The sequence below is a fragment of the Astatotilapia calliptera genome, chromosome 4 (assembly GCF_900246225.1).
Source record: "Astatotilapia calliptera chromosome 4, fAstCal1.2, whole genome shotgun sequence".
Taxonomy (NCBI): Eukaryota; Metazoa; Chordata; class Actinopteri; order Cichliformes; family Cichlidae; genus Astatotilapia; species Astatotilapia calliptera.
In genome coordinates, this window is record NC_039305.1 from 27,065,197 (window position 1) to 27,301,095 (window position 235,899).

General features: G+C 40.4%; 5 protein-coding genes across 18 annotated transcripts; 2 read left to right on the forward strand and 3 right to left on the reverse strand.

Annotated features, from left to right (window-relative positions):
• Positions 1-10,102: 10,102 nt before the first annotated feature.
• Positions 10,103-17,866, reverse strand: LOC113021287 (uncharacterized). 2 transcript variants are annotated; one of them, XM_026165867.1, is made up of 4 exons: positions 17,673-17,866; positions 13,298-15,746; positions 11,574-11,659; positions 10,103-11,211 (listed from the first exon to the last, which is right to left on the reverse strand). In XM_026165867.1, exons 1-4 carry the CDS (start codon positions 17,745-17,747, stop codon positions 11,113-11,115), a joined length of 2,709 nt encoding a protein of 902 aa, XP_026021652.1. In that variant the 5' UTR covers positions 17,748-17,866; the 3' UTR covers positions 10,103-11,112. The 2 variants fall into 2 exon arrangements, with proteins under 2 accessions (XP_026021652.1, XP_026021651.1); XM_026165866.1 differs by having other exon boundaries at positions 10,103-11,214; positions 17,673-17,863.
• A 3,195-nt stretch (positions 17,867-21,061) lies between these two features.
• Positions 21,062-74,527, reverse strand: LOC113021291 (palmdelphin-like). Of its 7 annotated transcripts, none has more exons than XM_026165875.1 (5): positions 71,843-74,527; positions 55,098-55,178; positions 25,750-25,774; positions 23,859-23,939; positions 21,062-23,236 (listed from the first exon to the last, which is right to left on the reverse strand). In XM_026165875.1, the coding sequence occupies exons 2-5, from the start codon at positions 55,131-55,133 to the stop codon at positions 22,371-22,373; spliced, it is 1,008 nt and encodes a 335-aa protein (XP_026021660.1). In that variant the 5' UTR covers positions 55,134-55,178; positions 71,843-74,527; the 3' UTR covers positions 21,062-22,370. The 7 variants fall into 7 exon arrangements, with proteins under 7 accessions (XP_026021660.1, XP_026021662.1, XP_026021664.1 ...); XM_026165877.1 differs by lacking the exons at positions 55,098-55,178; positions 71,843-74,527 and adding exons at positions 34,634-34,694; positions 35,040-35,273; XM_026165879.1 differs by lacking the exons at positions 55,098-55,178; positions 71,843-74,527 and adding an exon at positions 35,040-35,273.
• On the reverse strand, positions 31,573-34,076 carry LOC113021288 (uncharacterized). Of its 2 annotated transcripts, none has more exons than XM_026165868.1 (2): positions 32,561-34,076; positions 31,573-32,217 (listed from the first exon to the last, which is right to left on the reverse strand). In XM_026165868.1, exons 1-2 carry the CDS (start codon positions 32,870-32,872, stop codon positions 32,074-32,076), a joined length of 456 nt encoding a protein of 151 aa, XP_026021653.1. In that variant the 5' UTR covers positions 32,873-34,076; the 3' UTR covers positions 31,573-32,073. The 2 variants fall into 2 exon arrangements, 1 of the variants encoding a protein (XP_026021653.1); XR_003272275.1 differs by having other exon boundaries at positions 31,574-32,217.
• Positions 62,044-147,455, forward strand: plppr2a (phospholipid phosphatase related 2a). Of its 5 annotated transcripts, none has more exons than XM_026165869.1 (8): positions 62,044-62,302; positions 71,599-71,726; positions 105,770-105,958; positions 133,982-134,102; positions 135,809-136,059; positions 139,920-140,096; positions 142,454-142,581; positions 143,620-147,455. In XM_026165869.1, the coding sequence occupies exons 2-8, from the start codon at positions 71,634-71,636 to the stop codon at positions 143,726-143,728; spliced, it is 1,068 nt and encodes a 355-aa protein (XP_026021654.1). In that variant the 5' UTR covers positions 62,044-62,302; positions 71,599-71,633; the 3' UTR covers positions 143,729-147,455. The 5 variants fall into 5 exon arrangements, with proteins under 5 accessions (XP_026021654.1, XP_026021656.1, XP_026021655.1 ...); XM_026165871.1 differs by having other exon boundaries at positions 142,454-142,597; positions 143,620-143,731; XM_026165870.1 differs by having other exon boundaries at positions 142,454-142,597; positions 143,335-143,687.
• Positions 147,456-197,705: 50,250 nt separating this feature from the next.
• tlcd4b (TLC domain containing 4b) lies at positions 197,706-218,245 on the forward strand. Of its 2 annotated transcripts, XM_026165883.1 has the most exons (8): positions 197,706-198,535; positions 199,353-199,502; positions 203,877-204,029; positions 207,393-207,482; positions 213,810-213,868; positions 217,102-217,196; positions 217,292-217,365; positions 217,472-218,245. In XM_026165883.1, exons 3-8 carry the CDS (start codon positions 203,884-203,886, stop codon positions 217,818-217,820), a joined length of 813 nt encoding a protein of 270 aa, XP_026021668.1. In that variant the 5' UTR covers positions 197,706-198,535; positions 199,353-199,502; positions 203,877-203,883; the 3' UTR covers positions 217,821-218,245. The 2 variants fall into 2 exon arrangements, with proteins under 2 accessions (XP_026021668.1, XP_026021667.1); XM_026165882.1 differs by lacking the exon at positions 199,353-199,502 and having other exon boundaries at positions 197,707-198,535.
• The last annotated feature ends 17,654 nt before the right edge of the window (positions 218,246-235,899 follow it).

Consider the following 235,899-nt stretch of genomic DNA (forward strand, 5'->3'; position numbering starts at 1 on the left):
GCAACCTTCCGATTACAAGGCGAACTCCCAACTCTTGAGCCACAATCTCCCTTGTTAAGTTCACTGTAAAAAGAAGACCAATTAGATGCTTTCCAGATGGTACTGTATGGTGAATCTAAATTTTCTGCGTTCATAATTCCATCAATTTTGACAAGATCTCCAACACCACTGGCTAAAATGTCGCCCCAAATCATGACAGAGCCTCCACCGTGTTTTAAAGATGACTGTACACACTCTCTGCTGTAGCTCTCTTGTCATGTGCCGCAGCGCGCGTGCACAAAAGGATCCAAACGCAGACTCAAGCGCTAGCAGAAAATGACAATTTATTATAACAACAAAAGGCGACCCGGGAAAACCAAAGGAGCAAAACGAGGAACTAAAAAACCCGGGGAAACAATGACGCGAGGAAGCCGGAATCAGGACCGAGGGAGGCTGCAACAGAAAGGGGAGAAGATTACTAGGGAGCCGGGAAGCGGAGGAAACACATCAAAACTGAGTTAGACCAGTTGGCTTACGATTAGAGCGGGATCGTGGGAGCTCGGGAGGGAAGTCCGTGAGAAGGAAATCCGTGGAGGTAGTGGATGGGCCAGATGATGTACCGGGTGATCCAATTGAGCAGGAGGACAGGCAGGTGGCAGATGCTGAACGCCCAATCGAAACCACAGAGAGGTGATTAACGGACTGGCGTGGAGCATCCGTCAGCGGCGGGTTAAGTAGCTCTTCAGGTAATCACCCCGATGGAGAGCAGGTGTGCCGGTGATAGCCCAGCCTGGGGGTGCGGCTACCCGCGCATCACACATTCCACACACAAGACCACGGACCATGACATCTCTCCTGACCTCCTTGCTCTATTCACAATAATTTGAAGCCAAAATTTCAACTTTGGATTCACAACTTCATATGACCTGTCATACTGATTTTCAGTCCAGTTCTTATATAATCTGAAATACCCCATCCCTTTCATGCTGTTTCCTTCCTTCCTTACAAATGATGTCTTGGCAGCCTTGCTTCCACTGAGAGCATTTCTGATGAGGCTTCAGTGAACAGCCAGATTCATCTCTCAGGTCCTGTGTCAGGTCTTTACTGGATTTCTTCCTGTTTCTTAAGAACACAACTTTCAGATACCGTTCATCTGCTGTAGATGTTCTGTTTTTGTGAAGCCTTTCAGTTCTTCTTTTGTCCTCCACTTGTTTTTTGATGTACAATGCACACCATGCAGATATGCCAAGGTTTTGACAAATAACTCTTTGGGAATCAAAGAGCTTTTAGTCAAATAGCTCTTTGATTTATACTAAACTGTGTTATCTTTGCCATTTTTCATAGATTCAGCTAATGAAACAGGTACACTTATGTGTTTTTGCAAGACTTTTTTGCGACAAAGAGTTCAAAGATGCAAATTCAAAACTGGTTCCTTGCTAATGTACCTGTTATATGTAGTCATAACACTAAGTTGGGAGGTTTTCTTTGCTTGAATGATTCATAGGTCAGTGTGAAGTGGCTTAACTAACAAAAAACACTGCTTAAACCAATGTTTAGGTGTAAGTACGGGACTAATAATCAGTGTAAATTCAGCAAATAAGTGTAAATGTGTGGAGATCTATTGCTGAAGACCAATTAAAAATTACAATAACGTCTGGCTAATTGGAAGAAAATATAAAGAAATAAGACTTTTTTTTGTCTAAAAACAAATGAACTGTCAGAGCTTTTCTATATCTAATAAAAACTTGAAAAAATAAACAAAAGCAATCACAATATTAGTCACCATCATCTATGACTGTGTTCGTTTTTTGTTAAATTAATTGAATACAAAAGGGTATGAAGGTCATGAGACAGACTGCAACCATAACTGTACAATAAGAACGGTTTTACTCATTCACCTGTTATTTCTAGTGTTCTTTTCCACTAATTATCCATTACATTTAAACATCATATTCAAGAAACAAATTCAATACCTTTAACAGACTGATTATTGCCCTTTTACAGAGCACTTTTTATGTATACTCACTTTCAAATGTATTAGGATGTCTTAAGAGCTGACTCATTGCGTGCATTTGTTTTTAAAAACCTTATTTATATCGCCATCATCTGGGGAATAAAATGCGGTAACTTTCTTTCTTACTTGAACATCACAACTACTTGTCTATCCTTCCCCTCGGGGTGACCAGATCACCGTGTGGAGCCCGGTGAGAGTTTCTTGACGACTGGAAGTGGTGTGGGTGGCGGAGAATGAGTCATCCATCATCTGTCCATCGCCTTAGGTTGCTGCTGCTGGTGCAGAGCCGAGTCGAGCCCCGTCTCACAGCGCTGAAGGAGCAGTGATGTCACAGTTGTCACTGTTCTCCTCTATCAGAGCTCTTGGCATTCGTGCACTCCAGCTAGAGTGGGATACAATAATAGAATCGAGTGTGTTCATTTAGCCCCCCCCCATCTCTCTGTATGGCATTTCTTCTTAAACTGCCAACTTTTTTTTTCCTTTTTTTTAATCTGCTTCCTGGCAGAGGTTTGTGGATTTACACAGATACACTGAAAGAAGCAATGAAAATTCTGTTGTGGTTCCCAAGAGATGTGGGAACGTCATGTGTCAACCTCAACAGATTAGTTTCCCTCTTAAATCTTCCTTTTCAGGGAAAGTTTATTCCACTGCCGCAGTGTTTCTTAGAACAGAAAGATTTAGGTGTTCTTCAGAAACAGATAACATTACAGGGAGATTAATCGTCTGACGTGTTGTTTTTCACGGGGTGCAGAGTTTGTTTCTTTTTTTAGAACAACGTGGCCCGACTGCGTTCTGAACATGACAGCCCTCATGAATGACTCACAGTGTTAGCCAAACATCTGAAGAAATTACCACCCACATGCTTTTGCAAAAGAAAAAAAAATGACGCAGATGTTCCATTAAGCAACTTTTTATTCAACGTACTGTAGATAAATTTGATACTGCATGAAAGCTGGTGGCTCTAGTTCTGTCAAGCAAGTGACTCATCATTGGATAAATTACCGAGGTTACATAACAACTGTACTTTCTCAGCATATGCCTTCCATTGAAGTGATTTCATCCCCTGTATAAGAAACAAACTGAAACAAACTGGAGACGTCAGCCTGGAGGCATCTTATGGGTTTTGGGTCAGGGATGAGGGTCTTACTGTGTCACTGGAGACAAGTCAAAGTTGTTGTTGTTTCATTGTTATTTTAAGTACAGGTAAATAGCCTAACCATGTTTACACTTGATTTGAGTCATTACTTACACCAGCGGTCCCCAACCCCTGGGCCTCGGACCGGTACCGGTCCGTGAGTCGTTTGGTACCGGGCCGCAAGAGTTGAGGCTCAGGTGTGAAATGTATGGTTTTCAGGGGTTTTATCGGTCTTCAGCGTTATTTTGTTATCGTTTTGATTGTTAACTCGGCTTTCCTGGGTCTTTTCACGTGTGTTATGAATAAATCTCCTTTTTTTTGGTACCAGTACTAGTTTTATTTTGTTGCATTTATCCGCGACACCTTAAAGGCCGGTCCGTAAAAATATTGTCGGGCATAAAAAGGTCCGTGGCGCAAAAAAGGTTGGAGACCGCTGACTTACACTGTAGGCTAAAGTTCTGACATATAAGGTTATTTCAGTTAGATGGCTTGAAATACAGCCTAATATTATTAAGGTTTTACTGCCCTCTTCAGGCTTTTGTAATAATGCATATTTACATCCACATTGAGTGTAAATTAATTAATGACCAGTGTGAGCATGTGACTGCCTTTTAATATAAAACAATAAAATAATAAGTGTATTTTTACATCTCCACACAAAAAACTCACCCAAATACTAAAGAAAATACTCAAATAGGTTCAAAGTTCAAGGTTCTTTATCTGTCACGTGCATAGTTATACAAGTGTAACACACAGTGAAATGTAGCCTGACACGCTCCTCGACATGTGCAAAAATGGGGGGGGGTGTAGAGGAAGAACATTATATATATATATATATATATATATATATATATATATATATATATATATATATATATATATATATATATATATATATATATATATATATATATATATATATATATATATATATATATTATGGAATGCCCTTTAGGAAAATATTATATATATATTCCAACCAAAGTCTGAATATATAGTATGATCTTTTGAATATATAGAATGATCTTTTGAATATATAGAATGATCTTTTGAATATATAGAATGAAACTTGAATATATAGAATGATCTTTTGAAAATATAGAATGAAGCTTGAATATATAGAATGAAACTTGAATATATAGAATGATCTTTTGAATATATAGAATGATCTTTTGAATATATAGAATGAAGCTTGAATATATAGAATGATCTTTTGAAAATATAGAATGAAGCTTGAATATATAGAATGATCTTTTGAATATATAGAATGATCTTTTGAATATATAGAATGATCGTTTGAATATATAGAATGATCTTTTGAATATATAGAATGAAGCTTGAATATATAAAATGATCTTTTGAATATATAGAATGAAGCTTGAATATATAGAATGATCTTTTGAATATATAGAATGAAGCTTGAATATATAGAATGATCTTTTGAATATATAGAATGATCTTTTGAATATATAGAATGATCTTTTGAATATATAGAATGATCTTTTGAATATATAGAATGAAGCTTGAATATATAGAATGATCTTTTGAAAATATAGAATGAAACTTGAATATATAGAATGATCTTTTGAATATATAGAATGAAACTTGAATATATAGAATGATCTTTTGAATATATAGAATGAAGCTTGAATATATAGAATGATCTTTTGAATATATAGAATGATCTTTTGAATATATAGAATGATCTTTTGAATATATAGAATGATCTTTTGAATATATAGAATGATCTTTTGAATATATAGAATGAAGCTTGAATATATAGAATGATCTTTTGAATATATAGAATGAAGCTTGAATATATAGAATGATCTTTTGAAAATATAGAATGAAACTTGAATATATAGAATGATCTTTTGAATATATAGAATGAAACTTGAATATATAGAATGATCTTTTGAAAATATAGAATGAAGCTTGAATATATAGAATGAAACTTGAATATATAGAATGATCTTTTGAATATATAGAATGATCTTTTGAATATATAGAATGATCTTTTGAAAATATAGAATGAAGCTTGAATATATAGAATGATCTTTTGAAAATATAGAATGAAGCTTGAATATATAGAATGAAACTTGAATATATAGAATGATCTTTTGAATATATAGAATGAAACTTGAATATATAGAATGATCTTTTGAAAATATAGAATGAAGCTTGAATATATAGAATGAAACTTGAATATATAGAATGATCTTTTGAATATATAGAATGATCTTTTGAATATATAGAATGAAGCTTGAATATATAGAATGATCTTTTGAATATATAGAATGAAGCTTGAATATATAGAATGATCTTTTGAAAATATAGAATGAAACTTGAATATATAGAATGATCTTTTGAATATATAGAATGAAACTTGAATATATAGAATGATCTTTTGAAAATATAGAATGAAGCTTGAATATATAGAATGAAACTTGAATATATAGAATGATCTTTTGAATATATAGAATGATCTTTTGAATATATAGAATGATCTTTTGAATATATAGAATGAAGCTTGAATATATAGAATGATCTTTTGAAAATATAGAATGAAGCTTGAATATATAGAATGAAACTTGAATATATAGAATGATCTTTTGAAAATATAGAATGAAACTTGAATATATAGAATGATCTTTTGAAAATATAGAATGAAGCTTGAATATATAGAATGAAACTTGAATATATAGAATGATCTTTTGAATATATAGAATGATCTTTTGAATATATAGAACGATCTTTTGAAAATATAGAATGATCTTTTGAATATATAGAATGATCTTTTGAATATATAGAATGATCTTTTGAAAATATAGAATGATCTTTTGAATATATAGAATGATCTTTTGAATATATAGAATGATCTTTTGAAAATATAGAATGAAACTTGAATGAACCTCATTTTTAGAGATGATGTGTTTCTGAATTCTCTGCCTTTACAAAATGGCATCAGCTGAACTATTTCAGTACTTTTTAGAGCTTGACAACTGTTTTGCGACAGCTGTTCAAATTGCAAATGGTAGAAATAATTTGAATTTATACTACATCACCTTGAAGAACACGTTTTCATTATTGCAACATTTCTAGTGCTCATGAATAATGTTCAACAAAATGTTTCTGGGAGAAGATTATGCACACTTCTCGAGGGAATTTATCAATCACTGATGGAGATGTCAACTGAGCTAACACTTCGAGCAGAAGCTGAAGCACATGTTATGGGCTCATTATATCATTCTACATCTCAAAGAGGAAGGTCAAGGTAAGTGATAAAAATGGAAACAAATTCATTCGTAATGTGTATAGCACTTGAAAGAGTCAAGAGATGGCAAACAAGATAATGAATGCAAGAAATAAGAAAGAAGTTAACATATTTCTTCTTTTGTTTCTAACTCTTTTAGGTACAACATACCAGCTACTGAGCTGACTGATATGCGAGACTTGGGGTTTAGTTGGATGGCCATATCTCAAATGTTGTCAGTAAATGTTCGAACACTGTACAACCACAGGATACAACTAGTGGACTATGGAAATTTGCAATTTGAACAGCTGTCGCAAAACAGTTGTCAAGCTCTAAAAAGTACTGAAATTGTTCAGCTGATGCCATTTTGTAAAGGCAGAGAATTCAGAAACACATCATCTCTAAAAATGAGGTTCATACATTCTATATATTCAAGTTTCATTCTATATATTCAAGTTTCATTCTATATATTCAAAAGATCATTCCATATATTCAAGTTTCATTCTATATATTCAAGTTTCATTCTATATATTCAGAAGATCATTCTATATATTCAAGTTTCATTCTATATATTCAGAAGATCATTCTATATATTCAAGTTTCATTCTATATATTCAAAAGATCATTCTATATATTCAAGTTTCATTCTATATTTTCAGAAGATCATTCTATATATTCAAGTTTCATTCTATATATTCAAAAGATCATTCTATATATTCAAGTTTCATTCTATATATTCAAGTTTCATTCTATATATTCAAAAGATCATTCTATATATTCAAGTTTCATTCTATATATTCAAAAGATCATTCTATATATTCAAGTTTCATTCTATATATTCAAAAGATCATTCCATATATTCAAGTTTCATTCTATATATTCAGAAGATCATTCTATATATTCAAGTTTCATTCTATATATTCAGAAGATCATTCTATATATTCAAGTTTCATTCTATATATTCAAAAGATCATTCTATATATTCAAGTTTCATTCTATATTTTCAGAAGATCATTCTATATATTCAAGTTTCATTCTATATATTCAAAAGATCATTCTATATATTCAAGTTTCATTCTATATATTCAAAAGATCATTCTATATATTCAAGTTTCATTCTATATATTCAAAAGATCATTCTATATATTCAAGTTTCATTCTATATATTCAAAAGATCATTCTATATATTCAAGTTTCATTCTATATATTCAAAAGATCATTCTATATATTCAAGTTTCATTCTATATATTCAAAAGATCATTCTATATATTCAAGTTTCATTCTATATATTCAGACTTTGGTTGGAATATATATATATAATATTTTCCTAAAGGGCATTCCATTATATATATATATATATATATATATATATATATATATATATATATATATATATATATATATATATATATATATATATATATATATATAGTATGTACATTGGGTGAATGTGCAGTAGTAGCAGCAAGTGGGTGAATTCTGTACATTAATATGAATAGACATCTGACTATTTTACAGAATAGACAATATAAACATATTTAAAGTTAAAGGAATTGAGATGTACATTGTGCCTTGGTTTAGAGTGTCTGGAAGAGTCCTGTCTCAGTCAATTATAGATGATGTGAGAGGGCGGGTGTGTGTGTTTAGGGCACGGATGGCTTGGGGATAGAAGCTCCTCTTGAGTCTCTCTGTCCTTGCCCGGATGATGTGGAACCTTCTACCAGATTGCAGAAGTTGGAACAATTTGTTGCCAGGATGGGACGGGTCCTTCAGTATCTGCGCTGCTCTAGTCCGGCATCTCCTGGTGTAGGTGTCCTGAAGCGGGGGGAGAGCAATCCTGCAGCAGCGTTCTGCTGTACGGATCACTCTCTGGAGTGATACATTTGAAATATTCACTCTCCGGCCACTTTATGAGGTACACGTTGCTATTAGAGTTGCCTTTATTCTTCATGGCATGGATTCAACAAGGTGCTGGAAACATTCCTCAGAGAGTCCTAGTCCACATTGACATGACAGCATCATAAAGTTGCTGCAGATTTGTCAGCAGCGCATCCATGATGCGCATCACCACATCCCAAAGATGCTCTGCTGGATTGAGATGTGACTGAACACCATTTAAATATCGTGAACTCACTGTCTTGTACAAGAAACCAGTTTGAGGTGTTATCCTGCTGGAAGCAGCGACCAACATATGGATACACGGTGATCATAAAGCAATGGACATAGTCAGCAACAGTATTCGTGTAGGCTGTGGCTCAATTGGTACTTAAGGGCTGATAAGCTGATAAGAAAATATACCCACCAGCAGCTGTGGAACTGTTGATACGAGACAGGATGGATCCATGCTCTCATGTTGTCTACACCAAATTCTGACCCTACCATCTGAATGTTATGCAGAAATGCAGCCTCATGAGATCAGGCAATGTTTTTTGAATCTTATATTTTCCAATTTTGGTAAGCTCGTATGAATTGTAGCCTCAGTTTCATGTTCTTACCTGATAGGACTTCGTTTGGTCTTTTGCTGCTGTAGCCCATCTGCTTCAAGGTTTGATGTGTTGTGCATTCATGATGTTCTTCTCCATATCTTTGTTGCAGTGCATGGTTATATGAGATACTGTTGCCTTCCAGCTTCTCCTCTGTTTCTCCTCTGATCTCTGGTATCTACAAGGTATTTTCACCCAGAGATCTGTTTTTTTTTAACCATCCTCTGTAAAAACTGATTGTGTGGGAAAATCTAAATAAATCCGAAGTTTCTAAACACTCACATCAGCCCATCTGACACCAACAGCCATGCTGTTTAAAGTTACTGAAATCACCTTTTTTCTTCCCCATTTAGATGCTCATATTGAAATTTATCTTCACTATCCCTAAGTGCATGGAGTTTCTGTCATGTATTTGGCTGATTATATATTTGTGTTAACAAGCTGTAAAATAGGTACCTAATGGATTGGCAGATGAGTGTATTTTATTTTATTTTTTTTACATTAGACATCACGTCTAACATAAGCTCAAAAACAGACTAACAACTCAAAATGTCCCCATATTTCCATACATCACACCCAAACATTGCAATTTATTCCCAGGACATGCGCTACATGTGAGCACACCCAGAGGTCTTGGAAAAGGAAAATGTGTAATTACTAATAAGTACATTTAAATACTGCATAAAGCAAAAGGTTTCAGTTTGAGAAGTGTCCTAAATATTTGTGTCAAATGGTGCCATTGACAAACAAGTACAGCCACTCGCTCTTACAGATCCAGACCCAACCAGATAAAGGCGGGCTTCATGCATGTGTAAACACTTTCAAAGGCCAACATTTTTGGATGTTATAGATGTTTAATGTATCTATGTTAAAATGCAAACCACTGATACCTTGGCCTTGGCACTGCTTATTGCTCATAGGATGATGACAGTGGTAGCCAATTAACACTGGGATATCCAAGCCAGGAAGGGCAGAGTGAAAGTCTTTCCTCTTTTGGCAGACTCAGTGGGGGTGGCAGATGGTACTTAGACAGGCTAAGCTGTGTACTTCTGTCTCTGTAGAGATTAGAAACCAGGTGCTCCCTTGTAAACGTGACTGCAGGCCAATCAATAAAGCCTTTGTTAAGTTTATCTTCTTTGATTCTATTCTCTTTAATTCTATTTAACCAGCTTGAATTTGGAATCAACTCCAAGATGAAACAACCTCTAGAGGGCATCAAAACATTCCAGTTCAATGGATTAAGTGGTGTAAATTTATTTTAAATAATCATTATTCTCCATTTAGGATTTTCTGGTCTTTGGATGATCTTTAGGCTTGTTAGAAAATATGCAACAAAACCCACAAATGATACATCAAGCTATACAGAAAAAAGCAGCTGTGATCAGTGTAATCTCCTCTGTGTGGCCTCAGAGTAAATCCAAGAGTAAGAGTGGCTTAGTAAAGAGTCCCTTCAGACATTGTACAGTGACTGGAGCAGCCAGAACCAGTGCATCCAACCTATGAAACCTGCTTAGAGGCATTTTGGAAATAGACTTTCATAAACCAAGAGGCTCACCAAAGCTAAAAAAAAGTGTGAAGCAGCTTGGTCTTTTATTAATATTGTCAAGAATATATCCCATACATCCCATCATTTAATTCTTATTCATATTGCTTGTTCTTGCTAAGTTAACCCTTGAAGATTTAGGCATGCTACATTCACAAAGGATATTTTGTGAGTTTTTTTCCCCCATACAAGTAGGCTAGCTTAAATAGTTTTATAGTGTTGTCTACATAACTGACAGTTGTGTTTATGGTACAATATTTATTTATTTTTAAAAAAGTATAAACCATGTTGTTCCATAAGATTGGACCCTTCTTTTGTTGAACTGTCAACTGAAAGTGTAAACCTTTCTAAATCTGACAGAGCAGGAAGCTGCTGCTAATGCTAGCCAGGGTTCTCAGGAAGTAGCTGCTAATGCTAGCCAGCATTCTAACAAAGTCATTTCCTGGACCAGCTGGAACAGTGGCTGTTTTGGTCCAAGAGTTTTTCCTAACATAATCTATGGACTGGTATTGTTATTTTTTTTTTAAAATAATAATAAAGATACAAAAAAGCATATTTGTCACAGATACAAAGCAGAGTTAAAAGAGCGAGGAAGTATTGAAGCTGGGACTAGCATAACAATTTGGGTTATTTTGACTATAAGTCTAGTGCTGGTCTAGTCCCTGATATTCTGTTTGTAGTGTTCAAGAACCAGGACATATAACATCACTTCTTTTCTTTTGACGGCTTCCCATTGATCAGGCCGGACTCCCAGCGTTGCCAGAGAGAAGCTTTCTGTCCTCCTGCTCGGTGAACTTTTGGCTCCTGCTGTGAGATAAGACGAAGAAAAACAAAAACAACCTGGATTTAGAGTGAGAGATTAGCTCCTGCTTTCTCAATTCACAATCAATTATACTTATCCAAGCATTTCTACAACAAAGAGGATACTTTAAACTTAATGTTTTTCTTTTATTTGTTTAGTATTTGTTTAGTATTACAAAATTTGAAATTCTGAGCTCTGTAGCAACTCTTTTCAATGCTTCTGTATGGAATTCAGTGCAATACACAAAACAGGACCTTTTTATAATCCTCTGTTCTTGCCAGTGTTTAGCAATACATCCAATAGTTTTACAGAACAATGAAGAAAACAGTAAATGTAGAATTAAGGCTTGTTGCAGGTGAATCACCTCTATCTGCTCCAGTTTTATCTGGTCCTTTTTAGAAGGAGGTGGCCAAACCCGCTCCAGTTTCCCCCGTGACTGTTTCCTGCTGTCTGTAGGACAGAAAGAGAAAAAGAACAACTAAGTAGCTCAGTAGCTAAGCTACTATATTTGGTAAGATTAGCAGCTCTCTACTGCTTAGACTGATTTTAGAAGTTTTAGGGTAGTTCTGAGAATCTACACAGTTCTATTGTAATGACAGTAAGTAATTGAGCTTCTTTATTTCCATGCCTTCTAAATGGCTCAGCAAATAGCAAAGATACCAATGCTTTCCCAGACACACGCAACTTCGGTGTCATTCATTTAGCATACTATATGTATAGCAATCACAAATTCAGCTGGACGCTTGTACATTGCAATGATACCACTTACATATCTAGGAGGGAAGTGAGCACTTTAGAACGACAGATTCTTTCAAAAATGTTTCACAAACCTTTGTTTTTGATATGCACGTAAAGGATTCTAGGCTTATTTTGTATTATTTTTCAAATCACGTTAATATTTTCAGCGTGAAATTTTTTGCTTGTCGGGCTTTATCAGTGTATCTGGGTTAAACAAGTACAAAGTTTCCTCTTGTAAATGTTTAGGGTAACACAAAACAGCTTCTTTGACCTTAGGAATGACTCTTTCTTGCTTCCACATATTACTGACATTTGTAGCTTTGTCAGCATGACCTGGAATCAACTCAATCTTCAACAACAGCTGCTGATGACTAAATTCTAACATGGTGATACTTATTGACACACTCCCTTGATTTCTGAGTTCTCATGCAACAGGAGAAAAAAATGCACACAAGCTACACTTCATATAGTTCTTTCAAATAGGTATTTCAGCGGGCTGAACTGATTTTTATTTGCACCAGGCTATAACCAAACTAGAATTTTCCAGGTAGTGCCATTCATGTTCTCCCTCAGCCAACGTTTAGATTAGACAGCTGACAGCATGATGTGTCCTTAACCATCAGTGACAGGAATGACAGTGAGTTGTTGATAACATGTCTGGGATAAAACTATGTGATGCTAATGTTGAGAAGCATTCATTAAAGTGTTCAGACTAAGTGTCAAAAGGCATGTGGGATGAATAAAGACCGAATTGGCTCTTGTTTTCCCTTGATGGGATTTTAGAGATCTTATGCTTCACATTGTCAGCAATGTTTAGCTAAATGAGCAAATTAGGTTAGAGCTCATGCAATTGCTTATCACTGATGGAAGGCACTCACATGTCAAATAGTTGTAGTCAAGTAAAAAGTATATTTTTCTGTGAAAACTTTGGAGTATTCTTTAGTCGAGTAAAAGTCAAATCATGCCAAAATTATATTATATAGTAATGTTCCTCAGTAAATAGTATAAAAAGCTGTCCTTAACCTCCTAGGACTTGGCGTCCATATATGTCTAGACTAAAATACAAAATTTTGCTCTACAAGGGCCTGATATCCACTTACGAGGACATTATACTGCCACTATTCTATCGAAATTTAAAACAAATGTCCTCATATGTGAATGTCATTTTTCTCAGAAACAAAAATCAGGTAAAAGAAAATATGGTAATTCTTTGTTTTTACAATTATCAGGTCCCAATCAGCCCAAATAGCATAAAGAAATTAAAAATGCATGCCATGAAAGTTCAGGTCTTAGGAGGTTAAGAACTTTGCTAAGTAGTATAAAACTGATGTTAAACAGGTGCATACTAACCTGTTGGGAGTGTTTGTGACTTTTGTTCATCTTCACTATTCTGTCTCTTCTCTCCATACAGACTGCGTCTCTGCTTGCGCAGCTCCTCTTCTCTTTCTTTGGCTTCTCGGATGTCCTTCTCTACCTCTGGTTGTAGAGCCAGGGCTGGGCGCAATTTGAAGAATGGGTTTTGCTTGAGGATTGAAGACTCTTTGTTTGCATTTGCTGCCTTTGCTTTACCCTCCACAGCTAACGTAGAGAAGTCATTGCTTATAGAGTCCATGCTTCTGTACAGGCGAATGTTTTTGTCTTGTTTTGGGTAAGGGGATAAGCGAGTTTTGTCTCGTGACCCTCCAGTTGGGCTCTTTGATCTGATGCTGTCAGGACTTTTTTCCTTCTCAAGATTTGCAGATTGGTACAGCCTGAGGGAATGTGCTCTGGAAACAGGACAAGTTTTGAGGGAAAACATCTCAAGGCTACGTGTGCGCTCTAGCACTGAAGGGTAAATGTGACCTTTCCTCAGAGTTGTGGGGGATTTACGGTGTCTTGTTGGACCCTCCGGATTGTCCTGCTGGAAGGCTTCAAACAGCAGTTTTGTCTCTTTTAACTGGCGGATCTCTCCTTTGCTGTACCCCCCTGGGATTTTACCTTGATTGACCAGCACTAGTTCTCTCTGAATATCCTGACTTATCTCTTTGAGCATCTTCTGTTCAGAGAATTGCCACTCGTTGCATTGGCTTGTACCTACCTTGGTAGTGAGTGACTCAAGAGAGATATCTGTTTTAAAGGGAATCTCCAGCACATCTGGATTTTCTGCAAGATTGAAAACACCTCCAGCTCTCTGCAGCTTCTGCTTCCCCTGGGCTGCCTCATGGAGCTGCCTCTCCATGTAGGTTTCAGCAGCTGAAAATCGGTGTCCAGTGGAAAGAAATGGAATTTCATTAGAAGTTTCATGAGGATTACTGGGAGTCAAATCTGTAGGCTCCCAGCTATCACTCTGATTGTCATTAGAGTCACTCGGATCTATTCTGACAACCCTCTGGTCTTCTTCTGACTCTCCTGGAATTGTGGATGAAGATGTCCTTGCTCTTGTTTGAATGTCTTTGTCCTCATTATTTTCCTTTTCCATCAGGCTCACCTTTTCTTCATCTTCCTTAAGAGTTTCGAATCTGCCTTCTTCCCTCTCTTCTTCACTAGGTATATTCTCTGTTTCAGTCCCAAACATGCCCTTTTTTTCATCCATCATGACAGCCTGCTGTTGGGTATCAGCGTTCTCTGACATTTTCACATCATGTCGTAGCTGTACCAGCTGCAGACGATGAAGCAGTTGCTCACCTTGTTGGATATCAGTAGATATTTTCCTGCTTCCATCCTCTTGCTCCCCCATTGTCTCTCTTTCTTCAGAACCTTTGGAGCTGGATAGCACTTGCATTTCTGTGCTGCCGCTTTCTTTCCTCACACAGTCGCACTTTATGAGGTTATAATCCAAAGATGTACGGTCATCATGCTCTTCATTGTCTTTGTCCGTATCTGTTTGGAAGTCAGCAGCCTGTGCCTGACTGGTTGCTGTATCGGTCCTGTTTTGGTTGCATTTACAGAGCTTGAAATCATCATCGGAATTTGCCTCCACACTCTCGATAGCTATACTTTCTCTTAATAGTTTTAAGTCTGTTTCATCAAAATCACCAATGTCCTTGTGTTTTATTTTGTCTCCGTCTTTGTCTAAATGGATCTGATTCTCAGAGTCTTCTCTGTGGTTTGAATGTGTTTGTTTTGGGTAACTGTCTTCCTCCGTATTGGCTTCCCAGCAGTTTCCCTGTTCTTCACTTATAATTACAATGTCCTCTGGTTTGTCATTCTCTGTTGCGTTATTCCCGTAAGGTCTTCGATCTGTATCATAACCAGTTTCCATCAGACAACCAGTCACATCCATGGATTGTTGTTCTTGATAAGTTGGTGGAGAGGAGTCTTGTTCATTGGATATGTTGGCCATAGACAACTGCACTGCACTTGCAGTCACCTCTTCATCCAGCTCGTTTCGTGCTACCATTAACTGCTCCTCACTATGAGACAAGTCTAAGCCTCTTGGATTAGCTTCAGCCTCTGTTGCGTCAACTGAAAGGGTCACACCAGACTTACTTGCTGTTGCACCTGTGCTTTTCTCTGCTGGCAGCGATGTAGCCGTGCGAGGTGGAGGAGGTGGTTGAGGGATGAAGACATCATCTGCACCTTCATCATCCATCACACTGTAGTACCTCATTATAGCAGTGGGAGCAGCAGAGATCGTTGTGATTTTGTCTTCAGAGGTCGCTGAAAAATTCTCTGTGTGGTTGCTCACATGGTTTGAATCCATCTTCATCCACAGACCACTGTCATCATCAGAAAGTAGAATTTGAGGGCTGCGTCTAGGACCTCTTGCTTCCATGTTGAAACGTCTTTGAAGCAGTTTGTGGTGTTCTGTCTGCGTTGCCTTTTAATAAAATTTAAATAAGAGACATGAGTGTCATTGAGGCTTATAAGCGTCAGTGCTAGTAATTGTTATTATTATTATTACTGCTGTTAGAAACTATAAGAAAGAAAGAAACTAAGAAAAGGCTAAGAAAATGCCTTTTTAGTTAACATTATATCTGCGACATTTGGCAACGATACGGTATTATTGTACAATGCATTGTCTAATTTTACTATTTACAGAAACCTCTAGTGCATTATCTGTTAAAAACAGTGTACTAGCAGAAAATTACCAGTGTGTGATGTGATCTTTGTGCAGTTTTTCTTTCTTTCTTTCTTTTTACAGTGCAGTATAGCATTTCTTTTTGTCTAGTAACAGTACAGTAACTGAACCTTAAAGTTCTTAAATTAGATTTTGATACAAGGAACCTGATAATACAGACCTCAGGATAAAGCTATACATTAGGACTCATCCGCACAAGTGCCCTGTGTTGCCATATTGTCTGCGGTTGTGCACCAATTATTGCAAAAAACCCCAAAACAAAACAAAAGAAAAAAAAAACACAAAAATTTTAAGATGTGTAGCAACGAAGGCAGTGAAAAGTGCAAGTTTGGCTTTGACAATAATGAGTAAAGGATGACAGAGTTTCACACACTGAAAATGAAACCCTTTTTATTTTATATAAAAGGACTATGGGGTACTATTAAAACCTTTTCAAGTAAGCACTACTTAGGTGGTCGATGTTCATAACAAATTCCTGGTGAAATTAACTAAACTGTGTCTTCTTAGTTTTGATATATGACCAAAAATCTCAAAATGTAGGATTTGTTTAGCTGCTGATCTGGTCGGGATCACAACAACAGCAGGCTTAAAATGGACCAAAAATAGAAATACGTTTATCCGTCCATCCATTCATTTATACTTCCTGTTTTTTTCTGTTTTTGTTTTTAAATTACTTTGTGTTTTGGTAGCTTTTCTCTCCTATTCAGGTCAAGTACAGACATTTCTTCTGACAAAGGAAAAAAAGTAATGTCATCATAATGCAAGTCTGCCTTAAATTCTGATTTATCTTCATTCTGTCTGAACTCATCAAGCTAATTTCTGACAAGTACTGTGAGATGTTTGCAAATAGAACCTCAACAGCTATTTAAACACGTATTGTACATTTACTCTGAACATCACACAATAATTTGTATAATTATTTAATAATTCTTTTAAGACATGCTTAGATATGGAAATGTATGTCCTGGCATAATCTGGTTTATTGAGCTGCAGGTTTTAAATCTAAGAGTCTATATTTACACCTGTATTCAGGGGCTTAATGCCAGCCACACTGCAGTTAAGGATTATCAACAGCAGTAACACCACGCTGTTTATAAAGCTCAAGCAACAGGACATATTAATGCACCTTAATGAGCTTAACCTATTTATTCCACCGTGCTTTAGAGGAACACTTTCCTTTCTATCGTTGCTGTGAAGAGTTTTGGAGATCTTTTAAATATTATAATAGTCTGAATATTGTAGTTATTTGTAGTTCTTTAAAATACCTCCTTCTCCTTAAGTGACTGTGTAACATTATATGGAATTTTGTAATTCCATTATCCACTATATGATTGGTAGTTATTCCTGTAGTATGGATACACTCACACACAGTCAGCTGTTCTTACTCATATTTGTGCTGTGATAATATGACTTCAGCTTTATCTATCTATCTATCTATCTATCTATCTATCTATCTATCTATCTATCTATCTATCTATCTATCTATCTATCTATCTATCTATCTATCTATCTATCTATCTATCTATCTATCTATCTATCTATCTATCTATAGATCTACTATCAAAACCTGTCACTTTATCAAAGAAAGAAATTGAGACAGATAATCAAACCGAACAAGTACAAAGATTTTTCCATCACACAGGCATTTTAAAAGAAGAGACTCACCTGATTGCAGTGCTGTGGTCTTCCCCTGTGCGTGATAGTACTAACCTCAATGGAAATATGAATGATCCAGCTCATCTTCTTAGCTCATGTGCCCTTCTCTACTCTATGTCATGTGAACAAACAAAATCCGCATCTTTAAGCAGCAGCACACAGTTCAAATGACCTGCAGTGAGTGAGCCCAAAGAGCTGAATGACCCGCTGCAAAGTGAAAATATGGAGTCTGACTCTTGGTAAATACTGTCGTTGGTCCTACACAGCAACCCCCCACTCCCCCAATGTATGTAATGTAACAGAATGCTTCATGTGATTTTTACATAACTTTGATGAATTAACATCAAAAAAGTCATTTTTTAAACAGAAACATTTTGCTTCTTGCAAAAATACTGTAGATAACTTATGATTAGTTCACAGATATGCAGTGTTTATTTAGTTGATAAAACTGCTAAAGACTACTTTAATGCTGTAAATACAAGAATTAGATGAAAGCAGTGCTTTCCCCAAATGTCATTATGTAGTGAATGTAGCTTGGCTATCTAGCAACAGCATTTTTCTTTTTTTTTGTTTAACACATTTTTATATGAAGACTGCTATAACATGAACCAGCGCTAGCAAGATGTGGCTGATAGATGGAGGATGATAGTAAAAGTTTGAACTAATATTTGATCAAAGCTACCCAAACTATAACCCAACAGAATTATTCAAGCTGGGGAGTTGATTAAAGAACCTGACACATCGCCAACCCAACTCAAACTTTTTGATCTCCATTTCTTTGCGCTCATTTTCCAGTTCTTTTCTTTGAATATTTCAGCATTTCCTCCAGTTTTCCAGATTTTTCTTGCAATCATCCTCTATTTCAATGATCATGTGTGCATCTTTTAACTTTGTTTCCAGTTCTGATACTTCCAGATGGATCTTTTTCTCCATTATTTGGTGTTCGAGCTCCAGCTGTTTATTTTTTTCCTCCAGCTGTGCATACTGACTTTTTATGTTCTCCGGCTTTTAAGGCTGCATACATTTCTCCTGGAGCTGATGTTTTTTCTGCAGAAGTTTATCCTTCTCCTCCAGATCTTTGTATTTCTGCTCCAGTTCTTATCTCTTCCAGATGTTTCTTACTCTCAAATTCCTTCTGCTCCTTGAGTACTTCAACTTGGATGTGTGCATCATTAACTTTAGTCACATCTGCCTTCTGTTGCTTCAATATTTTCGTTTTCGTACTCCAGCTCTTTTTTCCCTCAGGTAGCTTGCATTTGCCCTCCATTTCTTTAATAAAATCAGAAAAGGTGTCTACGTGAATGAAATTTCTTCTTTCATTCAGGAACCCATTAAGGTGACCCCATATTATTTACGATCTGTCCCGGTGGTTGTTACTCCATGGCTGAACACATGAAGGAATTTCTCCCATTCCAGTACAAATTGCTGGTAAAGCTAAGCTAAGCTAACACAGCCGATTTTGGTTCTCTGAGTTAAAGCACATGCATCAGATTAAAGGGGGCCTCATAAATTGAATCTTTGTAATGTCAGACTTGGAGTCCCTGTTTTTCCTGATTGAGCTGTTTACAGGTGTTTTTTTTTTTAAGATAACCATTCATTTACAGACCACTTCTACTAGATTACTTGATGTTAAAGAAAATGTAAAATTCTGATGATTCTCCAGCAAGTTCTGTATTGGCCTTTTCCCTCTGATTTCCCAGTGCATTATGGGACAGGAATGAGAAATTTCTATTAGCAGTGTCATATTTACCTCATTTTGAGTTCATGCATGATACAGTTTTTGGTTTCTTGTTGTTGAACAAGCAGGGATATCAAGGTCCACAGGGGATATGAAGGTCGGGATTCAACATTGAAATACAGTCAGACCCACTGACCCTACAGTCTGTGGCTAACAGTTAATGATTCCCTGTCTTACTTATGTGTAGTGAAGTTCTTCTTTGGCAGCAGAGTACTTCATATTATCTGTGGGTCAGACCATTGGTTATGGCCACATCACAATCTTCTGGTGGTGTTGTGTTGATGTTTGCATCCTACTACTGACTGAACATCTGCCAGTTTTGGAGGATGCAGTTTATGCTGGTGTTTCATTGTCGTACAAAGAAAGGATGGGTCCTTGCATGAAATTTATGCACTCTTTCACATGTGCTTGCAGCCTGTAGGTTGGTTGATTATGTAGACATTTGCAAAAGGGTTTTTTTTTATTATCACCATTTAAACTGTCATTCACTAAAAAACAGGGCTACCAGGTTATTGACATCGAAGCATACCATTGACTATGGATCCATACAAATTTATGTGGGTTTTTTTTTTCAATTCACCCTCATATCAATATGTAGCAACAGGCTCCAAATGCAAATGTATTATCATAAACACACTCTTTGCAAATTTCTACTGTTCTTCAACTGTTCATCAGTTCCTTCCAACCTTGTCTGTATTTGAACGAGATCTGATTCATGGGACTGAAACATTCATCTGATTCATCACGATAGTTTAGGAGTGTACAAGTAGGTCTTTTTTGTATGTGTGTGATTTTTGCACCAGGTTCCTAATGGTTTGATGATGGCATTATAAAGCAAACTCATCATTTCATGATTCGTCATTTGACCACAATGCTGCAGGCAAAATACTGTTACTCTGATAACCTTATTAAAATAAAGGTTTAATGCGTTTTTTTAAATGTGATCTTTAATTAACAGCATATTTTAAAAATGTCCATCCATTAATTTCATGTGGTAAGAAACATATTACATATGACAGCAGCTTGTTTTAACTATAATAATAATATCATAATCAAGGTTAACCATTTTAAAATGGATTTTTCTAAGTTAAATCCAGCAATGTAATTAGTGCACACTTTTTTTTTTACAGTAAACTTCTGTGGAATATTTCATATTTGAATGTGAAGTTATTTATAAAGAATCATATTAAACTTACTATGATCATAAATTAACAGTATATTACAATGGGGAATTATATTTTATGGTGTTAAATAAAGATAAATCCAATCATTTCATATGTGGGCTTACCTTCTTTAAATGTGAAGATCTGTTGTTTATTCAACATTTTGATGTAAAGTTACATTTAACAGCTTATGTAACATAATAGTCTCAAATTAACTGGATATTTTCATAATGATAAACCCATTTGCTAGTTTATAAACTTGATTTTGACATTTTTTGAACATATAAATGAAAGTATGCTGCCATATTTTATCCTGTTAAATATGCATCAAATGTACAAGATTTTTACATTAAATTACACAATAATCGAACTAATTAAAGTATTTTTCTGCAACTTTACACCTGGTTAATTGTACTACAGCAGTGGTCAGTATTTGTTGTTGGTGTAATTACTGTTTTTACACACGTAAACACCTTAAATAAAGGAAATTTTAGAAATACAAAGATGTCACGTGAATTAAAATTCACAATTTAAAGTCGTGATTTTAAAAGTCACAAAACTGCGCTGGAAAATCTCCATTTTAAAAAAATGCATTTCGGTGTATGATACAGAAGCAAATATGGGAGGTCTGCATGTTTACTGCTTTAGTGTGAAATTGTGAGTACATCTCAAATCTAATTGTAAAACTCGATCACTACACCAACTGGAATCTGTCATATTACAACATATCCTGTTTAACATCCACTGCCATAAATCAGTGTTATAGCTAAATTCAGTGAGAAAAAAAATCAAACAAAGGTCAGATAAAGACAGTGATTTCCAGATTTTCTACAGTGAATATACAAGAAGAACATATTGTTCTTCTTGTATTGCCAATGTGGTTTTAAAGTGTTTCAAACAATTCTAGAAGTATTTTTAATGTATATATCAGTTCTAAAATAGTGAAGGCATAGTTCAAGATGGTGGGCAGTATACTATTTACTTTCTTTCCCCAAGAATTAGATGAGACGATCAGTGCCTCAGAAAAATATTAGACAAATTCTACAAACCAATTTTCTTAACTTGGCATGAACGTGAAACCAACAAGCCAAACTGCCAGGAAGTTTAAAAAAAAAAATCTGCCAGCCAGAACTTCTAATTAACACCTAATCAGTGTTTGAAACTGAGAGATAAAAATGTCTTGTTGCCATGTCAGTGAGGTTATCTGCAGCCCGAGCGCAGCAGTAACCAGATGCTGGTTTTAGTTTCACAGTGACTGCACAGACATTAAAAAAGTGTAATGTTTCTCATGTAACTCTGAGCAAGAATGAGATAATTTCTCAAAATGTTCATGTTTGGATTTTTACACAGAAATGGTGAATCTGAATCCGTCTTAAGAAACTCAACGTGTAAAGGTGATGCATCAAAACACAGAAACACTCAAAATCTCAGGCCTCAGTTGCAGGGTATTTTTCATACCAGAAACAGTGAGGGACACCATAAGCATTAAGATGTGCATGCTAAAGGATGGAGTAATTTCCCCACCCCATTTCTACAGGAACCATGGCTAAACATTTAGTGTGGAGTTTTTCTCTTGGATGAGCTTGCTTGCTTGAAGTTCTTATTTCTGTCCAGTAGGGGGTGGAAGTGGACTTTAGTTCTCAGCTTTGTAGAAGCTGCACAAATATATAAGTGCCACTTTTATTATCAAGGGGAGGTGAAATGGTGGGTGATGGTTTAGTATGCTATTAAACCCACTCATATAAAGCAACATATAAAGGAAGCAGTGTATACATGGTATACAGGGAGTCTTTCTTCAACCATTTCTTACATGACAGAGCAACACCGGCAGCTCCTGTGCGTAGAACTGCCTTTTCCCTCTGTTATGCCTGGTGGAGATGTATTATGTGACTCTTTATCACCTTCCTCTGCCTGCACATCGATTCCAGCTCCGTTTCCACCCGAGGGAATAACCTGAACTGCTTCATCTTTGGACTCTTTCCCGGTGCCTTGCTCTGCTACCTGGTCTAATGGTGAATAAAGTGGAGGAGGCATTTCAGGTCCTAAGACATGCTCTTCTCCATCCTCCGTGATTATCACTCGTTCCACAGTGATCATGCCTTCCTGCTCCTCTTGGCTCTGACTCTGGTCTGTTGTAGCATCAGCGTATCCCAAGAACACAAGTGTGACAGGACTTTCCTCCAACATCTGATTCTCCACAATATCTACTTTTTCCAAAGTGTCTCTCACTGCCATCGTGTTTTTATCATCTGTGTTTCCCACATTTACAACACACTTCTCACTGCTCAGCTCAACTTCTAAATCATCGCTTCTAGAGCCGCCGAATGGCCTGTAGTCTTCCTTTGATGTGCTGGGATGGGTATGAAGCGACAGGCCTTTTTTCTCTGAGCCTTTGCTAGCTTCTACTGTCTCTGTCTTGGTTGGTGTGACTGTGACTTCATTCAGCAGCACTTTCATCCCGACCCCATCGATGACACTCAAGATCTGCCCGAGCTCTTTAGACGAGGGTTGATCTGCTGACCCACTGATAGTGTGGATGCTCCTCCTGCCGTCGTCAAAGACAGTGGTAGCCTTTGGAGCACCAGCTGGTGTGGACACAGGAGCCACTGACCTAACGATGGTGGCACCTGTCTTGGGGTCCCGCTCTACCTGCACCTCCAACATTCCCAGGACTGCAGTCACAAAAGACAAAGTAAAATGCTTACAGTGAGGCAAATCAAAAGGCCCAGTTATAATTAAATATTCATATTGATCTAATTTCAAGTCATTCACAGACTATGTGAGACCTTTATTTTTCCTAACAAAACTGCTTTTAAATGTTTCATAGGCCTGGGTGTTAACAAAAAGTGAGAAAGTACTAAGGTCAATGCCAGGTCATGAAACGGAGCTTTTGTGTTACTAATGTGAGCCGGCACAACAGAAATTATAGGGGCACAATGAGCAAAATGTAGCACGCTTATTCTCTACACACAGCCCTCCAGTGGGCATTAAAAATTAACCAACAGAAATAACAAGAAGGCTAAATATAACATTGTTCCCAGGCCTTTCACTGCAGTCCCTTCATTAAGTCGTATCCTGGGGGCTGAACTTGGACGGAGCAACATTAAATAAAGAGGTCATCATTTCCAAGGGAAGGACGAAGAGGGAAATACAAATAACTGAGGATAGCCTTTTGCCAAAATTTAGGTTTATCAACTTGTACAGTTGGCATTTTCACTGGTAAACATTTTTGTCATGCACACTTCATTAGCATTCACAAAATTCCATCATCGATAGTCCATTCCTGTGTCTCACCTGATCGGCCATCTTGCCCACCTTCATGCAACATCCTTTGCGCCATTAGTACAGAAAAGGGACCCACAGGCAGTTTGTTCCCTGAGAAAGAAAACATAGACATGGAAATAACTGTATTTTCAGTGCAGTGTACGCACAGAGTGTTTTTACTTGCTTTTCTATTTGATGTTAATGAACACAAATCACCTGACTGACAATGTCTTCATTAAGGATGTCATTTGTGCACTATCTATATTAATAGGCACAGTTATTACTGAGACAAGGTGATATAATGAACATGTGCCCAACACTGCTAACAGTTTTCCATTTATCATTACACTGCTCACTCACAAGATTAGACGCGCATAAAAAGAGTGTGGAGGTTTCAGGATGACGTGCGCAGACGAGTTTTGACAGTTCACAAATTTGCTCTCACAACAACTGAAGGAGCGATAGCAACACCCCTTTTCATAATATAATAATAATAAGAAGAAGAAGAACAAGGAGAAGAAATACTTTATTTATTCCAATGGTTGGGATAAATAAAGTATTGTTACATGAAAAACAACTTAGCTCAAACATAGTATCTTGTAGTTCTTAAATACGTTTACTAAGGGATGAGCTCAGTTAAATAGAGAATTGAGGTACTTTGACTGCGCCCTTCCCAAGGGGTCATCACAGCAGATGGATCTGCACAGATTTTCCTTCCTCCTACTCTGGAACAGAACTTCCCGTTCATCTAAGCCAGGGACGTCAAATTATTTTACACTGTGGGCCACTGGTTCAGGCCAGTGAAAGTCCACTTTTAGTCAGTGTAAAGAACAACTACACATTTATTATTTTTGTTTTTTTTTAATAAAAAAGAACAACATTTCAACAATACAGCTCAGTTTCTGCACACGATAAAGATGGGCTTAAATTATAGGAAATAAATGTTTAAAATTATAGGAATATTTCTCTACCCTGTAATTATAATCCCATAATCCACAGATAAATCATACATTTCTTCAGTAGATAGTGTAGATTTTAGATAGTGAAAAAACAGGAACTTTCTGTTATTTTATTGTTTTAGTGTACTTGCTTATTTATACCTATTTAGTGTCCTATGAATACCATAGAAGAGGAGTTTATCAGTGGGAAAAGCTGTAAAACTTAAGAAAAGCCGTCCAATGGGCCTGATTGGAGCCAAAGATTCTGGCCCCTGGCCCTTATGTTTAAGGGTATTGTGTCTCCTCCCAGTGATGGTGCAAGACCCCTGCATAGTGCTGAGTATAAATATAGGCCATATCTTATCTAGAAAATATACAAGAAACAAAAACAGAGATTAAAAAAAGCCTTTAAAATCGTTGATTTCTTTTCTCTTTTCTCTTTATGATTTATTTATTTCCCTGGAAACAACATGTGAGTAAATAACAGGAAGTTCCAATTTTCTCCTTTAACATAATTAGGGTTGATTTTTTGTATGCATCTGTCTGTTTATTTATATCTCAAACACTAACATCACTCATATATTTCACTTAGTGTCAGATGTTCACTGCTTCATATCAGGGCTGGATGTGCTTTTATAATGTATACACTCTTTTTACTTCTGTGTCCCTCCCAACTCCATAGAAGCTTTGTTCACAATGTGGAGATTGGCCAAAAAGTGCTGTGATAATGGTCTTCTTGTAGCACACAGAGTCAGAAGGAATTTAAGTAATGTTGTTACGCTCAAAGTAGAGCTCTTTCTCAGCCACGGCTCCATTCTGTCACACAGACTTAGATTATTATTCTTCAGGCAAAGACTTAGTTATGGCAAATTATCATCTGCCAAGAAAGAATGGTTTCTAGGCAGGCATAGTGATGAAAAGTGACAAAATATGATAGCAGCTGATGGTAAGCTAATGGCGGCTACGTGCAGCTGACTTCTTACCTTGCACGTCCTTGTCAGTGCCAGCCTGTGGGTAAAGGGAAGAGACTATTTTAAGTACTCCCCATGGTCAGACACTCAAAGCAGATACTGAGTCTACAACTTTAAACTCATGCCTCTGCCCCTCGCTTTCCCGAGCCCTCCCCAGTTTGTGCCCTGCTGTAAATATTTCACAGCCATCGTCAGAGAAGTGTTGAATCAAGTTTAGTTCCATCAAGTTAAAAGAAGCTGAGACTGTCTTGCCCAACAACCATTTCATGCCTGATACTGGCTGTCAGCATGAGACAGAGCTAAATGTGGGCTGGACCGCACAGTGGAACATTTGGTGGAGGCCAGAGGTCAATAAATACGACACATTTTTTGATAGAAGAAGAAAATACATGCTAAGGCATGATGCTAAGGCATTACATTAGTACAGCTTGCATTGAAAAACAAGCAGGATGTTGTCAGTATTTACCTAATTTCAGGTAAAGGTCTTGTTGCTCCTGTAAATATATTTAATTACTCGCAAAAACCTATCCTATGGATATTTTATTGCTAGGCCTACAGTGCTTGTCCACTTTGCTCATGTATGGAAACTCAGACATGTATGTTAATGTTATCATGTTATTATTTTTATGTTCATTAAATCCCAAAGTGCCACTGCACTAAAAACTGTTTTATTTACAAAAAACAGCATATACATAATGTGAACAATATACACATACATGTAACGTACACGTATTGTGAACAGTGTACATGTATGTTTTGAGATCAGCTAATTAGGATATGAGTGTTCTAAAAATAATTCCCATAAGCTTTAACGATGTGTATTATCCTGGTACCCCAGGCAGTTAATATAATGTACTTCCTCCAGATTAATTAATGTGTCTAGGAGGAGTTAGGTAAGAGATATAGATATAGATGTACAGACAATTTAATATTTTGTATCAGGAAAAGAAAAATGTCAAATTAAAATTAGTGGTGTCAGCGTTAATCTCGTGGAGATTTGCCACGTTAATGTGGTTATGTCGTTAACGTCATTTTAACGAGATTAACGCTGACAGCACAAATTAAAATATGAAGTTACTGTTGTTGTTGTATATATGTAAATGCTTACTCAACCTAGGGCACATCTTCCTATTATACTTGAGAGCAGCTTGGTCATCTGGCTGAAGCCGTGCAGTCACTAGAGTCTGTGTTTTTTTCTTAAGAGACCTCTTTTCTGGCAACCGCTGCCCCCTCTGTCTCATCCTCAGGCTTCTTTTGACTTTTAGTTTGTTCCCTGACACACATGCACACACGCACACATTGTCGTAGACATCATGTGTGTCAACACAAAACGACACACATTAGAGCTCATAATATAAATGATTCAGAGCAGTGGACACTGTGTCTGTGTTTATGTCGTACGCCCTAGGCTTTAATCCATCACGTCAACTGTCACATGGCTGCCTTCTTTTTGAACTCATCATGGCTAGCAGAGCAGTGGGTCTGTGACAGAATACTGTATGCTTCATGGCAAACATTCACATCTTTAGAAAACGATGAGTGTGAGCCAGTAAAATGTAGATTATGTTGACTCGTTAACTTTGACACAGTCAAATCAGTGATTCGATCAACTGCATCTGAATGAAACTGTTTAAATGTGGCTGTGTGTTCAGCAGCTTAGCACAGGACTGAGCTGAAAGCTGTAAATTGCATGAAGGACAGGAGGTGGAGTTGTTTCACTGAGCCGCTGGCCTCTTGTGAACTTCCTCTGAAGAAGGATGTCGAAATAAGAGTCAAGGAAAGTTCAAACTCAGAAAATCAAGAAAACGAAGCAGAAGGACAGAGCTGGAGGAGAGGCGGCGAGGATGGGTCAGATAGGAGACTAGAGTAAATGTTGGGAGATTGTATCTGCAATAATCATGAACGGATGTTTCAGCAGATAATTTTTTTTAAATAATAATAATAATAATAATAATAAATTTTAATTTTAATTAAAAGGCACCTTTGGTGACACCCAAGGACACTTAACAATAAAATAATAATAGAGATGACAAAATGAAGAACAATAGAAACAAAGTGCAAGATAAAATTAACAAACAGTGTTTTCACAGTGAATATGCAGATTTGAACAGATGAGTTTTGAGTTACATTTAAGCTGGAGGAGAGAACCAATGTTTCTTATATCTGGGGGTAGAGAGTTCCACAGTCTGGGAGCAGAGCAACTGAAAGCAAGAATAGATGTAGACTGGGTGGAAAGAGGAGGACGTAATCTGTTAATGCTGCGTAGATGGAAATAGGCAGTGAGATTATTGATGTGCAATTTATAGGATAGTGAACTGTCTAGGTAAGATGATACCTAGGCTCTTAACCTGAAGTGAAGGGAAAACTGTGGAGTTATCAATAGTGAGTGAGAAAAGATTTGCCTTCAAAAGTTTGTATTTAGTTCCAATAAGGAGATTTCAGTTTTATCCTCATTGAGCTTAAGAAAATTAGAGCTGAACGAGGATTTTAATTCATATAGGCATTCTGTAAGGGAAGAAGTTGGGAGGGAAAAATCAGGCCTGCAGGAGAGATATAACCAGGTGTCATCAGCAAAACAGTGAAAGTGAAGATCCAAGAGGGAGGATGTAAATTATGAAGAGAAGAGGGCCTAAGACTGAATCTTGGGGTACACCAGAAGTGACTGAGAATAGACAAGAGCAAAATGATTTAAGTTGAATAAACTGGGAGCGGTCATGGAGATATGATTGGCACCAAGCTAGGGGTGTGTCAGAGATGCCAAGAGAGGAAAGTCTGCTTAGACACAGCTTATATATAAGCAGCTCAAAATAATTAAAGGAGCACTATGAGAAAAATCAGAGGTCAGTGAATAAAAAAAGTCCTGGTCAAGCAGGTTTTCTATCAATTGGAAGGTCAGTAGTTTGATCCCTGGATATTCCAGTCTTCAGTTTTAATGTATCCTTAGAGAGAATACTGAACCTGCTTCATCTATTAGATATATTTGAAATAAATCCTTAAATATTAAAATAACACCTTTAAACCACTTAAATGTTTTGTCTAGATTAGAGTTGTCCTGATCAGTGATGGTAAAGTTGACTGTTGAGATTTGTAGATCAGTTCCCCATTCACAAATTAAATTAATATCATTATATGATTCCCTTTAATCAACTGAATCTGCCTTGCTATGTTTTACATTTACATACAATCTCCACATATAGAGACAAAGTCCCCAGTCTGCAACCCACAGAACCTCTTATTGCTAGACACCACAGGGCAGCCCCAGAGATGCCATGTCCATGGCCTAACAGGTCAGAGCTGATTTGGTGAGCTGATGGGCACCTGCGCAATGTTAATGTGTGGCAGTCTGAACATAATGTGTAGCCTATATATGACCAAAACCATCTGCCAGTGTTAACAGACCAGAAGGGCCCATTCAAGGGATCAAGACAAACGGCCAGCTGCCTGGCAGTGGTCCTCTTACTCGTTCTGCAGTCCTGGCAGAAAGACTGAGGATTGTATTGCTGCCATTTTGGATCTTACTGAGTATGAGTCAGGCCAGCAGCCTGCTGTTGTCTGAGAGTGACAGAGAAAAGATGTCACAGCTCAGCACCACAGCCCAGAGACCCAGACATCTTGCTCAATGCGATCTGTCACTCATTGTCGGGAGTGACATCCTGAAACCTGACAATTGGGTGTCTTAACACTTTAGGCCAAAAACTAGCAGTCCTACCTGCTGTAAGTTACCTGCTTTGGTAGTAGAGCGTCTTTCGAAATACATGATATTTTTTATTTACATTGAGTTTGATGTGAAACATCATTGAAAGACATAATGTTATTGGTCAAAAGTGGTTGCTTATATACACATTAAATGAGAATTTTCCAGTTTTTCCTTGTTTATCAGAACACAGTATCCATGATGGAGGAACACTACAAATATACTGGAGAATATCATCATGTATTTCTTCCATGGAAAACAAATACTACTTCACATTTACTGCCACAAAGAAGAAAGAAGGTATTGTTGTATCTTTAGGCTCGACTGCAGTGCGGATGGTCTGCTCCTGCCGTTAGCAGTGCACATGCCTGAGGCTGCGGGTGTTTGGAGAACGCAGAAATGTGCTGCACAGTGTGTGGGAGGCTTTTGCAGTGTGCATGATGCAGCACACGGCTACTGGCTGCATAGACAATTTAGGCTGTTATGTCTTGTTTACTTTAAAAAGCTTATATCCTTCCTTCAGGGAACAGTTTAGCAGTCAATGGTATGCATAGTGGCTTGCAGCAAACAGTGCCCATCCAATATCAAATAAAGGTCCTTTTCTGACGTCATCATTACAGGAGGAGACGCTTGCATTTTCTCTCAGTTTTCAACACAAAAACAGCCAGAGTTTTATGTAAATGCATTTTCTTCTGTGCACCACTTGGTTGTGGTGAGAGGTGTCTGTAAGATTTCTGCCATTGAAACACAACATGTAACTGAAAACAGCTTGCACATGTGTGGATTGGAGCAAATCAGACATAATAAAGTCCAAGTGACCCAACCCAAAACATCTGACTACACGTCAGCTGGGGAAATATCTCACTCTGGCAGCCACAAGATATGGCCTGATATAAGGGTGGGGCCTACCAGCGGCCAGTTTTTAACACAGCTAAAAAGAGAGCAACAACTCCAGATCCCTGCCTCAGTTTACACTGCAGTCACAGTTTAGCTGAAGGTCCAGTGAGACCATCCTGTGTCTGAATGGCAAGCATGAGGCCACTGAAAGCTTTATGAAGTCATAGGTGCAAATAATAAATAAAGAGAAATGAAGCAGCAAAAAGGAAACTGGGGAGAGCAAATTGGGCGTGTGTTGTGAAAATCTCTTGAGTATGACGTAATTTTCCATTTCAGCGTCCCATTTTCCATAAAGGAAAAAAGGCACAATTCACTGTAAAAAACACTACATTTTTTTCAGTGTAGCCGTTCTCCCAGATGTTAACAGCGAAGCATATACAGACTGGCTGTTATTTAGCACTTTTCTACTGTATTTGAGCACTCAAAGAAACTCAGGGTTCAGTATCTCACCCAAGACGTTTTTTGACATGTAGACTGTAGCAGCCTGGGATCAAACAACCAATCTTTCAATGAGCAGTGGATCTGCTCCACCTTCTGAGATACTAATGTCTCCTCTGTGGTTACCCAAACACTGTACATGCTTCCATGAAACAAGTATTTAGGACTAGTTAGCTAGCCTGTTGGCATGTAAAGATAGTATGGTGAGGTAGTTCTTAAAAAGTAACAAATAAACAGCACTTAAAGACTAAATTCTGAATACCAGGAAGACTTTGGACCTAGCAGCTGTTGCTGGTTACTAACAATCAGTGTTGGTCAAGTTACTTGAAAAAAGTAATTAGTTACTGATTACTGATTACTTCTCAAAAAAAGTAATCCAGTTACTTTACTGATTACTTGTTTTCAAAAGTAATTAATTACTTAGTTACTTAGTTACTTTTAAAAAACATGATACACTACCTGAATGCTTGATAAAGCAATAGACCTTTTGGGCCAATGCTATTTTTTCTGCATAATCCATCATATAAAAGTGAATCAAATGGAAAAGTGTCTTTTTAAAAAATTGTTTATTACTTTTAATCTTAACTTTATAAACAGTGCATCAAACAAAAATTAAATTAAATTCAACAGTCTTTGACTTTAATAAATTTGTTTAACATTTGAACATATTTCTGCACATTACACCATATTTTAAGAAAATAAAGGCTTAAACTGTATTTCTGCATACTCCAGCATATAACATAAATTATTTTTGTGTATACACACATCTTTTCATATAAATAAAGCAAAAAATAAATAAATAAAATAAATAAAATTAACAAAAACATCTTTTAACAGTTGGTAAAGTGCAGAGAGGCATAATATTGAGATTACAAAAACAGAAAATGCTATTGCATGCTACATTCAGGCTGTTAATCCAGTCTCAGTTTGTGGCAACCCTGAAAAAGACCTATGTTTTATTGTTTTCTTTTGGACTGAAACAGTGGTTATATCGCATCAGCAGAAGCTTCTCAAACCTTCTATCAGAAATTCTGTTCCTTTTTGGGGAAAGCACCAATCCACCTAAACTGAACAGCCGTTCCACTGGTGCACTGGATGGAGTTGGACTGTTGTATTTCATGTACATCTTTTTGAGATTTGGGAACTGATTCAGAATCTCAAGCTCATAGCCTGACCTTAAAAAGTCAGTTATTTCTTTTTCTGCTGAGAAGCTTTCTGTGGGCTGATTCTGAAATTCAAAAAAGTCCATTTCGGCTGGGCTGGCTGGGATTTGGGACACATTAGTGTTCTCAGTTGCAGGAGCAGCTTTACGACACTGTTATCAGGAGCTCCTTCACATACTCTCTCCTACGCTCATCTCTCAGCCAACGAAGTTTAAACTTGGGACAAGTGGCCGCTGCGAGAAGTCCTTCTTGGCTGTCCAGAACAGCATCAAAACGAGTCTTGATGGCCTGTAACATACAATATGATGCAACTAAGAATAAAATTATTTTACTGTATAATTACCTATTGTCAATATTTTGTGGGCTTTACAGCTCTAAACCATCTATATTTTCTATTATCAATACTGTATGAGATTTAATTTTGGCTGAGGCTTTTGTTGATATTATGATTAATATTCATGATTAATGATGATCAATGTCCCTGATATTTAACAAGGGGTGAATACTTGGTCTTTTATTCTATCATTTTAATAATTGTACCCACTGCTTAAAACAAAGTATAACATCCACCCACTGTGAATGGTATAATAAATTTAACAAATCCACCCAAAGCAATTAATAATAATCTTACCTTTACAATGACATCTGGAAGGCTGGCTGTCATTCTAGAGAGGTCATCTTTCAGGGCAAGGGTCTTTGACATCAGGCTTGTGAGTGTTGGCAGTAAAGCCCCGTAGGTGCACTCATCCCCTTGTAAGATGTCCAGAGCCACTGTCAGGGGCTTCATCACAGTACAGTACTCTTTCAAGAACTGGTACTCCCTTTCATTAAGGCACTTGATTCCCAGTTTTACACACAGGGGATTAAGTTCATTCAAGGGAATTGTGATGATTCTAGAAATGGCCTCATACAGGGAATTCCACCTTGTGGATGTCGGTACCATTAGTTTCCTCCGACTGACTTCCTCCACCTGTTCAGAGGCTAATGTTGATCGACTTGCTTTAGTTCAAAGAGCAGAACATTTTGCAATGCTACTCCTATATACAGCCTTGGTGTCTGCACAGGAATTTAGATGTTTGTCAACATCGCTTGTTGAAATCAAGTTAATTGTGTGCGATGCACATCTGTAGTGTGGAGGGAGGCTGAACTGTGCATCACCAGATGCAGCTGAAAGAGCTTCTATGACATCAGTAAAGGTCGGTTCCTCGTCATCACCTTCTTCATTTTCAGATTCAGACTCCAAATGACAGGGCTGACATACTCTGAATGCTTTGGCAAAATTGGATGCATTATCCGTTACAGTGGCAATAACTTTGCCTTGTAGTCCATATGATGAATGGATTTCTTCAATCTCTGCTCCAATTACATCATAGGTATGGCTGCCTCTAATTCTCTTGCATGCTAGAGCGGCCTTGTTGTGTTGTAATGTGGAATTAATCCAGTGAACTGTTACACCCATAAAACTTTTATTATTTACCGTCCAGATGTCAGCAGTGGTGGAAACAAACTCTGCCTCTTCGAGTGTAGCCTTCAAGTTAGAGTTCATTTTGTCATATTCTCTCTCAAGGTATCCTACAAATGACTTTCTCTGGGGCAGCTCGACACCACTTTTAGTTGGTATTTTTTCTACGATGCGTCGGAATGATTCAGAGTCAACAGTGGAAATTGGCAACATGTCCTCGACGATATAGGCAGCGACAAGCTTCTTCAGTTCAGCGGCACTAAGTCCTGTCGCTCTTACGTCTAGCTTAACCTGTTTAGCAGGAGTGGGTCCATCTGAGGTTTGCCCGGTGGAAGTAGATGTGGTAGCCACAGCGGTCACGTCAGTGAGGGGATCCTGGGGGTTTTCTGTCAATTTAACATTCTTGTGGCAGCGTGCTAGGTGCTTGCTCAGGTTGGAAGTGGAATTTTTCGACGTAGAAAGAAGTTTTCTTCCGATGCAGAGTGTACAACGTACGCTTATGTTTTTGTCGCTTTTTAAAGAGTCAAATTCAAAATAATGTCGGTATTTCCAAGTATTAAATGCTGCACGATCGTACTCTATCCCTCGCTCCATGTTTTCTATTGTTGACACACGAGCTACCATAGCCGTCGCACTCGTTTGCGTCATTGTCATGAGACATTCTCGCAAAAAGTTCACGGTTTTAGTAACGCAGTAACGCAGCGTTCCTACGGGAAAGTAAAGGTAATCTAATTACCGTTTTTGCAATAGTAATCCCTTACATTACTCGTTACTTGAAAAAAGTAATCCGATTACAGTAACGCGTTACAAGTAACGCGTTACTGCCCATCTCTGCTAACAATAGCTAGTAGCTAGGTATTTTCAGGGTAATATGAACACAACAGGACAGAAAATGTATTTTGAAAATGCTAAAGGTGAAGTGTGAAGATCCTATAAAAAAAAACTGGATTCAGGCAGGCCTACAGACCACTCAGTGACTTCTTGGTAACCACCAATCTCGGTGGAAATTGTGTATTCCGCGACCGGGCAGAAAGTGTTTGTGGGCAGTTGCTAGCACAGCGCTGCACAAAAAAACTCCTTGTGTTAACTTTGGCCACTAGCATACTCCTGCCATCGCCCTAGCTTGTGCTGACTTGTGTTCCGACTCATCTGCAAACATTTCAGACACTTCAGATATTATTTAAATTACACTTTTGGGTTGACTTTGAGACAATCAGCTATCAGCACAAGAAAGATGCAAACCTTTTTTTTCCCCCAGTCTCACTCCTGAGTTTCTCCTCTTTTTACAGTATGGATACCTCTCCTGGTGACGCAAGGCGAACTCAGGTCAGTGACAGGAAAAAAGTTTGAAATAAAAGCATTTGAAGTTGTCATCAAAGGGAGGATAATAGTACATTTAAAACATGTTTAGTGGCCAAACTCTGGATGTCCATGTGTGGATACAGTAAGATAAAGAAAGCTTGTACAGTTTCACACTCCTTCACATTGTTCAGGATTCATACAAACTTTGACCACATACTTCTTCTAATTATTTTCTAACACTGAATGTTTCTGAAAGCATTGAACTGTCTGTACTGACTTCAGAAACATATTACCATGAGAGGATTTGCTTTCAAGTAAGTTTCTCATTTTTTAAGTCAGTACTTACCCCTTGTCCACCCTTTGTAAGTTACCTTCTAAGAGCCAAATTGCCAAAAAAAAAAAAAAAGGCAGGTTACTGCAAGATGAAGCAGCAGAGACGGCTGTTTTTCCTCCTGCTTAAACCAGAGAGAACTGAGAACACGGTTCATATCGCTGTGGGTTACACCCGCTTCTAATAGAATTCTTTGGTAACACCCCTTTACTGCCGTGTTCCCTAAAGACAAGGACTTGTTCTGTGTAAAAGGAGTCTACTGAGAAACACAGACAGTGAGAAAGAGTAGAGGGGGGATATTTTTAGGAGATGTGACCGACATATTAAAGCATTGGCAGAGTTCAGGAATACCGAAAGAAATACTTCAGTGACACAGCACATTGCATACATGCTGATGCTGTATGCCTACTGTTAATGTAAGCTATAAATATGCTGAGGTCTGCTTCAGGCCTTCTCTATACCCAGCGAAGTGGGTCACTCATGTTTGGGCTGATGGCACGTCTGAGTGCGGGCGGGCAGGCTCAACTCAGGCTCCTCGAGCCATTCATTTCACAGACCAATAGTTAGTGGCCAGAAAGTTAACTGTGGAATGGTTTCTGGACAGGCAGTGCATATCAAGTGAGACAATTCCACTGAAATGACAGGAGACAATGGCGGTGCAGTAAGATTATGTTGACGTGAGGTGAAAGTTCAAGATGGTAAAAGGCTGACCAAAGTGGACAGTAAAAGGGAAAAACTACTGAGTGAATGACTTTCAACTCAGTAGCTTGAAGCCTATGTTGGTGCTTTTCTTAGAATTATTTTTAAAAAGTGTTTAAATGATTCTGCTGAAGGAAATATGCAGTAGCAGTTTTGTGGCTTCTGTCTGATGGATAAATCTTACAGTATGAATTATGATACAGTATTTAATGAGAGTGCAGGATGTACTCAACTATTTCTTTTATTATTATATTAAGATTTGATTTTATGATTCTTGAATGACTTGGACCTTATTAAAGCTGCATGTACGGTACTCTGTGGAATTGCAGGCTGTCCCACATGAAAAATGACCGTTGTGAAAGAGAGATACAAAGCTGACTGCTGTAATGGTCTTACGACCAGTGATATCCTGGAATAAAACTCTCACAGACTCCTGAGTGGCAGCGACACAGCTGGGATCTGAAACCCATTATTTTCAATGGCTTGAGCTGTGCACGAACAGTTTGCCAATATGTTGAAGAAGCATGGTGTGTGGGAAGCGGACTGTGCCATACATTTGTGCGGCCAATAAAAACAAAGAATGGGCACGAGCTGGTGCACATAGTACATGTAACATGCAAAAAATGCTAGCGCAACACATATCTTGTTCTAACATGTGTCTAAGGCGACCAGATCAGAAGTGGACAAACTTTAACCACACATGTAAACAAGCAGCAGTATACAGGGTGTATCAAAAAGAATAGTCCAGTTTTCAGCATGCTTTAATTCCACAGCTGTTCACCGTTAACAATCGAAACACGTACTGTTAGAAACAGTGGATTTGGGATTTTTTACGTTTCCAGAAGGTAGCATAACAACAGCAGTGGGTAGAGTGGCTCCAGACGTCCATCCACTGACTATCATATCTTGTTAACATTGTAAGTTTTGTTTGCAAAGCTTTATATTTAACAATGTATTTTAAAATAAACCTCAAGTTTCGATGTCTATTGCTTTAAAATATATAGCCTTTTGAAATTAGATGATTTTTTAATGGAAGCTGTGCACAGTTATTGGGTCACTCTAAATGGAAAGGGTGCTAAACACACTCTGCTGATTCAATGATGACACCTATTAGACCTCAGTGGAAGGAAAACAAACCGCAAGCACAAACTTTGTATTCCATATTAATGAGAAGGCAGATTCAAAGAATTATTGATTGCTAAAGAGCAGGCTTGCTCTGAAAGAAACTAAGGGGAAGGGAAGTGATAAAGAGATTGTGCTGTACTACATAGATATTGATTAGCTCGCACCCTGACTCATAAATCAAACATTTAAGCCCTTGCCAGGACCAGGCTCAGCTAAGACAGGTGGAGTGGGAGCAGGTCCACATGCGTTGTGAAGCTGTATAAAAAATTGGTGCTTCTTGGTTTGTAATTCAATGACAGACTTCAGATTTAGTGCTGTCAGGTTAGATCAAACCTTTGCACTGCAAAGGACCTTTGAAGTCAGTGTGCTTAAAAATCCTTGCAAACGTAACATAATTTACCGTCACTGTACTCACTGCTTGTTAAACTGAGAGATCGTCCCCAGAGAGCTGCCTCATGAGTCAACGAACCACTTATCTGAAGAGGAATGACTTCAGATCGCCATTACAGTGCGATATGTCCTGAGGTCCTGAGGGAAATTTCTTGAAATTTGGAAATTATTCAAGATTGAACTATTCAGAATTTGGCAATTAAAGGTCCCTGTTAAAGCAGCAGGTTTTGCCTGTCCTTTACACTGAGATGTCCAGTGGAAAAGGCCATGAATCAGGTGTAGAAGTCTTGTTCAACAGGGGTTCATGATGCAACACAGTCCACTAGGATATAGATTAAGTCACAGTACTGTGTTGTCTCAATGTTTGACATATTGCGGAGTTTTCAAGCTAATGGAATAAATATCTATATGAGAATTTTTCTGTAGTAGTTACTGTTGTACATGTCAGGGTCCTGGGTCTGAGCGACCCAGGGTCCCTGAGCAGTTATGGACTTATCTTTTATTTTATGTATTTTTGGTAGTGCTGTCCCTCTTCTCCCTATTTGCAGATATGTGTGTGTGTGGGTGTGTGTGTATGGATGCAGGTGTTTCTGCGAACACCTGTTTACAGGCGCCTTCAGGCCTGGTGGCTAGGGGACTGGCTGCAGATCGTGTGTGCCCGCGGGGGTCAGTGTTTAATGGCTGCTTCTATTGTTTTCCTGCAGGAGGAACGTGGAGAGGAAGGACAGATTGTGTTAACTGGGAAACACACACAGGAGTCTTGGGGAGCAAGGGGGATAAATTGTGCATCTATTGTTAACCACGCTGTAAATAAACGCACTGTTTGAATCGGAGAGTCCTACATCTTGGGTCCTCCTTCCCACATCCCCACGGTTTGCCCTGGCAAACCCTGACAGTACATGTGTGTTACTTTACAGACTCGCTATCAGAACTTTGTCACTCTGAGTCAAACGATTTGATACAAAGAACAAAGCACAGCAGAGATCACAGCAATTGCTAAGATCAAGACAAATTAGATCTGTGACACAGAACAATGTCCGTCTAGGCCACCGGTGGAAGAGTCCTGTCTTTGTGACATGTGAAGCACGAGTAATGAAGAGTTGTGCCCATTCGTGAATGAGATGGCACCGCTGGGAGATATTGCTCTGTTTCAATATGACAAAGAAGCTCACTGAGAGGCACAAGGTCACTGACAACCCCTGGGGGAACTGCTATCTCCTCATGACGGCAGCTGCAGTGCTATGCATGCACAAACACAACACACAAACACACTGCATTGGAGTGAGGGAGTATGAATATGATACCTTATGTGTTATGCTTGAAGGTTAATGAGATGAGAAATGGTTGACAAAGGGTGGATGACTTTTTGTTGGCAGTCTAGCTAATGTTTCACAAGCAGGAAGCAGGCTTACATGATGGGTGTTAAACATTTGAGAACACACATGCTACTTCCTGTGGACACAGAGAAACAGTGAGACGATGCAGTAACATGTAACAGTTAAACATCCCAAAGACATAAAGATCAGGTACTAAAGTACAAGGATGAAGAGGTTTCAAGCATAAAAATGAAGAAGGGGCGAACAGATGTGGATTGAATTCCATGGAGGTTTATGACCCAGGAGAAATCCCTACAGTGAAAGGAACAGAACAGAAAGTCTCTTTGAATCATGCACATGACTCATATTTAGAGCTGCAGCCACTCGGTGGGCTGACACAATATTTCTATGCAATAATATCACTTGAGTATTATAAGAAAAAGACCAGATTAATTACAGTATTTCATTGAGGAACTGTGTGGTTTTTTAAAAAAATAAAATAAAACAACACTGACTATTGTCAGTATATAACTTTTGTGTTTGTTGAGCATGCATTACCAACTTGAATATATTTTGTCCACAGTGACAAGACCTCCTACTCCTCTCTGCAATAATATTCTCCCAAGGACATAACGTTTTTTGGGGGGCTCCAGCTGCCAGTGTTAGTAGGGGAGACCGGGGATAGTTGTAACATGGGTCAATTGTAACACTTCCAATTTCTCCAATCAGGGCTAAGTTTCAAATGATGTGACTCATCCTGTGCATGCCCAATTCAGTTCTGCTATCACATGTGAAAAATCAGCACATTTTGTCAAACACAGACAATTTAACATGAAAAAAAGTTATTTGTATGCCAAAAAGTAAGTTTTTCTACTTTATTTCAATTTCTAATAGCATTATCTGCTTTGCAGTTAAACTCATCAAACTTAAATTATGTTATTTGTATGTCTATGGGGATATATTCTGTGTAGGTCTTTAGTGCTAATGTTTTAGCCGTTGGCTGTAATGTTAGCTAGTTCATGGCTATAGGAGTCTGGGTCAGTTGTAACAGCAACAGTCTGGGTTAGTTGTAACAATAATGCAGATGTTACAACTTACCACACTATTACTTTAACTTATATTAAACAAGTTGGGGCAACGACATCAGCAGAGAGAGGTTCACTGGTCGCTTTTGTATATGCGCTTAATGCCATTGGCAACACAATTCCTCCACTGTTTGTGTTCCCACACATACATTATGCAGACCTCTGTGTCAGAGATGGACCAGTAGGAAGTACTGGTAGTGGAACTAAATCAGGATGGATGCAAGAAACAGATTTCCTCATCTTTCTGAAGCACTTTGCAAACCACACCAAGGTAAACCATGATAAAAAGTAATGGAATTGCGATGCTGGTGAACAACTACATTTTTTCAGCTTCATTGTTATGTTCAAAATTGGTGCAAGAGTTGTAGGTTATAATGCCCACTGAGCCAATGAGGCCAAACTCAAGGAAGACCAACCAAAATTAATGAAATATTCAGTTGCAGAAAATTCCATAATTTGTCTTTTTTGGGGGGTTGGAATATGTTCAAAAGCTAGATTTCTGCATTCTGTCACACACACACAGCTACATAAATGGATGTAAGTGCATTCATGTGTTGAATAAAAAAGATTACATGTTAATGTTTTGTTAGTACCCTTATTTCATTGTGTTACATTTCACCCCAGGATATGTTACAACTAACCCAGACTATGGGGTTAATTGTAACATTTCACTCTTCGTGTTTGAGACCATACCATGCAATGGGTAATTGTGCTGCAGAGAAAATAGCTGCACTGTTTAATAGCAGAGACATGTAAATACTTTGCATTACATTTTGAATACACTACCTTAAAAGAGCTCCAATTTACAGACAGAAATGTCAAAAATGTTACAACCATCCCCGGTCTCCCCTACTGCGGTACTATACTTAATGACAGACAACATTAGTCATCATTAAGTCATTAAGTCCCTGAATCATTTTACTTTTAACATCTATGCAGGCAGTGGTGTATAAGACTGTGTCAAAAGGGATGCAGTGGCAGACCTTATATTTCTTTTAACAGACCCAAATGCAGACACACAAGACAGGGCAGGGCTTAAACAAAAATCGAGCTGTTTATTAGGCTGGAGTAAATAACAAGCAAGAGCAGGTAGATGCAAAGGCAAAACTTAACTAGAGCTACACTGGGAAAAACTAAATACTAAACTCAAGGGACAAAGAACATCAAAAGAAGATAATGAAAACCTGAAGACGGATTACAGAACATGGAAACCAGGAAACATGGAAGCTAGGGAACTCAACGTGAAGACAATGACAACGAATGACAGAAAACTCACACACTAAATACACAGAGAGGAGACGAAGGGAGTGGCAACACCTGAGGAACACAGCTGAAACAAACGAATGTGATGCCACAGGGGAAGCAACACAGAACGTGGACATGAGACAGTCAAAATAAAACAGGAAACACCGTGAGACGTGGACTTGTACATGAAATTCACACAGGAGGAAAGGCAGACGAGAGAGGGAACACAAGAGAGCATACATGAAAGCACAACACACAGCACAACACTACAACGACGCGACGGGAAGCTGTGAAATGTGTGTTTCTGTTTTATTCTGTTAGTATATTGTCTTTCTTGTGCTTTTATTTGTTTCCCTTTTTGTTTCCAAATTATTATTCCTAGTTTCTGGTCCCTTAGTACCCAGTTATATGAATTTCAGTTTAAGATTACTCAGCTCCCACTGTTGAGACAAGACTGTGGTTATCAGGAAAATTTACTATTACCAATGAAATGGTAATAACATGATACTTGTTTAACCTGATACCCCAATATTACAACATTATAAGCTGTAATTGCAAATGTGAATACTGTTGCACACAGATAAGTATGAATTCAATCTTTAATGGTAAAATTAAAAGGTAAAATAAAAAATTGCTGATTTGAGTTTCTCTATAACTGCTTTTAGAAGTTAATGTGAATTGCAAGGGAAGGAAAATAAATAATGGATTTTTTTGTTGTTGTAGAATTTAAAATCCCTCGCTAGATATTCTACTGTCCATCCATAATGCATCGGACTTTCTGTTGCATATGAAAGCCATTTTTTTTAGCAGGGGAAAGAAAAGAAGGAAAGAAAGGCGGGCACAAGCATTTCACATCTGTATCGCTTACAGGATGGTTGGCGTTTTAAGTTTTTCTGCCTTATCTTCTCCTCGGGGGCTCAAAATGGCCTTTTACTGCTGTCACTTTCTTTTCTCACAGTTGAGGTCTGGCGTGAAGTGACAGCACAGTTGTGCAAGTGGTGGGAAGGAGTGGGTGTGAAGACTTTGCACATCAGTGGTACACAAGAGATGAGACACAGTATGCTCCTGATTTTCAAAGTAACAAAATAGCAAAACTGCCTTCTGATTTTTATCATGATCATTAGAGGGGCACACACACACACACACACACACACACACACACACACACACACACACACACACACACACACACACACACACACACACACTCCTCGTGCCTATGGTACGACAACTTTTCTCCGTGCCCCTGGTACACTGCGTAGAAGCACTTTGCCACCCACACACACACACACACACACACACACAGTTTAGGAGGCAGAAATAAATCTCGTGTTTCAGCAGGATCACTCATATCACACACTTTTTTTCAGTATAGCTTTTGTACTCCTTCTTGACAAAGTGAGAACAAATTTGTTCGCCCTACTGAGCCAGGTCAGTTAGGAAATCAGGGGCAACGCCCCTGTCTTACTGTGGCTTTAATTACCATCTGTGACAGCTAGACTGGTGTTGTTTTTTACTGTGTCTATTTTATTCTCAGTTTGTGGGAAACACAGATTTCTTGAGTGTCACAACATCTTAACTGAACAACACAGTTACAAAACTACAGACCAGGAATGAGGCCAGGTGAGCAGACACGGGTACACAAACAGACGACCTGACAATGAACAAAGGAAGATAGAGGACTCAATTTCACTTAAAGGCAATGAGGGAAGTGGAAACACATGGGAAACACAGCTGACACAAATGAACATGACGCAAAACTAAACACACCGAACATGAAACACAAAACTATCAAAATAAAGCAGGAAGCACTGAGATGTAGACTGACACATGAGCTTGACACAGGAGGAAAGACAAATGAGAGAGTGGAGGAGATAGAGATATGATGGTCTGTTGAAACATGGAATTACACACAGGAAAGGGAGTTAAGACATCTCGACAAGACAACATGGAAATGGAAATGTTTCCTCATAGCTGGCTATTTTTAGAGGAATGTATTATTTTGTTTGTTTGTACCACTTAACACTGAACTATGAATCAAAAAAATCTATTTTAAATCATATATTTAGGCACTTTATACTAGAAGCCTGTCTCAAACATGTAATTTGTTCCCATTTCTTCTGTTGAAACTATTTAAAATGTCAAACATAACACATTTAGACAAGGATAAAATGAATTTTTTTACACCAGTAAAATCGTGGCATATCTCAGTATGATGTGCAGTGTGTCCTTAAAAATTTCACGTGTTTGGACAAGTGGAGGACAAAAGAAGAAGTGTCAGGTCTAAAAAAAAACCATCTAAAGCAGGTGAATAATTTCTGAAAGTAATAAATGCCCTTAAACACTAGTAAGGATCTGACACAAAACTTAAGAGATGCATCTCGCTCTTCAGTTGATGCATTTACTGTTCACTGAAGCCTCATCAGAAATGGTCTCAGTGGAAGGATGGCTGTGAAGAAGCAGTTCTTAAGGAAGTGAAACAGGAAGAAAGGGCTAAGGTATACCAAATTTAAACAAGAAGAGGACTGAAAATTCAGTGGCAACAGGTCTTATAGATGGATCCAAATTTGGTTCTGTTTTTAATAAGGTCAGCAAAGAAGTATTACAGTGATTATCTATTGTCAATGGAAAATTGTATTTAGTAGTCAGTATAATCTTTTAGTGATATAAGTTTGCTTATGGTAGGATGCTGTTTGTAGTTATTTGTATTAGGAAATGTTTAACCATGTATACTTAGAAGCATATAATTAATTGTGTAGTGACAGGATGTGTGCACCCCAGGAATGCACCCCCACGTCCTGGGAGCATGAGAGCTCGTACCTTGTCTTATTGCTTTACGGTAGGATTAACGTAGCTATGTCTGTTTTAGTTTAAGTGCTTCTTTACATATAGATGAACTGTTGGACTTTCCAGACCAGCAGGTTAAGGGAAGTTGTTTATGGGGCCACACTCTGACCCCACACACACACATACACACACATACGCTCAATGGAGTATAAAATAAAGACCGGGGCAGTTCTCTCACTGGAGTCTCTTAGAGTGGAGGCTGCCCTTGCTAGCAAGAAGTTCTGTGTGTTTCTCTTCTCTGAGTCTTTACTGAAGAAGTGTTTTAGAACATTTTCCCTAACATCTATAAAACATCATAAAGCGTTACTATCAGCAAACATACTCTCAAAAGCGCCAGTTTGTTGCAGTTTGTGAGTGCGGATCCCACGTAGATTACTTTTTTTTTTTTTTAGTGGTGGAAATGGGGTTCAATAATGGTTTAGAGCTGCATTTCAGCCAGTGATTGAGATATTATTAAAACTGATGAAACTATGAACACAGAAAAATATCCTCCGAGTTTGAGCTACCATGCACCTCCATCTGGAAAGTATCTGATTGGCAGCAGCTTCATTTTTCAGCATGACAATGATCCCAAACACACTGTCAATGCAGTGAAAGCATACCTAGATTGGAAAACATGCAATGACCTCCCCAGAGCTCAGGCCTCAGTATTATTAAAGCAGTATGGGATCATTTGACAGAGAACAGATGAAAAGGCAGCCAACATCTAAAGAAGAGAAAAACGTCCTTCAAGAAGTCTGGAGAAGTATTCATGAAAACTACTTAAAGAAATGATAAGAAAGCTGCTTAAGAGAGGTCAGGCTGTGCTGAAGAATAAAGGGGGTCATACCAAATACTGACAGTGAAGCTTGTTATTGTACAAACACAGTTTTTACCTCATACACTGCATTTCCATGTGTGCTTGCACTTGTTTCAATAAATTGCTGGACCTATTTCCTATTTTCTAACAAAGCATAAGAGGATAGCTCAAGATGTTTGCACATTCCTCTGTCTGCTTTGCAAATTAAACCATGCTTGTGCCTTGTGCTATGACACCAAAAAGAAGACATCATAGTGGATCTGTCAGAGTGCAAAGATTAACTTTGAAAAGTAACAAAAGAGCAACAGATCTCTTGCTGTATGACATAGATTGTTATGTTTGGCACAAAAATCAACACAACAGTTTTTTTTGTAGAGAAAGTAATGTTTGAGTGTTTACAAGTAATGGCAGATCATCGTGTCCGCAGTGGATGGAATTTGTCAGACACAGGGGGAGACTGCATAACTGGAAGCCTCCTGCCAGCTGACACCAGAGACCCTTGGGGTGAGGGGCCTGATTCAGATCAATATGCTCTATGTTACAAACTTGCCTGAGGCAGACTCATGTATGACACATCGCGGTACATTCAGGTATTTGCGCTCACACAGAAGTGATCGCTCTGTTTTTATCTCAGCCTTTGAGTCTCTTCTGCAGTGTCAGATGTTTTTTTTTTTATTTCTGTGGAGTCGTCATCTTGCAGCACAGATTGTTAGCCATCGTGCGCGGCTCCCTTCAAAGGCCTGCGTGCAGCCTGATGTCAGCGTGACTTACTTCATCATTGGCTCAAATCAGCATCAAAGCCCCATCAAACACGAGGCTGTTGCAGATGGCGGCTGTGTGCTCCGTTGCCTTGTTTGTTTGAGTGGCTCTGTCAAGTACTTGTTAATTAGGAAGAAGGGAAACCCGTGCTTCCCAGCAGGCTGAATGCTGCCCTCAACAGCTTTCAATGATTAACCCCTTCCATCTCTCCAAATAACAGATCAGTAAAAGATGATGTTGCTCACTGTTGCACACTATGTGCTGAGCACATTTCTCTCTGTGTGTTTTCATTTGATCCCCTGTGCGCACTCAGACTTTCTCAAAGTACTCCTCAGTGCACATGCTGCCATGCTCGGATGCACTCTCTGTTTGGCTAGAAAGGAAAATGATGTACTGTCTAGAGTTGTCTCAGTTCCTACTATAGTCTGTGCTGAGCTGGGGAGCATCTGTGGGACTAGTAAAGAATGAAAGATATCTGAACAAACATGAACACAGTAGTATCAGCATGGCAAACAAACAGTTAGTTACTTAGCCATTAACGATTTGAAGCGAGCAGTCGCTGAGTTAAACTAATGTTAACTTTGAGCCAAATGGTTTTGGCGATAACCACTGGGAATGAAAAATACTTTTAACTGACATATGACAAAGACGGTTACGTACACAAACGGTGCCATTGGTAACTTTATTCCTTGCATCGTCGTCTGAATCATGTAGATGTCAAGTTACCCACGTTACACACACTCTGTGAAAAACTTTACAATCTACTGACCCAACGTAATCCCTAAACAAACAAGCCGTGTTTTTTTTTTTGTTTGTTTTTTGGGACAATCAATTAAGCGGAAACAGGGTCCTGAGTGACCAAAGGCTGTCGTGTGAGATTTAGTTCCACCCAAGATCTATCCTAACTAAAACTGCTGAAAATGCAGTGCCTTGCAGCTTTGTTTCTGTACAGCGTTCCCATGGAGACACCTGTCCACCAACTACCAAAAGCACCTACAATGGGTACACCAGCAACAGAACTGGACAGTGGATGGGTGGCCTGGTTTTCTTTTTACATCATGTGTCACTGAGGAGGAGATAACAGCAGGTAGAGGACAAGCTTGTGGAGGCAGTTTGACGCTCTGGCTGATGTTCTGGGAAAGCTTTGACAACTTAGCTCCTATCTAGAGATTGTTGCAGATTTCCATATTAATGGTACTCTCTGATGACACTGTAGTCTGTGCCAATCCCCCAAAATTAACATAGCTGGCAACATGTGTTCATGTGTCCACTGGGGAATGTGGATGGGGGAAATTACAACTTGAACGCTTTTAATGGCTTAATATTAATCAAATTACTATATATCTATATCTACTATAGCCTTTATAGTGAATTTATCTAGTTTGTTAAGGACTACGTGACAACATTACTTCAAGTAGACTGACACCTCAGACGTTAATTAAGTAAAATATGTGTTGCTTAGCTGATATGTAAGCTAAACAGTTCCAGAAAAAAAATGGTGAAACGTTTATGAATACATTCATCACATGTCCTCATACCTGAAATGTCTCTAGTGAGGTTATCTCGAAAATTAAAACACTTTTGGGGGTTCTCCCTCTAGCCTAACCTAACACTTTAAAAACATGAAACTCATTCTGATTAAGTATCTGTGGGATGGGCTGCAAAAAACAGTCAGGTCCATGGAGGCTTACACTTACACGATCTGGTGCTAACTGAGCTACCCAAGTCATTTTAATGTTTCAATGCCACATTCTAAGCTTACCTTAGCTTAGGAAACATGAGAAAGAAAAAGGTTGATTTATCTGAAAGTGTTGCAGTATGCCAATTTTTAATAGTTGTTGCTCAGTTTAAACACGTAAACATGATAGTTAAAGCGCTGTAGATGGTAGATGAATTTTGTAACGCCTTTATATATTAACTGAGCACAGAAACGGTTCCATCCTTTGTGCAAGTTTAAGTGCAAATGTTTAAATTTGTGTTTACAGCACAAATGCTTCCTTCTTCCCATTAAACTCTTAGCAAGAAAGCAAAAAAGCTTATTTCCCAAAATACTGAGCTTGTGATGACAATTGTGTACAATATCAGTGCTGTGACCAGCCACAGCTGTGGGTGCATGTCCTCTTGGAGAACTTCAAGGGCCTGAAATTACATGGCTCGAGTAAATGTGTCTGCAGAAATCTTTGATTTGAAATGAGTTGATGTTTCAGCTTCAGCTACTGTGCAGCCCCGTTTTGTGTGTGTGGTCTGAGAGTTCTCACACTTAACATGCTCTGGCAGTAAGTCAAAGTGGTGGTGTCAAAACGTATGCAGAAATCGCAGCGTTTATTCTGCCATTATTTAAATGTTGCCATTGTTGCATTTTTCACTTGCACCTCAACTGCTGTGACACGCCACAGCAACTTCAGCTTAGTCCCATTTGTGAAACACCCTGAAGATAAGAGGCATATGTATAAAGTATAAAGACTTGGACTCAGTGCGTTGCGATGATCTCATGAAGCTCATGAACCCAATTTTTTTTATAAAAGGAAGTCTGCTAAGAGTTGCCCTGTATTTATAGAAAAGAAAACTACAAGATTATGAGACCTACATAGTGAGCAAAGGGATGAATAGAAAATGTCCTGTTTGGAAAGCACTTCCTCTGTTAGACAAACGTAAACTTTCTGGGGGGAAATGGAGTAAACTTTCTGGTAAATCAATTTGCATCTTTGGTGAAAAAAAATGACATCAGTTTGATTTGTGGGAACATGTTTTTTTCTGCCTCCACGTTTCCTAAAATAACCACAGTTTTGCTTTGGTCATGAGAAGCTGACCTCAGCAGCACTGCACAAATCTCATATACTAGCCCTTCGCTCACAATCCTCCTAATCCTTTTTCCCCACACTGCTCCTGCTTTTGCTGGATTTGGCTGAAAACCTCCTATGAACTGCAGCTCGGAGACTTTACTGTCATATTACTAACTGCTAGATACACTTTTAACTTTCTTAAAATCGACTTAGAAAAAAATAAGCTATGCAATGGAGCAATATTGATAAGCCAATCAGTAGTGAGCATATTGATTGGCTCCAATTAACCTCCATTTAATGTAAAGTGCGTTTATGAAAGTACAGGTAGTTAAAAGCAGTGTTAAAGATAAAAGTTATGTTTTCGTTGTTGTTGTTTTTTTAACTGCACTTTAAAAAGCTGCCTTGCCTACGTGACTCAGTGTTCAGAGGAAAAATTGTGCACCTAGTTAGCTCAACAGCCCTTTCTCACTTTCCACAGGACCCTCTCATCTTGCTCACAGCTGTTTCCCAGGCTGTAATCTACTTTGACAAATTACTTTCAATTAAAACATACAAAGACAACAAAGTCTGATTAAAGCAGATTTAATAAGACATCTGCTGCTTGTTTGTGTGAACATGTTTGTAACATATGCGCAGTCACACTGTGGAGACCTCCTTCTAGCTCTTTGGCCTTTTGCTGACTTCTGCTCTGCACTCTGACCCTTTTTTTTTGTTAATGAATGTTTCAAATCCAAGATAAAAAGAACTGGAGTATTTACCACGGGCAAAATCAAACCAACGATTACACTACAAATGAAAAGTGTTTTTTCAGTTCTCACAGCCAGTTAAAATTTTAAAGCCAGACACCCTCAAAACACTTCTATTTACTGCGTCCTAAAATGGTTACAGAATCCATAAATATGCACAAATGTGTCTTTCGTGTACACAGCTACACTTTTTCCCCCAATAATTTGCTTTTGTGGCGGTTACCTTAACTTGGCTCTCTTTTTTGTTAATATATAATACTTCTGAATTGAAGATACCTATAAAAGCGTTTATTATTATACCTGTAAAGCCTGAACCTTGAAATAATTGACAGGAAATACACTTTTTTTTTTTAACTGAAGTGTTTATTGGACCTTTTGGAAAACTTTCAAACAAAAATTGAGTTACAATTTTCCATATATATATGTTTTAATTGTTATCAGTCTTTCCACAAATGGGATTTGTGCAATTTATTGGGGGGAAAAATATTAATCAAATATGATATACTTGACATTATGTTCATTCTTCTCCATCATGTCCAAATCAGCCTGATAAAGTTCCTTAATACATGTGTTATGTATGGCCCAAAATGGCCTCCATACAAGAACGTAGTAAGCTCTAATGTTGACCAACAGGAAACCACCATGCTCACAATGCAATGTGAGCAGTGTGAGCGTTTTTTCCCTCCAAGTCAGACTACTGGCTGAAGACACAACTTCGGCTTGGAATCCAAGAGGTCAGGGTTGTAACCTTATCAGGCCTGGCGTTGTTAGAGGGTGGGTCTCCACACCAGATCCCGGGGCTTCCACTCTCAAGCTCAAACTTCTCCAAATCTTGACCAATTTCCTTTCCTTGGGCACAGAGGGTCTCCAATCCAGTCTTTTTTTTATCCCAGCAGATCCACATGAATCCTACTTAAAACGATTCCTCCCCCAGCATCATCAGATTACCTTAAAAGCTAAACCGGGCCAGGTTAAAAATCCTTTCCTTTAAAATGTGCACTTTTCATCCTGGAGTCTCTAAGGTCAACTGGCTTCCTTACTTAGAAAGCAGTTTGCTAACTGTAGCATGGGAGATGGGTGGTCTCGTAGGTTGTCTTGCATTGAAATCTGCTGCAATGACCCGGTTACTGCGTTCACCAGATATCAACACAATTTCGATCCGCTCCTCACGTGTTAACCTCTTCGACATGTCAATGGCTGTGAACAAAGAGAAACTTGTAAATAACTTATGGAAGAATAAAGTTACATTGAAACCAAGCACACCATTGTTTTTCTTGTGACATCACCAATAAGTTTGATGTGTCACATGGCCCTCTTCCTATTGAAAAAACAAAAGTTGTATCCAAGATGGCCGACTTCTAAATGGCCACCATGGTCACCACCCATCTTGAGGAGTTTGCCCCCTCACATATACTAATGTGCCACAAACAGGACTTTAATATCACCAACCATTCCCATGTTATTACGGTGTATCCATATAAATGGCCCACTCTGTAGAACAAGAATAGACCTCAGCTGCGTAGTTCAGTAATAACAACCGAACACATCATGCTTCCTCTATCGAAGAGTAAGTATAACAGAGAAAAACAGCTGTTTGTTTAATTTTAATATAAATGAAACAAACATTTTTCCATTTTTAAAAGAAAATCTGATGGCAATGGAAAAGCTAAATTCTGAAGTAGACAGATGTGTAAGGTGTCATGTCTAGGTTTGCCCAGGAATTACTGAATTGCTATATCCACCCCTGCAAAGAACACACGGAAACGGCATCTCTGTATTATCGTATGCCAAGCGTTGGGTTAAACTGGAGCATTCAAAGGCATGTCTTCTTTAATCAGGCATCTTCCATTTTCTCGCTACCAAATAAAGCTAATCTTTTGAGCTAAGACGTTGTAAGCTTACAGTTACTCTCCATGGGATCTTTCCCCCCTGCTGAAACAAATCAAAGAACTGCTGAAACCTACACATTAAGAGCGGATGCACAGCAGCACCCACATCCTCAGAAAGAAATGTATGATTTCAGCTAGTTTGCACACATTCATCTGCCCACAAAATAGCCAGAAGGACATCGCATGCTGACACTTTAACCAGCCCAGAGCAAGACCTTGCAGCATGCATAGAAGTTTATATGCATGACACAGATAAGAAGCAATTATGCAACATTGCCTCTCTGTCCTCCCTCTCGGACTGCAGCTCTGTCTTATGCTGTCTGGCAGCATTGCATATTTCTTGTTTAGCCATCATGGGACATGAAGCGCTGGGGGCACACACGCAGATTTTTTTCTACTGTAGCCCATAACAGTCCCTTCTGACTGTCTCTGATCTATGTCCACATAGCTACAGCAGGATGACCAAAACAACAACATATTTAAGGTTAAAACACTTTTCTTATTTACTTCGTGCCTATTATCAAGGATGCCATCCTTCTGTCCTTCTGACTTTCACAGAGTCCCTGGAGAGTGTATGAAAAGAGGGGAGTAAAGGATCAGCGATAGCAGATATACGGGGTCACAATACATGAAAAAGGATTAGCATTCAAGCTCATATATGGTGCAACTCACAGTACAAAACATATTTTTCCTTAGCAACTGGTGGAAACACATGTAATGTGATGTAATGTGACATAATTTAAGAAAGCTCAAAATAACTTGTGATGACAAACATCATGTGGTGATCAAAGTCATTTTAGTCATTTTGATATCGAGGTTGCATCTTAACCCCATACATTACTCTGTGTTTCAGTCAGGTATTGTCATCCTGCAGGAGCATGCTGTCTGCCTGGAATAATAAAATGTCTGACTAAACACAAGTTTTAATCCAATATTTTGACTGCTGTGACAGACAAGGGCAGTGCAGCCTGAGGACAAAATTGGATTTAAATGTAGGTTTTTGCCCAGGCTTCTTCGCTAGTCCCACAACACTAAAACATTCTTTATATAATATAAAATCTTGCAACAGTTTTGTGGTTCTAAGGCCCACACATGATAAATTGGCTGCTTACTAAAAAAAATCTCTAGAAAAGCCAATCCTTAATCTATTTTGCATTAACAGGCAATACGAGTTAGAAATAGGAGAGAGGAGGACTATTTTTGGCTGGAACAAAGCTATTTCTGGCCTCTGCTGAGGCACTTTCTCTAAATAGCCGTCTGCTTTGTGATCCTCAAATCATTTCCTATTTCTGCTTCATTTACATTTCTGCCTTCGTTCCTTTTTTAATCGTGAAGCTTAAATGATCCCACTACTTGGCCCTGAGATCAATAAAATATACAAATGGCTACATCCTTCTGAGTGTGACCCATTTTTTTTCTTTTAGACTCTTGCTTTAGAAAAGAAAAGATTCTACGAGGTTGCAGAGCTGATCGAGTTGAACAAAATGCAGGTAGGAAGCACACGCTATTTGGTCCTTTTTAGGATGGAGACCTTTAACCCAAAATGACACGCAGAGCTACAAACAAAATCCTATTTTATCTACTTAAAATCTCACAATGTATACAATTATTCAAACCGTCTTTCAAACAAATTCAATATGCGGGTAAACGTTGGTGTCTTTTCTATGATATACTTTGAATGAAATATGGATTTATAAGTTTTTTCAAATCTATTTTAATTATTATTTGCATTTTGCACAGGGTCCCAACTTTTTGAAATTGTGGTTATAATAATTTATAAATGTAAAATTCTAGAATTCAAATGATGAACATAAACAGATTGACAGCTGTAGTAGATTGCCACAGTTGCCTGTGAATAAGCGTAGTTCTTCAAGGTGACTTAAATCAAAGGTCTGTATTCTGGTTATATTCTTATATAAAAGCAACACTGCTGAGCACCTATGTCCGTCTGCAGTATTAGTGACTATTTGTGGAGGAATTTCCCCAAAAAAGCTTTTAATTCTATGAGCTTCTGGCAGGACCCTGAATATAAGAAATTAATGTTAATTTTTTTTGTTTACTCTAGTGCGACTGCAGTATAAACCACCTTAAAACCTTAAACACCTTAAAATGTATAAGGACCAAAACCAGTAGTGGTTCAAAAACTCTTGATATGTTATCTTTACCTGGATCATGCCACACTGGTTATACAGCAATGTGTTATTCTACAATCAGTTAATTTCTACAGTTACAAAAATAAACGTTATCTGGTAGATTTATTGTTTCTTAAATACTATCCACTATTGCACCAGCTTTTCTGGGCTCTGGTTGCACATTCAGCATCCTACCGACTGGGCAGCGTTCCAATGTGAAGATTTATGGTCTCCAGACTGATCATATCTGTGATGCAGGCTTTCCCCCCATAACTGGGTCACCTGATAAGACAGTAATGGGTCTGAGGGACAGAGCCCCTAATAAATTATGCAAAGAGTGAGATGAGACAAGACTGTTGTTACTATAGATGGTGGTTTTGAAAAGCAGCTTGAAAGGTGGTGGTGGTGATGGGGGGATTAAGTGGAAGAGACATATATTTCATAGTGGTCTATGGTAAGTCAGAAAGGAGTTACCTGAAGAGTTACCCGTCTGTGTCCCTCCATCATGTTCACAAAGCTAACTCAAAGTAAGAAACTCAGTATTCTGAGTTCTACCTTCCAGGCTCCAGCAACGCAGGACTCGTTTTTCCCCCCAGCTTGTCAGCATGGATCTCCATAAACCACTTTAATCGTCATGATGGACAGACAGAGTTTAAGCTAGGGCAGAACTGAAACAGGTGAGGGAGGGCCTTTAAGGTTAGAGCTGGCTGCAAAGCTGAGTGATTCATCGATGTCACTGTGTGAGAAACAGTCAGCTTTCTCATCCCAGAAAATCACACATTAGAGCCAAGCGAGGTGAAGAAGAGGTGATGATGGAGTGGATGGCAGAATGTCACCATGATGGACAGAAACCCACTACGACGTGTTTATTTATTGTTGAACAACACTCATTAATGCATAAAGGAGTCTCTGTATATATCTGGCTGTGTGGAATCATTCATCCCTTCTTCTTTGCCTATATTGCTGGGTGACCAAAAGTAGTGCCAAACTATGGAGGCACTTGGATGAGATGATCTCATATTTTGGCTGAAAGTGACTTGTCCAGCGTGTATCCTTTCTCCTGCCTGGTGCCAAGTGCCCCTCTTAATCCTGGCTGGATAAGCTTTTAAGAAAATGAATTTTTGAATGGTATTTTACATAGTTAGCCACAAATCTCCGGGACTGAGTGGCAGAAATTTGGACTACTCCTTCATTCAAAATTCTTTACTTGTTAGATGTTTAAGGTTTTTCTTGGATGGACTCTGTACTTTAGGGAGTCTCTTGTCTGTGCCAAATATGACCCTTTAACATTCAGAGTGCATTTTGTCAAAGAAAACTGTTAGTACCCCTAACAGCCTCCCAGATCCCATAGCAAAATTACCCCAATTAATTTGATGTTTTTGGCAAACTTTCAGTTGTCTGAAATCTGCTACACTAATATTATATTGACAGTGGCCGTATTTACTTAGTGCATTTTAACTGATATTTGACGACACTGACTGTTGTGCTTGATGGCTTTTTGTCTGTGTTTCTGTGTTGACATGATGTAGTTACGTTTGGACATAATAGCAAAAGAGACAGCCCTGAGCTTATGTCTCTGATTCCTCCAGCAGAGTAGTAAAATCTTGCCAAGAAGCCAAAAAAAAAAGAGTTCTGGAGGTTTGCCTGCTTTTTTCTTTCTCACGTACTCACACATACTCTTCTTTTTACACATTCTAGACGATGAAATAGCTTCACAAAGCTGTCCAGCTGAACTATTCCCAGATATTCAAAACTATCAAGCACAAAGGGTTGCATGCAAATTTTAAGGACAAGAAACTCAGACTTGCTATATACAGTATAACCTCACTTCTACTACTACTCTCGCCCCATGAAGTCTGCTACTACCTCTGCTTGACATCTTGGCCTAATAACCCCTATGTGCACTTGCCCGGCCAGCTGTAGCCAGTCATCATTACAAATTAAAAAGCTGTGGGCAGTTCAAGTCTGATAGTGCAGATCTTTTCACTATCAGTAGGACTCACATTCTGAGAATTTTATGGTTTTATGTAACCCTCCACCCATCTACGATGTCACCAACACTTTGAACTGCCAGTGCAAAGTCCCGACACCGCAGGAGCATTTTTAAAGATTCTACCCAGATGGAGTGTGAACAACTATTCCCTTCATCTCTCTCGTCCTCCCACCCATCCTCTCTTGGTCCTCCGCCCCCACCGTTGCATGTCCTACCTAATGAGGCGCTCTGCTTCAGCATGTGGGTGTCTTATCGCAAGTCTCACCAGCCTTGGGCTCCAATCTGGATTTGTTAACACCATCAGACCCTCAGCGCTTCACTCTGCGTCTCTCTCTGCTTTCAGAATCTGAAACGCATATAAACACATAAAACTAAATGCACTAAATGCACCCAATCACACATTTATATATATATATATATATATATATATATATATATATATATATATATATATATATATATATATATATATATATATATACACACACATTTTTTTTTTTCATGGGGTTTCTTTAAATTTCAAAAAACAGACAAACAATTACATTTTTTCCATTTTGTTTCTGGATCCAACTGTATCTAAGCTGTAAATAGAAGTTAAGCAAAACCCTAGAAGTTGATTCTGTTCATCTGGATGTAAAGTTTTCAGTAGGTAAAACGTTTCGTCACTCATCTAATTGACTTCTTCAGTCTCTTGTGTGACTGTAATGTTTGATATTTTGAGTATTTTAGCATCCTATTTCACAACTGATGGATTATTGACTTTGACATCGGGCGAGGAAGCATTTGGAAAAGTGGCAGTGAGGAAGTCAGAGAGGAACTGGTGGCAGCAGGGATAAGGATGATGACAGTGATGATGATGGGTGGTCGAGTGCCTGGACTTCAGCCACCACTTTTAATAAAAGCAACCTGACTATAGCTATTTGTCTCCTTAACGCTTGGGTCATATCATTCCTGTTTCCTGCCATGGACTGAGCTCTTTGTTGTTAGTGATGTGTCCGCTGAGGATTCATTGCAAATCATGCATGAATGACTTCTTGTTTACTACATGTTTTGAATTGCATATGAAACAGCTACTTTAGATGCAGACTGTTGTTTTATTTTCATTTTATTTATAGGATATACTGAAATGTTTATATAAAATAATTTATATTCCACATCCTTTGCATAAATACATCACTAGTACATTAGCTATTCTTTTTTCTTCCAAACAAATATTAGTTTGGATATATTACTATAACATATAACGTTACTATAATGATCCATCCATCCATTTGCTTCCGCTTATCCTTTTCAGGGTCGCGGGGGGTGCTGGAGCCTATCCCAGCTGTCATGGGGCTGGATACACCCTGGACAGGTCGCCAGTCTGTCGCAGGGCCATACAACCATTCACACTCTCATTCCCTCACACATTCACACCTAGTGGCAATTTGGATTATCCAATTAACCTATCCCCACAAGTTGCATGTCTTTGGATAGTGGGAGGAAGCCGGAGTACCCGGAGTGAACCCACGCAAACACGGGGAGAACATGCAAACTCCACACAGAAAGACCCTGGCCTGATGATGGAATTGAACTCAGGACCTTCTAGCTGTGCGGCAACAGTGCTAACCACCGTGCCACCGTGCTGCCCACTATACATATATATGCATATGTCTGTACGTACCCTATCTCCTCCTTAACAGGTGGGCCGATCTAAACAAAACTCATCAAACATGCAGTGATTATTAACATTTATACTTACAAAAAATTATTGTCTATTATATAATCCTAATTATTTTGATTTGCATAGATATTATGTTAATTTCATCATCCCCCTGCAAATGAGGTGTTACTTTCTCCTTCATGTGTCACATACAACTTACACGAGCAAAACGGACAGATTTCAATCTAAAATGTACACAGAATAAAAGAAGAATAATGTGTAAATGATGCTGAATCTACAGTATTTAAGATTAAGATTACATTAAGTAAATTAATGTAAATTAGGATCTTAGCCTTTTGTAGTTTTTGGTATAGGAAAGGGATTTACAATAGATTTTCCAAGTATTTTTCAAGCAGTGTTATAGATGTGCTTATAAAAAGCTGTGGCACTAAGGAAAACAACAAAGGTAGATGATAATTATGGGGTTCGTGACTCATTTCACATCACATACAGTCTTCTGAAACAATGTTATTGTTAAAAATATTGATTTTAGAGACTTTAATGTTGACTGGTGGGACTAATAATAGGTTAGATTCTGAGAGGAGCTGTGTGCTGAGCATAATTTAACAAATGTGATTTATTTTCATGCAGGTTTGCTACCTGTCACTTACATTACTTTGCACTGTTATCCATTAAAATGAGCCTGTCACTATCCCTAGCTTGGAGTTGCCTCCATTTACATCTCATTATAGAAAGATTGCTGCTCTACCTTCACGTTCTCTGCTTCGGGACCCCATCTGGTGTGTTCACAATAACATGCATCATTTCCCTCTGTGCCCGAGGGGTTTATAGCATTCCGACATGAACAAGGGACCACTTCAGTTGATCCTGTGTAAAGAGGTGGGGGTGATAATAGCCGACCGCAGCTCAAGAAATCAAATCGCATGAGATGGAATTTATTTTCCAATCACTGTGAAAAGGAAGGAACACCTGCTGTAGGCCCCACCTTGATATTTGCAGAAGCATGCTGTAGTGTTGATGGTTTGTCACTAATGGCGTTTTTTTTTTTTCAGGCAATGGGACATTTCTTATGACTAACAAGAAGCCATACAGTTCCATGGTAAAACCTCTGATAAGAGGCTATGGTATGAAATGATTATTTTAAGGGAAATCCTTCATATAATTTAAAGAAGACTCTTGAAGAAGCCACTCAGTATCTGTGTGTCAACACTTGAGCTGCTAAACATGCCACAAATCTACTGCATGATGAGTGGTTAATTCAGTTTAATTCTTCTGGATACTTTTTTACAAATATTGGAACAGCTGCTAAATACTGTACTTCCTTATGTTTGTCCAGCTGTGTTTAAGATAAATGTACATTACCAAGCACAAATCAAACTATGCACCAGAATGATATCTACTATTTATTCATGTGTTTAGACTTACAGACTGTCAAAGTTGCCATATTCAAAATAATTAATATACAGATGTGATCTAACTGGTCTGGTTCAAGACTGAGAAACAAAATTAGAGCTTTTTTCTCAGTTTTACTGGAAGAATTAGCACAGGATCAAGTGGGATGAACAGACAAAGGGGGGATAGCGGAGGAATGTGGTCCTTTGTTCTAAGGCTGATTAATGAATTTCCCTTCTCGACCACAGCTGGAGCTCTTGGCATAATGATACAAGGAGGTATTTGGGGGCTTCTGTGCTGGTGAGTTGATGTTTGGGGAGCTGTGCAGGATGATGTTTGTGGTAATAGAGGGATAATGTTTGTCTCTATTCATTTATGTTTAAATGATGGGTGTAAAATGAGTTATTAATGTTATGTAGCCTACTGATGTGCCCCACTTTTCCCCAGTATGTGGCTGGATACTTTAAGCATGGTTGTCTTGTATGAAAAAAGCCATTTGTATCCTTTGAATTATTTTCTTGTAGACATTCATACCACTGTCATATGTGCAGAGAAAATATAAATATATTATATTATCTTTATAAGTATAAAACAAAACATTAAGAAGAATCTTGTCAGAATGCAAGTTTCACACCTCTGTTGTTTTAAACGTATTAAGCCCAACTTCTTATTACCTTGTTAGTGAAATTACAGTAGCTTCATTTTTACTACACAAACTCATCAAAGTCTCCAGCATTATTATATAATGTCTTATTGAAACACCGCAGAGCCACCATGGTATTTAGTAAGTGAGTCATTTGTATAAAAAAAATGATAAAGGATAAATGACTGCAACAGCTAGCTACAAGTAATAGATTGACTGGTTGGATAGATGCAAAAACAGATGGTGTTTATCCATTACTAAGAAGATGGATGTAGCTACTGTCACTTCACCTACTGAAAATAAATTTCAAGCCTTGTGTTTGGCATTTTATTGTTTCCATCTTGGTTTATTGAATTCTGAAGTGTTGCAATTCGACAAGAAGATAGAAAGGTTAGTTATCAGCTAAAGCTAGCAACCCTGCTGCTAATCCGCTAATTACAGCTAAGTAACTGCTAATGAAATACCAGAAATCCAGTTACCAAAACTGAAACACAAACTTCAAACCAGGCTGTAACACTTCTTTGATAATTGTGTTGAAAAGAATCTAAAATTCAACCCAACACAACAACCACAATCAAGAGGTCTAGTTCAGTCATTCAGATTAGCTGAGGTAAGGCCTACAGCTAGCAGCCTAACAAAGCAGTCACAGCCATCTTCAGTCATGTATAACTTTAAGACAAAATAATAATATAATATTAACCACAACACAGCAATAAAATTCTGGCAAGGGACCAAAATCAAGCTGTAAACATTTTTAATTCTGCTGTAACAATGGACATTTTAACATGGGAGTTAGTGGGAATTAATTCTATTTATGAGTTAGCCTCAAGTGGCTATTTGTGGAACTGCAGTTTTGTTTGTTTGTTTGTTTGTTTTTTATTTCTGCATTGACTTAACTTTTACCACCAGACTTTGATACTTTAAATTACCATAATGCTTACATAGCTAATTGGTTGCAGCAGTAAGACATATGAATGCAGGCAAGTAGCACACATATAAACTCCAGACGCTTTACTGGATTCTAACTGCAGTGCGCACGAATAAGTAAATGTGCATACAGTATCCTACATCAAACCTGATTCCAATGACTAAATGTGCGTTTTCCTGTGTATGGTTCTGATTGCAATGGTTTCCATGGAAACACCCAATTCATACACAGAAACAGCTCAGTCAATTCTCCTTGAGGTCTGGACCTCTTTCGTTTTTGGCCTTTCCTCTTCTTTCTTTTGCCCTTCTCTATCCTTCACCTTCTCAGACTTCTCTCTCCATCAGTCATGGACATAGTTTAGAATAGAATAGAATAGAATTCAACTTTATTGTCATTGCACATGCACAGGTACAGGGCAACGAAATGCAGTTTGCATCCATCCAGAAGTGCTTAGTGATATAGATATATTACAATATATATTAGCATTAGTTTGTGGGGTTTCCACTGTAAGCTTGGCGTGGGTGAAAGCAGTCAGAGAGGGGGTTGGACAAAGAGAAAGGGAGCAGGATATTTGGGCGGGAGGAGAGTAGACCCATGGGACAGGCATCCAACCTGCTGTAAACCATAATGGCCCCATAACAGGCAGATTTCTCATTTCTAAGATGCTCAGCCCATATCTCATCTACCACTATGACAATCCCACTGAGACCCCTACAAGACAGGACAGTGCACTCAGCACTGGAGGAGGGGAAGTGAAACCCAGTGATGAGGTAATTTGAAAAGAATGACAGAGAATAGTGATGAATTTCACAAACTGTTAGATTTGATTTCCACATCTACTTGTAGGTAAATAATTGCACAACAGGAAGGTTATTTGATTAGTCCATGCCCATTTGTGGCCTTTATTCTTACTTACTTACAATGCTAACAGTTTCACCAGCACGAGAAACTAAATCACCATTGGGTTACTGGTGTTCTTCGCCTCTTTTTTTGATGGATTGTCAATCCTAAAATAGGTCAGGAGCTGTGTGCATAAAATAAGCCTGCGGGCTGTTAATGCCCCAAAGGTAATGCTATATTAATGAAGACTGGGCATAGCGGAAGCCACTAGGAGCCTACCACACAAAAAGACCTAAGACCTCAACCAAGAGCAACCTTGATTCCTTTTGCACCTCTGAGCTGCAGACACCAACATCCTATTAATGTCTAAGTGGACAAAAGAGTGAAAAAACCTGACTTTTGAAGCTTCTAGCAAAAGGTAATCAGATCTGAGATTTTTAATGCTCATCCAGTGACTTAAAGGGGACCAGCTATACTTATTCCCCCAAAACATATTTTTATTCTTGAAGACCCACCAGCTCTCTCATTCATATTATACAGAAACAGCTGTTTTGGACACTACCAACAAGAAAGCTTGTATTTTTTTGTTATGGTGCCTATGACGCTTATTATATTTGTTGCATTTGAGTAGCGAATGCCAAAGAAATGGCTCTGGAAATTTGTTTTCTTGGCATTCATTTGCTGCTAATAACAACAATATGTTTTTTATTTTGGGAAATTTTAAGATATTTCTGTCTCATCCAAAAGCGATGAGAGTTCTCTGCAACTCTCTTCATTACATTGCCACTGCTGCTCCTGTCTTCAGCTGTCAGTATGGCATTGTCCTGACCCTTTACAGAGAAGCATTGCTTCAGAACTGGTGGGCTTTATGAAGAAGGGGCCGTCAGATGCTTGTTTTGCTGTTTTATTGTCTGTTTCTTTAAAATCTACATGAAATACTGATTGCTAAAAACATTTTGCCAAGCTTGTATTGCATTTCTGTATTTTTTTTCTCTGCATAACAGCAAACTTTCATTCACCTCTGGGGTAAACGTGCACTAGTGTCCAGCCTGGCTCTCGGCTACCAGCTCTGACCTAGATCAATAGCCAGCCATGTATCATTAACCCACATCCAGAGTGTGCTTTGCTGGAGGCATGCAGCTGTGAAACCTTATAAACAAACAAACAACCCCCCCCCCCCCCCCCTCCACACACACACACACATATGAGAAACCTTCCTTTCCACTTCCATCCCATTTTTTTAAATCTGTGGAATTCCTTGACCCCTCTTTCCTCTGATGTTCCGGTCAAGTTTGTGTCCTTTACGTGAATGCACAAAGGACAGAACAGTAAAAGGGGAAAAGAAGAGAAACCAAGAATGGATGGAGGGAGTTAGATAAAGGAAGAGATGGATGGATGGAGGGAGAGAGAGAAGGGGAGGGATGGAGAGGCAAAACAAGCTTTGAATACAAATGAGCTGACACACAATGCATGCCCTCCCTTCCTCTCTCTCCTTCTCTCTCTCTCTCTCCCCCTCTCTCATGCTCTAGATCACTGTCTCTCTCTCACACACACTCTTACTTCCTCGAACACATGTGCTTGCACTCTCTCCCTGTCCTCTGTGTCTCCTCATCCGATCAGCGGAGCACAGGAGGTGATTTCTGCCACTTGATTTATTAGTCATCGCTGGTTGTTGGAACAAGCTAATTAAAAGGAGCGTGAGCGTGTGTGTGTGTTTGTGTGTGTGTGTGCATGTGTATTTGTGTGTGAGATTTAGAGACTGACGCTGCTGCTGCTTCTTCTGCTGCTGTTGCTGCCGTCCCCTTCATCAGCTCTCTCACGCTTTGCTGTGGAGCAGGCGAGAGGAGAGGAGAGAGAAGAGGAAGAAGAGGAAGAGAAGGAGGAGAAAGAGAGAAGGGGCAGACACCTGGGTGGAAGGACATTTTCACACCACTTCCCCTCATCATCTCTTCTGACATGGCCACTGCTTAGGAATCTGGTGCCGTGGCAACCGTCAGATCCAAGGTAAGGAGGGAGGGGGAGTGGTGAATGAAGAGGCAGACGGGGAGGCTTTCCTCTCCTCGCTCCCATGCCGGGATGATTTGAACAGCATGCCTGCCCGGGATGCTGTAACGGAGCAGCCGCTGTTGGATTTTCTGCACCCTAACCGGTCAAAGACCCGCTGTTACGTGCTTCTTCTAAGAGTCGTGTGAATGTGGGGGGAGTGTCTCTCGGTGGTATTCCCCAAACAGAAGCCCTAATTATTGAGCACCGGGCAAATCCTATTATGGTTTTACTCTCACCCTTTTACTTTGTTCTTTTAATAGTATAAGGGATTGCCCCTTAGTCAAAGGAGTGGGATGTTTGCTGTTTGTTTGTGACTCAACTCAGGTGTCAGGATAGGTGCATTGTTCACACATAGCCTCTATGTGTGGAAGAAGCGTGCTGAGTAGGACTGTGCATGCAATCTGAACTGCAAGTGAGTGGTTTGACAATTGCAGGACAAAAAATAAATAAATCTCAACACACTGAACACACACAAAAGCGAGCTGAGGTATTCGACAGTTTGCTCTGATCGCATGTTCTGGCACCTGACTCCATGCAAATGGTCCAAAACAGTGTCCAAAATACAGAGTAATACTCTGCTGACAAAGTCTTGGATATTTCGTTTGCAGCTCGTGTATGTCTTTGGCTGTGGTGCAGACATGAAATAGAGGAATGGGTGACTGACAGTTGGTATTTTAACGCTGCATTGCTGCTGCACATCCTCTCATGTTACCGCTGCACAAATGTGGATTTTTGCATAAAAAGACATGCAAGAGCATGCTTTGGTAAAGCAGGAGTGAGCATGATCCAGATTGTTTTGCCCAATTAGCTTTTGTGTGTGGGTGTAATAGAGAGAGAGGTTGTGTCTAAGTGTGTGCTTACATGCACAGGGATGTCCTGGGGCAGGGTGGTGGACTGCAGAGGCAAAAGAGAGGACATATGGCTGCCTGGGTCTCTACTCTTTGACGGGAGTCCTCAGAGCAGCAGACGATTCAAATGTCCTGCTCCCCCTGAAGTGCAGGCGTGTGTGTGTGCTTGCTAGTGTTAATTCAACTTTCCCCTCTGCTGCTCCCTTTGCTTCTCTCATCTCCACCATTTTGATTTCAGTTCTCTCATGTTTTATATTCCGATGGGTGTATTGCTGGTGTGTGTGGCTATGCAACAAAGTCTCTTTGTCTCTGGTCTGTTTTGGGAGTTTCTCACCATCATTGTGTCTGCTGACAGGTTGATTTCATTTTCTCTAATTGATAGATGGACTATTCGATTAGGCCCCTTTTCACATGGACCTTTTAAACAACCAGCTGGACCGCTTCTCACTTTCATGCACTCACTCTGCTATACAGAAACAGATTTTAACCAGCATTTCTAAATGACTGCCACAGGCTCACTTTTTCAAGAACGTAAGTAATTGCAGTTCGAGGTGGATCAGTTATGTATGACCTGCTGATTGCAGTTATCTAAGAACTAAGAAGTCATTGACACTTTTTTTCCCTCCAAAACTGCATCAGGGTATAAGATCTTCTTTTCCTCTCTCTCCAAACAAATCTCAATATAAAGGGCTCCACTTTGCTGGAGAAAAAGGATATAAATTGCAGTATATCCTGTTTATCTTTTGCCAGGTTCAGACTGCACAATACCAGCCCAATTTTGGTCAATTCAAGTCACGCAGGACATCAGTTCAAGAACTGTAAAATTGAGTAGACAGCCTGCATCATAAATTGCCAAGTCCTACCCACTGGTATCTTTTAAGGGGTCAAGCATGATTGCTTGTGGAGCAAAAGACGATTTTATGTCTCTATAATGCTCTAATCTGACTTGGTGATTATCATGACAATAATATTGTGTAGTCTGAGCCCAGTATACTACAACATGCCTGCATTTCTTTGTAATTATACCTTCAAAATGCCAGTGGTGGTAATGTTACTATGCTGCTGTCTCCAGCTTTTTTATTTCAAGTAGTGCTGACCAAGTTCTGACCACAAGGCATCTCCAGTCGCTACATAATTGCATGAAATCTTCACAGAATCATTTGTATCTCTGTTAGTCTGTCAAATGCACATTACATTTATTAATCCAGAATCACCCTTTGGGCCACTGATTCAAAAAATTCTTAAATACGTGTTCTGACTCAACTTTTTCCCATTTCATCAAAGGATACACTCGAGTTTATATCACTTCCCTGCTTTCAGTTAACACACTGCATGGACTGTGAGGATCAAACTTCTGCTTGCAATCATCAAAATCATCAAAATCTTTTGGTCTCCCAAAGGGAAATATCCACCTCTTAGCCTGACCGATCAAGAGACTGCATAATCTTAATGCACACAGAGCTCTTTCAAGGTGGTGGAGTGCTCCCCTTCACAGGCCCCTGAAGCAGACACTGGTGTAGTGTGGATCCGAATGGTCCCAAGCCTTATCAAATCAAGCTATTGGTATCGGTTCCAATAAAGCCTGAAGCCAGAGCTCTGTAATAGAGATGGCACGATACCACTTTTTTATGTCCGATACCGATATCATAAATTTGGATATCTGCCGATACCGATATGAATCCAATGTAGTGTTTTTTAATCAACAAAACTGTTTTTTTTAAATATCTTGCTGCATTTTGTATAAGTTCATACTCAAGTTTAAAACAACAACTACACTAAAGCTATTCTGTTATACCTGTATGTAAAAAAAAAAAAATTCATAGTTCAGCAATACTGATCAATTTAATAAACTTAAACCTACACCATCCTCCCTATTCTGGTATTTTAAAGAGTACTTAGCGTAAATATTAAGCAACCTAACTAATAGGATTCCAACTCCCAGCAACCACAAAAATAAATAAATAAAAAATAGGGAACCACCCCTCACGCTCCACCTCGTGATGCTTAATCGACGTAATCAACCTTAATTTGATGCAGTGTGAAAAAAAAGGCACAGAAATCAATTATTTTTCAATATATTAAAATATTAAATAGATTCAACATCTTTCTTCAACAAAATTGCAGACTGCACAGATGGTACATTCCCAAAGGAAAAAGTACTATAGCTTACTAGGGTATATTAGACTTACTATATACAGTAATTGACTTCTATTCATTTTACATCAAATTAAAACTTTGGGTGTCAGATAATTATTTATTAAAAGCTAGACATTTTAAATGAGAATAAGAAAGAAAAGTATGTCTTTGTGCCCCCTTTTCCCTGTTAATGCCCTATCGGCCCCCCTGGCTAAACTTTGCTACATCCGCCCCTGCACAGTTACCAGCGTGAGCTACATAGAAAAAGATCCTGATGTAGAAAGTAATATTAAATAAATTCTAACAACAGCTTATCAAGCTTAAATGTGCTGCTGTTGTTTATCCGCTGGTTTCCTCTTTCTGGTGCAAAGTGGGCCAGAAACAAACAAGAGAGACGGACTCGCGACAGAAAAGCCGATCTGATCATTAAGCAGTTTCATGATTGAAGTAGCAGCAAGAAGAGGCAGTCGCTCCATATATCGTTTGTTAAGCTTAACGCAGGAATGCTTTACAAACATTCAGAGATGGACTGACACACTTGCTTTACTTCTCTCAGCGATAACTTTGTCAGAGATGAAATGCCGGGTTGCTAGCGAAGGTCCGGCATGCCACAGCCACTCTATCACGTGATGCATACTGCTCCGACGTGCTAACGTTCTGAGGCGAGTTACGGTGTGTTGCAAGTTTTGTGAGGTGCTTTCGTGATATTTAATGGATCGGATTACATTTTTTATTTTTCTCCGATATCCAATCCAGTAATTTAGGTCAGTATCAGACCGATACCGATATGTAATATCGGATCGGTCCATCTCTACTCTGTAAGCTGAGGCAGTTAAAGAATTGAGAACAAGGAGGGTGGGGCACGTAAACGAGAATGAACAGTTTGCAGAACTGGGGGGCAGGCACGTGCAGAGGGGGGGGGGCTAGAGGGGCTTGAGCACCCGCCCCTTTCCTGATGGGTGCCCAAAGTGCCCTTTTGTTGAGGCAACTTTTTTTTTTAAATTATTATTATTATTATTTTTAATGTGTGTGTGTGTGCGTGCGGAGTCCTGTCTGTGCCCCTCAACAATAATATTTAACTATTAATCACAGTTTTGCTAAATAAAAGGATCTGGCTTGCATCAGTCACATGATCTCATTTAACCAATGATCGCCCTTGACGGCAGAACGCGCTGGTTACGAGCCGGGAACGAGCTCACAAAGAGCACGCGCATTTTTAGCGGTCCGGAGCTGTAGGAGAAACACAAGTTAACTCAGAGTCACAGACTGATGCTACAAAACCAGTAAGTAGGCGTACAGCGTACACTGTAGTGTATAGCACACAGGAGTATTAGCTTATTACGTACACGTTGGTAAGCTGTCTTGTTGCAGCTGACGAACTGAAACAAGGGGTTATATTTCACTAAAAACGATCTAATATGCATGTCCACATAATTATGCATTATTATAATATTTTAAAAAACACACGCTGTATTTTAAAGAACATACATTAAGAAGCAGATTATATTAGATTTATATTTTAAATAAGACAAAATTTGGATGTTACAGCAGTAACATTATTGTATCTCTACAGTTTAAAAATGTAATAAGCTTTGCCCCTGCACAGAGTGGATAGTGAAACAAATGGAATCATCATAATGACATTATTTCATATTTATTACTTCCCCCTCCTCACTGCTTTATTATTGTAGCTCTAGTAATAAATAATAATGTAAGGATTCTGGATCAGCACCGTGATGCCCATAGTATATACAGTATTCTGAAGAAGGTCTAAAATGTCACTGTGTGTGCGTGCATGTGTGTGTTTTATTTAGATGGATTTTTAAAAAAAAACATTACTCATGATATAACATTGTCCAGACATGGCTGGTAAGGACATGAGGAGGAAACAGTAGGAGCTGTGTGAGGCTACTAAAGGCAGTGCTATAACATTTTTCTGTCATCATTTAGATTAAGTGCAAGAGTTGTTAGGTGTGGATAATTAGATTATAGTTTATTGCAATAGCAAGTTGTGCCTTGTTCTCAGATGGACAGCAAGTGGAGAGTGATATATGAAATGATGGGATGGAAGGAAGAAGAGAAGCAAAGAGTGATTCACAGGCAGAGCCTAAATTATTTCTCAGTTTTTTGTTGCCTTATGGTTCCAAGCGCTGTCACCAATCTTTGCATTTTGTTATTATCTCATGATACTTGTTTAATCAGCTACCATCTCTCCTATGGACTTTTTAATGTCTACAGTCTCAGCACAGCCCTGCCCTCCAGCACTATCAGCAGCAGGAGCAGCAACCCCTCAACAGCAACATTGTACTGTGGCTGTAGCTCAGGTGGCAGAGCAGGTCAGCCACTAATCAGAAGGTCGGTGGTTCGATCCCAGGCTGCCTCCTGGCTGCATGCCAAATAGCCTTGGGCAAGATACTAACCCCGTGTTTGCCTACTGGTGGTGGTCAGAGGGACCGGTGGCGCCAGTGTCCGGCAGCCTCGCCTCTGTCAGTGCGCCCCAGGGTGGCTGTGGCTACAATGTAGCTGTCATCGCCTGTGTGTGAATGACTGAATGTATTGTAAAGCGCTTTGGGGTCCTTAAGGACTAGAAAAGCGCTATACAAATGCAGGCCATTTACCATGTACCCATCAGGTAAAACATCGGCGACGTTTGCTTTGCCTTGTTGCCCATATTAGATTCTTGATGAATGTGTGTTGTTGTTATTCAGCCTGCTTCAATGTGCCCCTTTTAAACTTTGAGCACCCGCCCCTTTAAACCTCTCTGCACGGCCCTGCTGGGGGGAACCTATATAGATGGCAAAAGGAAGGAGCGTGTTTGGAGGCGTGGTCCCGCTCCTAAAATTCAGATACATAATCTCCAATTAATGATGTAAATACAGATCTATCCAGGGCCTCCCCCTCTTTTACCCTGTGACAGCTGGGATAAGCTTCAGCCTGACTGGATACTGAATTGAATAAGCGGTTGAGAAAACGGATGGATGGATAATGTGAATATAGTAAGTCATTAGCTTTGCATGGCTTGGGATGATCTGATACATTTTACATACATTCATACATTCTAATTAATGTTGCTGCACTATTTTTTTGTGTCAGAATATCTAAAGCTGTGAGATTTATGCAAAAAGGCTGCAGATTCTTCGAATAACCTGCACAGCACTGATTAATGCTCTTGACCTGATGCAAGGACAGTAAGACTAAAAAGATCCATGTCAGCCTCTGGCTCTGTTTTTGTGCTGCATGCTGAGCAGCGGACAGATTTTCCCATACTAATTAGGCTGCAAACCTGCCACCCAAATCAGCACTTGGAGAACACTTCTGAGAAAAAATATAATAGCGATATCAAATGGGATGGCTCAGAAGTTTGCTTATACCCCAAAGGAACGTGACAGGTTTTATTATTCCCGTTCTTGATGTCCCACTTATTAGATATTAATCATTAAAAGCTTCTCCGCCTCATCATTGGCCACCTGAGTAGTTTCTCCCAGGACTACATCTACAGGAAATCTGCTACCGCCAACTCACTTTTCCACCCGGTGGCCAAACTGTAGGAGAGAGTCTCATTGTGCTGCCTCCCACCACGGAAATGAAACACAAAGTAACACTTCCCATCAGCCTCCAGAGGAGAAGTAACAGGAACGATTCTTCCCTCTATTTCTGTTTCTCTCTCTTCTCCTCCTCACTGCTGGTTTCCATTACCTGGGGCTTCTGCTTGTTCACCCTGACAGTTACTTTTTTTTGGACAAGTATCACATACCCACAGCTGTACAGACACACACAACCAGACAACCAACCGTCTCTAAAAGCAGTCTTGGTTGGCACATTGCGTTGTTCTGGGGGCTGCTAAGAGCTTGGCTTCATGCCTTATTCATCCCTCAGGCCTATTCTTTCCACCAGTGCAGAAGAATTTAGGAGGAGGAAAGCTGTCCGGCACCTAACACACTACTCACCAACAGGATAGAGGTCAATCTGATAACTTCTGGGCAAAAAAACAAAACAAAGAAGAAAATCTTTTATTTCTTACTGCTTGTCTTCTCTCATCTACTGTCTGTGTATTTTATGTGTGTTTAAAGTGAACTTGACAACAGGAAATTTCAGGGTCTATATCAAGACTGTGACATTTTTAGAAACGATAATGTCATAAAACCAGAAAGACAACACTAACTGTAGCTGAGCACTCCTACTCACTTTGGATGTGACAACAGAAATCAGACTGTACATGCTGCTGGCACGTACAATCTCACAATCCTTGTCTTTTTGTGTTTTTTACACAAAGATTTTTCCCTTCTGTCCTCATTTTTCTTGAAATGTGTGTCACTGTATTTTCCCTAATAAAGACACAGATAGATTGTAGATTGTGGGATATGTTACAGTGACACTGGGGAAAACTGGTTTCAGACAATGGCATGACTAAAATTATTGTGAATGTTTGCAGTGAACTTGCAATGTTGTTGCATTTGAATGGGTGTTAGGACATGGTCTGCTCATTCACAGTCAGGAGAAGGTGCTAAAACTGCAACAAGACAGAGTCAGTCTGTTTAATTCTCATTAAACAGAAATGAAAATATAGTCCAGCCAGAAGCTCATAGACCTGAAACAGAAATTCAGAAATTCCTCTGCAAAGAGTGAAGTAGTTGCTGCAGGACAACAATTTAACTGCAAGATGACATAGGTGCTCTGCAGCCTTGCGTTTATATGGGAATATAACAAAAATACAACCAATTTGCAGCTAGTGTAGTCAAGTTTCCTGTTGCAAAGAGAAAGATCAAATACTAGTTGCCCTCATTACACAGGTTGACTCCGAAGAATTGCATAGTGTTGGCAATCTGTCTGTGGTTAGAAATTAGAAGGCAGTTATTTGCAAATGTTCCCAAATTGCAGTCAGTCTAAGCTGGCTATGATTGTGATTCTGTCCACTTGCAATCCAAAGTGGTTGCTCAACTACTTGCAGTTGATTGCTGAATGGAAAAAAAAACAACCAAAAAAGGAATAGTTCAACAATTGTGTAAAACCTCCTTACAACCCAGTGCTGGCAAAACCTACTATTCACACTATTCACAGCTCTATGATTTCTGCAGTCTCTACAAACAAAAGAAACACATCCAAATACACTATATGTTCTTCCCAGAAATTTAATTGTTTACACTCATTAAATCGCGATCTTGAATAAACTGTATTGTCTGGGTAATGTTGTCTGTCTCTACAACTAGCTTTGGTGGGCTGTTGTGGCTTTATGCCAATATTGTACCAGCTATGCATTTGAAACAGTATTTCTGGGATTTTATTACATAAAATTCCTGGGACATGTGTAGACCACTCTGTTGTGCAGTTAGTTCAATTAAATTTTATTTATATAGTTCCAGTTTATAACAGCAAAAATCTGCAGGTGATATAAATAGAAGACACTCAACAATATTAGATAGAAAACCCCAACGAGTGTTTAATGACAAAGGGAAGGAAGAAATCCCCTTAAACAGACAGAGACAGCAGAACCAGGCTAAGGGACGGGCAGTCCTCTCCCATGAGGGGAAAGAGATAAGGGGAAAAACACGAGGACAGAGAGATAAGGAACTCTTCTCAAAACTCTAGGAACCACAACTAAGCCTGAAGTGTGAGAGCCAAGTGCTCTATTAGAATAATAAGGTACTACAAGGTCTTTAAGATATGATTATTCAGGACGTGTGGAAAGATTTTACATTCAATCCTAAATTTAACAGGGAGCCAATGAAGATAATTTAACATGGGAGAAATATGATCTCTAACTTCTTAGACAAATGAGCAAAATCATCAAAAATGACCTATTCTGAGAAAATCTTTGTGTGTTTCTCACTCTTATATATATTAAATCTTTAGATTTTGTGCAAATAGTATGAATGAAATGTATGACAGCACGCTTTTCCCTTTTTAAATTCAGACTGCAATAATGCAAAATAATATTTACTCACAGTCAGTGGCAGAACGTCAGTAAAAGGAAGACAAATGAATACATTTATTTAAAAAATCGAATGTAAATGATGGCTCACAGCATGGCTGGTGAGCTCATTAGAGTAGGTGTACTAATGTTAGGGCTTTGGGTACAATCTGCTCTTAGAGTTTGCAACAAAATAACAATAGAAGCATATGAAATAACAGCAAAAAAAAGACATCAAAGAAAGCTTCAGATCTATCCAAAGCTCGTTTGTCCTGAATGGATTTTACTTAATCTTGCACTCTGGGCATGACCTCAGGGCTGGCAAGCACACTCATCTGATTTACTCTCTCTCTCTCTTTCAGGATAAGGTGGTAGAAAGTTGGGCCTGTTCAGGGGGATGTTCAAAGAAACAAAGAGAGGGATGGCCGTGGAGGAGAAGCCGGGCGTGAAGAGCAGCAGCTCCATCGTTCCCTGCTTTCTGTTTGTGGAGGTAAGCAGTATGGACATGCTGATGTATGGCTTGCAGTTTCTGCACTAATCCTGTGTTACACTAGGAAGGAAAACGGTTTTCAATAGAACTGATGAAATCACCAGAAAACTCCTCACCTCACTTTGCAGATCATGCAAAAAGCTTGACCAAATCTCCTGTTTCATGCTGACTCCAGGTTTATCTCTGAGATTGCCCATCGTGTTAGCGAGGAGAGATCTGAGAAGTGACTCACTATTTAACGCCCAGCTTTAAGCGCTTTCATCTCTTTACATCCCTACAGGCTCAGCCTCAGCGGTAACATTTTTTCAGGCTCTCAACAGTGGAGTTTGGGACAGCTCAGCAAATTGCTGACATTCTCACTTTGTGTCACACGCTCTGCTCTGTTCCAGCACCAGGGGAAGTGGTGGCTTGGTAAAGTGGCTACAGTTGTTCTGTGGCATGCTGAGGTTTTTTCCAGAACATTTGTGAACTGCATGATTCATCGAGGTAGTTGTGGATGTCACAGCAGAGACATAGTGGATTTTCAGCTGATGTACTGCAGGATTTAGGTTTGGGCACACCAAAGGTCATTTTCTGTGGCAGGCTGAAAATTTTCAGAAAAACACGCTAACATGCATGGACACACACACCGCTACATCCCTTGTGGAAAGGGTGCTCTACATTGTTTGTGAGAACAGTCAGACAGATGACTCAGAGGGCTGTGGAAGTCCCAGAGCTTTCACCCATTTGAAACTGAGGTGGTGAAAAGCACAAACTGGTGAGGTAATCAGACGATCTGCAATCTAATTAGACAAAGCTAGCGGTCCTGAAGCTCATTGGCTTCAGCTAAGCCAACCATCAGCTTTTTAGGGAGCAGTCTTTGCAGTTAAAGCATTGTTCTGTTACAGATAAGAGAAGCTGTTTTCACCATTGCTTTCCAGGTGCAACCACAGCATCCTTTTGGATTTAAACATTAGGATTCTGTTTAGTGTTGACAATACATGTGCAGCGCACAGTGTATGTGCTGGATATAATTTGCACTTTATCTGCAGATGGGTCTCATTAAAGGAAACTTTGAACTAGGTGAAGTTTTTGAAATGAAATGCACCTCTCTAGAGGACACGGCAGAGTCGAAGAGTGAAGAAAACACAAAAACAGACATGAGACAAAACACAGTATGTGAGGTGAAAAAGACTGACAGTTGCTGTTTTTCCAAAAACAAGTTATGTCTTGTTTTGCCTGCTGATTTCTGTCAAAATTCATCCTTTCCTGCAGACATAACTCAGTCAGATCTAAACACACCCTTATGATGCACATTTTCAATTCAATGTGACAGTGTAATACAGTACTAGTACATCTCAGAAAATTAGAATAGCACAAAAGGGTTTGCTCCTTATAATTGAATTCAAAAATTAAACTTTATCACATTCTATACATGCACTGCATGTAAAGTGAAATATCACTTTATGTGTGAAATAAGTGAACTCATAATCCCAGTATGTTAGAATATTTCAATATCTCATAAAATCAACCAAAAAAGGATTTGCAATGCAGAAATGTCCAATTTTTGAAATGCTTGTTCATCCATACACTCAATGGGTGTGTTAGAGATCTGTTGTTTTCCTTTCTTCAGCTGTTAGTGCATTCATTGTTTTATATGTGGATGCAAGAGTAAGAAATAAAGGGGGATCCTGGTGTCCTTTTGCTGCCCTTTATCTGAACAGCTCAGCAAATTTGCGCTGTGCACCTACTGTACCAAACTGTTTCAAAGGGGGACCTGAATAATGTAGTTACACTAGCCAACTCCTTCATCAGGCTACCAATGAAACACTGGTGTCTTTGGTTATAATACACTCTAAAAGCTCTCCATTAGGCCACTCCGCCATATGCCTCCCACACACTGGTGCTCACCCCTCAGGTCTCAGTCAATTTCCTTACTAACTCTTCATCTATGTGTGTCTGTATGTGTATGATTGCACTGTGATAGAGAAGCCTGGCAAGTAATCGAGTTGAAAGAAAGGAGGCCAGCAGCTGTTACCTGTAGAGGCAGAGTAGTGAAAAAAAGGGTTTCTTTGGCATGGGAGAGAAGCTTAAGGCTTCTAAAGCTATTATTTTATATTTATATATATCAAATTAAGCAACGTTTAAACAATAGAATGATTTAAATCTTGTATGGCACAGCTGCAAAGTTATGAGCTATTAGCCAAATTCATTACTGCATTGAAAATTACAATACTGGTGGAGCACTAATGAGGGACAGCAAACGGATTGTTTGCTAAGTCCTGCCTCCATCTAAATTCTTGAACTGTTAATTCTGTATTTAAGAATAACTGGCTCCCCATTTATGGCAACTATTGGTAGCAGAATTAATCCACCGCTGTAAGCTAGCTAATTAAGCTAACACTGTAATATTAAACAGGACTCATTTTGACACACATGTGAAATACTATATTGTAGATGTGCACCATTTAACATAACTTGAAATATAATAAACTAATGAAGACAATTTAATCATGTGGTCTTTTCACTGTGTTAGTAATGATTGGTCACTGATGCAGGGAGCATAGTATAGCTAGCAGTCTTGGGGAAGCAATTTTGAATTGGTACTTTTCTATACTCCTAGTTACTTCACTCAGACATCCTGTGCTTAAGTAGAAGTACAGATACTAGTGTTAAAACATACTCCAGTAAAAGCTGAAGTACTGAGTTAACTTCTATTCGAGTAAAAGTGAAAAAGTACGGGCTCTCCCCTCCCCTCAAACGTGTCAAACCGAAAGTAATGAGCCTGTTTTAAAAATGAAAGTAGAGATATTTGTTTAAAAATGTAGGAAGTAAAAGTAAAAAGTTGTCAGAAAAATAAATACTCAAGTAAAGTACAGATGCCTGAAAATTCTAACTAAGTACAGTTCGTTACCTCCCACCTCTGTTAAACATACTGTTTTAGGCTACTAATACATGGCACCTGCTTTTTCTTTTAATTCTCTTTATTTTCGTCTTTCGATTGTTGATTCTCTATTTGTCTTCACAGTTTTCTTACTTTACTTGTAGCCAGTTGAGTTTGCCCAGATTTACTTTTCTGCCAGAATGAGAGCTGTTTGTTTGTCTTCTCCATGACTGAGCATGGGTAAAGAAAGAATCCAATTGAGTTTTGGGATGGATATGAATTTCTTTGTCTATAATTGCAAAACAGGGCACAGGCCTTGGAGGAGAATGTGTTTTCTAAAAATCCTTCTTGTTTTGTTAATTTTCCGTCTGTTTAATGTTTTAGAATTTTTCCCCTGGATTCACTGAGCTTCATTATGTCTAAAGCATATTGAAAAAGTACACAGAAAATAACTGCATGTATGTATTTGTGGTTGTCAAGCTACAAACAGACTTTTGTTATTTGGAAAAGAAGTTTGGGGATTTTTTTCCTTCTTTTGACTAGATTGATGTGTTTTGTTTGATGATGATCTTTCTGTAAAATGGCAATGGGAATGACATGGCAGTGGATGATCTACTAAAACATTCATCCCTGATAAATGGTAATACTAGATGCAGAAATACTCTAGAGATAAATAGTGTTTACAAGTCATTCTACAGTTAGACATACCCTTACAACAGACTTATATTGATGCAAGCTGGAAATCACAGCACTGAGTCACTGTATAAACTGGGTTGTCTCATTACTGATACTGTTGCTAAGCAGACAGAAAACATCACAGAGCTTTTTTTTCTCTCCCACTGCTTTTTAAGGGTCGAATTTCTTTTGAGGCATCAAAGTTGGTTGTTTTTTTTTGCAGAACAGTGGTTTTCTAACTCTTACGTCTAAAATATGGCATTAGAAGGTGCCTTCTAAGCAAGCAAGGAAAAAAAAACTTACCAGAGTTTTCTTGCCCAAACTTCCATATATTATGACAGCTGCCTGTGTGGTTTAAATTCAAAGACACAGCTACAATAACAAACCCATTGTTAGTTCAAAGAGTCCAAGTTACATTCATAATTTTACCTGGATGTTTTCCATGCATTCAAGTTCCCAACCCTGGAGCTTCTCACTGTAAATTGACAGTGTTAACTATTGAGCCTCTACACTGCCTTAAATAACATTACATTATTGATTGTGAGGTGCTTTAGCAGTTTATGTTGCAGGGGATGATTCTTGGAGATGACTGCATATTCTGTGATTGTCAAGGGTTTGTGTTGCTACTTCTCTGGATACTACAAGCTGCCTATAGCATTTAGTAATGTGACATGGACATGCAAATGAAATCAACAGACACTACAGATTTCAACGGCTCTTAGCCAATCAAGAGGTACGAGCATGCTTCCAGAGACAACGGCCAACTGTGACTGAAAGGATAAATTCAAACAGGAAGAATTCTTGATGACAGAATGTAATTTGAAATGCAAGGACAGACCTCACTCTTACTTTGGTAGGTTTTAATTCATGTTTATTCTTAGTTGTCACTGGGCAACTGCTGCTCGCCATGCTTACCTTCACAGGATACTACTGCCATCCTGTATCCCAGTTTATTCCAGTTCATGGTGAATTTAATTCCTGTCTGAAACTGAAGAAAAAAAAGAAAGAAAGAAAAGACAACAAATAAATTCTTAATCAATTACTTCAAAAATAATGAATGATAATGATTACCAGCCATGGTGAGTAACCACAATTATTGCTACAGTGCCTAATCTGCTTACTGACCCATAGGAAGCAGTGTGAGCAAACTACAGTTACTATTTCACAAATAGGTTTCCAGGAGTTGTTTGGCTGGTTAGTTGGGAAGTAGTAGTTACTCACTAACCAGTCATAGAAAAATGGATAAACAGAAATACTGAGGCCTTTGATAAATGAACAGAAACTTGTAGCTTTAAAAAGCATTTTCAGATTGGATTTAGCTAACTAACACACCATTGAGAAAGGGCTTGCTATGGGCAAAGTAAAAGTTCTTTAATACCAGAAATATTTTTTGCTTTTACACCTACTGCTTCCTAAAGGCAACAAAGAAGAATTCATGTTTAAGGCACTTCCCCATTGTTTTCACTTTTCAGACTGTCCAGCTTTTATATTGTCAAACAAACAAAAGACTGTGGTTTAACAGAGTTCTTCTGGATGTCATAATATGGGAGTTGGATGCGCAGATCAACTATTACATTGAAACCATCAGTTTGGTATTGTATAGCTCTAACCTGTCATCGCACAGACATGGGACCTCTAAGGTTGCCCTGTCGTATCATCAGGAACAAGCAGCAGAGATTTTCAAATCTCAGGGTTACAGGATGGGGCGTGCAACCCTGAGCAATAATTAAGCACCTTATGCGTTACAGTGGGGCAAACCAGTGTAGTGAGGAAGCCATGGGGGTGTGTTATTAGTGTGAAGCATGTTTAGACTGGGTAACATCCACATTGATGCCAGCACCTGAGGATTCCTGGCAGAGCACTGCCCTGTAATGTGCCAATCAGTGTTATTTATTTCTGCTGGCAGTAGTTGTAATGTTGTTGCTAAGTGATGTATATTTTTAAATTGCATAAATGAAGAATGTTAATAATTTCTCACTGTCCTGCAGTAGGAACAGGTTTGACAATACCTATCAAACATGTCCCTCCACATCTTTAGTGTGTGTGTGTGTGTGTGTGTGTGTGTGTGTGTGTGTGTGTGTGTGTGTGTGTGTGTGTGTGTGTGTGTGTGTGTGACAGTGATCCATACCAAGCCAGAAGGACCTGCTCTTTTATTGAGCCCTACACACCTCATCAGCAGTTACCATGGAAACCAATCAGCCAGACTCATTCTCCGTCTGTGCTCTTTTTCTTCTGACTCCTTTCATCCTCTGTGCCCTAATCACAAGTCACAACCTTTTCTATCAGTGCTACCCACTCAGCCATCTTGTTCTGTGTGTCTATTCTATCCCCTCCATTTTGCTCTGTCATTTCCCATTTTTCAGTGTGATTCCCTCCCTGCTAGCACTTATCTTTGGTCTCTGGTTCTGGCAGGATTTCTCCCAGCCATTCACAGCAGCACAGATATCAACATCACCTTTCATTAATTTCAAATTAATCCTGTTTTACCGTGTTCAATTCTATCTTATCGTCTCTGCTCCTAATCTAATCCCATTCTGTAAAGGCTGGAGATAAGAACTGTTTTAACCTTTGTTACCTAAATAGCATATTTAAAAATATATTCTGTGGACATTTTTTCTATTTGTTATCTGATAGGTGATACTTTCTCTACCTCTGCACCTCAAAAAATTGTCTTTGCCATTCGGAGAGACACCAGCAAATTTGCTGTTTAAACAAAACTTTTGTTCAATGCTAATCTACTGTGTGGTTCAGTGTAGAGGTGTTTTCGATTGTGAAGAACAGCTGATTACTCTTATCTAAACCAGTGGAGCACCAGATATAAAGTCACATTCTGACAGTTTAAATGCTTTTTACAGGTCTCCTCACAAGTTGAACTAAACTGTTCAGTCTGACTTCTGACATTAAAATGTGGTTGCTGTGTTAAAAACGTACCTTTTGCCTTTTCATGCTGCTATTATTTAGGACAGCTAATTGTATAATTTGTCCTTTTGGGGTGTAGGAGTCAAAAAACAGAAGTGTTCAAAGGCCAAAGTAGTTTTGATCCTTAAATCCTGAGCCTTAAAACTATGATTGTGCATTTCCTTGAGACTAATAAAAACAGAAATAAGATGTCCAAATACTCGAACCCATATCATGGCAATAAAATAAGCTGTGTAACTACTGCTTACATAAAAACCAAGAGGATAAGTAGCAGCCAGACACTGCTAATTAAATGCACTTGATTAACTGATTATCAGCAAGTGGGAGCTCCTCAATAAAAGCAGACATATTGGCAGTTTGCTGGTCTGGAGCACTCAGGTGTTTGTGAGAACAATGCCACAACCTACCTGGGAATGGATGCCCCAAATTCACCCCAAGTTCATACTGTGCAAAGAAATTGTGAAAAACCCAAGAGCTGTGTGTCAGACATGTTAGCATGTTAAGTGTTAAAATCCACGACAATTTAGTTAAAAAATTTATGACAAGTATGACTTGTTTGAAAGGATTGGTAGGAGAAATTCTCCTCTCTTCAAGAATAAAATGACAGCACTGTGAAGTTTGCCAAGCTGCATCTCAACTAACCACAAGACTTAGGGAATGATGTCTGCTGGCCAGACAAGCCTAATGTGACGATGTTTGATCATAACACACAGCAACACATTTGGTGAAAACCAAAACATGGCATATCAGCACAAACACCTCAAGCCAGCTGTCCAAGCATGGTGATGCAGGGGGGAAGATTTGAGCTTGTTTTCAGGCCATAGAACCTGGCACCTTACACTCACTGAGTCAACCATGAACTCCTCTGTAGAGTCAAATGTGACAGCTAAAGCTTGGCCCAAACTGCTCATGCTATAGGACAATGATTCCAATCACAGCAGCAAATCTGCAACAGAGTGGATGAAAAAAAGAAAGAATCATGGCTCCACAATGTCCCAATCAAAAATCCAGACTTTAACTCCACTGAAATGCTGGAGTACAGCTGTGCATAAATTAATGCCTCGATGGACTGAGGCAATACTGTAAAGAAGTCATTTTCATGCCCTTGTTAAGGTTAAAATTAGGATGTTAGCCATAGTTAAGATTTACCATGAAGGCAGGTAGCTGTTCTTTAACTCGGAGCTTGCATGCATTTCTCCAATGTGTCGCACATCAGCTTTTATGCACTTCCAGTTTTGATAGTGTGGGTGCCACAATTAAACTGAACCAAATATGACTAACTCACATCTCGATCATCCCTGAACTCCTTTGCTTAAAAAAATTAAATGAGAGGCAATGGGTTACATCTTGCACATCAATCTCATTGTTTTTGTAGATCTGTGGAAAAATTTTCACATTTTTGAAAGTAAACCTTCATTTCTGTGGTATATATACATCCGTTCCTTTGGTGTTGCCTCTCAGTCTGATGATTTACAGGCAAAAATGTCTCCACCAGAGGGCACTGCTGTAACACAGCTAAAGCTTTCCTGCAAAATGCAGCATTAACTATTTGAACTTTGATCTTTCACATAGTTTTTATTACTCAGTTTTCTCTCTTAATTCACTTTGACACACAGCACATAAAAACAAAAAAACTCTTGAATGTGTCACACACACGCACACACACATCGGTCTCAGAAGCCTCATTAACACCAGAGTGACATGCAGAGATTAGACAGAGAACACTTCAGCATCACATCAGTGTCTTGAGCTGCCTCCTCAGCTGCTATAAATAGGCCAGAGTGTTTAATGGTGGATAGCTGATAGCTTACCAAGTCACACGAAGTCTCCCGGTGTAGCCAACCACATCTCTTCCCCACGCAATCAAACCTTTGCATGCACACAAGGTCAAATGTATGGAGAATGAGATAGACAGTCAATAGCCAGAAATACTGAGCTAACTGTTAAATCCGCTCAAACAAAGGCAAACGCTGACCCACAAAACAGATGCTGTAATGCTGTATCTTGGGTGTGATCAAGCGAATCATACTAGATGACTTCTTTTATAGTCCATCTGGTTAACTCTATAAGTAGAACTCACAGCACAATGCTGTGCTCTAGCTTTAATTTCTTTTATTTTTTGTGCAAGTTCGGTGGCTTAGCTGTAGTTGAATGAGTGTCTTATATGACATATAGATTGTTCTGAGACCTTAGCTAGTAAAACTGAATGTGTTATTGCCTTATATGACTGACAGATTCACCAGGTTAGACAATGCTATTTTGACAGTGAATGTAATAAAGATGATATGAAAAGACCAGCAGAAGGTTATGGTTTGTTGGCAGAGCAATTTAGAGCTGCTTGATTTTTGTGTCACCGTGTCTGTTTAAAGCTCTGTGCTGTGAGGTTACCTAACCTGTATATATTAAATCAAAAATCTCTTCAAAATGTCACAATAACAACCAGGATTTTCCCTTAAAGGACAGATCTGGTGTTGCATGTTGTATCTGTATTCAGAGAAGATAATGATAGACAGTACAGGCTTTAGTTTGAAATCTATGTGTTTATGGGAATCGGCTCAGTGACAGATTAATAAGACAAACATTGTCAGGATGCAGCTACAATTTTTAGAGAATAAGCAGTAGGTGATATTCATGACATTTGTTGACAATGAAGAAAAATCTCAAAAGATGCATTTTGTTGAGTGATCACTTGTGGCTGATCCAAAAGCAAGCCAAAACTCGACAACACTAAAAATGCTTTATGGTGTGGTTGTTAACCTATTTCACTGTGAAAGATTCAATGTTTGAGACCGGGAGGAGACATAAACCCAGTCTCAGAGGGTGACAAGCTAGTGTACTCCTAGTGTTTGTCCCGAGATGATAGGAAATAAATGTGAGGGTTAAGGCAGGAATAGAATGCCAAACCAAACATCTGGATCTATCTGCATTGGTAACCCCTTGGGAAATAGGTGAGCAGCCACGTCTTTTGAAGCATTTTTATAATAGAGTTGTAACTCAAAAGCTCAAAAGGGACTGATCATACTGCTGACTACTAGAACTTTATGTCTCAGTTTGGGAAGTGAAACTCTAGTATTTCAGTCTGTTACTAATATTACTAGTGTGTCTGTCCATTGCACTCATACAGTTTATGATTGCAGACTGCTAACTAAGTTAGCTACTTTTAGCTGAAAATATTAGCTTCACCCCGAGAGTAGATTGTCGGTTGCAGTCAACTGAATTCTGTTTTTCTACTCCTCCCAATTGAAGTGCATAGTCCTAGATAAAGTTGGCTACTGTAGGACAAACAACTCTGAGTGCAGGCTAACAGTCCAGTGTTGACCTGAGCTGTCAATATGTGTCCACATTGATTTACTCTGTTGGAGGCTGTAAAACTTTGTGAAAGCTGCCCGATTGTTGAGGATAGTCTGAACTTTTCTCTCAGTAAAGCGCTGCTGTTTTGCTGACGCTAGCTGCTGTCAACTAGCAACTAACAGCAGCTGTTAGCAGCTGTTAGTTGCTGTTAGTTGTCGTTAGCTGGCATTAGTAAAAGTTTGTTCGAAGTTGATCTAAGATTATAGGACTTGGACTCTTAGAAAATAAACTTTGATACAATATGAGACACAGTACAGTTTGATTCGAACTGTTTACCACAGGGGAAAATTACATTTTTAGCTCACGTTAGGCTAACATTAGCTGACATAATGTTACACACTGCAGGACGACAGGGTTCATTCAGGTGCACATGAAGATTTATTGCGCTGAAACACAGCAAAACAATTCAGTGTTACTGGCGGCTTCCATTGTAATAACTGGCCTGCGTTACTTTTGTGAAGGATTATTTTGCCAGTTACCCGTTTGGCTGAGCCGCCACTGCCACCTACTGGCGAAACTAAATACCGCCCTCACATCACATCAGGTGGGAGCAAATGAGCTTTTCGCTCTGTGTTATGATGCAAACTATTGTCACAACAAATAGCAAAAAAATGATGATGGGGGGTGGGTACGAACACATAAGGAACACATCTGAGACTTGTTCTTAATGCTCAAAATACTCAGGGCGCCACACCCTCCCCTGCTTAATAAAAAAAGAAAGAAAGAAAGAAATTTTTTCCTAAACTCTTTGAACATGTTTGCTGTTGTCAGTACATTTCTTGTGTACTATTAGTATACCTATCCCTGGGTAACAATTATGGTTACACATGCTTCTGACATCTGTTCAATGAAACATTGCAATTCAACAATTTGCATTCAGCAAATTAAAAGTCATGGTAGAAGCTAATCATGAATCTTGTTGTGCCAAGTAACCATTTTTCTCCCTCAAGGTTAGTAAACAAGTTCATCATGTTACTCTGAATTTCTGACTGTAACCAGACTCAATATTCGGCCAACAATACACTAGTCTGTTACCACACTTAACTTTGTTTACATATCAAGGCATCTTTTACAGATGGTCATCATCATCATACGTTCAGCATGTGACAAGTTAGCACACACCATAAGAATGAATGTTAGATGCTGTCCATTGTCTGTTGGTGCTACATTTGCTCTATTCTGCTTGTCACAATGTTCATGTAAATGTCTTCATTTTGGATCAGTTTCTTATTACTGTCTCTCACACCTTGCTGGTATATCTTCAGGCCACCAAGGCCTCCACAGTCTCTGGGTGCAAATAGCTCCCATCTTAACACTGTCCATATCAGCTTGTCTGACTGTGGGTTGTCCTAATATATCATATGTCAGCATTTTGGGCTGACGTCGCTCTCTCTTGGGGTGTCTGAGGACAGGTGACAACCCTTGTTCACTGTTGGAATCACTGTCTCCTTGCTCATCTTGTTGTTCATCCTGTGACTCCTGGTGGTTGCAATGTTGCTCTGCTGTCTGCAACTCAGGTTCGTGTATCTCTCTGTGGTCCTGTAAGAAAGGGTCGAAGTCAGCTGTTTGAGGCTCCCCCAGTTGTTGTTCACCCACCAGAGATCCCAGGGTTGGAGGGATAATGGTGGTGGTACTGTTTTGCTGTGGAAACCTCCACACAAGCTCACCCTCATCCTCACTCTCTACGTCTGTGTCTTGTTGTAGTAGCTGTTGTTGAGCTTCTACCGTTTTTTGTCTCAGGCTTTTTCTTCTTTCGTTTTGCTCCTGTCTGTGTGGATTTTCCACAGGTAGACTGTCACATGGAAGCAACAGGTTCCTGTGTACTGTGCGGCTTTTTCCTCCCCTCTCTGGCTTGATCTCGTAAACTGGGATGTCAGGGCTTTTTTGACTCACCACCACATACACTGTATCCTCCCAGTATGACCGAAGCTTGCCTGGGCCTCCTCTCTCCTTGAGGTTGCGGAGCAGGACTCTGTTCCCCGGATGAAGTTGAGCTCCGTAGATCTTACGGTTGTAATACTGTTTACCTCTTGAAGCTTCTTTCTGGGCTGCCATAGATGCAATCTCATAGGCCTCCTTCATTCGGGATTGCCATTTTGTCACATACTCCTCGTAGCTTAATTGCTGTTCCTGTGAAGGCAAGTTGAACAAGATGTCTATAGGGAGTCTTGGAGTACGGCCAAACAACAAATAGTACGGGGAAAACCCAGTAGCCTCATTCCGAGTGCAGTTGTAGGCGTGCACCACTTTTGTCAATGATTCCTTCCAGTCTGCTTTTTCAAGGTCAGTTAGTGTTCTCAACATGGACAACAAAGTTCTGTTGAAACGCTCCACTTGCCCATTTCCTTGTGGATGGTATGGGGTAGTGTGAGAGCCACGTAAACCACAGACTTTTTGCAACTGGGAAAACATCTGATTCTCAAATTCCCTGCCCATGTCATGGTGGATTCGTGCTGGGAAACCAAAGTTCAGAGCAAAGTGATTGAAGACCTTATCCACCACTGTTTTTGCAGATTTGTTTTTTGTTGCATAAGCTTGTGCAAAACGTGTGAAGTGGTCCATCACTACCAGTATGTACTCATATCCCTGTTTACAAGTCTCAAGGTGCAAAAAGTCTATGGACACAAGCTCAAATGGGAATGTCGTTGTAATGGTGGTCAGTGGGGCCCTGGTAATCTTACTTGGCCGCTTTCTCTTGAGGCATTCGCAGGCATGCATTACAAAATGCTCCACATCGTTTTGCATTCGAGGCCAGTAGAACCTGTCCCTTATTAAACACAGAGTTCTTTCTGCCCCCAAATGTCCCATCTCTTTGTGCAGTTCCCTGAACACAGTGTCACGATGCTCTTTAGGGAGAAGAAGCTGGTCTCTGCCTCTCACTCTCCTATAGAGGACCCCATCATCATTTATGTGCACTCTGCTCCACTGCCTCAGCAAGATTCTGACATCAGGGGGTTCTGCTGTTAGGGCACGACCTTTTGGTAAGTAGTTGTTGATTTTGTGTTGTAAAAAGCGACTGATGATGGGATCTTTCTCCTGACTCACTCGGATTTCCTCGGGTGACAGAGACTTTCCAGCAGACAGTGTGACCGCGTCTTGCACTAAACTGACGGCACTCAGGCTGACAACAACAGTTTCATGCAGCAGATTCTCCCTCTGCAATACTGCACTTTCAACAGCAGCTCTAGCGACACCCTGTTTGACTTCTGATGTGCACTGTGCCATATACTGCTCAATGTTTAGTGGTAAGCGGGATAGGCCATCTGCATCAGCATTTTTCTTCCCTGGCCGGTATTTGATAGTAAAGTTGAAGTCAGCCAGTTCACTCACCCAGCGGTGGCCTGTGGCGTTCAGCTTTGCTGTCGTAAGGACATATGTCAAAGGGTTATTGTCTGTGTAGACAACAAAATGTGGGGCGTAATATAGGTAGTCCCGAAAGCGTTCACAGACTGCCCATTTTAAAGCCAAGAATTCCAGCTTTCCCGAATGCATATGATAGTTTTTCTCAGGGGGTGTTAATGTCCTTGAGCCATATGCAATGACCTTCATCTTGCCTGCTTGCTTTTGATATAACACAGCTCCCAGGCCCTGTTGTGAGGCATCACAATGGAGTACAAAGGGCTCTGAGAAATCAGGGTAACCCAGAATAGGTGGCTGTGTTAGACAGTCAGTCAACTCATTTAGGGCATTTTGATGGCTCTCAATCCATTTAATGGGTGTGTTAGGCGGTGGTCGACCTTTCGGTTTTGTCTTAACCACTTTCCCCTTTGCCCTGGGCACTGGTGGCGGTGCTTTATCTGGAGGCAGTGTCAGCAACTGGTACAGGGGTTTTGCCACTTTTGAAAAGTTTGGGATATAGGATCTATAGTAGGACAGGAATCCTAGGACCCGACTCAGTTCCCCCACTGTGGATGGTGGTTTGTCTCTCAGAGCTTGTACAGGGACTATTTCCGCTGGGTCCATGGTATATCCCTCTTCGGACACCATCCGACCAAGGAAACGTACCTTTTTCTTGAAGATGTCACATTTCTGTGGGCTGAGTTTGACACCATGTTTTTGGTATCTCTGAAGGACGGCTCTGATGTGTTCAAGATGAGTATCAAATGAAGTAGAGTGGACTAGGTTGTCGTCCAAATATGGCTGACAGATTACATCCCGCAGTCCCCTTAAACAGTCCTCCATGCTCCGCTGAAACTCTGCTGGGGCTGAGCTGAGGCCAAAGGGTATGCGGTTCCACTGGTACAAGCCCCAAGGTGTGATGAAGGCTGTCAGGGGGCGACTTTCAGGGTCCAGGAACCCCTGATGGTATGCTTTCCCCTGATCAAGAACAGAGAACCAGGAGCTGCCATGAAGGGAATCTAGCATATCCTGAATTCTGGGAATTGGGTGTCTGTCTGGTACTGACTTCCGGTTGAGTTCCCTGTAATCACAGCACAATCTCAATTCACCTGACTTCTTCCGAACGCAGACGATTGGAGATGAGTAGGGTGACCTAGACTCTGAAATCCACCCACGGTTCAGCAGGTCTTGAAGATAGTCTTTCACCTCTTGGTGCAGAGGCTTTGGCACAGATATGTAGGTTTTTCGAACAGGTGTTGTGTCATGCAATGTGATGTGCATGTTTAAACTGGGGATGCACCCAACATCTTTATCATCATAAGCAAAAGCATGACATTCCTCTCTTAACAGCTGTCTCACCGTTTGTTGTTCATTTTCACTGAGATGGTCCAACTTAACTGGAGGGTCCCACTGAGGTGGCTTATGGCTGGAGGAGGGTGTGTTCATAACCTCATTCACCTGTATAGGAGGCTGTGATGAAATCTGCTCCACTGAGTCTTGTGTCTTTTCAGGGGTGATGGGGTACACTGTTTTTATTTCTTCCAGATGTCCCAGAACAGTGTGAGGGATTAAGTTGACATCCCGCTTGTTGGTATTAGCTATCGCGACTGGGATGTACACTGACCTGCCCTCCATTATGGTGACCAGTCCCTCTTGGATGACAAGACCCTCAGGCAACTGTGATGGTTCATTCGGGACAAATAACAGACTCTGTCCTGAAAACTGGGCTCCAATGTGTGCACGGACATATGTGGTGGTAATCTGTTCAGCAGCGAGACATAGTCCCCTCTTTCCTGCCAATACTGTGCCCACACTTTGGTTTTGGTCTGGTGACTGCAATAGTTTTAGTACTGATTTAGCAGTGTGTACTGATACTGAAAGGATTTGGCTGATTTTTCGAACGTTGCGTGAGCTTGGTTGTCGCTTGCCCCATTTACTCACAACTTCCTCTATTACATTAAATCCAATAATGGGCAGTTGTGCAACATTGGGGTCACTGGATACAAGCATTGGGACTAGAAGACAATTTTCAGGGTTACAGTCCAAATAGAATTCTGTCTCTACCCACCCATCATATGGGATTTCACTACCATTAGCTGCTAAAGCCACTAGAGGTTCTGTTCCCAACAGCTCAGCAAGTGGCCTGACAGTGCTGTGTGGTAGGTGTTGTTCTCGCCATTCATTGTTAATCAGACTTGCCTGAGCTCCAGTGTCCCACAGGGCCTCTACTGGTACCTTATCTAGGTGGCACTGAACTGTGCATCTTTTCCCAATGAGACTGATGAGCTTGGTTTGCCGTTGTGAGGGTATATAACCATTAGATGTGTCACTTGTCAATTTGTTGCTGTTTGGCTCTTTGGGGCCAGTTTCAGTGCGTGTGAAGTCATTTTGTGGTGCTTGTTGATGCGGGGTGTCTTGCCCATAGACAGGATTTACCTGGGACCTGGGTGATGAGTGGGCTACTGTGGGTCCCGGCTCAGTAGCCCCCTCCCGTTTCCCTGGGTGATCCTAGCCTGCCTGCACCCTCGGGAAAGGTGACCCTCCTGACCACAGCGATAGCAGTGTCTACACAGATCACCAAGCTGAGCCTCTCTGCACATTTGGCAACCTCTAGCACGTCTTGTTGTAGGAGAGAACCGACTGTCCATACTTGACCTTACTTTTGTTGCTTCCAAAGTCTCATTAAACATTTTCTTTACTTCAAGCACATCAGCTTTCAGGCCTTCAATCAGCTTAGCTGTCTCTGAATCCAGGCCCTTATTCTGTCCTTGCTTTTTCTTTGTGGCACCTCCTTCACCCCCCTTTGTCTGGGTTTCATCCTTTCTGTCTGGTTCACTGTTCAAAGGTGGCTGAGTGTGGTTGTGCTGTGACTCTGTGTGTACCTCATTTATCCTTGGTGTTTTTACTGTAGTATTTCTCCTCAGTTTATTTTGTCGCTCTAATTCAAGGCTGGCTGCTTCATTTATCTTCTCAATTAGAACCTCATCTGTTACTTGGTAGTTGCCAAGATAAGGCTTTAACTGAAACTTCACGGCTTCACTGAGGAGGCCAGTCTCTAATGAGCGCAGGAACTTGCGCTGAATTAAGTCTGGGCTGAACTGCTCCCCTTCATCGTCATCACCAGACTTCCAGAGTAATTTCTCTCTGAGTTCTATTGCCCTGAACAGAAAGCACTGAGCAGATTCTTTGGGGTCTTGAGATATGCTCATGAGTTGATGAAGCAGGTCAGCTGACGAGTCTACTTTGTAATGTCCCCGTAATATAGTTCTTAGTGTGGGAAGTGTGAGGTCACGCTTCACTTCCAGCAAGTCTCGAAGGTGAAGGCCAGGGCTTACTGCCTTAATCACAGCTTCAATGATTTCAGTCTCTGAGTAGCCTTTCTTAAGCCCGGAATCAATTTGGTTGGTCAAGCTAGTGAAAGATAACTTGTCTTTTTGTCCTGCTTCCCCGATCTGACCCCAGATCCGAAAGTCTTTTCTCAAAGTCACTTCTGGTGTAGTAAAGGGTGCAGGCTGACTTACTTGTTTTTCACTTATCCCAGCTGCACCTCTAAACTCGGTCCCCAACGCTTCAATTTTTTCTTCCAGAACACGTCGTGCTTCTGCTTGAGCTTGTTGGAGCTGACTGTACTCTTGTTTCAGTTTTTCTATCTCACTGAGCTCTGCTCGTTGTATCTCCACTTCAGCTACAGGATGTTCTTGTAATGACTGTATGAATGACTGGAGATCACGGATGAACTGCTGAAACACTTCAGATTCCTCTGTTTTTTCAATCTCGTCCAGAGTACTTTCTGCCAGCCGAATCAGAGCACGTCGGGACTGTCCTTTAAAACCCACCCCTGCTGGTTCGCTGCACTTAAGATGCTGGCATACCTTGGTGAGTTCGGGTTTCCCAAGTGTCCACAAGGCTGTGCTGATCTCATCCTGTAGTTGTTCCATCTTTACCAGATGTTGATTTAACGTGTTCTAGGTTCTTGTCTGGAGCAGGAAATCTGCTCCTGGCTGGCTCGCCAAATTATGTTACACACTGCAGGACGACAGGGTTCATTCAGGTGCACATGAAGATTTATTGCGCTGAAACACAGCAAAACAATTCAGTGTTACTGGCGGCTTCCATTGTAATAACTGGCCTGCGTTACTTTTGTGAAGGATTATTTTGCCAGTTACCCGTTTGGCTGAGCCGCCACTGCCACCTACTGGCGAAACTAAATACCGCCCTCACATCACATCAGGTGGGAGCAAATGAGCTTTTCGCTCTGTGTTATGATGCAAACTATTGTCACAACAAATAGCAAAAAAATGATGATGGGGGGTGGGTACGAACACATAAGGAACACATCTGAGACTTGTTCTTAATGCTCAAAATACTCAGGGCGCCACAATAACAATAACTTATAATTTACCAGCTGCTCTTTTTTAGCAAGCTGTCTGGAGACGGGAGGGTCACTTCTCTAATCTTTTGGCAATAAGTGATTGTAATTGTGTTATGCATTTTTTCCAGTGTCAGAGCCCCAGTGTCATATTTTGAGGCCAAATTAACTCAAATTAAAATTTCCCTCCTAAGAGTTATATTCACCTCCACATTTAACTTGGTCTCAGTCACATACTTACAATACAGTTAGGGGGAATGGCTATGCCTATTCACATTTTTTCCTATTAAATGAACTCAAAACGTAAGTGAAATTTATACGTATTTATTTATAGATATTTCAGTCTCCAAGAATCATCAAAGCAGGAACCAAAATGTTATACTAGTCCATAAACCAGTGGCTGGCAATATGGTAGCTACATCCACCTTTTATTTACAGTTTGTGCTCTGGTTGAAATAATGCATGGTAAATTTAGCAATAAAAAATATTCTGATGATTCATCAAAAAAGAAGGTAAACCAGCTACTGTAGTCGGAGTGAGTAATACATAGACTGCACACTGTATAACTTGGCAGACAAGGAGTTAGGAGCTTGCGGCAGATTGTGGGCTGGTAATAGCTGTTTTGCTGCAGTGTAATCTCTATATTTTGTATACACAAGGTTTCCCCGTGGAGATACATGCACTGCAGAGGTGGATTTCTTGCTGCACCAACAGCATGCAAAGAGGTGGATCCCCAGCAGCATGCATGGTTGTACATGCACAGTGTTATCTATTAAAAGACTCCTACAAGGCAGTTTACATGGTGACTGGTATGCAGTGAAATAAGAGCACTAGGAGAGGTGTTTTCTTTTTAAAGTGTGAAAAAGAGGGCTGGATTGGAGGATGATTAAAGCAGTGCTTGCTCCTCTCATCTCTTTTTTACTGATCCCATTGGACTCCTTTTCCTTCAGCCCTTTTTTTTTTTTACAGCAGAATGTACAAAAGCTCCCACTCTTGTATTCTCTTCACATCTGTCCTAACCCTACCTGCCCATAAACAAACGCACACACATACTCACTCGGAGATGGACTGAAACTCTCTGGGCGGCCCTCTCCATCACCAGCTCACCTCTTCGTCCTGCTCTTACATTTACACGCACTATTTCAGTCTGCTCCCATCATCTTCCCACCCTCTCTCGTTCCCTGAACACCTGTTTTTCTCCTTCCTCTATTTTTCCTTTCGTCTTCTGGGACTTGCTAAATGCACCGTTAGTTCTTTCTTTTTCCAGCTCCCATTGCTCCACATTTTTCACTCTTGAGCACTCTGCCTAAACTTTTCAAATTTGTACTCTCGTTCTCATTCAGCTGCAAAAACCTGACAAAGCAGGGCCATTTACTCTGCTTACAATGCCTATTTGTCACATTGGAATATTTGTATAGATTAGGTGCTCAAGGCAGCTCGAACTATTATTGCTTTAATATAGCTGTTTGTCATCATTTGAGCAAAATATCAAGAGAGTACTGGTGCATGGTACAGAGTAAGGGAGGAGGAGACAGCAAATGTATTTTCCTGTCTGTCCATCCAGATATCTGTATGAAAGATAATATTACAACCAAATCAGATGACACACTGGATCAATCTGCACCAAACTTAGATATAGTCTCAGAAAATTTTATGGAGCAATGCTGGGCAGACCATGTTCAGACAGAATCGATAAGAGACAGTTTGGCAGAAGCTGCTGAATCATTAGTTGTTAGTGGTGAGGTTTAGTGACTCGCTTCAACTGTTGCTTTCACAGATACAACACAATTACACAAGACTGAGACACCGTTTTGACATAGGCACTAAATGAAGCTGCAGATGAGTTTCAATTTTAAGTTCTTGACATGAATTTTGAAATAGGAGACAAAGTTCTTATTGTTACCTACAGTGAACCTTAAATCAAAGTCACTCCAAGAAGCACTATGATATAATATAATAATGTTGGTGTGCTGGTGTTGTCACCAGTCCCTGGGGAGGACCTAAAAACTCTGGTAACCTTTTTAGGTTTTCCAGATATGCAGACACTGACTTCTTGAGGTCAACTTGTCCTCCATTTCGGTGGCTGATAATCACGGTGACAGTGTAAGTTCAAGTGAATAAGGCTCCAATCATGCATCCAGCTGTGGGTAGGGAAAAGCTTGTATTCCCCAACTGTTTGTGATTGCTTTGGTTGCTAGCATATTGCTGTGGTAGTGACGAACTTGTGTGCAAACACTGACCAGCTACTCTCCGAGCTGTTGTGAAATCATGAAAAGTGCAGCAGACAGCAGAAATGGACACTGCTTTCAAAGTAAACATTTTGCTTTTATTTAAACACACATTGGCTGCAACACTTAGGAACATGTACCTTATTCAAATTTTACCACCACTGGCTGGCAAGTATTTGCAGACAAACATGATTGTTTTTTCAGGAACTGATCCCTTTAGTTGTGGTGAAAGGAACTCTTAATGCTTCTGGAAGAATGGTCAGAAATTCCCATAAACAGACTCCTAAACCTTGTGTAAAGTCTTCCACTGAGAGATGAAGCTGTCACAGCTGCAAAGGATAGACCGACATCATAATAGACCCCATGGATTAAAAATGGGATGTCACTCAAGTTCATATGTGTGTGAAGGCAAACAAGCAAATATTTTAAGACATAATGAAGCTGCTGATCAGATGAAGGTGGTATCAGTAGAAATGTCTGTGTTACACAGACATTAATGAACCTTGATTAATATTTAGACCTGCTACTTCTCCTCAGCCATCAGCCTTACTTCAGCGGATACACCAGCAGTTCTGGGTGTTGATGGATTTTTTTCCCGTTATTGATATTACTTCTGGCAAGAAGTGCATTCAAGTTTATCAGAGTTTTTAAGTAAAGAAATTAATCTTCCTGCTGTCTTCAAACAGGGATGCCTTGCCTTCTTTGCCCAGCTGTTACTTTTCAAAATGAGTAGCATTATCCAAAAAGCTGTTGTAATTGTTGAAATATAGAGCTGTTGGGGCAGCATGGTGGCGCAGTGGTTAGCACTGTTGCCTTACCACAAGAAAGTCCTAAATTCAATTCCACCACCCTGTTAGTGTGGGTTCTCTTTGGCTTCCTCCCATAGTCCAAAGACATGCAGTTAGCTAGGCTAGGTTAATTGAAGAATCTAAATTGAGTGCAAATGGTTGTCTGTCTCTATGTGCTAGCCCTGCGGCAGACTGGTGACCTGCCCAGGGTGTACCCTGCCTCTCATCCTATGGTAGCTGGGCACGGCTCCAGCCCCCATGAATTGGATAAGTGGAAGAGAATGGATGGTACAAATATTAATGTAACAAATTGTTTATGCTTCACAAATCATCATGCACCATGCTGTATGCCCAGCTAAATGGAGTTAATTGTGGATGGTTAGCTGTTCTGTCCTGCATTTAGTGTGAATAGGATTCCTCTCACTCCGACTCTAACAGTGTGTAGTGGACCAGGTGCAAGCCCAGACTATTGTTCTAAAACTATAATGTGTAAACTGGTGATGTACTAAAACAAAAGTAAAGTTGTGGAGCGGTTAGCTTAGAAGAACTGCAGAGTCAGATCGTAAATGTCTGTTTCGAACCTCTTCAACACTTTAGGGCAGTAACATACAGTTTGTTTGCCAACTAAAAGAAGAAAAGTAAATTTCATCCTTTTGTCTCCGTGCAGGCAAACTTTTACAAACCTGAGCCCTTCATTCGTGAACACTTCTAGCCACAAGGCTTTTTAACAGTGTTGATATATAACAGGGTATACTGCACCAAATAAACTGGGTTTTTATTGTTTTCTCCCCCTTCTAGTTCCCTTAATGCCACTCTCAGCAGAAAGCCTCTATTGTATTTAGAATGACAGATTAGAATCAGCACAGACCGCTGAGCCATGAAGTTAGCAGCGGCTGCCTGTTAGCTTCCAGTTCACATAAAATAACACATATTAGGATGACATGATGGAAATCATCCCATGCGTAGAGCTAGGGTCATGGCCTTTCTTTTATTTAATCAAAGGCTGAGAGGAGAACCAAAGAAATGGAAGTGGGAGGGCGGCGTGTGGGTGGTGTTGGTGGTTGCACTGGCAACGTATTGGCTAGTAGGTGGTGTTTGGCTTCAAACCTAGGTGGTGAAACAAGCTCCAAATCCCAGTAAAAGAATTCAAGTTTACAGTCTTTGTGGGGTTTTTTTTGTTTTGTTTTGTTTGTTTTTCTGGAATGTGCAGCAGAGGAAACCAGATACACCAGTTGCTCAATAATTTATCACATTTTCTGTTCTGTGCAGTTTGTCATGGTGTGAAGCTCCTCTGCTTCAACACCGAAGAGCGTTACCGTTGAGCACCGTAGACGTGTTTTTGTGGCGTTCGCGGCAGAGCAGCAAAGCCGAAGCGCTGCTGCAGGTCTGACAAAAGCACATAGAGCTTACACATGTACACCCCAGTGAGACTTTGTTGTCGTGTTTCATATTTTCAACAAGGTGGCTGCTTTTTATGCTGACAGCACTGGGGATTTGAGACTATGAGATGGATTCCACAAAAAACACCCAAAAACACCTGAGTAGAAATGATACTTTTAAAAGACAAACAGTGAAAAAGAAAATAGAGCAGAGGTGGAGGCAGCAAGGTAATTTTGCTGCACCCCCAAGCTTTGCACCTGTTCCCCAGCACCCAGTCTGTGTTCTTTCACCATCATCGTCCAAACTCCTCTTTCAACTCTCTTTCCTGTTCCATTGTTTTTCAATCCCCTGCTACCCCCGCTACTCTTCTGGGCTTCCGCCTCTTCCTCCAGGACTCCTGACATGCTGGCCAGGTGCAGTGTAGCGTGTGTTGATGCAGGCCTCTTAATGGATAGCATGTGTCTGATGGTGGACTCCTGTGCCTCTCCTGAGCTTCTGCTCTAAATCCTCCATCTGTAAAACACAAAACTGCTCTTTTAGGTAACACAGCTTTAACAGCATTCAGGGAGACACGTGGACCTCCAGAGAAAGAGAGGGAAGGAGAACAACACAGGAAAGACAAGCTTTGATCGTGACCCTCGTTAGAGCGCTGTGGCTTTTACTTACACTGTGGAGACGTGGAAGTGCAAATCTTAACATTTATCAATCCTATCAGTCTGAACAACTAAACATTTTATTGGTAATCAAATCCGAGGCATTCTCTGGTTTACACTTTTTGTTAAATCTATCTGATTGATTTACAACCTTAACAGAAAGAGGGCAGCATGCTTCCAGCAAAAACATCATTGCTGCGATGCGATTACGGAAACGAAGCACTCACTGATGTGGATGCAAGGAGCTGAAAGTGTACTCTTTAAATTCATACTATCACTAATGTAAACCTGCCATTTATGTCATATTTCTGCATTAATTCTGAAGTATTTCCAACAATACAAGTATTAATGTACAGTACTGTGCAGAAGTCTTGAGTCTCCCATCATTTCATTATATTTTGCTTCCAAGGAACCCGATATTCTTGCAAAAATTTAAAGTAAGCTGGACGAGTGCAGGAGAAACGTAGTGGCAGTGTCAGACTGAATTTGATTTTTTTTTTGTTTCAAACCATTGTCAATCATGTCTGTATTTATGGAGCAAGTCAGAAGTGTGAAATAAAAATGTGTAGCTTCAGTGACACTGCAGTGTCACTGAAGCTGGTTCAGAAATGTTGAAGGGTGACAGTCAAAAAGTCATTACTAAGGTAGGAAAACAGAAAGAAAAGGCTGAAGTATACCAACTTACACAAGAACTATACTCAAAAATCAGTGGCAGCAGGTCTGATGGAGTGATGAATCCAAATTTTAAATGTTTTATTCAAACCGTTGTTGAACAAAGAAGTAGGAAAGAGATACAACAATGAGTAACTACACCCATCTGTGAAATCACAGTGGAGGCTGTGTCATGGTTTGAGGCTACATTTCAGCCAGTGGTGTTTCAGAACGAGGTGAAAATGATGAAATTATCAATGCAGAAAAATACTGTCACATTTTGATCCGCCATGCAATACTATCAGGCTTCATGTTTCAGCATGACAATGATCTCTAACATGCTGCCAAGTCATTCAAAGTCAAAGCATCAATGGAACAACATACACTGGAACAAACTGGACTCCCCAGAGAAGATTTGAGAACTACTTCAAAAGACTACTTAAAGAAATTACAAGATAGCTTGCCTACCTTTGTGTACCTTTGAAAAATTAATTATTTAAATGTATGTTTAAGGATGATTTCAAGTCAGGAAAATCCCAGGCCACAATGTATGGTTGAAACAGTTTTTTAGTGCTAAATTATTCCTATTTATATTTATTATTACAATATCATGATGATATGATGTATTACTAAACATATAATGTAAGATGTGTATTTCTATCTATCTGATAGATGTCTATCAGTGCCTCAGTGTGATGAATTTCCAGAACAAGAATGACTCAAAAATGTAAAAAACAAAAAATCAAACGTATTCACGTGCCTTTAGTAACATTTTCATGCACAGCCATCCATAAATCAGTGAACAATCCTGATATAAAACCACCAAACTAACCAAATCAATGTAGAAAAAAGAAACAAGCAAATAAAAACACTTATTTTCTCAAAGTTTGAGAAACTGGCGTAATGGGTTTTGAAGAGATGGACATTATTGAAAATATAAAATACAATTTATTGGTCTTATTGGCCACAATTGAAGCCAAATTTACCCTTTTTCTGACACCTTTTAATACAGCACTTTATTCTATGAAGGTGACCACTTTATCCGCCTTCCATCTACACCTATGACCAGCTTAAATTACCATTTGAAATACATTTCTTTGGACCGTGAGTGAAACCCAGATCATGCTGAGAGAACCCACGCAGACAGAGGGAGAGCACAGAAACGGCACACAGAAAGCCTCTATCTGACCAGATGGTTTTAACCAGGAAACTCCTTGTTCTTAGGCAACAGTGATAACCACTGCTTTATACAACTGTGGGTTCTTGTACATTTTCTGTCACACAGTCCATGTTATAATTCATTAAGGATTGACTGCAAACATGTGCTCATGTCGACTTTTAGTGCTTAAGTGGAAGTACAAATAGCACGGTCAACAATATTATTATGATATTAATCACATTTTCTGAATGAACTATAGTGAAACATTGCAAGACAGTGCAAAAGAATTAACATCAATATTAGTTGGTTCACTGACATTAAAACAGCTAACTAGTAATTAATTTTAATATAGTTTCTTTAATTTTGCCTCAGTTTTCTATAGTAGCTCGCTGCTGGTAAAAATAAAACAAATAAAACACAAAAAATCAGTCAATATTTCCGCTTATTATCTAAAAATTTCAAATAAATCAATGGTTTAAGCAGCAAGTCAAGTTTTTGAGAGCCTGAATTCTTTGACCTATGAATGGGAAAACGCAGTTAATTCATTTTTTTCAGTGTAAGCTTCCATACATGATAAGATGGTAAGCTTTGAGCTGCTAGCAAAAGTCTCACAGCATCCCTGGCCTGTGAGTTAATATTTGCTTGTTAAAGGGGCAGCTCATAATGACTCCATATGTCATCTGAATTTGATCCATTGGATAGATAAAAAATATGGTTGCAGTAGTAGATGTTTACATTAGTCTGAGCTCCAACCTAAGAAAGTCTTTAGTTTTGCTTTTGGAAAAAGAGAACCTAAAAGACGTTTTCCACTTAACAACATGAGGGTAGATTTGCAGATAAGGTGCCATGTTAGAATTCCTTTTTATTATTTTTAATGAGCTAGACGGCTATGTTGGATTTGCTCAGCCTGCGCTACCTAGCAGGTAGAGTATAAAGGCGCACCCCTGTGGCTTTTTAAAATGAACTGCTAATAAATACAGGAGCGCTGTGGCGTGTCCATGGCAGCCTCAGAAAACAATAAAAGCTGTGGAAATAAGAGAATTGAGGTGTTACTGCACATTTCACCACTTTATGTTTATTAATAATAAAAGTGGCAAAGTGTTGTGATATCTATGATGTCTATACATAATCTGCTCAAAAAAAGCTGAGAACGTCCAAACTCAAATCTCAACTGTAAAAATATAAAGACAACTTTCTATTTAAGATCGAGTTCATCAACTCTGAGCAGTGTTGTCTCTTCCTGTTTATAGAAAAAAAACTGGATATGTGGGATGTTGCTGTGTATTTCACACCGGTTAAATGAAGGAGGGGAAAGTGGTCATATTTTTGGATCTGAGCTCGCTGTGGTGGGTCCTTCACATGCCGTTGGCTGTTGCTGTTCCCTGGACTTGTTCCTGAAATGCTTTCCAGTTATTTGTGCCGTGTTTTCAGACGTCTTGATGTCACTGCTGATGTAAACCCTTCTTGCCTCGTGGCATCGCAGCCACTAGAAGTGGGCACAGTCTGTCAGTTCATCAGCTGATATGAAATATTCATCAAAAAGCTGTGTATGTTGGTGGAGAAGTGGAAGAACTGATACCAAGGTGGGGTGGGGTGCATTTTTGACAGGTAAAATGTTTCATCTCTGTCAGGGACAGGAAAAGGAGTGTCTGGGTATCTGAGCCATGTTTTATCCTTTAAAAGCAGCAGGGAGCATGGAGCAGTTTAAAGAGAAACACACTGCGACGTTTCCATTGTCAGACACACTGATATCAGGTAGAACAGGATATTCATCTGAGAAAAGGGCAAGAGCTCATCCTGTGGTGCCATCGGGAATGTGACAATGCTCACAGAGGGAGCACATACTGAATACTGTGCCCTTTTAGTGAATGATGATGTGCAAGATGAGAAATATTTTCCTGCCTTGATTTGTGTGCTGTGAGGTCTTAAGGCTTTTAAGTCTTGCCAAGGGAGAGACTGTAATACTTAAAGTTGTCTTTTCCTTATCAGTCATGCAGCCAGTGTGTTACCCAATCTGCTATTTTGCTCTGGACTGCCAACTATAACTAATGGAAAAAGATATATAAAGCTTTACACATTTGTTTGTGAGGTTTTTAATAATCTGAATATATAAATAGTAATATATATCAATAAGGAGAGCTCATTACAATAAAATAAATAGGAATTTTTGCAATACAGAATTCAGTTATGCTATTTGGCAATCAGACTCTGATGGGCCATCACAGCAGACAGAATCCCAGCAGTGATAGGAATTAGATCAGGACCCCCTGCAGTCTAGATGGCAGTGGTGGTGAAGATAGGATACAGGCTGAGTACTTGGGTGATGCAGATATGAGGAGGTGGTTTGCATGCTGGATGAAAGAGGATCAGTGCAATTTAAAATACGCAATATGCAGCAGGTTGATTGGCTTGGACAAAGTGGACAGAAAGGTGATTGGACTAAAGCAATTCTGTTTTACAGGGAAGGATAAAGGATAGACTAGCAGCCAAAAACCTGGGAAAACAGGGAGATAAGTGAACACAGTCCTTCTTTATTGAATTTTACACATAACCATCAAATATAAATATATATGTACTGTATATATTTGGCAGAATTGTTAGAGTTCACCTTAAAAGCACGGAACCAGCTGTTAAGTATAGTCCACAACCTTGAGGTTGGGTCTTTGGGAAAACCATTCCAGATGTTTTTAAGCAAACTGCCTTTGCAAAGGAGTCAGTTGATGCTTGTCTCAAGGGTGAGGTGTTCCAGGCATGTCCTACCAGGAGGAGGCCCTAGGGTAGACACAGGATGTGCTGGTGTTCCTCTGGTTAAGCTGGTGAGGGTGGCCGGGGAGAGGGAGGTCTGGGTGTCCCAGTTTAGGCTAAACCCCTGTGACCCACCCCTGAATGGAAAAAAAATGAATGGATGGAAGGATTGATGGATGCTTTTAAAGCAAACTTTGGACCACTAGTGACTGATGTGAATTAAGACATTCATGTTGGTCATTGAATTAATCTGACAGTTGTGAAGTTTTGACTTTTTATGCCACTAAAGTATCTCAGTATCTACAATTTAGATTTGCATTAAATTTTGCATTTGATATTAGTCTTTCCCAAAGTAGTGACTTTGTTCTTCCCAAAACTTTTCCACCAGTGGCACCATTACACTGACACTTTTGGTTTTGCAGGCATTTTGCATTTGGTTTTGGTTTAGACAGCGACTCCTTCATCAGCTCCTGTTATATTTGGTGACATTCTTTCAACCTTAAGAAGAACATTTTCTGTTGCTAGAATTGTGAACTTTCAGCTTTGCAACCTGACATCAGTGATATTCTCCTTTATACCAGAAGCCAGCTGAACATCAGAAACTCAGTTTTTACTGGAAGATATCATCTGAAAAAGACATCTACCTCATGACAAAGAACTCTGTTGAGCTTGAGTTATTTCCGTACTTAAAGATGAAAAATAGGCAGCTCTAATTTGGAGCAGTGAATAAAGACATACATTATGTAAACTTGCTTCAGAAATATTTTTATGTAAATTTAACACACACAACTGTATTTAAAGTGTATGTTGCTGCAATTGTAGCGGAGTAAATGTGGAATTATTCTTGTTTTAATGTGATGATACAAAAGTAAGGGTACCCGAGGTTTTAGATATATGAATTAAATTATTGTTCATTGCCTTTTTATTCTTAACAGATCAGACATGCAGGGCAGATAAGCCCTCTTCTTATCACTGACAAGCACTTTTCATACTCACAGAAATCAATGATTCAAAACTTATTTCCTGCATGTTTTTTTTAAATCAGGAAATGAAGCTCGTTCAAAATATCCTGATACCTAAAATAATGAAGTGAGTTTTATGTCTTAATGAGATGTAGTCTCCTAACGCCTTCATAATATGACAGCCAAAAAGCATATTTCGAAAATGCTGAGGCTCAGAGGGAGATGATGACATCTTTAGAAGCTTGGGAATAGAAGAAGACACTCGTCAGTCTTCACCCTCTTTTTGCGACTGTAACAGGCAGCCACACATTGCTTTTTGACAGCTCCAGACTTGAACTGTCTTAATGTGACCTTTCATCTTGACAAGCCACGGATCTTTTGTGCTGCTGATCTGCCCTTCCATCTCCAGACAAAAATAGGTCAGAGCAGGGCAGGTTTCTAACTCTGCCTGTCCCTTTTTTCTGTTAATAGCTGCTCTCTTTTGGACGAGGTCAATAAAGAAAAAAGGAAAGACAGGTACACAGCAGAGTGGAGAGAAGAATGTGAAGGAGTGCCAAGAGGAGGGTAGGACAGAGAGTTGCCAGGGTGTGAATAAACTGCCACAAGTCACATTGCAGTTAACAGCAAACCATCATGAGAGTAGCGGCTTAATCTGCACTGGCAAATATAAAAAACGTTCTTATGTTAAGTACGATGAAAGTGACTCAAGACTATTTCCCCCCCTTTAATAGCTTCAAAAACAAGTTTTATGGTGTACTTGATTCCATGTTGTCTTTTCTGAAGGAGTGGTATCGCCACACATCTATTCACTTATTAGTTATTTTGCATTCTGAGAATAAAAAAACCACAAGTTAAATTAAAGGAACAGTCAGTGGGGTTTTTTTATTTTTGTTTTTTTAACTTTAAAAAAGAATATTGAACTCATAAAAATACATGATTAGTGTGCAATTGCATCTTGCATACAAATACTTAGGAGCGGACACTGTTTTTTTGAAGCTGCCATGTGGCCCCACCATCTTGAATACAGTGGCCAAGATGGAAAGCACCATTCCATCTAATCACATTTTACATTTATGGCTATAGACCGGCCACATACATAAGAGAATGCAGCAGCGTACGTGTGCTGTGGAGACAAATTTTTATTCATATCTGCACCTTCAGACTCAAGATTGCTCATACTTGTGATCATACATATGAGAAGGGATCCCCTTCTCACCAAAGAAGTTAAAATATGAAGGAAAGACACAACTTAACAGCCATCTGGATTAAAAATCATCCTCTTCCTCCTCACGCTAAACATAATCTCCTAAACTGGAATCAATGCTCTTAAACACAAAAAAACTGCATAAACATGCTTATTTATTTCTGAAATTGTTGCAATTACCTATTCTCAGCAAATTGGACAAATTTGATGGTCCTCTCTTCTAGGCACCTGACAACAAAACCACAAACTAAACCACAACAATAGCTGGTTATAAGCTAACATTATGCCAGCTAATGTTTGGCTCGAGTGTCCTAAAAATTACACTTTCAATCTGATAAACAGTTTGATTATATTTTTAAATTGATGAGAGTTTATTCGCTACGTGCCTGAGTCCAGCAATGTTAGATCCACTTAAAAGAAAACTTGACTGACATCGGCTAATAGCAGCTAATGCTAGCTGGCAGCAGCTAACAGTGGCTAACAACAGAAACAACAGGAGTTACATTATGTGGTACATTCTTAATTTAATTCAATGTTTCTGATCTCTATTGCTGAGTAAAAAATATTTGTCCTATAACAGCTGCCATAGATAACATAATGCACTTGAATTAGAATGTGTAAAAAACAGAATTTAGTTGACTGCAATCTACAATCTATTAACATCTAGTGGTGAAATTCTACACACTGTATCTTTAAAGTTAAAAAGTGCTATAAATTAAGTTTGAAAACTTGAGAACCCTGAGTTAAAATGTTGAAGTTGGAATGCTAAGAATAAAGTATAGGTTTATGGACAATAAAGCTGAAAGTCATGGTCAACGTTATATTGATCATTTTACAAACAATAATCTGTTAGGTGTTATTAACTGTGAGCCCAATGCGCTACTAAATTATTGATGTTCCATTTTAATGAATATTAATATAATAATGTTCTATTTATTCTGTAAAGTAAATAAAATATTCTCTGTTCTCGATTCATGTGGCTGTAATACTCATTTGTAGTGTTTTTTTGGTTCCTGGTTTGATTTAGAAAGAGCTCATATTTAAAGATGACTCTAAAAATAAGCTCTTCATCTATTGGCTGGAGATGCAGATTTGCCGGTCAACAACTATGAACTCCGACATATGGGAGCTTGAGGCAAAATCTTCAGCAGACGCACATTCTCTAATATTTTTCCAGCGCATAGAAGTGGAAATAAAGGAGACATGGTATGCTGTGCTCTGTGCTCAACTATGCATAAGTATGATCATGATTTTAACGTGGCGTTGTGACTTAAAAGTGTTTCTTCCTAGAAGTGTGAGTCACAGTCAGTCACAATACGTTGGGAAAATGCAGGGGAGGAGCGCTACACCATCAAACAGGAAAACAAGGGAAGGCTTTATGAGTCACACATTTAGAACACCTCCTCTCACCCAAAGCAAACCCAACAAACAGCTCCCATCAAGCGTGTGTGCAAGATACACAAACACATAAAATACAAACATAAACCGCTACTACAATAATTTATAAACCACAAAGTGAAGCGTAAGTTCAACACAAATCTGTACAAACACTTTTTTGTATTTTATAATTCTGGTGTTTCAGTTATGACAACTGCAGCTAGTCAAAAAACAAAACGAGGGAGGCACAAATGAAGGGTGTTTATACAAATAAAAATCCTTTATATTTGTGCCCCTATGTATATTTGCATATAATATAAATACATGCACCCTTCTATATATAAATTCAGGACATATGTAAAGTGCATGCCAGACGTATATGTGTAGATGTTGATATACATTGACATGTGTAAACATGTGTACATGTATGTGAGGTAAAATTTGCCAATGATGAATGGTGAATAAGGATCTGTGCTTCATCTTACCATAACATTCATATATTTTCAGGCACTAATACAACTTATTTTATATACTTACCCAGGTTACAGTTCTAAGATAGATATAGGCCTTTCTTCTAGGAATTACATCCATTTTAAGGGACGGTCTTTTTTCAGAGGCTCAAATGTAATCGGACAATTCTAGCAAAAGCTGTTTCCCGTACTTGGAGGTAAAAGGTCTGCAGTTGATTTCCAAGTGTAGCATTTGGATTTCGGAAACAGTTTCAGTGGAACTCTCAATGTGTGTGAAATGGGCAATTCTGCCCATACTTCAAAAATAAAACAAATCCATCACAGAGAAAGTGGAAACATGAGAGTTCATTCGGTTCTAGTTCATTCTGAAAATATAGTGAGCTGGTCAGCTCTACAGGCATAAAAAGGCCTGGATATCTGTGGAAGAGACCAGTGGTAGATGATTGCCTGATGCTTTTGACGCCCTTCACAAGAACCATTTTCAGGAGGTAGATGTATCATTACAAGTCCATCAAAGAAAGAAAGAAAGAAAGAAAGAAAGAAAGAAAGAAAGAAAGAAAGAAAGAAAGAAAGAAAGAAAGAAAGAAAGAAAGAAAGAAAGAAAGAAAATGTAAAAAGCAAGAAAAGTTCCGAAACAGCATTCATTGGATCAATGACTATGAATGCAACAGAATTATAGGGAAAAAAATATATGGAGAAGGTTTGGAATGGGTCATGATTCAACGCTCACAACATCATCTGTAAAACCTGTGTGAAACATTGTGATGTATGGGCAAGCATGACTTCCAGTGGCACTGAGTAACCTGTGCTTATTGATGATGTGACAGAAGACCGAAACATCAAGTGTGCATAGCTTTCGTTTCAGTAAAGCAGACTGCACACCTCTCAGTACAGACATCATGGGTTCGAATGAAATGTTGTCATCAGACTTGCCAAGCTTTTTGTGACCACACAAAAATACACCAACTACACATGTGCCTATAGATGGAACACCTACTCATCTGCAGTATTTCTAGCTGTCCATGTCTGACTAAATTAGAGTATAATCAAGGTTTAATAGCCAACACAACAAGGGTGAATACAGCCCATGGTCCTCCTGTCTTAGCCAAGTTGAAAACATACAGTCCCAGCTGCCATCAAATGGAGTTAATAAGCTTTCCCACCATTTCCCATTGTCTGTGATCCGTGTTAGAATCTCAGTTGATGATTTTCCAGGTAATAGGAATTTTCTTCAGCAAAGGTGAAATAAACAATTTGGTTCAATTCAGTTTTATTTCTATAGCACCAAATCATAACAACAGTTGCCTCAAGGCACTTTACATTGTAAGGTAAGGACCCGACAGCAATAAACAGCAAACAGAGAAAACTCCAACAGTTAGATAACCCCTGATGAGCAAGCACTTTGGCAACAGTGGGAAGGAAAAACTCCCTTTTAACAAGAAGAAAGCTTTGGCAGAACCAGGCTAAGAGAGGGCGAAGCCACCTGCCGCAACGGAGTTGAGTGGAGGAAGACAGGACAAAGACACTGTGGAAGAGAGCCAGACATTAACAATAACTTGCCGTTATTTATTGACTTCACATTTAAGCCAGCTTGTTGTTGTGTTTTTGATGATGCCAACAAGGAAAATGCAGATTGCCCTCTGGTGGTCAAATAACGTAACATCAAAATCCATAACACGTGTCAAGGGTGTTTCTACGATCTTTATTTTGTACATTGTCAGTTATTAGCTGTTATAAATGCTGATACAGATGGATTGGCCAGCAGCTAATATCAGTCAACAATACTGGTCCACAATATTGGTAAATTGGTGAGGCTTTAATTACTACAAATCGTAATCAATTTTGCTGCCTTTGATCTGCTGCATTTGTGAATCTGCAGATCTGAGGAGTGCACTCTCATTTGGGACTTGTGTTAGAGAAATCTCCTCCTTGTTTCCTTCTGAAAACTGCAAAAACAAGCTGTGAGTACCAATCAGGGTTCGTGACGCTGCTCACTAGGTTGGAATTTCATTTCAAGTTGGCGCACTGCTTGCATGTGTCAGCTTGAAATGGCACATGGAAGCATTCTCTGATCACTTTGAAATCAAAGTGATCAGAGAAAACAAAGTAGAAAGCAGTGCACAAATGAATTCTAAAATGGACACGCAGAGGGAAAAAGAGTTTTTTGAAAACTTAAAAAGCCATCAAGTTACATCAGAAAATGAAATGAAATTGATTAAATTTTGCATGATATCAACTAAACTTTTTAGCGGGGATAGCAGCTGATAGTTAGAGTGTCTGCAGAAACTTCAGTCTCTGTGCACGTGATGAGGCCACACACACTCACGTATTCCACACTGACACACACATGTGCACGCAGCATCTACAAATACACCCACAGCTCAACTGTAGTAGATTTCATGAGTGCCAGCAGCATGAAGGCTGCCTCCCCCTTCCTCTCCCTCACATTTCACTTCCTCTCTCCCTCTCTCTCTCTATCACTCTTTCTCTCTCCATTGCTTTCTCACTCTCTCCTTCTCTTGCTCACTCTCTATGCAATTCTTTGTCTTTTTTCTGCTTGCGGTGTTGGGAATCCTCTTTTATCCTGTTTTGTTTTTTTTCCCCTTCTTTGAATCTTTGTTTCCATCTCTTGATGAGAGAAGTCTCCTGCAGATTTGGCTCTTTTATTTCTTGTCTTCTCATCTTTCTCTCTCTCTCTCGCCATGTCTCCTGGTTCCAAACACTGAACCTCTCACTCTGCCTCTCTCTGGATCCGGCATTTCCTATGCATCTCCCCGCTGCTGAGGGGTACAGGGACTCGTCTCTCCCCTCTTTCTCTCCCGCTCCCACTCCGGCTCCTCCACCTCTACCTCCTCTGCTTCACCTCTCGTCCTCTCGCTTCCTAACGGAGGGATAATGTTCTATTTCCAGCTGGTGATCATGGCTGGGACGGTGCTGCTGGCTTACTACTTTGAGTACACGGACACCTTCCCCGTGCACATCCAGGGCTTCTTCTGTTACGACAAGACCTTCTCTAAGCCCTACCCTGGTCCGGATGATACCAGCAAGATCCCTCCGGTGCTCATCTACTCGCTCGTCACAGCCATCCCTACCCTCACGGTAAGAGTTCTAATTATTTATTCATTTCTAAGTATGGAAGTAAAGCTTGGCAGATATGGAAGGGGGTGGGTAGTTAAGAAATTCAAGAGATAATCATGCAAGTGGGTTTGCATCTCCCGTGCTCTGAAAAAGCAGAGTGGGGGAAAATGATGCGTTAGAAAGATGGAAGTTATCAAAGTTGAGATTGTGTATTAGATTTGCTCTGTCTTTAGATGCTGCGAAAGTGCATAAGAATCTCCTACTTCTGGTGTTTGGTAGTTCTCATGATGAATCATCTGTTGTGCGCGTGTGTGTGTGTTTGTGTGTTGCACCACTGTCGATAGTGTGCAGATTGGTAAGCTGCATAGAGGTAACCCCCTCCGCCCTCTGTTCTTGACAAGCAGATGCAAGTGTGTGTTTGTATGTGTGTGAAGAGTACAAAAAAAACTGAGGAAACCATCAGCTCGGACCACACAGAGATGTGATAGGAAGAGGCAGACAGGTCATTAGAGAGAGAGAAAGAGAGCATCAGAGGAAGAGAGACAAACAACACAGAAAGCAATAAAAACGAAGCGAGGTAAAAGTTGGAGTTGAGACAGAGCAGTGATGGCAGGCAACAGATGCTGTTCTTCAAAAACAAAACAAAAAAACCCTGAAGTAATAGGTGAGAAAAAGACACATGAGCACGACGGAGAGTAATTTTTTAAGAGGGGGTGTGTGCTATTATTTTTGTACTGTATTCATGTATGTTTGCACATGCATGAATGCTTGTGCATGTGTGTGCGTGTGAGGTTGGCTGTTGAGCCTCAAGTGAGATAGGAGGCATTGAGCCTGAAATGTGTAACACCTGACCCTGAGTGCAGAAAAAAACCCGAACAGCTTAAATCCCCAGCACACCACGAGAAAGAAAGAAAGAAAGAAAAAAGAAAGAAAGAAAATAAACAGCACATACAGAAACCAACCAGCATCCACAATACAAAGCACACAAATAACCTGAGCAGATTACATGCACAGACAAAAACCACAGCCTGCACTCAGTGCAAAGACAAGAATACTCCACAACTGGAGCACCAAACAATCGCAGATGATGAGGTTTTCTGTGCAGCAGTTCATTGCCAGAAGAAAGACTGTGGGCTGTTATAATGTGGTACCGCTGTGTACAGTTTGTCTCGCAGCCACAATACACAGTGATTTTTTTTTTCTAATTGTGAGCTGTTAGCAACCACAGCAGACAAAACAATACGCGTAAGTAATTTAATGGATTCAGAAAGTATTTATATTCACAACTAAGTGATAAAGTTGATTTATTTGGTAGGAATATAATAAAAGAGAGAAGAAAATGTACAAATGTACAAGTTTGTATGTCTTCTTTTATGAAAGTGTTTGTTTTCTCACATTTGGATGAAACAGCATTTATTTTTTATAAATGCTGTTTCATTTCATTCATAAATGGGGATTGGATTGTAGGGCTGTGTGTGCATAGGGCATGTTTGTTGGGTTCTTCTTTTGTCTTCCATTTGTACAGTTTCCTCACTTTTTCAATATTTTAAGGACATGCTGCACTCCATGCTGTTTTCAGCTAATATGGTAACTCTTTGTGAATCACCTTGTTGGTGCAAAAGTACTATTTCTTTATTTTAAACTGTGGTACTGTTTGCATTTTTATAAATTCAAAATAAGAAATCAGAACAAATTATGTGTTTCTGTGAAAGGCTGCTTGCGGTTTTTGATACGGGTGACACAGGCGGTTGTCCGGGGCGGCAAAAAAAAAAAATTGCTCTTATTCATGCTGCCCCAACATCAGCCAGCGCATACTGGGAATGGCATAGGCACCGATTGGTTTTCTATCGCCCATTTGCTGGGAGTAAGGGCGCCCTCCGTTTGCGAGGTGCGCCTGCTGCTTACGGCACAGGGAGGAGAGGGCGGGGCGGCGGGGGATTCTCTGGCTGGCTGGAGCTGCATCTAATAACCAACTCGCAAAATAAAACAAAATAAAAACAAACCAACAAACACGAAAACACCAGACATTATGATACAGACTTATAATTTGCACCGTTGTTTTTTCTAAATTCTATGCGCGAAAAGTGAGCGCGAGAGCCCTCAGTGCGCCTGCTCGCTGCTGTGCTGAAGTCAGAATAAACTTTATTGTCATCTCCGCTACATACAGTACAGTATACAGAGAGACGAGACTACGAGGCTCCAGTTACAGCAGTGCAAGTAAACAAACAATAAATATAAGAAGAGTAAGAAAATAAATATACACTTTAGGACTAGGGGTAAACGGATCAATAACAATTTAAAATTTAAAATTTACAGTTTGATGATTTAAAGTTTCACACACGACCTGTCGAAAGGGGAGGGTGCCCGGCTGCTTCCAAAAAGAGCACATTTCAATCCTAATGTTGTAAATCCAAGCCCATTATGTATTCATGATTTGAATCCTGGGTTGTGCAAAATCCCAGAAATACACCTTAGACAAAGTGAATCTGTGAATTAAGGTGTAGGTGTATTAGGTTATGTTGTGGTGATCCTCGGGTTGGGGGATGGGTGTTCGACTGGAGTGCAAAATTAGAGGGAGGGAGTGTTCGCCCAGGGTGCCAAACAGGCTAGGACTGCCACTGCTGCTTGTAATAATGGGCCTAAGTCTGTTCTGTGCAGACACAACACTGATTCATCCACTGAGTTAGGAGCTTTTTTATGCTTGAATGATGGCTTAAGAAACTGGACTGGACTGAAGATGAGTGGGAAAAGCAGCCAATGTCCAAATAAAATTTTCAAAATTTTTCAGAAAGACCACTTAAAAATGACAAGAAAGTCTGTCTCATAAAGAAATAGGGCTGGCTCAGGATAGGACTTAGCAGAAAATTGTACGTGTTATTTAGTGCTAAGTAACTCACTAATACCCACACAGCAGGACATATTATTTTGTGGATAATTTAATTTCTCTTGAGTTGGATTATCCACAGAGACCTTTAAATCTGCCCTAACTCAGGGTAAATTACTCGGGATGTTGAACTGGGTCAGAGCACATTACTTACACCAGCTAGTCTGCCCTAACCTGTGCTGACAGAGGCCTTGGTATGTGTAACAAGCACCAAAGAAAATCACAGCAGTAACTCCCTGAGATAGTGGCAGTCTGGTGTAAACGTGCGTTGCCATTTTTTAATTATATTCAGTTATTGTGCATATTCTTTGATTTGAATGTAGAATGAATCTCTACTGAATGTAGTAGAGATATAGAGTATTAGAGCATCGTACAATAATACTGCTACTGCAGGAACTAATTACACTTTAGAATGTGGACTTAATTACTTGTACTGACCATGTAAATGAGACCTTGTCTGGCTGAGCCATTGAAGGTAATAGGCATCCAGTGTATTTGGGTCAGTGCCAGTCCTCCAAGCCCAACAGAGGGCAGTCTAGCACTCAGTCGGCTCCCAGTGTGGCTCCCAACATTTAATTAAAATCATCAATCATTTTTTGAAGGTTTTAGCACAAAGACCCAGTCCACTGTGTGGAGACCAAAACATAAGAAGAGGTACAAGGCAGGTTTCAGCCTCAGTAACATTAAGGTGAACCTTTTTATAACTTACACTAAAGGTGGGAAGAACTAATAAAGAAGGGGTTATTTTTTTCTATAGTTTCTTTAGATTATTTCCAAAAGCACTGAGCATGGGTGAGATCCATCTTTTCAGTAATAAAAAAAGTCAAAATTTGTTACACCTATAAGTTTATGAAATCTAATACAGTCCACAACAGGCCTATAATTAGGGATGGAATTTGAGAACCGGTTCTTTTAGAAAACCAGTTCCTATTAGTCCAATTTCTTGGAATTGTTAATCTGCCTGTTAAGATAACCCAACAATATGAGCGGACATTTAGGGTAATTTAGGTAAGATCTTTTATAATCTGTAAAGATTTTAAAATTCATATGCGTCCAGGTCACATTCATCTTTCCATGGGAGCAAACTTGCCTTCTTTCTCAAGCATACTGTAGTTGGGTGATATCGCAGCCACTTTCAGGGAGTACTGAATAACTGGTCAATTATTTCTTCAAACTATCTTTGCATCTCCACATGGAGACAATGTAATTATCCCCCACTAACCTCCCACCCGGTAAGCACTGCCAATTTACTGTTAGCTTCTGTTGCTATGCATGAGCAAATTTCCAAATGCGCTGTAATTTTTTCAAACAATGGCCATGGCTCATCTTAATTACTAAGCAAAGTTTTGAGTCACACTTGATTTCTTTATATTTCAGAGGAATGTCGTTGTACTTGTTTTTTGTTTGTTTGTTTGTTTGTTTGTTGAGTCACTTAACACCACCCTATGACTCATTCAAGCATAAATGGTCATATCAAGGAATCCAAGGACCAGTGTTACGGCTACACACAACAGACAACTTAGCAAAGAGGTATTAAATTTGGAAGTCATGTCCTTAAGGAACAGGGAAAAACCAGCAAAACCTGACATAAAACCTGAGAGATGCATTTGAAATTTTATGTTTAAACTGTCAGTGAACAGGGAAGATGAGGAGTGAAGAACAACATGAGTGACTACAGCCATCATTAAAAAAACGGTGGAGGTTCTGTCATGGTTTGGGGCTCCGTTTCACTCAGTGGTGTTGGAGATGTCATCAAAATTGATGAAATTACACAGAAAACTACTTTAGGTTGAATCCACTATGGAATATACTTTATTGTCTGATTGACAATGGAATTATTTTTGTGCTGGACAATGAACCCCAAAACATACCTGGATAGAAAAACACACAATGGAACACTATCAGTCATGGATTGGCCTCCCCAGAACCAATCCATGAGTCAGTAGATACTCAACATAATTGAAGCAGTGTGGGATCATCTTGACAGAGGACATAAGAAAAAGGCAGCAACATCCAAAGAAGAGCTTTGAATGTCCTTCAAGAAGCCTGGAGAATTATTCCTGAAGATTACTTAAAGAAATGACAAGAAAGTTGCCTCAGACAGTTCAGGCTATGTTGAAGAATGGTGGTCATACCAAAAGTTGACTTTCAAGCTTGTTGGGTGACTCAATACACTCATGTATTTCAGACCCAGCAACACGCTCAGAGAGAAACTGGTTCACCCGAAAGACAAAACGCCAAAACACAAACTTAACAATGTGGTGTATGCTGTACAGTGCAGCGAGGAATGCCCAGACCTCTACATTGGAGAGACCAAACAGCCACTTCACAAGCGCATGGCACAACACAGAAGAGCCACCTCCACAGGACAAGACTCAGCAGTCCATCTGCATCTTAAGGATAAAGGACACTCTTTCGAGGATGCCAATGTTCACATTTTGGACAGAGAGGACAGATGGTTTGAAAGAGGAGTGAAAGAAGCCATCTATGTCCACTGTGAGCGACCATCTTTGAACAGAGGCGGGGGTTTACGACACCAACTCTCTGCCATCTATAATCCAGTTTTGAGATCCCTTCCCAAACGCCTTAACGCCCACTCACATCCTGGGCCATCTGACCTCAGGAATTCGCATGATAAGGTGGGGCCAGGTTTCACAATGAACACACCCGAAACTCTGGCTGATTGGGACCCATGCCCAGTTTCCCACCTTGGCTCAGGCGATTAGAGGATCATCAGGGGGTCCTTTTGTCCCTCTGTGGGGGGTCACTCCCACTAGGCTTATATCTGGGACTCTCCACCATTTGACCTTAGAACTGAAGAAGCTTCTCGGATGAGAGGTGAAACGTCTTCAAGCAACTTAAAGAAGTCCAGATGCTTTTCTTTGCAAGCTCCTTTGACTACGATGACCTGGATGACTGAGAACCTTCACAGACATATTTAGGAATAATTCTTGCAACCATATCAATGCAAAAAGCACCTAAAACACTGCAGCAAGTCAATCACTTATTTGTAATCAAAATGATCATATTTTACTTAAGGAAAACACATATTGTGATAATCCATATGCCTTTTTATTGATACATTAGTTGCACATAAATGCTGTCAGCATTTATCAAAAGACCACTGCTGTATCTGGAATAACAGTAAGAATTCTCTGTATAAACGCACACTTTAGTTTGGTTCATTTTAAGGACATCTTGGAAGTTTGCCTAATGGAGCTTGTAAGCCAGTTAATCTTAGGATAAATAAACTTATCCTGCAAAGATTCAGTCTGACAGTTTGCGCACAAATGTGTGTTCATTCTCTGTAAATCCACCCTTTGATCAGCTTCATTTTTGTCTTTTTCTCTCTCTCTGTTGCACAGCCGTTTTCCACGACCGTCCACATTTCTCACTCCACTACATCCCATCCACATCCTTTTTGCCTTCGTGTTCTATTTATTACCATTCATCTCTTTTCTATGCTATTTAGGATTTTCTGTGTTTTTTCTTTTTATTTATTCAGAAATATCCTGTTTGTAACTAGAACAGCATAATAGTACTAAATATTTTTTCCCCACCTTTCACCATCCTGGGTACTGTGACATTGCTTCCACTCATCAACACCCTTCCTTCCATTTGTAAATCTTTACCCTTTATCCTTCCTGACCGCTCTTCTCTTCTGTGTTTGTCTCACCTGCCAATTAACACATTTTCACACCTGATGGGATTTCTCACCTCACTGCCATTAAAATCTGTGGCTAGACTGATAAGCATAGAGATCTTACAGAAAATGATCAAAATTGTGCTCATCTGTCCCACTTCCCACTCTTTACCTCTGATGAAGAGGAGAATAAGTCTTTTATGTGACTGCAGTCACACTGAGTTAAAAGGCACACACGGAGATGAATGCTTTGCTTAATAAATCTGAAAAAACGTCACCTTTCAGCTACGCTGTGTTCTGACAGAATCAAGGAGAGGTCCACAGAACATTCAAGGCCTTGTTTGATTGATTGATTGATTGATTGAATCTTTATTTTGAACATGTTGAAAAAGTATAAAAAAAATAGAATTAAAAGAGACAAATGAACAAAGCAAACAAAAGCAAAACGAGCAACCACAACTCCAAATAACGTCCATGTTCAAAAAGGAGCAGGAAGAAGCATAAGCTTATTTAATCCCACCCCTTTTCCACTATCTAGTATCAATAGACTACAGAAATACCTCCTTGTAATTACATTATATGTTATGTGTAATTTTTTTTTTTTTTTTAATATATACACATATATGTTTCTATCTATCCATACCTACGTATATACACACATACGCACATATACACATTTTCAATAACCCCATTAACACCTGAAGGATACACAACCTACAATTTTATATATATTTAATATATACATATATATATATATATATATATATATATATATATATATATATCCGTAGTGCTGCATTAACATCATCTAGCAGACCTTCTGAGGGTACTTCACGTAATCTTGGTAACCGGCTACGGGGGATCCAGGTTTCAAGCTTGGGTGGTAGCTAACCAACCGGACATAGTGGTGGTAGACAAACAGAAGAAGACGGCCGTAGTGATCGATGTAGCGGTTCCGAATGACAGCAATATCAGGAAGAAGGAACACGAGAAGCTGGAGAAATACCAAGGGCTCAGAGAAGAGCTCGAGAGGATGTGGAGGGTGAAGGTAACGGTGGTCCCCGTGGTAATCGGAGCACTAGGTGCGGTGACTCCCAAGCTAGGCGAGTGGCTCCAGCAGATCCCGGGAACAACATCGGAAATCTCTGTCCAGAAGAGCGCAGTCCTGGGAACAGCTAAGATACTGCGCAGGACCCTCAAGCTCCCAGGCCTCTGGTAGAGGACCCGAGCTTGAAGGATAAACCGCCCGCAGGGGCGTGCTGGGTGTTTATATATATATATATATATATATATTTTTTTTTTTTTTTTTTTTTCCACCACTGATGTGAGGAACATTGAGTTAGGGTTCCTATCAATCAGGTTTTCACTACATTCTACTGATGGCAGTGACTCAGGAATTTGTTCTGCCAGTTTTGGTCCAATATTTACAAAATAATGATTAAAGCTGTTGACCTTATCAGCAGTGTTTTCCATAATATTGCCATTATCGATAAAGTATTGTGGATAACTTTGTTGTCCAGAATTATTTTTAATGATACCGTTTAAAACATCCCATATTCCTTTCATATTATGTTTATTGTTGTTCAATATTTTACTATAATACTCATTTCTACATACACGTATAATATTGGTCAACTTATTTTTGTATTTTTTATATTTATTTTCAGCTTCTTTTGTTCTTTGTTTTAGGTATTCCCTATAGAGTGTATTTTTCTTTTTACATGCATTTTGTAAACCCTTAGTGAGCCATGGTCTATCTGAATATTTGTGCTTTCTGTTGTATTTTATTGTTGGACAGTTTTTATCGTACAACTCCATGAATATTCTTAAAAATATGCCATATGCAATATCAATATCAGCTTCTTTGTACACCTTGTCCCAGTCCTGATTTAATAGATCGTTCTTAAATGCAGTCATAGTTTCTTCTGTCCTTACACGTCTGTATCTCAGTTGTTCTTCATGCTGATTTTTCTTATAATTAGTGTCATAAACTGCAAAAACTGGTAGGTGATCACTGATGTCATTAATTAATATTCCGCTCACAATGTTGTTTTCCATATTGTTAGTGAAAATATTGTCAAGTAAGGTGGCACAATGTGGTGTAATTCTGCTAGGCCTGGTTATTTTAGGATGTAAACTCAAACTGTACATAGTGTTTAGGAATTCGTCGGTCATTTTATGCTTTTTTGGATTCAACAGGTCAATATTAAAATCACCACAGATAAACATAACTTTTTGATTTGTTTTAGAGAATATTTCCTCTATGAAGTCATTAAATACTTGAATACTAGAGCCAGGTGTTCTATATATACAGCTAATTATTACATTTTTTTCTTTTTCCTTATAAATTTCAATTGTTATACATTCTAGTAAATTATCAATTACAGTTGTCATACTTTCTACCACCTTGTAGTTTCGGTTTTTATCCACATACACAGCTACTCCCCCTCCACTCTTGTTCCTTCTATTTACAAAATTCACTTCATATCCCTCCAGTCCAAAGTCCATTCCTTTCTCCGCATTGATCCATGTTTCAGAAATGGCAATAATTCCAAATGGATTTGTCAACTCATTTAGATATTCCTTTATATTGTTGAAGTTGGCATACAGACTTCTGCTATTAAAATGGATTATTGATAATTTATTTTCCGTGTTGATGGTGTGCTTAAACTGTTCATCAGTGAAGTAGCAGCAGTTACAGCTGATGTTGTAGAAGAAATTATTTTCCGGGTCTATATCCTTTTCTAAGTCTAGAACATTATGGTCTGTGTATCGAAATGTTCTCAGTTCCAGATTATCATAAAGAGAATTCCAATGAGTCATGTTGATATTGTTGCCGGATGCAGATGAAGTTCTTTTGGACTGTGCCATGTGTTGTGTTGTGTGTCACGTCACATGTGTATTCATACCTCCAGAGTAAGTTGACCTCAGTATTTGTCCAGCTCTTCCATATTTCTGATGACCAACACTTTGGCTTGTTCCGGTGTTCCATTGAGTTTAATGAATACTTTGCAGTTGGTGGTCCATGTATTTTGAATTTTTCCCTGTTTCTTCAAGTAACGTGCTTTCCTGGCAATGTCTGCATTTCTTTTTATCAGATGTTCGTTCATGAAGACATCGGATCCTTTCAGTTTCCTTCCTTGTTTTAACAGTGCTGTTTTCTGTTTTCTGTTTGCAAATCTCACAATGATGGCTGGTTTGTTACTGTCATTTTTTCGGGGTAGAGGGTGGCAAGCCTCAATGTTGTTATAATCCACTTCCACACCTTTGGACCGTAGAAAGGTAACCACTTGATGCTCCGTGGAGTTGACATCTTCCTCTCCTGGCCCTCCTACATTGTCAGTGGCGACCGCCCGGGCGTATGACCGGGGTTTGATGCGAAGCCCCGTGATGATAACATCGTTCATCCGGGTGTACTGCTCCAAATCCGCCACTCTGTTCTCCAGGTACGCCAGCCGCCGATCCTTCTCGGCGTTCTGGATGCGGAGAGCCTTAACTTCCTCGACCAGGTCCAGGATGGCTTTCTGCTGCAGTTTGACAGTAGAAATCTCCTCTGTCATAAACTCCAGCGACTTCTTAATATCGTCTCCTTCCTCGGCTGACAGAACTTTTTTCGGGCCCATGCTGAGAGACGCTCTCGTAGCTTTGCCGTGACGACCGGCTAGCTACTTCCCAGAATCCTTTGCGGTTAAATCCATATGTAGTTGAACTCAGTTTATTCAAATAAAACCAAGTTTCATCTCCACTCACTCACCTCTTCCACCATCTTAGAAATATGGTATCTAACCAGATTCTTACTCTGGATGGCATTACCTTGGCCTCCAGTAACGCTGTGAGGAACCTTGGAGTCATTTTTGACCAGGACATGTCCTTCAACGCACATATTAAACAAATATGTAAGACTGCGTCCTTCCATTTGCACAACATCTCTAAAATGAGAAATATCCTGTCTCAGAGTGATGCTGAAAAACTAGTTCATGCATTTATTACTTCCAGGCTGGACGACTGTAATTTATTATTATCAGGAAGTCCTAAAAACTCCCTGAAAAGCCTTCAGCTGATCCAAAATGCTGCAGCAAGAGTCCTGACAGGGACTAGAAAGAGAGAGCAGATTTCTCCTGTTTTGGCTTCCCTTCATTGGCTTCCTGTTAAGTCCAGAATTGAATTCAAAATCCTGCTCCTCACATACAAGGCCTTAAATAATCAGGCCCCATCTTATCTTAATGACCTTATAGTACCATATCACCCTATTAGAGCACTTCGCTCTCGCTCTGCAGGCCTACTTGTTGTTCCTAGAGTATTTAAAAGCAGAATGGGAGGCAGAGCCTTCAGTTTTCAGGCCCCTCTTCTGTGGAACCAGCTTCCAGTTTGGATTCAGGAGACAGACACTATCTCTACTTTTAAGATTAGGCTTAAAACTTTCCTTTTTGTTAAAGCATATAGTTAGGGCTGGACCAGGTGACCCTGAATCCTCCCTTAGTTATGCTGCAATAGACATAGGCTGCCAGGGGATTCCCATGATGCATTGAGTTTTTCCTTTCCAGTCACCTTTCTCACTCACTATGTGTTAACAGACCTCTCTGCATTGAATCATATCTGTTATTAATCTCTGTCTCTCCTCCACATCACGTCTTTATCCTGTTTCCTTCTCTCACCCCAACCGGTCGCAGCAGATGGCCCCGCCCCTCCCTGAGCCTGGTTCTGCCGGAGGTTTCTTCCTGTTAAAAGGGAGTTTTTCCTTCCCACTGTCGCCAAAGTGCTTGCTCATAGGGGGTCATATGATTGTTGGGTTTTTCTCTGTATCTATGAAGCACCTTGAGGCGACTTTTGTTGTGATTTGGCGCTATATAAATAAAATTGAATTGAATTGAATTGAATTGAATTGAATTGAATTGAATTGAATTGAATTCCACTGGAAAAATTACTATTTCAAAAATAGGTTTCTAATAATAATAATAATACAAGCATTATAGAGATGTCTTTCACTGCAAAGTCAAAAAGTGGAGGCTGGCCTGTCCCACTGTCCCAAGGTCCAGCAGAAAATTGAAAGAAAGAAAAAAATCAACTTATGCTAAAAATAATTTATTAACATGGACTCTCTTCTTGGATTCAAACCACTATCTACTGACTGAAAGTCCTGTTTTAGCTTTTCAGCCATAACAGCTTCCTCCTGGTTTAGTTTAACTTTATGCTTCCTCCCTAACTTCCTGAAGTCTTCCTGTCAGAATGCCCAAATACCCATCTTCCCCCAGTGGCAAACAATCCTAGAAAATTATGTTGAAGACAGTGGTAATCTTAGCTATGTTAAAGGTAAAGTGCTAAAGTTCAATCAAGTCTGACGGTAACATTAACTTAACCTTGGTGCATCGATAATAAACCGATGTTTTCAATTTAGTTAAAGTACTCTATAAATATATTGATTGTATAGCACTTTTCTACTCTTAAATGAGCATTCAAAGCACTTTTATTACAAGCCTACCTAATTACACACACATACTTTTTTCCCATACCTAAGCACTCTGTCTAACACACAGTTCAGTGGATACATCTTGGAGTTCAGTATCTTGCCCAAGGATACTTTAACATCCAGACTGCAAGAGCTGAAAAGCGAACCAGCAACTTTCTGGGAGACGATGTCCCTACCTACCTGCTGAGCCACAGCCTCCCCAAAAGTGCTAGGTATTTCACAGGTTTCAAAGCAGTACTAACAGGGATGGAGCTTTGAGGTCCGAACAGGTGAAGCTGAATGATTTACCTAACCTCTCTTAGAGATGTCTTGCCTGCTTCTTCCTCCTCCATTAAACCTCACTGTGCATCACTGACACAAACTACGACCTCATGTTGACGACCCCACAAAACAGTTCACCTTCATTTTAAATTGTGCCCACAGGATGAGTGCCCATTTTCCAGACTTTCACTCTACCTTAAGCTTTTGCTTTTTAGTCTTCCCTGCTGTTTTTCTTCTTTAGCATCTCTCCTTTATGTTTTCATACACGGGCCCACGAGCACACGGTCTGGTTTTGTATGCTGCTAAGCCAGGTTAATGAGACAGATGGCAGGGTGGGCTCCATGCGGCAGAGGAGTGGCATCGATTTCTGTGACACTGGCTGCCATGAGATATGTCACACGGGCGAAGGTTTCTGCCCCCTCAACTTCTGTTCCTTAGCTTGTGATGACAAGAGCAAGGAGATAAAATGTTCAAATAATAATAGAAGAGGTGATGTTAATGCAGGGAGAGACATCTGATATTGAGGCTGCTACCAGAAGGGAAAATACACGGAAAAAAAAGCAACTTTAAGAAAAAGAAACTGATAAGGATTCTATTCATGGAAAGAAGCCGTTTGTGCTGTTTTCTTCCGTACACATTAAAGACTCTCTATCTTTTCTATCTATCTGTGATGCTGGAATCCATACAGAAGGCTAATTTACCACAGTCTGCACAGTTCCCATTCTGCCTGGCATGCAGTCACAGCTCTCATCTGACTCCTCATGGTGATTATCACCTTAAGATAGGAGGGGATTGCATCAACATACCATTTTAATCATCAACTCACATCTCCTCGTTCCGTCCATCACCTTCTCTTTTCTCCACCAGTTTCTCTGTGTCTTCATAAGTCTGCAGTTTGTACTTTACCGTTTTCCTTTATGGCCCTGGGCGGTTATTGCATCAACCTGATTGCCTATGCAGTGAACAGGGCGAGAAAGATAAAGTTCATGCCTTCCTAGTGCTTTCAGCTAAAGTCACCCATTCCTGTGAAATGAGATTAGACTGAACAGTGGTTGTCATTTCTGCTTCTTAGCTTTGATCCATTTTTACTCAGGCGAAAGCAGAGACACCTCAGGGGTCCTGCTTGGCTGGTGGACTGCCATGCTTCAGTCAACACCTCAGAGGTCTCTGACAAATGCTGGTGCCCAATCTGCATTCACAACAGGGGTGCATACTGGTTCGCTACTGTCTATTCTTACATCTCTACATGGGTACATTGGTCCAAGGCTTAGGTTTTCTTTTTAGCATCTAACTCACACTCACGCTTAATCACAGTAATAATGCTTCTTTTTAAAACAGCATTTTTAAAAAACTCTCCAGATGTACACTTTTGGACAGTTTAAGAAATATTTTCTGTCATGTGCGCACTGACTATGGCGGTGTAGACAGAGAGCAGAGATCTATTTGTTTGCAGAAAATAACGAATACAAGGAATTGCAACGGCTTCAAATAAAATCAGGGTGTTTCAAGAACCTTCGCTGTTTCCCCCTCTGTCTTGTTTCAGTGTTATTTCTTGTTCTGTTTTCTTTTATTTGTCATCTGAAATGTGTTTTTATCTCTGTTTAGTATTTGTGTTTTGCTTCCTGTTTTACTTTGAAGACTGGTTTTCTTTCATATCCTGTTGTTTTGTTGTCTGTCTCTGTCTTCCCCTGATCTCCTGTTTGTTTTCACTGTGTTCTTTCTTCTTGACCAATTACTACAAAATGTATTTACAGTCTTTCCTTTTTTCAGTCTGGTTTGCTCCTGTCTGTGCCTTCATATTTTTTACATGGTTTTAGTTGGACTTTTTTGTATTTAAAGTGGAACTTTGATCCACCACAATAAAGCCTCACCTTTTGTTTAATATTCAGCCTGAAGTGTAGGTCCTCTATCCAACACTCAGGACAGTGAAAGAAGGAAGAAATTACAAACGGTATAGCGTTGTAAAAAACCCCCAAAAACAATTAGATGCTAATTAGAAACGGTATCGATATTAACAGTTCTGTTTTAACCTCCTGTGGTTGACACTAAACTTTAGTCAGGACATAGGGTTAGGGTTGACCCCTCCACTCACTAGCAGCTGAACACATTAACGGTAATTGAGATTGAAAACATTAAAAAATATTTTATCAGGTATTTCAGTAAAACTCCAGTTTCAACAACGCTTTAGTACTAAACGGTTACCATAAATGTTAACCTGGCAAGTGCACATATTATCTATTAGCCATTATTTGACACATATAAATCCAGCCTCAAGCTAGTGTACTGGTTCTAGTGCCCTTCCCAACCCTGGATAAATGGGCTCATCAGGAAGAGCATCCAGCGTAAAAAACTGTGCCAAATCAGACATCAGTAGATCCAAATGATGTGGCGACGCCTCGGGAAATAATGGAGCAGATGAAAATATGTTTATCCAATAGCCATCAACATTAGCCATCTGCTAAGCTATTGTTAAGGTAGCAGCTATGGGTAATAATAAAACAATAATGTCAATGTAGGAGCTTGGTAGCTAACATTTTCAGTCCTGCCCATTTGAAATAATGATAGTGTTCATTTAACAGTATGAAATAATTATTTGTAAATAAATGTTTCTCTGAAAGTCCCAGACTGAAGCTGAGTAAAGTCTACTAGTTGGCAACTACATGGAAACCGTGGTAGCCGACCTTACCATCTCTATGTTTAATGAAGTAATGGTTTCAAATCATCAGTAGTGCAGCACTACATCAGACAAATTAAAAATAACTCTCTATATTATTGTCTGTGTTGTTATAATCTTTGCATGTAATTTTTTTTTTTTTTTTACATATTTTTATATCAAAAATAGCCTTGAAGATTTTTCTTGGTATTTGTTTTAAGTTTGTATTCCTACCAATAGTTAACTCTATGAATTATAATATTATGACATAAATTGCTTAACTAATGAAACAAGCATAGATTCTCATTCATTTCCAAAAGTCTAAAACCTGAAACTGGGTTGACAGTATTTCCAAATGTCTCCATTTAAGAAGTTATAAACTGTTTTAGTGATGCTTGTAATACTTATATGTTTCTAAGGAAAAATGCAGTAGTGTGGATTAATACTCACACAAGTTCTCTGTGAAAAATGATTCTGGCTAAAGGCAGCAAGCAGAGGCATACGTTCTGTAAGGAAATGTGTCTCAAAGTTGTCCTGTTTTCCATCGTCACTATCTTATCTAAAAATGGGGAAAAGGGTTTGAAGGTTCTCAAATTATTATATTACTATTAAATATTTACTTTTAAAGAAAATATTGGTTTCCAATAAATGTTTTTTCACCCTAAAATTGTAAATACTGCGCGCCATCGCAGCAAACTGAAATTTGTTGCATGCTGATTTTACATGACATGATGATTTCTGAGCTGCATGCTTCTGTTCAGTATATACTGTACCAGGTATATCTGTGAAGGTTCTCAGTCATCCAGGTCATCGTAGTCAAAGGAGCTTGCAAAGAAAAGCGTCTGGACTTCTTTAAGTTGCTTGAAGACGTTTCACCTCTCATCCGAGAAGCTTCTTCAGTTCTAAGGTCAAATATAAACCTAGTGGGAGTAACCCCCCACAGAGGGACAAAAGGACCCCTGATGATCCTCTAATCGCCTGAGCCAAGTTGTGAAAATGGGTGTGGGTCCCAATCAGCCAGAGTTTCGGGTGAGCTCATTGTGAAACCTGGCCCCACCTTATCATGCGAATTCCTGAGGTCAGATGGCCCAGGATGTGAGTGAGCGTTAAGGCGTCTGGGGAGGGAACTCAAAACTGGATTATAGATGGCAGAGAGTTGGTGTCGTAAACCACCGCCTCTGTTCAAAGATGGTCGCTCACAGTGGACATAGATGGCTTCTTTCACTCCTCTTTCAAATCATCTGTCCTCTCTGTCCAAAATGTGAACATTGGCATCCTCGAAAGAGTGTCCTTTATCCTTAAGATGCAGATGGACTGCTGAGTCTTGTCCTGTGGAGGTGGCTCTTCTATGTTGTGCCATGCGCTTGTGAAGTGGCTGTTTGGTCTCTCCAATGTAGAGGTCTGGGCATTCCTCGCTGCACTGTACAGCATACACCACATTGTTAAGTTTGTGTTTTGGCGTTTTGTCTTTCGGGCGAACCAGTTTTTGTCTGAGCGTGTTGCTGGGTCTGAAATGCACCGGGATGTCATGCTTGGAGAGTACTACTGTATACTTATTTGAAAAAGGAAGCTTGTGTATCTGATTGCACGACCAGCCACAAACACTTTCTCACACTGATACCATTGTTATTCTGTACCGCTCATATGAAGCTGAAACCACCAGTTAGCTTAAGCTAGCATCAAAAACAGCTAATCACTGTATCTAAAGATAATAGAATCCACCTGCAAAGCTTATTAGCTTATTTGTTTACAGTATAAAAGCATTACTGTAAGTAATATATTCAATTTGATTCAATTCAGTTTTATTTATCTAGCAAATTACATCAATAGTCACCTCAAGGCATTTTATATTGGAAGGTAAAGAGTCTAAAATATTAAAAAGAAACCCCAACGATCATATGACTCCCTATGAGCATGCAGGCAAAAGTGGGAAGGAAAAACTCCTTTTTAACAGGAAGAAACAGGCTCAGGTTATATAATTTTATTCACTTTAATAATGATTTTAATGATTATTTATTTAAATAAAATGTGGGAAAGGCATCTTTGACCCATGTATATATATATAAGTGTCCATGCTCACGTGCAGTGATGGGAATAACAGCGTTACAAGTAACGGCGCTACTAACGGCATTACTTTTTTCAGTATTGAGTAATCTAACTAATTACTTTTTCTATCGTTACAACGCTGTTACTGTTACTAACAAGAAAATGCGGTCCGTTACTATTTTTCAACAAACAGACGGTTGAAGCTGTCTTCAGCTTACCGCATCTTATATCAGTAGCTGTCAGTAATCTGGGCACTACAGCTTTAAGCAGCTGCGCGCGCTCCCGCGGACTGCAATCACTTTCTGGTAGACAAGCACTTTTTGGCACAACACCTGGAGCTAAGGGGGAAAACAATCAAATGAGCGCTGCCGTTTGACTGAGGAAGAATAAAGTCGTGGTAAGCCAATCACATGACCACTTCAAGATGACAAAGCAACAAGGTGATATATACCAGTTTTTAAATTGTGTTGATAGGCCACGTAAAACCAGAGTCATGATAAACAATATATATGTGTTTTTTTTCCTCAATAGTTTCGTCACGTTTACTGTCGAAGGACAGCACAGCGAGCACTCTCTGCTTATGAGCAAAAAATAAAAAAACAAAACAAAAAACAGCCTGTTCGTGTTGATGGAAAAATGTAACATGTCGACCAATCAAAATTGATATGGCAATGTGACATTTGGTTGTTTAGGAAGAGGGGGAAGTTTTAGGAGTGTGTGTGAGAGAGAGAGAGAGAGAGAGAGAGAGAGAAACAGCAGAAAGAGAGAGAGAGCGAGTTTTGAGATGTGAGAGATTTGTGATGTTTAGCGTGCTTGGAGTGTTGTTTTGTGTAGTTAGTGTGTAGTTAGTGGGTAGTTTTGTGTCGTGTGTCAGAACAATGAGGTGACTGCTGTCTTCAGGTAAAAAACAGGATGAGCGAGACACCTGCTGCTGTCAGACCTGCAGGTATCAGGCTGTGATTTTCTCCTTTATAGTGGACAGAAATTATTTTTTGGGAGTGGCACAAATAATTTGTGTGGCATCTTATTTAATGCCGAACAGCTGATTGTTCTGTAAATAGTTTGAAATGGTTTTTTTTTAAGGGTAAAAGGTAAATGGCTGCAAATAACTTTGTTGTCCGCAAAACTTGTGCATAGGATTTTAAAATTGACAATTTATATTTGCATCTAAAGTTATGAAATATGATTCAATAAACATGTTTGTGGTTGTTACAGTAAAAAATATAACTTTTTCTACTCAGATTTTATATTTTTTTTGTCTGATTTTAGATCAGTTGTGTTACTACAGTATGTCAAAATGAAAACATAACTGTAAATTCAGACACGTGAGGTTGTGCTGAAAAGGATGATACCAAACGAAGCAAAGTAAATAGTTTTTAAAGGTGAAATATAGAGGAAACATCAAACGTAGTCAAAAATGGCCAATTATACCCTGGGCCCCAGAGGGTTAAACATTCTTTTAAAGTAACGCAATAATTACTTTTCAAGTAATTAATTATTTTTAGAATATTGTAACTCAGTTACTAACTCAGTTACTTTTTTGAAGAAGTAACTAGTAACTTGGAGCAGCAGCTGCTCTACTCTGAGCCCCTCCTTGATGGCCGAACTTCTCACCCTAGGGCCTCCAGCTTGCACTGGAACGGTTCGCAGCCGAGGTGAAGCAGCGGGAATGAGGATCAGCACCTCCAAATCTGAGGCCATGGTTCTCAGCCGGAAAAGGGTGGAATGCCCACTCCGGGTCGGGGATGAGTTCCTGCCCCAAGTGGAGGAGTTCAAGTATCTCGGGGTCTTGTTCGCGAGTGATGGGAGAAGGGAGCCGGAGATCGACAGACGGATTGGGGTTGCAGCTGCAGTAATGCGGACGCTGCACCGGTCCGTCTTGTTGAAGAGGGAGCTGAGTGTAAAAGCGAAGCTCTCAATTTACCGGTCGATCTACGTCCCTACCCTCACCTATGGCCACGAGCTGTGGGTAGTGACCGAAAGAACGAGATCGCGGATACAAGCGGCAGAAATGAGCTTCCTCCGAAGGGTGGCTGGCCTCTCCCTTAGAGATAGGGTGAGAAGTTCGGCCATCCGGGAGGGGCTCAGAGTAGAGCAGCTGCTGCTCCACATCGAAAGGAGCCAGCTGAGGTGGTTCGGGCATCTGACAAGGATGCCCCCTGGGCGCCTCCTGGGTGAGGTGTTCCAGGCATGTCCCACCGGGAGGAGGCCCCGGGGCAGACCCAGGACACACTGGAGAAATTATATCTCTCGGCTGGCCTGGGAACGCCTTGGTGTTCCCCCGGATGAGCTGGAGGAGGTGGCTGGGGAGAGGGAGGTCTGGGCCTCTTTGCTTAGGCTGCTGCCCCCGCGACCCGGCCTCGGATAAAGCGGATAAAGATGGATGGATGGATAACTAGTAACTATAATTAATTACTTTTTTAAAGTAACTTGCCCAACACTGCTCACATGTGTAGTAGGCCTACACATCTACAGGCTGACATCTGTTCCCATTTTGCTACATATGGGGAATATTTTCCATGAAATTTCTGTTACTCAAATCCAAGTTCTGTCATCGGATGTGCATCCAGGTGGCTCATTGTAAATAAACAATGTCCCAGCAAAGATGTGAAGTGTGAAAGAAACAGAATGATAGATAACAATGAGATATAAAGCAGCCATAGGTCCCACTGATACATATTTTAAGGGATGTTACCGAGCAGAGAAAAGTGGGGTGTGAAATTGAACAAGATAAAAATAGAGAAGGGAAAAGTAAGAAATGTATAACCTACTTTTTTCTTTCAGTTTAAAAAAACTAAGGTAAAGGAAGAGGAAAGAAGAGATTAAAGGGAAAGAAGGGGATTAGTGATGCTGCTACGCAATGATGAAGCGATTGTGCTTATGTAAGAAGGAAGAAGGATCGCTTTGATGCAAGCAGGCAGGGTTTGACTTTCTGGACGGATACCAAGCAGGATAACAGTGGCTGTGATGTTGAATTTTTCCTAGTAGAAGAAGGGCATCACTCTGTTTATTAGGTTGTATGATGTGTGTTGACGTGTATGCTTGATAGGCTCCATTTTTGTAGAAGCCTTAGCATTTGTGTAAAGTGCCCCTTGGCCTTGTATGTCTATTCATCCATAAATGAGATCATGTTCTTTTCTCAGTTGTTATTCTTCATCATATCTTATCAGTGTTTATGAAGTCTCTGATCTATAGACTCGTCCAGTCTGTATTTACAGAGACCAGGAGTCTCGTGTTAGTACCCACCCCTCACAGTCAAAGTCCTGGTGAGATCCACATGTAAGGAAAGGTAATGATCTTGATCTGCTCAGACAGGTGCCGTGTCTTTAACATCCATTAGCCCAGATCTCATCTATACACTGCATCGCATTACTTTACACATGAATGACTTTCCCAATCTTGTCAGAAGCATTAAGTCTCATGGCTGCAGAGCTGCGTTTCATCAATGTGGATCTGCAGTTGGTCCATGCAATGCAAGAATTGCAGCATGCCTTCATTAAATTAAGCCACAGACATGAACTGAATATCTCCCAACAAAGGTTTTCAGCTATACAATATGTGAGTGATTGTGTCTTGAGACATAGAGATACACAGAACTACTGGTACATTAAGGATAACTGTTAAGGCCATGGGGTTGTGTTGTGTTTTGAATTTTTAGATAACTTGAACATGACGATCACTTCACTGTCCTCAGTCACCAGATCTCAGTCCAATAGGCATTTTTGGGATGTGCTGGAACTGGAGATTCTTATTATGGATGTGTAGTCGAATGACACTGTCATGTCAGTATGCACCGTGTCTGTGTCGATATGTTGAATCTTTGCTTTGAAGAATTAAGACAGCTCTGAAGGCAAAAGGGGTCCAACCTAAAACTAATGAGGTGTAACTAATGAAATGACCAGTGAGTGCACTTTGGGGTTGTTTCCTGTTTTGCTTGGTCTTGTTTAGGGTTTCACTTCCTCTGTGTCTGATTGGCTCCTGTTTCCTATCCCCAACTACTCTAGTTGGTGTGTATAAATAGCCCTGCCTTTCTCTTTGAATTTTGTGCTTCACTTTTTCCTCCCATGTGTTCCCTTTCCTCATGCTTCTTGTCTGTGTATTTTGGATGTTTGCTTTTTAGAGTTTTACACCTTTATGCTTTGTTTGTTCTGGACTTAAGGTTTAAATAAAGCCTGAGGTTTTTGTTCTGTTTTTATTTTATGGTCCACCTTAAAACATTTCAGTCATTTAAACATGACAATTTAAACATCTGCAGCAACAAAATTGTACATACACATTACATACAATCTTTGAATAATATTGACAGAGGATATTTTTCTTGCTTTTCTAAGTTGAACTTTCTGGGGGCTTTATCCTAACTTCTCTCATCTTTATATTGTTGAAAGCTATACAGTACTTATTTTCAATAAAAAACACATATGGAGATGCATGTCCAGCAAAAAAGAAATCAGAAACTTTCTTAAAATTCACATTCATTTACAGTAATTTCCACTAGATAAAAATAAGCCAGGACAAAAAAGAACTATATATAACATCACGGTTGTGATCCTGAGAGGGTGCTTAAAACTAAGTGCTGACTCAATCATTTGAGAATAGCAAAATCCTGAAGAAGAAATTAAAGGCAGCTAGTGTATTTTAAGATTTCCACGCACCAGAAAGTGGCAGAAATGCAAACTGTAATCAATTGTTCATGGGGAATAACTAATAGCTCTACACCCAGAATTATGCTTTAACCAAAGAGGGTCACTAAAATCTGTACATGGATTTTACTCCCAAATGACTAAGCTTTAGCTCAAATACACTCAAATATTGCACAATACCCTCCAGCTATATTGCACCATGGCCAATTTTAAGAAATACCCAGAACACTCCCCACCCCACCCATCCCTCTCATACAGAAACAAAAAAGAAAAGCAAAAGAAAGAAAATGTTAAAAACAAAGGAGCTTGGCCCTAATCCAGCTTTTCATATGGATCAAAAACAGTGTTGGTTTATATTGCACTTAATGATAGTCCTGCAAGGGTGGATTAATTCTGGACTATATTCGTGTATCGTGTCTTTTTCTAATCACTGCCTCTCAAATTCAGTAGAAAAGTTCACAGAGTGAACACAGGCACTTAGGAAAAGACAAACACAGAGCTCAGAGTATCCAGCTACACTTGCACTGCAGTATTTAATAACCTGATAGCAAATGCTGTTGTAGATATACTGCGGTGAAACTACAGTTTAATGAATGTGGACTACAAAAAGTGAGCCTTTCATATGTCTCTGTGTGTGCTCTTGTCGCCTTGTTTCACAGGCTGTAGAAACATGGGACAAATCAGCAGCGCATTCCTGGGGCTTCAAATACCGCTATTTCAAAGACTTTGGTGTGTCACATTTATGCAAGAGGTCCTTTGACATTGGCATGTGACACAGTGGGTTATGGCTGTAGTGAGATGGGTCTGTCACTTCCAGCTTGTCAGAAGAACCCCTTGGTGTCACATTTCAACATACTGGATAGAGTCATTTTTCACTCTGCAGAGTTATTGTTGTGAAGGAGAATATTTTAGCCCACACGCCAACCTTTTCCTGCACCCACCGACTAGTTTTAAGTACCCGAACCTAACCAAGTACCTTTGGTGCTAAACTAAACCAGTAAGTGAAGAAAAAAACAAACACAAAAAAACACCAAGTGAAAATTAATCACTAACTAACAAAGTGCAAAACACCCATGCAGTGCGAACTTCTTTCATATTGCATCACATCACAAAAGAATGACCTTACTGGACTTAAGACCAAGTGTATCATGTTGTTCAGACAAATGAAAAAACACTACAATGGGTCAAATGTGTTCACCAGCAGGTGAAATTAACCTAAGCCCTTAACACCTAGTCGATCATATTTGATAAATGAGTGCTTCTACACTATCAGTTTGATTTTTGATTTTTTTTTTGCCCCAGAAACACCTAAATAAATTGCACAATACATTTTTAAGCAATAAGCTGCCAATAAATAAATATAAACCTATAATAATTGGCAGATTTAGCCAATATAATACAAATTTAAACTCATATATGTGGAGTAATACCTTTTTATTTGTCATAAGATTTTATAAACACTCCATTTTCAAGAAATGTGACTTTTCTGGCACTTATTTAACAGTTCAGGGTTTAAAGGGTTAACAATGTAGACTAGAAATGTGTCTTTGATCATTTTACTATTAAACAGATTCTAGCAATGACGACTTAATAAATACTGATACATTTTATGTGAATACTCAGAGCCTAACATGAGTCTTATTTTCATCTGTCCCTTTGGTTTGAGTTTTCTGTTTTTGCCACCTTATTTGATCACTAACACACCAAAGTCAGCTGTCTGCAGAGAGGAATCCTAATGGAAGTAATCTGTATCTTGCTGCTAAGCAGCAGGTCCTGGCTGTTTCCTAGATGCCTGATTTGGCCCTCACAGCTTCATGTCATTATTCTAGAAGATGCTAAAATGTCTGGCTGTTGTTCTCATATATGCTCTCTGAAATTCACTCTTTCATACACTAAAAGGGAAAAAAAAAGATGAAGCTGGTTTTGTTTAACACGGCTTTGAAGGAAACTGCTGGATTGTGTATCCTGACTTCTTTTCCTCCTTCTTCTGAATGAACATGTTCAGTGTGAAATTGCTAATTACAAAGCTAGATATAAAATAACGCACATGGGTGTGAAATGTATTTATCTAAAATGTTATTTCTTTCCGCTCTCCTCTTCTTTAATAATGTTGCTCTAATCCTCCCTGCTTTCTTGTTGCTCTCTTTATTCTCCAACTCCCACCGCTTGTCTGTCATCTCCACAATCCTCTTCATTCATCTCGTGGCTCAGAGTAAAACGTCCCCGCTTATTGCCTCATAATAGACACACGTTCATAAAAAGGGCCAGTCTGAATACACACTTGCATTTTACTAATACCCACAAATTGAGATTTGATTACTTACACAAACACACACACACACACACACACACCCAAATCCTCCAGCCTCCTTGTGAGGACAAAAATGGGCTGTGTAGTCATGATGCCGATTGTTAATCACATCTCATGTCTGTATTAATGTTTCATTCCTCGACTCATCTCTAGTTTTGCATCATGTGACCAATGCAACTGCCTGTCACTCACCTTTACGTACTGATTTTGCAGTTCGCTGAAGCAACAAAGTCGCACGTCCTTGGTTTCCGAATGCTTCACACTACCTCCGCTTTGTCATCGCGCACGCTTGATGAGCAGCTTAATTTCAAGGAATTATTATCCTGTTGTCTCTAAACTGCAGTGACAGCCTCATCACATTTAACCGTGAGTCCTTGAAGGAGCAGTCGGGACAGAGGCAGGGAGCCAGAGTGCATTCTGCCGCAGCCGAGAGAGATGATTTAAAAATGTTGGTTGAAATAATGCGCTTCATGATTCACACGGATGCCATCAATGCATGAATAATGTATTCCTGCATTACTAACCCTAACCCCATTAACTTTCTACCTTCAGCACAGCGCCCCCTCTTCTTTCTTCACTCATAAACTCATCTTCTCTTTTTCTCCTGCTGCTTCTGAGAGCAGGGATTTGTTTTGCAAAGTGAGGCAGCATAAAACATTTCACACACTCTACACAAAAAAATTTATTCTTGGCTCTCATATAACATGAGACAACAATTTTGATTAAAAGTCATTAATCAAAAATCATTAATCATTAAGAAAAACATATTTTGTATAAACCGATTGTATACCAGTCAAGTAAATTTCATTTGGCCAGAGTCAGTTAAAGTTTTACAGTGTACTTATGTAACAAAATTACACTGAAAATTTACATCTAATCAGATTACTTAAAGTCAGTGTTATAAGATTTTATCAACATTTAGGGTATAAATGTTGAAAGGTACAGATGAGTTTTAACGTTAGTCACAGTTTATTGGTGTAGTTGGGTACTTTTTTCCCCCCACTGCTGATGGCTGTTTCCCGCTTTATTAATACTAGACAAAGACATTTACAGGTTATTTTTGAGTCTAAAAGCAACTTAAACCATCTCATCGAAACACCAGGGGATCTAAATGTAACGTTAAATCCATAAATTAACATTATTATATTTTAAATTTTTGTCTTATTAAGGGTTTATCTGTTCAAAACTCCCGGCCTGGTGCGTGTTTTCACTAACAAGGTGTATTCATGTAAACCTAATATTTTCACTTACACCCACTCAGTAAACACTGTCTTGTTCAGATTGGTTGGTTTATAAATAAGTAAGTCTGTAAGTCACGACAGAGTAACTGAACAGAAAATCATGAGACTCCCTCACAGTATACACATGTGTAATTGCACATTAATAATATTACCATATCATGCCTATTCTGTGATAAAGACCGTCATGCTTGATCAGCACAGGTGGGTGTTATTGTTGTGCTACTTTGTACTTTATAAAAATGTAGAGCTGTTAAATCCTGTTAATCTCTGTCATGGGTGACTTTCCAGAGCAACACCAGACAATTCACACGCACTGTTTGTGTTACACTTTACTGTTTAACTTTACTGTAAAAGGCACATGCTATTCCAATAATGGGCTCAACTTGAAGCAATATAACAACATACAAAGTAAGTAAGACTTGAAAACAGATGCTTTAATGCTTTAACACAGAATCTATTTAGACGTTTGCAGAACAATCCCATGGAAAAGTAAACTCACTTTTTTTCTTGCTTTAAATCAATTAGGTTGAAGATTAACTAATGTAATAATTTAACTAATTGAATGTAATTTCCAAGTGGACATACTTTATAAACCTTTTAATTTTCTAATTTAAAATTTTACTTGATTTAGGCACGGTCTGTAAAGCCTGTTACTCGAGGCACACTGTGAGACCGATAGGAGGTAAATCTCTGCAAGCATATCAATTTTGTCAACTAAGAGGTTCTCTTGGGAGGATTATGTCAGCTGGACAATAGGGGCAGGATGGACAGTGCTAGAAGCAGTGAGGAGTTGGGAATGTTGAGTGTGGGGTTTTGTAAAGCTTTAAAAATAAAGGCTTTTTGGGGTTATAGTGCTGTTAAATGCTTCTAAAATGCCTGCCACCCACTCCTCCACATCTATGCCCCAGGTAAAGTGTTAAAAAGCGCTATTATCTCATATTTTGTGGCGTACCCAGGCTTAAATGCTCTGCAGACAAGCTGTCCCTGTGGAAATAGACGCTATCCTGCCTTTTAATTGCCCCCTAAATGCTTGTCCAGAGTCTCATACTACCCATAACATCTCTGATTTGAAGCTTCTGATTAATCCCCCCGTAGCTTTGATTTCATGCTTATATTAGTGTTTAGATGGTTGCCATGGGAAACCCAGTGGGGCCGTGTGCCTCTAATGAAAGAAATCACTTGGCTGGGCATGCACTTCACAGCACTGCTGCACTGGCTGGCTCCCTGCATGCTTTTAACTCTTTCAGCTTGGCTGGTCCCTCATGGAAATTTATCAAACCTGACTGAAACGCGATCATTTTCTGCATCTCTCATCTTTCTTTCTTTCATTTTCTCCTGCTCCGTTTCCTTTTACAGAAGTGCTTCAGATATTGCCACTGTGAATGTAAATGGTGAATTATATTAAGCATGGAAAGAGTAAGAGCAAGGCTCATGAATCTGTGGAACACAATCAGTGTCAATGTCGGTCCCACTTCTGTCACAGTCTGCATGCATATTGTCAGGATGATGAAGGATATATCTGCCATAGGTGGTTACTCAGGGCTCTGTTGCAGTGTGTGCTATAGTCTTTGAGTGGAGTAGGCTCTCATACAGATGAGCCTCACAGTTGCAGCCCATTAAGGGATCATCAGTCTGGAAAGCCACCACTGTTCAGACTCGCTGGGAGCGAATTGAACAAAGTCATCTGACCAGACTCTCTGCTCCAAGCCTGATGCTCATCACAAAAACAGCAATAAAACTGTGAGCACCCAGCAACGATGACTGCTATTTTTCGCTCACAGAATGTGCAGCACTGTACTGAGGTTACAGCTCTATGGCACTACAGCCAGAGAGCTCACACTTAATTAAAGAGATGATAACTAAAGTGTGTAATTAGCTATTTTCGCACAGTGGGTTCTGATATCATAAGTAATGTTTGGAGCCGCAATACTGTCATGGCTAAATCCTTTGTAGAGCTATGTCATGTTTATAGCTGAAGATAAACAAATCCTGAGCTCATTGTCATTCTGCAGTGAACAGTCTATGGAGTTTATGAGTTGTTCAATTGTAACATATAATATGATCGCTTCTATTCCTGCCACTCCATTCCTGCCATGCCATTAAAACCACTGAGAGGTTAAGTGAACCTAATTGATTATTGTGTTGCAATGTAATGTTCTGAAACCTTGGTGCCTTGTATGCTTGTGGATATTATTTACCATTGCTGTCAGCACCTTCTAATGGTGGCTGCATCCCCTATCAGGACAACATGGCACATCATACCACAAAACCACACCGGAAGAACAAGAGGAACACAAAAAATAAAGAAAAAATAAAATAAAACCAGGTAGTAACTTTGACTCACTAACTACAGGGATCACAATGGAGTCATGCACAAATGGCATGCTTAAACTTGGTCTATGCACACACAACCCCCAGTACTATTGGTGCACCTAGAAATGGTATTTGGAGTGTATTTTTTTAAAAAATTATAGTGATATTATACAAAACAATTTTTGAAGATTTACCAAAACATAATGTGAAGATGTGTCTGTAGATGGCCTGGTCAATCTATGTTCCAGTCCTCTCCTTTATATGTATATATCTGAATTACCCCTAAAAGAATAACACTGTATAAAAGCAGCAGAAATTAGCTTCTTCTGACGGGCTTAGCCTTCTAGGTAGCATGCAAGTTATTCTGAAGGGGCTAGAGCTGCTAGTCTATATTGAATGAAGACAGCTGAGGTGGTTTTATGTCTAGGATCCCTCCTGTGACAAAGGCAACCGAGGAGGTTGCTTTTGGCTCCCATGTGGTTATCTCTGCTTAGACTGCCGCCGCTGTGATCTGGACCACAATGAAAAGTAGAGGATGGATGGATGGATGGAACCATGGCTACTATGTTTTTTGTGTGTTTCCAGATTCTTGTTGGAGAGCTGTGCGCCTTCTTCACCAAGGCAGAGGGAACCCAGGAGAAGACCATTGTGACTGCAGACTGCTGCTACTTCAACCCCTTACTGAGACGCATAATACGCTTCTTGGGTGAGCATGCTGTAGTGTCTTCCACAGTCCCTTTTTCAGGCTTTTGAAGTGACACATCTAAATCTTTCTAACCATTTTCATATATAAACTGTGGACAGTGTCAGGTCACGATTCCTCCAAAAGGATGGAAGCTCGGTGCAGTGTGCAGGTAGCTGGAGTTGTAACAAACACTTGTAATGAATTCTCTTTACCTGTTGTATTCTGACACTGACTTGTTTAAACATCACATAGACTTTGAGGTACTGGGCAATGCTTAGTCATTTTCAACAAAGTAATGTATTACTTTTCTTAAAAGTGCAAAATATTCACAGCACTTCACTTGGTCCACATTTTGCGGCGTGTGACCATTAGTAACAAAGGCACCAAGCACTGGGCATGGTGGTGGCAAGATCATGCTGTGGGGATGTTTTTAAGCAGCAGGAACTGAGAACTAGTCAGGGTTGAGGGAAAGATGAACATGGAGTGCAGCAATGTTCAGAGACGTCCATGATGATATACAGCTCCAGAGCACTCTTGGCTTCAGGACTGGGGTGAAGGTTCATTTTCCAACAGGACAACTACCCTAAGCACACAGCCACTGGGTGTATTTTTTCTATTTTTTTCGGTAGTTCTGCAAAGAAGAAACTGCCCTAAAAACAGGTATGCCATGCTTGTAGCATCACATTCCAAAAGACTTGAGACTGTAATTGCTGTATAATATAATGGAACAAGGCTTTACATGACACAATGTGGAACAAGTGAAGCACTGTGAGAACATTCTGGATGAACTTTAATCTACTTTGTTACTTAATTACTCAGCATTGAAAAACAACCTAAAGAGAGTTTAAAGTGATTTCCACAGTTCTACTTGTTCATGTTCTACTATAGAAACATGAACAGGTAGAAATTAATGCTACAATGCTGCAAGACTGACTGCTCATCACTGCTTTCGTTACCTGGGCAAGACTAAACTCTGGCTGCTGGGCTGGGGTCAGCATGCAATAAGATTTAACGTCACTTTGGGTTCTTGGCTAGCTATTTGTTTGATGGTAAATGGTAATGGGCTCGTTCATATATAGGGTATCCACTCAGCGTGCAGATAACTTGTAACACAAGTAATGACTTTAATGTAACCGTAATATAATTACTGAATTTAGTGCAGTAACACATTACTTTGGGATGTGTTGGACCCAGCACTGCTCGATGGCAGGCTTTAATCTGTTTATTTGTTTTTTTTAACATTGGGGCTCTCACTTACAGGCATCCTCAGTCTATAAATAAGTGCTTCATAAGTGTGTAATTGAATGATGAAAAATAAAAGAGAATAAAAAGTACCATTTAACATTATGAAAGAAATTGCTGAACTGGAAAAACCTGACCTGCTGTTTGTCAGCCACAGCTGGCACATGAAGCTGTTAATTGGATGATCAAATGTGGCATAATGTTTGAGGTAGATTGCTCAGGATCCTGGCAGTAAGGCTCCCATGAATATTAAGAAGCCTACCAATCTGCATCTTGAGCTGAATCAGCTGAGGAGGAGGATTCTGTTGCAATTTCACACATAATAATGTGTTGGGGCTCTTTGAAGTAGAAGCATTTACTACTTTTATCACCTGGTGACGTGTGTCTCTTTCAAAATCTATATTTTCTTTTAATAAAAATAAAATATATGCTTGCTTATTAACTTTTCCACAATTCCCCCTTCTCTACACTCTTGTCCTGTCCAGGTGTTTATGCCTTTGGTCTATTCACCACGACCATTTTCGCCAATGCCGGCCAGGTAGTGACAGGAAACCAGACGCCTCACTTCCTGTCTGCCTGCCGACCAAACTACACAGCATTAGGCTGCCAGTCCACGATGCAGTACATCACAGAGCGACGGGCCTGCACAGGCAACCCACTGATTGTTATGTCTGCACGTAAATCCTTCCCATCTAAGGATGCAGCACTCAGCGTCTACTCAGCAGTGTACACAGTGGTAGGTTGGACAAAACTGGAGGTGATATTGCTACTGTAAAGATTTAAGACTTAACGGGAGTTTCAGATGTGTTCTAGCAATTGAAGCCCACCTGCTGTCTTTACTGTGTTATTTCAGGCCCATGCCAAACTTTCTGTTTTTAGTGAACACCATTGCCACTAGATCTCAGATTAGGATGAAATCAAAGAAGACCATCACATATTAAAGAATGCAGTCATTTGAAAAGGAAAGTTACATAGGGTCCTGTGGAAAACGGCAATAAAATGGCTTGTTGAATTGCTTTTAGCATCCATAACTTGAAATTAGAGATGGACCGATCCGATATTACGTATCGGTATCGGTCCGATACTGACCTAAATTACTGGATCGGATATCGGAGAAAAATAAAAAATGTAATCCGATCCATTAAATATCATGAAAGCACCTCACAAAACTTGCAACACGCCGTAACTCACCTCAGAACGTTAGCACGTCGGAGCAGTATGCATCACGTGATAGAGCGGCTGTGGCATGCGGGACCTGTCGGTGGTCTGGATAGCATTTGGAGCTTCGCTAGCAACCCGGCATGTCATCTCCGACAAAGTTATCCCCGAGAAAAGTAAAGCAAGTGTGTAAGTCCATCTCTGAATGTATGTAAAGCATTCCTGCGTTAAGCTTAACAAGCGACTGCCTCTTCTTGCTGCTACTTCAATCATGAAACTGCTTAATGATCAGCTGATCTGCTTTTCTGTCGCGAGTGAGTCCGTCTCTCTGGTTTGTTTTTGGCCCACTTTGCACCAGAAAGAGGAAACCAGTGGCTGAACAACAGCAGCACGTTTAAGCTTGATAAGCTGTTGTTAGAATTTATTTAATATTACTTTCTACTCGAGGATCTTTTTCTACATAGCTGACGCTGGTAACTGTGCAGGGGCGGATCTAGCAAAGTTTAGCCAGGGGGGCCGATAGGGCATTAACTGGGAAAAGGGGGCACAAAGACATACTTTTCTTTCTTATTCTCATTTAAAATGTCTAGCTTTTAATAAATAATTATCTGACACACAAAGTTTTAATTTGATGTAAAATGAATAGAAGTCAATTACTGTGTATAGTGACTATTAAGTCTAATATATATACCCTAGTAAGCTATAGTACTTTTTCCTTTGGAAAGGTACCATCTGTGCAGTCTGCACTTTTGTTGAAGAAAGATGTTGAATCTATTTAATATTTCTTGAAAAATAATTGATTTCTGTGCATTTTTTTTCACACTGCATCAAATTAAAGTTGATTACGTCGATTAAGCATCATGAGGTGGAGTGTGAGGGGTGGTTCCCTATTTTTTATTTTTTTATTTTTGTTGTTGCTGGGAGTTGGAACCCTATTAGTTAGGTTGCTTAATATTTACGCTAAGTACTCTTTAAAATACCAGAATAGGGAGGATGGTGTAGGTTTAAGTTTATTAGATTGATCAGTATTGCTGAACTATGAAATATTTTTTTTTTGCATACAGGTATAACAGAATAGCTTTAGTGTAGTTGTTGTTTTAAACTTGAGTATGAACTTATACAAAATGCAGCAAGATATTAAAAAAAACAGTTTTGTTGATTAAAAAACACTATATCGGATTCATATCGGTATCGGCAGATATCCAAATTTATGATATCGGTATCGGTATCGGACATAAAAAAGTGGTATCGTGCCATCTCTACTTGAAATAAGTGTTTTCTTTTCTTCTTTAGGACTTTGCTTAAGTTCTTTGAGGTTTGTGGGCACTCATTTATGCACCACTCTGTTATAGTCCTGCTACAAGTTTTCACTTGGGTTGAGGTCTGGACTTTGACTCGGTCAAAGTCGAGTGCTCATCTATCTATCTATCTATCTATCTATCTATCTATCTATTAGGGGTGCAACGATACACAAAATTCACGGTTCGGTTCGGTTCGATACTTTGGTGTCACGGTTCGATATTTTTTCGATACAAAAAAAATGTTCATGCCTTTTTAATTTGTCATTTATTAAAATTATAAATATATATTTTAACTCAAAAGTACAGTTTTTAAATTTAACCCTAACCCTTGTGCGTGTTTTTTCTTTTGACAGCGAATGCGCACCTGCGGACCACTTATGTGCAGCCCTGGTTATTTAGCTCGTCATATTGCAGCCACAGAAATTATTTTGTCCATGAAACCATAAAGCTGCACTTTCTTTTTGCCTTATAGTCTGATTTGTCATAACTTCTCCGTTTTGTGGTAAGCTTTTCTTTGGCTGTCACTTCTTCACCCTGACCTGTCTTATTTGGCTCAGCAGAACTGAAATGCTTTTACACGCTCACTCACATAAGCTCAGCGATTCTCTGCGCGATCAACCTCTCACATGTGTAAGCTGCGGGAGATTTCACTTGTCATGTTTGCATAGTAAGCTAACGATTAATAAGACGATGCCAGAGGAATTGGTGCACAAATTATCATCACTCACAGATCAGTGCTGTCACACTAGTTCCCACCCATGTAATTGAGCATTGCATGGCACATCCAACATACTGTTTTACTTTAGTCCATGACTCGCTTACCTTCAGGGTCATACGTCACATGAAAACCAAAATAATTCCAAACGCCAGATCTGATTGAGGTTGGGGGAGGTCCATGTTGCAAGGAGAGCTTAACTTCTGTCTTGCTAGCTTGCCCTGCGCTCTTCCTTCTGACTATGCTGTCTGTGTTGAGCGCTCAGTGGATCTGCGCTCGACAGTGCAGCCTAGGCGGAGTAGTCGAACGCAGATTCACTGAGCGCTCAACACAGACAGCATCGTCAGAAGGAAAGTTGATAAAATAAATTACAAATGTTGTATTGTTCGATACATATGCGTACCGAACCGAAAGCACTGTATCGAACGGTTCAATATCGATACGAATATCGTTGCACCCCTACTATCTATCTATCTATCTATCTATCTATCTATCTATCTATCTATCTCTCTCTCTCACTCACACGTGGCTGCACGGCACTAACGCGTTAAAGAGCTAACCACGGCCTTGCAGCCCCACGCACCAGGCTATCCGCGATAACTCGCTAATGGAGATTTGCCACTTTAATGCAGTTATGGAGTTAAGGTCATTTTAACAAGATTAACGCTGACAGCACTAATATAAATTTAACCTTTTTACCTTTTACCACTCACATTTAAGCAAAACAAGGATGTATGCAAGTAAATAGACCTTAACAAACACATTTGCAGAAATGCTGCCTTCAGTTAAAAAGGCACCACCTACCAATTATTTCAACACTGATTAGTTTGTTTCTACCAGTTTGTATTTGTCATTTGTAAACAATCATTACCACGCTGAACAAGAAATAACACTGGCTGTTATTTGATGTAATCAAGTGGATACTTATGCTGATTTCTGCCACCTCAAAAATTTGATTTGTGTTTAGCCTGAACAAAATTTCAGATTATATATTTCCTCCCTTTGTCGAAACAGTTAACAGGTACTTTAACTTTAAAGGTGGCATAATATGCTCACTTTTATCTCAGTATTTTTATTCTTGTAACTTATCCTATGCTATGCCACTTAGTGCAGTTCCTCAGTTCACCTGCTTTATGCTCCATTCCCTTTTAAGCTAACTTTCTTATGATTAGTTCCCCTTATGATTAGGTAAATGCTGTGTTTAATATGACCATCCACTAGTGTAGCTGAATATATAATGAGAGAAAGTAAGGACAAGCTACATAGGTCCACTTTAACCAGCCAATTACAGGAAGAAAATCTCTTGTACGTCTTATTACCTGGTTTAAAATAGTGATGTATCTTATGCACTTGCATGCTCTTTGTGGCTTTCTGTGTTTGTTGAGCCCTACTGTGCGCTCCCTCCCTTATGCTTCTTTGCAGATGTACGTGACACTGGTGTTCAAAACCAAAGGCACGCGGCTCACCAAGCCCACTATCAGCCTCACGCTGCTTTGTCTCGCCATGCTAGTCGGTGTGGTCAGAGTGGCTGAGTACCGCAACCACTGGGCTGATGTCCTGGCGGGATTCTTCACTGGGGGAGCCATCGCTGTGTTTTTGGTGAGGAGAGAATAGAAGGAGCAGAGAGACAGGCAGACAAATAGATTAAAAAAGAAAGACATGTTCTCAGTTTTTTAAGCGCTCCATCTTTGCATGTAAAGACGAGCTTACTTGCCCCTGAGAGCACTGTGAAAACAGCTGTGTAACGTCTCATATGGTAATTTATTATCTTTCTTCATAATCTAAAACAATGTGTCTTAGAAAAATGTCCTGTTAGGTGCTTTTAATTATGAAAAAAGACAAAAACGGTCATTAATGGGATACATATCAATCAGATGATTAAAGACCACATTAATATCTCAACAGATTAAATGACATTCGGAAATAGGTTTACATGCAATTTTAATATGCTGCACCACAGTAGCAGAAGTCAAGCAACCATTTTTTTAAACCACACCCCTTTTTGTTACTGTTACTATACCTGGCGAGCTTTACATTTTCATGGCATGAGTCATGCTTTGGTTGGTTCTAACTTTCCCGCTATAGTATCTGGTTTTGTTTTGACCAATTGCTTTGGTCCACTATAACAGTTTCCCAATGCAAGTACCACAATAATAAATTACTCAAGACATTTTCTTTGCCTAACTGATAAAGAAATACTGAAAAATAACCTTAATCTGACTATAAAATTGTTTTAAGTGAATTTCTAGGTTACTCCTTAAAATAACTGTAACATTTAAACAGGTAACAAAATGTCTTGTATCATTCATTGAATCAAAGTTGAGAGTCTCAATTTCAATTGTACACAGAGTGTTTCATTTCAAACCTATTATAGTGGCATAGAGACCCCAAATTATGAAAAATCATGTAACTGAAAGTTGCAGACCTAACAGTAGTTAGCGGTGCCTGATAATGTTTTGCAGTTTACACCCACTCATCATGAGCATGAATGCCATGGTAACTTTGGACTCCTAATTATTTCTTTGATATATTCTTTTTTTAGGATACTCTTTAATGACTTTAAAAAGCAAGAATTGGGTGCAAATGTTTGACTTTATTTTGGATTTTTTCTAATCTAATGTAATGCAATACAACCAGCAGCAAAACAACCCCAGATTATGATGCTACCTCAACCATGCCTGAGGCTTGGTGGAGTGTTCTTAGTAGGGGTGGACGATATAAACGATATACGATAGAAACGATATAAATTTGGCCAACAATAGAGATTTTGACTATATAGCTCTATCGCGATAGCGCATGTTGATGATGTCATCAAGCTGCGCCTGTTTTGGTCGAAAGCATCCTGCTATGCGATTGCATTTGTCCCTAATCACCAGAATCCCTCACATTAACTTTTATCGAGTGGAAAGAAAGTTGGCGTTCATCCTCCAGCTTCACTGTGCTAATGTTATGCTAACATAGCTGTGTCGCTAGCAATCAGGTAACACAACATTATATACCAGGTAGTCCAACTTAAGTAACCCTGCAAACGCCACTGCTGTTTACTTTAGCTGAACATAAAACCTTTCTTCAGGAGTGTTAGGTTTTGCCATGTGGGCAGCAGCATGTCTCAGTTGAGCTTGACAGTGCCACCTTTGGAGCAGGGCCTTCTTTCTTGGTTAGCACTGTCTTAGTCCATGGCTGTGAAAAAACCCACATCACTTTGGACAGTGACACTGGTGTTCCAGCAGTTTCCAGGTCATGCCTTGGAACCTTGGTGGTTCCTTGGTTGTTCCTGAATATCCTAACATATTTCTTCTCAGCTGAGGGTGACAGTTGGGTTTTCTGGTGGGGAAAAATCCAAATAACTTGCATTTACATAGAAATGTTTGAACTGATGGTGCAGTTGTTGAGACCTTCCCAACTTGTGTAAATCTGTAATTCTCATTCTTAGATTTTCACGTGGACTTTCCCATTCTGAGTATCGAGTAATCCAGAGAGTACTGTCAAATTCTTTTTATGTTGAGTTGAAAAGTTGTAGAACCAGTTGTAGTCAATCATGATCACTAATGAGAGGTTAATATGCCGTGACCATGTCAAGTTAAAAGACAAGAACCTTTCGTACCACATATTAGAAGATTTAAGTGAATGTATGTCGATATCTGAGTATGTTTGAGTACTTTTGACCCCGTGTGGATTGGAGAACAATATTTAAACTTGTCCATTAAAGATGTACACTGGAAAAAGAACAGTTCAAAGTTTTTATCCAAAGCCCAAAATAACTTTAACATTCATGCTCTTTGATAATTCGGTCCTTTTTTCCCCCAAAGCCCTTGTAAACCATTTTGCCACACAGGAAAATCCACTAAGCTGTTACTGAACAATCTGATTAGGTGTTGAATTTGACAAATGGTCAATTTCTCTCATGTGTCTCATTCTGGTCCCAGTTAACTCTTTATGTTGGTTTCTATCATCAGGTGACTTGTGTGATTAACAACTTCCAACAGCTGCAGCCCGGTCTTCCTCCACCGCGACCCCAACGTCCCGAGTCAATGCTGGGCATGCCGATGGTGACACTGCCCTCCGTGGAGAGTCCACTCGAAAAGTTAAGTGGCCCTCAGGTAAGGGGCGGGGGTGGGTGTGAGGCACAACTGTGCTCACAGAAGGGCTGAGATACACACCCCTTGTCTCTTAACTGAATCCGTGACCTTCCTTTTGTTCCTCAAAAAAGAACAAATTCAAACATGCATGCTCCAAGCCCACCCGCACGCCCAGTCCTAGCAAAACACCCAAGTGAATCCTTTAAATCTCTGCGCACGCGAGGCTTGTTGTACCCTGATAAGAACGCATGTGAGATTTGTTCTAGTGGTGTGAAATGAGCCACGGTTATGTTTCAGTCAGAGGATGGAACAAATTCTAGTGTGAATGTTTGCTTTGGAAAGAGGTGCTGCTTACTCCTAAAAATCCCACAGTGTTACAAATTTTCACGTTATCTGGTTTATAGAGAGAGCCACTTGTGTCTTTGAGGTGAATCAGCAGTTTGGCTGACACACTCCAAGTGTTATTTACCATTTGGATATAATGCAGAGCACTTGGCTGAAGGGAAACTGTGAAGTCAGCAGAGGCTAAAAGAAAATAGTCTTAGCTGTGGAAGCGATCCCCTCAAGTTATATCTGCTCTCCGAAAGCGCTGCATTTTCTAAAGCGATTCTCTCAGGGGTGAAGCATTTAGAAAAATATCGTGCGTCCTCTGTGGTCTCTCACTGTCTCTAACCCTCACCTGACTGCCTTGTTTTCCTCTGTCTCCCACCTTGCCTCTCTCCTTTCAATCTGCTCCCTTGTCCCTCACTCTCCTTCAGCATCTTGCACTCTCCTCCTCCTCCCCACCTTACAACACCTACGTCCAACCATTCTAACCAGCTTTGAATATTTTTTACCCAACGTTGTCACCCCCCCCCCCCAACACTATCTCCACCATCTGTTGCCTTATTTCTGTTTTTTGCTCTGTTGAACATCTGTTCTGTCCTCCACTCATCCCTGTACATTGCTCTTGATTATTCTTTTCTTCACTTTTCTCTCTCTTCCTCCGCCTCCTCTCTGCCCCGTCCTCCTCTCTCTTTCTCACTCCTCTCTTTCCCCTGCAGACTCCGCGGGGATCTCCGTTCACAGAGATCACATGACCATCAGCCCTATCGGTTCCCCGCCACCCCCGATGTCCTCATACCGTCTCGCTCCATTTCCAGCGAAGTCTAGACCAGTCGGAGCAGCACTCACCACAATGCGCCGCCCATCCGGCTGGGCGGTACACAACATTGCACCGCTCCTATTCCACGCAGGTCTAGACCCCCCACCCCTCCTAATACATGATACACAGCACACACATCCCCCGTTGCCCTCTCAACCCCCGGGGAACCGATAGGCAAACTCTTCAAAGACTTTCTCTTTGTTGGAATACCAGTAAAGTAAAGCTCTGATCAATAAGTACAGAGTCAGGTACATCTTTTTTTTCTTTCCTTTTTTTTTCATGTTGAAAAATGTAACTAATTTTTTTATATGTATATAAACTCAATCACATGAAGCTCACTTTCATCAGCAGTGGTTTGCTCTGTTACAAAAACGAAATCAAACGGTGACCACTGAGAATGTCCGCTGCTTCTTTTTCTCCAACCGTACGAGCGCACGCCTGTTTGAGGAAAGAACCCGAAAGGTGATGGTGAGCTCTCAGGACGCGGCTTTGGACCAAAGAAACCCACCTGAGGAAATGTGTGCTGCTGAGATTTACCCGTACAAAACATCCTTTTAGCAAGCCATATGAACACACAAACAAACACACTTGCTCTCCTTATTTCATCCCATGCACGTGCACACAGACACACGCATAAGCACCCACCAGGGTTGAGTAGCAGTGCCCTAGTCAGCTTCGCATGAGGTTTCCCAGGATCAAAGGATCCGTTTCTTATCCTTCAGCAGAAGCACCAGACAAAAGCAAACAGGATGAAGGTACAGACATCTTCACTTGGCTATCAACTTTGTGTTTTCCGTCGCTCTCAGATGGTTGCAATTTTGCCAAAACCTAATGTGAAACAGAAACACACATTGGATGAGACAAACCCAAGCTCCCGAATGCAGGTGGCACAACAGTGAGCCAAATTAAGTGCATCACATTCAGGAGCAAATATTTGTTTTTTGCTTGTTTTTTTTTTTTGTATTCTTTTGCGAAGAGGAGCCTTCATACAGGACACTTCTCTGTGATGCCAACTGACTTTTAAAAAAAATGTCTCTTTCATTTAACTGTGGAACAGCATCGCTCATCCCGAAGTGGCGTCTCCTTTGGCTGCGTCGTGTAATTACTGTGATTTATTTCTGAGATTTTATTGATATATTGATTTACTGACGTTTGTGTATATACGGCGTGGTTGCCATAAGCGCTCCGTGTGGCGTGACAGTTTTGCTGATTTTGATTTGCACACTCCCTCACGATCCACTTTTGTCTTTTGTTCTCTTCATTTGCCTTTGTTTGCTTTTCCTTTCTTTACAAATACATTTTGTTTTTTACATTCTCCATTTATCTCTCTTCTCTGTGGTGTCTGTATCTAGGCTAATATGCCATCACTGTGCTGTGAAATGTTTCCCTCTGCTGGACAAACAAACACACACACACACACACAAACACACACACACAAGCACAGACATACAAAGCACAGAAGACCTCGTTTTACAGACGTAAACTCTAACATATTTGAAAGCACGCACATGCACAAGCACATTATACCCCCTACTTGTTACTGTACTTTCCTTCTCCTCTTCCCCACTTTCTAACACCGAACCTGTAAGATATTGTACATAGCTCTTTTTTCTATTGAGAGTGTGATTTTTACACGAGCATCACCAAGACTCTGTGTGGCGATTGAAGGGAAATCTTGTTTTTGTTACAATGATGGAGAATTCGAGCAGACGTGCTGAACCACTCTGACCCATCAGTTGGAAAGTACTCAGATGACTCACTTTTTGTTTCAATTTGCTGCGTCTGTCTGTTGGACTGAATAAAGCTGGATTGGAAAAGTCATTTTACTCTGACATCAGACACTATGTGATCCTGACTTTCTGAGTTTTATTAGGCCATTTTCACTTTCCTTTTTTCATGCTTTGATCATCCATCCATCCATCCTCTACTTTTCAGTTGTGATGGGGCAAGAGTGAGGTTACATCCCAGACAGGTCAACAGTTTATAGTGGGGCCATAAATTTAAAGCATAGATATCTAAACACCCTAAGAGATCTATTTTTCCTTTTTCAAGGCAATAGGTCAAGCTGTGAACACACATTTCACAAATTATTGCACTCTAGTTAGCACTAATATTTTATCTAACAGCTTTCACATCCAACTTAACAGATTAAGAGCTTTAATTTGATGAATGGTGTAATATTAATGATGAATGGGCATATTTTCTATTTTGGTTCTACTATGCTCTACTATGATCACCAGCCAGCTGCTAACTTTGTTTGTCTGCTGTCTACTTGGACCAGTTTTACAGTTACCAGAGGTTTCCCCACTGAAGGGAGCTTACTGCTCTTAAGTCTTAATTATCTGGCATAAAGTGAGACTCATTCATGATACCAGCAGATCAGCTGATCCTCATGCTATTCCACATTAGCTGATCCGACTTATGCTATTTGAGTTGGTGTAGCCTGTCTGCAGTTAATGCACTTCTGCAAGCTGCTTTGCAACCCACCTTGATCACTACCCCTTCTCGAATGCTCTATCTGACTTCATCAATGTCATGTCTATTGTGTAATAAAGCCGCAAGGTCCCAGAAAAGAATAATTGTTGCAGATGGAAAGGCATGTATCGCTTTTGGTTCCCCATTCATGTGGATGTAAGATAAAGATGGCCCAATTTTCTGATGATAGGCCTGTGTTGTAAATATGTGCCTCTCTGGCTAATCATTAGCATTATAACATTAGTGATAATACGCCATCAGACTGCGTGACAACAACTAAATCCTCCATCAGCCTACATATCTTTAAGTTTTTTGTTAACCTTCCTTACGAACGCTCCACTCACACTCTATGTGGCTGTCATAGGTATCATTTTGGAAATGAAAACAAAAAGAACATAACTTCTCTTCATTTTATTTTTTTTTAATTGTGCTCAGCTAAATAAAAATGACCATCTTTTGGAGATCCAAATCTAGCACCCAGTAGATTTTATTTTTCATTATAGCTTCTACTTAACCAAAAACATGTGTTTGACCATTGAGAATATGTGCTAAACTACCCTTATATAGTTCCCTGATGGATGCTAAGCTTCATTATCATCAGCATCTTGTACTTGTGAGAGGTTTGATTTCACTGAAAAAACAAATAAATAAATAATCAAAACTGTGACATTTTGATGGCTCAGAGAGCCAGGGCTACTTATACCACATAGTGTACCTGCAACTTTGTGAAGCTGAGTCAGACATGTGACCTTTGCTGCATGATGGCCCTTTGTTTCATGTGTTTCCTCATTTCTTTCCAGTCTTCAATGTCCCAGTGAAGCAGAAATGCCTTAAGATAATCTTGATGACAAAATGTAACGAAAGTGTTTTCTAAGCAGTGACTGGCTGTAATTTCATTTGCAAGTGCGAATTTGTCATTTGTCCAAATTCTCTGTGAATCCTCTGTGATCCAAAATGCACAAATGAGACACAATCAAACATGAAAGGTAAACACGCCCGCCACGAAGACTCGGATTCTCCACCGGCTCGACTGCCGTCGCCGCAGCTTTACTTTCCTGTAAAGTCTTCGGTAACACATGTTTAAAAATCAAACAACAAACACGCTGCAGTTGACTGACATGTGAATAAAAAGCACCAGTCTCCTTCAGATCTGCTACTCAGAGGCAGGACCGTGTTTCCTTTGATCCTGATGCAGCAAACCCTCTGTTTTTGTAAAGATTTGTGTGATGAGAACAATAAATGGATATTGAAATAAGAAAAGCTGTCTGTGTCAGTCTGCACTTCTTGTTTTGCTGTTGTGTTCTCAGAGTGATTGGCGGTGATTTTGTGTGTCAGAGCAGCTGCATTTGTTTTGCATGTGAACAGGATGCTTTTTTTGACTTGAGGAAAGGAAGCGGGGAGAAAAGGCTGCCAAGTCACACAAAAACTGGACGAAAAAATCAGCATCAGCAGGTCTTATGGAGTGATAGCTCCAAATTTTACATTTTTGGTTAAAAAGGTTATCAATATATAAAGAGGAGGTCAGGAGAAAGTTAGAACAGTGAACTGCCATGTAAAACACAGTGGAGACTCTGTCATGGTTTGAGACTGCATTTCATTTCGTTTTGTTGGGAAAAAGTGATAACGTCAGGGCTTTTTAGAAAGCCTTCTGTCCCCTTCTTTGTATTTTATAAATGCAGCTCAACTCCTAAAGTATCTTCTGATCTCCTGACATGGAGCCAAAGTATCACTGATTAAAAGAAAAAACTAATAACAAAAGGTACAGATTCATTTAAAATGATTAGTCACGACTTACTACATTATTATTCCCATTCCTTTCCCATATACACATGGTGTATATCTCCAGATGACAAATTCTTTACAAATGTGTCAGTACAGCAATGAAAAAAGTCCCACATCCAACATTCTACTTGACAGAAAGTACTTAGCAGTATTACCAGCAGCATGTCTCTATGTTCATTATCATTAAAAATCATGTTACTGGATCGTTAACTCTACATAACCTAGGCCCTTTGTCTCTTGATAAGTCTCACTGGGTGTCAGAAGTTTAAACATTAGAACAGAAAAAATGTTCTTTTATGCTTTTAAAGTTTTAAAGTGAAGTAGTTGTTTAAATGTAATCAAAATGAGAGAAGTTTTAAGGTAATTTTTCTCGACTTTAATTTTTTTAAATATAAAATCTTACTACCTAAAGTTACTTTTGAATAAATGTATGAAATCAGTTGCAGACAGGGTGCCCTATGTCTGTCTAAAATGTCTAGCTGCTGAGTTGTAAGTTAAAGTAACATTAAAGTGTCACGAAGCAGACCTGCGGTAGTTGGCTAATTTCCACCTCCATCTGTTCCATAGGGAACTCATCCTGCTTTATTCGTGGCCTCTACTAGAGTGGCTTTGCATACTTCACAGCTCAAAATAACCCTTATTTATCTCGAGCTGATGCAGCCACACACCTCATCCACTGTCTGAAACATGCTGTTTTAGCTTCTCTTCCATTAAGACCACCTTTAAGCTAGCATCGGGCACCCCTCCTAACAGGGTTAGGCTATCCACTTTCATTGACATTTATAAAGCCAGGAGTAGAGAAAAAGCCTTAAAGTATGGCTCATAGGGATTACTCGCACATACACTGACCTCATTGAACCCTTGGCCATCTTTCTTATGAACCAGCACCGTAACAGAATATATATGGCACGATCTGATGAGATATCCGCGCGTTGGTGTTGTTCCTACATCATCATTGATCCAGGATCATCAACAATGCAACTGATCAATGCTTTAGGTTAGCAGGAGCCAAGACATTAGATAATGCTGTTAAAACTTTCACAAGCGAACCAACACGAATAATGTAAATCTGACTAACATGACATCATTATGTTGTATAAATGAACAAATAAAACAATTGAAATGCTGATAATTTGTTCCAGAAAGGAGTTTTAGATAAACAAAGCCTTTTTTATCCTTTTGTTTTTTGCTTTCTATCCCCACTTTGCAAGGCTATGACATCACAAAATGTGATTGGCCAATTGCAACATTATTATGATGCAGGAACTCCAACACAAGGATATCAGATATATTGCATTTAAGAAAGATATTAAGAGAATCACTGGCATATATGAGTAATTCAGAGGCTGTGATGTTCAGACTTGTTTTTACGCATCAAGCTCCAGAAACTATTCACAGTCTTCCACTTAATAATGACATCATCAGGGGACATGCTGTTCCAACTGTTCTCACAGGCTGCTCCGCATGACTGCTGAACTGTTAAGTCTGCAAAGTGTTCTTTTAAACCTACAGCACAACTTTTAAAATATTCGAAAAAAAGAAACCGAAAACAAATACATACATAGTCTCATTCGGCATAAATTCCCAGTCTGTTTAAAGCTGTGTGACACGGCAGGCTCAGTACTGCCATCATGTGGGGTAAAGCGTTCCTTTCCAACACACACCTGAGATGGAGCTCAATGATTGTGAAGGGGAATTATAATCTTTTAGCCCAGTTTTATTTAAAATATGTTCAAATGAATCAATTAAATATGAATGAAAGGAAGTTAAACTACGGTGTCACGCGTGCTGGGAATGACCACATGAAAGAAAACCATATGAAACTTTAAATTCAAAAAAATTTAAAAGTATGCTTTTTCTCATTTTCTTTTTAACAACACTTGACTGACTGGCCACTCTCAAGGGGTGCATGCGTTTGCGGGTTAAATCCACACGATGGCGTTGTACATCACAGACATGTAAATATTAAGGGAGGGAGCACAAAGTCGGCTCCAACAAAGCATTCATCCTCCAGACGTGAAGAGACATCTCAAGCTGTGTCATGAAATGAAAGGAACAATCAAAGTTTCTAATGAGAAGATCTGCACCTGTGCACGCTAATGAGTTATAATGGCATCCATTTCCTTAATGTCACAGATAATGGTAAGAACTGCTTATACGTAAGCGTCTGTGCGCTCTGCCACTCTGCACGTGTGATTTGCACAGCGAGTGGCTCTTTTTTGACAGATTTTTTTTCTTTTTCTTTTTCTTTTTTTCTTTTTGGAGGGAAATTCGGGCCCTGAAACATGGAACACTATCCACGGAAAGCTGATCAAAGAAACTTTACAGTACAGCTGACGCTAATTGCAACCAGCTCAATTCTCCAGACTTTTAGAGAGATGCACCTGCAATTCCTAAAAAATAAATAAATATATATATTTTTAACTGCCTGACTGAATGTAAATGACTACCAAACATCCCAGTAAGAGAGGTTCAAAGGATGGTGCCGTTTCCTGGTGAAATCCCACCTGCAGCATCTTTCTGTCTCTTTTTTTTCTTGCCCATACAGGCCTCATTAGTGTGGGCAGCACAACTCCTTCTGTTAGTTTGCTGGGAATTTTAATTCCACTGTCTTCTTCTCTGCATTCCTATCGCAAAGCTTTTCTTGTAATTTTTGGTAATTTTATTTTCAACCAGAAAGCTCTTTTGGGTTTGAAGGTAAACGTGATTGGGGTGACCAAACGCTTTAATACCAATTCGGAGCAGAGAGGGTTTTGCATGCTGGGGATGAGTGCGCAAAAAATATGACTGCAGAATGTGCACTAAGAGATTTCTTAGAGAGAAATCATGTCATTTTTGTCTTCTTCTTCTTTTGCATAAGTGGAAAAGAAATACACTGAAGCAGTGACTGTCCTTGTTATTGTTTCCAGGAGTCTGATGATTTATGCTTATGATCCTGATAGATACAATCAACATCTTTCAATTCAACAGAGAGAAAATATATTAAAAATTCAAGGCTGAAGCCGTCTAACTGATTTATGCTTCGCAAATATGCATGACGTGGAGAGGCAAAGGTGAAAACACAACTGATCCTTTATCTCCTTCCCGAGTCAGTAAAACTGGACAGTCAAGTTGCATATGGGCAAATGTGGACCATTTGCTCAGGAGATGATATCAAGTGAAGGTTAATCAATATTTATTGAGTAATTTAGTGAATTTAGGTGACCCATCACTAAACCTTAAATGATCTCTATTTTTAGCCTGTCGGGCTTCAGATTTATGCACATGTGTGAGCAGTGTGCACAAGGCTGAGAGATCTTCAAGTTTTTCTCTTTCCAAACCAACAAACAGCAAAAAAACACAACCGCACTATGCATCACATCTTCTACATAATGGGAGAAAGTGTAGATCTTTAACCCTATTATGCCCTTTTTATCATATTTGATACATGAGTTTCTGAGACCTCTATCTCATCAACATGATCAGTACTTGCCATAATTTCAAAATGTTATGGACAAAACTTTTTTTTTTGTCTTTTGTTGTTACAAAAAGTTGCACAAAATGCCCAATGTATCGAAATGCGATACAAAAAAAATATAATAAATATATAATAATGGGTCTTACAGGGTTAAATATTTGCAAACATAAATATATATTTAAATATTTGCTGCCCATTTAGACACTTATTATCTTGCATTCAATGACAAGAATACAGGCACCAGTCATTTTTGAAAGATCAATTGCTTCTTAACACAAAGCAATCACATGGAAGAAGCCCAACACTTCTAGGCATGAAGATATGGTCAACTTGGCCTCCTAAAGTTCAAACTGAGCATCAGAATGGATAAAAAAGGTGATTTAAGTGACTTTGGACTTGGCGTGGCTGTTGGTGCTAGATTTGGTCTGAGTATGTTAGAAACTGCAGATCTGCTTCTCAACACAACCATCTCTTGGGTTTACAGACAATAGTCTGTAAAGAAAATATCCAGTGAGCAACAGTTCTCCGATGCCAGAGGAGAATGGCCTCAACTCAATAACCACTCATTACCACCTAAGTATGCAGAAGATGATCTCACAATGCACTGAAGTCAAAGTAGATGGGCTACAACAGCAGAAGACCACAGCAGGTACTTCTCCTGCCACCTAAGAAGAGAAAACTGAGGCTACAACAACTATCACCAAAAACTGGTTCAGGCTGCTTCTACTGAGCATTGTTTAGAGACCACAGGCACATGTATACAACCGCTGTGAGTCAGAAGACTCACAAATTCCATCTGCTTTTATATTTTCTTAAATATTTAAATGAAAAAAGTGCACAAACCTCAGAGTATCGGACAACATGTTACTGTTGAGAGGTTGTTCTCCAATACTGTGCTGGACCTTACACAGCCATTCATATCATATGATACACGAGTTGTATAAAGTCCAACCACATCTTCAGCTCACTGCTGGATTATTTGTCACTACAGGAAGTAACAAGCCTTCTGAAATGGTTGCCTTCATGTAATGAGTTGCTACTTTTAGCCAGGAAATCCGGTCCTGATTTTAATAAAGTTACGTTATGAATGAATTTTACATTGTTGCAAACATTTCAGCATGACTCTTTATGGCAGGGACTTCAAATCAAGCTGTGTGTCTTCTGTACGATACCACAAGTTCTTTTGACATCTTTCCACTTGGAATTTAAATGTTCCATGCACTAAACAATATTTGTTTGTTTTTTCTTGAATAAACTTTCTATTATCCAGGTTTATGCAGCGAATGCATTTCAAGCAGGTTTTATTTTATTTATTTATTTTATTTCCAAAACTATAAACAGAATAATTTTACAACTGAGTAAATAAAATAATATCTTCACAATAATTATTTCAGTCTTTTGCTTTTTATTTCGTTGTGTGTTTGAGTGTGTTTAAAGTGTTGCCGTGGAACCTGATTTGAATTCTCACTCCTGTAGTTTTGATTACAGCAGGGCGAGCAAGCGAGCAGGCAGAGGAGAGGCACCACACAAAATCTATAACAAGCAGACGATGGGGGCATTCCCACTCGAATCTCAAATTCCGTCCCACTCCACGTTGTCTCCCATCTGCCGGGATATGGGGCCTGTTTCTAAAAGCGGGTGCTGTAGGTTCGGGGCATCAGTTTCCCCCTGACAGTTTGAAGGTGAGGCACAGTCAGCTGAGCTGCTCCACTGAGGAAGTTGCACATGTCATCATCGTGGTTAAGTGGAGGAGAGGAGGAGAGACAAGCCGGATGAGTCATGATGGAACAGAGGGAGACGTGGAAGGGAGGGAGGGGAGAGAAAGTGAGAGTGTGGGTATATGTGTGTGAGTGTGTGTGTGTGTGTGGTGCTGTATTGAATTTCTATAGAAAATAAGCCACAGAGCAGGTGTAGAGAAACTTATTAAGTTCCTGCTTCTCAATCCTCAGTCTCTTCTTTTATTTATGTATGAAAAATAATGCACAGAGGCGGGCACACTCATGCTGAACACACACACACACACACACGCACTGATACCAGATGTCAGCTCAATATTAATTTAGTTAAATTATAATTGTTCAGGCAGAACTACAGGCTGACACAATGAAATTACACATAACTGTGAGGTATTGATTTTGTGTTATGTGCAGAGGGTGTGAAATAAATTGAAAGTATTACTACAGCATTGAGCAAAGTGTGCAGCGCCGACAGGAACATAATGTATACACTTAAATCCTCCCTCTAACATGACTAGCAATTACAGATGCCCGGTGAAAAGCAGGAAGATTCAATCAAGCAAAGTTGAGACTCATATCCAGCGGTGGAGTGGGGTTAATTAGTATACTTGGCTTTAACCAACCATTCAGGATGTTGGAGGGGTGGAGGGGGAAGGGGTTGAAGGATTATGTTTGTTTAGATACACGGGCACAGTGTCCGCAGATAATGTCTTCATTAAGTATTGATGCTGCTGCACACAGCACACAGATAAACCCCGTATCTCCTCCAGCGTACATGCGGCATTTCCTCCACCTTCGACGCCTCCTCCTCTCATGCCCGTCTCCCGCCGTCTCTCCTGCTTTATCTGAACATCCGAGAAAATGTGTAACCACCCCCCCAACACACATCCCCCAAAACACACACACACATGCACACCCACGCATGCATGCACACACCTCCATAAGCCCCGTGCTTTTTCACACCTGCACCTCCTCTCTCCCCCTCATCCCCCCGTCTCATTCACTCCCTTTCTGTTTCTTTGACTTGAATATAAGCGCAAGGTACACACTAAGCCTCCCCCCAGACCCATTCACCCCATCTTCAACCCTCCACCCACCTCTTGCCCGGCACACACACACACACACACGCAGCCCCTTCACTCCTTGCATTATCTTTCCCGGAAATTGCATTTCCAGCACAGCCAGGGCCCCATTATGAAGAGGGAGCGACATGCTGTAACCTTTTTAAAAAGCCATTAGTGATGCACCTGCCCCCCCCCCCTTCCACCCCCCACCCCACACACACACCCGCATCCCTCACTCACAACCAGCCACCCTTCTAGACCCCACCAACCCCTTGCAATTCATAAGTACACCCGCTAACCCACCCACCCCTCCCTCGTTTCACCCTTCCTGACCCCTCCCCACTCTTATGGCAGCTTGTAATGTTATTAGGCCGTTTCTACAGCCATTACCCGGCCAGCTCCCCACTCCCCAGCTGAACGTGGAGCAGATGCAGAGGGAGCAGCACAGGGCAATCGGAGCAGTGATAAGTGTGCAGAGGGTCAGGAGGGTTTTGTTGAGAGCGGATGGATGGATGGATGGATGGATGGATGGATGGATGGATGGATGGATGGATGGATGGATGGATGGATGGATGGATGGATGGATGGATGGATGGATGGGGAAACACATAAAATGAACACATGCAGTAGAGGCAAAAAACCAGCTAGGAATGTGAACGAGAGGCGTGGTGGTTGGAGTTCAATCGATGAGGGTAAACAGTGGACTGTCTCGCCGTCCCTCGTCTCTGCTCCCTCTTTCAGCCCCCCTTATCTAAATACAAATAGTCAATGTACGGACAGACCTGGGTATCACACTGCGCGTGCACGAATGTAAACAGACGTGGAATAATCCACACACACCACAGCAGCAGCAGTAGCAGCAGCAGCAGCAGCGGCTCAATACACAGTCGGCAGTGAGCCTGTTGGAGGAGCTCTATTGTTGTTGCACTGTCATGTAGTGTTGTAGTTGTGGACCACACTGGCTGCATTATTGTCCTATTAGAATGCAGAGACGAGCCAAGGGGGGCAGTAAAGTGGGAGAGTGGAGTGCTATGGAGCAGTGGAGAGAGAGAGAGAGGGCTGAGACAAGCCAGGCACACAGACAGACACTAAATCCAATTGCATGGGCAGGTTCCAGGAAGCGGATAGTGAAAGATAGGGGAGGAAAAGGAGGAGGAGGAGATGAAGGAAAAACTCTTTTTTCCTCCCCCTCTTCTTCTTCTTTTTCTGTGCAGCACACATCAGAGTCTGCAAGCTCTAATGCAGCAGCTTGTAGCTTAACTGTACTGTACAAGCCTACACAATACAGCTTCAGCAGCACGGCTCAGCCCACCGACTGACTGTCAATGTGATGGAGGTGCCGTGCTATGCCGAGGCATCGGAGGGAAACCCAGAGGACACAAATCCATAAAACAAGCTACTGTATATTTCATGCTTTCTGCCCACTTCATAAAAGCCCACTATCACGCAGGAGGATGCTCATTAAAGTCATTATTGGCAGGGTGGCGGCGCTACGCGGGCTGATGGTACGAGGTGACTGCAGTGAATGTTTATAATAATGCAGAAGTCTATATATTCACACTGTTAATGTGATGCTAATGCTTGGCAACGCATCGATTAGAAGTGCATGAGATGCTGAAGAAGGTTTAAATGATGGCCGGAGCTGGCAGTAAGGTTTGTAATCCTCCTACACACAAGTCCCCTGGGCCCACTGGATGGTTAAAGGGCTTGATACACTTCACCACTGTAAGTCAGAGATGGAAGCCTACTTCATTATTTCATGCTCATACTTTATCTATCTATCTATCTATCTATCTATCTATCTATCTATCTATCTATCTATCTATCTATCTATCTATCTATCTATCTATCTATCTATCTATCTATCTATCTATCTATCTATCTATCTATCTATCTATCTATCTATCTATCTATCTATCTATTCTTTCTGAATCTTAATCATTTATAACCACACCATACATACATGTCAGTGGAAAATCTGCCTGCTAATGTTCCCTCGGGACTCAATGGAGACCAAAAACTGAGCTAAAAGGATGTTTTGTATGTTCAGACAGCACTCTGGCCACCACCTCCCCTTTCACCTTTTCATGTTGGATGTCCTTTACTTCAGACTCAACCTATTGTGACACGTGTACAGCCGAATGCAACACCACCGACTCCCTGGAGAGAATTTAATAACAAGTAGTAGCAACACTGATCCTTCCGACATTAGAGAGAAGACTTTTTCAGTAGCACCTGTCAGTGCGGGTTTTAAAAGACTGATGTCGCCCCGTGGTCCCAAAGGTTAAGCCTATGTGGACATGCTTCAGATATGCAGTCAAATTTTTTGTTTTCTTTGTAATTTACAACATAAGGAAACATCTATTATGTATATCTATTAATTAGGGGTTTTATTTGGGGGGGGGGGTCAATTTTTTTCAATCCAGTATGATGTTCATGCTGTAAATTATGATCCTATTTAGAGTAAAATAGATCATGAAGCTGGGCATGCTTTAGGGCGTCGCCACTTTGTGATTAACAAGTTGTTTTTAAAACGAGAGCGTAACGTCTCTGGCTTCTCAAGGGATGTCCGCACAGGAGGTGATTCGCTTGTCGCACATCACTTTTTAGCTGAAGGGTTGGTTGTTGGTAGCAGACATTGCAGGTTCTAGTTGCCTAGGAAACCATCTAATGTATATAGCACAGTCTATGCTTACAAACAAGGACAAAACACATCTTGGGTGGCTCCCAGAGACAGTTGAAATTTCCTAGACACAGGTAGCCCTCTGAATTGCTGTTGGAAGTTACACAATAGAGCACATAAGTGGGCTACCTTCAGACAGAGCAATCAAATCGCCCAGGTTTCATGCTAAGCTATACTCTGTTTCTGAAATGAACACGGACAGCTTGAGACACCACAGACAAGCAGCCGTTCTGTTGTATTTCTTTGGAATCCAGAGGCCATTTGAGTACAGTGAACCCATTGTTATAGACAGACAGGGATAGATAGATAGATAGATAGATAGATAGATAGATAGATAGATAGATAGATAGATAGATAGATAGATAGATAGATAGATAGATAGATAGATAGATAGATAGATAGATAGATAGATAGATAGATAGATAGATAGATAGATAGATAGATAGATAGATAGATAGATAGATAGATAGATCTCGGATCTCTAACTATATATTCAACAGTACAATACAACAATACAAAGACATCCTCAGGGGTTTTCATTCTGCCCTTCTCTGTAAAACAAGAAGGGATGGAGCCTGTGTAGTCAGTGGCCCTCAGGCCATGGAGTGAACTGCCTCAGGCTAGCTGAGTCACTTTCAATTTTCAAATTTTTTCGTTAAAATGCCTGATAAAGTTTTACTTTAAATCATATTTTATCCATTCTATCTATCCACAAGCTTCCCTTTCCCCGCTTTTATCTGTTGCTCTTTCTCCACCAGTATCTTCTCTTCTCTTCTCTTCTCTTCTCTTCTCTTCTCTTCTCTTCTCTTCTCTTCTCTTCTCTTCTCTTCTCTTCTCTTCTCTTCTCTTCTCTTCTCTTCTCTTCTCTTCTCTTCTCTTCTCTTCTCTTCTCTTCTCTTCTCTTCTCTTCTCTCCAGATACTGACACCAAATCCCACAACAGACGCCTTGCTGATCGATAGCATGACATCATCAGGCATGGACATCATCAGTGGGCTGTGGGCGAGGTGCTGACCTGAGCGCACACACATTACACACATCCTCACACATAGAGCAGGCCCCGAGGGACCGAGCCATGCTCAGCTTCCTTATATCCCAGCCCATATAGCCCCTCCCTGCCTGCCATCGCTACACTGCCTCTGCCTCTGTTGCTACTGCTGTAGTAAATCTGACTGATGACAGGCCCAGGACCTTTTTCACACACACGTAAACACATGGACATACAGCAAGCTAATAGACAATAAGGACATTTCCCTTGAGTGAGCTGTTGAGAGTAGGCGAGGCTGACGAGTGTGAGCACAGACAAGACAAAGCGCTCTGAGACTGCAGCTGTCACACGTGCACTTTTTCACCCTATTAATCAGGGTAAATGAAAAACAAGCATATCATAAGCCCAACTGTGTGCGGTCCAGTAGCAAAAAACCTTTCATCTCGAGCCCTGACTGACTGGAAGAGTGATTGATTGGCAGACCTGGTTATTGTAAGACTAGACGTGAACAATAAAAGTACATGCATTTTTACATCGGGCCTACTTGTCTGGAGCTGTCACCGGGTTTTACAAGCAGCTGATAGATTCCATTCTGAAGGTGGACAACCAGGATCAAAGAGCAGAGGAGGAGTCAATATCCATAAAACTGAAAACACCTCCCAGTCTCCTTAAGACAGCTGCAAATGAGAAAATCGGTCAGAGTTTATGGGTGCGGGGCTTGGCAGTGCATGTCAGCTTTTGGACAGACAGACTGACATGGATAGACAAGAAAATGGAGAGGGCTGGGCAGAGATAGCCAGCAACTGCTTTTTTTCTTCTAGCAAAGTAGAAACATCTGTAAAATGTTCCAAAGATCGGGTCATTTGTGTGGACTGTAGGTTGCCTCTGGCGTTGTAAGTTGTGTGGAAGCTTGGCTTGTCATCCATCTGAAGGATAAGGGCTTCAGTCTTGGAACAATCTAGTCTGACATCCCAGACGCCTATAAAAATATTTAAAGCGACACAGCTTTAAATGACATAGCAAATGACAGTGTAAAATAATTTGGACACGCGAGGTGCCACTTATATCGAAAGAACTCCAGGAAGAGAACGAGGGCAACACTTCAGCTCCGACACACAATTTCACCTAAAATACACCCGACTATCTGACATCTATTGAAATAATTACAAGGTACAGACAGGTCTGTATTTGTTTATACAAAAACTATGTTATAAATATGAGGAAAAAACTCAATTTTATTTACATAGCAGTCACCTCAAGGCACTTTAGGTTGTAAGGCAAAGACACTACAATAATAGAAAGAAAACCCCAACAATCAGACGACCTCTTGGGGGCAGTGGGAAGGAAAAACTCCCTTTTAACAGGAAGACACCTTCCACATAACCAGGCTCAGGGAGGAGCAGCCATCTGTTGAGGATCAAGGGAGGGAGACAGGACAAAAGACACGCTGTGGGGGGATTAATAACAACTAATGCACATGCAAAGTGGTGTATAAATATACAGAGAGTGAAGAAAAAAACACTCAGTGCAACAAAACTAAGGGCAGGTTTCAGGATCATCTGATCAAGCCCTAACTATAAGCTCCATCAAAAAGGAAACCTTGAAGTCTAATCTTAAAATAGCAGTTATTATTTATTTTATCCTTAATGTAGTTATACATTAGTGCACCTAACAAAGCTGCACATACTCACTGAGAAACAACACACGTGTACACGGTGTCTACGGACAAAACAAACATACGTGCATACACGTGGATGTATGCACGTATAAAAGAAAGCCCCAAAACACAGGTCTGCAGTGTCAACTGCACAAACAATAAAACACATGTAAGAAAACAGAGGAAACCGTCTCCATGCACACACATAAATATTACATGTGTCCGTGCATTCATAGCAGAGAAATCCCTTTGCAAAAGTATGCCTTGCATTAAAAAACAGCACATTTGAATTTATTCCTTTTCATATGTTTATATTTGATGTAGTATTTAACTATGTTGTAACTACATCTACAGAGAGCGAGAGAGAGACTTCCTTCTTTTCTCTCCAAGCTTAGCCTCATGCGTTGGTCCCCACTCTATTACAAAAAATATATTTATTTTTAATAACCTTTTACGATGTAATTTTCCAAAGAAATACGATGCCGTTAACTTATCTCTTTGCAATATGCTTCGGCATTAATACGACCATCATGTAATCACAGCCAAGTTAGAGTACAGTAATTTAAAAATAGCTTGTGATTTATTTCCATTCCTTAAACAAATCGTCATAAAGTGTTTGTGGAAACAAGCAAGGAAGAAGGGGAGGGGGAAAAATCTTATTTGACTGGCAATTCATTCATTTTCAAAGCTATTTTCAGTGAGCAAAATATAAAGTGTTCCACAGCTCATTTGAAATTATATTCAAATATGTTTCTGCCAACCAGGAAATGTATTCATTACATGTCTGCGCCTGGCCTATTTTTCAAACCACATTTTCACTTGTCTGAGTCGAGGTGCCACTTGGATGTAATGGACAATTCAGAAACTGTTCTGTGAAGATTGTTTTTTTTTCCCCTCCTTTTTGGATTTGATTGGATAAGTCCCCTTTTGAATCACGCAATCATTGGTCATGTTTGTTGATATTGTTTGGCTGTGTCAGTACCCGACTGAGCAGACTGGACACCAACTGTCACTGTTTGCATTCAAAATATTTACCAACCACATGGTCATAAACCTCACACTTTGATCATAATGCATTTGGGCAAAATTCAAGCTCGAATGAATCTTTCTTACAACTCCTAAAGGATATGCAAATCATACTATTTGAGTTTTTTATGGCAGATACAAGAATCAAGAAACTTTCCTTCTGGGATTTAGCAGCGCCAGAGCGTGTTTTTTTTTTCTTCACAGTGATGTGATGTGACAGGCAAGGTGTCGGTTTACGTCTCATTTGAGGCTCTTTTGCCCTGCTGATTTGGTTGATTTGGAAACCCCGAGTGTGAACATGAATGTTTGTCTGTCATGGTGTCTTAGCCGTGGTATAAACATATGTCCTGTTAAGGGAGACTAGTCATTCTCATCCTTCCCCACCAAACACCAGATGTCCGTGGAGGCTGTGTGTTTGGTCAGTCATCGTCTTTATTTAGCCCAAAATGAGTCATCAAAAATTGTTTAGTCCATCTGATTTGGTCCGGATTCAGACCAAGATGGACATCTGTTTTGGACCACGCTTTGCCTGAAGAAATATCATTCAAAAGTTTTCATTTGAACAGTTATGAGTTTGAAGAAAAACACATGCAGACATTCAAGGGGAGCAGTAGGACATACACGGTTATGCATCTTAAAGATGCAACCTGAATCTGTTTGCTGATAAACTGTTAAAAGGGTGTACTGCAAGCTCACCGTGTGACACACAGTATAGGAATGGATGGAAGTCCTTGCACGTGGAGTGGAGTGCGTTGTGTCTCCCCCAAATGGCCATAGCTTGGTTGTGCTGGAGGTTTCTTCCTGTAAAAAGGGAGTTTTTCCTTCCCACTGTTGCCAAATTATTGCTCACAGGGTGTTATGTGATTGTTGGGTTTTTCTCTGTATTATTGTAGGGTCTTTACCTTATAGTATGAAGTGCATTGAATTGAATTGAATTGAATTGAATTGAATCGAATTGAATCGAATTGAATCGAATTGAATTAAATTGTGTTGCAATCTGACGATCAGATTGCAGAAATTATCAAATTTCATTTTAGCATTTAGAAACACACCAGTCAGCCAAAACATTCTGACCACTGGCAGATGCCCTTAATAACACTGATCATCTCTTCATCATGGCACCTGTTAGTAGGTAGGATATATTAGGAAGCATGTGAACATTCTATCCTTAAAGTTGTGTTACAAGCAGGAAAATGGGAAGCATAAGAATTTGAGTGAGTCTGACATGGACCAAACTGTGATGGTTAGATGATGGAGTCAGAGCATCTCCAACACTGCAGCTCCTGTGGGGGTGTTCCTGGTTTGACAGAGTCATGGAAAACCAAGACTCATAAGATAAGATAAGATAAAATAAGATAAGATAAGATAAGATAAGATAAGATAAGATAAGATAAAATAAGATAAGATAAGATAAGATAAGATAAGATAAGATAAGATAAGATAAGATAAGATAAGATAAGATAAAACTTTATTAATCCCTCGGGTGGGTTCCTCTGGGAAATTCGGTCATGCATGCAAGTGGGTAACGAAGGCTTGCCCGTGTGGTCCGATCCAACATACGAGCTAAAATTGCTAACAAAATTAATAGAAACTTCTCAGAATACACAGTGCTTCACAGTTTGTTGTGTATGTGTACAAGGATGCACTATGGGAAAAAGGCAAGCTGGTGGAGGCAGTGCGATGGTTAATGTTCTGCTGGAAAACCTTGGGTCAACACCACCAAACTGAGCATTGTTACAGAACATGAACACCCTTTCATGGAAACAGTATTAACTGATGGCTGTGGCCTCTTTCAGCAGGATAATGGACCCTGCTACAAAGCAAAAATGGTTCAGGAATGGTTTGAGGAGCACAATCAGCATCCGTGGAATGTGCTGGACTAACAAGTCCAATCCTCGTAACTTACAGGACTTAGAGAGTCTTTTGCTAATATCTTGATGCAGATACCACATCACACTTTCAGGGGTTTAGAGGAGTCCATGGCTGGATGGGTCAGGGTCTTTTGTCAGCAAAAGGGGGACCAACACAGTATTAGACAGGTGATCATAATGTTATGCCTGATCAGTCTACATCAACACAGAGTGCCAATATTACACACTGGATTGAGCAGAGGCCTGGTGTTTAGCCCACCCTGGGCCATTTACTGAATATAGCCCTTTCCCCCACTTGCCATATATTAATCTTATTAGTCTTACAGTAAGCTGGACTGTCTCTGTCTTCTTAGCCTGAGGACAAGTAGTGTATTTTTACTCAAATCAGTAAAGGATTTTTTTTTATTGCACACCTTGATTGTTTATTTTTGATAATTTATCTAAATTCCAAGAAAAGGGACACACCTCTTACAAGAATTAATAAAAGCCTTTCTGCCCTACAAGTTTATTTATTCCCATTTCTGGGCTCCATACTTTCTCCTCCATCTGTCTGGAGTAGTCACCAATCCTCACTGAGGCCTTCCCCAAACCGCAGTCTCAGTGCCAGACCTTCACTCACTCCATCCTCCACTCTCTTCCGATAAACATTGTCTAATCACATTTGAGGTGTGGTCTCTGCTACTGAATAGATACTTTTAGTGACACAAATAGGGAATGGAATAGTGCTTTGGATAAAATGGGGTCACATCAACCCTTCACACAATGCATTTCAAATAATTTTAGCCCTGTTATATGTTCGCAGTTGTTTGTGGGATCATATTTACAGTGCAATAAATAATTAAAAGTGCTCAGACTCAAAAGTGATCTTTATCTAGCCAGAGAGTGTACAGCTGTACGAAAGCAATGACACAGTCATAATGTTGAAGTGAGCCCAGTGCTCAGCGGGCTGAAACATGAAAAGTGAAAAGACTTTTAAAGGTTGCACAGAAAGACATTCCTTTATGTGTGAATGTGCTCGGAAAGTGATGGATGAAAAGAAGTTTCTGTCTTCCCCTTTTACTCTTAAGCCAAATTTCACATATACACAAAAGTAAACATGAAGCTCTGACCTTAAATGCAATCGTCTAAACTACTAACAAAGCATGGCTTCCAATGCCAATAAGCATTTTATACTACTTTTTTTTTTTTAATTGGTTTAGTGGGGTTTTTGCTCACAACTAGCTCATCCTTTGTGTATTTTCCTGATGCTTTTCAGAGTGTCAGCTCAGTGTCTCTGTCCTGTGTTTCTTTTTTTATTTTATTGGATTTAGGGAAGTTTACCCTCAAGCAACCCCGCTCTAACTTGTTTTCCCGGATGTTACATTTGCCAAATGCAGTGATTAGTCCTCATCCTGAAAGCCTTCTGCCTTCTAACAGTAAACGTCGAACAATCTGTTTGATAATGCAACAACACTGAAGTGCACAGCAGGCATGCAGCAGCACAACAACAATGTTGTGTTGCAGCATTATTTACTGAGATACTCCTATGTGCAATGTGTAAATGAGCTATTCACTAGCAGGACTATTCTACAGATTACCATCCAATATGTATTAATGAACCTCGGAAGGCCTTATAGTTTAAAATCTAATGCCAGTTTACTAGTTCTCTACAGCTAATATAAGTTGCCAGGGAAAGTTCTCATTTCATTCAGGAAAACTGACTGTTACTGGTAAGATATGAGTAGCTGCTTTTCCCTGGTTCTGTCTGAACGCTATTAATGGTTTCGATATTAAATCTGCCACCTTTGTCACTGTATTGCCAGTGCGAGAATGGAAAGCACGTCACGCAAGGCAACATCAACTAATAAGGGCAAGGACCTAGAAAAGAGTCTAGCTGAGGCAGGCTTTGTGTTGGTATGTGGGATGTGTTGTGTTCAGAGCCTCTGGTCAGAGTGACTGTATCTCTCGATGTAGCACGGTGCCATTTCAGCCTGTCACCTACAGCCTGCTGCAGGACCAGATGAGACCAGGCAGTGGAAGCGAGGGGAAAGCAGCGGGGTTTATCACACCTCTCCGCCAGCCCGGCTCCGTGGGCTCCCCATGTGTCTTTACATGTACAGTAGCGTGGAATGCATGTGCCTTTCACTTTAATCTCCCTTGTCACTTGAAGCCCCCGGGGGCACACTTTGAGGATGGAAAGAATTCTATTCCCGGTCTGTCTCCTGTATGGGGGCTCCTTTTCTGTCCCCGTCCCTCCCACCTGCCATCCCAGATTCTGGCACAGGGGTGCGACTGATCGCATGTTTGCCTCACTTACTCAGATATTGCACATTCAAGGGGTTGTGCAACAGAGCGACTTGGGCCTATTGCACCGGTGCCCCCCCCCCCCCCCCCCCCCGCGCGCGCATGAATGTGTGCATTTGGAGCGACTTGAGCTTGACTTTGAGTCCCTGTGACCCACCGCCTCCTCCTTCTCCTTCTCCTCACACACCCTCCCCTTTCCATAGCAGGTGGCGCCACTGGCAGAGGGGCAGAGAGAGGGCTTTGATTCCTAAGCCAGTAGGGCTCAGTGCATATTCAAACTAGGGCCTTTTGTTTGTGTTGCTGCGAGGCCCGAGTCAGGCTTGCATGCAGAGAATACAAATCAGACCTTTGACAGGAGCAGTTAACCTGCCGCTAAATATAGCTGCCCTGGGTCTGAAAGAGAGGGAGAGAGATGGAGAGAGCACATAGGGCAGGAGCGATGTAGACACCAAGCAAAGGGAGCGATGTGGTTGGAGTCCGGGTGGAACATATAGAAGAAGGGAAGCCTTCCTTTCTTTCTTTTTTCGCTCTCTTGCTATCACACTTTCCCATCCTTTAGTTTTACTGCACTAAAGAGAATATGGTGGGGAAAAGTGTACCCAGGCATGTGTGCTGAGCAATGCATTGACGTATGCAAAAGCCAGTGTGATGTGTGCGTTGAAAGAGAGAATAAATAAAATAAAAAAAACACACACACACAGGCCGAGAGTGGGGAGCACAGTGGGGAGAGTGGCAAATGAAAGATAGGGAGAGTCTGTTTAATAAAGCAGCAATCTTGAGGGAGTGAGGGAAAGGGAGAGAGAGAGAGAAGGAGAGGGAATGAGAAATGTGCTCATACCACGGGGATCTGAGCAGACTGCAAAAGAGTGGGGGGGGGGGGGGGGGCGGATTGGGGGGACAGAGGAAAGACAGAGAGAAGAAATTAGAGAGCCAAAGAGACTGGAAACAGGCAGGAAACAGGACTTACAACTCAGCTGTCCTGTCTGGGCTCCTCACACAGCCGCTGATGGCTTCAGATCCTGGAAAACCACCACCTCACCAAGGCTGGGGGCCAATCTCAAGCTCAGTAAATAGGGGACCCAAAAAACTGCGCAAACCCCCATTACTACAGAAAAACTTTGATTACCTACAGTATGCACGGGATAGGAAATCGAACCGCTTTGTGATTGACAGGCAGCATGCAGCAATATTATGTAATGCTACAGCCCTATCAGCCGCAGAGTGATGGATGGTCAGATATGATGCGTGTGCATGTTCACGCGTGCTGTTCCTGCCAGGCCCCTTCTTTGGAGAAAAGCAAACCTGCCTCTCGGTGTCAGCCCAGTAAAAACCCTGCATCCTGATGCTCTTTGACAAATAATAAAACCGTGATGAATGGGTGGCGCAGTCCCACAATGTGCCCACCTCGTCAGCGATACTGAGCTATTATGCAATGATGGAGCAACACCACTTCCACACCCTCCACCAGACTACTACTACTACTACTACTGCTGCTGCTGCTGCTGCTGCTGGAGTATACTACCTCTACTTCCACTGCTACCCGGGGAGTTGAGCTGTGTAATCCCCCGGCGGATAAGGCGAGGTTTGGGAAGATTTGAGAAGCAGAGATCCTGCTGAAGCTGCCAGTCTTCTTGCTGTGGAAATTCAACGGCTGGAAATCCCATGGGATTGGATTAGGATGGATATAGAGCCAGTCACTGAGAAGTTGCTGTCAGGGAGCTGCAATGCTCACAGTAGGCCATAGTATACACACACACTCATGTGTGTGTGTGTGTTTGTGTGTGTATACAGATTGTGCTTGTGCTTTTGAATGGGCAGGCAGTGACTTCCTTCTCTTGTGCATCTATCCATCAGCTCGTGTTATATGCTACTGCTGAGGAAGTAGACAATTTTAAAGGAACAGGAGGACAAAAAAAGATTTTTGATGGGGCCTGATTTTGGGCACAATGATGATTTTTTTTCTCTCTTTTTGGGGTACAAAAGAAGACGGGGTGCGGAATTAATAAAAAAAAAAATGTCCATCACTCCGGCCAGAATTTAAATGCGGGACCATCTGTAATTTTGAAAAGTTAATTAGCCTAACGCGCAACGCGGTCATGTTCAGGGCAAACGGCTCCAAAGCGGAGCTCTCCAGGCAGCCTGCCACTGCCTAATGAGTGTCTCCCGGTGTGCAGGTTTATCATTTGAACACTTTGGTGAAGGTTACATTTGAATAATTTCCAAGCCTTAGTTAGAGACTATTGTTTAATGCGCTTGTTATAGCCTAATGGAATTAAGACACTGACACAAAGGAGGGAAAAAAGCTGCACTGAGTCCGGTGAGCAAAGAATGCGGACGAGTTAATACACTCTGCTTTTACAGTCACGAATTATTATCATCATTATTGTAATATTATTATTATTATTATCATCGTCGTCGTAATTAGACCTACGCCGATTCTTCCCCCGACAGTGTGTGAGCTGTCATTACATGCTGATCAGCGTGCATCACCATGACCGCGATGTATGTGCGCGTGCGCGCGTGCGCGCGTGCGCGGGGCTTGAATCTGTTCCTTCTCTGTGAATCCTGAATCGTTGAGTCGCCTCCGCCGCGCCCCTTTGACCACGCTTGATTCGCAACAATGGGAGAACAGGAGAGAGAGAGGGGGGAGTGAGAGAGGGAGAGAGAGAGAGATGAGGGCAGAAGCAGAGCCAGAGATTCCAGGATCTAAAGGGAGGATAAAGGGTGGAGAGTGTCTGCCTCTCGGATCTCTCTTCTTCTTTTTCCCCTCTCCTCTTTTACCTTCATTTTTCCCCTCCCTCGAACAAGGGTGAGGCTTTTTCTGGATGGAAGGAGAAAGAGAGAGTTAGAAAGGGGGGCGTTTCCCCCTCCTCTCTTCAGTGTGATTTCCAGATATCGCCAATACACTGCCGTCGACTTGAGTGCATGAGGGGGGAATTGACAGACTTCCAACAATGGGGTGAGTATGGAATAAATCCTCCAGAGATGATGCTGCTGCTGCTGCCACCGCTGCTGCCGCCGCTGCTGCCATTCTTCTCATAATCCGTTTGACATAAATGCTGTGTAATAGAATTAATGCAGAGCCGTTAAGTCACGCAGAAAATGTGTGGCCAATATGGCTACAGTGCACTATGAAAAGCTGTCAGTTTCGTCAGGTGGGTTTATTCAAATCACTGACCATCGTTACAGAGCAGACTGTCCATTAAAAGAGAGAGGGGGGAATAAAAGGGGATGGGGTGGAGGAGGAAGAAAAAGCGCTCTGTGTAGTGTAATCGCAGCACAAAGCCAACACCAGTGTCATGAAACAGCGCTTTAAGACCATTCCCCTTCTCTTTATTCCCTTCATTCATACATTCATTCATTCCTCGCGCGCGATTTTCCAACTTGCTCCCGTGCTTTTTCCCCACTCCCTATTTTTTTCTTCTAATTCCTCTTCACAGACTTTAGTAAGACTAATTTTTTTTTTAAGAGTTGGACGTGACTTTGCTTGTTGCCTGTAATTTTGCAATGACTTCACTTCGTGTTCAAAGTGAACAGCCTGCACTACAATGCAGATGTGAATAACTTTATTTTCTCCGCCAAATAAAGCTTAGAACTAAGGAAAATGTGGAAACAATGCAACACCACATCATGACACTCTTTCTTTTGCCCTGATAAATCCGAAAGTCATCACCGTCACAGTTTGTGTGTCCGTGAATGTTAAGCATCATTTAATGTTTGCAACACCAAGCTGATGTATTTGTGGATCTACTCCGAACTCTTCGGGCCTTTCTTCATTTGACATTCTCTTTTATGTTTTTTGCAGCAATCCAGCATAAGTTTTCTGTCAGTATCCATGCAGGCTAAACAGCCTGCGCTTTAAAAAAAACCCACATTTGTAAGGCAGGAGCTGCTCTCTCGCGCGAGGGCTCAGCATAATGTGATGGACCTCTTCAGATGATTTGGTTTCGGCTCACTTCAGTGACATGTTCGTGCTTTCTCTCCTCGGCGTGTCCATGTCTTCTTTCTGTGAGTTGTGCAGTGAACAGTTATGTCCGATCCCGCCTGTAACTTGCAATCAGTTGAATTTCAACTGTTGGCTTTTTATTTGTTTGTTTGTTTGTTTGTTTGTTTGTTTGTGTAATTTTGCAGCTTTTGGTTCGTGGCGGCATGTGACGGCGTGATGTGCACCTGTTCACGCGTGCATCTGTATGGTATAGAGAAAGAACATCCATTTGAATGAGTGTATGCGTGCCCGTGTGTGTGTGTGTGTGTGTGTGTGTGTGTGTGTGTGTGTGTGTGTGTGTGTGTGTGTGTGTGTGTGTGTGTGTGTCTGCAAGCCCCCCTGCCTCCCTCACAGTGTGCATGTGCTCAGCCCCTCAGGCACGTTGGCAAGCATGAACTCCCTGAACTCAATCCTTGTCCATTAAATTCCTATTGATCAAGCAGCAGAGAGAGACATAAAGTTCCATCTCCTCGGTTTTCATGTGGGCTCGGCTTGGAGCTAGCTGTCTGTCTTTTAGGCTTGCTGGCCCCCCTATGAAGACGAGAAGGTGGAAGGGGGTGGTGGTGAGATGGGGGGAGGGGGTGGAGTAGGAGGAGGAAATACAAAAAGATTGGTCGAAGCCTTGGGAATCCATTAAGGGAGATGGATGAAGAGAGGAAACAGGAATGAGCTAATAGTTGATTACTAAATTGTTGTTAGTGCTTGGACAAAGGTCATGTGCGTGTGCGCGCGTGTGTGGGTGTACATGTGCGCGCGCGCACACAGACACACACGCACTAATCAGTTTGCTCGTATAGCGGTGCTTTAGCGCACTTGCACGGGTGCGTTCATATGAACGCGTGTGTGTCTGAAGACTTCCATTTAATAACGCAGCAAAGCGGCAAGCGTCTACCCACTGGGAGCTGTCCTTGGTTCTGATCAGTGGCCGTATATACTGCTCCTCTCCGCCCCCCCCCCCCCCCCCGGAAGAAAAACCCCACTCACACATGTACACACGCACACACTCCTATCCCCCACCTACTCCCTCCCCAGTCCTTTTCCCTTCCTCCACCCTGTTGATTGACATCCCAATGCTCTCCTTTTGGCTCGCTAAAGGCTGAGCGCGAGTGCGCGCATACACATGTGTGCACTTCGGTTTTAGTGCTGACTAGTGGAGGTTGTGTTTTTCGGGCGGTTGGGGGGGGGGGGGGGGATCTGGGCCCACAGGGCCTTGAGCAGAGAGGATGCTGGGTAGAAAATGTGTGTGTGTGTGTGTGTGGGGGGGGGGGGGGGGTGCAAATAGTGAGAGAAGGAAAACAAAACATCTGTGTGGTAATTGGGCTCCCCTCAGTATTGTAACGCATACATTGACATCTGTTTGATAATTGGCTACCCTGGCTCCTCGGCGTGTGTCATGCTAAATGCCGGTTTGGTGGAAAACGAGAGAAAAGAAAGAAATGAGGAGAGAGAGAGAGTGTGTGTGTGTGTGTGTGTGTGTGTGTGTGTGTGTGTGTGTGTGTGTGTGTGTGTGTGTGTGTGTGTGTGTGTGTGTGTGTGTGTGTTCACATGGATTCGCCAATGGGAGTGGGGCGGGGGTGAGGGATGCTTAGATTTGTTGGTATTGTAAAAGCTCCACAGGTCTCTTGCGCGCACATTTATCGCCACTGTGTCTCTCATGAAAAAAAGAGGCTCGCGCTTGCGGCACGCACGTCTGGGAAGAGGAGGTGTGCACGAGTTCACAGCCTGCATTTAGCCCAACAGATCAAAAAATATAAGTGCTAAGTGTCAAGTGATTGTTTACTCTTGTGCTCAGCCTCTGGGTTTTGTTTTTTTTGTTTTTTTTTTTTGCTATAGCGCGCCGATTTGAGCCACATAGCCGGGGAGCGATATTAGCTGCTTCCGCAATTTGTTCAGAGCTTTGGAGGGGAGAGGCCGTCAAATTGCATAGATAAATATGCTGAATAATTGATGCGGCGCATAGTGGGGAGCTGTTTGGGAGCACACCAGAGATTGCCGGTGATGCCTGTGCAGCCTCGCAGACAGTCTGTCTTGTTTCAGACACAGCCTGGCGTTCTATCCTCGCAGGGTCCAAACACTACAACACTCGCTCTTATTGCGGCGTGCGCTCAGATCTTCTCAATCAATCCCCAATCTGCGGTTCTTTATTTTTAAAGGGTTTGTGATCGGAATCTTTTACACCACCCTGTAGCTCTCGGCGCTCACAAGGAACTACTTATATCAATAGAATTAACGTTTAAAAGCCCTTTCACCAGTCCATCATCAGATGTGAAGGTTTAAGCTGTTGCTTAAAAAAAACTAATACCAAGTAATACCTTATAATACCTGCCTGTTTCTTTTTTTAATCCTGCAGATCTATACAAGAGTGTCACAGCTTATAATAACGCCTGGAGAATTAATTTGGGGATTTCTCTTAGATGACGCTTGGGAAGTGGTGGACTGAATCAGGGGAGAGCGGCTGGACAGGCCACCGGGACAGTTAAGAGCTAAGATGTTAAGTCCTACAGGAACTGAGATGTAGGGGAGTTGCTCTTCCTCGCTCCATCTCCTCCCTTAATGCTGTCTAATGTGAGAGCTTATGGCGAGTGGAAGAGGAAGAAAGAGTTGTAAAGACACAGGGATTTGAGATCTCAGGGCCTTGGAACCACAGGGGTACTATCAGGCTACAACCTCCTATGAGGAATTCTAACTCTTTTTTTTTTTAAAGCAGCCTTTTTTCTCTTGCTCACTCTCTCTCTCTGTCTTTCTGCCTTTTCATCCTTCCTCCCCACCCTCCCCACCTCCACCCTTTGAAAAAAAGTGTGGTATTTCACATGCAGAGGTGTTTAGAATAATAGCAGGAATCACTCCTTTCATGTAAGTCTCTTTTCAGTGCAGAGGAGCGCACGTCGGTGTTCTCCACCGTTTGATTCCGGGGCCTTGAAGATGCGAGGGCAGAGGGATGTGAAGACTGCTTATCTCTCTTCCCTGACACAGCCAATCATGTTGTAGAATGACAGTCCGAACCCAGCTGATATCACCCCCCGCCCCCCCCCCCACAAACCCACCCCACCCTTCTCTCTTTCTCTGTCTTTTCTCTCTCTCTCACACACACACACACACACACACACACACACACACACACACACAAACACAAAAACCTCTCTCTCTATCCATTTCTTCTCCCTCTCTTTCTCTTGAAATTGCGCACACGTCTCCATTTTTGTTTTTTTCCTTCCTTGACATTTATCATATATATATATATATATATATATATATATATATATATATATATATATATATATATATATATATATACTCGTCGTTTCCCTACAAAGCCTCCTCTTCCATACATTTTTTCCTTTTCTCCTGATTTCTCTTACATGTGCAGCACGGGGTGAGGTGGGGTGGAGGAGGTGACGGCGGGGGGGGGGACTCGAGCTTGCAGCACTGCGGGGGCAGCCCTCACTCCCTCAGATGCAAGCGTGCGACTGTAGCGTTTGCTGATAAAACACGGGGGACAGGGGATGGCTAAAGCTCACATCTCCCACTTCCTCACTCGCACACAGTCAGAGGTTCCAAGAGGTGAACAGAATAAAGAAAAAAAAAAGAGAGAAAAAAGGGGAGGGGGACTTTATTGCGCCCCAGTGTGCGGTGACAAAATGACTATTCATGCGAGCACGGCAGTCCATCACATTCTCGCTCTTATTTCTTTCATTGCTCGCCTGCTGCTGGCTGTAGATACGGTTTGGTGTTTGCGGGAGAAACGGCGAGTAAGTGGAGGGAGTGTTTACGACGCTGGAAACAAGAGTAGTTTCATTGTCGCACCGTGGCTGACACCGCTAAAACACAAGACGTATTCACGGCAATTAGCGAGGACTTGTGCGCGACGTGGAGCGGGCATCTTGAGCAGAGCGTTCACTCTCGGTTCAGATGATGATCTGAACGCATCCACTCCCTGTTTTTTTTTTTTTTTGTTTTGTTTTGTTTTGTTTGAATTCCTGTTTCGTTCCTCCGTAGCTTCCTAGTAATCCTCTCACTTTAAAGAAAACTTTAATGTGATCGTGATGCGCCCATAGACGAAGACGATGTTTCCACAAGCAGTTGACGCTTTTGGTCATAATTTCAGTGATTTTTTTTAAAGTAAAAAACAATAACAATCATTAACAGATTTCCTGTTTTTCTTTGTCATCTGTTAATGTGGAGGTTTTATAATATCATGTAGGGTTTTGGCATTTTCCGCTTTTGCCTTTTTATTTGTACCATTTTTATGATATTTTGCGGAATAATGTGCAGATGAATGATTGATTAAAAAAACTGTTGCGGTCGCAATTATTTTCTGAATCAATCCCATAAGAATTGTGTTTGCTCTCTCTTCCTTTCTTCTTCTTCTTCTTCCTCTTCTTCTTTTCCTTTTGCAGGACCTGGACAGTTCATGAAAACGCTTATGAAATCCCCACCCTTCCCTCCAGCTCTCTCCTGCCGTATAACGTCGAACAGGGACAGAGGGGGTGGGTTAGGGATGCGAGGTGAGAGCATAAGAGGAGAGAAGGTGGAGGGAAGAGCGGTGGCGTGACCGTTTGCTCCCGTCTCGACCACGGGTATTCTTGGGTTGATAATACAGATGTCGATGTTATTGCTTGAGAATACGCGTAGCTGAGCGGAAGCCATCATCGTCATCATCACCATCATGTGCAGTGATAAAACATTTCTCCTCCTGATGTGAAGAGCACCTGTGGTGATGGCAGTCCTCTTTCCGAAGTCCCGTTCGAGGTCCTCAGACTCTCTACCCAGCATCCTCTCGGCCTCTGCAGGAAGTAAGATCCTTCCAAGCGTGCATCACACACCTTTTTAGCTTGGATTGTTCATCCGCTTGACAGATGCCCTTATCAGAGTGCGTGGTGAAGAGGGGAATCCAATAAGTGCACATGGCAGAGGGGTTTGTAGAAGGGGGGAGTGTTGATGTTTCGGTGGGAGGGAGGCTGGGCCCCCGACGGCAGGAAGACACGACTCTGCACGACAGGACAGAAGGTCCAGCAGTCGCACTAGCTCCTGTGGCTCACTGTGTATAAGGTCACAGTCAAAGAGCAAATCCAATATCCAGACAGGCTGGCGGGCAGACGGGCGGGCAAACAGGCTGGCGGGCAGGTAGGGGCACGGGCAGGAACGCATTTAGAAAGTCAGAGATAAATCTCAGTCTACTCTCAGCTGTTCTGCAAGCTGCCTGGAGGAGGGTGGGTGGAGAAGCAGACAGAAGAACAGAAACAGGGGCTATAAGACAGGCAAACACGGGAACAACCTTCACATGCAATATCTGTGATTCAAATATCTGATGAAAGGAAGGTAACATGTACATTTACGTTCTCGTGCTCAGGTTCTGGCCCTAAATAAAGTTCACTTACAGCTTTACTAAACAAACGACTCCACGACTCCACTCCACTCATCTAGTTATTTGTAATATATAGTTTCAGGCTTTTATAGAAAACAGTGCAGTGTTCAGTGCTCCAGTATGACTCTTTGAACTGTTCATTTTCTAAGAAAATGGGAGGGCAGGGAACATGTTAGTCATGACATGACATGCAGCATTTTATTTGGATTTGGATTCAAAAGCAAATGTGGTATTTTTTATTTTTTTACAACTACATTTTATATAAAGTACATTATTGCAAACAAGTAATACAGTAACTACATATTGTTGTTATATTAAAAACACTAATACAATATAAAAAAGTGTAACAATTGCAAGGCCATGTATGTATATATACAGTAAAACTATAAATAAGTTACTAAATCCATGAAACACACACACATTTTATATATTTATATATTTTTTCAATATATAGATACAAAAGTTACTATCCATTAAAAAAAACATGGCAGAGAGCAGTTTTGCATAGACAGATTAATACAGACATACAGGTCTGTCTGTTTACTGCAGTGTGTGAGACCAGCAGCTCTTTAGCTTTAATCTCTGCAGAGCCTATAGTGGGCGACGTCGTCGTTTGCATTTATACTTGTGTGCTGCGTCTGCATCGTTTTGCCATTCGTGTCTGAAAGTGAGCTGATCATGTTGGACTTGGAGCTAAAAAAAATATTGAAGCGCAGATTGTCAGAGCTATGAAAACAAGAAAACAGCATATGTCTACACTGGCAGAATACGAGCTATTGTGTTAGCATGGTGAGCAAACTAAATACAATTATAGCCACCACCACCCAACCCCCCCAGACTCACTAACACACACACACACATATACACACACACTCTCTCTATTACATTTTGTTTCATAGAGGCCTCATTATGTATTTAAGCAGCATACTACCAAGAAGACGAGTCACAGTTGTTGCCGTGTGCTTTGTTGAAATGTGTACTTACATCCCTGGGAAGGTCTCAGAAAATGGCATAGTTAATAGCATTAGATCATGCAATTACATGACAACCATGACTATAGATTTAGCACAGGATTGTAAATCAATCTTTAGTGTTGGGAAGGTAATTTCTGAAATATAGGTTACAGTTTACTATCTTATTAAAAATGTAAGGAATTAACTTATTTCAAGTCTTTCACAAAAGTCATGTAAATTATTACATTTGGTTACTTTTTGATTACTTTTAATGTTTTAACTGGACAAAAAGCAGAAAAGTCCTCTGAAGACTCTATTTTCAGGTTTAGGGCTTTTATAGAGCTTTTTTAAATTTCCTAAGTAAATTAATGTTGAATTTTCAGCACATAAAGGTTACCTGCTGTGGAGTGGTTTGTCAATTGCAGGCCTAACAGACTCAGGCTGCCAGGAGCAAACTGCATGGGTTTGACTGGCTGATAACAAGTGGTGAAAATCGAAACAATGTATCAAAAACAATGCTGAAAATTAGCTTTTCTATAATGTACCAAAGTCATCCTGCCTACACCTTTTTCCTTATTTAACTTGATTTTTTTACAGTTACTCTGCAGGTAAATTTCATGCATTGCATACATTTACTTTTAAAAATCGCACACAATTTACGTTACATTACATGTTACTGTAAGTAGCACACTACCAGTGTACACTGCTTATCACACACTGCTTATAAGGCGATATCATTTGCAGTCAGTAATTTCAAAAAAATCAGCTAATTCTACGATCACGCTGCATAATTCTAAAGCTGTGTGAACTTTATTTTTTATATTTTTCAAGTACATCCATAGAACAATTTCAACCAGGTTATATATACTTATATATCTATGTATAAGGAGACGATACATCTCTGCTTTCACTAAGCAGAGTAAAAATCCATGACTTTATGCTTTGCCGTGCAATTGTGACCTTAACCACATAAGTCCTTCCACCAGCCTCTGCTTCAACTCACTAATCGAGTCATGTTTGTGGGGTTGAAATGTTGGTTAAGTAATCTCATGAAAATGCTATCCCCTTAATATCTTTTTAGTGATTTACTTGCCCCAGCTCTGGTGCCATGTGGGGTGGTCAGATTGTCAGTTTCCCCCCACTCCAGTCTAGTTGGCAGGGCATTGGATCATATTAGTGTTATTGTAATGGGATGTAATAAGATTATTCAAATCCCTCTATTTCACAGTGGGCGAATGTGATGCTGGGGCTCATCCATGTAAAGGGCCCTTTGACAGAAACTGTGTCTCTGTGCTAAACCCTGGAAATTCCCAGCCAAGAGGATTCTCCATGCCACTCCCCAGAGACACCACTCATATCAGTGCCACTGTCTGTCTGTCACTGTGCACGTGTGTGTGTGTGTGTGTGTGTGTGTGTGTGTGTGTGTGTGTGTGTGTGTGTGTGTGTGTGTGTGTGTGTGTGTGTGTGTGTGTGTGTGTGTGTGTGCACGCATGTGTAAGATTGCAATTTTTCAGTCTCTTCTTCCACACAGCAATTAAAGATCCAATTGATTTCCCTGCCTACACTGATTACCTGCTTCACTAGTTTGGTTTTTCTATGATATCTGATTAAACAGGGAGCTGGAACAATAACGTGTACACCTTACCTTTAAATACAATGCCTTCAAAAGGAAAAAGAAAAACATTTATTAACAGAATAAATAATTATCCACAGAAAATTTATGGCAGGAATTTTGTTAGCAGTTAACTATTTAAGTACTTTTAATTCTCTAGCTTCTTAAAGGCTAAGATGTCTTTGTTTCATACGGTAGGAAATACTTTAGAAATATTGAATTTGCTGGCACATGATAGCATATTTTTCAATATTTGTGGAAATTTATAGAAAAAAACCCAATGATTATTATATCCACTGACTGCATTTAGCTACAATCTGATGTAACGCCAACATTTTCTGTGTACAAAACAAAGCTAAATGTGCATTTAACTCTGACATTTCCTTCTCAGATATCATGAATCAAGTTAAAATATACACTTAATGTTGGTGTTAGATGAGAAGATGGTGTCATCCTAACAAACAATCGTATCCCCTCATTATATGTGTTCTCATGGCAAGCTAGGCAACAGATCAAACAGACATTTCAGCAGAGCAATAAATGTCAACGAACCATGTACGCCTGACACACGTTCGATTTTTCTGCTGGTGGCACTAGAGGGAACGAGAAAATATCAAAGTTACTATAGGAGGTCAATTCTGATCGGGCATTGTACATATACATGTGTGGCGTCATATAATTCTTGCCTTCACTGCACAACAATTTAGCCAAATCCACGACAAGTCGGACGTATTTGCAAAATGCCTGATATCAATCGTCTCTAAGTACACAACTTGCAGTGTTCAATTTGAGAAATTCAAACATCGCGCAAGTAAGTAAATAAAGTGCACACAGAAGTGCACAAACTGAAGTATACAAATTAAGACTGGATGACTCTTCTTGTGATTTTTTTGTTTGTTTTTTAAAGCAGCTTAAGGTTAAAAAAAAAATTAAAGTAGTGGACTAATATAATAAAGAGTACTCTTTTGACCTATGAAGAAGCTATGAAGGAATACATCATAGGCAGTTTGCTGTAGTTCATATTTCGCAGCCCTCTCAGCTCTACTAACTGTAACTCAACTTCCACCCCTGTGTCTCCACAATCAGTAAACTGACCACATTCCCAACACTCAAATCAACCTCATTTCTTCATTGTCCACTTCTCATAGAGCTGCTGCTGATGAACATGATTAATCTATCATTTCCGGCCAACAATAGCGATCTGCCTCTCAAAAGCGATGGCGCTAAACATGGCCATCAAATAGCCCCACATTACAATCCGTGGCTGAGCTTACATCAAAGCAACCCCCATCAGAATCAACAATGTGGTCAGCTGAAGCACCACCCACCCTAACCCAACCCCTTTCTCCTCCATCTACACTGTCTCCCACCCCACCCCCGACAGATCAGTCTGTAATAACCACAGTAAGACCAAACAAAACAGAGACAACAGGTTCTGAATGAATAAGTATGCCTTGGGTTTGGCCGCGCAGTGATAGAAGTAATTTCCTCCTCGATGGGTCACTCCATTACAATTACCCTGTAATACTTATCCAGGAAAACAAAAGGCCTGCTGTGTGCAGGAGTGGCTGCAGGGATCTGATGGATAGACGGAAGGGGAGAGAGAGAAAGGAGATGCTGTAGGTATAGAAGGATGGATATGGAAGAGTTGGGGGTGGGGGGAGGTGGGGGGGCAGTAGGAGATGAAGGGACAGAGGGAGGAAATCACAGCGCAATAAGAGCCCTCTCATTAGGGCCTGTCTTTATCACTGTGCAGCTCCTATGAGACGTGGCAGATGAGAGGAGGGAACAGAAGGCCAGGAGGAGAGCAGGGCTCAGATTAGGATCCTTATTGCTATGATAATCACTGTTTGTCATCCAATGCGCACGTTTCACACCTGTGGTAAATGCAGATGGGTTAGCTAGTTAAGGTCTCAGTCGTTTGTGTGTGTGTGTGTGTGTGTGTGTGTGTGTGTGAGAGAAGCTCATGTATTTGTGCTTGTGAGTGCGAGATGAGCAGAGTGTGTGTGCCTTTCTGGTGCATGGAGGGTGCGCACGTGAACGCAAGTGCAGACGCATTTAGAATGAACAAATAGATAAAGATAGAATTAAATAAATAAGTAACAATCACATGCATTGCTCTCGGTGCCTGGCAACCGGATCTCTCCGTTGCCTTGGAAACAGTTGCTACAGAAAGTGAGGTGATTGGCAACCGTGACAACGAGGAGGGAATAACATTTGACCCCGCTCGCTGACGAGGGGGGGCAAGTTGGGGTGGGGGTTGGGGTGGAGGCAGGAGGGGGGGGGGGGGTAGCAGAGGAGAGAAGAAGAAACATAGAATAGTAGATGGAAGATAGTATCAGATGTGAGCACATTTAGAAATTCAGCCTCTGAAGCCGCTTTGCTCTCACTCCTTCCTTAAGACACACGCACACACACACACACACACACACACACACACACACACACACACACACACACACACACACACACACACACACACACACACACACATATATATAATATACACACACTCATGCACACATATTTAATAATCACACACACACACACATGCAACCTCTTCCCCCCTGGCTCAAACACACATGCTCACACATTTACTAATACTGTAAGACCATGCATTATGACACACAAACAAACACACACACGCTCGAGCTTTAACATACCAACACTTGTGCCAACCTGAACTCACACTCTGCCACCCACCACCATTACACACATACACACGGTTGTCTTCAGGACTCGCCACATTTTTTACACTCTAAGTGTACACCTCCCCTATCATATGTAAAATCTGCACAGGGCGCGTTTGAAAAAATTGCATGAAGGTGTGTCTGTGTGCAAAGTCTAAGTATGTCGTAAAACACCGAGCACGCGTTTAGGAACAAATACCCCCGGTATTAATCTGGGGAAACATCGTTTTGCTCCTAAAGCTTCACTATGTGGAGTCACAGACAACTCTGGTGCCAAGAGGAGAGCCTCTCCCCCACGCCCCACCAGTCTTTCCTCCTCTACTGTTGCACTTTCCACGTCTTTCCATCCCTCTCTTCACTCTTTCCTTCTCTCTGCCTTGCTAAACTAATAAGGGTGTGATTAATGGTCTGCTAATTGCTGTAATCTCAGTTAATTAGTGTGGAGATTCTTCAGTTGTGGAGTGCTTAGGGAAAGATGCATGTTGATCTGGAGGTAAGGAACTGGCAACACTCCTCGTAGATGGCAAGGCAGATGCGCATGCATCCACAGAAACACTGAGTTGTGGTGCTGCTTCATTCCAAGGCTGCTTTTTACACACCAACCTATGCAGTCGAGTGACTGCCTTTAAAACATGAGAGACAGACTCTCGAGACTTCAAAGATATACATCATACTTTGTGCAACAACTCTGTGGTGTGGTGGCATTCACAATTATCTGGACTTTTTTTGTTGCAGCTCAAATATCAGAAAATAGTGTAAACATCCACCACATTTTGCTAGAGACACTCCCAAATGGCAGTCCTCAGGATAACGATACTTGGACAAAAAACAGAAAATAGGCAGGAAACATGATCATTTGAGAAACAGGAACCAGCGATGAATGTGATGCAGTTAATCAATATGTGACTGATCTGGTATCAAAATATAAAGAAGCAGCTTAGTCACATCTTAGCTCTGTAAAATAACTGTAACATAAAAAAATGAATCTCAATGAAACCTCCGATTAAAACTTCTACATATATAATATATATATGTAGTGATATTTGTTTAATCTTTGTGACTGTCGTTGCTCCCTGTCATGAACAGCCTGACAAATAGAGTTTACACTTCACACAGTCTTCTAATGATTTGCAAAAGACTGGATGACAGTTCTTGGGGTAAAGAGGGGGAGTATGAAAACGCTCTAAACACCTTGGTTTGTCTGATTGTTGACTTCTTGACACTTTTCTAAATAAACCTTGACGACACAGAAAAAGAAGACGTTTTTGATCTCAGACATTTATTTGCTTTGATTTTTCTTTTGTAACAATTCGTCTAACCAAAAGAGAATGGAATCAAAAATAAATCAGGGCTGAGAAACATGTTGCTCTCCTGATCACGATAAAATATTTCACTAGAGAAGAACACACACACATCCCTAAAGACTGACATAAACGTTCATAACCACTTTATTAGGTACACCCTTTTTTACCTTCAGAAACTGGTGATGATAGAATCAACAAGAGATTGGAAATGTTCATTAGAGATTTTGGTCTATGTTGACATGATAGCATCATACAGTTGCACATCCATGATGAGAATCTCCACCTTCACCCATAGGTCCCATAGATCCCATAGGTCCCATAGGTCCCATAGGTGCACTATTGGATTGAGATCTTGTGATTGTAGACATCATTTTCAAGAAACCAGATAGAGATTATCTGAGCTCTGGTCTAACCATCAGAAGATGGGTACAGTGCAATCATCAAGGAATGGACACCGTCGGCAACAATATTCATGTAGGCTGTAGAATTTAAACAATGTTCAGGTATTACTAACGGTCCCCAAGTGTGCCAAGAAAGTATCCCTACACCATTACACCACCATCAGCCTGAACTGTTGATACAAGGCGGGATGGAGCTATGCTTTGAATTAATTCAAACCAAATTTTGACCCTACAATTCAAATGTCACAACAGAAATGAATACTAACAGACTAGGCAACATTTTTCTAATCTTCTTTTATGAATTTGTACAAAGGTAGCCTCGATTTCCTGTTCTTAGCTGGTGGCTGAAACACCTGGGATGCTCTTCTGCTGCTGTAGGTCATCTGCTGCACACACATGCACACAGTTGTGTTGTGAATTCGGGGATGCTCTTCTGCATGTCTTGGTTGTGATCAGCGGTTATTTCAATTACTGTTGCCTTCCAATCAGCTCAAAGCAGTCTGACCCATTTTCCTCTCACCTCTGGCATTAACGAGGCATTTTTACCCAGAGAGCTGCCGCTGACTGGAAACATTTTTTTTCTGTAAATCCAAGAGATGGTTGTGTGTGAAAATCCCCACAGTTTTTTCTTACCCTTCTGGTGCTCAGTTTGAACTTCACCAGGTTATCTTGTGTACCTAGAAAAGTGATTTTAATCTCTGTACTTGCATAAAAAATAATATATATCATTTACAAAGATGTTTCTTGAGGCTTCTAATTGCCAAAGCGTTAGCCTCAGCCTCAGACTACCAAAAGATGAATTGTATTTGTCACATCCATTGGAAATAATCTTTACACATAATATTTATACCACAAACACAATAAAAGTCTGCCGAGTAAAAATTGTTTTCTGTGTTCGCTCTGGTGATGCAAAATGTAAAAACGAAACTAAATTTGCTTCAGGTCATATTCAAGATATTTGCATTGGAAGCGACTCAGCTGGTTCAGATCCATCAGCAACTTACTCTCTGTCTCTTTAACGCAAAAAGGCTAGATCATTATTGATGCTATCACGTCTTTGTTTCATATTTTAAATTAATATTCTTAAATCTATTTTTCTTGCATAAGTATTTGCTTCATCACGAAAGCCTGAGCTTCAAAAATCTTCCCTCTGAAGCAGAGTCTTTGACCCATATACCCAGCGTGGCTACAGTGCCTGGTGTGTCTTTCTGGGTGTGTTTTCAACTAAAAGGTGTGAAGACTGGAGCCTCAGCCCTGAGGACATACATGTACCCTCAGTGTCACACACACACACTCAACAACACACAGCTTCTCACATACACACCGACACACACACACACACACACAGAGCAGATGTGGTAGTGTGGATGCACATGTAGCCAGTGTCTCGCCTCTAACGGTGAGGTGGGCTCCAGGTAACCCAGAGTGACAGCTAGGTGTCTGCAGGACGCTGTCCAGACGTGTGAAGAATGGGACAGCTGGATTGCCTCCCAGATGTGGCAGGACTCGTCAAATGCACGCCCCGTAAACTGACACACACGCACCAGATGTGGCAGCGGGAGTCATAACACAGAAGGCCCCAGCTGTTCACATGTCAAGAAAAAGAAGGGACCAGCTCTTCTTGTCTGATGGCGCTCATCAAACTTCCCAGGATAGAGGACAAGTGGGGTTAAATCATACTGACAGTAGGTGCCAGTCTGGGTAAAAGGATGGCAGGTGCATATGAATCTGAGCGTGTGTTTGCGCCTTTGTGAATCTGAACACGTTTTGTTTACTCTTGAAAAAGCTTTTCTCCAGCGTTTTGTTAGTTGCTACAGTAGTTAGTTTAGTTGTGTGGGTGTAGAATGGAATAGATTGCGGCATGGCACAACACAAACTTATGGCACCCCCCCCCCCCCTTTTTTTTTTTCTAACGCCTCCGCACACCCCCACACACACACTGGGACCTGGCATAGGCTGTTCTGTTATACCCATTAGAGTGTAACAGCTTTACATTAGCACATCACCAATATTATGTAACGTGGTACAGAGATACATGTTAAAATTCAGCCTCGCAGGCTGATGGGCTCTATCTGGTGGGATTTGGAAGTTTCAGGATTTTCTTTGCTCACTCTTTACTCTCCACTTTCTAATAAATGCAGGCCGCAGATTTGAGTATTCCACTGATGTAGGAGCTGACTGGGAAGGAAAAGCCACCCCTTTCTGGGCCCTCTGAAGTAACGTTACTGGAGGACAGTATCAAGTATGCCATCTTGTGTTCGTCATCAGAACAACAACAACTTCAAAGAGTTGATGGAGGACTAAAGGGATTTCTCCTTATTCCACTGTGTTTTTGTCACTCTGTCATGTGTAATCGCTGTACAGTCATGCTCTTGTTCTTATTAAAAAATGGGTAGGAGCGATAAATTGGTCAGAAATTACCACATTTGGATGAGAACACAGAGCGCCAATTTATCAGCTAATGATAGCAGTGCTAAGTAATGGGCTAATAATACACTAAAACCTTTCTCACCAAAACTGAAACATACGCCTATTCTGCAGCCCACACCTCACAGAAAACCATATTGTTCACCGGATAATTCTATTAAGAATGCTCCAAGATCTACCACCAGGACAAACATGGTAACAAGGACGAGCTCAGTGACTCAAATTAGCCAAGGTCTCAGTCACACAGGCCCAGAGACCAGTCAATGTGGGATCCTCACAGGATTCCTTGTGATTTTCTTGGTTGGAAGCACATTGCTTTGGTCACTCATTGTTTGAATGATGGAGGCCAACTTGTCTGCAAGCACTCACTAACTACTGAGCAGTAGCAAAACTAGCTCCTTAACTCTGAAACCAACATACTTCAAAAGACTGGACAGCAACAGCTTTCTGTTCCATCACTATTTCTTAGAGAGTAGTTGGCAAGTGTTTGCAGAACAGTCAAAGTGTTCTGTACAAACTACAAGCAACCTCAGCAGCTAGATTTCAGTTTCATAGTGCAACCAGTTGGAGAATACAAATTTTTCCCTAGTGATTGATGGTTGCCAGGCAGTCACCAACCAATCTGACTAGGGCCTAATGTAAGCCCTCAAAAAAACTACTAGCTAGAGCTGCTTAAGTCGTCACACCTCACAAAACAAACAAACAAAGAAACAAAAGCCCCAGATCACCCGTTGTACATTTGTTTTAAAGGTGAACTTATTCATAGAGGCCGACCCCCCTTTTTTGTGTACCAGGCTGAGGTAAATATGATTTTTAATGCTTTAGAACAGCGGTCCCCAACCTCCGGGCCTCGGACCGGTACCGGTCCATGAGTCGTTTGGTACCGGGCCGCGAGAGTTGAGGCTCAGGTGTGAAATGTATGGTTTTCAAGGTTTTTATCGGTTTTCAGCGTTATTTTGTTATTGTTTTTATCGTTAACTCGGTTTTCCTGGGTCTTTTCACGTGTGTTATGAATAAATCTTCTTTTTTTCGGTACCGGTACTAGTTTTATTTTGTTGTATTTATCCGCGACACCTTAAAGGCCGGTCCATGAAAATATTGTCGGGCATAAACCGGTCCGTGGTGCAAAAAAGGTTGGGGACCGCTGCTTTAGAATATGGAGGGCCACTCCAGGACCTGCCGTTTTGGGCACTTCTACAATAACTTCACTATTCAGAGGTTTCTGCTTGGTACTTCCAGACACATTAACGTTAAGCAAGAATAAATTAAATTCTAAGTTCTGGATTTTTTTCTCTCTCCAGGTTTTATAATACAAGTGATAAAAAGTGATAGAAATGAGTCTGAAGCTCTAAAAATGTTTCATTAATGTATTCTGAATCAGTCGTGTTCCTATTTGGCTAGTTAGAAAGCACTTTGTATTACTCATGCACCATTAGCTGGAGAAGCACTTTTACTTCCAGGGTTCTCTACTATCCCTATTAGTATGAGCCTAAACCATTTGCATTTCTTTTTCACATTTTAATTTCAAATAGTCCACCAAATATCATGATTATATGAGCCTTTAAGTAGCGTGTAATATCTGCAAGGAGCTGAAGAAGTTGCCGTTAAACTTAACACCTCCTAAATCAGAGGAGTGGGAGGACTCGACTTTATTCACCTATGGATACATAGATTATAAAAAAAGATATGAAACAGTTTGTCAAAACGTGTCGCAGCGCATCGATAATTGTGCTTTGAACAGAAATAACTATGAGAAGTAACAGGTTTCTGACAAAGATATTATATCGGGCTAAAATTATCATCGTGTGTGCTGCACAGCCGCTCCTACATCTTGACCTTCTCCCACAGCTGAAATGAAACAATTAAACTTAAGATGGATTTAAATTGCATGTTTATTTGTTGAATAATGGCTGTTCTTAACTCACTACCTGCAACAGAGTGCCAATTAGTCTCCTCCCGAGATAATGAAATATTTTGAGCCTTGGTAAGTTCAAACATTGTTCAGAGGGCCCAAGGGAGGTTAATAATTACAGTAATTGACTAAGGAAGGCAACACAATGATTTATTCTGCCAAGTGTTTTCCTGGGATTACAACTAATTTTATTGCTTTATAAATTCCAAACACGCATAAACTGGAGAATAAAGGCGGATCACAGCGTCAATATATTAATAATGCACTACAACGACTACACTTCTGCGCTGTACTCTCACGCAGATAAAGATGTGTTTCTGCACACGTGCACTCAGACGCACTGTCAGACTATAATATTTCAAGCTGAAGACACACTGCATCTGTTAAAATATTTAGGTTTGTGCTGTAGACACTTGTGCATTTGTCTGTTTTCAAACACTCTCATACTCTTTCCTTTCTGGAACAGATGGCTCAGTATTTCCCCATTATTCAGTATACTCATCCATGTCAAGTGCAGTTCTGGGTAAACTTTCATCCTCACTTCTATTTTTCTCTGCTGGTGTTTTATGCGTGCTATTCAGATAATTTCATTATCCTTTGTGGCCTTCTCTTGGCGCCTGATTGTGTTTTATAGGTTATCTGAGAAAAGATCCAATCAAGGCACCAAATGCCCCTGACCTGAGGGCAAAGCTGTTGACATTTCCTGTGAGTCTGTGGCCCCATCTCATGACTGTCTCTATTTCAGTTGGGTTGGGGGGGTGTGGGGGGCAGTGGCAGCTTCTTTGCTTTCCCCAGCTTTTATCCACTCGTGCTGAAGAAAAATGAGCAAAGACTTTGATTATTTAACAGTGCTGTATCTGAGACACAATTATACCCCTAAGTAGCTTTCTGCACGAGCCACATGGTGCAGGGCAACAAAAGATTCATAGACAGAAACAGCTCTTACACAGATACTGCAGTTATGTGGAAAAGAAACAGAACTCTATGCAATCCTGTGAAATCCTAAGTACACCCCATGATTCAGGAGGTTGTAGAGCAACATTTGGCTGCAGTAAATTGAAGTAATCCTTTTCTGTATGACTGTAGGTGTATTTTACCTTTGCTTATAATGCATGCTACTACTAATTAATATTAATATTATTGCATTTTGGTGTTTATTTATAGTTTACACCATAAGCCAGAAAATGCTCAGAATTACAATTAAATAAATAAAAAAATGTAATAGAAAGATAGACTGTAAGACACGTGTCTCATCTTATCTTGTGTTGTCTTATTAAAAATGACTCCTATCATTGCATTGGATGTCATCACTTACTTATATTTCTTGGCACTATCGCACAGATGCTGGAGAATCTTTTTTTTTTTCATTACAGTGAGTTGCTCGTTGTCCTCGACCTGTTTTCTTCAGTCAGTTAATCTGTTGTCATATCAACTTTAATGTCCAAACTTTATTTTTTTTGTACTTGAGCTTTGTTTCATTGTGTCCGGGGGGATGTCCAGAAATCCCATTCTTTCAGCCCGATATTTCTTTTTTTTTTCTTTGCTTAAAAAAAAAATCACTCCTGTTGAAACAGTTTGGAAAGCTGCGCCTTTTCTGGCTTCCTCTTTGCACGCTATCCTTCAAGTTTCTTCAATTAGACCTTCTCCTGGTTTCTTGATTTAGAGATGCAGGTTTCACTACGTTCTCCACTTCACCTGGATGAAAACATGTTTCCTTATATAGAAAAATGGAGATTGCACAAACATCTTAGTTCTAAATGATTTACTAACATATGCATGGAAGTAAGTGCACAAGCTTCATAAATCCCAGGTAGGTTTCTATGCACTGGGAAGCTGTTGGGACAAAGACCTTTTACATCCTGCATGCACATCTTTAGAACTGTGGTGTTTGAAAATGGCTAAAGTGTACACATTTCCTCTTTGCCACTGGAGTGAAGTCATGGTGTCACAATCAGGCTAGACTCTACTTCAGTATTTCTTTCAAGTGTATTCCTGGTGATAATTGTCCATATAATAACACAAATTATCACCCAGCAGACCAGTTTCAATAGAATAATTGGCAACTTTCTGATTTTAATGAGGTTAAGAAAAAAATGACTCAACAAGTGACTAAACAAAAATGTGGACTCATATCTTAAACTTCCATATTCATAAATCTCACAGGTTTAATATTATGGTTGAATTACAGCTATGCATTTACAGAGAAAACAGAGAGAATGTGACCTCAGTGTCCTCAAAGTTGGCTGCAACCCTGGTAAACCTTTTTTTTTAAGATGTCTGTAGCTATCAAATACAACAACCCCTACACTTACTATACACCTCCCATAGCTTTTTCCAGTGATGTGGATACACATACAGTGGGGCAAAAAAGTATTTAGTCAGCCACCGATTGTGCAAGTTCCCCCACTTGAAATGATGACAGAGGTCAGTAATGTGCACCAGAGGTACACTTCAACTGTGAGAGACAGAATGTGAAAAAAAAAATCCATGAATTCACATGGTAGGATTTGTAAAGAATTTATTCGTAAATTAGGGTGGAAAATAAGTATTTGGTCACCTCAAACAAGGAAAATCTCTGGCTCTCACAGACCTGTAACGTCTTCTGTAAGAAGCTTTTCTGTCCCCCACTCGTTACCTGTATGAATGGCACCTGTTTGAACTCATCATCTGTACAAAAGACACCTGTCCACAGCCTCAAACAGTCAGACTCCAAACTCCGCCATGGCCAAGACCAAAGAGCTTTCGAAGGACACCAGGAAAAGTATTGTAGACCTGCACCAGACTGGGAAGAGTGAATCTACAATAGGCAAGCAGCATGCTGTGAAAAAATCAACTGTGGGAGCAATCATCAGAAAATGGAAGACATACAAGACCACTGATAATCTCCCTCGATCTGGGGCTCCACGCAAGATCTCATCCCGTGGGGTCAAAATGATCATGAGAACGGTGAGCAAAGATCCCAGAACCACACGGGGGGACCTGGTGAATGACCTGCAGAGAGCTGGGACCAAAGTAACAAAGGTCACCATCAGTAACACACTACAACGGCAGGGAATCAAATCCCGCAGTGCCAGACGTGTTCCGCTGCTGAAGCCAGTGCACGTCCAGGCCCGTCTGAAGTTTGCCAGAGAGCACATGGATGATACAGCAGAGGATTGGGAGAATGTCATGTGGTCAGATGAAACCAAAGTAGAACTTTTTGGTATAAACTCAACTCGTTGTGTTTGGAGGAAGAAGAATACTGAGTTGCATCCCAAGAACACCATACCTACTGTGAAGCATGGGGGTGGAAACATCATGCTATGGGGCTGTTTTTCTGCCATGGGGACAGGACGACTGATCCGTGTTAAGGACAGAATGAATGGGGCCATGTATCGTGAGATTTTGAGCCAAAACCTCCTTCCATCAGTGAGAACTTTGAAGATGAAACGAGGCTGGGTCTTCCAACATGACAATGATCCAAAACACACCGCCCGGGCAACAAAGGAGTGGCTCCGTAAGAAGCATTTGAAAGTCCTGGAGTGACCTAGCCAGTCTCCAGACCTCAACCCCATAGAAAATCTGTGGCGGGAGTTGAAAGTCCGTGTTGCTCGGCGACAGCCCCAAAACATCACTGCTCTCGAGAAGATCTGCATGGAGGAATGGGCCAAAATACCAGCTACTGTGTGTGCAAACCTGGTAAAGACCTATAGTAAACATTTGACCTCTGTTATTGCCAACAAAGGTTATGTTACAAAGTATTGAGTTGTATTTTTGTTATTGACCGAATACTTATTTTCCACCCTGATTTACAAATAAATTCTTTATAAATCCTACCATGTGGATTCAAGGATATTTTTTTTAACATTCTGTCTCTCACAGTTGAAGTGTACCTCTGGTGCAAATTACTGACCTCTGTCATCATTTTAAGTGGGGGAACTTGCACAATCGGTAGCTGACTAAATTCTTTTTTGCCCCACTGTAGCTCTGCAGGCACATTGTTCACATCACTACACCTTCTCCTCCTGCTCAAATAAACACTTTACCATCTCACCTCACTATGAGCAAAGGTCCAGGCTATAAGTGACCTGCTCTGCACTCTTGACATTTTAATATGATATATATCTTGCCCTGTTCAGCATATGGATGTCCACTGCAGGGCTACTGGAAACCAACTGCCTCTTTGTCCTGGGCTACAAGCCAACAACCTTTCTCCTTCCAGCAATTACTCTCAAGGTTGAAAAAAAGGCCACTACACCCAGACTTTATGCTTCATCCAAATAGAACCAACAGAGATGGCACCGGCCCAAACTCTCAGCCGGCCTGCAGATCACTACACTGCCCTGCTGTGGCTTGCCCTTACACCTTGATGAGAACAGCCCTCTGTCCTGCAGTGAGATGAAGTAGCCTGCTGTATTCAATTGCGCTTGTAATATAATAAACAATGTCACTGTTGCACTCATTATCATCATCATTACGGGTTAATTACAGTCAGTCATCAGGGACGTGAAATTTCCATGCTTGAAAATGTAAATTAAGGATTTGTTTAGTGAATCTGACTAAATTAATTAAATCTATCAGATAACAAAAGCTTTCTAAAACCCCTCTGAGGTTTTTAGGAATCCAGCGGAGAGTTGACGGGTTTTGTTTGTTGATTATTACCAACCATCTTGTACCTGTTTACCAATTTGGCATCAAAGTGCAGTAAAGAATGTAAATTGCATCATTTTGCACCCAGTTATGAGTCACTCTCACCAATTTCACACCATGACTTGAGAATCAGTTTTTCGCACCCAACAACACAACAGGAGCGTTGGAGATCTACAGTAGGCTACGCAATACAATAAACATTTTAAATGAATCTCTTATGTTGCTTTTTTAATCATAATTCAGTGTTACAAATATGGATGCTCATATTAGACAGGCCAAAGTTTCAAGTAGTCCCACTGAACTCAGGCAGCTCTGCTTGTCACCACAGACGCTCCACTCATCTGCCTTCGTGAGGGGCAACCAATCAAAAGACGGTTTGCTCAAAGGGAAAGGAGCTAAACCTGTTTCAGAGAGTGGGTGATATGCAGGGCTGCTACTGAGACCCAGCAGGAGATAAATTATTTTGAACTGCAAATCCATCCATTCTCTTCCACTTATCCTTATCAGGCTCGCGAAGTGGCTGGAGCCTATCCCAGCTACCATAGAGCGAGAGGCCGGGTACACCCTAGACAGATGGCCAGTCTGTCACAGGCCTAACACAGAGAGACAGAGAATCATTCGCACTCACTTTCACACCTATGGGCAATTTAGAATCTCCAATTAATCTAACTCCATTAATTTCAAATCTTGCAAAGCTAATAAAGTCCAAAAAATAAAGTTAAGGAGCTGGAAATGAGCATAACAGGTTTAATCTGTGTTTTCTGCGCATTTAGGATCTTGTCATGTAATCCTTGGCAAGAAATAGAATAAGTTTATCATCCTTATTAACCGGCTCTTACCATCCTCTCTGATAGTGCTGATTAGCCGTTATTCCTTTTTGAAGTTTATTTATTAATTATTAGTTGAGATGAGGATTGCTAGCAGTCCTGTTTTCAGTATTTGTCTTATCGGTTTGGTTTTCTAATATTAGTTTAGCCCATTGTGTGGTTGGTTCATGGCCCTCTTTCTCTTTTGTTTGTTTCTGCACAGCCTCTATCTTCTTATTTGAGTTCGATTTTTGTAAGTAATTGTTTTTGCATGATTAAAACAATTTTGAACTTCAACTGGGTTGTCCCATCTCATATTTTAGGTTCCTCTGACCCATGGAGTTACCGTAATAAAAAATATTGATTTATTTCTTTAACGTATACTCTACAGGGTAATTGCATCGAAATTAAAAATGTGATTGCACTTTTGGTTTTCTTTGTGCAGGTTTTCACATATGTGAGATCTCTGCTGTCACCCCAATGTAATGAAGTCAGTAAAAATGTGGTTATGGTCACAAAATGTGCAGAATACAGTCAAGTGTTTCCATCAGGACTTTTTGTAGAAAAGATTAAACCTTCTCACTGCAAGACCACTGTCATTTCTGTAGTAGTTTCAACCTGAATTTTATTTGTATGGTGCCAAATCACAACAGCAGGCTTTATATTATAAGGTAAAGACTTTACAATTATACAGAGACATCATATGAACAACCACTTGTTGACAGTGGCAAGGAAAAACTCCTTTTAAACATTTTAACAGGAACAAACTTCTGGCAGAACCAGGCTCAGGGAGGGGCAACCATCTGTGGTGGCCAGTTAGGTGCAAGGGGAAAGAGAAAATAACAGAGATAGACAGGACAGAAGTCACACTATGGGAGAGAACCAGAGACGAATAATACCTAAGGAATAAATGCAGAGTTGTTTATAAAGCCATAGAGAGGGCAGTGCATCATGGGAAGCATGACAAACAACAACAAACCAAAAGAAAAATGTAGAAAAACTAAGAATCCCTGTGCATCAGAGGCACATACTACCTTTAGCAGAAAATAATTCTTTTTCTTCTTGTTTTTTGTGTAATTGCCTACCAGTCTCTGATGTTGGCTTACTTAAATTTTGTATTCACTTCTTGCAAAATTCCTCCCAGTGGAGAGGTCTGGGGGATTTGCAGTGTGTGCTGCGTGTTTCAAATCCCCTCTGTAGAATTTAAATCTGAGCTTTTACCAGGTTATTTCATAACCATGTCTTCTTTTTAAACCATTCCTTGGTGGATTTGATGTGTGATTAGGATCATGATCCTTGTAAAACGTCTACACTATTTCTGGTTCTGCTTAGCTTTTAGAAAGGTGGCCTCACATTATGTTCAAGCATTTATTGATACGATGTGGAATTTGTAGCTTGGCGATGACAGCAAGCTGAAATCCCTGAGGCAGCAAAGCAACCCTAAACCATTACATTTCCAGGTCCATGCTTCACAGCAGGTTCTTCTCCCAAGGATCTGTCTTTGATCTACACTAAACATGTCTGTTACTGCGGCCAAACAGCTCTATCTTTGATTCATCTGACCAGAAAACAGTTTTCTCAAAGGATCTGCCTTTAACCAAGTGGCAAAGACAATGGTACAGTTTCTTTTTTACACATAAGTCTTATATGTGTGGCTCCATAGTGTGGTTATACATTTGCCTAAAAAATGAACCACAGCCACATGCCCCATGGCCTGGGTTTGAGTCCAGTGTGAAAAAAAAAGTCCCCGATCTGGCCGAGACCTTTCTGCGTGGAATTTACATGTTCTCCCGTGTCTGCATGGGTTCTTTCTAGGTACCCTGGCTTCTCCCACAGTCCAAAGACATGTAAGTAATGGCGTTAGGTTAATCGGTGGTTCTAAATTGCCCATAAGTATGAATGTGAGTCTAAATGGTTGTCTGTGTTAGTCCTTTGTCAGATTGGCAACCTTTCCAGGATGTACCGTGCCCTCTCGCCCTATTATAGCTGGGATAGCAATATCCATCCATCTATCTCTTCCATAGATATAGATGAAGAGATAGATGGATGGACATTGCATTGGAAAGGTTGTAGTCTCATAGCATGACACTCGTGTAATGAAAAGGAGAATGCATATAAAGCATAAATATTTACTACGTTTCTGTTCACCTCCAAACTGTGATGAACTTTAATGTTCTTTACAGAAAGCAGAGATTTTCCTTCCACTATAATTCAGGACTTTGCAACAGCTTCCTTCAGTTTCTGCGATGCGTTTTCAGGTCTCGTTTTATAATAATTTATAATAATAATAATAATTATATCATCTTTTACTGTGTTGAAACTGATCAGACTACCAGTCCTGAACAAAGAAATCTATGGGATGTCAGACTCATATGCATTCACCTCTGTTATTTGCTATAATAAAATTGTATTGAAAAGCTAGATAAATATGGCGTACCTACTCTTTTTATGCATCATTTTTTAAAACTTTGGCTCTGTAGACCATCACAGTGGATTTTAAACCAATCAATCAATGTGTGACTGAAGTGCAGACTTTCAGCTCTAATTAAAGGGCTTTAATAGAAGTATTGTGTGACTGTTGCATTGAAATCTGCATTTAATTATGAGTCATTATTAATCTCTGGCTCTCTTCCATATGATATCTTTTATCTTTTCTCCTTTCCCACAACCCAGATGGCTGCCCCTACCTGAGCCTGGTTCTGCTGGAGGTTTCTTTTTGTTAAAAAGGAGTTTTTCTTCCCACTGTCACCAAAGTGCTTGCTCACAAGGGATTGTTTGATTGTTGGGGTTTCTCTGTATTATTGTGTCTTAACTTTACAATATTAAGCACCTTGAGGTGAATTTTGTTGTGATTTGGTGCTATATAAATAAAATTGAATTCAATTAAATAGAATTACAAAAATAAATAAATAAATAAATAAATAAAATAGAATTACAACCATTTTTATGCACATTCATCAATATTCAAAGGCTCAAAAGGAACTTAACGAACGAACATAATGTTGATTATTGACTGCTTTATGTCTAAAGCCCCTGAACATCACCAAATGCTGTGGTTCCTCCTTTGCTCTACACGTCACCTGCTACTTCTATCAGCAGTCGCATCAGCAATAAACACTCGTGATGCACTTCAAGTGGGAAAAAGGCCTAACCTGACCGTGAAACTGCTTCACAGCCAATTGTCCAATTGCTTTTGAGCTTCTTAAAGTGTATAAAAATGGCTGCAAATCCTAAACAGTTACTCTGATACTTCTGGTAAAACCCTAGAATTAAAGCTGAAAGCCTTCACTTCAATCACATTTTGATTGTTGGTTTAAAATCCAGTGTGGAGTTGCCAGTTAATGCAGAGGCCTGAGCTTCAATCTGCCTGGAGGCTATTTACTACATGTCTTCCCCTTGGTCTCTCTACCAGCTTTCCTATCACAAAATTGGTATCACTGTCTAAATACTTATGGACCCAAATGAATGTACTTAATGCACATAATGTGCTTTTTGTGTTGACAACCATAGTAAACATTATACTGTACATGTTTCACTTAGAGTAGGCCACTATGGAAGCTAAATTCAATTGTAATGGTATGGAGGCACACAATTTCTGGTAATGACACTGACACATTGTAACCCAATGCCACTGGGAAACCAAGTGATGGCACATCAACCACTGCTTGCATGCTTGCCTCTGTCATATTGTCTGACATAATTTAAAGGCAGTACATTCCCCACGCCTCTTTATTTCCCTGTGCTACTCCCTTGATTGGCATCTGATCTGCTCTAATTACCAGCTGATGTTTAGTAAATCTGTGAGGCTCTTCATTGTTAGTGTAGGGATTAGATTCATCCTGTCTCGACACACTCTTTCAGTGAACACAAATATCATTTCTCCATCTCTGTATGCTTTCTCACATACCTTCTTGCCAAAGCATTCAGTCACAGTGTCCTTTGTTTCCACTCTGCACATCTGAAAATTAAAATCTAATTCTCTATAAATTTAGATTCTGCCATGTCACAAAGTGATTTTGTGCTTTCTGCTTGTAACCAACCTGTAATTTCTTGTACGTGTGAGATTTCACCTTCGTATGCAGTCTATAAACCTGCACATAAATTTCCTCTTGCATTGTCTCAGGCAATCTCTATCCCTGCATCTGTTCTCGTCTGATACATTTTTAACTCTTTGCACTCCTTCTGCTTTTTTCTTAGCATAAATTCAATAAAAACTGTACCTTCATAAATTTCTTATGAATAATGCATCACACAATATAACCCCACGGCTACTGACTACACACACTGAACATGCTGGTGCACGAGTGTGAGAAGAAAAGATTCCCGTGGTGCAGGTATTAAAGATGTTGTGGGGACCTACATCCATTTACTCACTTTCATTACGAGGACACGTCTTCCTTATGAGGACAATTATATAAGTCATTAATTCTTGGGGTAACATTTTTTTCAAAGTTCTGGAGGCGACGGGGTTAAATGGGTGGCACTTATGCTTAAGGTTAGAGTAGACTGTGATCATTTGTGTCCTGGAAGAACAGGACAGACAACCTTGACTCAGTGTTATCTCTGCAAAATGACTCAGAAGCTGAAGCAACAAAGAGGTCAAACAGTCACCATGCCAAAAGTCGCCTGATGGAGGAGAAAAAAAGGAAAAGAAAATTCAAAGGGTTACTTTATGCATGGTGTCATTACTCATGAATTTACATTTTTTCCTAAACCTAATTGTGACTCAAGCTGTTTTCCTATTGTCTGTGCAGTATGCTGGTATAGGCTGGATACAGTTGTAACTACTCCTCTGTATCTTTTCAGATTAAAAAAAAAAAAAAAACAACCAACCAAAAAAACAAAAAACAAAAGAAAACGAAAACAAAACAACTGGATTGTCTGGATTGTCAAACTGCTATATGAAAGGAACATAAGCGTATGCTTGTAGCCTGCTTGCTGGTATTTCACTCTGCCTGGAAACCTGCTTCAACAGTAGTCTGCATCGTTTTTTTCCAGCTATGTAACTGAGTGATGTCCTTGAATTCAGACCATTCATAAAAAGTCTCTTTTGAGATGTCAGTAAACCCATGGGTTTACTGACATCTCAAAAGAGACTTTTTATGAATTATACTCACAGCATACATGTATTTTTTTCATATAGAAATGCACACACACACACACACACACTTATATATATATATATATATATATAAAAACGGACACATTAATATAAAAAAAATCCCTCCACCGCTAAGAGAAAGCAGTTATTACATTACATAAAAAAATATATTGAGCAACAGAGCACTGTATAGCAGACAAAGGAGTTTACTGCAATCCCTAGGTGTGTCTCACCATTAAATTTCCAAAGCAAATCAATCGTGCATTTCAAACCTTTTGCCTGTTTGTTTCATTTGTAAAGGATGAGACGTGCTGATAGCTGCTAGGGCTTTTTTATGCCTTGCCAACAGAGAGAAATCACGCATCTTGCACGTGTAATATGCACAAGTCGATCATTTTCTTTTCTTTGTTTCTCAGCACACACTGCCCTCTGGGTACAAATAAAATACACAATGAGTAACTGTGTTTAAGATCATTTGACAGGTACATTTTGAATCTTTTTTTTACAGAAAGAAGGGTTTATTTTTCTTCCTAGATTTTATTTGCATTTCTTTATTTTTCAGTTTAAATATAATTAGTGGCCTTATAGTGTTTTGGTTTACAAATGACAATTAAATTTTATTTACACAATGCTAAATGATTTATATCAAATATGTAAAACTTTTAAATAACATAGTGCTAAATCATAACAACCATAGTCAACAGCAATGGAGGCACAGATGAAGCGGGATCAACAAAGCAAGGCTGCATTCAACACCCTGCGACCCATCTGGAACTCCAAAGCCTTATCTCAGCGCAGCAAGATCTGCATCTTCAACAGCAACGTGAAAGCAGTCCTCCTGTATGGGTCCGAGATGTGGCGGGTGACCAACATCACTACCAGCAAGATACAGATTTTCATCAACAAGTGCTTGCGACACATCCTCAACATCAGATGGCCTGAGAAGATCTCAAACACAGACCTGTGGAAGAGAACCAGCCAGAACCCGGTCGGTCAAGACATCAAGAAGAGAAAATGGGGCTGGATAGGCCACACACTTCGAAAACCACTCGACAACATCACAATGCAAGCACTGGACTGGAACCCACAAGGGAAAAGGAAAGTGGGGAGACCCAAACAGACGTGGAGAAGATCTGTCGAGAGCAAAGTGAAGGCCGCCGGAATGACATGGACCCAGATGAAGAGAACAGCCCAGAACAGAGTCCGTTGGCGTGGTGTTGTTGCGGACCTATGCTCCACCAGGAGTCTACAGGAAAATTGAAATCATAACAACAGTCACCTCAAGGTGTTTTTTGTTACAGAGAAAACCCCAGCAATCAGACAACCCCTTTATACAAGCACTTGGTGACAGCGGGAATGAAAAACTCCCTTTTAACAGGAAGAAACCTCCAACAGAACCAGGTTCAGGGAGGGTCAGCAATCTGCATAAAAAGCTTAAAAATCTGCCAAAGCAAACATACTGAGCTATTTGACTCCTTGTGAATATGGGAGGAGCTAAAAGTAGCTCTTATAGTTAATATTATATTTTATATTATATTATATTATGTTTTTATTTTATTCTTTAATGCTTAATTTCAATATTTGAATTTTATTTTTGCCTCAGTGTCTTGAATGGTACTTGTCAAATGCAAAGTTTAAGAACTTCTAATTATGTATGACAACACAAACACTGTGACACACTTCCTACAGTCATGTTGACGTTCCTATCTCAGTAAACACATGCACCAGACTAAATTGCTGAAAAAAGGAGAGATGTCCTGTATATATTTTTTAAATATTACATTTATTGTATTGTTAGATCTGACAAAGGTTCATTTAATTTTTAGCTAAAGTGTAGTTTTCATTTTTATTTCAGTGCACTACGAGTCACGTTTACATAGTTTTCCTTCCATAGGCTTTAAAGTAAGGGGGCTTTTTCAACATTACATTTGACACATACATAAGGAGTGTTTGAGCTCATATTATTTAATACACCTGGGGTAACTTAAATCCTCATGATCCACTTATGATGGATAGGTTTGGTGCTCAACAGTTGAGCCCCTTGAGCATATCTCAGTCCACTCTGTGCGTGTGAGATATCTTCTTGCAAGTCGTTAGTCCATCGGCCAGCAGAGCAGCATGACTTGCAGACTGTACGTCTCCACTACCTGTGCTGCAGCGGATCATCATCAATCATAATATACAGTGGCTTTTGTTCCTGGTGGGTGTAACCCACAGACTGTAGCGTAGACTCTTGTCTGGTGAAGGGGTGTGCGGCGGTGGGGGGCGTGTGCACGCGTGGGCGGGTACGTACCGACGTCACCACTGGGTCCTTGCTGTCAACGCCAAAATAAAAACGAGTAAAAAAAACAAAAAACTTTTCAAGTAGACTCATGACAGCGGGGAATCGGGGAAAGCCTCTCTTCTCCGGGCTGTAATGGTTGTTCTGCCACGTTGTGCTGTAGCAGCGGAGGTTGTTTTTCTTCTTCCCTGAGCTCGCACGGGGAAAGCCTGCGGGCTGCCTCCGATTAGCAGACTTGCTAGCTAACGTCAAGTTGGAAGAAAGTGGAGAAGACACGGGGCGAACCGGGAGCTCATCCGCCTACACAGACGCATGCGACGGATAGCAGGTACGAGAGCTCACCCATCTCCTTCCACCACATCAGACACAGCGCAGACTAAAAGCCTTGCCGTCTTTATTTTACTCAGTTTAGGCAGTTCTCCCCCGCACATACCTTAGGACTGCAACAGCTCCCGTGTCCCTCTCTCCTCCTGCCGTGGCGGCAGAAACAACAGGACACGTAGCAGTCCACACAGTTTGAGCTTTCTTCTGGAGCAACTTTGCTCTCCTGAAATCAGTCCGCTGCGCTTTGGCGGCTTGTTACAATCCGCTCAAAACCTCCTGTCTTTGTGTTGTTTAATAAGCTGTGTTTCTCTCCCCCATTGTCAATGAGATTCCTATTTTTCGACACATTTTTTTTGCCATTCTCTTCAGCCGTCTGCAGTGCTTTTACGATGCATTTGCAACTACAATCCCCGCCAAACATAGTGGATTTATTTATGGGGGTTATTGCTGTTACATAGATCCATTTTTACTGTAAGCCGAACCCGCCAGTCGCCGATGAGGTGGTGCGGGCTGCACAATAGTCCAAATCAAAGAAGAGAGGGTTTGCTAAATCTGGGCATTTCTTCCAGCTTCAAACGGCAGTAGCCACCAGTCATGTATCAGTATTCGTGTCATGATCCTGCATGCTTGCTTGCTTGCGGGGTTTGGTGTGATGAAGGTTGGCCGAAGACTGATCCTCCAACTCGGAGCGAGCCAGACCCATCCCTCTGCTGTAGCAATGCGGTAGACTGGGGGGGCCGGTTTAGATTTCCAAATCAAAAAGGACGGGGGTGGGGGAAGAGTTGAAGCCCTATTATTTATATTTGGTCGATATGTCACAGGGTCACGGTTTGCTGACAGCAGCAGGATAGTCCAGCGGACCAAGGTCGGACGAGGATGGCAGAGCACTTCTCCCGTCCGACCTGTCAGCCGCAGTGAGGAGGCTCCGTGAGCTGCTCCTTCCCATGGGGCGCTATGAACCAGCCTGCCAGGTGAAGAATGCCAATGAATTATTCAGGCACATGCTGCATATGATCAGGGTTGCCCGGGAATGTGCGTAGCTGCTTCTGGGGACAATAAGAGCCCACCCCCCAAAAAAAGAAAGAAGAATGGCCTGCCTCAGCTTCCCTGCTGAACATGCCAGATTTGAGAGAATGGGGCTTTGGAAAGCTGGAGTGGAGTTGCACTTCTTGCAGCGGCTTTGATTCTTGGTAAATGTGTTTATTTACTGCAGAGTGAAGTTTGTCCTACCGATGGGAGTTTGTGCAGAAGATTACTCCAGCGCTGTAATCATGGTCGACACTGAATTGATGCAGTGTTGCTCGTGGCACTTTGGCTTGAGGTGCTTTGGGTTTTTTCAGCAGGTTGTTCTTCCTTGGCTTTCACACAGCGGTGTATATGCACAGCACTGGACATTTTAATGTAGATGAAAAATGTTGGATACACACTTAGTAATATGGGTCAAACTGCTTAGGTTGCTTTGTAAACAGCATGATTTCACAAACTGTACAGCATAGCTGGACTGGCCATCGGGCATACCGGGCATTTGCCCGGTGGGCCGCTGGCGATTTTTTGTTTTTATGGGCCGATGGATTTTTTTTTAATTTTTTTTAGGAAGGGTATATATAATGAAAGGTGTTGGATTGGCCAATTGGTCATGATCGACTCTGGGCTGGACCAATTACAGCCGAGGAGGCCGAATGCACCCGCCCCCTTGTTTAGCAATCACGTGATTTTCGCGCATTGCATGCCGGGAACTCGTGGCAAAACAATCCAAGTACCGCATCAAATGCAAGCATTTGCAGCACCGCAAAACGTTCATTCTCCGGTTCCAATACCTTCTTGTTTTTTCTTTGCTGCACAAAAAAGGAATGTACAAAACAAAAGGAGAACAATGCCGGTCCGTACAAAGACAGACTCGACGAAAAGACAAAGAAAAGATACGAGGAAAAAATCAAAGGTGTGAAAGGGTTAGACCCTTACAAGCACACAGAGGGACAAAAGACGTTAGCGTGCTGCCCAACTTTCACCACGCTCATATTTATAATTACACGGTTCTTGGAGTGAGTGCATACACTCATGAAGTTTAGTAACTTCAGGTCACTGCAACAAGCCCAGGTACAGTTTACCGACAGATGGGTACAGGACCTTGAAACGCACCGTGTAGAACGAAAGACCATCGTACGAACAAAGGTAAGTTTACCAGTCTCACAAATCGTCGTCATAAATACACATTTGTTAACCGTTTATTAGTATAACCTTTGAGCTCAACGGTAATTAATTAGTAGTGGAAATAATTTCTGGTTCATTACAGAAATGTAGCAGTGACAATAATATTGTATGCTGTAATCGCACTGGACAATTAGTGATACAAAACAACTGTTTTATCCTGTGAATAAAAGTATATGTTTTTGTCAATGTACCATGGTAATAACAGAAGTGAAACGCAATATTGTGTCAGGACAATTTACTATTTATGCACAATAAACAAAGGAGCATAGCGCGACAATTTCTGTTCAGCGCCAGACTTGCTTGTAACCTATATCACCAATTATGTTAAGAAAAATGACGTATTAACGACTAAAAAACTCTGACCTTTGTGGGAATGGTTGGAGCAGACTAACATGTGAACTGCTGTGTCTGCCAGTCAAAAGTGGAATCACGTGGCTTGCATAACATTCGTTCATCCATTTATATATTTCTAATTGAGAATGGTAAAAAGACAGTAAATGCATGCCATGTTTCCCACTGTGTTGCAGCCCCGCTTCTCTTGTTGAGGAGGCCAGTTGCTGTAGTTTGAAAAGTGAAAGGTTTCCGCTTCGTAGTTTGATATAGGATTTTAGCCACTCTATGGGCTTCCTTATTTTTATTTTATTGTTGCAGAATAATCTGAATGAATTGACTGCAGGCAGTTAAGCACCTGTAGGAGTGTGTGCGTATCCTTGCTGAAACAAGCAAGGCTTTCCCTGACAGAGACTTAATAGCAGTGTATGATGCTACAAATAAATAAGTATTTCCACTAATCCACACTTAGTGGGTTTTAAACTTTGTGCTAATAACAAGCTGCACAGTTCCTCTCCTCTGTAGCCATGAGGATTCTGTGTCCAGAATTTCCTAATGAATTCAAGAGTTTCCACTTTGCTTCACTCGATCCTCAATGAGGCTTGGCCCAGAGGAGGCAGCAACGCTTCTGGATCTCGTTCGAGTTTTAACTTACGTGTGTGGATGTGGTGCTGAGCTGTGTCCACTGACACAGGTTTTCAGACTGTTTCCGAGCCCACATAGTGAGCCATTCAGTCCTGCATTACAGCCATTTAGTGCTGCTTTTCAGGCTTGTCCCTTGACTTCACAGGCTTATGTTAATCTTTTAGTAATATTGCGCAGTAAATGATCAAATCCTCCAGTTGGGGTTGGGCTGTGTCCACATGCACATGATATACACCTTTGGATTTACAAGACCAAATCTGTTTGCCTTGTCCAGGTGTATATGGAGAAACCGAGTTTCTTAAAATCCTTACATTGGAAGGATTTTTGTTTTAAAGATCAGTCACATAAAACACTGTTTATGTGTAAAGAAATGGCAAAAATACATAGAAAGGGCTATGTTTACCAAAAGACTTACTTGTGTACATGTGGGCAGGGCCTTAAATCCTTGAACTGATTAACCGCAAAGGCCTTCCCAGAGTAGTGACGCTTTTCCGGTCTTCTGAAAAACTCAGTCCATTTGGGATGCTCTTTTTAAGCTCAGCTATCTTACTAGTTAGACTAATTAGCAGTGAGATTTTTCACCAAGTCTTCTTTACATTTTTTTTGCTGGCAAATATCCCAATGTTCATGAAAGAACCGCTATCTCATATTTTTATTTTTTTAAGTACATTTGATCAGTTTTAACATTAGATATTACGTGTTTGTTGCAATTTTAAAGTCAAATATAACATTAAATAATTCCAAATATAAACAATGTTAACTCTAAGAATTTAAACTTCTCTACTTTTTACTCAGCGTCACAGTTTTTTGGGAAACGGGGTTTTATCAGGACAGAGTCCAGATCAGTGCTGACACAGGATGTGGTGATAACTGATAACAGGTCATTATGTGAATGCACTTCAGTACCCTCTGTTCCCTGTGAACTTTGGGTCTTTTTTGACCTCCTTTTTTAAAATTGTTTGTTTTAAACATGGACAATTTGGCTGTAATTGTGGTTGTGATCTGTTGAAGGGGGGAAGCTGAGAAATGCAAGTAATTTTTGCTTGCAGGAAACAAATAACAGGAACGGCAACACTCACAAGCTGATAAGTGTCGAGACTTGTAGTGCGAAGTCCTCTTAGAGAAGTGGAACTTCTTTAAATGCTATCTGTTTTTTCAACTTAGGGAAGTTCTCAGAAAAATGTCTGAACTTCTTGTTCTTGTTTAACGTAACAACCAATAGGACTACTGTCTGAGCTTGTATGAACTGATGAAAATCTATAACTACTCAAGGACTCATTAAAAAAAAGTCTCTGATTCAGTGGTTTTAGTGAGCGTGGCACCGTTCCCTCGCTGATTACCTGCGGTTTGAAAAGACTGGTTTCTGGTGCGATGACGTGAGTCAAAGTAAATAAATCTCATAAGCTACTCAAATATAGACTGTTCACAGTGTATGTTTACAATCGGTAGTTTGCTTAGCATTCCCTGGAACGGTTTCCTTTTAGTTCAAATTTGCCTTATCATTTTAAGATAAAGTGTCAGCAACATGGAAGCGAGGCAGAATGGCAAAGATTGAGTTTAAAAAAAAAAAAGGGGTTTAAGCCTAAACAAAGCTGTAACAACAAGCATTGTTTTAAGTAAAATACCGCCTAAAATTCTTTATGCAATCCCATGAGCTGAACTTGTTGCTTCATCTTGAAAATCCTCTTTCGCTCAGGCTTTGTTTTCTTCTCAGGGATTTTTTTTGGTGTGTCCTAAACAACTCTCTGTAATCCCCTTGCAAAATGTGCATAATAACACAGAGCCTTTTTTCAGTTCTAAATGCTTAGCATCACGTATTCACACCCAGTAACTTCTTTTCTGTTTCTGCCACTCTGTTATCCATAAAAGCTTTTTACCCCACCTTTTCCCACCGTGCCCTTCTTGGCTAAAGCGCTCATGTCACTTGCATTAGACGGCTCATGTCTTCAGCTTATATTTCTTCCCTCTGTCTCTTTCCCTTTCCTCCTCTTCTTTGTGCGCCGGCTGAACCACAGTTTCCCTCCGCTCTCAATGCCACCTCAGTTTCTCTTCTGGCACTGCCCAGAATGACTGACAGACATCGATTGAACCTGTCCATGTGTATCACTCTCTGTGCATCCCCCCCCCCCCCCCCCTCCTCTGCTCCCCATTGTGTTTAGGTGAGTGATGGAGACGAGAGAGTTGACCGTGGTAGCTGGTAGCTTTGTGGGTTTCCAGCTTCTCTTCTCAGTGGCCAGCCCGCCGCTCTCCTCCGCCATTACCCCAGGTTATGGACGGCTGCCTCCCACCAAGCTCACTGAATGGAACTCCAGGTACGTCACAGGAAAACGCTGCTCGTCAACAGGCCTTTTCTTTCCACCTGAGCTACCTTGTTTTTTTACAGCAGCGCTGTGCTATAGTGCCATTGCTGGTAGTAATGCCGGCACATTTTAAGAGGAAAGGGAACCGATTATGTTGCATTACCAGCAGAATTGGATGTAATGCCTGTGGGAAGAAAATTATGGTGGACGATCATTGGTGAATTTTTTGCAGTGAAGACAGTAATTTCATCATTTGGGACTGTAATTTTCAGTGAATGTGAGTTAATTATTTATTTATTTTTTTTGGTAGAAAAGCATGGAATTGATTCTGGACTGAGCATCAGTACTTGGTTGGTGGAAAATGGGGTATAGCCGGGGATTTCTTTCATTTTTTTCCCCCCTTTTAGGAGGTGATAAAACATTAAGAATGATCGATTAGGATAATAAATGTTGAAATATACTGTACAACAGTCCCTCCTTCAAAATATTAAGAAATGGGAGAGAAGCCAGATCTCCTAATTTTTAAAAGTAGTCTTGAGAAATACCTCTCCAGGCTTTCTGAAGGTCTCACAAATGTTTTTTAGGACATTTGTTGCTTTTTCACCATTTTCAGAGGAATGGTTTTTGGGGGTTTTTTGAGCTGCTTAACACTGACCTGTGAATCATTCAAGCATCAAAAAAGGTCATGTTGTTCCATGGCGAATCGACCCGAGTAGGTACTAATGGAAAAGGGGCTTAAGAGTCCACAGCTATCTGTAAAACACGGTGGAGGCGCTGTCATGGTTGTGGCTGCAATCAGCCAGTGAAAACTGATTTATAACTGAAGAAACACAGTATCAGATTTTGATCCACCATGCAGTATCATCTGAAAAGCTTCTGATTGGGAACAGCTTCATTTTTCAACATGAAAATGATCCCAAACACAGTGCCAATACAGAAAATGCATATCGGGCCCGAAAAAACACACATCAGTCAGGCATGGATTGGCCCCCCAGAACCCGGTTTTTAACATTATTGAAGCATGGTGGGATCATCTTGAAAGAAAACTGAAGAAAAGGCAGCCAACATCCAAAGAAGAGCTTTGAATGTCTTTTAAGAAGCCTGGAGAACCATTCCTGAAGACTATTTAAAGAAATTACATGACTGCTTTCCAAGGACTTCAGGCTGTGCTGAAAAATAAATGTGGTCAAACCAAATATTGACTTTTAAGCTTGTTAGTCTTTTTCTACCATTTTTTTTAGCTTGTATATTGTATTTCCATGCATGTTTGTGCATATTTCAATAAATTGTAACACACACTCCCCTTATTCATAGCAAAATATAAAGTAATGATATTATTTTTATTTTTTTGTCATAAAATTGTACAAGTGAGATGCACTTCCTCAAAAAAAAAAATAAAAATCTGTAGCTGCAAAATGTTATAAAGCCTTGACCGAGCTAACCTCTGTGCGGTTCTGTTGAGATGAACCTCAATGTGCCTCAGGCCAGCTCATTGTTCTGCACAACTACAGCTGTGATGTGAACGGCTGGTGGAGCACAGAGTGGTTTAAAGTTTCAAACTTAAACCTCAGGGGTGAGGTTCAGGGGGCAATGTTTTGTAGTTGCGTAACATCTTTCACTGTTTTTATTTTCTTCCTCCATCTGTTTTCTGTAATGTACTGCTCAGAGATTACACTTTCTTCATGCAGCTGTGGTTTACATTAGCCTGCTTCTACCTAATTGAAAGAATGGAGTGCACTGACCAAGGAATCCAAGACAAGTCAAAGGCAAAGCGCTGATGGCCCACTCTAGAGTGGTCTGCTGTTGTGTAACAGCCAGCTCTCAGTGTGTCAGTGTGCTGTTTATGTAACCACAACTTAAGTGCAGGGAGAGAAGGGAGGAAGCACTTCTAAGGAAAAGCAGTATGGTTGTGAGCAAAAAAGTGTGTCCTGTACTTTTATTTCATGTCTTTTCTGTTTTTCCTCATCCTCTTATTTATTATTGCACGTCCTCAAATAGAGTAACTGCATCCAGAACTTTCTGTAACAGAAAATAACTCAGTGGCTAGTCATACTTTTAAGACTGGGCTTGTACAGCAGCCTGCCATCGAGCCAGTTTTGGCCAAGGCTCAGGCTGGCAGCTGCAGTCTGTGGATAGAGGCTGCATGGTGACACTGGAGGAATTGTGATTGTGGTAGAGAAGAGATAAGACCCACTGGACCTCTGGAGTATCTCTTCAGTGGCCCACATAACTCCAAAGGTCAAAGAAAGTAACTTACTTGAACACAGTGCATAAAATAAATGCAGCTATCATAGACTAAACATAAAACTTGGGCTTAGTCATCATGAACTCACCCAGTAGGTTCTAGTCTCTGCATTTTGAAGCCAAGTGTTAAATTTGGGAAACTAAAATGCTGTTTTGTTTTTTGTTTTGTTTTTCAAAAATGATCATATTGGGACCAGATATTGGAAATCCAAGAGTCCGTAAACTATATGCAATGCTACCCACAGATATCTCCTGATTGGTCCTAAGTAACAGACCAATGAATAAGCAGATTTTACTTTTATTTGTTTTATTTGTTTTTTTGAGCTGCATGCACAGCAGACGATAATCCAACAATGTCAGTGTTAAAATATATATATGTATATATATATATATATATGTGTGTGTGTGTGTATATAAATAAAATATAACTGTTACACAACAACAGCGACTGTTGTTGTGTAATGTAATAAAACTGAATTGAATTAGGTGACTCTGCTCAACTGGCTGCCAGCTGGTTGTATTCCTATAAAACAGGAAGGTTGCCGAGTGCAAATGTAATGGTGAAATATGAATTTCTGCCTATGTAGACAGAAACAGATACGTGAATTTGATGATTAGCTGTATTATCAGAAACAGATTGCATGTAATTGCCAACTTGACCCCATTCACTATCAGACTGATGGCTGATTTTAGTGATAGTGTTGATATGTTTGATAATCTCATCTTTCAGCAAAAAATAACTGAAGTGAGAGAACTTTGTCAGTATCTGTTACATTAATGTAACAGATACTGACAAAGTTAAACTTTGAGAACATAATTTGCAGTTTAAAAAAAGGGGATAAATCACAATATAAGTTATTGTAATTCTCAACGGAGTTCAAAATGTCATGTGTTTATACCATATCATGGAGTGTCTGGTGATTGCCACCTGTAATCGGGATTGACTCACTTTTGGAGCTAGCTCCACTTTTTTAGCTCTTTCAGCCCATAGCTTGGTAAACCTGTACACTATGCATGTATGAACAGATGTGTAAAAAAGACTGATGATTGTTCCTGACTGTAAACCTATTAATCTGTTGTCACGTTCACTAATTTGCTCTTGTAATATGTGTGCGTGTGTGTGTCTCCCAGGTTAGTGTCCACAGTGCACGCGTTGATTGTGGGCTTGTTCTGTTTGTACATCCTGTGGTACGATGACGCAGTCAACGCCAACCCTGTCTGGTAAGAGGAACAGAAAGGAGACACTCATGCATTAAAAAAAAACAAAAACCAAAAGCATCCATGAATATCATGTCACGTGCACGAAGTAAGACAAGATTTGCAGCATGCAGCCATATGCTGTCCACATACTGTGCAACCATATAAACAAAAAATACTGAAGTACTGTTAAAGCCGTGGGTGCTTTTGGGAGAAACCTGTGTTCCCACATCTGCCTTTTCAGACTGGCAGCCGGAACTTTCTCACACAGGGAAGGGTGGAAACTGATGAAGGGATGAAGAGGGAGGTGGGGGGTTGGTGAAAAATCGTCGGGATTGGTAGTTAACACCTTTTGGCGCGACAGAGATGGCATTGCCTTCATGAGAACGAAAGAGGGAAGGCGAGAGGATGGATCTAACGTGTCAGTGGAGTCTCCAGAGAGTTGTTGATTTGGAGGATTTAGACTTTGATTTTTGTCTTCGCTGTCTTCTCTGCCTTCACTCTCCCCGCCAGTGCTGACTCTGTTATTTGGATCAGTGAGTCCTGAAAAAGAGAAATGGCAATCTCTCGCTCACTCTCCCGCTCTCTCTCCCCCCATTTCTTTCTCCTTTCTAATATCTCAATCAGTCTTTTGAACACATCTCTCCTCAGCTTTTGCTCTCTCATTTCTCTCACTTACAACACCACTTCCTTCCCCTCTCTCCTCTTTTTCCTTACCTTCTGTTTCACTTCCTCTCTGTCTGTCCAGCAGACTAGAAATCCCACCAACAAGATGCCTTTTTATAGCAAACAGCAGCAGCTAACCCCCCCCCCAAAGAAAAAACAAAAAAAACAACAAAACAAAACTCACTCTCCCTTTCCCTCGCACCACCAGCCCTCACGATCCTCCCCCTGCCTTGGGTTGCCGATTACACATGTCTAGCTGCCATATCAATGCAATGCTCTTTTATTCTGTTTCTCTGGCTAGCATCGCTGATGGAGCAAAGAAAAAGGGGAGAAAACAGCGGTGGGTAGGGGCACGGGCAGGAGGGATGAGCTCTCCCTCCCTCCTCCTGCTGCTAGTCTTCATCTGCTCAGTGTTCAAGTGCTTAATACCTTACCAGCATTTTTGGGGGGTTGCAGGCAGGATTTTTCTTCTATCACTTCTCTGAGACACCCCCCTTGAGCAAAAGGTGACAGTCATTTCTCTGCTGAAATGGTTTCTTTGTTCCAACTTTATTTCTTCACTGCTATTGTTGAATTTCTTAAGCTTATTCCCGTCACCCACCGGCACCTAGCCAATTCCCAGAAGTATCCTAATGCCTTTTTAAAGCTCATCTCATTTCAACACCGGAGTGGAGCAAGCCTTAATTCTCCAGTCAATCTGATTGCGCTACAGCATCATTAAGGCCTGTCACACAGCAGCATTGTTCTCTCGGCGCTGTGCTAAATGGTGGCGCAGCGGTCAGAGCCAAACTGTTAGAAGCCTGCTTTGTTTGCAGCTGCTGCTCAGGCTCTTTCAGGTTGTCACTCCGACTGTCAGCACAGCTTCGGCTGTTATCATAATCCTTTCGGTTAACAAGCGCCGTGTCTGCCGGCCTCGCCCCTGCTGCATTTCTTGATTGGCTTATCTGGACTTGAACTTAACATGTGCATGACAGTCTGAGGAGAATGGAGGACCGCATTTCAGTTTGTTTAAAATTTAGGACAACCTGAGATATATTTTTGACACTAAAGGAAAATAAGCAACAAAAAAAACAAGATAAGGTGAAAGTGCATTTTGTCAAATCTCATTTAATAAATAAAAAATGATATCTAGTCCTATAAGTCTTCAGATTAGGAGAGTATAAAGTCAGACAGACAGATTGTCTCATTGTTTGTTTAACAAAACTAAGCTAAAATGCAGATGCAGTGTGTAAGAAAATAAGTACTCCCTATGAGTCACCAACTTGTAGAACCACCCTTAGCACCAATAACTTAAAGCATTAGGATTGTATCAGTCTCTCACATTGTGGTTGAAGGGTGTGCTTTCTTTTTACCATGACTCTTTGTTCTCGTGTTGCTTTTCCAGGATGTTTAGTTCAGCAAGTCTTTCTGGTGAGATTTAGAAAACTCAGGCACTAATAGTTATCGGCTTGATAAATCAAACCAGTTTATTCACAGCGCTGTAAAAGAGGTGGTGTTGGCAGCATATGGGCAGGTCTACTGGCAGGCAGCAGACTGGCATATTGTACAAACAACAACCAAGCTATAATATTAGAAAACTGCAAAGAGGTTAATCACATAATACATGCTCCGCAGCAACACAGTTTTTGCAGCCAAAGCATCAGAGTGTGAGTGTGTATCTTCTGCTATAAAAAACTGCTATATTCATTCATTCTTTCATACATACAGTTTAAAGCACTTTAGGCCATCGGGAAGTCTAGAAAGGCATTAGTGGCTGTAAATGCAATCTTATTTGTATCACTGCTCCATTATTAAGATACAGGATTAGAAAAGGGTGTTCCATTAAACTAATGTTTTGCTTCAATGTATTCTCATGGTATTCAAATAGGTTTTAGCCTTCTTTCAGCTGCTGTCCCAATGTTGTTTACACAAGTAAACACCCTTAAATAAATAAAACAAAAAAACAAACAGAATTTAGACTGTTAAACAGGCTGACTTGCTTATTTTAGAAGCAGCAAAGAAAGGTCCCTGTATTGAGAAGACAGAGGGTTTAGGTGCTGGCTAATAACTCAAATCCCTCATGTGACCTTGCAGGAATGATTATGTCATTTAACGGTGAACTGATTGGTCAGTAGGTAATTGTTATGTGCATGTTGATGTCTTATCTCATGCACAACCTTTTTGGGAACAGGTTAGGTTTGCCACAGAAGTTACCACAGCGATTTAAGCAGATAAGATGAGAACTGCATTTGTAACACTGAAAATCCAGAGGTAAACCTCAATTCACCTTACCTAGCAAGGCCCCAAAACCTAATTTATAACACCAGTGTCTTTCCTGAGGAGGGTCAGCATGTCATCATCAGCATCCGGCCCCATTTGTTTGCAAGTTTTATTCAAAGAAATGCAACCCTGCAGCTAAAGGATGCTGTTGCTGTTAAGAATCAATAGAGGTGATGAAAAGAGAGGTCCATCAACTGTTTTTGTCATCCACCTGTATCCCAGCATTCCTTTCTTTTCTATGGTTTTGGTAAATTTGTGCATTTTTCTTTCTCCAAACTTCATTCAAATGTGTTTTATTGTTGCAGTTAAAATGCTTTATTCCTTAGATTTCCCTTAAGGGTCTGCATGCACAACACTAAATGCAAATATCTGAATGAAGAGTCAAACTATCGATAGAGCAAGCAAGTAGAAAGCTAATCAGATTCATATAAGATGTCAGTGTTACCAACATTATCATTCATTCATTATAAGAGACCTGGAGTTGAGTTTGTTTGCCTCCTGGTTGTCACAGGTTGAATAAACGTCCTTGAGAATCATCAACCAATGAATTATATTTCTTTCTTTTGATCTTACTGGAATTAATATTTAAATCAAAAATTGACATTGAATGGGACTTCCAGTATCCATCTCATCAGGTGGAAATGAAAAGCGCTTTCATACATCATAGTTTCACCAATGTGCTGCTATCCGTTTCCCCATTCTTGAACGTCAAAACTTTTAAAACCTGCTTCCCTGAATCTAAACCGTAACTGGTTGAAACACAGCCAGCTAGTTCGTGATTTATCTGTAGATCTAAGTTGTTGATAACTCTGGAATGACTTAATGAAGGGTTGCAGACTAAGACTAACAAAAAGTCTAAGATCCACTGAAAGTCAGACCCTTCTATTCCCATGCTGTCATTTGTCACCACAGCTCCAGATCAGCTGCTGGTGAACATAACTCATAGCCCAAGCACCACCACACTTCCCCCACTTAAGTCTGTGTGATTTTTGGCCATCTGAGACGAAAGTTGTCAGAGTTAAAAAGCGGAACAGTCAATGATTTAGAAGAGCGGCAGTCAAGGGTATGCAGCTGTCACAGAGATAAATGATACAGAGTACAGTACAGACGCTACAGGTAATTCTATACTTTGATGTGCCAGTGAGGATGTTCTGCTGAGCAAAGACAAACTCTGAGAGAGTTAGGTTTTTTCTCGAAGTTGCGTTCAGTAAGAATATAGAGAGTTTATTTAAGTTTCCTTTGCGCTTTTCTTTGAACCACATATAAGCTCAAGGTTCATTCTGATTACTACGTATCTGTAGCCCCATGGAAAAAGCCTAGCAAACTGCTAAGTGCATCTGGTGCTCTTAAATTACTTCTACTTGCCACTTAACAGCATATCATTTGGCTTTGAGTGTCTTTTGTATAATGCCTGTTGAGTTGGCGCTATTGTAGTACTTCCTGTTTAACATTCTACGTATCTTTCTGGGCCAAATTCCAGTCAGTCAACCGTTCATGAAGAGACAACGTGAATATACTGTAGATCTGATTAATCAAAGTTGAGTCACACGGATGAGATTACCAAGAAGTATGTGGATTTTCAGGCTCCCTGACAATCACATTATCAGGCATGATGGGCATTAGCCAACCTGATGTTTGCACATTGCATTTCTGTCAGAGTGTGATGAACACTTTCCAACAAAACAGGCCGAGGCCATGTTTGTTACATTCATACACGTATACTCATGGAAACAATAATGTTGGGGAAATGTTAGATTAGTAAAACGACAATGTTTTTTTTTTTTTGTCTTTTCAAATAAATACAAATGTTTGAGCAGTAGGCAGCACGGTGGCACGGTGGTTAGCACTGTTGCCGCACAGCAAGAAGGTCCTGAGTTCAATTCCTCCATCAGGCCGGGGTCTTTCTGTGTGGAGTTTGCATGTTCTCCCCGTGTTTGCGTGGGTTCTCTCCGGGTACTCCGGCTTCCTCCCACCGTCCAAAGACATGCAGCTTGTGGGGATAGGTTAATTGATTAATCTAAATTGTCACTAGGTGTGAATGTGCGAGTGAATGTGAGTGTGAATGGTTGTCTGTCCCTATGTGTTAGCCCTGCGACAGACTGGCGACCTGTCCAGGGTGTACCCCGCCTCTCGCCCTATGACAGCTGGGATAGGCTCCAGCGCCCCCCGCGACCCTGAAAAGGATAAGCGGAAGCGAATGGATGGATGGATGGATGGATGGATGTTTGAGCAGTTAAGTCTTAAACTCAAACAAATACTCTTCTTTGACCTGACTGTTCATTTTGGACTGACATCAATGTGTCTGTGTGTTTCTATCACATACATTTCATTAGATATTAAAATGGTATGGTAAAAAGAAAATCTTACATGTAACTTGGTTATATCTCCAGATGTTCAATGCACTTAGTTAAAGTACTTATTTTAAAGTGAGGCAGTCGAAGCTTGGAGATAAAGAATACATTTTGAAAGCAGTGAGCCCAGGGTCATGTTGTTGGTGTGGGTACAGTGTATAGTAGAGCATGTGCGCTGTGCTGCGAGCTCCTGTTACACAAGCAGTCAGCCAGTCATTTGCTATGCGATACTTGTGGCTGATACAAGGATCGGATCTCTATTGAAGCAGACATACCTCCATTGTTATTTTAAACCGATGTTATTTGCAAGGACACTTTAATGGTAAGAGCAGCAGGTCACAGGTTTATGGCCCGAACTACTGATTGCTGATTAAACAGAAACGCTGTCAAACGGGAGGAGAGGAACACGGAGTGCCAGCATTGTGGATATCTTTTCTGCAGAGCTATCTGTCATGTTATGGATTCACCACAAGCATTGCTCTTGTCAAGACAGTCGCCTTTATACCGCACACAACAGTATCACAGCAAATTCATCAAGGTTAGACAGTCGAATTTAAATGACCTTTCAGTTTTAATCTGCTAAGAAATGCAAGAGGTGCAGTATTGCAGACTGTCGATCAGGGAAGCAAGACAACGTAACATATTTAACTCATAAACTGAAGCTTCTTCTTCCTGTTTTTTTTTTTTCTTACTTTCTTTTTTTGAAATCAGGATCAGAAACTTTATTAATCCCTAAGGAAATTATGTGGTTACTGTTTCTCCAAGACACTGTAACAGACTGAGCTACATTTTAATAATACAATATATTACAAAGTTACAAAATATTAAAATGTCTCTAATATACAAGTAGTTTAATTATAAGTTATTTTGACTATACAGGATGTGCAAAACGGTGCAACTATCGCACTGTGTGCTGTGCATTAGGTGGAGGAGTTGTACAGGCAGATATCCACAGCCAGCAATGATTTCGTGTGTTGTTCAGTGGTGCATTTGGGTAATCTCAGTAATCTCAGTCTCTCACTGATTGAGCATTATGGCTTTGTGCCTTTACACTGTATCCTTTGCTTTTCCACAGGGGTGACCCCAGTCTCGTCAAACTAAATGTAGCCATAACCTGTGGTTACCTCCTATATGGTGAGGTTTAATTTTTTCTTCTGTCTTTGTTTCGTTTTTTTGCACATGTGGCTGCCATTACCCTTCGTGTGTGTGTGCAAGTAGAGCTTTGTATTGTAATCTCCTGTTACTGTAGAGTCGGATAGTTTTAATTAAATGTATATTACATGCTATGAAGGATACCTGTGATACGTGAATGCATAGGAGCATCGAAAAAGGACAAAATATTTGACATGTCCAACTTGGAAGAAAGTCATTATTTTGTCTTATCATGTGTCCTTGAATTGGAATTTAAAACACTTCTAATGTTTCCTTCAGAATTCAAACCAAAGGGAGACACACCTACACTTTCTTTTAATAAAAAACAAAAACCCTGTACATTAAATGAAAGAATAGTCAGGAGTCCTTCATTCCCTGGTTGGTGCACTCCAGGTCATTTGTGAACTTGCAACGTTAGTTTTTGTTCTCCTCTGCAGCCTTGGAGAGCTCAGCATTGACATTTTGTAGGTTCTTTACTTTACAATATAAAGTGCCTCGAGGCGATTGTTGTGATTTAGCGCTATATAAATAAAAATTCTAACTTGCATAGAATCTGCAGAACAGGACAAAAACTATTATGAAGTTAATAATAATAATAATGGTAACTTTATTTTTATAGCACTTTTTTAAATGCTTCAGTTTAAATAAAATAACACAAAAGATAAGCGCATGTCTAAAACATACAAGCGCATACTTCCATACATTCAAAGAACAAAGAACATGGGCTGAAGAAGAAGAAAAACTTTTCCTAAAGAAGGTTTAGGAGTTTTTGCCTCTGGTTTTAAAATAGATGTGGAAGTGTGAAACAGTTAGGGGACATTGATCAGTGATTGCAGGCTGAGTGCTCGATTAAGGTCTTAGCAGGTCTGCTAGAAAGGCAGAACCCGGCCATGTAGGGCTTTATATGTCATTAATAAAAAATGAAGAATGAATTTGAGAATATGAGATTACAAATTCAAATATTGGTAAAATACGGTTCTTAACAGGTGACTTGATATTGCTGGATAGATGGACAATGTAATGACTGATCTTAGAGAAGCTGTAAGAGCCAAACACAAGAACCTCCGTTTTGCCAGTATTGAGATGGCAGAAATTTAAAGACATCCAACAAATAACAGCAGTGAAGCATTCCCCGAGATAGGAGAGGCTCTTCAGGTTGTTTGACTTAACAGAAAAATGTATCATCAGCATAACAGCGGTCGGAAATCCCTGTTAGAAGCTATTTAATAGATAACCCAGGGGTAACATATATACAGAAAACAGAACTGGACCCAGGATTGAGCTCTGTGGATCCCCTCATATGAGGGGCTCTGATAAGGACATACAGTTAATATGAATTCTGGAGTATCTGTCAGATAAGTATGATGAGACCATTTAGGAGCTAGGCCTGAGATACCAAACCAGTTCTGTAATAAGAATGGGATTATCAGTGGTGTCAAAGGCTACTATTACATACAATTCCACATTTTAGGAAACATAACGAAGATCTGTCGTGGAAAAAACTTAGATAACAGAACTCCATGACACAACTGAGCAGGTTGATAGCAACTAGGGTTTAATTGTGACCTGATATAATTGATCTTAACAGACAACAGAAGAGGAAAAAAAATGTTTTTCACATTCAGCCGAGGGCTGGGCAGGAAAACCAGACTGAGCAGGATTAAGGAGTCTGTTCGTGGTGTTAAACAAGAACCTTGGACTGTTTTTCATGCTAATTAAGCCAAAGAAGTAGACTGGTTAGTAACTGGTTCCGTCATGAAAAGGCAGTGATTTGTATTTTTCTATCTCAGCTTTATTACAAATATAATTGACACTTGGTAAGAGAGTTAAAAATGTAGCCACTGTGTTCTCATTAAAGATCCTAGGCTTTATGATTCTCCTCTTTGAAAACGATACTGGCTGCAAAACTGTGGCAAAAATATTACACTTATGGTGAAACAGTAAATATGACATACAGAGAGAGTCTAAAGATGAGCCAAGAGTAAAACAACCAACCAGGATGTGCCCACCATTGTGTGCGACCATTAACATGTTACACTAAATGAAATGCCTTGTGTAAAATTCAGTTAGAGGAATCAATGCGCAAGTTAAAGTCGCATACCAAAATGAGCTTGTCAAATTTAACAATAGATGAAGGTCGATTGGGGAACTCATTTAGGGAAGTTGGTAGCAGATTTAGGAGGTCAGTAGATAATAATATAGCAAACTAGATTTTCACAGTCAATTTTGAACAATAGTAATTTGAATGAATGAAAAGAAGTGGGAGGAAATGGAACACAATTCAAATTACCCTTGTAAACCGCAGCGATTACCCCACCACAGCCCGAGCGCCTCAGGGCATTCAAGAATTTGTAGTTTAGTCAGCAAAATTCCACAAGGGGGCAGTAGTCCTCTAGTTTGAGCCAAGTCTCAGTGGTACAGAAGATGGTAATAAACCATTAATAATAAATGATTCATTAGTAAAAGTTCAGTCGTTTCAAAAGAGCAATAACTGCTGACTTGGGAGGCTGGGCTTTGTCAGGCACGGTAATTAGACTGTTAGGCCTGGTTGCAGAAATTTGTGATGACTAATAAATGGTTTCCATCTGCGCCTTTATAATTACAGGGATTGATAAAACTGTGGCATCAGTCGAATATGAGATTGGGTAATTAGCAGGGGAATCTGTGGAATCTGCAGCCAAATAATGGCCACATGAGTGGGTTGGTCATCGTGATGGTAGGGAAATGTCCAGAGCAAGCTCATTATCAGCGACTGAACTTTTGAAAATACTAGGAAAGGAAATTGTCCACTAGTATACCAATTTGATTGTTCTCTCAAAAGAATGAGAAATAAAAACATATTTCATGGACTTTTTGCTTAAGTCCATGAAAATGCTGCATGAGTGCTGTTGAAAATGGAGGACCATAGATGTCTCCTTCAGTTTCTTCTGCAAATTTGTGTTCCTTGTTCTTTTGTTCTTGCTCTCCTTATCTTCAGTTGCTGTTTTATGACTTGATTCTAGTTTTGAATGTATTGTCAGCTCTCCAAGTTTTGTAACAAGTTTTAATACATCTGTTGATGAATTGATTATGTCAAAGTCATTTTTAGAGTCAAAGTCCTGAGTATTCTGTGTTCGTGTTAGACTCAGTTCAGCCTGGGCTCTGTTCTTTTCTTCTAAAGTCAGCTGTGTAATGTTTTGCTAGCTTAATGACCAATGTCTCCACCTGCTCTCCAGACCTGGTGCTGCTAGCATGTAATTGGAGCACTATGGGGGACAGCTTTTTCGTTTGCCACCACTTGGCGGCGCTCTATGCTTACGGATATGTTTTGGTGAGTGGCTCATTTTTCTGAAACCCGATTCTTGTTGTTTTTGTGTCCTTCTGCTTCCTAAATTCCTCATCATCTGTGTTGTTTGCTCTTCGCAGACCCGTGGTGTCCTTCCCTACTTTGCCAATTTCCGTCTCATTTCTGAGCTATCCACACCATTTGTGAACCAAAGGTGAGTCATCCTCACTTGTGAATATGTACTTGTCAGGATCCCCTTCACACCATATGGCAGACATATCTTGTTCCCTGACATTTCCTAATGGCTCTTTCTCCTCCAGGTGGTTCTTCGAGTCATTAAAGTACCCACGCTCACACCGGTTGGTGGTATTAAATGGGGTTGCTATGGCTGTGGTGTTCTTCCTGGTGCGCATTGCAGTCATGCCATCCTACTGGGCCAGTGTATTCGCCACTTTTGGCACTCCGGAGTTTGAGCGGCTGGGCTTGGGTGCCCAGGTGGCATGGATCACCTCCTGCATTGCCCTGGATGTCTTGAACATTATTTGGATGTACAAAATCACTCGGGGCTGCTACAAGGTCCTGACTGGGAGAGGAGGGCGAAAGGTCAAGGTAGAAGCAGAGGCGTCATCTTCCTTAGATAAGAAGCACACAAACAACCATACAGACTGAGGAGGTGTAGAGCACAGCATTTGTAGACACAGACAATAAGCATGGAGGGAGGCTGGACAACCAGGAACCTTGCTCTTTTAATAAAGCCTCAGCTTCCCTCTCACCCTCAATCTCAGCCCCTGATCTTCTTGAAGTCAGCTAGTGGCCTGGGCTAAGAGTCCTCAGGTTCTCACCCTGGCACAGGACAAGCACCAGCGTTTGCAACCTTTTTCACTGACAGATTAGTATCCTGCTGGGTGATAGCTTTCAGACGACAAGGTAGAGCTCAAAAGAACACTTTTAACTCTGTCTGTTACTCCTGTCACTACCACCAATCCTCTGTCATCTCCCCCACAGCCTGCTCTCACACTCAACTTCAGCCAAAGCCCAATCCTCTGAAGTGCCTGTGGGAGGGGGCGTGAGGGGAAGGGAAAAAAACAGGAAAGCAATAACAGTAGAGGAGTATATCGCCCATTACATTACTGCTTAGCCCCCTTCAAAAACAACAAAAAAAACAATCGCACTCACTTTTGCTCCTGACAAACTCGAGGCTTCTTCATCATTCCACACTCGTGGCCTGCAGAGTGACTAATTCATCCGTCAGACCCGTACAGTGTTTGTGAATTTATAGGGCTCTTGTCTTAAACTCATCAAACCTCACAAAAAAAGAGACAGGAAAAAAAACACCATGAATGCCTCTTCTACAGTATCACCTGCTGTGGCCTCCTCGTAACAAGTGGCACCTACCTGTATCACCAGCCATGCCCCTCCAGCCTCGTTATCATTTGGAGTTTCTATGTAAAACACAGAATATGCATGCAGGAGAGACAGAGACTCACTCTCTTACACCTTTCGCTCCTAACAGGACAGTTTTGCCTTTTCAGTATTCTTCATGATGGCTCTTTTTTTTTAATTTAACACTTGTCATTAGCAATCAAAGGAATATCATTTTCATTGCAACCCTCTGCCTCACTGGGTAGGGCTCCACAATTGAGCTCCAGCATTTTCGTTCTACCTCTCCCCCTGCCTTACAAAAGAGTCTGTCGATCCCGTCCTCATGAATTAATCAGCTGTTTATTTTTTTTTCCCTGTTAAAAAAGGAAAAAACTGTTTTTATCTTTCAAGACTTCATCTGTGTCAACATTAATGGCTCAGAGCGACTTCTCCCTCTGTCTTCAGAGCTTATCCCAGCCAGTGCAGTGCAGCAGAGCAGCTTTGCTAAACTGCTTCTAATTGTGTTGTTTATTGTTTGTTTGTTTGTTTGTTTGTTTTTGTAGTTAGATCCCCCCCCCCCCCCCCCCCACACTTATCCACCCTGTTTTCAGTGACTCTAATAGTGGAAAGCAGACTCACCCACATGTACTTGTTCCACTTGTTTGCACATGCACTGCATAGCGTGCAATCTTACACACTGTATTCAGTGCCCTTTTTTTAAACACCATGGTGGTGCTTGTCCTTTTTGCAGAATCTGAGCAATAGGAATGGTAGCAATATGCCATTTTATTATTTACATTAGTTTTTTCAAAAATTGTCTGGCAGATAAGAACATGAATTTCGATGGACCGGTCTGCGACATCAGAAAGCACCGTGGCAATCTGCATGATTTACTTTACTGTATAAAATGTATCGTCACGATAGAGCATGGTACGATTGACATATTTCTGTGACGCCTTAGTGAATAGGGTAAATAGATGACTAACATCTAAATATTAAATGCATTAATCTAATGCTAAAGGGGTTGGGTGGGGCTGGGCTGGGTATCTTCCAAAATGTGTTGTCCTCTCAGAGCATACTCAAAGCATGTACTACTTGTATTTTTTGATTGTTTCCCCTCAACCTGCATGTCTGTACAGTGTATACGCATACAGTAGGTAAGTTGTGCGTACTGTATGGCTAAGATGTTACCACACTTTCCATAGGCCAGTTGGCATTACTCAGATTTACAGACTTCAGTTCTTACAGATTCATCAGTTCTTCTGTCAGCAAATTCTTAACAGCTGATTTCATGACAGACAGAAACACAGCAGATGTTTCAGGTTTGGGATTTTTTATTTTTTTTTATTTTTGCTATCAAATCTTGAAATAACAGGTTGCAGGTTTGTACTTTCTTCGCTTGAAAGGGTTTTATTTAAACTTGAGCTGCATTCACATCCAAAAATGAATGACAGTAACTACATATCCCTAAAAATCTGCAAGAAAATCTAATTTAATAAATTTTTCCATCCTTGCACAACTTAAACTAAACATTAATTATATAGCATTTAAATAAAACCCTTTCTCTTTTAGCCTCAGCCCCCCCCCCCCCCTCCTCCTCCCAGCAAATGTTACTTGCACAGACACACACACACACTTGAAGTGTTAAACTGGTGGATTTCTCCTTCGAGTCTTTGTCTCGTTGGATCAATGTTTAAAATAGTCTGAGAATCTCTGCTGCTGTTTTCACTGTGGAAATATAAAGCACATTCCCCGTGGGGCTGTGACTCTCCTGTATTTCTGTCTGTCACCGCTAAGGAGGGGCTACAGTATCTTGTGCCTTTTTAGACAAACGGTGGATGTGATGCAGTCAGATTTGAATTAGCATGAACTTTCTAATGTAATATCCAGTGATTATTTCCTCTATATTCCTTATGTATACTCTGTGTATATATATTTTTATAACCTGCCTGCACAGTGATTAATCCGGCCAAGTATTATAATCCCAAAGCTGATCCCAGCAGGGGAGCCCGTTTTCTGGGCAGGGTATATATCTGAATGTTGCGAGAGGTTATTTAGTGGCATTGAAATGATCCTGCAGATGTCGAAAATGAAGTTCTTTTTGTTGTGTTTTGTTTTTTTTAAACACAAGTTCTTTAAGCTGTACACGTAGTGGACGGGAAGGCTAGTGTCTCATTTCTCCAGCCTCCTGAAATCAAAGCTGTGAATATTCAGTCTGAACTACCGAGCACGGGAGACTTTACTGAGACTCGGCCGAGCAGTGATGCTGATACGCTTCTTGTTGTAGCGTATTGCTCTTTTTGGATGAGTTTAGACTGAGACTGCTCTCTGGCACATGTCTCATGCACAATGTAAAAAGGACACAGTTGGGATGTTTGTTGTGTAGCTCTTTTGCGAACTGGACAAATAGAGTTTTTGTACCTGTCAGGGTTTTTCTACAGAATATATTTCAAGATCTCTGTCGCACACTTTGAGGCTTTTTGGAAAGAGAGTGAGTGGAATGATATAAGGCTGTGATCTGTATTCTGTACTAATTATTTTTATTTGTTTACAACAGCCAGATTGCCACTATTTGTTATGGCATTTCATAAAGAGAAATTGCTTAGCTATATGTGTATATATATCAAAAAGTTAGCAAAAATCATCCTGTGATCAAACTCTGATATATTTGGAACAAAATTGCAAGTTTGGATTTGAACCTCCACCAGTTTGCCTGGAATGCGGTTAGGTTGTTCTTCCACATGCTCAACAAGCATATGTTGAAATGAAATACGCTTTGGCCTTACAGCTGAGCTTTTCTATTGGGGTCTCAAAATAGACAGACATTTAGACAAAAAGACTGCTGATATTAAATGGGTTGCTTCTGAGCTGGTGGAAGTTGTATGCTATACTTCAGTTTCTCTCACGGGTATTCACGGTACAAGACGAAACATTCTTTCCTTTAGTTTTGTCGTTCTTTGTTTTCTGGTTGTGCAATGAAATGTAATCGGCTGAATCTGGAAGATTTCTATAATGATAAAGTTCAGTGATGATCACGTCTTTTCTTTTTTTTCTTTTTTTCCCCCTTTTTCTCCTGTGAATGATTTGCCAGTGTGGCTTCTCCTTTTACATCCTCTGTCTGTTTTTGTGTTTTAATGCAATGATCTTGTTATGTTTTCTGGAGATTTTAATGTGAAACAGCCTACACTACACACACGGAGACGCACGCAGCCTTCGGGGTCCTCGTCCGAGCATTACCTTGTGACTCAGGCTGTTGTTGTCTACAATGACCACTACTAATCATCACATAATTGTAGTGCTGAAAGCTGAGACTTACTTGAAGTGTTTTTTTTCTTCAATAAAGTTGAAAACATAGAAAACCAGTATGTTGGAGTTTTATTTTGACTCTAAATTTCTATTTTCATTATGCAAACTTTTATAATATGGCGGGCGGCTACAGGTGCAACTCCCCTCTAATTCAATGGCGCTTCAGTATAATTTAATTACAATGTAATTATACTGTATATACTTAAACCTGTGTACACTAGAATAAAGTAGTAACAATCAGTTTTTTTAATTATACTTTACTTAAATTTACTTTAGTTTGTGTTTGAACAGGAAACAAAAGTAAGTTGGACTTACATATATATTAGTAAAATAAAAGGACAATTGAATAATAGAACACCCATCATGCACATCAGTATAATGAAGATTATTCCACTCCATAATAGGACCCGCACCCAACAAATACGCTGCATTTAACATGTAAGATGGAGAAATACTGTTTGTTTTTCTACAAAATTACCATGAAATTGCACAGTAAAACATACTTATACATTTGTTACCCCATTATTCTAGTCCACCGACTTTTCAGTATTTATAGGTAAATATAATTAGATTGTAATTTCAAATACAACACACTGAAATTCCATTTAGTTACACTTTTAGTGACAGGTTGTATTATAAAGTGTTATCAAAAACACTGACGTCAGCATGACCTGTTGTTTGTGGTGTAACCTGTCCAGTCATTTGTCAGCAGTCAGTAGTATGACAGTTCTACTTAGGCAAGCCAAAACTAACTACTGGTAGCTGGCACCACTGCTCTGTGTTTTCTTTTAAAAAGTGTTTGTGAGGAAAGTGATGGAGATATTCAACAAAAAAGGAAAGGTGAAGCACGGACTGAGACGTTCGCTATGAGATAAAAGGGAGGAGAGCATTGCTCGAAATGGGGATGAAAGAGACCCGTGAAGGAGCACGGAAAGTGAAAAATTTGGAGGAGGGGTCTGAGCCACTGTAGAGGTCTGTGATTGAAACCATCTCCTGTGTGTGTGTGTACCAATCGGTCAAGGGGTTTGGTCAGAGTCCGTGCTTGAGAAGCTTTACCAAAAAAGGTCACATAACAGACTCAATGAACATTTCCTCTTGCTACTACAATGCACATTCACTGTTTAACTTCAGTCATGTATGGGCTGAATCTCATCACCTGTGTGTTTTGTACACAGAGAAACACACCTGCCTGTTACAAAAACACGTTATCCGTCAGCGCTTTTCTTTTTTTTTTTAACGTAGCATACATTTTGTACGGGCTCTCTGGTTTTCACAGCACAGCCGATTTCCCCGAGAAAATCACCGTCTCCTTACGTCGACTGTGTGTTTGTAAGACATTTTAACTTAATGAATTCATGTCTGTAAATGCCAAGTCTCCTCTCTCCCTGTCTTTACAAGGTCCAATATCTGAGCTTGCTCCTAGTATGCAGCACAAGCCAGACACAACATTGAGCAAGTAATAGTTATGTAAAAATAAATAGATTATAGGGATATGTCTATTTCAAGAGGAATTTATTCTGAAGACCTTTCCCAGACACGGAGAAACAAAAACAGACATTTAAAAAGAAAAAAGAAAAACTCAAATAAACATTCCAGACTTTGGAGGAGCTATAAACGGAGTCCACTTTTACAAGGTGCTTAAAAACCCCTGGCCTGGGCATCGTTTTATAACAAACACGCTAACAAGCAGCACCTCACTGACACCAGCAATTTTAGCCAAAGGTGTCACTGGCCTGTTCCAGCATGTGAGTGAGAGCCAAGATCTGGACATAGAGGAAAACAAGCGAAAATAAAGACAGGCTGCAAATGTTCACAACTGGAACTAAGGAGAAACCCAGATATTAGAGTGCTAGTGCAAGTGTATAGATGGAAAGGTGTCAGCTGATGTGAAAAGAATAAGTACTGACAGCAGGTGATCTGGTGCAGGTGATGCTTGGAGATCTGAATGTGCCATTCAGAGTGTAAACACTGAAAAGAGTTGACATGTTAGCTGAAAAGAGAGATGAAAGCAGTGCACATGTAAGTGTAAGAGTAAAAGCTGAATAAAGGTGAGAGTTATAACTGAAAGCTGTTAAGAAGTAAAGGAAATTAAAGGCCAGCTGATGTAAAAAGTCAATAATGTCAGCGTTAAATCTCTATGAAGAGGGAAAGTTAAACATACAGTCAGTTAAATGTGCTCACAAAACATACATTGATTAGTGTGTAAAATTACATGTTCCAAAGAATTAAGCATTCTCATAAAATTAGAAATAATCCATTAAATATTGATAGGAGTGGGCGCTGGTTTGTGGAAGATGTCAAGTTCACTTGACTGCAATCTGCAATCTACTGACATCTAGTGCCTAGGGGTGAGATTTTATACTCTGCACCTTTAAAGGCCTTGGAAGAGTTGAAGGAGTTTTTTTAATCTTTTGTTGAAATGTGAAGTCCTAAAGGCTGAAAAAGTTTGAGGCAACATTGAAAGGTATTCTTACAGTCATTGTAAGAATAAGTTACATCCTCTTATGCATCTACACCAATGACAGCTGGTGCAAAAACACAAAGACTGTAGACAGCCACTGTTCCCCGGATTTGGAATACTTGACTGTGAAGTGCAGACCCGTCTACATACCTCGCGAGTTTACTGTTGTCATGGTAACGGCCGTGTATGTACCACCCGATGCTAATGCTAACTCTGCCATGGAGGAGCTGCACAAGACGATAAGCAACCAGCAGAACTCCCATCCAAACGCAGTGCACATTATAGCTGGGGACTTCAACCATGCTGATTTAAGGTCAGTATTCCCCAGATTTGAACAGCATATTAAATGTGCAACGAGGGGGAAAAACACATTGGATAAAGCCTACAGCAACATCCAAAAAGGCTACAGAGCAACCCCTCTACCACATCTAGGTTTGTCAGACCACATGTCCATGCTGTTGATCCCTGCATACACTCCCATTAGGAGAAGAGCCCCCCCAGTCACAAAAACTGTGAAAACCTGGCCAGAAGGTGCATCACATCAGCTGCAGGACTGTTTTGAAAACACGGACTGGAGCGTGTTCGAACATCAGGACCTTGAAGAGCACACAACATCAGTGCTCTCATATATTAACTTCTGTGTCAACAGTGTCACTGTGGACAAACGTCTCCGGGTGTATTCCAACCAGAAACCCTGGATGACTAAAGAGGTCCAGGTCCTGCTGAAGCAACGTGACGCCGCTTTTAGATCCGGTGATGGTATGCAGTACAGTGCAGCCAGATCTCAGTTGAAAAGAGGCATCAGAGAGGCCAAGGCAGCGTACAAGAGAAGGATCGAAGACCACTTCACCACCAACAACTCACGACAGGTATGGCAGGGAGCTCAGCACCTAACCAACTACAAACCCGGCAATACCACGTTGACTGAGGGTAACGCGGAGCTTGCAGAGGAGCTGAACCACTTCTTCGCACGCTTTGAGGTGAAGGGACCAGAGGCAGCAGCAGCAAAAACATCGGACAGCAGCAGCCCAAGCCTCATAGTGCAGGAATATGAGGTGAGGCGCACACTGAGGGCAGTGAACCCCAGGAAGGCCACCGGACCAGATGGGGTAACCGCAAAGGTCCTAAAAGAGTGTGCAGACCAGCTGGCTGGGGTCTTCACTAAGATCTTCAACACTTCACTGTCCCAGTCCTGCATCCCGCCGTGCCTAAAGTCAGCCACAATTGTCCCACTGCCAAAGCGTACTAACATTAGCAGCCTCAACGACTACCGACCAGTTGCTCTAACACCTGTTATAATGAAGTGCTTTGAGAAACTGGTCCGACGTCACATCATGTCCTGCCTGCCACCCACACTCGACCCGCTCCAGTTTGCATACAGAGCTAACAGATCAACTGAAGATGCCATTGCTACAACGCTCCACACCACCATCTCTCACCTGGAAGTGCAGGGCCGTTACGCCAGGCTGCTCTTTGTTGACTTTAGCTCTGCTTTCAATACGATACTCCCGGACAGACTAATAGATAAACTGCTGGAAATTGGACTTCCTTCCACCACCTGCCGCTGGATCAGAGACTTCTTCTCAGACCGTGTACAGAGAGTTAGAGTGGGGCCTCATCTTTCCTCAGCCCTCAGCCTCAACACCGGCTCTCCACAAGGCTGTGTACTGAGTCCCCTACTGTACACTCTGTACACACATGACTGTGTTAGTTCCCACCCAGACAACACAGTCATCAAGTTTGCAGATGATACCACTGTGGTGGGGCTCATCTCAGGGGGAGATGAGACTGCATACAGAGCTGAAGTTCAGAGGCTGTCAATTGGTGTGCAGACAACAACCTGGACCTCAATACCACCAAAACAAAAGAACTGGTAGTTGACTTCAGAAGGAGGAAGTCCGAGCTGCAGCCTGTCAGCATCAACGGGGAGTGCATGGAAAGGGTCTCCAGTTTCAAGTTTCTGGGTGTGCACATAGACACAGACCTCCAATGGAGCTCTAACACCTCTGCGGTCTTAAAGAAGGCCCAACAGCGTCTCCACTTTCTGAGAATCCTCAGAAAAATGGACCTGAAGAAGGAGCTGCTGACCGTCTTCTACCGCTGCTCCATTGAAAGTGTGCTGACATATTGCATCGGTGTGTGGTTCTCCAGCTGCACATTCAGCACACAGAAAGGCACTCCAGAGGGTCATCAACATGGCCCAAAAAATCATTGGACATCCTCTTCCCTCCCTGAAGGACCTGTACAGCACTCGCTGTCTCAAGAGGGCACGCAGCATCCTACGGGACTGCACACACCCAGGACACCGGGTGTTTAAGCTGCTGCCGTCTGGCAGGAGGTTCAGGCTGCTGAGGTCCCGAACAAATAGACTCAAGGACAGCTTTTACAACAGGGCAATAGCCCTGATCAATGTAAATAGCTGACCTGACTGGATACCTCCCTGGACTTTTTAGGGGGAGGTAACAATGTTTAAAACGATAACAATAATATTTATATTTATAACAAGGTGCATTTCGAGGTTCTATATATATTTGTATATATACACACACACACACACACACACACACATACACACACACACACACACACAATATTAATGTAGTCCATACCAAGTCTTAAAGTATTTATTAAGTATTTATATACAACTTCAGATGAACAAATATTAGGCTGACTCATTATTTATTTAACAAAATCCAAAGTACACCTTATAAGTCAATAGATTGTAGAACCAGTTTTAGCAGCAAAAACTGAAAGTGTTGGATTTCTAGATGACTTTATAAGAGGAATCTTCGCTCGCTCTTCTTTACAACATTGCTTCAGTTCATTGAAGTCTGTGGGCATTTGTTAATGCACAGCTCTCTTAAGGTGTAACCACTAAAAGCAGCAGCAGTAGAACTGAGCACAGTCCAGGTTCTGCACTGTAAGTGTCAGGTACACCAGCATGGAAAAAGTAAAACCAGTGGAGGTGAATTGTGTATGAAATATGGAGATTGAAGACAGTTCCATTGAAAAACTGTTCATCTTTTTAGGTGTCAGTCAGAGCCTAAGTAATGAAAGGAGCAAAAGAATCGAGTACTGTGATGATCACTGCTATACTGGCTCGCTGTTGAAGTGGCAACAACTTTCACTGTCTAGTGCAAACATAAATAGAGTGCTGAAAGTCCCTGAGTCAGGTAAAACATTTTGTTCAACATTTTATTTTTAAAAGTACCAGAGACACATATGCAAGAATATGACCGGACTGATTGAATAGGTCTGAGCTGACGCCTGAGGGCTTGTTGACCAAATCCAGGTATGTTTAGAGCTTCCTCTCCTACTCTAGCAACAGGTTGGAATTATGATGCCATGAACTCAGCCTTCAGAAGTCCTCAGACAGGCTTCTACCATAAATAGCCAGACCCAAGAGGAGTTGGGAGAGGGGTCGGTGGGTGGAGGAACAAACAGCTTCCAGCAGAAATGCCCTTCTGAGTTTCAGAAACTGCACTAATCTCCTCTTTCCCTCCCATTCTGTATTTTTGCATCTTTCTTCCTTAATAGTTTTAAGCCCCTTTAAACTCTCTGTCTGCACCTCGTCAAGTTTTGTGACTCGGGACTTTTTCTCAACCTCGCGCCTTCAGAGCATATCTCTATAATCCACCCAGATCTCTTCAACCATCCAAGACACCCCCCCCCCACCCCAAAGAAGTTTGTCCGATGATGTATCCACTGACTTTGAAATAGTTTCTCTGAACTGGGCCATGCATGTACAGTATGTTTCAGTCACCTTGGAAATTGTAAACTAACTCACCGGTCACTTAAAATTGCTCCTTTGTCAAGAGGACTGATTGCTTAAAGTGAAAAAATGTCCAGTCACAAAATATGACTGACTAAAATACTGTAAATACAAAAGCACATTACTGCAATACTTCTCCGCTGAGTTTATGAAATTGTGACACCATTATCCCTAAACCAAGACTCTTTAGTCATCCATCCACATGACACACAATAAATGTGCCCAGAAGTAGCCTATTAGCCTAGGTGTCAGATGAACTGGAGCCAGTATAAACAGTAAAGCCCACCGTACAGTAAATATCTGACTGTATTCTGTTATTTTTAGTGTGAGGGATTCCTCTTTCACGAGACATTACATTTCTATCCCTCTCCCAGTCAGCTCAGGCCCTTCCCTTCTCCCATCATGCCCAAATAAAGCGTCCAAATTCCATGTGTGTGCTTCTTCTTCTCCCTGTGAAATGTTTATAAGACCCTCGCTTAGTTTGTGTGTGCGTGTGCACATGAGGGAATGCGATTGTGCATAAATGAGCACATCTCCTGGCACGCAGAATTAATCCAGATTTCTATATTCTAACAGGCTGTTTATGGTAATCTACTGTGCTTTGATAATGTTTGATTTGCTTTCAGGTTAGGAGTGTCAGCTTTTACTATGTTGTGAGAGTTTAAGGTTGTGCTTTAACCAGTTCATGAGGTCCATTATGATGTTTCTCTACTCTTTTTATTGGACTTTCAGTAATCTCAGCATTAAGCCTGTTACTGATGCGCTGAACTCAACAGGTAGCATTTTCATAAACTACAATATTATTGTTATATGTTCTTCTCATTGTCCCTGTACTTTATTACATTTAGCATTTTACATTTTTACACTTCTACAGCATAATTCTGGTGGATAACAACTTGCATTAAAAGTGTAGAGCTAAAGACATTAATCTAATATTTAATCTAAAGTGTTTCTTTAATCACAGCTTTGGAGCTGATGCTTCACTTCCTGTCACTGTTACCCTACCAACTACATCAGCTGATTGCAATTCACACATTCATTCAAGGTTTCACCTCGATTCATCTTATAATTCAAGTGCTTTTATCTCTTACTCATAAGTGCTGTAAGCAACCAAACTGTCAGGTTAGGACACTCTGAGAGAGCAAGCAGCATCCGCAGTGCCCCATGGCTGCATTTATGTAGTGCTTTTACCCAAAGTGCTTTACAATTTGCCTCTTTTTCACCTGTTCTCTCCATCTCTCACACACACACATACGCTTAAAACAGATGGCAGTGAGCTACAACACTGAGTGCTACTTGTGACCTCTGGGACAAAATTGGGGGTTTAGTGCTTTGCAGAGGAATTCTTCCAGAGGAGGCTGAATAGCCATCCTTGCAACTGGATGCTATATTTTGCCTTTTGGCAGTATCTAATTGCTTTAGCTGGCATTTTAGCAAATTAGCTGACACCTTAACAAACTTTTAACAAATAATTTAAAGCCTTCTCCAAGTTTGTATTTCTTCCACAAATAAGTCTGCTCCAAAAAGACATGCATTCTAAGAAACAAACAAACAAACAAAAGTCTGTCTTAACTTACAACGTGGAAATTGAGTCTTTAACTCACCTACAGGTACTGAAATGTTTGCAGCCTCACTGCGAGCTACATCCTTATTAAATTTCCCTTTACTCTCTCAGTTTGCATTGATTTTGCCACAAAATTCCAAACTTTCTTTTTCAATAGAACATGGCCAAAATGCAACTGTTACACAATTCATTACAGAATATGCTTTATATGGTAAGTATGGGCAGCAGCAGTACTGGGTGACACACCTCTATCGCTGAATTCATTAATGGTATTTGGTTGTTTTTCCAGAGTTGGTTTGAGCCCCTAGTTCCAGCGAAGGGAAATCTTAATGCTTTAGATATTGTGTGAGTTTTTAAGGAAGGCACTTTTCTGTTAATGGCAATGTATTGTTGGATAAGTTTTATTTGTAAGAACTTTATAGGACTACACTGATCTCTGACATCAACCTTATAAAGTACCTTTGGGACAAACTAGAATGAAGACTGTGAGTCAGGCTCTCTCGTCTAACATCAAAGTCTGACCTTACAAATGCTCTTCAGGATGAATATGCAGAAGATTCCCACAGGAACACTCCAAAATCCAGTAGGAAAACTTCCCAAAAGAGTGGAAGCTGTTATAGCCACAAAGAGGAACCAATTCACAATGAATGTCATAAAAGTTCCTGTAGGTGTACTGTGTAGGTTCTCCTTCCGTCCTTATAGTGTATAAAACAAGTGCTATTTGAATTCAATTTCAGTCAACATACCGTTAAGATTCCTCCATCAGCTGACCCAGAGGTCATCCAAATGAGCATGGCTAACCATGCACATGAAGCTAAATGCTTTCAAGCTACTGAGATGTCATTGGAGCAACTTTGAGTTCATGGAACTCAAAACATAATGTCCCAGAGGTTTTCTGTTGGATTTAAGTCAGGCAGGTGTGGGGACTAGTCCATGGTATCAATTCCTTCATCTTACAGCAACTGCCTCTATGCTCTTCCCACAGGAAGCTGAGGATTGTCATGCACTAGTAGGAACCCAGGAACCACTGTACCTGTGTAGTGTTTGACACTGGATCCAAAGAATTTCATCTTGACACAGTTAGGGTGCAGTAGCCTAACCTGTAGAGGTCAGGCTACGGCACCCTATGTGTGTCCCTCCATGGATATGCCTGCCTAGACCATCGCTGACCCATCACCAAACTGGTCACACGAACCGATTTTACAGGTAGTACAAGGTTCTCCTCAACTTCTCGAGACCTTTTCACATCTGTCACATGTGCTCAGGGTGAACCTGCTCACATCTGTGAAAACCAAAGGGCGTCAGAGGTTGACCTGCCAATTCTGGTATTTTACAGCAAGCCAATCAGGCTCCACTGAGCACCGACTGTTTGGACTCCTCCATCAGCTGAATTATGAAAAACAACCACATGGCTCCTTTACCACATTCTTAATGATTCCTTTAAGCTAATGGAATTCAAACCTTGTCCAAGAATAACAGAAACAGTTATGCCTTCCTGTATATAATCATCATTATATGGAGGGAAAATTTTGCCATTAGACCCACTATTTTCCCTTGATCAACACTGGACCATCTGGGTGGATATCAATTGGGTTCTAAACTCCTGAAACTGAGAAGGAACTTTTAGGTCCTGCAATGTTTGCTTTCTGTCTTTGGATTACCATGACAGATTGTAGCTATGGCATGCTAGACTGTGAACATGCCAATCCCATTGTGGTCTCCAAAAGTCTCTCATGCAGACCAGTGCTCTGCACTAATTAATTTCAGCTGGGTCTGTATAAATCTGCCACTGTCTGACTTGAAGCCCTTGCATTGCTACGGTGTAACAGTGTATATCCAATAGTTATTTGCACTCTTTCATTGGGTATCCCAACCACCACAGCCACACATCCTGCTCTCTGTTCCTCTCTTTTTCATCCATCTCTGGCTTTTCCAGAATGTTCCTCTCTGAGTCTGGCATGCCAGCAATAATCTTAACGTTCAAATGCACTCAAAAGAGAGAAGAGGGAATGAATCATGCTACTTGGGAGTCGCTTTCCCTGTCCTCCCTAGCTCCCTGTTACACGGACCCCCCTGAATCTGCTGCATTCCTTTCCATGTCGTCTGCCCGCCTATGGGGGAAAGAAGAGTTAACGCTCTGGAGTAAAACAGGAAAACCACCTCATTGTTCCCAGGGTGACGTCAGGCACACTACAGTAGCTTTTACGCACAGTCAAACACACGTCAAACACACGGAAAAAAAAAGTCCCACAGCAGTGTACAGGGATGAGCACTCTATTCTTTGACATAACAAAGTATTTTGATAACTTCTCATCCATGTTTGGGGTTTGGGGCGACCGTGATTCAGGGGGTTGGGAAGCTCATCTTGTAACCCGAAGGTTGCCGGTTCAATCCCCAGCTCTGTCTGTCCTGGTCATTGGATCCTTGGGCAAGACACTTCACCCTACCGCCTACTGGTGTTGGCCAGAGGGGCCGATGGCCCGATATGGCAGCCTCGCTTCTGTCAGTCTGCCCCAGGGCAGCTGTGGCTACAACTGTAGCTGCCTCCACCAGTGTGTGAATGTGAGAGTGAATGAATAGAGGAATTGTAAAGCGCTTTGAGTGTCTAGAAAGCGCTATATAAATGCAATCCATTATTATTATGTTGGCTTGAAAACTAACATGGAAACACTCATTGGATCCTGTCAAATATTCCAGATCTGTTCTGGAATGTTGTCTTCAAAATCAATAGCAAAACTTTAAATTTCAGCCAGAACCAGTCCTTTAAGTGTTCTGATTACTTCAGTCAGCTGAGGACGATTGAGTCGATTAAGAAACTACAAACCTCATGGTTAGGTCACTTTGCCACATTTAAATTCCCACAACTTGGCGGGATTGTAAACTACATTGAACAAAATACTTAATTCTACAGATGGTAGATTGACTGGTGCTGTTCTACTCTACCTGAACACTCATTAGTACTTTCTGCCATAAGACTCATTCACCGGTTCTGTGACTTGTTTAACATCCACACTCTTCAACCCTGGAGAACCCATGGGGTCAGAGTCGACCCCATTGGTTTTCTAGGGAAACCATGGGGTCAAATTTGACCCCATGGGTTCTCCAGGGTTAAGGACACTTAAACATGCAGACTGGAGGAGTCAGGAATCAAACCACCAGCCATCAGATTGGTAGATATCCCGCTCTATCGCCTGAGCCAAGGCCAATGTCATCTACAGCCTAATAAGTTACTGGCTTTTTAAAAAATATATTATTTTCTTGGCATTTCTTGGATAGCAACAGTGATGATAGACAGGAAAGCTGAGAGAGAGAGAGGGTAAGACACGCATCAAGGACTTCTATATACTCTTTACGTTAATGGAGCTAATTCAATCAAACCTATGATAGCACTAGGTTCATACTGATTTTGGTCTATGGGGGGCGACCATGGCTCAGGGGGTTGGGAATCGCATCTGTAACCGGAAAGTCGCCGGTTCGGTCCCTGGGCTCTCTGTCCTGGTCGTTGTGTCCTTGGGCAAGGCACTTTACCCTACTTGCCTACTGGTGATGGCCAGAGGGGCCGATGGCGCGATATGGCAGCCTCGCTTCTGTCAGTCTGCCCCAGGGCAGCTGTGGCTACAACTGTAGCTTGCCTCCACCAGTGTATGAATGTGAGAGTGAATGAATAGTGGTATTGTAAAGCGCTTTGGGGGCCTTGAAAAGCGCTATATAAATCCAATCCATTATTATTATTATGTATCGCCATGTGAAAGAGAAAATACACCTTTTTAACTGTAATAAATATAATAAACATTATCTGATCTTTAACAGGTTCTAAAGTGATTTAAAAACAACCTGACACGAACAACATCACCATGCATTACACACGGTTACAAAAACTGAGACAAAATGCATAAGCCATGTGTGAAAACTACACACAACCCACGATTCATCACCTTGTAGAGACACCTGATTCTTTTCTTTTTTTCAGTTATTCTGTTGTACATTTGCTCTTGTGCTTGGGATCATTGTCCTGTTGCATGACCTAATTTCATCCAAGCTTTAGCTGTCAGACAAATGGCCTTACATTTTACTGTGAAATACTTCGGTATACAGAGGAGCTGATGGCCAACTCAACAACAAACAGTTGGTATGAGGGGTTTGTATTAATATGCTATGTTTAGTTTTCTTCAAACATAGAGCTCCACATTTTGGCCAAATATCTCCACTTAGGTGTTTTTGTCCAAAGGACGTTGTTCCACAAGATTTGTTCAGATGAAACTTTGCAAACCAAAAACGTGCTGCCATTTTCTTTTTAGACTGAATAGGCTTTCTCTTGCCAACTCTTCGAAACAAGCCGTTTTTGTTCAGTCTTTTTCTAACTGAACTTTCACATTTAACATGCTAACAGAAGCCAGTAGAGTCTGAGACGTAGCTCGTTTATTTTCTGTATTGCACAATCTGACTTCGGGCTGAATTTGCTGGGATTTCCACTCCTAGAAAGATTGGCAATGGTGTTGCATGTTTTGAATAATCTTCTTCAGAGTAGATGGACTTCAAATTGTTTGGATTTGGTCTTAAAACCCTTCCTAGACTGACAGACATCAGCAGTTGCTTTTCTAAGATAATTGTCGATGTCTTTCCTCCTAGACATCGTGTAAACACACACCTGAACACTCCAGACCAGTAAGCAAACTGACACACACATGATAAATTTATTAAGTGCTTGATCAGTGCCTGACTGCTGTAGGGGAAGCTACTTGGGAGCACTTTTTCACATACTGTGTCTGCATTTTAGCTTAGCATTTGTTGAATAAAAAAATCAGTGTAATATATAATGTTTTACTGTTCATCTGAGGATCTGATGGGGTCACTGGAGGGTAGTGGTAAAATCCCTTCCCTCCCACACTCACCAACCTCCATTTTGCATTGTGTTGGGTACTAATTAGCAAATGCTAACATGCTAATTTAAGATACAGTACAGAGCAAACAGTGCCTGCAAAACATGTTAGTATTTTCATTGTGAGTATGTTAGTGTGCCGATTGTTAGCATTAATCTCAAAGGTTTGCTTAGCTGTAGGCTCGTACAGCTCTTTATCACCAACTATGGCAGCTGTGACTACTTTTTGACACTAGCACCGGTCATTTCATGACTGAGATGCAGTAAAGAAATGATTAGGGACCTGATCCTTTTCAGTAGAAAACATCTACTAGCATTGTCGCTTATCATTGCTTGGTATATTACATACACAATATGGCCAAAAGTAGTCGTAGTCGTAGTTTCTTCAAGAACCACTTTTGTGAAGTCAGACACTAACTGATAAGAAGGCCTGGCTCACCGCCTCCACTCTAATTCATCCCAAAGGTGTTCTGTCAGGTTGGGGTCAGGACTCTTTGCAGGCCAAATAAGTTCTTCTACACCAAACTCACTCATCCATGTCTTTATGGGTCTTGCTTTGTGCACTAGTGCACACTTATATTAGAATGTGCACACTTATATTAGGGCCCATCCCCAAACTGTTCCTACTAAGTTGGGGGTATGAAATTGTCCAAAATGTTTTGGTATGCTGACGCATTAAGAGTTCCTTTCGTTGGAACAAAGGGGCCAAGCCGGAATCCTGAAAAACAGCCTCACACCACAATCCCCCTCCACCAAACTTTACACTTGGTACAATGACAATGTTAGACAAGTGCTGTTCTCCTGACAACTGCCAAACCCAAACTCATCTATCGGAATACCAGACTGAGAAGCACACGCACTCATGCTTTACACCACTGCAAACAACACTTAATGTTGTGCTTTGCAATATGCGGCTTGGATGCAGCTGCTCGGCCATGGAAACCAATTCCATGAAGCTCTGTATGCACTGTTCTTGAGTTAATCTGATGGCCAATCTGATTTTCTGATGAAATTTGGAGGTCCATGGAATATTTAATACAGAAGAAATTTCACAACTGGATATATAACACGGGTGGTATCCTATCACAGTTCCACACTGGAATTTAGTTAGCTCCTGAGAGCGACCCATGTTTGAAAAAGCACTCTGCTTGCCTAGGTGCTTGATTTAATACATTTGTGGCCATGAAAGTGATTGGAACACCTGAATTCAATGATGGGTGATTACTCAATTTTGGTAATAATGTGTTTTAGTAGTTCTATTAACATAGTAGACCAGTTTTAGACACATATTAGTATTTTTATATATCTAAGCGTGTATTTTTAAGATGTTTTAAGACTTCCTTTTCTAATATGTTACTGTATGACTTTATTGCAGTTATCTAGGCTATAGATCTCCTTAATATT

What these genes read in the sequence shown, in the direction of transcription:
- LOC113021287 (XM_026165866.1), bottom strand. Translation starts at nt 17,747, where the DNA reads ATGAGCTGGATCATTCATATTTCCATTGAGGTTAGTACTATCACGCAC. An exon ending in GACCACAGCACTGCAATCAG is followed by an intron (nt 15,747 to 17,672) that starts GTGAGTCTCTTC and finishes TTTTATTAAAAG; the next exon opens with GCAACGCAGACAGAACACCA. An exon ending in TAAAACTGGAGCAGATAGAG is followed by an intron (nt 11,215 to 11,573) that starts GTGATTCACCTG and finishes CTTATCTCACAG; the next exon opens with CAGGAGCCAAAAGTTCACCG.
- LOC113021288 (XM_026165868.1), bottom strand. Translation starts at nt 32,872, where the DNA reads ATGGTACCGACATCCACAAGGTGGAATTCCCTGTATGAGGCCATTTCT. An exon ending in TTCCAGATGTCATTGTAAAG is followed by an intron (nt 32,218 to 32,560) that starts GTAAGATTATTA and finishes TGTATGTTACAG; the next exon opens with GCCATCAAGACTCGTTTTGA.
- LOC113021291 (XM_026165875.1), bottom strand. Translation starts at nt 55,133, where the DNA reads ATGGTGTTAACAAATCCAGATTGGAGCCCAAGGCTG. An exon ending in CAGATTGGAGCCCAAGGCTG is followed by an intron (nt 25,775 to 55,097) that starts GTGAGACTTGCG and finishes CTTTACCCACAG; the next exon opens with GCTGGCACTGACAAGGACGT. An exon ending in CACTGACAAGGACGTGCAAG is followed by an intron (nt 23,940 to 25,749) that starts GTAAGAAGTCAG and finishes TTTCTTTCTCAG; the next exon opens with GGAACAAACTGCCTGTGGGT.
- plppr2a (XM_026165869.1), top strand. Translation starts at nt 71,634, where the DNA reads ATGTTCAAAGAAACAAAGAGAGGGATGGCCGTGGAGGAGAAGCCGGGC. An exon ending in ACTCAGCAGTGTACACAGTG is followed by an intron (nt 136,060 to 139,919) that starts GTAGGTTGGACA and finishes GCTTCTTTGCAG; the next exon opens with ATGTACGTGACACTGGTGTT. An exon ending in GTGGAGAGTCCACTCGAAAA is followed by an intron (nt 142,582 to 143,619) that starts GTTAAGTGGCCC and finishes TTTCCCCTGCAG; the next exon opens with ACTCCGCGGGGATCTCCGTT.
- tlcd4b (XM_026165883.1), top strand. Translation starts at nt 203,884, where the DNA reads ATGGAGACGAGAGAGTTGACCGTGGTAGCTGGTAGCTTTGTGGGTTTC. An exon ending in CTGTGGTTACCTCCTATATG is followed by an intron (nt 213,869 to 217,101) that starts GTGAGGTTTAAT and finishes CCTGCTCTCCAG; the next exon opens with ACCTGGTGCTGCTAGCATGT. An exon ending in ATGCTTACGGATATGTTTTG is followed by an intron (nt 217,197 to 217,291) that starts GTGAGTGGCTCA and finishes TGCTCTTCGCAG; the next exon opens with ACCCGTGGTGTCCTTCCCTA.